The sequence below is a fragment of the Dendropsophus ebraccatus genome, chromosome 11 (assembly GCF_027789765.1).
Source record: "Dendropsophus ebraccatus isolate aDenEbr1 chromosome 11, aDenEbr1.pat, whole genome shotgun sequence".
Classification (NCBI taxonomy): Eukaryota; Metazoa; Chordata; class Amphibia; order Anura; family Hylidae; genus Dendropsophus; species Dendropsophus ebraccatus.
Genome location: NC_091464.1, coordinates 39,977,005 through 40,265,362, shown reverse-complemented (window position 1 = coordinate 40,265,362; position 288,358 = coordinate 39,977,005). Strand labels below are relative to the sequence as shown.

Below are 288,358 nucleotides of genomic sequence, written 5' to 3'. Positions count from 1 at the left end.
ATAAAACCAGCTAAAATATATTTGTTGAATTTTTTTTTAAAGGGCAATTTTGTGGGGCATATATACATTTTTATTTTTTTTTTACCATAAGTTGAAATGTCAAATGATAGTGCATTTAATTTATGGGTTAATTGCAACTTTACCGAATTGGTATATGTCCACAAACCAACAATTTTGGCATTTGCTTTTATTTTTATATACACCGTTCGCTATGTGGGGTCAGAAACATATTTCCATATAAGTTTAGACAATTTCACATGTGTCGATACCAAATATGTTTTGTTTGTTTGCTCGTTGTTTTGGGGTTTTTTTACTTTAAAGGGCTTTTGTGGCCAGAAGCCTTCTATAGTGCTAGGGCTAGTCACTATAATTTCCTGTATGTCCAATACAGAATTATCTCCTACACCTGTAGTACAGCAGGTAATACAGGTGCCAGTAAGATATACAGTGGATTTCCTATTATAAAGTTGCAGGAAATCCCCAGTAATAAATAAATCGCACAGTGTGCACAATGGGCAGTGTGTCTCATGGATCTGGTGAAAGAAATGATAATGGACTGTAAATTAATTCCCAGAGAAAGACTGGTGGCATACTGCAACAGCACTGCAAATGTTGGACATAAAACCTACAAAACCTTTAGACAAAAGTCTAAAGAATTGTCATGAAATATAACAGATTATAATATTAAATCATAAACTGCCTAGCAGGTAAGAAAGCAAACTCGGTAATAGCAATCCAGGTAACATACCTCTCAGCATTTTTACTTTTGTGACCTCATTAATTACCTGATAATCAAATGGGAAATTTACATATTGTACTCATATGCTTTGTTCTTACTTCCCTTTAATCTTGACATTCCCCTGTAGGATAACCTACTTCCTGGCTTTTTCTTATATGAATATGCCTCATAGACAATAGTGTCAGCAGTAATCTCATTTATACTAAATACAATACAAGCATGAAACAGCCTTTTAAGCCACAATACAAATTGATATGAAATTGCATTTTGATGTGCAATCTTCAATTTTTTTTTTATTTAATTTTATTCAAAACAAAATACTTTCTTTCACAAAGCTACAAAAAATTATGAACAAAATGTACATTATGGCTTCACTGCAGTGTTAATGATGAGTCCAAATCTTATTATGTGGTCAAAGTGATCAAAGAGGCAGGAACGTAGCCAATTTATTGCTGTGAATCCACTAACCTGTCTCTACAGTAATAGAAGAAATAAAACCCAGGTGGGGATGCAGTGATTGCAATTTACACCCCTGACTGGTTTGTTTACACACTCTGTGCAGGCTATGTTCACACTACGTTTTTACCTCTCAGTTTAAAAAAAAAAAAATTACATCCATCATTTTGATTTTTAAAATTACGTCCGTCGTTTTGCTGTCTTGCCGCCTGTCAGTGCAATGACGTCTGTTGGTACATTATTTTAATTTAGGTGGACTGATTGCCCTTTGGGTGTGTCTTCAATTAAAAAATCAATTGAATTGAATAGTAAAAACAGTGAAATGGTGGTGGAAAAATTAAAACTGTGTGTGAACAACTTAAAAATAACATGCACTGTTTGCAAAGATATCCGAAAAATAATTGTCATGATCATTATTTTGACGCCTGTGCACACAACATCTGGCATTTTATACAATGTGTGCATTGGATGTCCGTCATTCCATTGTCGTCAATGCATTGCATTGCAGTCAGTCACATCACGGCAATAACGGACGTCTTTTTAAATAGAAAAGGCGTTGACATTGTGTGAACATAGCCTAAAGCTTGACCCTTCAAAGATGTTCTATCTCAATTGTGTGCCTGAAATGCAGTTCCCATACCCACTGGTGGCAGCAGAGGGGCAGTGTCGCTCCTTACTGCTTCCAGTCAACATAAAAAAATATATATTTTCTTTAATAAAGTTATATTACAAAGTTATATAACCTTATGAAAGAAATGTAAAATAATAATAACTAAATAATTTTGTTGTGCAACTATCAGTGGGATAAGGATATCATCCAGCTCTGGGTGGCCAAATCACACATCAATACTTTGGGTCCACCTTAAGCCAATAATATTATTGGCATGTCTGTCTATGCAGTATACCGTATACTGTATAATATGTACTATATCTGCAGGAGCACATAGAATGTCCTAACTAATAGGGTTGTTTTGACTTAGTTGACCTAAAGAATTGCCTTTTTGTTTATTAATGTTTTAAATTAAAATTCTCTTCTGAATATTAAATCACAAAAGACGCATTATACCATTTAAAATTATCTCATATAATAAATATAATATTTAAATAATCCAATTTATAACTTGAGCAGCTTTTCCTTGTGGGACTAACATAATACAGCCGTGTTGAATGGACCATTTAAAACAGAACGATTGATAAATACCACTCTGCACAATCCATTCTGTAAAGATCTCATATAAACTATTACATTGTAACAAAGCAATTAATAATGTGTAGTCTTGCTCTTAGCAGCTGCCTGGAGCAGATTGGATCATTTGTGAAAATTGCTGTAGTAGGCAGTAATAAATGTAATTAACATAGATATTTAAACTTTTTGCTTACACAGTAATTGGTTTGGGATCGAGAAAAAAATTTAGCCTATGATGAATTTAGTCGACCATTTCACAATCTTTCCATTAGAATTCTATAATATCTTTAACAGTCTACCTCAAAAGCTGGGTCATTAAAAAAAATTAAATGTAAATTTAAACGTATGTGTAAGGTTTTGATTGAAAAAAGACTGACCAAAAGACTGATGGAAATACTATGTGTGAACATAGTGATTCTTTCAGTTGAGGAAGGAAACCCATATTCAGTTTGGCTATACGGCTACTAATTTCATATATTGCTTTACACAAAAGGCCCCTATGTGTCTCTCTTACTGAAAAACTGCAGTCGGGGTTCCGTCACTAAGGCCATTTGGTCTTTAGTAACAGCAAAGAAGAGACCAAATGCAGGAAATTATGTCAGTTGTTACTCTGCCATACTCTGCCATACGTAAGGTAAGTATTAACTATATATTTTCCTTTTTTTGTATTTCATTTTTCAAATGGATTAATGGAGATAATAAAAGATGAAACCTATCACCTATCCACAAGACAGTGGGGGTCTGCTTACTTGGAGCCCTAATATCACTTGATATTATGTGTATTAAACGTATGTGTAAGGTTTTGATTGAAAAAAGACTGACCAAAAGACTGATGGAAATACTATGTGTGAACATAGTGATTCTTTCAGTTGAGGAAGGAAACCCATATTCAGTTTGGCTATACGGCTACTAATTTCATATATTGCTTTACACAAAAGGCCCCTATGTGTCTCTCTTACTGAAAAACTGCAGTCGGGGTTCCGTCACTAAGGCCATTTGGTCTTTAGTAACAGCAAAGAAGAGACCAAATGCAGGAAATTATGTCAGTTGTTACTCTGCCATACTCTGCCATACGTAAGGTAAGTATTAACTATATATTTTCCTTTTTTTTGTATTTCATTTTTCAAATGGATTAATGGAGATAATAAAAGATGAAACCTATCACCTATCCACAAGACAGTGGGGGTCTGCTTACTTGGAGCCCTAATATCACTTGATTCATGACTGAATGGAGCAAATGCATAAATGATCAGTTATTGCTCCATACATTTACTATAGGATTTAAGAAGATACTGAAGATGAGCACCAAATATAGCTTAGTATAAACCTATGCTTTATTTATTCACCCTCAATCATTTTGATTGAGCAGCAAGGCATACAATGTATCCCTCCCTGCTCAGTCTAGGAGAACAGGAACACCTCTCAAAATTTCAGAAGTCCCTTTTCTTCGTCAAAAAGACTATGTTAAGGGCAGTCCCTGCTTCTCTACAGTAAGCAGCAATCTGACGTGCATACTTTATACTCCAAGGCCCTTAGAGATAAGTGACTTAACTCTTTACACTACCTGGGTATGGCAATCTGAACCTGTCAAGCAAATGACTGGCTGATTCTGAATCAAGTTTAATGACCAATTTGAGCAAAACCTCCTAAAAGAATTTTTAAGGAGGTTTCGCTGCCTCGAGAAAAAAGGTTCAGAGCCTTCTTTAACATGAGAACTGTGAATCTGTGGAAGTCTTCCCCAGAATCTGGTCACAACAAAACCAGTAGAGGGCTTCACTAAAGGCCTAGACAAGTTCTTAGAACAAAGTAACACAAATGCATATTTATAGAAAGTATCATTTATCCATCCCCCCTTTCATCCATCCCATCCTTGGTTGTACACATCCCGTCCTTGGACATTTTCAACTGTACTAACTATGTAACTATGTAGATATCACAACAGACGTTCTCTTAAAGGACAACTCCGGCGAAAATTTTTTTTGGCTTATTTAACACACATTACAAAGTTATATAACTTTGTAATGTGGTTAAATACCCAGTCTGGCCCCCTTCCCCCACTTTCCGACCCCCGACCCCCCACCCCGGAAGTTAAAGAATATATACATTACCTATTACGGTCGTCACGGTCCTCTTCTCTGGTGTCGGGTGATGTCAGAGCTGGGGGCGGTCCGGGTCTTCTTCCTTCTCGGCGTCTTCATTGAGAGTGAATGGGAGAGAAAAGGCTGCTGGTGCACATGCGCACCAGCAGCCTTTTCATTGGCTGGAGCGCATCACATGGCTTCCAGCTTGCTCAGCCCTGATTGGCTGAGCTTGCTGGAAGCCATGTGATGCGCTCCAGCCAATGAAAAGGCTGCCGGTGCGCAAGCGCGCTGGCAGCCTTTTCTCTCTCATGGACCCGGAAGAAGGAGACATCGCTGGACGGCGGACGCAGGTGACGGTGAGGCGGACGGCGGGCGAATGGAGTGGCGATCGTCACCGGAGGGATGGTGAGTATGGTGTCTGTGTGTGTCTGTGTTTTTTTTTTTTTTGGGGGTCCCGCCGGAGTTGTCCTTTAACTTTAAGCCAGGGGTGTGGACACTTCAGTTTTGCAATATCTGGAGGGCCGTAGGTTTCCCACCCTTGCTGTAAGCCTTAGAGTCCAATTAGACAAAGCGATTTTTACAATAAGCTGTTAACCATAAATGATCGAAAACGAGATTGCTTATCGTTAACCTGAAATCATTCACCATATTAAACAGTACGATAGTTGTTAGTTACTATCGTTACAACAATCGTTTACTCCATCTGATCCCAGCAGAAGAAGGAACGATTTGGAATTACACTGAACGATTAGCGAACGAATGCAAAATTACACAGAATGAATGTGAAATTACAGCAAACAATTGGCAAACAATTAATGATGATTTCAGGGTCAGATCTAAATGAACGATCAATGACACACGGACGATTTTTCGACCGTTGCCTGCAATTACATGGAGCAATTATTGTTTAAATTCGAATTATATAAAGATTTTCCGCACGATAATCATCCCGTGTAATAGGGCCCTTAGTAAGCTAGGCATCCCTTCAAAAGAAACAATTGTATAAATAAATTTTAACACATGGAAGGGATGGGCAACACTTTCCAGTATTTAATTTTAAACTCAGAGTAATTACTTTATGACCACAATTTTACTACTTAAGCTGACACATCCCAATTAACATTATTACAGGTGGACCAATTATAATCATTTGCAATGCCTTAGGGGGCAGTTTTCACCGTATTCTGCAGCCGTAACTGTGTGAAAGTGACAAACAGCCAACAAATGGGGACACAGCTCCTTTAGTAGTTTACTTCCCTGAGTGCCTTTAATGTGCTTGTAACAATAAGTTGGCTTTGATATGTTTCCCCAATGAATATTTTTATAGTGCAGATGGGGTCTTTATGTGAAGCTGATCTATGGGCACGCCACTCTGGCTGCTCAGCCTTAGAAGTGAAATGATTGCTTTCCAAATTTAATGTGAATTATATCTGATATCAAAGAAGCTTGTTGTGTTTGAAAACATCACACTCATATTAAAATGGCTTTAATTATGTTGCCGCAGGGCTGGTTTTTTTTATTATTTTTTAAAAAAGAAACTGTTTATTATTCCGTTGACCCAGGGATAAGGGATATGTAATGACTAATGCACTGTACAAGTATTTTTCATTTTTATTTGACACAATGTGTACAAAAGCAAATCTGCAGTAGGGAAAGGGAAAAAAGCGCGACCAAGCTGCTCATCCGCGACTAATTTGACCGTTCAGCGTAGCAATATCCTTTTGGCATAAAAGTAAGACTGATTTTACATGACAGGAGACAGATTTCATGAACATTCTGAAACTTCAGTAAAATGATTTCTTATTAATATTGATATTGTATGTGTTTGGATATACTGTATTCTTTGGAATTTTTCTCAGCATGAGCTTTCAGGGAAAAGATCAATGTTTTCAACAAAATTTTGAGCTTATACTGTATAATCTAGAGTATAATATGTAGATATATAAATGGAAAAATAATTGGGTGGTTAGGCTATATTTACATGTGTTGGTCCTCTAAAATGTATCTAAGTTCCATTTAATCTGCTTTTCATCTATTTAAACCCCTTGATACAAAATTACGTATCGGTACGCCATGAAAAGAAGAGAGTTCCTGCATCATCTCCTAATGAACCACTTTAGGCTTTTTCTCTTCGAAGATGGAGGTGGCAAGGGTCACCTGGTACTTTGACATGCTTATGGTATTTGAAGTAAAGGCTTGCTCCAGGGTTACTTTATTTTTTTTAAAAAAGTGGGTCAGGCTTCACAGCGAAGGAGGGTGGGGCCACGAGTGCCCACTGTATTTACTAAAATTTTAAATATAGTGGAAATTTTCATCAGATTGTCTCTCAATAAATCCAGTCTTAGTACATTACCCCCATAGTGATTTGCTTAAAGGGAACCTGTCACTCCCCGTGCCGGGGTGAAAGGCTCTCGACCCCCGCTACAGCCCCCTATACTCACCTGATCCCGCCGGGTCACGCTTCTGGAACCGGTCGGGTCACGGAGATCTCAGCCGCTGCAGCCCGGCACGCGTGCTGAGAGATGTGTCCAACGCTCATAGAGAATGACGGAGCGCTGGACTTTCCATCATTCTCTATGAGCGTTGGCCTCACCTCTCAGCATGCGCGCCGAGCTGCAGCGGCTGAGATCTCCGTGACCCGACTGGATCCAGAAGGGGGACCCGGCGGGATCAGGTGAGTATAGGGGGCTGTAGCGGGGGGTCGGGAGCCTGTCACCCCGGCTTGGGGGGTGACAGGTTCCCTTTAATAAAAGGGTGCTGTGGCAAATTGAATACAATCACTACAGCATTAGAATTATCATTGCTCTTTCACATTTTTTTGCATGCTAGACGGAACGATAAATCATTCGGAAAAATCGTTATGCGATCGTTTTGCGATTTCTTAAGTCTATCTCACACATAGGTGAAATCGTTGAAAGAATGTTTACACGGAACGATCTGCGAATTTTTTGCGAACGATCAACGACGATTTAAGAAAATCTTGAAAGATCAAAATGAACGATTTCTCGCTCGTCGCTTGACACGTACGATTATCGTTTGAATTCGATAGATATCACGCCGATTCGAACAATAAATCGTTCCGTGTAAAACCACCATTTGCCTGTGCAGTACTATTAGACTAATTTATAGTGAAGCTGTTGATCGGGTCTGGAATGTTTGAAGTTTTTCAGCAAGATTTAAAACATAAATAAATAAATAAATAAATAAAACTGCAATAAAATAAGGCACCCAGAAAAAGAATGCAGTTATTAGACAAAACGATAAATTCTATGACCTGAAATAAATACTGGAAGGAACCTTAACCCTGTTACTAAAGTTAAAAAATGGCATCAACCTTTTAGCTCTTTCGCCTATAGAAAGGCAAAGCAAACCCTGCTGGGTCAATAAAGTAAATTTTAGGCTATGTTCACACACAGTAATTTTGCTGTTTTCCGTGTTTTGTTCAGTTTTTCAACCAAAACCAGGACTGGATTAAAAATACAGAAAGGCTATGTTCATACATTGGTGAAATTTAGTGAGTGGCCGCCATTTAATGGCAAATAATTGCCGTTATTTTAAAGAGGTTGTCTGGGAAAGTTTCTCTTTTCCTCTATCACAGGGTAGAAGTAGAAGGTCACCTAGGGTTTAACCTCTGTACCCCCCACCGATTGCCATATCGGGCCCCGCCGGCTGTGTCATGAATAGAGCCGTGGGTTTGGCATGCGACCTGTGGCTCTATTCATTCCTATGGAGTCAACGGAAAGAGCCGCGTATTTGGGTCTTTCCATTTTTCCATAGGAATGAATAGAGCCATGGGTCACATGCCAGACCCACGTCTCTATTCAAAACAGAGCTGGCAGGGCCTGATACAGAGATCAGCGGGGGAGTACTTTTTCCTTATTCTGTAGGAAAACAACTTTAAAACAACAGCTATTATCTGCGATTAAATGGCGGCCATCGACTAAATTTCAACAGTGTGTGAACATAGACTTTGTGTTTTCTATCCACTCCTGGTTTTGGTTGAAAAATACTGAACAAAACACTAAGCAAAAATACTGTGTGGGAACATAGCCTTAGAGTTAATATGCGCAGGACCTGTAAATATGCAAATGACCTGTAAATATGCACAGGACCTGGCATAATAGATCAGTATGCAAAACTTCCTAATTTCCTAATTAATTTTATGAGTAAAACATATGAGACAAAGGTCTTGTATATTACACTGTTAGGAAAAGGTCAAAGAAAAAGCTTTAACATATGCATAATATAAAGGCTGCAGTGTCAATGAGGGTGGATCTGCTAGATAGGCACTCGCTTACAGAGCCTACACCATGCCTACAGATGTAGTCATGGTTAAATGCATCATTGTGATCATGTTAACACAGGCTACGGCTATGTTCACACAACGCCAAAAATGGAGAAAAAACATCCGATTTAGCTATTTAAAAAACGTACGTTTTTGCAGCAATTTAACTGACTTCAATGCAATTGCATTGAAGTCAATGGGAAGACGGACGTCCTATGCACACAATGCATTGAATAATGGACTTTTTTGCCGTAGACGTCAAAATAATGAACATGAACATTATTTTCGGACGTTTTTTGCAAATAGCGGATGTTTTGTATTAGTTGTTCACACACAGTTCTTCTATTGTCACCGTTCTTTCTCCGTTTTTACTATTAAATGCAATAGATTTTTTAATTAAGCCACAACCAAAGGGCAATTAGTAACCCCAAACTAAGATAATGTGCAAACACCCGTCATTGCACTAAGGGGATGTCAGGCTTCGAAAAACGTCCGTTGTTTTAGACTCAAAATAACGGACGCAATTTTAAACAGAGCTGAAAAAAACGTTGTGTGAACATAGCCTACATCTGTATGTGTAATACTTATTAAACATTTAATGGATGCTTGCTGCTCAGTAAGTACAGGTGCAAAGACTTTGACGGGAAATCAATTGCCCAAAGCAAATCAGAAACATTTTAAGACAAATTCAATTCATTTGAAATCAATTTTCTCATCAGTAGTCCTGATCACTGATCACTAGTTAAATTTTGTATTGTAGTCAAAAGCAGCCGGCTGAATGATGAATACTAGAGATGAGCAAAGTGAATATAGTGAATCAACTTCATTGACAAAGCCAATCTGAAAACAAAGAAAAATAAAAGGTTAATTCCAGGGGCGTAACTAGAAATGGCTGGGCCCCATAGCAAACTTTTGATTGGGCCCCCCCCCCCCCCCCCCCCGCCTGCCCCCTCTCGATCGACCACTACGCCATCAACACACTCAGCTCTACACAGGTCCTGTACACCATATAAATTACAGTACAGTTATATCAGGTGACTTACAGGGGACGTCTTCTCTGATCGGAGTTCTTCCCTTTTCATTTTCTTCTCCATCTCCTTCTCCGAGCCACAAATCCACAGAATCTGCCAGAAAAACATATTAGTCTCCTCACACTGGCACCATCCTCATCTCTCTATACTGCACATCTGCATTGGCCCCTTTACACCCTCATTTAGTGGGAAGGCTGACTCTATGTGATCCCATTTTATTATATGGCCCTCCTCTCTGTCGCCCCTCCTTATAAATAGCCCCCTTATGTTGCCCCCCTTATAGAAGCCCCCCATGCTGTCCCCCTTATAGATGCCCCCCATGTTTTCCCCTAATAGATGGTCCTCTATGTTGCCCCCCCTATAGATGGCCCCTCCTATTTTGTCCTCTTATAGATGGCCCCCTCTCCCCCTATATTATCCCTTTATAGATGTTCCCCTCTCCCCAATGTTGTCCCTTTATAATATCCCTCTCCCCTATGTTGTGCTCCTCTCCCCTATGTTGTCCCCTTATAGATGGCCCCCTCTCCCCCTATGTTGCCCACCCTTATAGATGTCCCTCTCCCCCCCTTCCTTATAGATGTCCCCCTCTCCCCCCCCTTCCTTATAGATGGCCCTCTCTCCCCCCTTCTTTATAGATGCCCTCCTCTCCCCCCTCCCTTATAGATGCCCCCTTCTCCCTCCCTTATAGATGTCCCCCTCTCCCCCCCTTCCTTATAGATGGCCTTCTCTCCCCCCTCCCTTATAGATGCCCTCCTCTCCCCCCTCCCTTATAGATGTCCCTCTCTCCCCCCTCCCTTATAGATGCCCTCCTCTCCCCCCTTCCTTATAGATGCCCCCTTCTCCCTCCCTTATAGATGTCCTCCTCTCCCCCCTCCCTTATAGATGCCCCCTTCTCCCCCCCTTCTAGATGTCCCCCTCTCCCCCCTTCCTTATAGATGTCTCCCTCTCCCCCCCCCCTTCCTTATAGATGCCCCCCTCTCCCCCCCTTCCTTATAGATGCCCCCCTCTCCCCCCTTCCTTATAGATGCCCCCCTCTCCCCCCCTTCCTTATAGATGGCCTTCTCTCCCCCCTCCCTTATAGATGCCCCTTTCTCCCTCCCTTATAGATGGCCCTCTCTTCCCCCTCCCTTATAGATGCCCCCTTCTCCCTCCCTTATAGATGTCCCCCTCTCCCCCCTTCCTTATAGATGTCTCCCTCTCCCCCCTTCCTTATAGATGCCCCCCTCTCCCCCCCTTCCTTATAGATGTCCCCCTCTCCCCCCCTTCCTTATAGATGTCCCCCTCTCCCCCCCCTTCCTTATAGATGGCCCTCTCTCCCCCCTCCCTTATAGATGGCCCTCTCTCCCCCCTCCCTTATAGATGCCCCCTTCTCCCTCCCTTATAGATGTCCCCCTCTCCCCCCTTCCTTATAGATGTCCCGCTCTCCCCCCCTTCCTTATAGATGCCCCCCTCTCCCCCCTTCCTTATAGATGGCCCTCTCTCCCCCCTCCCTTATAGATGCCCCCTTCTCCCTCCCTTATAGATGTCCCTCTCTCCCCTCTTCCTTATAGATGTCCCCCTCTCCCCCCTTCCCCCTTCCTTATAGATGCCCTCTCTCCCCCCTCCCTTATAGATGCCCCCTTCTCCCTCCCTTATAGATGTCCCTCTCTCCCCCCTCCCTTATAGATGTCCCCCTCTCCCCCCTTCCTTATAGATGTCCCCCTCTCCCCCCTTCCTTATAGATGTCCCCCTCTCCCCCCCTTCCTTATAGATGCCCTCTTCTCCCCATCCCCCTTATAGATGCCCCCTTCTCTCTCCTCCCCCCCCCGGAAAGCAGGTTTAAAAAAAACAAACAAACACCTTACAAAGCGCTCCCTCGTCGAGCCTTTTTTCTGTTAGTCCCCCGTCTGATGCGCGGCTGCCGCGTCCTATCCCCGACAGCGCGCAGATCATAGAGCTTGTGGGCTTGTGCTGTGGCCGCGACTTCCGGCACACAGAGAGCTCTATGATAAGCGCGCTGCCGGGGATAGGACGCGACACCCCCGGCAGCCGCGCATCAGACGGGGGACTGACAGGAGCGCTGTCGGTCGGTCCCGTGCTCCTCCTGGCCCAGTGACTCCTTTTCCCTATGGTTGGGGAAAGGAGTCGCCGGGTCAGGAGGAGCCTGGGACCCGCGTCACGGGCCCCCTGATGCGGCGGGGCCCCCGTAGCAGCCGCTATGGCTGCTACGTCGGTAGTTCCGCCAGTGGTTAACCCTTAGACGACCCAGGGCGTATAGTTACGCCATGGAAGTCTGTCCCCAGACGACCTAGGGCGTAACTGTACGCCCTGGGTGTTTCTCCCGCTATGAAGCGTGCTCCGGAGCGGAGCGCGCTTCATAGCAGGTGGGGGACGGCTGCAATCAGCAGCCGGGACCTCACCGGCAATGACACGCTGCAGCGATCGCGCTGCCGCGTGTCATTAACTCCTTAAACGCCGCGATCGCGGCGCGACCGCGGCGTTTAAGTATAAGTGACAGGGGGAGTCCCCTGTCACTTACCGATCGGGACCCCCGCAGTGTGACTGCGGGGGTCCCGATCGGTAAAACGGACTGCCGGAGGTCTCTCACCTGCCTCCGTGCGGTCCGATCGGCGATCTGCTACACTGAGCCTGCACAGGCAGGCTCAATGAGCAGATCGCCGATAACACTGATCAATGCTATGCCTATGGCATAGCATTCATCAGTGTAGAAATCAAACAAATGTATGTAGAAGTCCCCCAAAGGGACTTCAAATGTGTAAAAAAAAAAAGTTAAAAACACTATTACACTACCCCAAAACCCCTCCCCCAATAAAAGTTGAAATCACCCCCCTTTCCCATTATATAAATAAAACATATAAAAATAAATAAACAAATAAACATATAATATACCGTAGCGTGCGTAATTGTCCGATCTATTAAAATATAACAAGCGTCATTGCGAACGGTAAACGGCGTACACGAAAAGAGGGGAAAAAGTGAGTGGATTACCGATTTTATGTTACATTATATATAAAAAAAAATTAGTAAAAAGTGATCAAAACGTCCGATCTTCACAAATATGGTATTAATAAAAACTAGAGATCATGGCGGAAAAAATGACACCCCATACAGCCCCGTAGGTGAAAAAATAAAACCGTTATAAGCGTCACAATAGTCCCATTTTATTTATAATTAATTGCCAAAAAAAAGGATTTCATTTAAAAAAAATATATAACATTAGAGAATCTGTGTAACCTGCATATGGTTGTGTTCGGGCTGACCTATAGAATAATAGTATCATGTCGCTGTTACCATATAGTGCATTACGTAGACACAGGAACCCCCCAAACGTTACCATATTGCATTCTTTTTTGCGATTTCACCAATTTATATCTTCATAAATAATATATTTGGAATTCCATCATACATGTTATGGTAAAATGAATGACGCCATTACAAAGTACAACTATTCCTGTAACAAATAAGCCCTTACATGGCTTGTAGATAGAAAACTGAGAGTGCTAGAGCTCTTAGAAGGGGAGGAGGGAAAAACGGAAACACTAAGATCAAAATTTGCGCGGTCCACTGGGTCATTTTGGGCCTGGTCCTCAAAGGGTTAATTCACCTCGTTCCTCTGGTGTCCTGCTCTGTGTCTTCAGCTGCCTCAAGCCTGCTCAGGTATTTACTGACTGAGGGACAACACCATGGCCAGTGATTGGCTGAGCGGGCTGCCACTCTTGAGACAGAAAAGTGATAGCCCGCTCTGCAAAATCACTGGTTACGGCGCTATTCCTCAGTCAGTGATTGCCTGAGTGGGCTGGAGGTGGCTAAAGACATGAAAGAGGACACTGGGGAAGCACGGACAACTAAGTATAGATTTGGTAAGGTTCGGTTTGCATAGTCCGCAAATTTTTGGGTAAAAATCTGTAAACATCGTTAGCCAGATTTTTTTTTTTAAATTGCTCATCTCTAGTGAATACAGATTAAAACCAAATGCAGACATTCCATCAGAAGACAGTAAATATTATGTTTCTACAGTTAACTTAAATTTGTATGTAGATTGTAACTAGAGATGAGCAAACCTAGAGCATGCTCGAGTCGATCCGAACCCGAACTTTCGGCATTTGATTAGCGGTGGCTGCTGAACTTGGATAAAGCCCTAAGGCTATGTGGAAATCATAGATATAGTCATTGGCTGTATCAATGTTTTCCAAACAACCTTAGAGCTTTATCCAAGTTCAGCAGCCACCGCTAATCAAATACCGAACGTTCGGGTTCGGATTGACTCGAACCCGGTTCGCTCATCTCTAATTGTAACTATTAGAGATGAGCGAATCGCTCAGCTAAACGAAGTGAAGCAGTTTGTTTGATCAGTGCCTTTAACTGGGGCTTACAAGTGAATATATCCATTTAGACAAATATGTGGAAAAGAACGACATTTTGATTTATGTCAATGGTGATTTAGAATCCATGGCTAATGCCAAAAGAAAAATTAGCCTGAACTAGGTCTTCATAGCAATGTTTTCAGGGCTGATCTAAGGGTCTAAGGATGAGGTATGTTAAAGATAATTTAATTAAGGTAATAATGTGAAAGATAAATATTACTTACAATACAGCATGTCCAATACAAGTCATCCTCATAAAATATAACTTATGAATCAATGAAGTAAGGTAAGAGATTTATTTTTCATATTAACTGCTTAAAAACCCATGTCTTCATAAACTGTAGTCTACAGCAGTGTCTTATTACATAAATCAAGGAAACGATTAAAGCACAATGTTTAAAATATAGTCCCATTTTCACAGTTCTGCTGCTATAGAAATAATAGTTAAAAAAAAAGGTCATTTCAAGGAAACTCATTATTAGAAAGTGACATTAGGTGAATCAGATTTTTCTTATAAATATATTTGGGCTAATGAGCAAATACAGGATAATAATGGAGCTGCATCACAGAGAGGAGGGGGTTTCCTCCCACTGGGGGCGGGTCGGCCCACCTCCAGTGCCTAAGACGGGGCGGTGACCAGGAATAGACCGGCGCTGTGCACAGGAACAGGGCCCCAGTTCATAAAAAGGACCGTGGCACCGGTATCCCTGCACCAGCGCCGGTCTATTGATGTTAAAATCTGAAAGCAATGTACTTGCTTGTACATTTATTTTAAATCAACAGTAATTGTGATTGCAAGCAGTTTTGCAATATACTCTATTTATTTAAATTTTCTATGTTAAAATCAATCTCATACCTATGGTCAAGCTGTGATCCATGCCAATATTTGGTGTTTCCTCTGTTCAAAAAAAGAAACCGAACACAGGAAGTCCCAGTCCTTTTAGCAGGTTGTATATCAGCTGAGGGCGATTAACTTAGGCTATTTATATTTTTAACTTTTAATAATGGTATTATGCTTGCTTACCAGGAGACAATGCTTTATGTTATGCAACAATTCTGTCAGTACAATGTCACAGTGTGGTTACAGAGGTTTTAGTGCTGTGTGACAGGAGAGCTGACGATACAATGCGAGCACCCCTAGGATTCTCTGCTACTGAATATGTACTAAAAGTAGCTGTACACAAGCACAGTTAAGAGAAACACCTAGAGGCCAGATGTAAAGTGTTGATTGAAAGAGACTCTGTCAGTAAGTTTCTACTATCCTATCTCGGAGTAGCATAAACTAGTGACAGAGAAGCTGAACAGAATGATGTATCACTTACATAATTCTGTGTAGCTGATTCGAAGATATCCTCCTGAATCACATGGACAATAAGTAGTCCTCTCTATTATATGCGTGAGCCCAGTAGTTTTTGATATTCATGACAAGCAGAAAACTCAGTCTACCAGTTAATAATTGGCAGTTATATATGGTGTATATACAGTAGGCAGTCAATTGTCAATCATCAGCTGGAGGGAGGGGTAAGGGTGTGGCAAGAATCCTTCTCCTGCATATTAGGAGAACGGCTGAATAAAATGATGTAAGTAATACACCGATACACTAGTTTCCTCAGCCTGTGTATGAGGCTCAGGGGGTATAAGGTTTGCCATATATTCATACCCCTTTAGCCTTATTCATGCCCTCCTAGCACCTTATCCATACCTCCTGAGATATACATTTCTACCTTTCGCATTGTTTATGCCCCCTCAACCTGATTTTTATACCTCCTATCATTGAAACCCTCCCGGCTTCATATTCACAATTCTTTTTCAAACATAGTTCGCACTCACCTGATGGGTAAAGACAATGAATGAGCACTGTGAGCTTCCAGTATTGTAGTCCAAATGAACATTAAGCTGACTAGAAAGTTACATTTAAAAACAGTTATTACAGTACTGCTTTCTAAATAAAAGTATTTATAAAACTAAAATTAAATATATGAAACATTTACTTTAATTTGTATGCGGTGCTATATAAGGTATGATTATTCAGTCCGGATTGTATATCTGAACACTGAGGATAGTACCTATGCATTGTTGCAATATGGCTTGTGACCAATTTGGTCTTGATCACCTTTAAGTTATTCTTGTTCTGCTCACTTCACATGTGTTGTATAACCCTCTACTGTCAAACTCTATGGGAAATGAATAGGAAAATAAATCTACCTTAACAATGAAAGGTCCTACAACATTTTTAAACATTGACTGCATTATGAAGGTCAACTATCAGGAAAACAGGCGATTTTTCGAAGAAAGAAAATAATATGACTTGAAAGGTGTTTGCTATACTCGGTGCACTGTCAAGAAATAGACAGCTGGAAATTTATCGAGAAAAGCTTGTCCACCAAAACCAAGCATCCATGAAAAGATCTTGTTACAAATGCTACGAAAAGAGTTCATCTGTCTAATATCTAGTGTTTCAATTTTTTTTGTAAACTATGCAGACAAACAATGCCATTAGAGCAGTACATGGTATACCGCAGTAAAGGGCACAATCATTCATACGATCAACAATCCTTAAGCCACTATTTGTACATGTGAGCTGCCAAACCACACCCTTGAAGTGGAAAATAGGTACAACAATGTGTTGTTGCCAAGCAAGAATAGCCAATGGTCCACTTTCTATTTAGCAATTTCTGTAGTGTCATGTCCTGATAAGACATCAGTGCCGTTATCTAGAGAAAAGTTACAACTAGGGATGAGCGAACTTTTGAAAAGTTCGGTTCGGTTCGATCCCGCAAACTTTTGTGAAGTTCGGATTCGTCCGAACCGAAAACGAACCTTGCTCTAACAGCTGAATAATTGCAGCTACAATAGTGGGAGTGTGATAGGGTATAGTTTCACTTAGTTGCTATTACAATGAAAAAAGTGGGGGGGGGAAAGTACAAAAATAATGGGGAAAAAAATAATAATAATAAAATAATATTAATAATAATAAAATATAGTGAATAAAAGTGCAAAAATAGTGACAAAAAATATTGAAAAAAAAAGTTTAGGAGGAGGATGCGGCAGCACTTGATTAGACCCAGGCCAGTATTGTTGAGAAGAGACAAGTTGAGCAGCAGAAGGAGGCATCAGTTGATTGCACGCCTCTCAGGCCAGTATTGTTGAGAAGAGACAAGTTCAGGATCAGGAGGAGGCAGCAGTAGGTTGCTCGCCTCTCTGGCCAATATTGTTGAGAAGAGACGAGTTGAGGAACAGGAGGAGGCAGCAGTAGATTGCTCGCCTCTCAGGCCAGTATTGTTGAGAAGAGACAAGTCAAGGAACAGAAGGAGGCAGCAGTAGATTGCTCGCCTCTTAGGCCAGTATTGTTGAGAAGAGACAAGTCGAGAAACAGGAAGAGGCAGCAGTAGATTGCTCGCCTCTCAGGCCAGTATTGTTGAGAAGAGACAAGTTGAGGAGCAGGAGGAGGCAGCAGTTGATTGCTCTCAGGCCAGTATATTTGAGGAGAGACAAGTTGAGGAGCAGGAGGAGGCAGCAGTTGATTGCTTCCAGGACAGTATTATTGAGGAGAGACAAGTTGAGGAGCAGGAGGAGGCAGCAGTTGATTGATTCCAGGCCAGTATTATTGAGGAGAGACAAGTTGAGGAGCAGGAGGAGGAAGCAGTTGATTGCTCTCAGGCCAGTTTTATTGAGGAGAGACAAGTTGAGGAGCAGGAGGAGGCAGCAGTTGATTGCTTCCAGGCCAGTATTAATAAAAGCAGACAAGTTGAGAAGGAGGAGGCAGCAGTTGATTGCTCTCAGGCAAGTATTATTGAGGAGAGACTACTTGAGGAGCAGGAGGAGGCAGCAGTTGATTGATTCCAGGCCAGTATTATTGAGGAGAGACTACTTGAGGAGCAGGAGGAGGCAGCAGTTGATTGCTCTCAGGCCAGTATTGTTAAAAACAGACAAGTTGAGAAGGCAGCTTCAGTTTGTTTAGTTGCGGGCTGCTAGACGGGGTTGACAGCACCCAGCAGAGCAAAAACGGACAGCTTTTGTGGGGGGCTGACATAGCGTCACCTATAACAGCTTATCACAAAAAAACAAGCAAACTTTTAAAAGCAAACTGTTTATTTTTTTTATTTTTCAGTTTTTTTTTTTTACTTTTTGGTTGCGGCTATACCCGTTTACGGCACCCAGCAGAGCAGCAACGTTTAGCGTCTCCTCTAGGTCACGGAACAGTAGCTGTTTCAATGCTACGTGTCCTGAGTGACTCTTCTCACTTTTCTCTCCCTATTTCTTTTTTTTTGCTCCCTATCTCTCCCTAGATATCACATTTTTTTAGTTAGATGCCTATCTCTCCCTCTCTCTACCTAACTCTTGATTTCTCAGCCTCTTTCCCTATGTATGGGCTTATCTTCTATATCAAGCTTTCCCTGGATCTTGCGATTTTTTTTTTTTTAATCTTCCTCTCTCCTGCTTCTCTCACAAACAATATATACTCCTACTCTCTCTCTCCCTGTACTTATCCAGTTGTTTGGCTATCTAATCTATGTGTTTTCCCTCTCTGCCTAACGTGGACCTCCTTTCTCTCTGCCGTCTGGAAACACAATGAGAAACTGCAGCCAGGCTCAAGCACTTCCTGTTCCTGGAGTGACATCACACACCTTGATATTCACATAAAAACAGGATACAAAGGATTTTTGGAGTAATAATCCCTTGTATCCTGTTCTATTCTCTGATAAAAGTACAGTTTTGCCACACCGTTGCTATTTTAACGAGATTCGTAAGGCACTTTCTCAAAGTTCGGTCCGAACCGAACTTTTTGCAAAGTTCGTAACAAATCTGGTTCGTAACGGTTCGGTTCGCTCATCCCTAGTTACAACCTCTGCAGCAAAGATTATGGTTTTGCCCATGAGTTTTTGTTTGTACTGTGTGTTGATAGCTCTATCTGAACACTGTCTTACTCATTCTGTCCTGCTAATTGATTCACCTGACACCCCTGTATTTTCCTTGCTTAAGGCCCTATTCCACGGAACGAATATCGTCCGTATTTGGCCAATATCGGCCGCTACGAACGATAATCGTCAATTTATTACAATTTTCTGGATTTGATGCGACCAAAAATATGCAATTTTGCACTTTGGGATTTTTTGCACTTACGCGATTTACCATACGAGATAGGGAATGTGATTAATTAATAGTTCGGGTGAGTACGCATGCAGCGATACCAAACATGTTTATTTTTTATTTATTTTTATTTATATCATGGGAAATGGGCGGTGATTCACACTTTTATTAGGGGAGGGGGCTTTTTACTAATAATAACATTTTGTTTTTACTTTTTCACTTATACTAGAAGCCCCCCTTGGGGAATTCTAGTATAAGTGCACTGATCTCTCATACAGATCTATGCTGCATAGATATGCAGCATAGATCGATGAGATAGGCACTCGATCGCTTCCTGCTGCTGCAGCCGGAAGCAACTGAATGCCGAGCCGGGATCAGCGCCATTTTGGCAGAGACCCCTGCAGGTAACAGACATGTAGATCGCTTCTCCGGGACAACATCCCGGGGGGGCGATCTCCTCCACTAGACACCAGGGAACGGCTGCATCAGGTAATCGGAGGAAGCTGTTATCTTTGACAGCTGCATCCGATTATCTAATTAGCGGGCACGGCGATCGAACCGTGCCCGCTAATAGCCGCGGTCCTGGGCCACATGCGGCACCCGGGACCGTGGCGATTCAGAGCGCAGCCACCATGCGGCCCCGCTCTGAACACATGGAGGTGGCCCTGGACGTATGGGTCGCCTAAGGGTTAAATTTATCATGGAGCACGGCACTTCCTGTTTTCTGACAGTTTTTTCTCAAAACAGGAGACAGTCAGAAACACGAAGACCTGTGTTTCCCAGGTCATCTGAGCACTTACAGAGAGAAGGCAGTCGTGTGATTGACAGACACATTGAGCTGTGACTCTCTTCCCTGGCTGGAATTCCTATATTTAGTCTCTTTTTTTAACCAGCACAAGTCAGAAAATCTGCCTTCAGAAGACTGGACCTGGATTTCGGGTAAGTTCAGCATAATAACAACAACAAAAAAATGAATGTATATTGAAAACTTGCTTTATATCACATCCACTGTTGTTTTAGATTTTTAAAATTATAACGACAGTGACACTTTAAAGTGTACCTCCAGTGGTGAGTGGGAAATTTTGTGAAAAATTACTATTGTGCCTGTTCTCCTGGCTGCAAACTGCTATACTTTTTTTTTTTGGTTGATCTCCCTGAGGTCAACCAGCATCCTTTTGCATGCACTTACTAGTCATTGCTCCCACTAGCCAGAAACCTACTCTACACTGATGAGGGGCAAAACCCCCGAAACAGCTGTCTGTGGATGAATACCTTGCTGAGGTGGTTTCCTTGACTGGAGAATGCCTTTGGCTTGGTTGTTCCTTCCCGGAGGGAAGGTCTGGCTAGTTCACTGACGTCGAGTCATGTGATGGTGTCTCTGCAGTGTTCTTTTGCATATTTGATTTCCCAGGGGGCAATGTTCTAGAAAACACTGACATTGAGACACGTGATGGTGTCTCTGCGGTGTTTTGGTTGATCTCCCTGAGGTCAACCAGCGTCCTTTTGCATGCACTTACTAGTCATTGTTCCCACTAGCCAGAAACCTACTCCACACTGATGAGGGGCAAAACCCCCGAAACAGCTGTTTATGGATGGATACCTTGCTGAGGTGGTTTTCTTGACTGGAGAATGCCTTTGGCTTGGTTTTTCCTTCCCGGAGGGAAGGTCTGGCTAGTTCACTGACGTCGAGACATGTGATGGTGTCTCTGCAGTGCTCTTTTGCATATTTGATTTCCCAGGGGGCAATGTTCTAGAATACACTGACGTTGAGACACGTGATGGTGTCTCTGCGGTGTTTTGGTTTATCTCCCTGAGGTCAACCAGCATCCTTTTGCATGCACTTACTAGTCATTGCTCCCACTAGCCAGAAACCTACTCTACACTGATGAGGGGCAAAAACCCCGAAACAGCTGTCTGTGGATGAATACCTTGCTGAGGTGGTTTCCTTGACTGGAGAATGCCTTTGGCTTGGTTGTTCCTTCCCGGAGGGAAGGTCTGGCTAGCTCACTGATGTCGAGACATGTGATGGTGTCTCTGCAGTGTCCTTTTGCATATTTGATTTCCCAGGGGGCAACGTTGTAGAATACACTGACGTTGAGACACGTGATGGTGTCTCTGTGGTGTTTTGGTTGATCTCCCTGAGGTCAACTAGTGTCCTTTTGCATGCACTTACTAGTCATTGCTCCCACTAGCCAGAAACCTACTCCACACTGATGAGGGGCAAAAACCCTGAAACAGCTGTCTGTGGATGGATACCTTGCTGAGGTGGTTTCCTTGACTGGAGAATGCCTTTGGCTTGGTTGTTCCTTCCCGGAGGGAAGGTCTGGCTAGTTCACTGACATCGAGACATGTGATGGTGTCTCTGCAGTGTTCTTTTGCATATTTGATTTCCCAGGGGGCAATGTTCTAGAATACACTGACGTTGAGACACGTGATGGTGTCTCTGCGGTGTTTTGGTTGATCTCCCTGAGGTCAACCAGTGTCCTTTTGCATGCACTTACTAGTCATTGCTCCCACTAGCCAGAAACATACTCCACACTGATGAGGGGCAAAAACCCCAAAACAGCTGTCTGTGGATGAATACCTTGCTGAGGTGGTTTCCTTGACTGGAGAATGCCTTTGGCTTGGTTGTTCCTTCCCGGAGGGAAGGTCTGGCTAGTTCACTGACGTCGAGACATGTGATGGTATCTCTGCAGTGTTCTTTTGCATATTTGATTTCCCAGGGGGGCAATGTTCTAGAATACACTGACGTTGAGACACGTGATGGTGTCTCTGTGGTGTTTTGGTTGATCTCCCTGAGGTCAACCAGCGTCCTTTTGCATGCACTTACTAGTCATTGCTCCCACTAGCCAGAAACCTACTCCACACTGATGAGGGGCAAAAACCCAGAAACAGCTGTTTGTGGATGGATACCTTGCTGAGGTGGCTTACTTGACTGGAGAATGCCTTTGGCTTGGTTGTTCCTTATCGGAGGGAAGGTCTGGCTAGTTCACTGACGTCGAGACATGTGATGGTGTCTCTGCAGTGTTTCTTTGCAAACTTGATCACAATGACGCATTTAACTTGACACTCTAATTGACTTAGCATAGCTCCCTGGCACAATTGTTGCATCAGGGATCATGTTAACTTTGGCTACATCGTTTAGCTTTCTCCTCTAATCTATTGTAGACATAATAAATTGATGTACAGTATACAGTTCAAACCAGTAGTGCATCATCTGAGACAGCGGCCCCACCACTATCTACTTATGCCGAGGTCTACAGGTAGCTCCTGCATGTAGGAAATGTTTATTCAAAACACATCAGAAAAAATGCAAGCGTCATGTTATCAAGGAGACGCCATCAGCGAATAGGAGAAGCACATTGGAAGGTTCATTCTGTAGTAAAGTGGTCAGTAGGTTAAATGAATTCCACCTGTTAGGACGGAGTCCCCTCAGATCCATGTTGTTTACCTACTTCAACTGGCCTTTCCAAGACTGAATAAAAAAAAAAACTGCATATCCGTCGCATGGTATGAACTGCTCCCAACCTTGCATTGCTGAAAAAACTTGTAAAAAGCATAGCCTCGGCTTACAGAGCGTGGTGAGTACCGTGTCCAGTGTTACAATTTACTGTATGTAAAAAGCAGAGAAATGACATGTTAGAACATAAAATTAATATCATTTAGATATTGCAATTGCCTTTACTCAAGGGGAAGGATTTGGCAAGTGTATGACCAGATTCCTGAACATTTCCTTGCTCACTTTATATTCAATATTGAGGTCCAAGGGACCAATTGTGCCACAGGTATACAGTATATTCATTTTATTTCTCTTTTCTTTAACAGCATCTGTCTGTCCCCACCATATCTCAGTGGGGGGATCCTATCCTATCCACCGCCATAACCCTAAGGTCTTTCTCAATGTAATCATTTTAACACAGGGTTTGTGAACCGGTAAATTCATACATTTTTTCCTGACTGTATGCATAAAATGTTTATTGAAAACACATCAGAAAAAGTACAAGCGTCATGTTATCAAGGAGACGCCATCAGCAATCGCATCTCCTTGATACCATGACACTTGCACTTTTTCTGTTGTGTTTTCAATGAACATTTCCTACATGCAGGGGCTACCTGTGGACCTCGGCATAAGAAGATAGTGGTGGGGCTGCTGTCTCAGATGATGCACTACTGGTTTGTACTGTATACATCAATTTATTATGTCTTCAATACTTAAGTGGGGAACGCTACTTTCCCTGTAGTCAATGGATGGGGTGAGTCTTCCCCTGTGGGCTCGCAGGACGACAGGAATTTTATTAATAAATGCCAAACTCCACCCCCCCATGCTGGACTATAACCAGCCCCCCAGACCCAAAAACCTCAGTTATTTTTTTGTCCTGTAGGCCGCAGGACCGGGACATTATGTGCATGGAGCATCTGGAATGGTGCTGTCATCCTGTGGATCTGCCAATTTACTGCTGGGATGGGGTATGGTATCTCCAGAGTTCAGGTGACAAGTACAAGCTGGATCGCTGGTGCGCTGCCTAAGGATGCCATTCAGAAGCCAAGGAGAGCCTGGTGTCTTCTCTGTGGCCATGGAAGTACAGAGGAAGTGGATCTTCAACTGGTAAAACATGTCTCCCGGCATGGGCGCCGCCGTTTTGGTGTAGCCCGTGCCTAGACAGGAAGTGATGTTGAATTACACACTTCGGCTGGAACGCTAGAAAGGGTTATTTTAGAGATTAGAAGCAGCATTTTTCTCCACCTAGGTGTAGATAAAGCCTTGAGATGTTTTCCCTGCATGATGGATAGTAGGGATTTGTTTTTTGTATGGGTTGCTGGAAGCTTTCCCCCTGTAACCGCGCCCCTGGGGGGGCGGAGTTTTGTATTTGGGAGCACACTTAAGGCGAGCATGCCTGATCCTGGTGCTGTCAGTTTGTTTGCTGCTGTGAACAGGTTGATAGCTCTGAAAATCGCTCCTGTGTATTTTTCATTCTTCTTGAAGCTTCTTTACCTCCAGGTAAAGAGTGGAACGTTTTTATTTTATGTCTTCTTGGATACAAATTTTAATTTGTACTATATATTTAAAGCATGTCTTTTAGAGAAGGCTTCGGAGGAACAGCTCCTGCTGGAAGAAAAACCCTATGTAAAAGCAAAAATCTGGTTTGCGCACAGTGTGGTAAGTGGCGCAAGGCGCTTCTTTCCTATCTAGATAGGAACTTTGCTGTTATTTAGACTTTTTCATGTCTTTAAGATAAACAGCTAATTGATGACTGGGAGGCTTTGTCAGATGCTGTACCATGGGACAGAGCCTGGGATAGGAATCTTGCATCCCTAGATTTTAAATAGACTCTATCACAGAACAGTATAAAATCTCTAACCTGGTGGAAGAACCTCAGGGATGGCATGGATCTGGAAGAACCAGACTGGCTAACACTCACCATGGATGCATCAGGTACAGGCTGGGGAGCCCATCTAGGAGACCTCAAAATCTCAGGCACCTCCACGTTAGAGGAGAGTCTACTCCATTTTCTAGATATAGATACATATTACCCACTTATAGGTTATATGGTTCCAAAAAGTAGTAATGCACAGCCCCCATAGTAATAATGCCACAGCTCCCCCCCCCCCAAAAAAAAATAATAATAATTGGTACTCGCCAAATTTGTGTATGGAGCAGGCCTCTCCTCTGGTCTCCAGCCTGTGAGCTGCGGCGACGAGATCCTTCAGCAAGTGCAATGATGTTACATCATTGCAACTAATTTAGTCATCAAGTTCTGGTTTCATAAGCTGCAGTGACTGCTGCCTATGAAAATGAATGGAGGAAGGGGATGCTGACAGCTCCTGCTCCTCCATTCTCGTTACTATGTTCAGCCATTCACACTGTACTGTATCTGTTTTACAATAAAGGATACGTGGCCTGTACGTTAAAGTGAGCAGGGCATTCACTGCTGCCATTTCTAGGGTTGCTTAAAGTGAATGTGTCATCATGCCCACCTGTATGGTACCTACAGCAGGTTTTTATGGCAACCCAATTGGGGACAGCTGCACTGGAGACAGAAACTACGGAGATGCAGAATGTATAGCTATATCTGGACAGGTATAAGAAAAATTACTATTGTGCACAGTACAAAAAAAATGTTTTAAGGTCTCTTTCTATTTCATATCTAATACACAGTAATACCAACACTTATCTCTCGACTATCATCATGCTTTACAATAATGTATCATTGCAGCCCAAACATTGGGCTTCCTTACCCTTTCATGTTCTTCATATGGTCTACTTTTGCTGAAAGCAACATACTGTAATTGTTTATGGCTAAATACTGTGTATACTGTGGCTGACATTACAATACAATCCTATACAAGTGAATAGAGTTGTGCTGCAATCCCTTTAGACAGCTAGAATGTGAGCCGCAGTTTGCAGAGGAGATTCCAGAATTTCTGCAATGTTTTACAAGTCAGTCCTCTGGTGTAAAGATTGACTGACCCAGAGGTCAAACACTCGTCGCTGTGACACTGATGCCATATCGTAGCCATATGTCGTCAGTATCTATTGTGAGAAAATGCATTAACATTATACAAGTCAGTGATTAAAAGCATGAATGCAAACTAATTTTGCATACGGTAGAGCTTATCATTCCGTTGCATAGGTTTTAGAGCATTTTTAATGAGACATAATAATATTTAATAATTCAGTGCTTAACGCCTGCATCTTTCTGACCCTTCTTTTAAATACAAGGTAGCTTTCTTATTTTAGGTGCAGTCTCTGTTTTATTTCTTGATTAGCTGTGGCACTTTTTATTCTGGGCACGCTGCGTCTTATCATCTCAGTGATTGTTTTGTTGCTATGCAACAAGGAGGCTACATGCTTCTCTGGTTCATTAAGGTTTCTGTCTGAAAGACTAGGTAGAGGGAAAATGCCTTCTGAGCAGGGTAATGTCTATAGGAGGATGGATGGACAGACGAAAGGACAGACAGAGATGCCACCTGAAAAAACCTCTAAACATTAACTCAAACAAATCTCATAGGAATCTTCTAAAAATGACTTGCGAGAATTGATGATACAGTTAAATTATATGGGAATGTGTAGTCACTGATAACGGCTGTGTGAGGCAGCTGAAACATTGTCTCTTGAAAACATTGTTTTAAATGGAATACAAAGGTTTTTTTTTTTCAGACTGCTCAAGAGGTGTGCTGCAGTAATGTTCTAATACCTAGCTGATGAGCCTCTGACCATGCCTGCACTGCTGACTGCACTCCCCATTTTAGTCTTGAAGGTATGTCCACACTACAGAATCCCGTAAGATAACCCACCATGGGTTCCACAACTTGCCCCCGCTCATGTCCGCGCATATCTCCGCTGCATATTCCGTTATCCGACAGAAGAATAAACCCACTCATTCTTCAGGCGGATGATAGAATCTTACAGACCATAGAATGAAGCCTATGATACCAGCGGAGATACGTGCGGACATGAGCGGGGGCGAGTTGCAGAATCTGTGGTGGGGGATCCGCTGGGATTCATTAGTGTGGACATACAGTACCCTGAATTTGGATGTGTTGCATCTCTAGAATATTTCCCACCAGTAGCTTATTACCCCCCCCCCCCTCCAATTATGGAGATTCCCCCGGTAATTAGTTAATGCCCCAGCAACTAATTATAGTGCTTGAAAAAGCACTATATTGTAATCCGTATTCTTCTTGTTCTTCTTCCGTTTCTTCTTCTTCCAGCTATTCTTCTGTGCGTAATACAGCCCGAACCGCTCTGCGCACAGACTCTGTTCAAACTGCGCTTTGAAGCCCTTGGTGGTGACAGGTGTGCCATCTATTTTTCGTTTTGATCGGATTTGAAGTTTTTAAGAAATTTAAGTTTAAAGACCTGTAATTTCCCATAGAAAATAATGGACCACTGGAAATAATGACCACACTCTAAACGCTAACAGCCAATCACAGCACATAGCACATGCAAATAGCTGAAATACAGCAGCCAATAGAAATTCTTAGGTCTTGTCAGGCAATGTATCAAAACATTCACACAGTCACATGTCCCTTATTGGCCAATAGAAGATGGAGAAGATGGAAGGTCTTAAACAATTTTGTCTCCCTGACATGTTTGTCATGGTAACCGAGCAATGATCTTTACCATTATAAGTAGCAGAGTTCAGTCAGTAAAATAGCAGAGCTGAGGCAGCCATGTAGCAGGGACGGGACCCAAGACGCTCTTAAAGGGACGGTAGTCAAGCCGCTCTTAAAGGGACAGTACCCAAGCAGCTCTTAAAGGGATGGTACCCAAGCCGCTCTTAAAGGGACGTACCCAAGCAGCTCTTAAAGGGACCCAAGTTGCTCTTAAAGGGACCCATGTCGATCTTAAAGGGACGTACCCAAGCAGCTCTTAAAGGGACCCATGTCGCTCTTAAAGGGACCCATGTGTATACGCTCCGCCCGGGATCCCATATCAGATAAGGTTATGTTGCGCTCCACAAAAAGTACGGCCGCTGTTGCCGATGGCAACAACAGCCGTACTTTTACGTAGTGTGAACATAGCCTAAAGGATGAGTTTGACTGGTGCAGCAGTCAACTATGTGTCCCGGTTCTCTATTCAATACCCAAAGCATTGACATAAACAGCCAGACACAATGCTTGGCTGCACGGTGGCTCAGTGGTTAGCACTGTAGCCTTGCAGCGCGGGGCATCAACTGCAAAGAGTTTGTATGTTCTCTCCGTGTTTGCGTGGGTTTCCTCCGGGTACTCCGGTTTCCTCCCACAGCCAAAAACATACAGATAGGTGAATTTAGATTGTGAGCCCTATTAGGGACAGGGAGCAATAATTGGCAAAACCTATGTAACGTGCTGCGGAATCTGTGTGCGCTATACAAATAAAAGCATTATTATTATTGCCTATGGTTGTTAACAGATATTGCTGTTTTATTCACTTTTTACGTGTAATTTTTAATGAAAATCATAATTATAAGTTAAATAATGTGAATGTAAAAGTGGTAAAAGATTTAGTTGCAGCAAATGTTAAGTTATTGCTATCTTTATTCATAAGGTTTGTTCATTTTATTGCCTCTATCATTTAAAAATATTTTTAAAATTGTTCCAGATCATTTACATATGGCAGCATCTCCAAAATCAGATTTTAGAAAAATGAAAATGTTTTTCTATTTACATAATATCTGAGCATCCCGTAAGACATTAATGTTACACTATATAAGAAAGACAAACTATATGCTTAGACTCATTATTCATATATGTTTTCTGGGTTATTCAATGAATTAAACTATTCTTTTATTTGCCAAGAACAAATTGATCGTTATCCCTAAGTTTAGCTTTCTCTAGAGTGTTCAACTTCATCCCAGAGCTCTCGCATTATTGAATTAAAAGTCAATATTAATCAACCATGAAAAAAATCAATTTCTAGATGAAAAATTGTAAACTAAACCAAAGAAAAGACCATTATTGCTTTTCTCAAATATTAGGATTAGAACAATTCCTTCATAATAGAAGGGATATTTTATGTCCAACATTGCCTAAAAATCGGAATATGTAATGTTATATATATTGTTATCAAACTATACAAACATATGTCATAAAACAATTATACCTTACCAAGGCACAGATTAAAATTAAACAGCTTTAGATAAAACAATTGATATTTTGAACAATACAGTTATGAATGTTTGATAAACCAGCATCAAAGTCTACCAGTCCTTAATAGCACTTGTTCATAGTATACTGTACATCAGTTAAACTGAATATGTAACAATGACAGCGCTGACGATAAAAGTAAGATGTTACCTTCATTCTTAGTGTCCCCTGTGTGTTGACATTACAACAATTTAGAGTCTTTGAACTTGCTGTTAGTTTCCCTTTAAGGAATTCTTATGTAAAAGGTATCCTGAAAGTCACATAAATTAGCAAATTTTCAAGGAAAGCTAGCATTACATTGATTGTTCAAAATACTATTAATAATTAAAAAAAATTGCAAGGATGTCTATTGAATGCAGCAATTGTTCATGTATGTTCTTAGGAACTGCAATTTCTGAATAGAAAAATAAGTCACTGAACCACCACCTTGTGCCAACCCCTGTAAGCAAAGTGTGATTTCAAGAAGTTTCCTACGACTGGCTCCAGCTTTTCCAGGCATCTAGAGCAGAACAACATGAAGTTCAAAGGCAGCAGGCTGACAAGCCAACCACCGAGCCTAGCAAAGTGCTAAGCTCGGTGAATTTGCTCATCCCTACTATGGCTATGTTCACACAACGTCAAAAATTGAGAAATAACGTCCATTTTTGCCACGATTTAACTGGCTGCAATGGCAATGTATTGAAGTCAATGGGAAGACGGAAGTCCAATGCGCACAGTGTACTGAATAACGGATGTTTTTACCGCGGGCGTCAAAATAATGAACATGATCATTATTTTTAAACGTCTTTTGCAAACAGATGTTTTTTTATTAGTTGTTCACCTACAGTTTTTCTTTTGTCACTGTTCTTTCTCCGTTTTTACTATTAAAATCAATGGACTTTTCAATTAAGCCACACCCAAAGGCCAATTAGTCCACCTAAACTAGAATAATTTACCAACAGCTGTCATTGCACTAAGGGGAGGCAAGGCAGCTAAATGATGTCCGTCATTTTAGTCTCAAAATGATGGACGTTATTTTGAACGGAGCTGAAAAAACTTTGAAAAGTATAAGAGGAATCAGGGGGATGAAAAATAAATAAGGCAGAGTCACCAATCACCCATTGCAGGCATTCTGATGCATGCAAGGATGCATGCCCCTCCTTCCTTGTGACTTCTTGACATGCAGAAAATTAATACTATCACCGGACACATTTCTTATGTATTGAGACATCGCAAAGGAAGAGGTGAAACAGTCGTGTGGGATCAGGCTAGTGAGTATGCATTTTTATTAGTATTTTTTTTTTTTTTTTTTTTTTTTACAGATCCCTAATGCCTGGGACATCATTTGAGATAAATTTAACATCAAAAAACGATATCAATTGTAGGTCAATGTTCATAATATACACACTGGAATGCTTGTTTGATTTACAGTATATGGGTTTAACCTTCAGACAAAGTTCAGAGCAAATGGACACCCAGAGGTCTGAAATTAAGTCCTTTAACTGCCACATAGCATATTCCATTACTTTGCATCCTGCCATCAACCAAGTCTACAAATTCTATGATTTAACTCATTTAAAAATCTATCTATCTAAATTTCTGCAGTCCCCCAGTGTCCTTTTCTGTGTCTCCAATGTTTTCTGTGTCTCTGGTGTCCTCTTCTGTGCTGCCTCCAGCCCGTTCAGCCAATCACTGACTGAGATGGGACAGTGGCGGCCAGTGACTGGAAGAGCAGGCTGTCAATCTCCAGGCAAGAGTGGGCTATCACATTAAGCAGACACCGGAGACACAGGACACCAGAGACACAGAACGCGGACAGGTAAGTATTGTGCCAAAACAGCTAAGCAAGCCATAGCTGTTTTCCAGGCATTTTGAAGGTGGTCTCTGGGGGGTGCCCTTCCTTTGCCATGAGCCAGTAGCCTGAGGGATAGGAAAGCAGATCAGTTTTGCTTTGTACGAAGCATAACTAATCTGATTTGCTCATATAAAAAAAATAACCTTTTACCTGGTTGCAATAAAATTCCATGTGGTTTAATGGTTTGATTATGACCTAAGTTTTTCAACTATGAAATGCTTTATTAAAATAAAATCAGAAATTAAGTTGAAAACATTTCATAGACCTTCCTTTGCTACTGCATTTCAAAGTTCTAGGACTCTCTCTTGAATTTCATTTTAAATTTAGTTTCAAGAAGATGCTTCAGGAGACAACCTAGGCTTGAAAATCCAATGAAATATGTAACAAATGTTTGCATAGGTTCACCGCTTACCTATTAAAATCAACTTGCACTTACATTTTTTGGCATTTAGTACTTAGAAAAAATAACATTTTCCCCCTAACAGATTATTTTCCAACCTCCAGTAACCATAAATAATACTTTACTGCAGAACAATAAATTTAACCTGACAAAACTTCTTGGAGCAAAATGTGTAGTTTACTGTGATCCTGATAATATTGTTATCATGGTGTACATCCAATATAATTCATTCTTTATTGCTATATAGTAATATATAAGCTAGCATTCTACTTTTGTCTCTGAAAACATGCTCAAATTTACTGTGACCAATTGAATTCATTTAATCAGATTTGATTTTCTTAAGTGAACATTATTGTTTAGTTATGCAGAAACCATGTTCCGCCCTGTTTGAAATTGGAATGACACAATGTCTGGTTGTATTCAATTATTTTACAGCTTGACTTGTAGATAAACTCACGAGATCTTGTCAGATATTTACAGTTCTTCAAAACAGCAGTAATGAGTTTTTATTCATGTAAATGAAATAGCAGAATGATAAGATAACATATACAATGGGTCTTATTTATCAAAACTGTACTTTTTGCCTATAGCAACTAATGAGAGCCAAGCTGTCATTTACCAAATTTACCAGAAAAAGAAGAAAAAAAAACCATTAAAGCTGCTCTGTGGTTGATTTGGACAAAAAAGACCTTTTTTTTTTTTTTTTTTTAAATCAAGCTGCTTTAAATAAATTAGGCTAACAAATATTATTTTAACTGACGGAAGCAAAATTATTTCCGTGTCATGTCTGTGTTAAACCAGCCGCAATTGTTTGCATAAGACAAAATGTTTTAAACACTAACTATTATTTAAAATGTGTTCACACACATAAACGCACACACACACAAAAGCGACATGCTCCACTGAACTATGTATACACTTAAAGGGGGTCTCCAGAAGCAGAAAATGGATAAAACCTTCTGTTCCCTGGTGCTGAAGATTTAAGAGAGGTGGAGGGGTGGCTCATGTACATCATGTGAGAAAATTTCTGAGACGCTGAATAAGGGTAGTATTACACGGGCCGATAAGGGCCTAGATCAGCGCTCGTTAAATGGGCCTATTACACGGCCCAAATATCATTTAACAAGGGCTGCAGGGACATTGTTACCGATGTCCTTGCATCCCTTGCTTTTACTTCATACATTACCTGTCCACGCTGCAGGGTTCCTCTTGCGGTCTTCTCCCCGGGTCCCGCACACTCCAGCTGCAGAGCAGCCTGTCTGAGCTGACAGGTCGCTCAGCCAATCACTGGCCGCGGCGGTCCCGGCCAGTGATTGACTGAGCAGCCTGTCAGCTCAGACAGGCCTCTCTGAAGCTGGAGCGCACGGGACCAGGAGGAAGCAGACTGCAAGAGAAGCCCTGCACCCTGGACAGGTAATGTATAAAGTAAAAGCAAGGGCTACAAGGACATCTATTACACGTAGCGATGCGCGGTTGGCGCCCGACAATTATAGGTTCAAACCTATATCAACGATCAGCCAATGATCCTTGTCATCGGCTGATCGTTGTATTTATTACACGGAGCGACAATCGGCCGAATCAGGCCAATTCGGCCAATTATCGTTCCGTGTAATAGTACCCTAAGAGGAAGTAACCACCAGGAGGCAGAAGCTTTGGTGAACAAATATAGGATAAAAATGAAAAATAGATTTTTTTCATCCTAAGTTTTACTTAAGGCTTCGGGTAATTGCGGCAGCCCACCACCCAGGTGGCCCTCACATAGGAGTGTACTCCACCTCCTCACCAGGTTCTAGGTTATACATGAACTCTGGGAGGTGGTCCATTTTTATGGTCTCTCAGAAAGTTATACCCTTTAACTTTGTTAAACTCCTGGACAGTGGCTAGCCTCCAGTCAGGACACACTTCCCCCTGGTCTGGGGGCTCCAGATGTCTTCGGATGTCCCACTCTTGCTTCTTCTTCTCTCCAAACCATTTGCGAAAGGGCAGGGATGAAATAGAAGGTGATGGTGCAGCAGAGGGGTGACTGTCCTCTTCCTAGCTCACATGAGGATCGCCAATTCAGCGGAGGATTGGCCAAGAGTTCTTGGAGGAGCTAAGGAGAGCATGAATGCCTCAGTGGGACAGCTTCATGCTCACATCTTGATGTCTTAAATTGGACTGTTGCACGCTCAATAAACCTTGACAGCCTCTGTGGGACTGTTATGTACTCATCGCATGATGGCCTCAGTGGGACTGCTGCACCCTAGTTACAGGGAGCATCACTTAAAGTAGTGTCTGTGCTCCTCATTGTCTCCTAATAAGATGGCAACGGATCTACTGGAACTGGCTCCTCACCCCAGCTGGACTCCACACACTCCCTGTAGCTGGGTGGTGGTGGTGGAAAGGTTGCCGATTGCTGTGATTCCATATAACTTTCATCCTCCTCAAGCCACCCCAAAAGAACTTGTGAACAGCCAGACTCCAGGGAAGCACCTTGGTCACAAGTACCTGCACCATGATGCCAACCAAACTCCATACTTTCTTGGAGTTTGGTTTCACTTTCCTGTAGGGTCAGAACACCGGGCAGAGACGCAGCTCCCTAGGATTGGGAAACCAGGGACAAAGAGGGAGTCTAGTATAGCAGGCTTTTCTTGCGCTGATTTTAATGCATTTTTCTGTGTGTGTGTTTGGTGGTGGTGGTGGTGTGGGGGTGTTATGCTACAAAAGAACATGCAAAAATGCTCCAAACAGCAACTTCACCCATTGAAGGCAATGTGACATTAAAACGCACCCCAGAAATCCCCATCTTGTAGCTGTAATTGGTTGGATGTTTTAGAGCGATTCATTTAAGGTTCGGGTAAGATAAAAACTTCGCTCATCTCTATCTCAAATTTCTGGATAAAAAGCACTGTGAACTGAGTCTTGAACAAAATATAGTTTAAGAGGCACTGTCATCACAAAAAAGAGACATGTCAAAAGGTTTTATCAATCTGTGTCGACGAGAAAAGACGTGCCTCATAGATTTACAATATGAGATCATCTTATCAGTGACAGATAGAGAGAACAAGCTTGATAAAGACTTTTAAAGGTTGAAATGTCGCTTTCTGGACATGTTCATGCAATAAACCCTTGTGTGTTTGCTTAACTTTGGATGCTGTTGGGCTCGTTTGCTCTTGTATGTCGTAATGCTGACACTAGGGATTTTCAGCTGTGTAGCGTGCATCACCCTTTGGGCTCTATAATTATTCTTTCCTACAGTATAGAAAATATATACTTAAATGTACCATCATGGTAAATCTAGGCTGTTCAACTATAATGCCAGTTCAAAGAGTCATTCTTTGAACAAAATAAGAATAGCAATGCATTTTAAATACTTGCAAGTACTGTAATAGTCCACATGGATTTGAATGTGTAGACTGCCAATAGAAATGACTACCTGTCACTACAGAAATAATGGCAGGTAGTCAACTGGGAATACTGGATTTTGGTTTGGTAAGATCCACACAGAAAACCAGTTTCTAGCAGCATTTGGCTTTGTTCTCACAATGTAAGTAAAGTATTAATCACAGCTGTTGTTGCCGATTTGCAACACGGCCGTAATTAAAACTTTACTTACGTTGCGCTGCAGCTGAGGGAATCCCAGCCGGAGTGTATACACATGGTATACACACCGGTTGGTATCGCTAGCGGCGCCGCAAAAAACTGACATGTCAGTTTTCATGGCCCAATATGGGGTTATTCAAGGATGCAAGTGAGCGCCATTGAGCTAGATCTGCACTCTTCAGAAGGACGACCAATCGCATGGCCTGGCTGCACAAATGATTGCTGTATCGTCCGTGCAGCCATTTTAATATCTTGCTATTGGCCAAACATCACCTGTTTACACAGTGAGATGTGCAGTCGATAGCCAGAAAAGATGCGATCAGCCAAAGAGCAAGCATTTTCCTGCTCTTTGGCTGATCCTTGACACCTTTTCGCAGTCTGATTATCGTCCAAAGGAGGGTTTCTAGCAATACAATTATTTGCACCAGGTATGCACAACACCACTGTAAACAAATGATAACACTTTAAAAAATATATATATATATATTAAGGTAAAACCCCAACGATTGTTTCCCTAATGATACATACCATGAATGATAATTATTAATAGACAAGATTTCTGACCAATGTAACAAATTTCAGTCAATGAGAAATGTATATTTCCTTGACCTTGCCTTAATAATTCTACAGTTCTACAGTAAAATATGTATAACCACATGCGAGCCCAGACATGTATAACCATCTCTGCCATCATTAAGCACCATACTTTCCTCAATAAGCAATACTTCAAGGTGACGATACCTTTGTAATACGCAATTGAGCATGCCACCATCTTTATTTGTTACAAAAGGTATAAATATATTTCATTCCATTTCTTTATTTACATTTAATTAAAATTTGTGTTTGGAAAATTTTAATTTGGGGATTCTTTAACACTTTGCTTTGATTTTTTATTTTTTCAGTTTCCCTAGAGGACTTGATTCCTCAAAAATTTACGATATATTAGCTTGATTTCTCATGTTAGTTCAGTATGCTATAGCTCTTAATAAAAGGCTAAGTACAACCTCACAGTAGTAAGCTGAGAAGCTGTATATCCAGACAAAGCCTATGGAAAACAGTGGCACTACTGTTTCTGGAAAAGAAAATCGCATCCCCTTTTCTATTCTCAAACATTATCTTTAATATATATTAATGTAATTTGTTTTTTTTTTTTGTAAAAGGGTTATTTATTAAATAACCCTTTTACTAAAAAATGTACATAATATTTAATATTCCACATGTTAATTCTGGCGTTCATGCAGTGAATTCCAAACTATAACCAGATGTAGGCTAACATACGTAAACCATGTTATCCAATTGTCAATGAGTCTTTCTTTCACCTATCCAAGATTTCCAATTACCATTTACTGACAGCCAACACTGTCCTTGATGTTTGATAAGACTTGTTCCCTTTCATCTCATGCCATTGACCACACCATCCATCTTCTCTTTGCTAAACAGATAAGCATATCTGTCTGTCTAAATCTCTTGTCCCTCTATACCGTACATAAAAATCACATTCTATTTGTGACTGAGACATTTTTTCAATGTAACCTTCTGTATAGTTAATCCTCTAAACATGCATTCTAAATCCTGCATGTCAGCTCGGTGTATTAAAGGATTTGGTCAATAAGTACAGTACATTTTGATGAACATCAGATGATAGAGGAGATCTGTCTTTTATTGTCTTTATGTGCACTAGAGGCCATTTGATGGATTTGTTAAACGATGGCATGTAGTGGACTATGTGATATTATAAATTGTACTTAATAAAATGGTTATATGGTACAATATAAAATTATTATTGCCAAGAACAGTCTGATGATAAACTGTAAGGCACAGGTTTTTCACCAAAATTATTATTGTTTTTAATTTAACCCCTTAGGGACCAAGCCTATTTGGGCCTTAATGATCAGGCTCATTTTTCAAAATCTGACCTGTCTCACTTTATGTGATTATAGCTCAGTGATGCTTTAACGTATGCTAGCAATTCTGAGATTGTTTTTTCGTAATATATGGCACTTTATGTTAGTGGCAAAATTTGGTCACTTTCTTGTGTTTTTTTTTGTGAAAAACATCAAAATATCATGAAAAATTTGAAAAATGTGCACTTTACAAACTTTGAAATTCTTTGCTTCCTTTAAAAAAAGAAAGTCACATGACAAAAATTAGTTAGTAAGTCACATTATGAATATGTCCTCTTTATTCTGGCTTCATTTCGTAAACATATTTCACTTTTTTAGGGTGTTACGGGGCTTAGAAATGTATCAGCAAATTATGAAATTTTCATGAAATTTCCAAAACTGATTTTTTTTAGGCACCAGTTCTTTTTTTAAGTTGATTTAGGAGGCTTGTATATTGTAAACCCCCATAAGTGACCCCATTTTGGAAACTTGACACCTTTAAGAATTAATCTAGGGGTATAATGAGCATTTTAACTCTACAGGGGCTGGAGGAAAGTATTCACAATTAGGCCGGAATAAAATGGAAAATAGAAATTTTCCAATAATATATTTGTTAAGATTAAAGTATCTCATTTTCATAAGCAACATTTTCACACCAAATTTTGTAACGCAGGTTCTCCTGAGTACAATGGTACCCCATATGTGGGCGTAAACCACTGTATGGGCACACAGCGGGACTCAGAAGGGAAGGAGCGACAATTAGCATTTCCAGTTCAGATTGCGTTTGCAGCTTCCCTGTAGTGTCAGCAGAATAGAACCCCTGCAAAAGTCACCCCATTTTGGAAAGTACACCCCTCAAAGAATACATCTTGGGGTGTGGTGACCATTTTGACCCCATAGGTATTAGAGGAAAGTATTCAAAAGAAGACGGTAAAAATGAAAAAATAAGAATGTTTCCAATAATATGTTTGTTTAGTTTGAAATTTCTCAATTTCACGAGGAACAGGGGAGAAAACTCATACCAATATATGTAACGCAGGTTCTCTTGAGTAGAACGGTACCAAATACGTGGGCATACACCACTGTATGGGCACACAAAGGGGCTCAGAATGGAAGGAGCTCCAATTAGCATTTTCAGTGCAGATTTTTCTGAAGAAGTTTCTGAGCGCCAGGTTCATTTTCAGAGCCCCTGTAGTGTCAGCAGAATAACCCCCCCCCCCCCAAAAAAAAGTCACCCCATTTAGGAAAGTACACCCCTCAAATAATTTATCTTGGGGTGTGGTGACCATTTTGACCCCACAGGTTTTGGAGAAAAGTATTTAAAAGAAGACAGTAAAAATGAAAAAATAGAATTTTCCCAATAATATGTTCCTTTAGTTTGAAATTTCTCAATTTCACAAGGAACAGGGGAAAAAACTCACCCCAATATATGTAACGCAGGTTCTCCTGAGTAGAACGGTACTGTATAAACTGCATAAACCACTGTATGGGCACACAGCAAGCCTCAGAAGGAAGGGAGTGCCAATTAGTGTCAGCAGAATAACCCCCCCCAAAAGTCACCCCATTTAGGAAAGTAAACCCCTCAAAGAATTCATCTTGGGGTGTGGTGACCATTTTGAGCCCACAGGTATTGGAGGAAAGTATTCAAAACTGTTAGGGCCACGGCGGCGTCCCGTGCTCCGGACCGCCGCCGCACCCTGCAGCAGCCGGTGTCCATAGGCAGGGATTCGGCGCTACTGTTGCTTCGGCCCCGGGGGGCGCCTCACCTCATCGCACTCTTGTCCGTTGCTGTGTCGGCCGGCACGTGCGTCCCCGCCTCCTAGGGCGGCCCCTTAGACTCCGCTCCCTGGTGAGGTTAGTGCCATCGCTAGTCCAGTGGATCCACTACTCCAGGCGTTACAGTAGGCTCCCACCATGGATCCCAGCGAGGTGCCTGATATCCGTGAAGTAGACCGAGTGGTCGCCCTACAGGCTCAACAGATCCAGCAACAGTCACAGCTGATCCAACAACTGACTGCAGCCGTACAGCAGCATACCACAGCTCAGCAGTCATCACCTCTTGCAGCCTCTTCAAAACTACGACTGACTCTCCCAAGTAAATATGGAGGTGACCCCAAGTTGTGCAGAGGATTCCTGACCCAATGCACTATGCATATTGAACTTCTAAGCATTCAGTTTGCCACCGAGCGCTCTAAGGTGGCTTTCATCATCAGCCTATTGGAAGGTAGAGCTCTGGCTTGGGCCACACCACTGTGGGACCGTGATGACCCTCTTGCTGCTAATCTCCGAATCTTCCTGGCTGAGTTCCACTCTGTCTTTGATGAACCTGCCCGTGCGTCTTCGGCTGAGACTGCTCTCCTCAATCTATCTCAAGGAACATCCTCCGTTGGTGATTACGCCATCCAGTTCCGCACCCTGGCCGCAGAACTAGACTGGAATGAGGCCGCCCTAATTGCCACCTTTAAAAAGGGTCTGTCCAGTCGAGTGAAAGATGTGCTCGCTGCTCGAGACCTTCCTACCTCCTTGAACGAACTCATTCTACTGGCTACCAGAGTCTACACCAGGTTTTCCGAGAGAGAGGAGGAGGTCTGGCAAGAACGGCGTCTGAGTCTGCCTCGTCGCCATCCCCGGCTGGCACCGGTGTTCCAGAATCCCGTTGCTCATATGCCCCAGTCGTCTCCAGACGTTCCTATGCAGGTGGAACGGGCTCGCCTGACGACTGATGAGAGGGCCCGTCGACTGGAGCTGAATCTCTGCCTCTATTGCGGTGGCGCTGATCACTATCGGCAGACATATCCCCAACGTCCTCAGCGTCCGGGAAACGCTCGCACCTAGGTCCGGTGTGAATACCACCTCTCCAAGGTTGACTATGCCAGTCTCCATCCAGACACCCTCTGGGCAAGTTCTCCAGACTACTGCCCTCATCGACTCTGGCACTGCTGGCAGTTTCATTTCTGCTTCATTGGTCCAAAGATGGCGGCTACCCGTGATCCAGCTAGCCCAACCCCGGTCTATCTCCCACGATCAGCAGACCCACGTGTCCCATGTACGGCAGGTTCTACGAAGACTACGGGCCAACCATTTGTATGCCAAGCTGGAGAAGTGCGTTTTCCATCAGCGCAGCCTGCCGTTTCTTTTGCCGATTCATTTCCGTCCAGCCGAGAAGAATATAAAGGCCGATGCATTATACCGAGCATCCGATAGTCACTTCGTGGCCCTTCCTGGACTATCCTCTGCTCCTCGTCTGGCTCAGTTGTTCTTCCCTACCCCACACTGACGAGGTGCAAAAACCCAGAAACGGCTGTCTGTGGGTGGAAGCCTGCCTTTGCAAGCCCTTGTCATGATCGCAATACTCGCACCTTGAGTTAGACATTGACAAAAGGGGCCACCCTGTTGTTTCCCTGTCTATGTTCCAATACTCGCAACCGAGTGGGACTTAAGGGGTTATTTATCAGGGTGGTGTGGTGCTCTCCCCATCATGGAGGCACCCCGTTGGCAACAGGCTAGAGATATCTGGCTATCCCGTGCTTTGAGACTCGTAACTGAGGCTCCACGGACTCTTGTTTTGCATATTTAAATTTTTGGGGGCATCAGTGGAGACTCTTGATTGAGTACTTCATTGGAATTTTTTTCGCTGTTCTCCTTGAGTTCAGTGATTACTGTGTTTTGTCAGTTGTTCTTCCGACACATCTTCCGTCTGCATGGACTTCCTCTTCACATTGTGTCCGACCGAGGCTCTCAATTTGTCTCCAAGTTTTGGCGTGCCCTCTGCTCGCAGCTCCAAGTGAAGCTTGACTTCTCATCTGCCTATCATCCCCAGACCAACGGGCAAGTGGAGAGAGTCAATCAAATCTTGGGTAACTACCTACGTCATTTTGTTTCCAGCCGCCAAGACAACTGGTCCGATCTACTTCCATGGGCAGAGTTTTCTTATAACCATCTAGACTCGAGTTCCACAGGCAAGTCTCCTTTCTATGTGGTCTACGGGCATCACCCTCGTCCTCCTCTGCCTCTCTCTCCATCATCTGAGGTTCCTGCCGTGGAGGAATTGATCTCTGACCTTCAGTCGATCTGGGAACAGACTCGACAGTCCTTACTCAAAGCCTCTGAACGCATGAAGAACCAGGCTGATAAGAAGAGGAGATCTGCCACAAATTTTCTCCCAGGTGACAAAGTCTGGCTCTCGGCCAAGTATGTCCGTCTCAAGATTCCCACCTACAAGTTGGGTCCTCGATTTCTTGGCCCTTTCTCAGTGCTAAAACACATTAACCCAGTCACCTACAAACTCCTTCTACCCCCTACTATGCGAATCCCGAACTCCTTCCATGTCTCCCTCTTGAAGCCAGTGGTCCTCAACCGATTCTCCAGTAAAGCTTCGTCCTCCACTCCACAAGCCGTCTCTGACGACGTATACATTGTTGAAGACATCCTAGCGATGAAAACTGTCAGAGGAAGACGTTTCTTCCTAGTGGACTGGAGAGGTTTTGGTCCTGAGGAGAGATCCTGGGAACCCGAATCTAATATCCTGGATCGGGATCTCATCAAGGAATTCTTGCTGACCAGAAAGAGGGGGAGGCCAAAGGGGGGGTACTGTTAGGGCCACGGCGGCGTCCCATGCTCCGGACCACCACCGCACCCTCTCTCCCGCATCTGCAGCAGCCGGTGTCCATAGGCAGGGACCCGGCGCTGCTGTTGCCTCGGCCCCGGGGGGCGCCTCACCTCACCGCGCTCCCGTCCGTTGCTGGGCCAGCCGGCACGCGTCCCCGTCTCCTAGGGCGCGCGCGCCGGCTGTCTCAGATTTAAAGGGGCAGTGCGCTCCTAATTGGCCTGTATGTCAATCACTCCCCTATAAGTTTCAGCCCTGCCCCCTTCCAGGTGTTGGAGCCTCTACATGCTTCCCATAGCGTTTGGCCATGCTCCCTGTTATTCCTGTCCGCTACCTGGTCCCTAGTCCTTGTTCGTGATTCCTGTCCGCTACCTGGTCCCTAGTCCTTGTTCCTGATTCCTGTCCGCTACCTGGTCTCTAGTCCTCGTTCCTGGTTCCCTGCTCCTCTGTTACACTATTGCTCCTGTGTTCAGCCTGTCACCTGCAGTTACGCCTACAGACCTCTGCCAGCACCATCTCCTGCCTACTGCTCCTGCCACGCCTCGCCTGCAATCACTAGCAACCAAGCCAGGGGTAGCGACCTGGGGGTCACCTGCCGCAGCAAGTCCATCCCGCCTTGCGGCGGGCTCTGGTGAAAACCAGCGGCCCCTTAGACTCCGCTCCCTGGTGAGGTTAGTGCCATCGCTAGTGACGGTCCAGTGGATCCACTTCTCCAGGCGTTACAAAAACTAAACCGTAAAAATAGAAAAATTTAATTTTTCCAATAACATGTTTGTTTAGTTTGAAATTTCTCAATTTCACGAGGAACAGGGGAAAAAACTCACCCCAATATATGTAACGCAGGTTCTCCTGAGTAGAACGGTACCCAATATGTGGGCATAAAGCACTGTATGGGCACACAGCAGGCCTCAGAAGGAAGGGAGCGCCAATTAGCATTTTCAGTGCATGATTTTGCTGAAGAAGTTTCTGAGCGCCAGGTGCGTTTGCAGTACTCCTGTAGTGTCAGCAGAATAGAACCCCCCCCCCCCAAAACTCACCCCATTTTGGAAAGTACACCCCTCAAAGAATACATCTTGTGGTGTGGTGACCATTTTGACCCCACAGGTATTGGAGGAAAGTATTCAAAACTAAACTGTAAAAATGAAAAAAATTGAATTTTTCCAATAACATGTTTGTTTAGTTTGAAATTTCTCAATTTCACGAGGAACAGGGGAGAAAACTCACCCCAATATATGTAACGAAGGGTTTCCTGAGTAGAAAGGTACCCGATACATGGGCATAAACCACTGTATGGGCACACAGCAGGGCTCAGAAGGGAAGCAGTGTCATTTTAGTTACAGGCAATATGTGGGTGTTTACTGGCTATCTGGGGTGGTAATGGACAATCTCGGGGTGTTTACTGGCTATCTGAGGTTGCGAAAAGGGAATCTGGTGTCGAGCAGTCTGTGCCAATCTAGGTAGGTTATGGGCAATCTGGGGGTGTTTACTGGCTATATGGGGGGTACGGGCAATCTGGGGGTGTTTACTGGCTATCTGGGGTGGTTACGGGCAATCTGGGGGTGTTTGCTGGCTATCTGGGGGTGTTTACTGGATATCTGGGAGTGTTCACTGGCTATCTGGGGTGGTGACGGGCAATCTGGTGGTGTTCACTGGTGATCTGGGCTGGCGACCGGCAATCTTTGGTGGCGACCGGCAATCTGGGGTGGCGATGGGCTGTCTGCGATGGTTATGGGCAATCTGTGGTGGTTACGGGCTGTCTGCGATGGTTACGGGCTTTCTGGGGGGGTAACGGGCAATCTGGGGGGTGACGGGCAATCTGGGTGGTTACAGGCAATCTGGGGAGGTGACGGGATATCTGGGGTGGTTACAGGTAATCTGGGGTGCTTACAGGTAATCTGGGGTGGTTACAGCTAATCCGGGGCGGCTTTTGACTTTGGTGACAGAGGTAAAAAAAGTGTCGGCACCATTTGGAACAAGTGATCAGCGGTATGTAGTATATACCGCTGATCGCTTGTACTGGGACCACACCAGGTGGTCCCCGATCATTGCCCCATGCTCTCTGCCACCTCTGGTGGTGGAGAGAATGAAGCTTTGATCATTTTTAGGAATCCATCACTGTGAACAGAGTCTGTTCACAGTGATGGCGGCGTCCATCTAGGATCAGATGGCCGCCCAGTGAGGGGAGGGTCAGTGACCAGGTCACTAGGGTTAATTCTGGGGACAGGGGGGGACATGTTCTCATCTCCTCTCACCGTGGATTCACTGTGAGAAGAGATGAAAGCATTCAGCTGCGCTGGCAATGCCTGTTACCGGTGGCCGCCGTTATTACCAGTATAACGGCGGCCACCGGCCATTGATCGGCGGTGAGGGGACTGGCCGGGACTGACCCCACATTCTACCCCAACCCCTTAGCTACATCCGATAGCTGAGAGGAGGGGGCTGCGGGCATTACCGGCGCCACTGTACTGTTCTGCGCCATAAAGAGCTGATGGCAGCAGAATAGAGCCCATTAGTGATCGCCGTAAAAATCCGTATCAGCGGTCACTAATAACATAATACATGTATTCTCTGGGTCGCTACGGTTACGGCGATACCACATTTGTGTAGGTTTTTTTTAACTATTACCGCTTTGGCGCAATAGAAACTATCTTCCTAGCAAAAACCCACAAAAACTGTCGCCACATTGCAAGATCCATAGTGTTCTTATCTTTTGCGCGACAGAGCTGGTTTTGAGCTTATTTTTTGCGGGAAGATCTGTAGTTTCTATTGATACCAAGTTTTATATGTATATGACTTTTTGATCTCTTTTATAACGTATTTTCTAAAGCAGATTGATAAAACACTGCTATTCTGAAAGTGTTTTTTTTTTTTTTTTACAGCGTGTGTCGTGCAGTGTAATTATTGATATAGTTTTATAGATTGTGTCGTTACGGACGTAACGATACCAAATATGTATAGGATTTGTGTTTTTGATCACTTTTATGTCAACTTTTATTGTGTATGGGGAATGTAATGCATTTTTATTATTGGGGGGGCTGTGTTGTGTTTGGTGCACACTTTTTTCACTTTTTTTTTACTTTTACACTAGTGTACATTACTGTACACTAGTGTAAAATACTTAGATCACTGATGTACTGCAATGTATTGTATCATGCCTCATGCTGACAGGCAATAGCTATGGCCACCCCTGTCAGCATGAGGAATCTCCATGGTGACCCCGGGGACCTTCATTAGGACCCCGGGTCACCATGGAGACCACCAGGACACCGGACGGCGCCGCAGGACATCGCGATTGCGTAAGTGACCCGCGGCGCCGACCGGGACACACTGACACCCGTTAGATGCCACTGTCATGGTTTGACAGCGGCATTTAACGGGTTAAACTGCCCGGAGTGGAGAATCCTCTGCTCCAGGCAGTCACACTGACCGCTGATCACCCGCTCTGCCACCGCCGCCGGGCAGTAATTTATTCCGATGTGTCCGCCGTTAAAAGGCGTACGCATCGGAATAAAGCCCATTATTGGCCGCCGTGAATATGCGTGCGGCAGTCACTAAGGGGTTAATTTAGTTAAATCCAGAGTAGTTATCTCATCAAGTAGGAAATATTATAGCGGGACCTTAATAAACTTATATTTTGCGCTATCTAGAGATTGCAGGGACATAGCATGTATACAATGACCGAACTGGGGTAAGGGGTAAATGCCTAGAAAGGCAATAGGGTTGGTATAATTAATGGCACAAGATAAAAGGACAGTTCTGATATGAGCTTCAAAACAAGTTTTCTGGCTTTGTGGTTACAGCAGCTACAAAAGCTTGGTGGTTCTTAGTAGTGAGACTATTTTCCTGTAGCAGTTGAATTGCTTTTTTTTTTATTCACTGTATGGCTGTGTTCACACGTTAGATTTCAGTAAAGAACGGACAAATTAGTGTCCGTTCTTTACTGCAGGGGCAGCATTGCATTGAAGTCAATGCAATGCTGCCCACTGTGTTCATTGCGAAAAAATATAAATGAAGCAGACCCAGAGTCCACGCCCGCCCTTTCCGTCCCCTCCACACCCTCTTCCAGCCCCACTGGCTAAGCTGGCGTAAAATGGCCAGATGCGAATATTTTATTCGTAAAACGACCATTTGCGAATAAATTTATTTGCATCTGCCCATTTTACGCCAAAAATACAACTTTTTACTTTGATAACTTTCCCCCATGAGGACATGGTTTAAACTACATGTGTTCATTGATGTGAAGAATACAACCAGAACGACATGTAAGCCACATTCTAGTTCTCTCCCCAGTAGCTCAATGTTGTAAGGATTATTAACAACCTTGGGTGTATGCAATTAAAAAAAGATTGTGAAGTTAAAAAAATGTGTTAATCATAACCTCTGTGCAACAAAAGGCTTTTCTCACATTGGCTAATGGTGCCTGTCAGGCCTATTGTATGTCACGGAGGGTTAACATTCATTAGGCCATCATAAGGAGGATACTGAACAACAATGGTATGTGTCGCAGGATTCCTATTGTTCCCCACAATTAACTGCAATGCGCAAAGTATAGACATAGAGTAAAGGCCCTATTACACAAAATGATTATCGGCTGTTATGACGATATAGTTACGTGTAATAGAAGACAACGATCAACTGACATGAACGTTGTCGGTTGAACGTTGCTGTCATTTGTCTTTCAACAGGGTGAAAGACAAACGACTAATATAGCAATGATCTGCTGCCGTTGCTCGGAGGAATAGGAGTGGTGACAGCAGACCGCTGCTATTTGCTATGGGCTGCCTGGACGATCCAGCGATCACCCGGGCAGCCCCCCCCACACACACACAGTTCCCTGCACCTCCCCCCGTAATCACCCGCTTGCTGCCAACGCATGCAATAGCACCAACAGGAAGAGGGGAGTAAGGAGCAAATGACCGCTGACAGATCTTGTTTGCTCCTCTCCATCGCCCCATGTAATAGGGGCTTTAGTAAAACTATTGTACACAAAAATTCCCAAAATATTCATTATAGAAATCCACCCAAATTATGGTCATTAGTCCTTCACCCAGATGACGTTTGTATAGAACGTTTTTGGTTGTTTTTTTTTTTGTGGGGGGGGGGTGCTTACTGTAAACACAACAATAATTTTTTGGTAGACTGCAGCTACCAGTCATTTTATTTTGGTCCTATACTGCGTGTTACTGAGTGTTAATGGTCCATTGTTAACCTTGCACAGTCTTAGGGTTTTCTCTCTGACTGTGATTTGTTTTTAGGCAGTGGCTAGAATAATGGTGTTGTTATTATTAGTGTTATAAAAAATTGTTCAGCAGAAAAAGACTACCTGGCACATTTAGGATCATTTTACTCACACAGATATCTGAGAAATTATTGAAGCCATTGTGTCCTATGGAATCCAAGCTGAGGTGAAATTTATCCGGCCAACGTTAACTTCACAGACTGTGGCTGTTCTGTGACATGGCCGTGTCATACACTGTGTGAATCCAGCCTAACAAATGTAACTTTTTAAAATAAAGGAACTTATTAACCCCTTAACGACATCGGGCGTAAGTGTACGCCCCCGCAGGGTGGGCTTTAACGCAAATGGGCGTACACTTACACCCGATGTTTCCCCGATCGCTGTGTGTTCACACACAGCGGTCGGGGAAGATGGCCTGCTATGATGTATAGCAGGCCATCCCTGCTTGTCGGCACGGGCACCCTCGTCTGCCTCACAAGGGTTTTTTTGCCTTCCTCTGGATCAACACAGGTTGAATTTGATGGACACCTGTCATTTTCAACCTTATAAACTAATAATAGGCCTAATACCCCCAAATAAATTAGAATTGTCCCTTTTCCCCAGCTAAATAGGTATGGCCGCCATTCCCATTAGAGGATGCCATGATGCAATTACAAAGCCTCTGCGGCCAGGACAGTAGAAACCCCCCACAAGTGACCCCATTCTGGAAACTACACCCCATAAGGAATCTAAGGAGGGGGGCAGCAAGGATATGGCCCCCTGGTGACGGCCACATTTGTGCCGTAAAAATAAAAAAAAATGGTATTTTTTATTTTCACGGCACATGTTCTACATATGTGCCCATTACAAGTGGGGTCCATATGCTCACTGCACCCCTTGTTAGATTCCTTATGGGGTGTAGTTTCCAGAATGGGGGGTTTCTACTGTCCTGGCAGCACAGGAGCTTTGTAATTTCCACATGGCCTCCATCCTCCATTCCAGCCTCTAAATGGCGCTCTGTCCATTTGGTGGCTTGCCCTGTGCCCATATGGCACATTATGTCCACATGTGGGGGGTTTTCGTACTCGGGGGAAATTACCCTACACATTTTGCATTCATTTTCTTTTTTAACCCCTTGTAGAAATGGAAAAAATCAAGGCTAGACCAACATTTAGTGTAAAAAATCATTGATCTTGTCTTGATTTTTTCATTTTCACAAGGGGTTAACAGATTTAAAAAAAAAAACACAAAATATGTAGAGCAATTTCCCCTGAGTACAGAAATACCCCACATGTGGGCTTAAGGCGACATGCGGGTGCAGGGTAAGCTTCCAAAGGGAAGGAGCGCCATTTGGTTTTTGGAGGTGAAACTACACCCGTAACCAGGGGTGTAGTGAGCATATGGACCCCACTGGTGACGGGCACAAATGTGGAACAATGTGGCGTGAAAATGAAATATTACATTTTTTACACTATAATGTTGGTTTAGCCTTAAATTTTTCATTTTCACAAGGGGTTAAAAGATAAAAAACAAACACAAAATGTGTAGAGCAATTTCCCCCGAGTCCGTAAATACCCCACATGTGGACATAAAGCGCCATGTGGGTGCAGGGCAGGCCTCCGAAGGGAAGGAGCGCCATTTGGATTTTGGAGTCTGGATTTGGCCAGAATGGATGATGAACGCCATGTCACATTTACAGCTGCCAAAACACTGGAAACCCCCCACAAGTGACCCCATTCTGGAAACTAAACCCCTCAGGGAATCTAACAAGGGGTGCAATGAGGATATGGACCCCTTATGATGGGCACATTTGTGACGTAAAAGTGAAAAAATGAAAGTTTTCACTTTCACGTCACATTGTTTCACATTTGTGCCCGTCACCAGCGGGTTCCATATGCTCACTGCACCCCTTGTTAGATTGCTTGAGGGGTGTAGTTTCCATAATGGGGTCACTTGTGGGGGGTTTCCAGTGTTTTGGCAACACGAGGGCTCTGTAAATGCGACATGGCTCATGAAATCCATTCCAGTGAAATCCAGCTTCCAAAAGCCAATTGGCGCTCCTTCCCTTTGGAGGCTCCTTTTATGTCAACATGTGGGGTACACGTTTGTTTGTTTTTTTTCTTTCACCCCCTTGTAAAAATGAAAAATGAAGGCTAGAACGTTTTAGTGTAAAAAATAGAATTTTTCCTATTGTACATTGTTCTGAAAATCTGTGAAGCACCTGTGGGGTCCAAATGCTCACCGCACCCCTTGTTACATTCCTCGAGGGGTGTAGTTTTCTAAATGGTGTCTCTTTAGGGGTGTTTTTTATGTTTTGGCACCCCAGAGCTTCTGCCAAGCTGAAGTGGTACAGTCAGAAATGACCAAATATAACGGAGGCATTGAAATTCACTAGGCGCTTGCGCTTGTGGCTTGCGCTTGAGGCTTGTGGTTGCGTCAAATAGCGCAATAGGGCCACATATGGGGTATTAGTATAAACTGCAGAAACGGGGCAATCAATATTGGGGTTCATTTCTCTGCTAATAGGTTTATCATTATGAAAGATATTGGATTACAATAAAATCTCTGCAGAGAAAATTAAAATTTTCGAATTTCTTACACACTTCGCTTTTATTTCTGTGACTCCCCTAAAGGGTTAAAAAACTTTCTGGATGTGCTTTTGCAGAGTTTGGGGGGTGAAGTTATTAATGAATAAAGTGACACAGGTCATATTCATAAAATTTGTCTCTGTCCTTAAGGCCATTTCAGGCTCTGTCCTTAAGGGGTTAAATATAAAATATTAATTATTATTTTTGTTGTTCGTGATAGTGATGATAATAATAAGAATTCTATTTCCACTAATGAAACATTTAAACATTAAAAAGGCCACCATTCATTTAGATTACAGTTAGTCACGTCTCCAGTACCCAAATGAACAAGGCAAGATGTTGCTTCTTGTATGCTTGCATTTTCACACTGTGCAACTGACATCGCACAGGAGGCATATACTGACCTTGGCTGGGAACAGTACGGCATGACACAAGTGACATTTTCTACATGTTTTTATGAGTGCTAGAGATTTAAAATGTATTCTGCATCGCAGACTTCTGTTAAAGGTCAAAGCAAGCATTCTGTGAGCGCAGCATGCTGAGATCAGCAGGCGATTTTTGGACCTTTTCAACTACAAATACATTATTTTACATAGAGAAATAGCGCTGTATCATAGTGTATAGTATACAGTATTATACCCATGACTTCACAATTCACAATAAGAAGCAAAAATATTCATGGCAGGAAGGACAGCATATGGTACTAATAACCTATACAATAGTATAATTTTACAATAATTATTATTGTCAAATGCACGATTCAAATTTATTTTAAATTCCAATTCAGTTAAAGGACTTGTCATTAATTATTAGTTATTACTATGCAAACTTAAAAAAAAAAAATATATATATATATGTGTGTGTGTGTTTAACAAGAATCTGTCAGCTGCAACTCCTGACATTTTTAGATAGCTGTTAGGTCAAGGAACCAGGGCTCAGTGCTTCAAGCTGTCAATCAAGCAGAGATAGGGATGGGAGAGGGAGTGAGGAAGCATTACAACAGTTATAAACATCAGAATGTGGTGATGCAAAGCAACCTTTTCATGTTTTTAAAGGAGAACTCTGGCCAAATCCCTAGAGGGCAAGAGGTGGGGGAAGAAAAAAAAGAAGTCATACTTACCCATTCCTATGTGTCCCCCCCTCCCCAGTGTCGTCGATGCTCACGGACACCCCCAATGGACTCCTGCAGCTGCCAGTCTGGTGACGTCATATCTGGGCCCAGAAATCCTCAGGCAGGACACCACTGCAGTCATTGACTGGCTGAGTGGGTACTTCCCAAAGGGAAAACTAGTTAGGCCATCAGTGCATGGCTAAAATATCCAAGTGTTGTTCTAGGTGGGAAATCAGTGAGTGGTTATTATATCCAAGTGTCGCTGCAGATAATCCATCCAAATGTTGCCAAGTTAGGTCATCAGTTTATGGCTAATAAATCAAAGTTTTGCTACACTTAAAGCAACTCTGTAACCACAATCTGACCCCCAAAAACCGCTTGTAGTGTCAGATAGCTGCTTTTAATACAAGATCTGTCCTGCGGTCCGTTTGGCAGGTGATGCAGTCATTGTCCTAAAAAACAACTTTTAAACTGGCAGCGCCGTGCCCAATGGGCGTGGCCTAGATTGTGAATGCATTAGGCTGGCACAACCTCTCTGTCCCTCCTCCCCACCCTCTTCATCATTAGGAATTCTCCAGGCAGATAGCCTCCTATTCATCAGCTGTGTTAGCCTGGCACATGGGCTGGATCGTTAAGCACCTGTGCAATGTTCAGACAGGAGTAAATGTTTCAGTGGCATTCCAAATGATGAAGAGGGTGGGGAGGAGGGACAGAGGGGTGGTGCAAAGTTAGGGCACAGATACTCCCGTTTGGCACGGGTTGCAAGTTTAAAAGTTGTTTTTTAGGACAATAACTGCATCACCTGCCGAACGGACCCCAGGACAGATCTTGGATTTAAAGCAGCTATCCGAATGTACAAGTGGTTTGGGGGGTCAGATTGTGGGTACAGAGTCGCTTTAAGCAATTGATGAGTGGCTGATATATTCAAGTATTGTTGCATCTAGCCCATCAGTGCGTCTCATATATCCATGTGTTGCCACAGTTAGGCTATGTGTTTGTCCCTAATATATCCAAGTGTTGCCACAGGTGTCAAAACAGTGCATGACTAAGATCAAAATGTTGCCAAATTTGTCCATCAGTGCGTGGGTAGTCTATCCAAGTGTCGCTGTAGCTGGGCAATAAGTGTATGGCTAATGTATCTAAGTGTTGCTGGAATTAGGCAACTTCTACAGGGCAGGAATGTGGCTGTAGTGCTGCTGCTGGTGGAGTTAAAGCTGCCTCCAACACTAGAAAATATAACATTTTCCTCTGGTGCAAGCAGGTTCAAGGGTCTGCAGTGTCATTTACTAGGCCACAATAAGACTTGCTGAATGTTGACTCAATAGCAAGTGAAGGCTTTGGTGGATTTATGGCACAGAGTGCCTCCAGTTACATTGGATTGTCTTCCACCCACTCCTCAGCTGCTGAAAGCATAGACCCTCCACCTTGCCAATCAGCAAAATACTATGAGCCAAATCATTAAGCAGTCACTATTACTCTTGTACAACTTTGCTGCAGTTGGTTTATTTGGCCATCCACCTGCCCCAGTTGAAGAACTGCAATGCACTGATGCCCAACCACTTCTGATAAAGAATAAGCATGTGGGATGGCTAGTGCAACTGGACAGGGGACCATTGCAGGACATCTCTGACAATGATAAAAACTTTCAGCAGTGTAGAGACAGTCATGGAGGGCAGCAGAGAGGAGTAGGTGGAAAACAATGGGAGGAATGATTACGAGATACTAGATTCCACATGGACTGAACGCCATGAGAGTCCATGAGCAGGAGCTGTGGATGGGGCTATAACAGTAGACAGATAATGGGCAAAATCTAGTAGTAGCTCTAGGCCGAGCTAGTTTGACACACATCCCTTGCCTGGTGCATGTGCTGAACTTCATGGTGCAGCATGGACCAGAAGCACTTCACCACCAATGGAAAACCATGTGGGATATGTGTACAGTATTGAATGGACTGCTTTGAATACACCATTATTATGGTCAGTGCTACCATTCACCATCATCAGTGCTACCATTCCCTTCAGAAAAAACCTTCAGGCTATTATGGTAGTACGGTTGCATGATAATCTGAGAAACTCAGGACCATAAGCCAACACAACAACACAGTACACCAAACTAGGGATGGTCCAAACCTGGTTCGGGTCGGGTTTGTACAAACCCAAACCCTCGGAAATGATTCCCACTGTCTCCCGCTCTGTGGAGAGGGCTGATATAGCGGGAGGACCGCCTGGAAAACTGGGATACAGCCATAACCATAGGCTGTATCCCAGTTTTCCAGGTGGTCCTCCCGCTGTATCCACCCGCTGCACCGAGCGGGCAGACAGAGGGGATCTGATGCCGAGCGTTAGGGTTCATACGAACCCGAACCTCGGCAGGTTCGGACCATCCTTACACCAAACATATTTATATTACATTTACATTCTCTATACAGCACAATACCGTATATTAATGCACACTCCTACATTTACATTTTTAGGAGCATAACATTTACCCCCTTGAAAACTTTCTCCTACATATACTAAAAGCAGTATAAAAAGTGGAGACGGTAAAGGGGCTGTCAGCACACTTCATTGCAGTTTTACAGCAGTTGTGGTGGAAATTATTAGGAGAAAGTGTGACACTGAAAACCATAAAAGGTTACTGCAAAGTCTTAATACATAATTATATGTAGATGTAACCCTAAAGGAGAAGTTGGGCCATTTGAAAAATTTTGATCCAGCAGGGGTAGGGGAAAATAAAAAACTCAAAACTCACCTCTCTCTGTGCCTCTACAGGCCTGAATTGCCACTCTTGGGCACCCACAGGCTCCGGGATCACCTGCACTGCCAATGTCATGACCTGGTTGATGGACTTTACGCTCAGTCAGTGACTGGGACAGAACACCACTGCATCACAGGATGTAATGAGAACTAAGGGGGGAAGGCCTTCTGGCAGGGGTCCCGGGGCCTGTAAACTGACAGTTCACAGGCACTGAGAGAGCTAAGTAGTGCTTATTTGTTATGTTCTCCCTTGCCCTTGCTGGCTGTGGAATTTTTTAAATGGCTGGACTTCTCTGTTAAGAGTTAAGTGTTCTCATTTGTTGATAATTCAACACCTTAAGGTCTGAGCCAATTTTCATTTTTGTGGTTTCCTTTTTTTCTTCTTGTGTTTAAAAGGCCATAGTGCTTGTATTTTATCACCTATAGACCCACATGGGCCATTATTTTTTTGTGTCACTAATTATACTTTGCAATGACAGACTTATTTTTTGCATAAAATAGACCATGAATCCAGAAAAAAATTATATGTGTGGTGCAATTGAAAATAAGACACATTTTTTTTTTATTGGGGGGGGGGGGGCGATTTAGGCCATTCACCCTCTGGTAAAACTGACATGTTATGATTTAATATTGCAATATTATAATTTCATCGTTCCAGAGATTATGAACGTGGTGATACCAAATATGTTTTTTTTTTTTTATTTATTAAATGGGAAAAGGGGGGTGATTCAAACTTTTATTAGGAGAGGGAATTTTTTTTAATAATAAAAAAACTTTAAAAAAAACACATACAGTGGTACCTTGGTTTAAGAGCGTTTTGGTTTAAAAGCTCACAGTTTTTCAAAATTTTGACTTGGTTTAAGAGCATTGCTTTGGTTTAAGAGCTCCCTGAACTGGGTGGGAGCGCGAGTGGAGGAGGGGCATGGTCTGCATAGCGTGGTCTACAGCCCTGTACTCTGACCCAGGAAGTCTCCCTCACCTTCCAAATCATAGCAGATCCAATTAAGGCTGGGGCTTACATCAGGGGACAGGACTGTGGAGGTAATCTCTGCATAGCTGTAACCCCTCTCTCCCTGGACAGAGAGCGCTGCATGCATGTGCCCACATATGCCCTGCTCACTTCATGCCCCCTGCAGTCTCTGTAAGTCCTTTTGTTTCCCATCCTCTCCATTACTGTACAGTAACTTATATTATCACATACTCTGCTGTTTCTGAATGTTTGTTTTTACATGTTATTCAGAATAATAAATCATAATTTTTGGGGTGTGGAACCAATTGTCTGCATTTTTATTATTTCTTATGGGAAAATTTGCTTTGGTTTAAGAGTGGATTTCAATTACAAGCGTGGCCCTGGAAGGAATTATGCTCGAAATCCAAGGCACTACTGTACATTAATTAGAAGCTCCCTGGGGGACTTCTATATACACAAAACTGATCTCCCATTGAGATCAATGCTATGTATATAATAGAGCACTGACCCATTGGATCAGTGCTCTATTACTCTGGTCTGCTGCAGACCAGATACATGGATTGCCAAGCCGGGATCAGTGTCTTTCCGCCGCTGAGGCCCAGCCGGGTAAGGAGAAGGGATTCCCCCACTAGACCACCACGGAGGGGCACTGCAGGGCATTTAAATGCAGCTGTCTTTATTAGTGACTGCAGCGATCGGCCGCACCCGCTAATATCCGCATTCCCAGGCTGCAGAAAGCAGCCATGATCGCGGGGGTCCAGAGCAGGGTCGCGGCACAGCCCCTTTCTGAACCCTGCTAAAGGCGCCATGACGTTTGAGATACATCATGGATCACTAAGGGGTTAATGATTGTCTGAACAAAATGCTTGCTATTGCATAGCAGTTTTCGAAACTTTGACCAATATTGGCCTCCCTTCTGCAGGGTAAAAATTTAATTGAAGTGATATCATTATGATTCTGTCTGCATTTCAAGGGAACTCCAGACTGAGAATCTCAGTAAGAAGGAATAATCATTATTCAACCTTTTTCATGCAAACACATCAGACAGCAGTATAAAGCTCACCATGTATAATCAACAGCTAAAAATAAACCAGTATCTGTGTATAGAACTCATTCTGATGCCAAACATAGATCAAATCAGCTCAGAGGGCAATCGAGTAAAGTTTTTTCTTAAGGCAACAAAAATTAATACAGTGATTCATGCATTTTCAATTTGAAAGATAAAACATGTTGTGATAAATTGTTATATAAATATTCAACAAATAGATATCTTCTTTATGCATATATGTAGTTCCACTTTTCAAAGTCATTTTAGATGTTAAATAAAAAGACCGGTAGATGGGCACTGCTAGGTTTCATAATGGATACAAGAAGGGGTCCTGCTAGAATATTAAAGAGATACTCAGGGCAAACGTAATAACCCAGGAAGGGCAGAGGGTGGCGTGAACATAATTTTGAAGTAATAAGTACCTGTCCCGGGACCTCTGCAGTGCAGGACCACCTCTCGCAGTCACCCGCTGGCTTTCAGTAGCTCCTGCTTCTGTAACATTATGGCCCCACTAGAAATGCCTGCTTAGCCAATCAGTGAGGCTGGACACCTCTAGTCACTAACTGGCTGAGTAGATGGCAGTAGGGTAACAGTAAGAAGTGGCACTCTGGCTGCTGGGACACCGGGATAGTTAAGTATCACTTAATTGTTATGTAACCCACCATCCCCTGCTCTATCTGGATTTTTATGTTTGCCTGGCTATTTTGTAAAAGTAATAATAATAATAATAATAATAATAATAATAATAATAATTTTTACTTATATAGCGCCAACAGATTCCGCAGCACTTTACAATTCTGGGGGTACATACATAGACAAAAAATAGACATTACAGAGATCTACATATAATTATCCATACATGAGGAGTGAGGGCCCTGCTTGCATGCATGAGCTTACATACTATCAGGAGGGGGTGTGAGACAAAATGGCAGAGGGGCAAAGTGCATCGTTGTTCTTATGGTCCAGCCATCTTTATAAATAAGGCAGTGCAGGTAAGGGGGGGGTGAACCTGTCACCAGCCAATGCCTGCATGAACAGGTCTAAGTGCTTAAATGCTTGGCGTGTGTGTGTGTATGTATGTGTCTGTGTGTGTGTGTGTGTGGGGGAGGGGTTGATAGTTGAGTCAAAATTAGGGAACCTGGTAAGCCTGTTTGAACAGATGTGTTTTGAGGGCACGTTTGAAGCTTTGGGTATTGGTGGTGAGTCTGACAGTCTTGGGTAATGCATTCCATAGAACTGGTGCAGCTCGGGTGAAGTCCTGGAGACGGGAGTGAGAGGTGCGGATCAAGGTGGATGTTAGTCGTAAGTCATTAGAGGAACGTAGGGCACGGGTAGGGCGATAGACAGGGATGAGGGAGGAGATGTATGGAGGTGCAGCACTGTGGAGAGCCTTGTGGGTGAGCAGGAGGACTTTATATTGTATCCTGTGTTTAACAGGGAGCCAGTGTAGTGACTGGCACAGGGGGGAGGCATCTGTATAGCGGCTGGACAGGGAGATGAGCCTGGCCGCTGTATTGAGAATGGACTGGAGAGAGGAGAGTTTAGAGGAAGGAAGGCCGATTAGTAAGGAATTGCAGTAGTCAAGACGGGAATGAATCAGAGCGACAATAAGAGTTTTAGCAGATTCAACAGTAAGGAAGGGACGGATTTTAGAGATGTTTTTTAGATGCAGATTACAGGAACGTGAAAGAGATTTAATATGAGGAGTAAAGGAAATATCAGAGTCAAACATAACCCCAAGGCAGCGGGCTTGTTGTGTAGGGGTTATGGTTGCACCACAGACAGAGATGGAGATGTCAGGTGGAGGGTGTTTAGCAGAGGAAGGGAAGACAAGAAGCTCAGTCTTAGAAAGGTTTAGTTTTGTGATACACTAAAGGAGCGGTCGGAGAGATAGGAGGAGAACCAGGAAAGAGCAGAGTCCTTGAGACCGATAGAGCGGAGCGGGGAGAGGAGGAGCTGGTGGTCTACAGTGTCAAAAGCTGCAGATAGGTCCAGGAGAATTGAATGGTCACCTTTAGATTTGGCAGTGAGGAGATCGTTAGAGGCTTTAGTAAGGGCAGTTTCTGTAGAGTGGTGAGGACGGAAACTGGACTGAAGGGGGTCAAGGAGAGAGTTGGCGGGAATAGACCAGGCATTCTAACAGTTTGGAGATAAAAGGAAGATTAGAGACAGGTCGATAGTTGGCAGCACAGGAGGGGTCTAGGGAGGTTTTTTTCAGTAAGGGAGTGATAATGGAGTGTTTGAAAGCCGAGGGGAAGATGCCAGAGGACAGGGAGAGGTTGAAGATTTTAGTAAGGTAAGTAGTGACAACAGGAGAGAGAGAGACTGGACAAGGTGTGAGGGAATAGGGTCACTAGGGCAGGTGGTGGGACGAGAGGAGGAGAGGAGTCTGGAGACTTCCTCCTCTGTTACAGGTTCAAATACTGAGAGGGAGTTGAGGGTATCAAAGAGACGTTTTGGGTTATGTGATAGAGAAGAGATGAGAGAGGTAAAGTAAGATTGTTTAGCAGAATGAAGAGCGGAGTAGTAGCTTCTAAGCACAAATTTGTAATGTAGGAGGTTTGCATCAGTTTTAGACTTCCTCCACGAACGTTCAGCACACCTTGAACACCGTCTAAGAAAACGAGTTGAAGGTGTGTGCCAAGGTTGTGGTCGTCTGCGTTTTGCTGATTGAGGTGTGAGGGGTGCCATTTTGTCAAGGGTTTTTTTGAGGGTGTCGTGATAGCATTTGGCAGCCAGATTGGGACAGGAGAGTGAAGAGATAGGAGGCAGTGATGACTGTACAGAGTCTGTAAGTTGTTGGGTGTTGATGGCACGTAAGTTTCTGTACATGACCAAGGTTGGGGTCTCAGGAGGAGAATGAGTATTAGTGATTGAAAAGGAGAGAAGATTGTGGTCCGAGAGCCCGGTAGGAGTGTTATTAAGGCGAGAAACTGGGCAAAGTCTGGAGAAGACAAGGTCCAGGGTATTCCCACCCTTGTGGGTTAGAGAGTCAGAATGCTGGGAGAGGCCAAGGGAGGAGGTTAGGGAAAGAAACTGAGAGGCCGATGGGGAAAGTGGTTTGTCAATAGGGATATTAAAATCGCCCATGATGAAGGCGGGAATGTCAGAAGATAGAAAGTAAGAAAGCCAGGTAGAAAAGTGGTCAAGAAAGCGTTGTTGTGAACCAGGGAGGCGATATATGACTGCGACTCTCAGGGGAAAGGGCCGGAAGAGTCTAATGGTGTGCACCTCAAAAGAGGAGAATGAGAGGGAGGGCACAGGGGGAATGACCTGGTAAGTGCAGTCCTGAGAGAGAAGTACACCCACTCCTCCACCATGTCTGTTATCAGGTCTAGGAGTATGGGAAAATTGAAGGCCTCCATGGGTCAGAGCAGCAGGTGAGGCTGTGTCTGACTCTTGAAGCCATGTTTCTGTGAGAACCAGCAGGTTGAGCGATTTATTGAGGAATAAGTCGTGGGTTTCAGTGAGTTTGTTGCAGACAGATCTAGAGTTCCATAGAGCACAGTTAATGGAGATGGGGTCTGGCATGCAGGGAATCTTAATCAGGTTAAAAGGGTTTCTGTAGGAGGCCGATGAAGAGAAGCTGTTAGTAAAGGTTGGAGGACCAGGGTTAGGAGAGATGTCTCCAGCAGTAAGCAGGAGCAGAGATAGAGATAGCAGGTGTGAGTAAGAGAGGGAGGGAGGATGTTTGGAGGGAATGGGAAGAAATGGTTTATTGTATGGGAAAAAGATAGCAGGGGGGTTAGATCAGCAGGTAGAAGTGAAGGAGAGATAAATATACTATTGCTTGATATAGGAGTTGGGGGTTTGGAGTAGAGTTTGAGTATTAGGGAAGCAAAAGTGATAGCAAAGGTGAACATTTTTGGAGAACAGAGGAGTATATGGAATGCAGTTACCTTCAGTTCCCTTCTGGTTCAATTCTGGTTTAATTCATCTAGACACTTTGACTGATCAGCACTTAGAGTGATCAGCAATGACCATGGTCAGGAATGACCAGAGCAACGTAACATAATTAAAGGAAAGGTGTCCAGAAAGTCCAAAAGAGTCACATGATGATTGTAAAATACCAAAAAGAACAAGCTGTAGTACATTGTAAAAAGCAATATAAAAAACTGGCCATCACTTGAAACATCGATTAAAAATCAATAAAAGAGTAGATTCAAAATAATCTACTAAAGGATTTAACATTGTAATATAACATGAGTGACCTCTGGGAAGGTCAAAACATGGCATTATGCCCTTTGTAATGGAGGTTTGAATACATTTTTTAAATTCATCACATGATGGACACCAACAGTCCCAGTGGACCCAATAGACTTAAAATCAGGTTTGTATGGTCATGTCAAGGTTTCTGTTTCTTTGATTCAGAAAAAAAAAAAAGATAAAGAGAGAAGAAACAGTGATGTAAGCAGCTCTATTTTTTCCATTAAATGTGACAGAATCCTTTATTTCAACAGAACAGCCTCACCTTGACAACCTCTATAAATATCCTATTGTAATTTTGTTGCTTCTGGGGAGGTGTTTTTTGCTACACTGTGGTATTTTGGGCCGCTGTTGACATATTTTGTTACTACACTGAAGTATTTGTTCAGTGGCGCTAAGGAGCTATATTTGCTGCACGGTGTTGTTTAGCACTAGAGTTGAGCAAACGTCAAGCATGCTCGGGTTCGCGGTGTGCTGTGGCTGCTGAAGTTGGCTGCAGTCTTTAGGAGTCCTGGCTGCATCAGCTACCTAAGTTCCCTCGACTCTATTTAGTACTGCTGTGAAGGCATGCTGTGCTCTGCTTTGGTTTTTGGTGCTGCTTGGGAGACATGTTGTGCTCTATTTTGGGGATTGGTACTGCTAAGGAGTTATAATTTATTCCAATGTGGTATTTGGTGAGGCTAGGGAGTATCGTATGTAAGACATTTAGTTTATTACGTGGGTTGGTGCAATATCAGCGATATCGGATTAAAAATAATATATTTATATATGTATATATATATATATATATATATATATATATATATATATATATATATATACACCGTATTTTTCGCTTTATAAGATGCTCCCAACTATAAGACGCATCCCTGATTTAGACTACTGAAAACAGGGAAAAATATTTCATGCTAATTAAACTTCCCTGGTGGTCTAAAGTCATGAAGGGGATAAAGCATTGAAGGGGTCAAAACAGATCTGCTACACCATACACACTCAGCTCTACTATGTCATATACACCCAGCAACATCATACACACTCAGCTCTACTATGTCATATACACCCAGCAACATCATACACACTCAGCTCTACTATGTCATATACACCCAGCAACATTATATACACTTGGCTCTGCTGTATCATATACACTTAGCTGTACAAACATATCCACAGGCACACACAATGTTATATTAACACACAGGGTAACACACATACCTCTGCTGCTCTGTAGTTAGGATAAATTGAGTGTAGGACCTTCTGGATGTAAGTCATGTGATTAGTCACATGACTGTGACATAAACGAAGGTCCTTCAGCTCCGTAAGTTGCCATGCATATGCCCTCCCGATTTCTCTCCTGCGAGGCACTGATCTCAGTGATCAGTACTGACAGGAGAAGGGAGAGGACTGCACAGCTTATGCACCTGACCCAGCACTGTGCCCAACCATCAGGGAAGGAGTCAGGGCAGTCTGAAAGTGTTAGGCTGCCCTGTCTCCTAAATATAAGACGCAGGCCCTTTTTAGCAAGATATTTTCTTGCTAAAAAGTATGTCTTATAAAACGGAAAAATACGACATACATAGGTATGTTTTGCTACATTTTTTTAATGCCTATACTACCCCTATAGTTTTTTTTCTATTAAAGGGGTAGTTTAACTTGTATTCACTAAATAACACACATTACAAAGTTATACAACTTTGTAATGTGTGTTATTTAAGTGAATGGCCCCCTTCCCCGTGTTTCCCCCCACCCTGGAAGTGTTGGTGCATTATACTTACGTGTTCGCTGTCGAACCGCTCCAGCCAAACCTCATGCCAGCCCCCCTCTGCCGCTTCATCAGCTGTTCAGTCGCAAATTCTGAATAATTGTAATAAAAAGTTATGAAAAAGTTGCATATACACAGGCAAGACCAAAAAATAAAAGTTTTTTTAATGGTAATAGAGCAATTTTAAACACATTTTTAAATTTTAACTTTTTAAAAGCAGTCAAGTAAAAGTCGATATATCAATATAATTGTACTGACTTGAGAAACATAGATTACATAGGGCAAACAGCGTAGACATGAAATCCCTTAAAATTAAAGCAAATTGCTTTTTTTTTTTTCAATTTACGTGCACAAATAATTTTTGCCAATTTTGCTGCATATTTTATGGGAAAATTAAGTCTAACATTGCAAAGTACAAGTGGTGTTGCAAAAAATAAGGGCTCGTGAAGGTCTGTAGGTAAAAAAAATGCAAGCGCTATGGCCGTTTAGACAGGCATAGGAAAACATGTGCAAAAAGGAAAATTATATATATAAAACAGTTGTTAAGGGGTTAATGGGTTTACCTATGATTTGAAAAAACACAGCTACTTTCTTTCAAAAACATTCACTTCAATGGAACTGACATGCAAAACCACACTCAAACTGAGGACATGACATAAACTGCCACTGAAGTTTTTGAGCCAAAGCCAGAGGTGTATGAGCTATATGAGTTACAGTATGTGTATTTGTCTTTATGCTTAACCATTTCTTTGAGGTTGGTCACTATCAGACCCCATGTTGGGAAATATTTAGCTTTGCTGTGGAGTCCTATATTAACCTGGCATGATTATTTTCCCTGCAGAAGCTTTAATAGTTATAAGAGAGGTATGAATATAGTTCATGGGTTGTCCAATATAGATGCGGTCATATCAAAATGATAAACATTCTATGCTTACCTGTCTGCGATCCCACAGTGTCCTTTGACCCTTGACTGTGATTAGCTGAACAGGCTGAGCCGAGACAAGCAAAATATCTGCAATCAGCAGGGACACCATAGACACCACCAACAGAACACCGTAGCAGCTTAGACAGGTGAAAATAGGATGTTTATTATTTTTATATGACCATAGCTATATTGGAAAAACTTGCTAAAGCGGACAACCCTTTTAACATGTTTATCTACATGATAAGCATTAACACAATTCTTTGGCGTACAAATTATGCAAAGACGAACTGTTCCATAGGCAATAATATTACTTTACAGATAGATGCAACATATTATTATGGTAGACACATGTTCACTGTCAAACTGTGCGGCAAACGTATTTATTTATCTTCAGTATTTGTTTATTTTTCTTCATTAAGAATTATTTGACTACTAAAATTCCAGTCTAGATTTGCATATTCTTGTGAAAAACAGTGGGCTGAAAAAAATTATACTAATATCATCTCTTTATACAGACTACTGTATGAATAATCTGTTGAAAGTAATAACACCCCCCCCCCCAAAACTACTAATGTGATAATGTAAATGTGCTGTTATTGGATATTTATGCATATGGCCCTGTAAAGACAGGGACTATGACGTAGGGTGTACTGGTTCATTTTCAATGTATAAAGTTTTTCATGTCTCTTCCACAATTTTACTAAATCCGAACCCTATGGTATTCTCAATTTGGTAGAGTAAAATTGTTACAGCCGTAACAAGCTACAACTCCCACAAGCTGGGAGCACTCATTGTAAAACCCCTAAAAACATAGGTTTGACCAGAGTAATCCACATTGAATTTGTAACCTAAAAATATTTAAAGCTGGATATTAACTGTTCATTTACTGTATTGTGGTTTGCGAAGTGCATCCCTGCTCTTGTAATACAAAGCCCAGAGTAATTCATATTTAATAGACTTGGTCACCATTGACCTTCATGGACCCCTATATGATAAGAAAATAGTAATATGCTGTCTTCCTAACTGGTGTATGGGACCATTCACAGCCAGGCATTTTGTTCCGCTCAGACAGATATGCATGTTTGTTTCAATAGTGAGGAGTAAGTAAAAACTCTAACTATACAACACTTACTTTATGATCCACTCTTTGCTAAATCATCTGTCAAAAAGAGATTGGGAAGCCCATCGAATGTTATAAAAGAAACTTTCCGGCCCACTGCTACTGTATAAAGTATTAACTTGACAAATGCTGAACACTGTATTCCTTTATTTCAAGTACAGTTAATAATAACTACAGGCAAACCCTCCCGGTCCAGGCCAGTTTTATATTATTTGTGGTTTGAAACTTTCTACAATGTCCTATGTCTCAGTCTGTTTATTCCCCTTGTGAACTATTTTATGCTAAGTTATCTTCTCAACAAATTTCTCTCATGGCTGCTTACGAAAATCTAGTTTAGTTTATACTCCTCCGAGGTAAGATGATGAAAATTTTCCTGAGCTTAGCCTCCTGCTTCACTGCTATAAGGAAATATGTGCAATGTTTGGAATTGTATATAGAAGTAGGCTATGTTCACACAAAAAAAAGAGAAAAGGTTTCAGCTTTTTCTTTAATAAAAAAAAAGTCTTTTATTACCGCATTTTAATTTACATCAATGAAGTGCATTGAAGTTAATAGAATGATGCCCGCCCAATGTATTAAATAATGGACATTGTTTGCGTGGATGTCAAAATAAGGATCATGACAATTATTTGCAAGATTTTTTTTTTTTTTTTTTTTTAAACAGTGGACATTATTTTTAGTTGTTCAGTGGTAGTTGTTCATCCTCAAAAGTTTCAACCACCAGTCACCTGTAATGGATAGAATGTACCTGTACTATAATTAACAATATGGTGTCAAGGTCTGTCAGGCAGAAGATGAGTAAGTGAGACACAAAACAAGACAGCCAAACAAACACAACAAGAGAATAGTCAACAAGCCGGGTCAGAAACAAATGAGCGGCGCAGTACAAATTCAGAGGCAAATAGATGGTCAGAGGACAAAGCAAGAGGTCAGGCAACTGGTAAACAAAAGCAGGGAATTAGGAGGGGGATTGCAGGAATAGACAGGGGGAGCTGGGACCAGGATATTAACCCTAACCCTAATAGCCAGCAGGGAAGTGAGCAGCTAGCTGCTATTTAACTAGGATCAGAGACTAGGTACAGCAGCTCTGATCCCAGCACCAGTTCAGCGGAACAGACCTAGCAGTGCAGTAACCCCTGCACCACCAGAAGTCTTACAGGTAAAGCAGGTGTGGCTGGTAAGTAAAACACAATTCAGACAGTGCAAGAAACAAACCAAAACTCAGTGCTTCCTCTGCCGGCTGGCACGGCCTGAGGAGCGCAAAGTAACATCCCTAACATATGGTCTACAGAGCCTGTATAACACTGGCTAGGATGTGTTCTGCTGTGTTCTGCTGTTGGGTAGGCAACATTTTCGTAATGTTCTGCAGGTATAGAGCTTTCTATAGATGACAAATGACTGCCTACCCAACATCAAAACTTTGTAAACTTCCCCTTTTAAACAAGAGAGACTGTAGTCTATATTACAGAACAAAATAGAATAAAAGAAGATTAAGATAAAGTCAAGTTCCTATCAGCCTCTATCAGATGAGTGTTCGTGTTTTTCTTTGGGGGGGGGGGGATCTCCGTAATTATTGTGTATTTAATGGACTGCTATAATGTCTAGGTAAGGAATAGACAGTGATGCAGCCTCTTTAAATATCACACCTTTCTTCTCTGGAGATAAATTACATTATGAATCAGTATGAGTCATGAACAGAAAGGAATTGTAGGCAACAGAAATAGAATACGCAGAATCGTGAGCTGGCATATATTTAATCTTGTCTGTATATTTTAGCCATCATGCTACACAAAAGAGGCATACAGAAGCAGCAGTAATTTCCTAGATAAAAGATTGGGTTTTGCCTTGACTCTCTGAATTGTTAAAATCTGTAGCCAGGAAGAAGAAAGAAGAAGCGTTAACTCATGTATGTTGGAGGAGTCAAATTATCCAGTCAAGCAAATGAGAAGCAATAAGGTAATGCTTGCAGCTGAGACATGAAAAGAGGTAGAAGGTTCCAGGGCAATTGTCTGATCTAGCACAATAGAATAATGATTTTCTGGAAAGAATAAGCCACAGGTCCAGGTATGTCTGTAATATAATGTATAACTTCATTGCTGGTAATTTTTCAGGTATACAATAAGGGCTGTTTGTTTTCCTCAATACCATTTTATCAATTATTATCTGATTCCATTTTAGGGAAGATATTGCAATGTTAATTTTTTTTTCCAGTTTATGTTTTAATTTCTTTTATTTTCTTTTATTTCTTTTCTTTTATTATTCGATATGAAATCATATAATTTACCTATATACATATACTAATATTCTGCTTATCTACCTTACTTGTATCACTGTAGTAGCTTTAGTATAAAATTTATGGCCTTATGGCCTGGTTTAGTAAGCATCAAAGATCATCTTAACATTTTTTATGGTGCTTATGATTTTAGATGTGAATTATTATTACTTTTTTTTGCCTTTGACATTTTTGAGACAGACAATATATTCCACTGAACCCAAAGCAGAGAAACACCACAGCTTGCGGGAAAAAATGCCAAACCATCACCATACTTGTCTTTGGAAAAACTGCCACACAGCCATAAAAAATGCCAGAGAGGATAAAAAACATGCCATAGAATCGAAATGCCAAGTATGTCATTTGATAAAATTTCACAAATTCACAGCTAAGATTTGGCGGCAATGTTTTTGTTTTTCAAAAATTTTAACCAGTGTAAAACCGGCCCGATGAACCAATGTGGTTCTTAAGGGAAATTTAAGTGGAAAAATATTGTATTCAGGTCAAGCTGGTAGTTTATTACTTGTATCCCACTGTGAACTTGTGCTCAGCGTATTTATGATCTGTGGGCTTTCAAAGCTTACAAGTTCAAATAACATATAGTACACTGCAACTAATAAACTGTTAAGATAGCCATACACCTTCAATAACTGATGGCCTAACGATCGTCAAGCTATCAGTTATTTTTTCTGGACAGCCCCTATTCTCCTCATTCCCAGCAACGTTGTGCCACTGCTCTGGTGGAGGGTTATCTCTTCCAGAACAAAGAGGTAAGGCAGTGATTTTACATCACGCTCAACCCCTATCTCCAGTACATCATCTGTTGGTGAGCGGTTGGAAGAGTCCCATACACCTTAGGGCCAGCTCACACAGAGTAAAAGCGGAGGAGAGTTGAATTCCACCTACCTCAGTGTCATAAAGCCTGTCTATGTAAGGGCTCGAGTGACTCCTCTCTCCTTTTCTTTCTGCTCAAATAATTCAGATTCTTGCCTTTTTCCTGGCTTACTCCAGCCATATTCCCCACTCACCTGATTGTTGGGCAGGTGGGTACACAGGAAACATGGTCCCCTCCAGCACCAAATGCACGTAGGCGTAAATCCTAATACAAATTTATACCTGCCCCTTAGCAGGTAAAGATTTGTTGCACCAGATGCAGAGCCAGATGGGTTTACTAAGAGGCAGGGGAAAAGAGGGCAGGACATTCAAGTACGCAAGTCTTGATAAATGTCCTCTACTAGTCATACATTGTACAGTACAAGGTAAATACAGCTTTTATGCTAGAAGGTCACTGTCTCTTTAAGGTTACTGCAAATAGCAGGTTTTATTGACATCTTTTACTTTAAAGGGCCATTCTGCTCAAAAATAACTTTTCATAAGTTGCTGCCAATGAGACAATTCATTCCATACTGGTTATTATCTCTTCATCCTCCTTCCCCCAGTTCTGAGCTGCTGCTTTTTGCAGAAGACACAAAAAAATATATGTGAGCTTTTCTCTGTCTCAACCTTCTTCCCTTCTGAAATGGCTGATGTAAACAAGTCTCTTGCAAGCTGTATCTGCAACTTTTTAGCTTTTTTGTAATGCTGGTGAAGATTTTCTGAGGTCAAATTGCTAATGAACTCACTGTGATTAACCCTCCCGGAATTACAAAGTTGCAGATAGGGACTTGTTTCAACCTTCTCAGAATGGAGGGGGGAGGAGGGGGGAAAGCTCACACACAATTGTTTTGTGTCTTTAGCAGAAAGCAGTGCCAGATTATCCAAATGAGAAAAAGGTTGTAAAATGTAGAAATCATTCTTGCAGTGTGGACTAGAGTAACAACTTGCTCGTTATTTTAAAGGCCTTGAAGAGGAAACAAGACTCTTTGCATGGAAGAAAAATGTCACCTTTGGCGTGACCTTTACAAACGATCAGGTTGAAGTCAGCGCCAACTTTGGGAGTATTTAAGTTGACAGAAAACTATTTCTTTATTTGCTTGTGTCTCTCATTATACTGTTACACAGTACAAAAGCTTATAGGTATACAGCTTACAAAATGGTCTGACCAGCAGGAGGTGAGCAAGCAGCCATGCTCAGACTGGTTTAGACTGGTTTTAGGTTCACCTATTTCCAGATTAACAAGGGCTGGAATAGGGAATGCTGTACTGCTGTCATTGCCTTAGAGAAATCATGTGACCAAAGCATCTTTCATTTATACATGTAACTCTTTTAATGGCAAAGAAACAGCAGTAATGTTGACCCTTGCAATGACTTTATACCAGTGTATGCTGTTATGCTGGTCCTCTTGGGGAGAGGACCTAATCTAATACAGCTAATAGGTCAAACTATACACTTTATTCCTCACAGGGACTGTCCTTGGTACTGGGTCTTGGACCCATACCAAACCAACTTTTGCCTATTGTTGCAAAAGAAAAAAAGGTTTCACTTTCCTATGACTGGTTCTCCGTCATTATATAGTTTTCAATGTTAAGCTTATAAAGTTTATTTCGTTTAAAGCAGAGTAAAATGTTTAGAATAACAGTAAGAGTATATAGATAGAAAGTAAATGGTTTAACTATAAGGTGCAAAAAACCCTGACACACATTTTTAACCATGACTTAGGTGCTTGTGTAGGCAGAGTTAGAAAATAATGGTGTGCTGGAAATGCTTCTTTTGTTTTAACCCCTGGTTAAACATGCACTTGGGATTTCCTATATTAACTAATGTCAATAACTCAAGCTCAGCTCTCTGCCCTGGGGGACTGCCAACATCAATGAAAACAATGTATACCTATTTTTTTTCATTGACGAGCATGTACTGCTGCATTTACATAGCAGTTAATCATGCTATAGCAGCTAATGACCTGGGTCCCAACTGTGGGTCCCTTCACAATGCCTCCCATTGTTCCTACAGTACAATCCCTTGTGGCACATTTCATACAGAGAGCAATGATGCATTCTCTATGGCACTTTTGTTACTGAAAACCACTGTGACAAGGTATTAGTTAAAAGACTATAGTTAAATATTAATTCTAAATGCATAACATTTTTGTCACATTTGCCTCTATGGGCCATCAAAGATAATATTTTATTGTATTAGTGCTCATGTTTCTTTTTTTCTTCTTTTTTTAATTTTATTTAGCTCTGTATTTGGGGTATTTTGTCTCATCAAATGCACCAGTTTTAGAATACTTGTGTACAGTACTTGTCATTTGGCAATTGTATCTATTCCTTTTTCTCAGTTGACTCAAAGTCTGGCAATTTCCACAATTACATCAAATTCTTCGTTGAAATAGGTCACACATATTACCTCCCTAGGCCATGCTCCATCGTACTGCATTCTGAGTAAAATGGTATATACTGTACATAGATAGCTAAGTTTGATGTGACTGTTCTAATAGAAGGTTACAGGATTCCGGTGAAGAAAGGAGAACCTGAGGATATTTAAAGAAGTTCTCCTGTCCAAATTAATTCATCTAGAAAAACAACGCAAGTAAGTCTATATAGAATAGCACTTCTAGTCTGAGGACACAGGTCTCCTGGGTCTGTGCACACATTGCTCTCAGACTCAGTACTATCGACTATGTTTTTCTCTTCTGTCTTCTCTTGTCTTCACTAATGTACCCAAAGAAACCACACCAAGGACCCACTGCTGTCATTGTCTCTCATCACCACCTTCCTCTCTGTACCCAAGCCATGATTATCCATCTCACTTCCCTCCTTCAGTGCTCATCTTAATCTTCTCATGTATGTTCCTAAAACATACTAGTTCAATGACACTTACTTTTTCAACACACCATGGCTGGGCCCCATAGAAGACTTTTCATTGGGTCCCCTCCCCTTCTTCCCAACTGACCACTCATCCTTCAAGTCTAGTCATAACTGCAAATTATCATCAGGAGTGCTTGCAGTTAAAGGGACATTTGCAGAACCCAGGAGGCCTGCTAGGCCACCTGGTGCTGCAAATGATGATAGCTCAGGGGGCCCAGTGTATTTCAGGAGCAGACAACAGGCCCCCCTGATGGGATGGGCCCCATAGCAGCCACTAAGGCTTCTACAGTGGTGGTTATGCTGCGGCAGGCGACCCCCAGGTCACTACCCCTGGTTTGGTTGCTAGTGACAGCAGGCGAGGCGAGGCAGGAGATGGTGCTGGCAGAGGTCTGTAGGCGTAGCTGCAGGTGACAGGCTGAACACAGGAGCGACAGTGTGACAGAGGAGCAGGAACCAGGAACAAGGACTGGGGACCAGGTAGCGGACAGGAATCAGGAACAAGGACTAGGGACCAGGTAGTGGACAGGAATCAGGAACAACAGGGAGCTGGGCCAAACGCTATGGGAAGCATGTAGAGGCTCCAACACCTGTAGTGGGGCAGGGCTGGAATTTATAGGAAGTGATTAGTGCAACTTCCAATTAGGGGCGGACTGGCCCTCTAAATCTAAGACAGCCGGCGCGCGCGCACCCTAGGAGGCGGGGACGCGCGCGCCGGCCGGCACAGCGGGTGACAGGAGCGGGGCGAGGTAAGGCGCCCCCAGGGGCCGAACTAGTAGCAGCGCCTGGTCCCTGCACATGGACCCCGGCAGCTGCATGGAGAGGTCGCGGCGGCGGCCCAGAGCACGGGACACCGCCGCGGCCGTGACAGTACCCCCCCCCCCTTTGGCCTCCCCCTCTTTCTTACCTGCAGATGGAGGTAAATCAGTGATGAAGTCCATCCCTATGTGGCAAGGGGATGTGGATTTGCGGATGAAACCCTTCTGTAAGTTCTCCCGAGTGTTAGAGGACACGGCCTCAGTCTCGGGTACTGAGAGAGGGTACACCCGACCTTGTGGAGGAGAAGTTCCAGGAAAAAGGTCTATGGGACAATCGTACGCCCGATGAGGTGGTAGAGAGTCCGCCTCCGTGGCAGAGAAGGCATCAGGCAAGTCTTGGTATTCCGCCGGTAGGCCGGATAGAGGCTTGGCGGGGTCGGGTGACAACATAGAGTACTTGGGCTGAGGTGACCTCAGACACTGCTTGGAACAGTCCTGACCCCAACTAAGAATCTTCCCGGTTCTCCAGTCCAGCTTAGGGGCATGTAATCGAAGCCAAGGGAGTCCCAGGAGGATGGTGGAAGAAGAATGGGGCAGGACGTAGAAGGAGATCTTTTCCTGATGTGAAGTGCCCACCTGGAGGACTAGAGGTGCGGTCTGGTAGTGCACATGGTAGGTAAGAATCTCACCCGTGACCGAGGAGATAGTCAGGGGTCTGGCTAGTTGAGTCACGGGTAGCCGCCATTTTTGGACCAATGTAGCTGCAATAAAACTGCCAGCTGACCCAGAATCGAGAAAGGCAGTAGTCTGGTGAGTTTGTCCTGAGGGTGTCTGGATGGAGACTGGCACAGACAACCTTGGAGAGGTGGCATTCACACTTAGGGAGACCTCTCCCACCAGACCTAGGTGCTGTCGTTTCCCGGACGCTTGAGGACGTTGGGGACATCTCAGCCGAAAGTGATCCGAACCACCGCAGTAGAGGCAGAGATTCAGCTCCAGACGACGAATTCTTTCATCAGGCGACAGGTGAGCCCATTCCACCTGCATAGGAATCTCAGGAGTCGACTGGGACACCGGAACGTCAGGATTCTGGAAGACCGGGGCCAGCTGGTGATGGCGACGGGACAGGCTTTGTCGCCGTTCATGCCAGACCTCCTCCTCTCTCTCAGAAAAACGAGTATCGACCCTGGTGGCCAGTAGGATGAGTTCGTTCAGGGAGGTAGGTAGGTCTCGGGCGGATAGCACGTCTCTCACTCGACTGGACAGGCCCTTCTTAAAGGTGGCTATTAGAGCGGCCTCATTCCAGTCTAATTCTGCCGACAGGGTGCGGAACTGGATAGCGTAGTCACCAACAGAGGAGCTCCCTTGAGAGAGGTTGAGGAGAGCAGTCTCAGCTGAAGAGGCACGGGCAGGTTCCTCAAAGACGGAGCGAAACTCGGCCAGGAAGGTTCGGAGATTGGCAGCAGCAGGGTCATCTCGGTCCCACAGCGGCGTGGCCCAAGCCAGAACTCTACCCTTCAATAGGCTGATGATGAAAGCCACTTTAGAGCGCTCGGTAGAAAACTGACTACTTAAGAGTTCAATATGCATGGTGCATTGAGTCAGGAATCCTCTGCACAACTTGGAGTCACCAGTGTATTTGCTTGGGAGAGCCAGTCGAAGTGTTGAAAAAGCAGCAGGAGGTGGTGTGCGCTGGGCTGTAGTATGCTGCTGTAAGGCGGCAGTGAGTTGCTGGGACTGTTGCTGGATTTGTTGCGCCTGTTGGGCAACCGCTCGGGCTACGTCACGGATATCAGGCACCTCGCTGGGATCCATGGTTGGAGCCTACTGTAACGCCTGGAGTAGTGGATCCACTGGGCCGACACTAGCGATGGCACAAAACTGCACCAGGGAGCGGAGTCTAAGGGGCCGCTGGTTTTCACCAGAGCCCGCCGCTACCCCTGGTTTGATTGCTATTGACAGCAGGCGAGGCGAGGCAGGAGCAGTAGGCAGGAGATGGTGCTGGCAGAGGTCTGTAGGCATAGCCGCAGGTGACAGGCTGAACACAGGAGCAATAGTGTGACAGAGGAGCAGGAACAAGGACTGGGGACCAGGTAGCGGACAGGAATCAGGAACAAGGACTAGGGACCAGGTAGCGGACAGGAATCAGGAACAATAGGGAGCTGGGCCAAACGCTATGGGAAGCATGTAGAGGCTCCAACACCTGTAGTGGGGCAGGGCTGGAATTTATAGGAAGTGATTAGTGCAACTTCCAATTAGGGGCGGACTGGCCCTTTAAATCTGAGACAGCCGTGCTCCGGGCCGCCACAACCTCTCCATGCAGCTGCCGGGGTCCATGTGCAGGGACCCCGCGCTGCTACTAGTTCCGCCCCGGGGGGCGCCTTACCTCGCCCCGTTCCTGTCACCCGCTGTGCCGGCCGGCGCGTGTCCCCACCTCCTAGGGCGCGCCGGCCGGCACAGCGTACAAGAATCCAAATCCAAAGACTAGTCAAGTAACAAGGGCTGAGAATCTGAAAGCCAAATAACAAAGCAGATAAAGGGTAGAGAGAACACTGAGCACGCTAGAAACTCTGGTCTAATAGCAGTGTCAAGATCTGGGCACTCAAAAGGACGCTGGTTGACCTCAGGGAGATCAACCAAAACACCGCAGAGACACCATCACGTGTCTCAACGTCAGTGTATTCTAGAGCATTGCCCCCTGGGAAATCAAATATGCAAAAGAACACTGCAGAGACACCATCACATGTCTCGACGTCAGTGAACTAGCCAGACCTTCCCTCCGGGAAGGAACAACCAAGCCAAAGCGTTCTCCAGTCAAGGAAACCACCTCAGCAAGGTATCCATCCACAGACAGCTGTTTCTGGGTTTTTGCCCCTCATCAGTGTGGAGTAGGTTTCTGGCTAGTGGGAGCAATGACTAGTAAGTGCATGCAAAAGGACGCTGGTTGACCTCAGGGAGATCAACCAAAACACCGCAGAGACACCATCACGTGTCTCAACGTCAGTGTATTCTAGAGCATTGCCCCCTGGGAAATCAAATATGCAAAAGAACACTGCAGAGACACCATCACATGTCTCGACGTCAGTGAACTAGCTACTGACGTCGAGACATGTGATGGTGTCTCTGCAGTGTTCTTTTGCAAGATCTGGGCACTGACACACTTTATGAAGGTCAGGGACCAGGTCCAGGAGGTGATTGGACTGGATCCCTGAACCTCCATCAAAACACCTGTTGCCTATGGAATCTGACAGTGCATTCCTGTCATCTGCAAAACTTTAAACTCTCCTAATTTCATAATTTCCCCCTAATTTAATACCCTAATTTTACCCCATAATGGGACAAACTCTAGAAGGGCATACATTTTTGAAATCCTCTTTAGTTCTAATCTAATCCTCTAATCCGTATATTCTCCTTCCTCTATGCAATATAAAAACAAAAAGAGGATCCGGCGCTCAAAGGATCAACCAAGTTAAAGGAAATGTATAAGGTTGGTAAGAGGTATAAAACTTCGGTTGGGGGATAAGTTCTTGTTAAGGAAACATACCCCCCTCCAGGTCCGCCAAATCAATGACTGATGCTGGTCGGTATATCGGTTCCAAGATTTATTCCACGTTATAAAACATAACAATTTCTAAAATTCAGGGCGACGCGTTTCGGTGCACATATAGCGCCTTTCTCAAGCCTAGATGTATCAGATATGTACCACAATATATATGTTAAGAAAGAAAGTAATCATAACTTACATGTGTGTGTGCCGGTGTATCTGCTCGATGCCGCTGTAACCGGACATGACGTGTCTGGCATTGAACAGAAGTGATGTGGTTGCGTTTCACTGTTGGAACGCACAATGATCTCAGCGGCCTGTGGAACGCAATGCGTCCATGGAACGCAAGGTGGAACGCAATGCGTCCGTGGAACGCAAAGTAAAGAGTCAGGGAGCTGACTCGGGACAAGTTCTTATTATTCCAAGTACGGGTTGCTTGGCAGTATATCGCTGCAGTCGTATTAGGCTTACGCGATGTCTCGTATTTCTTTGGATAATTTATTAGTTAAGTGTAATGATTAATTAAGTAAATAATGTATTTTGTAAGTGATAGATATTTTCCAGTTTATTAAGGAAAGAATAGTTATTATGATTTCGATAAAATTAGTATAAAGTGTATAGTAATATAATAGATAATAGTTTATTATGCGATCTATTTATCTATGAAGAATAAAAATTTAAAAAATTTATACACATGAATATACACTCACCGGCCACTTTATTAGGTACACCTGTCCAACTGCACGTTACCACTTAATTTCTAATCAGCCAATCACATGGCGGCAACTCAGTGCATTTAGGCATGTAGACATGGTCAAGACAATCTCCTGCAGTTCAAACCGAGCATCAGTATGGGGAAGAAAGGTGATTTGAGTGCCTTTGAACGTGGCATGGTTGTTGGTGCCAGAAGGGCTGGTCTGAGTATTTCAGAAACTGCTGATCTACTGGGATTTTCACGCACAACCATCTCTAGGGTTTACAGAGAATGGTCCGAAAAAGAAAAAACATCCAGTGAGCGGCAGTTCTGTGGGCGGAAATGCCTTGTTGATGCCAGAGGTCAGAGGAGAATGGGCAGACTGGTTCAAGCTGATAGAAAGGCAACAGTGACTCAAATAGCCAACCGTTACAACCAAGGTAGGCAGAAGAGCATCTCTGAATGCACAGTACCTCGAACTTTGAGGCAGATGGGCTACAGCAGCAGAAGACCACCCGTTACTAGCATGGTGTACCTAATAAAGTGGCCGGTGAGTGTAATTAATTATCAATATATTATAATTTAGATCTATAATTAATAAGATTTGTATGTATAAATAGATAAGTTATTATTATTTTATAATATATTAATAATATATATAAATAATCCTTCCTCTAATAACCCTACTTCTTCTTTCGTATATATTTAGAGGTCGTCTCTTTCCCTGTCTCTTTATCCAACCACTTCCATTAATTTACTATACTTTCAGTTGACCAGCCAGAAAAGCTGGGATACCAAAGTATTTTGCAGAACTAGGTGATTGTGAACGCTTATGTGACACTTTTCCCGGGAAAATATTTTTCCATATTATGGAAGCACAATCAGATATATGAACATTGTGTATCTCCGTGAACAAACAGCTCTCTGCCATATGGAATGTGACGTGAAGCTAACAGTGTTTTTCTCTTTCCTGTGTTGATCCATGAAAATGTTACCTGTCAACATGGCTTTTGTAATGCCTCATCAGTTAGGTTATTGATAACTGGTGATCATATATCCAAATAGATTAAATGAAGAAAAAGCTACAGTAGATTCTGTAGAATTTCAACTGTTTAAATAGTAACATTTCCAGGTACTCTTTTGTATGTAAATCACATTTCTGTATTTCAGCCACCACCAATTTTCTGTCTGCATTACTTTTATTTTTTGCATAATGTACAATGCTGCTGCATAATAGGAAATTCTGATTTTCTGGCCGGCTCAATTACACCTAATTGGATACAATTTATGGTTTGCCTCATTGATTCACAATGGCAGATTGAACACCAAACCCAGAGGCCATTTGATTGATAACAAATATAAATTGCTGTGTTTACTGTACGTGTCATTACAGAGCCCATTCTGAATGTAGCAGATGATTAATTTGAGCCCGTGTTAGTGGCGAAGTTTGTTTGCAATTTCCTTTCACCATTTAAACACATTGAATGATTACTTATCAAATAAAAAGGCATATATCTTACTCCCATCCTGTGAAAACCAAAATGTGGCTCAATTTATACACAAATAACACACATAACAATAAACAGTGTATTTATGTACTAATAGAAGTTAATATAATTATAATAAGCATGTGTCATTAGAGACACTGAGGGGAATAAATGAAAAGTCTAGAAAGGCCTGTGTATTTTGCTGTTCACAATTAGATTTTTTTTTTAATTGTTTTTATTTGTTGTCTTGTAAACCTTTTCTATTTCTACCTTTTCCCGGCTTAATATTTCTGTATCCAGCAGTTTCAAATTTCTGATTTGTGTGAAACTTTTGAACCACTTTAATTTATAAAAAAAAAATACCCAAGTAAATCAATATTGTTGGGTAGTCTGGTAAACCTGGCAAAAAGTACCAGAAAAACTTTAATTTATATTCAGACCGTCTCTGCCATAGAGCCTGTAACCGAAAAGAGAAGTCGTCCTAGTTCTCTATTAACCCAAACCTCTCTATCTCACACCAGTTCTTGAGCCATTTATATCCCTTATTAATCTTCCGCTGCCTCCTGTGGCACGTGGTACAGGTAATATTTACCTTGGAGGTCCTTACCTTAAAGGATAAGCCCAGCCATGTGAAATTTTTTTTCACACAGCAGAGGCAGAAGGAAACGTAACAAACTATCTAAACTCACATCTCTCTGTGCCTCTCCAGCGCTGGATTGCTGCTCCTCGCTGGGAACCTCGCTGGGCTCTAGGAACCTTATTGGGCTCTGGGATCTCCTGCAGTGCCAACATCACAACTGGGTTAATAGACAGTCCGCTCAGACAGTCTGTTAGGTTGAGCTTTTCATGGCTATCCATTTTCCTCTTTCTTAGCTAAGGCTCTGTTCCTACGGAGCAAAATTGGCGGAATTCCACGGCGGAATTCTCCTCCCTGTCATAATGACAGTCTATGGGAGGCTCCCACGCTTCCTCTCTCTGTGTCTCTCCGCACTGAAGAATGGACATGTCCATTCTTTAGCGCAGAGAGAGGAGGCGAGTAAGTCTCCCATAGACTGTCATTATGACAGGGAGGCTGGCGGGATTCCATGGTGGAATTATGCCTGTTATTTCTAAAGCAGGGGGTCATGTACAATGTGATTCTAAAGGACTGTACATTTCTATTGGCTATACAGTAAGTCCAGTGTTAGAATTAGTTGTATGGAATTGAGTCCTAGCATTTATTTAAAAAAATACTGATTTGACAAAGGGCCTCCTTAAACCTTAATCTGACCTTGATAGCTGTCATCCACAGTAACTTAACAGTATTTTATAAATGAGCATGCGGATTATACTTAATACTTACAAGCTACAGTGAGGCTGTTCCTTCAAAGCCTTCGAATAGCTCCAGCGATTATCTGACAAAGAATTTTATAATTTGGTTACTGGACAACAGAAAAGTATGGGGGCAGGCAAGAGAAATATGTCCAAAGCTGTGCAAAATATTAATCAAATATATACATTTATATGTATCGTTGGTATCAGCAATTTCATCCCCTGCTGACTATGGACAATGCAGGAGGATTATCACAACCTTTATATCTACCCATCATTGTGTAATGTCATCTGAATACTACATAGAGGCTCCTGAAAGACATTTTATAGGACCCATTTTTTATCATTTCATACCAATAATGGGTTGTTCCTTAGATAATCACTGAGGGTCATATTCACTGAATTTTCAATTAGTCCTCCTAATGTAGTTCCAGCCCTTTATAATTTTGATCATATTAATCTTTTGCTCTTTAGAAATGCAGTTACTAATCATCGTGACTAGAGATGATCATTTTCTCTATCATTCTGTCCTTGTCCTCGCAGCTTATTGTCTTTTCACTTTTTTCCTGGGCTTTTTATATACCTATCTAGGAAACAAGATAGATGGCGGATTTAATTCAAGATGAATATACTATATGCATATAACAAAGCTCAACCACATTAATTAGTGCGGAATACTTTATCATCACATTACTAATCAGAAAAGTTAGGTGTGTATCATCTTATTAGTCTGAATATGTCATATTTAGCCAGACTTATGGAGCTCTACGTCCCTGATGAGGGAGCTGTGCTGCCCCCCAACCACATGGATGTAAGATAATAATAATGGAACAATATAACCGATAAGTGCATGTCAAGAGGCTGGTTTGGGAAATATCGCAAATACTACAACTGGTGACCACGTACAGATGAAGCCATGGTTAATATGATCCCTGATTTAACAGTTGTGTCAGGGAGATCAGTTATGTTAAAGGGGTTGGCCTCTTTATAGTAATATTGTTCAGTGTACAGCAGGGGCGTAGCTAGGATTCATGGGGCCCCATAGCAAAAAACTGTACGGGGCCTCATGAATTCTGTATGCTCCCCTAAACCCCCCACACTGCCAAACACAGACAATGACGCACATATATAAACACACAGAGGCACCATTAACATATATACAGATACGCCACTGACATACACACATATATACGCTGTAATGTGATTACACTAGTGCTGATGTATACACCATGAGTAGACTGTACACAGGGAAATCATCTCAGTGTAATAAGAAATACTCAACCAGAAATAAAAGAAAATGCAGCAGATATTAATGGTGGGTTCTTTTGTTTAGAGCCCAGCATTAGAATAGAAGAACATCTTTGGGAGCAAACCTGTCTGACCTGTCAAACACTACCGACATACACAAACACACACATATACACCAGTGTTACAGACACTACTGACATACACACACATATAGCCACAGATACAGTATATACACACACTGACATATACATATACCCACAGATACATATATACACTCACTGACACACATACACAGCACTTACAGCTCCCAGGCTTCCCCCCTCCTCCTCCTGTAGTGCGGGCTGATCTTCACATAGAAGTATTCAGGACCATAAGGTCCTTCATCCCTCTCCTGTGCCATGTAGGACCTGGCAGATCCTGCTCTCTGTTTCTCTCCCTTTGATGTTCAGCCCGCTCACCCGGCACTACAGTGAGGGGGCTGAACAGTGCAGTGGTGGGTCACTCTTCCTCTCTGGCCCCCTGGAGGAGTGGGATACAGTGGTTGGCTGTCAGTGGCTACCATGAAGGCAAAGAAGGCTTCTTCGGGCCCCCTTTCTGCAGGGGCTCCATTGCAGTCGCCTTCACTGCCTTCATGGTAGCTACGCCACTGGTGTACAGTAATAGTAACTGTACTCATTGCAGGGCAGCAGCTCCCTGTGTACCTCATAGAGCTAATTCCGGACAGCCCTCCTCCAGGATATGCTGTCCTACACTGTAGTGAGTCTATCCATAAGATGGCTGACATGGAGGAGCATGTGATCATGCCCCACCCCCAGTGTCCACCACTTAGCCTGTATATTCCTATGGAGGACACTGGAGGTGGGGCATGGTCACATGTTTTCCTATGTCCGCCATCTTATGGACAGAATTACAACAGAGCAGGGAAGCACATCCTGGAGGAGGGGAATGTGAGTTTAGCTCTATGAGGTACACAGGGAGCTGCAGTCAGTATATACAGTGAGTATCAAAGTTACTAATATTGTATACCGAACTGTTTAACTATAAAGTGGCCAGCCCTTTTAATTAGAACATCAAGTTAAATACATCTTTGTCATCAAGTTAACACAGGTTTCCAGGAATGGAAGAACCGCAATTTATGGTAGTTTAGCCCTTTACAAACCTCAGTCAGATTGTGATCATAAAAAGTATGCTGAGTTGTACTTACCCTCCGGCTTCTAGTGACATGATCTCCAGTGTCAATGAGTCTCCATGACAGCCCGGAGGCAAAAAAAAAATTACATTTCTCCTTCCCTTCCTTTTTTTCTACATAGAGCAATTTAAATAAATAAATAAATACAGGTTAGGTAACACCATGTCCATAACGTTCTGAACAATACATTTATTTTATAAAACTGTTAAAAAAAAATTAGAATTGCTGTATTATATTAAACTGCCTCCCAAAAAGTGGTAAGAAAAACAATTGAAAAGTCATACATATGCCAAAATGGTATCACTAAAATCTACAATTTGTTCTTTAAAAAAAAAAAAAGCCTGATAGCTATACAGATTATATGGGAAATAGGTCTGCCCTAAGGATATTCGACACACACAGACTCACTCTTGAGTGGCCAGAAGCTCGAGCAAGCATTATTCTGCAGACCAAGGCTATGTTCGCACACATCACCAAAACAAATAACGGCCATTATATTTTAACAACTGCTATTGTTTGTATATTTTTATAAAATAATGGCTATTTCCCTTTAAATGTCTACCATCAAATACAACTTTAAATTTAACTTTAGCTACACTTTTCTGACATATTTGATAAAATTTTAATTTTGAAATGCAATTGGAGTTTCCCATACAGTATTTTTTGTATTTCTATGGAAAGCACCCTATATGCATTCTGCTTGAGAACTACTTCTTCTTTTTTTTTTTTTGCTAGTAGAAATTTTTTATATGGCTTCCAGAAGTATATTTTGAAATACCTGTGCACTGAATGAAAGAAAATGTGATCATCCACATGAAATATAGTATATGAAATGAGTGACATGACCTTGCATAACTCTTCAGATTACAATACCTTTATTTGTCAGTTTGCAAATATTTCTCGACATCTCTGCATGTAGCTTTCAGCTTTTTTATTCCTTAATGTCATCTGCCCATCAAAACTATCAATCAAAGCCTAACACCACTCAAAGCCTGACAATGTAAACTACACAGAGCATACACTAGAAAATTAGAAGCAAACATATAATGTACACAGCATACGCAAGCTATATGACCAGCTGAGCAAAGTATGTACAGTATAATGTACTGTATACTACATAGGGCAAAGTTAGATGATTATAGAGCAGACTCAGGAGCTATGGGTTATCCTTAATAAAACTATATATCTGGTCATTTGCAGAAATGAAAAATGATAAATACTAAACAAATAAAAAGTGATAATGATAAAAACAACTAAAAACCACAGTGAAAAAATGAGCACTCAATACTCAAGTAGTGAAACAAGAGAAACTGCACAAATTGGATTTTGCAGTAATCATGCTGACTTGAAGAAAATGAATAACCAATGGTTAAAAAAAAATGGTGCAGAGTTGAATTTCATTTTATTTTTTCATTTTCACCCACAAATATTTGTTCAGCTTTGCATTGCAGTTCATTATAAAATGAAAGATGCCGTTTGAGCATACAGTGCATCCCATATTAGTGGCCAGCAATAGTCAACTAAGCATTGATTGATTTCAGGAAAGAATTTTTATGTGAATGCAGAAAATGAATTTTTGATGACATATTGCAGTTTGTAATGCTGCGTTTACACGGAACGATTATCGTGCAAATTTGCACGATAACGATCGAATTTGAACGATAAGCGTACGTGAAAGCGCAACGAACGATCGAACGACGAGCGAGAAATCGTTCATTTTGATCTTTGAACATGTTCTTAAATCGCCGTTCGTAAAAAATTCGCAGATCGTTTCGTGTAAACAGTCGTTCACCTATTTTACCTATGTGCGAGATAGGCTTAAGCGATCGCAAAACGATCGCAAAACTAATCTTCCATACGATATATCGTTCCGTCTAAACGCTGATCGTTATAAAAGAAAAAACGTTACTTTAAAGTCGTTAATCGTACGATTGGCCGAGTTATCGCTCCGTGTAAATCCAGCATAAGGCTAGGGCCACACTCTCTTATTGCATCAATTTTACTGTATCAGTTTTAGTCTATGTAATCTTAATCTACAGAAAAACATGGTCAGTGTGGCACTAGCCTAAGCTTCAAGAAGGCTGTCAAGCAATTCAGTGCATTTTCGTGCTAAATAAAGGAAATTCTCACAAACATTCTGGAATCATTTCCAAGTAATTTTTACAAAGGTAAATCCCAGAAGAAGTCATTTAGTTCTGGCACTGTTAGAAGATGAGGCTTACCAGAGATTCATGGCTCAAAACCTGAATCAGCATTGTTCCTCATCTCTGACCCATGGACTGCAAAATCTTCACCGCCTGCCTCATCTAGGCTCGATGTCTCTGATGGCTTTGGTACTGGAAGAGTGTCATCACATGGCACTGGTCTCATAGCTGAAGGCAGATTGGGATATTAAATGGATTTCCTATTCTTATCAGAAAAATTAAAGACCATGGTTAGGTCACAAGATCCTTCTGTTCCTGCGATATCATTAAGACAGTAAAAGGCATTGACTTGCAAGAACCTCACAGCTAACCTCTAACATCACAGCACAAAGATGTGAGGAGCCCAGGATTTGTCTTGATCCCCAAACTTTCATGCTGAGAGCTATCATGGTTCGTCTTTGAGGCTTAAGAGTATTCTCTCCACAAATGTAACATAAAGTATTGTGACTGTTCCAACACTGTCAAGACATTTTACATCGTACAAGACATCCTTCTTTAGAAGTTTATAGCTGCTTAGATTTAAAATAACTTGCAGAATCTTTGCAAACAGATTTTACATCCTCTTCAGGTAGTGTTCAGACATGACTAGGTGTGCCTAGTCTGTAACTATAAACCCCAACTTAAATTCACTTGATCCAAAAACACAGGTGAGTAGGCGCAGGTCATCCACCACAAGGGACAGATAATATGAAATATAAAATGTTTTGGAAAAACAATAAAATACACAAAAAGGTAAAAGCACAAAGTGTTTCCAGACCAGACTGGCCTCTTCCTTAGGTGCATGAGGGTGCTGAACGTTCCATATATACACACACTACTGTTCAAAAGTTTGGGGTCACCTAAACAATTTTTGTTTCCATGAAATATCACACTTATTCACCACCATACGTTGTGAAATAAATAGAACATAGAGTCAAGACATTGACATCAAACTTTGCTTTCGTTAAAGAATCCTCCTTTTGCAGCAATTACAGCATTGCACACCTTTGGCATTCTAGCTATTAATCTGTTGAGGTAAGCTGGAGAAATTGCACCCCACGCTTCTAGAAGCAGCTTCCACAAGTTGGATTGGTTGGATGGGCACTTCTGGCGTACCATACGGTCAAGCTGCTCCCACAACAGCTCAATGGGGTTTAGATCTGGTGACTGCGCTGGCCACTCCATTACCGATAGAATACCAGCTGCCTGCTTCTGCTGTAAATAGTTCTTGCACAATTTGGAGGTGTGTTTAAGGTCATTGTCCTGTTGTAGGATGAAATTGGCTCCAACCAAGTGCTGTCCACTGGGTATGGCATGGCGGTGCACAGTGATAGCCTTCCTTATTCAGAATCCCTTTTACCCTGTACAAATCTCCCACCTTACCAGCACCGAAGCAACCCCAGACCATCACATTACCTCCACCATGCTTAACAGATGGCGTCAGGCATTCTTCCAGCATCTTTTCATTTGTTCTGTGTCTCACAAACGTTCTTCTTTGTGATCCAAACACCTCAAACTTGGATTCATCCGTCCACCACACTTTTTTTCAGTCTTCCTCTGTCCAATGTCTGTGTTCTTTTGCCCATCTTAATCTTTTTCTTTTATTGGCCAGTCTCAGATATGGATTTTTATTTGCCACTCTGCCCTGAAGCCCAAAATCCAGCAGCCGCCTCTTCACTGTAGATGTTGACACTGGTGTTTTGCGGGTACTATTTAATGAAGATGCCAGTTGAGGACCTGTGAGGCGTCTGTTTCTCAAACTAGAGACTCTAATGTGCTTATCTTCTTGCTTAGTTGTGCAACGCGGCCTCCCACTTCTTTTTCTACTCTGGTTAGAGCCTGTTTGTGCTGTCCTCTGAAGGGAGTAGTACACACCGTTGTAGGAAATCTTCAATTTCTTTGCAATTTCCCACATGGAATAGCCTTCATTTCTAAGAACAAGAATAGACTGTCGAGTTTCAGATGAAAGTTCTTTATTTCTGGCCATTTTGAGCGTTTAATTGACCCCACAAATGTGATGCTCCAGAAACACAATCTGCTCAAAGGAAGGTCAGTTTTGTAGCTTCTGTAACAAGCTAGACTGTTTTCAGATGTGTGAACATGATTGCACAAGGGTTTTCTAATCATCAATTAGCCTTCTGAGCCAATGAGCAAACACATTGTACCATTTAGAACACTGGAGTGATAGTTGCTGGAAATGGGCCTCTATACACCTATGTAGATATTGCACCAAAAACCAGACATTTGCAGCTAGAATAGTCATTTACCACATCAATGTATAGAGTGTATTTCTTTAAAGTTAGGACTAGTTTAAAGTTATCTTCATTGAAAAGTACAGTGCTTTTCCTTCAAAAATAAGGACATTTCAAAGTGACCCCAAACTTTTGAACAGTAGTGTATATTGTGGACAAATACTAATCACAGTTAGGATCCTATTAAAATTTAACTTTTATTAATTATTAATGATAAAAGATGCTCACACCACAAGTGTGCACAACAAAAACCTCCACCATAATATTAACGGACCCGAAGTCCACACGCCTAAAATATATAAACATAACCTATATGCACGCGGATAAGCACAATAAAGTAAGTACTTAGACAATCTATAAATAAATAGAAAACAAAGTCATGTAAACCATTTAACTAAAGTGCATGCGTCATAAATAGGCTATCTATTATCAGGAGCAGATCCTTATATACGGATAGGTGGTGGGAGTAACAATCCCTATAGCTCCCTATAGGTGCACCACACTACCCCTGCTCGCTCAGGGTGTAGCGGGGTGATCGCCCTAGAAAGGGCGGCCCCTGCCCCGTACTACCCCTAACGCCACTCACCCTACAGTATCCCTTCCTAGGTACACTCCCGACACCAGTGTTTCGTACTGATACTCATCAGGGGGGTTTTTCGTATTCGGACAGGGTGGGCAATGTAACAAAATATAACGTAATGTGGCTCAAGCAGTTGATCCAAATAGGTTAGGATCACTGCACTCACGTGGCCCAATGGCCTCTGGTAACGGGCGGCGATGAATATGCGGCTCCTGTCCACCTTCCCACAGTATGGAGATTCAAATACCTCGCGGTCCAACATGCACCCACTGCGTCACTTCCTACTTCCGGTCCTATGGAACGCAACATGCGCTCCAAGCCGTCACTTCCGGAGTGCCGTCAGCTCAATAGTCATGTGATCGCTGTTGCTAAGCGACCATGCAAACAGTCGCTCTCAATATTTAACAACTAGAGATTTACATGGAAAAGTTACCCACCGCATGTTACCAACACTGACTAAATTCTTGGGCTAAACTATATACAACCTATTATAATAACAACCTAACAGCATATTTTATAGTGACAGGTAATCTATACATATTTACAGGAGTAGCAGAAGATAAAAGAAGCAGAAAAGGGGGGAGGCGAGAGGGGGCGCAATCTATCAGGAGGCACCATTCCCACAGAGGTTGGGGTATTTCAAAGATAAAAACTATATTACAAATGCTCAACAGCCAAATCGCTTATTATAAAAAGCAGGCATAAGTTAATTGCTCATTTAGACCACTGGGAAAGACTGTGCGCATCCGGAATATCCACTCCGTTTCGCGCTGAAGTATAAGTCTGTCCCAGTTGCCGCCACGAACAGGAGGTTTCACCAATTCCAGACCTTGGAACTTAATGCAGTCGATGTGTCCTGCATGAACCGTATTAACATGTCGCGCAATGGGTTTATCGACCTGGTTTCTGATATCACATATATGCTCACCAATGCGACGACGAAACTCACGGATTGTTTTGCCGATATATTCCAAACCACAGATACATGTGGCCTTATACACAATCCCTTTGGTTCTGCAGTTGATGTAATCCCGCATTAGATATTCTTTACCAGTCACATTGCTTTTCACCACTTTACTAACCTCTATATAGGTACAGGCTACACATCCACTGCATCTAAAAGTACCCGCTATTTTCCTTTCTAGCCAAGTACCTTGGGATTTCGGGGGAATGTAATGACTTTTAACCAGTCTATCACGTAAACTCCGCCCCCTTCTGAAAGTGATTTGGGGCCTGTCACTGATCGTTTCTCTAATGTCCGGATCCAGGAGGAGGATACCCCAGTGCCTTTCAAGCACCTTCCGGACCTCACTAGATGCGGCATCAAATGTACCTATGACTCTGGTTACACTCTTAGGTTCTTGCTTTTTTTTGGGGATCAGTAGTTCTTCCCTTCTGAAGTTACCAGCCGCCTGATACGCTTTTCTAAGGACTTGATCTGGGTATCCCCTTTCCTTGAATCTTTCTCTTAGGACGGTTGCCTGTCTCCGGTATTCAATGGGGTTGGAGCAATTACGTTTAACTCTCAAATATTGTCCCCGTGGTATCCCCAGTTTTAAAGGTTTTGGATGGTGACTGTCCCATGTGAGCAATGCATTAGTGGCAGTAGATTTCCTAAATATGGTGGTTTCAATCTTACCGCTCACTCCCCTCTGTATGAGAAGGTCTAGGAATGGCAACTGTGTTTTTTCTATTTCAAAAGTAAATTTTAGTCCAATTACATTACTATTGAGTAGGTCCACAAACTGTACAAATTCCTCTCTACTGCCATTCCATATCAGAAATATATCGTCTATGTACCTTGCCCATAATCCCACATACTGTACAAGATGGGATTGTAGTTCACCAAAAACAAGTTCTTCCTCCCACCAGCCCAGGTAGAGGTTAGCGAAAGTGGGGGCACAAGGGCTCCCCATCGCCACCCCCCTGAGCTGGTGGTACATCTTGTGATTAAAGAGGAAGAAATTATGGGCAAGGACATATTCGGTTAACTCCAGGATAAATTGATTGTGTGCCTGAAACTGACACCCACGAGATCTCAGGAAAAATTCCACAGCTCTTAGACCTGGTCCGTGTGGTATGGACGAATACAATGCCTCAACATCAATAGATGCCAACCATGCATGCTCATCCAATGTAACGTCCTCTATTTTTAATAACAGATCCATGGAGTCGCGAGTATATGAGGCTAAACCAGTTACAAAAGACCGCAACACCTTGTCAATGTATATACCAGCATTCTGAGATATGCTATTGATGCCCGAAACAATGGGGCGACCTTTAAGGGGATGGGTACCTTTATGTAGCTTAGGCATGGCATAAAAAGTCGCTTTTACTGGGAATTTCGGGATCAGAAACGATCGCTCCTCTTCCCCTACTAGCCCCTTCTCAAAAGCTCTATCAACCACTCCCTTAAGTTCTTTAAGGAAGGCTACAGTTGGATCTTTACTGAGCACCGCATAACACTCTCGGTCGTCCAACAGCCTCATACACATATCCCTATATTGAGGGTTCCGGATATAGTCAGATATTACTGTCTGGACTACTCTGTGATTATATGCTTTAAACCGTTTGGGAGATGGCAGGTTTCCTGCGCAGTGGAATGAACACTGATTCATGGGCTGAGGAGGTTTCAGATGTGTTCTCTGAGAAACTTCTGGTACAAAAGAAATATACCCCCTCATTTAAGGGAGCTTTCAGAGAACTAACTCGTGTATATAAGGAGCACTCCACCTCATGGTGGGAGGTGCAGAGCCTTGAGAACTACATTAAGAACAAAATTGTTCCTAGGGGCTTAAGAATTAACCTAGTGCCAGCTACACGTAGTAGGGGGCCCGGATTGATGCAGAAGTGGGAACAAGAGGCGACCGATAGTTCGCTACGTTTTATGAAACTTCTGCTAGATGAGGAGAAGAAAAACCTAGAACAAATAAAAGGAAGATTAAGTGATCAGGTGGAAGTTGCTGAGGGCTTTTCAGGTGAATCGGAGTTCGCTGCACAAGAACTACAACTGAAAAATACGATTGAGCGATATCAGTTTCACCTGAAAGAAAGAAAACATAAACAATATATAAGGGACTCTCAGGACTTTAAAGACAATCGGGCATATACGTTCTTGCCTAAGGGCCCCCCTAAAGCATCTGAGGCTGAAGCTTCGTCAACCGACACTGAGCTATCTGACAGTGACAGAGAGACTAAGAGAGGTGGTTATAGGGGTGGCAGGGGTAGAGGGAGACAGAGAGGAGGGGGAAGAGGAAGAGGGGGACGCACTGGACAATACAATATAGAAGAGGGACGTTTTTTAGACAGGGTCCCTGCAGAGACAGGCTATCCACTTCGCAATCGCAACAGACACTAGATTCAAAGGATAGACTACAAGTAGTCAATCTATCCTCCAGAACCCTAACTGAGACCGAAATGTGTGTGTTAAGTAAGGGGCTTTCTTTTGTTCCAACAACAAAGTATAACCATTTCAACTGGACACGTGATATCAACTTGTTTGCACGTAAGATTAGATGGCATAAATACTATCAGATTCAGGCCAGAAAAAAGAGTGAAGAGCTTGGTATACCACAGGATACCCTGGCGGGGGTTGAGATACTCACTTCCTTACTATCAGAAGGGGAGAGGACACGAGGCTTAGGACCATTCACTGAATTAAAGCCTAAGAGTACTAAGATGCCACCCCCTTTTGGTGACATATCATGTATTGATGTGTTTGTTGAAATGGTTACCAGGGATTTACAATCCTTGGAGGATATGAAATACCAGAGTAACTGTAGCCACACCGAGATGGAGGCTATTTTGAGCCTGGAGGGGGACGAGTCCATCATCATCAAGCCATCTGATAAGGGTGGTAATGTGGTGGTGATGGACTCGTCCCAATATAAGGATATGTGTATGAGGCTGTTGGACGACCGAGAGTGTTATGCGGTGCTCAGTAAAGATCCAACTGTAGCCTTCCTTAAAGAACTTAAGGGAGTGGTTGATAGAGCTTTTGAGAAGGGGCTAGTAGGGGAAGAGGAGAGATCGTTTCTGATCCCGAAATTCCCAGTAAAAGCGACTTTTTATGCCATGCCTAAGCTACATAAAGGTACCCATCCCCTTAAAGGTCGCCCCATTGTTTCGGGCATCAATAGCATATCTCAGAATGCTGGTATATACATTGACAAGGTGTTGCGGTCTTTTGTAACTGGTTTAGCCTCATATACTCGCGACTCCATGGATCTGTTATTAAAAATAGAGGACGTTACATTGGATGAGCATGCATGGTTGGCATCTATTGATGTTGAGGCATTGTATTCGTCCATACCACACGGACCAGGTCTAAGAGCTGTGGAATTTTTCCTGAGATCTCGTGGGTGTCAGTTTCAGGCACACAATCAATTTATCCTGGAGTTAACCGAATATGTCCTTGCCCATAATTTCTTCCTCTTTAATCACAAGATGTACCACCAGCTCAGGGGGGTGGCGATGGGGAGCCCTTGTGCCCCCACTTTCGCTAACCTCTACCTGGGCTGGTGGGAGGAAGAACTTGTTTTTGGTGAACTACAATCCCATCTTGTACAGTATGTGGGATTATGGGCAAGGTACATAGACGATATATTTCTGATATGGAATGGCAGTAGAGAGGAATTTGTACAGTTTGTGGACCTACTCAATAGTAATGTAATTGGACTAAAATTTACTTTTGAAATAGAAAAAACACAGTTGCCATTCCTAGACCTTCTCATACAGAGGGGAGTGAGCGGTAAGATTGAAACCACCATATTTAGGAAATCTACTGCCACTAATGCATTGCTCACATGGGACAGTCACCATCCAAAACCTTTAAAACTGGGGATACCACGGGGACAATATTTGAGAGTTAAACGTAATTGCTCCAACCCCATTGAATACCGGAGACAGGCAACCGTCCTAAGAGAAAGATTCAAGGAAAGGGGATACCCAGATCAAGTCCTTAGAAAAGCGTATCAGGCGGCTGGTAACTTCAGAAGGGAAGAACTACTGATCCCCAAAAAAAAGCAAGAACCTAAGAGTGTAACCAGAGTCATAGGTACATTTGATGCCGCATCTAGTGAGGTCCGGAAGGTGCTTGAAAGGCACTGGGGTATCCTCCTCCTGGATCCGGACATTAGAGAAACGATCAGTGACAGGCCCCAAATCACTTTCAGAAGGGGGCGGAGTTTACGTGATAGACTGGTTAAAAGTCATTACATTCCCCCGAAATCCCAAGGTACTTGGCTAGAAAGGAAAATAGCGGGTACTTTTAGATGCAGTGGATGTGTAGCCTGTACCTATATAGAGGTTAGTAAAGTGGTGAAAAGCAATGTGACTGGTAAAGAATATCTAATGCGGGATTACATCAACTGCAGAACCAAAGGGATTGTGTATAAGGCCACATGTATCTGTGGTTTGGAATATATCGGCAAAACAATCCGTGAGTTTCGTCGTCGCATTGGTGAGCATATATGTGATATCAGAAACCAGGTCGATAAACCCATTGCGCGACATGTTAATACGGTTCATGCAGGACACATCGACTGCATTAAGTTCCAAGGTCTGGAATTGGTGAAACCTCCTGTTCGTGGCGGCAACTGGGACAGACTTATACTTCAGCGCGAAACGGAGTGGATATTCCGGATGCGCACAGTCTTTCCCAGTGGTCTAAATGAGCAATTAACTTATGCCTGCTTTTTATAATAAGCGATTTGGCTGTTGAGCATTTGTAATATAGTTTTTATCTTTGAAATACCCCAACCTCTGTGGGAATGGTGCCTCCTGATAGATTGCGCCCCCTCTCGCCTCCCCCCTTTTCTGCTTCTTTTATCTTCTGCTACTCCTGTAAATATGTATAGATTACCTGTCACTATAAAATATGCTGTTAGGTTGTTATTATAATAGGTTGTATATAGTTTAGCCCAAGAATTTAGTCAGTGTTGGTAACATGCGGTGGGTAACTTTTCCATGTAAATCTCTAGTTGTTAAATATTGAGAGCGACTGTTTGCATGGTCGCTTAGCAACAGCGATCACATGACTATTGAGCTGACGGCACTCCGGAAGTGACGGCTTGGAGCGCATGTTGCGTTCCATAGGACCGGAAGTAGGAAGTGACGCAGTGGGTGCATGTTGGACCGCGAGGTATTTGAATCTCCATACTGTGGGAAGGTGGACAGGAGCCGCATATTCATCGCCGCCCGTTACCAGAGGCCATTGGGCCACGTGAGTGCAGTGATCCTAACCTATTTGGATCAACTGCTTGAGCCACATTACGTTATATTTTGTTACATTGCCCACCCTGTCCGAATACGAAAAACCCCCCTGATGAGTATCAGTACGAAACACTGGTGTCGGGAGTGTACCTAGGAAGGGATACTGTAGGGTGAGTGGCGTTAGGGGTAGTACGGGGCAGGGGCCGCCCTTTCTAGGGCGATCACCCCGCTACACCCTGAGCGAGCAGGGGTAGTGTGGTGCACCTATAGGGAGCTATAGGGATTGTTACTCCCACCACCTATCCGTATATAAGGATCTGCTCCTGATAATAGATAGCCTATTTATGACGCATGCACTTTAGTTAAATGGTTTACATGACTTTGTTTTCTATTTATTTATAGATTGTCTAAGTACTTACTTTATTGTGCTTATCCGCGTGCATATAGGTTATGTTTATATATTTTAGGCGTGTGGACTTCGGGTCCGTTAATATTATGGTGGAGGTTTTTGTTGTGCACACTTGTGGTGTGAGCATCTTTTATCATTAATAATTAATAAAAGTTAAATTTTAATAGGATCCTAACTGTGATTAGTATTTATCTTTTGAGGGTTCCGGATATAGTCAGATATTACTGTCTGGACTACTCTGTGATTATATATTGTGGACAATACATGAACAGTCTGAAAATATGAAACAAAAACACTAAAACAGAATATTTCTGAAAAATGGTACAAAAATTACATAACATACGTTCAAAGGTTTTCAGGAAGCAAAGTCTTCATTGTCTAGTGTAATTGAAGTTCCTCTTGTCAGTTTCAGATATGTACATACTCTCATGTTACTTTACAACAATGCTTCCGCCCCTGCATAGGCATCAGTAGATTTTCTTGACATTCGGTCACTCGCTCACTAGAGGGTAGGGGCCCACATGACAATTTTCTAAGTGTCATACCACTTTGATGTATAACCAGTAGATTTCTGTATATGTGAGCTACTGTATGCTTTCTGTATGCTTTTCACTGACTTCATCAAACATGAGAGCCCTTTGGTCTGCTGAATGACTTTTCTTTAAATTCTCTTAATATTGGATATATTCATTTCTTGAGGCCAATGGTAAGACAAACTATAAATGGAACCCTGAGCTCAGATATTGTTAATTCAGTAGTCCAATCTCAACTCAACATATTGCGTGACTTCTATGTCATTCCACTTGTAATGGTCAGGGCAATGAGAACATGCAGCAAACAATTCTCCTATCCTTGACCTGTTGTGATTTCTTCATAGCACATATCGCTGGTTGACAGAGAAACTAATGATTTCACACAGAACAGCAGCATTCAGTCTTTGCTTAGGTTAAATTCATTAGGATAGATGAATTTCTTATGATCCGTACAGCATGGCTTTGTACTTACTGCTTTGCTATAATGAAATAATCGACCTCTGATATGTTGTATGAATGTGTATTCTCCTGGTGGAAAACATTTAATATTACTTTCAAATGTATTATTGCATCAAGTGCTCCAACATAGTCAGCTGCTGGAAAAATAATGCATTGGCATATTGACTACATGACATGCATTTATAGACATATACATATGATATAAGTATAAAGAAAATAAAGAGGAAACTGTATCTATGTTAAGGCTGATCTGTCTTCATATAGGTGTCACAACAACCTGATAAATCTTTTTTTTTTTTTTTCCTTAAAGGGGTTATCGAGTAACAGAAATTATTAATAAATGAAACCATCACCTCAAGATATTTAACTTTCTAATAAAGTGTTATACAAATTGTACTGGATTTAACAGGCTTTTGCTTGGTTTACCCCTGACAGGAAGGTGCCCCCTTAATTTTCAATATTGTATTGTCTCCAGCTCCCCAGCATCAACTTCCCTCCTGAACAATGCATTATCTTCTGCTGTCTCAAGCCAATATAATTTTACGTATATACTTAGTCAAAAATGTTTTTCATTTCATTATTTTTTTCACTAAATTTCAGTTATTTATTGTTAAACCCGCCGCAGTTCTTCTCTTTAACTGTGTCCCGGTTCCCGCTATTCCCGGTCACCAGCCTATACCCACCAGCCCCCAATGTGATCACTTTGCCCCCACTTTGAAGTGACTCCATTGATTCTGGTGGGCTGGTGACCGGGAATAGATGGGAACCGGGATACAGTTTATAAAAAGGACCGTGGCACCAGCTTCCCCGTGCCTGCCTTTAATGTACAAATCTTAAAGTGATGTACCTGATGGTACATTCACTTTAAGCGGCCCTAATTTCAGGATACTGTAATATGCCAACTGCATACAGTTTCCTTACCTGCTCTGCACCCTTACTGCGGACTATAAGACGCAGGTACTTTTTATAGTGCTTGAAAAAGCACTATATTGTAATCCGTATTCTTCTTCTTCTTCCGTTTCTTCTTCTTCTTCCAGCCATTTTTCTGCGATTAATACAGCCCGAACCGCTTTGCGCACAGACTCCGTTCAAACTGCGTTTCGAAGCCCTCGGCGGTGTGAGGTGTGCTATCTATTTTGGGTTTCGATTGGAACCCAAGTCGCTCTTAACCCCTAGACGACCTAGGACGTACCGGTATGTCCTGGAAGTCTGTCCCCAGACGACCCTGGACGTACCGGTACGTCCTGAGCTATGAAGCGCGCTCCGGAGCAGGTGGGGTCCGGCTGCAATCAGCAGCCGGCACCTCACCGTTAATGACATGCTGCAGCGATCGCGCTTCAGCGTGACATTAGCTCCTTAAAAGCTGCGATTGCGGCGCGACCGCTGCGTTTAAGTGATAGGGGGAGTCCCCTGTCACTTACCGATCGGGACCCCCGCAGTGTGACTGCGGGGGTCCCGATCAGAAAAATGGACCACCGGAGGTCTCTCACCTACCTCCGTGCTGTCCGATCGGCGCTCTGGTCACTAAGCCTGCACAGGCAGGCTCAATGAGCAGAGCGCCGATAACACTGATCAATGCTATGCCTATGGCATAGCAATGATGAATGTGTAAAATAAAAGTAATCAAGGTACAGGGACTTAAAATGTATAAAAAAAAGTTAAAAACACCAACACACTGCCCCAAAGCCCCTCCCCTAATAAAAGTCTAAATCACCCCCATTTCCCATTATATAAATAAAACATATAAAAATAAATAAATAAACATATAATGAACCGAAGCGTGCGTAATTGTCTGATCTATTAAAATATAACAAACGTCATTGCGAACGGTGAACAGCGCACACGAAAAGAGGGAAAAAAAAGTGCGCGGATTACCGATTTTATGTTACATTATATAAAAAAAATGAATAAAAAGTAATCAAAACGTCTGATCTTCACAAATATGGTATTAATAAAAACTAGAGATCATGGCGGAAAAAAATGACACCCCATAGAGCCCCGTAGGTGAAAAAAATAAAACTGTTATAAGCGTCACAATAGGCCCATTTTATTAATATTTAATTGCCAAAAAAAAGGATTTCATTAAAAAAATATATATAAAATTAAAGAATCTGTGTAAACCTGCATATGGTTGTGTTTGCACTGACCTATAGAGTAATAGTATAATGTCGCTTTTACCATATAGTGCATTACGGAGACACAGGAACCCCCCAAACGTTACCATATTGCATTCTTTTTTACGATTTCACCAATTTATATCTTCATAAATAATATATTTGAGATTCCATCATACATGTTATGGTAAAATGAAAGAGGCCATTACAAAGTACAACTATTACTGTAACAAATAAGCCTATACATGGCCTTGTAGATAGAAAACTGAAAGTGCTAGAGCTCTTAGAAGGGGAGGAGGGAAAAATGAAAGCGCTCTTAAAGGGACCCAGGTCGCTCTTAAAGGGACCCATGTCGCTCTAAAAGGGACTCATGTCACTCTTAAAGGGACCCATTTAGCTCTTAAAGGGACCCAGGTCGCTCTTAAACTGACCCAGGTTGCTCTTATACGGACCCAGGTCGCTCTTAAAGGGACCCATGTTGCTCATAAAGGGACCCAGGTCGCTCATAAAGGGACCCAGGTTGCTCTTAAAGGGACCTGGGTCCGTTTAAGAGCGACCTGGGTCCCTTTAAGAGCAAAATGGGTCCCTTTAAGAGCGACACGGGTCCTTTTAAAAGTGACCTGGGTCCCTTTAAGAGCGACCTGGGTCCCTTAAAGAGAGACCTGGGTCCTTTAAAGAGCAGCCTGGGTCCCTTTTGGAGCGACAAAGGTCCCTTTAGGAGCGACACGGGTCCCTTTAAGAGCGACACGGGTCCCTTTAAGAGCGACACAGGTCCCTTTAAGAGCGACACGGGTCCCTTTAAGAGCGACACCGGTCCCTTTGAGAGTGACACAGGTCCCTTTAAGAGGCACACAGGTCCCTTTAAGAGCAACTTTGGTCGCTTTAAGAGCGACTTTGGTCGCTTTAAGAGCGACACGAGTCCCTTAAGAGTGACTTGGGTCCCTTTAAGAGCGACCTGGATCCCTTAAAGAGCGTCCTTGGTTCCTTAAAGGGACCTAGGTCGCTCTTAAAGGGACCCAGGTCGCTCTTAAAGGGACCCTTGTCGCTCTTAAAGGGACCCTTGTCGCTCTTAAAGGGACCCGTGTCACTCTTAAAGGGACCCAAGTCGCTCTTAAAGCGACGGGACCCATGTCGCTCTTAAATGGACACAAGTTGCTGTTAAAGGGACGGGACCCAGGTCACTCTTAAAGGGACCCAGGTCGCTCTTAAAGGGACAGGACTCAAGTCGCTCTTAAAGGGACCCATGTTGCTCTTAAAGGGACGGGACCCAGGTCTCTCTTAAAGGGACAGGACCCAGGTCGCTCTTAAAGGTACGAGACTCATGTCGCTCTTAAAGGGATGGCACCCAGGGTTAAAGTTTCTCTTAAAAGGAAGTCACTGTTAAAGGGGTGCACTTTGCAAGCACTATGTATTTCCCTGGAAATGCAAATCTAGTTAGCATTATTCCCTGCTACAAAGTGTGTCTTATAGTCCAAAAATATGGTAACTGCAAAACCTTCATTTTATAATTTTAAGTATTTTAAAATGGGCTGTCATGTAATAGCATGATATAAATACATTATTTGGGAACTTGGACGCTCTCCAGCAAATTCATTGAATGGACTTGTTAGTGAAAGGTCATTTTCACTGTCAGTGTTAGAATGATGTGGCTAGACAGTTTATGACAGTAAGGGGAAGATTTACAATGTCTTCAGGTTCCCTTGATACTGGAAGAGGAACAGTGTCATCTAGAGGAGGGACCTTAATTAAGTTAACGCAAAAACAAAGAAATGTCTAATGTGATTGAGGACACTCTCTGCAGACCTTTCTGTGATGTTATACATTGAAAATGAATAAGATGTTGACATCATTATCAATACACCTTGTGAATTTCGTATTGAAAGTAAGGGTGGTATTACACGAAGCGATTATCGTTCGAATAATCGTTCAATCGGTCGTATTTGAACGATTATCTTTAAGTGTAATAGTAGACAACGATTAAACGACGAACGATTGGTCGCTGGTCGTTTAATAGGTTTTGAATCTATTTTTATCGTTTGTCTTTTACACATCGTTCGCACATCGTTCGTTTGAATAAGATGTCGTTAGCCGTTCCCTGTTCATTCGCAAATTGAAAGGGGAGTGTTCTTGAATTTTGTTGCTCCAATATAACCGATAATCTTTCCGTGTAGTAAAACGAACGATTATTAGGCAACCGCTATTGCGATCGTTGGAGATCGTTTATCGTTAATTGAAAAAAATCGCTTCGTGTAATACCACCCTAACTGTGCTATGCCATTCACCAGAAAGGGTTATTTTGCTATTAATTTTGTATTCAGTTAAGTACATATTTTGACATGAACATTACTAAGAAATTATATACATTTCTGCGCCTGTAAACCTGTATTATAATTTTAACCTATTGGTTTTATCGAACAAGTCAAGTACTGCTAACATAACAAAAGATAAGGCTCTTGTTACGTCAAGTGCTTGTATTTAAAGGGAATCTTTCTCTAGCTTTATGCTGCCTTAAATGAGGGCAGCATTAACTAGTGAAAGAAATGCTGAACAGATCGGTATATTGCTTACATCACTCAGTTCAGCCATTCTCCTGATATGTAAGGGAATGGTCTTTATATGTCGCACCACGCTCTCCACCCTCCAGATGTTGATTGACAGCTATCTACCTATACAGTATCAATAGACAACTGCCAGTCAGCTACCGGTGGGCTGAGTGTGCTAGTGTAGCAGACTGGAGTGAGAGGAATAAAGCCCCTATAGCACAGGCCGATGCAGAGGAGCAAGCTAGCATCACTGTTGTGGTCGCTTGCACGTGCACATAATGGAGAGGACTATTTTGTCATGCTTAGAGTTGTTATTTAGAGGAATATGGCTAAGTGATACATCATTCTGTTCTGATTCTCTATCACTAGTTTATAATACCTTTAGATAGGACAGCATAAACCTAGTGACAGAGTATTTTTAACAGACCACCTACAGAAAAATATATGTACAGTATTAGGTCACTGAAAAGGGTAGAGGTAAAGTAATGGCATATGCTTCCATTGGTTTAGCAAAAAGAACAAAAATAAACATACTGGGTACCATTGGTGCCCATCCTGTAATAGATTCCTCACTCTGTCATCTAGTATAAATACTGTATATACAAGACTTTTTCCAATAATATGCATCACTAGTTATTGACCTAGTCAGTTCATATGCAAAAGTATTTTTCCCTTTTAGATCAAAGCATCCAATATGCTGGTCCAAAGTCATGTAGGTAGAAAGAATTTCCCATGAACAGAGGGAGGTGTGGCTTTCCAGCATGCTCCTACAATGTAAAACCCCATAAATCAGACAGGTTGATACATGTCAATACATTACATTATCACGTTAAGCTCTAGCGGAAAGCAAATACAAAATGGTATCAATCTGTACAACAGATGTGATATACAAAAACTATTTTCTAAAAGTATTGCATATACCAAAACAGTGTCTTAAATTAAATGAAGGAGACTATCTCTAACATGCATCACTCACAGGAATACAACAACGTTGCTGCTTTCATGTGAATACTCTTGCCAACATATGCCTTACCGCATGGGCACTTCACTAAATAAACAATGTTTTTGCTATCACATAAACTGGCCCTTAATCTGGAAAACCTAACCAGTATTCCGGTGATTAAAAGTGCTGCCCTTCTGTACATTGTTGCACTAAGAACATCTTAGACAAGGGAAAGTCCTGTGTCTCCATGGCATTAGTACTCCTTGATGATCCCTTTCTTTTCCGTGCCTCTATCTGCCCTCACTAGAGTTCTGTACGGATTTTGTTCTTTTTTTTAACCAATGTGCCAATGTTTCCTAATGATAGTGTCAACTCTCCCACTAAGAGGATGGTATTCACGTATGAATGGTAGTCTTCTCATGTTATCTGATCTCACAGGAACTCTAACCTCAGGAGGTTTACTTGCTTCGGTAAGTAATGGATTGGGGTACCCCCTATTGCGGAAGCGTTCCCTCATTTCATTGAGTCTAGTATTACGGGTCTCATCGTTAGAGACAAGTCTTTAAATCCTCTGAAACTGTGATTTTGGGATAGCACGTTTAACCAATCTCGGATGGGAACTCCCGTAATGGAGTATGCTATTACGACCAGTGGGTTTACGATATAAATTGTCCATTCTTAATAACCGTAACATCCAAGAAGTTGGTGGTATTAGTGTTCCAATTGTACGTAAATTGTAGTTCTGGCCATACTGTATTGAGATGGTGAAAAAGTCAATTAGGGTCTCATGTGCCCCCCCCCCCCCCCCAATACATTCGACCCCATCGCCAAACCTCTCTATTTTAAGAAGTATGTGAAGTATGTGTCCTTAAAGATAAAGTAATTCTCATACAGTATACTGTAACAGGAGAAATTCCAGCACTCACCGGTCAGCGTCTTCCAAACTTTATTACATAGAAAGCATTGCAGGGAGGGGATGGTGGATCAGTGGAGGTGCAGGCGCATCACCTGGGATAGCAATTTTGGGACTCCTCCCTTCCTCTAGCCAGGTCGAATACATCACACCCGGGGAGGTGCTTTATACACACAGTGAACAGTGACAAAATGTGAAATAAAAAGTAACGCCAAATCATTACATAAGATTACAGGAACACACTTAAATCATTGCGTTCATTAAGGCCTCCAGCACCTGTAGCATCCAGTTTTGATATCCACAATGATTTCCTCTGTAGCAAAAGCTTTTGGATTGGGGTACCCCCTATTGCGGAAGTGCTCCCTCATTTCATCCCCTCCCTGCAATGCTTTCTATGTAATAAAGTTTGGAAGACGCTGACCGGTGAGTGCTGGAATTTCTCCTGTTACAGTATACTACATCTGCCTTTTCGTCTAAGCACCCTGTTGTCTCCACTTTTATACATCCTACGCCCTATCATCTAATCCACTAGGGGACTGTTTTGGTAGCAGTGCGGGCTAGCTATACCTGCCATACACCAATTCTCATACAGTACCACTCGTAGTAAGTCAAGAAAAAAAAGTTTTTGTTCATCAGTGTAAGGGCTGCCATCAAGTAACCACTTAACCTTTTTGATGTTCTATAGAGATATACAGGACGTCCTATCATGGTATCCATTGGTTTTGTTTTCACCCCCTTGTCTAAACTATTAGATAGGGTTTTAACCCCTTGGGTAAAAGAGACAAAATCCTATTTGAAGGATACTGCAGTAATCTGTGTTTTGGATAACATTGGAGAAGAGTATCTTCAAGTAACAGTTAATGTTACATACCTTTATACCTCTATAGAACATCAAAAAGGTATTAAAGTGGTTACTTGATGGCAGCCCTTACACTAATAACAAGTCCATCCGAACCCGATCGTTCGGCATTTGATTAGCGGTGGCTGCTGAAGTTGGATAAAGCTCTAAGGTTGTCTGGAAAACATGGATACAGCCAATGACTATATCCATGTTTTCCACATAGCCTTAGGCCTTTATCTAATTTCAGCAGCCACCGCTAATCAAATGCTGAACGATCGGGTTCGGATGGACTCGAGCATGCTCGAGGTTCGCTCATCTCTAGTAATTACTTTATGTTTAAGGACACATACTTCTTACAGAAGAGAGGTTCTGCGATGGGTCGAATGTGCCCCCCCCTTATGAAAATGTGTATATGGCTAACATATAAGAAAATTACGTCTACAACAATACTATGTTTATTTAACATGCCAAATTATGGCGTAATTTATTGATGAAATGTTCTGCATATGGGGGGCGGGGCACATAAGATCCTAATCGACTTTATTCACCATCTCAATACAGTATGGCCAGAACTACAATTTACGTACAATTGGAACACTAATACCAACAACTTCTTGGACATTACGGTTTTTAAGAATGGACAAGGGGGCTTTGATACAGATTTTTATCGTAAACCCACAGATCGTAATAGCATACTCCATTACGGGAGTTCCCATCCAAGATCGAAATGAGGGAACGCTTCCGCAATAGGGTGTACCCCAATTCATTACTTACCAAAGCAAGTAAACCTCCTGAGGTTAGAGTTCCTGTGAGATCAGATAACATGAAAAGACTACCATTCATATGTGAATACCATCCACTTAGTGGGAGGGTTGACACTATTATTAGGAAACATTGTCACATCTTGAGTCAAGCGTTCCCCAATAGAAAAGAGTTCCAAAACCCCTCTCTAATATGTAATAAAAAAGCACTGAATCTGTACAGAACTCTAGTGAGGGCAGATAGAGGCACGGAAAAGGAAGGGGATAATCAAGGAGTACTAATGTCACAGAGATACAGGACTTTCCCTTGTCTAAGATGTGCTCAATATAACAATGTACAGAAGGGCAGCACTTTTAATAACCCGCATACTGGTTAGGTTTTCCAGATTAAGGGCCAGTTCATGTGATAGCAAAAAACGTTTATTTAGTGAAGTGCCCATGCGGTAAGGCGTATGTTGGCGAGACTATTCAATCATTTAGGGACAGAATATCAAAACATAAGTCTACAATTAGATGGAACAATGTATTTTTGCTACTGCCTCACCATTTCAGAGAAGCCCGACATAATGTATCACAGTTGCGCTTCCAAGTGATTGAGAAAGTTTATGCACCCCGAAGAGGTGGAGATATAAAAAAAACTGTTGCACCGCAGGGAAGCCTTCTGGATACATACTCTCCAGACTCTAGAGCCGACTGGCCTCAATAGAGAGTACAAATTGTGCTAATGTACAATGTAACTAATGTAAAAAAAAAAAAAAAACTTTTTTCTTTTTCCATGATTTTTTCCAAGTTTCTAATGACTTTTTTCTATTTCTTTTTAGATAACCATTATTGATTTAGAAACTTCTGGTGGTAGGTTGATTCTTGTGATTAACACCACCTGTCAGTATGGCCTTGTATACTAATCCTGATTTTATGTTTGCCTTATATTATGTCTGAATATGTTTAAACTTGCTGTTCTGCTGCCATCCTAACATCTATGCATGAAACAGTTACCTTGACTACAATAGACACCTCATGTATTAGATTAGTTGAGAAAGGCGAGAGAGCCAAAACGCGTCCTGTCTAGTATGCAGAAAGTATCCTGTATCTAAAATTGCAATTAAATATATTTTTTTTGCAGAAGATTGGGTGAGTGCAGATAAATCATTTATTTTTGCTCCTCCTTATAATGACAGTCAGGAATATTGTATGTAGCTGCTGTAGAGCTAGGGCATTGGTTGTTTAGTTTTGTTTTTTTGTCATTTCCAATATAAGGCCATGTTCACATGGCGTATTGTACCAGCCGCTACGTGACCCAGCCGGGTCACGGAAAGGCCGGTCTCTGCAAAGATCATCCCGGCCGGTACTGCAGTACTGGCTGGATGATCTTTATGCCGTAGAGTTCTCATGCAGGAGCATGGGCGAGTGCCCGCATCTGAACTTCCCATACCAAACTAGTGTGCACTAACATGGTTTCCTACGGCCGCTATTCAATGAATAGGGGCAGCAGAAAACTGACATGTCAGTTGTTCGCGGCGCCGCTTGGGATCACGGCCGGAGCGTATACTATGTGTATACGCTCCGGCCGGGATCCTATAAAAGAACGTGCAGTGTAGCTATGCGTACAAAGTACGGCCATTGTTGCCGATTGCAACAAAGGCCGTACTTTTACGCTATGTGAACATGTGCTGGATAAATACTGTAACATTATTTTTAATAATGTGGATACTTCTGCCCACAATAATACCAATTAGGTATGTATTTTTGTTGATTACATTTGGATTTAATAAATTTATGTAATATTTATTTATATACATTTTTAACTTTCTAGACTCCCCTGTGGGACTTGTACAATGGATTTACCAATTGCTTGGATATAAATTTTACGATGCAACCACCAAGGCCTTTAAGAGTATTACAGCTACCATAACAATTAGTACCCTGATATTGTGTTGCAGGGGTGACCAGTCTGACTGGTACTGCTTAAATAACAGCATAGATGATGCAGCTGGTATGGATTGTGCCGTCTAGAAGGATGAACTACCAGCATCAGTGTGATCTCCGAAGTTACTGATAGTAGCTGTTGGCTGCTGAGAGCCTGCTCCATACTCCCTGCACATTCACTGTAAATGCATGGCAGATATCAATAAGGAGTTAAAAGGACCCAATTATTTTACATATATCTAAAATTACAATTAAACATATATTTTTTCATTATTGTAATTTATTATCTGCTTATCATTTGCTGAGATGCTCTAGAGATGAGTCAGCAGAGGTTGGATAACAATGCCACCTCCAGTCATGTGGGGAGTGCCATGGGCATTACCCAGCTATATATATGGAGATTGCAATAACAAAAGTTAATTTATCTGACAATGCTTTAAATTATGGGTCACTTTAGTGAATCTACACAAGGATGAAATATATGCTTGAATCTGTAGACTGCTAATAAGCTATATGTTGCCCCAGATGCCAAAGTTTACTATAGACATAGATGCAGTATGTATTGGTTATAGGTTTTTTTTTAATGTTCATTCAAATAAAACACAGTAAACTTGTTTATTTGCACCATACAAACTGTTTTGCATATTGCATCCACCAGGTGGTGCTGCATAAATACAAGAATATGTATCATTAAAAAAAAAATTGTATCACCTAAGGCAAAAATTTGAATTAAAATAACCTTGCACAGATCATATGTAACACAATGTTGAGTGAATTACTTTTTGGTAGATCAATATAAAAAAATAAATTCCAGTAAACTTAGAACAGAACTGCCTAGATGGGGATCGCTAGGACCCAGGAAATGTAACCCACTACCACACAGTTCTCCTGGCTACTTCTCCTGATTGGTGAGACCCCAAAGTATTTAATCTTTTAACAAGTCCCTGTGACATGTCAAAATTATTTTTTTTTTATGACAGTACCAATAAGTACCATAAGAAATCCATTATAAATAAAGATCAAACAGAAATGAACTGGGAGAAAGAAAGCAGGTTATTTTAAAGTGTGTATATATTTTAATAGAGTGTTTTTCTTTTGTGTATTAATATTTAAGAAACATGTAATATTTTATTGCCCCAATTCATGCAGTCTTCATAAAGCTGTATTTTGTATTGTTTTTGCAGATTGTGACTTCCATAACTGAGCACTCAATGCACTATATAACTTTATGCTACATCATAATATACACCAGCATTTTCCCCAAAACAGATTTCCGCAGCTACAAAGAAATTTATGTTGTGCTCTGTGATAAATCATTGATTTTAAAGATATGTCTACTTTGAACATTCCTTATTTGTTAAATGTGTTCCACAAAAACAGGATGATCATGGTGACCAGGGTGATCCAACAATCAACTATAAACAGGAGACCAAATAGCAAGTGCTCATTTTCCTGTGGCACTACCACCGGTGCTCAGTGTAGATTTCAAAGTATGCATCTAGAGATGAGCGAACCGGGTTCGGTTCGATTCGATCAGAACCTGAATGTTCGGTATTTGATTAGCGGTGGCTGCTGAAGTTGGATAAAGCTCTAAGGTTGTTTGGAAAACATGGATACAGCCAATGACTATATCCGTCTTTTCCACATAGCCTTAGGGCTTTATTCAAGGTCAGCAGCCCCCGCTAATCAAATGCCGAAAGTTCGGATTTGGATCGACTTGAGCATGCTCCAGGTTCGCTCATCTCTATATGCATCACATCCTTTACCACTGCTATTAGAGATGAGCGAATCTCAAGCATTATCGAGTCCATCCGAACCCGAGTGTTCGACATTTGATTAGCGGGGGATGCTGAAGTTGGATAAAGCCCTAAGGTTGTCTGGAAAACATGGATACAGTCAATGACTATATCCATGTTTTCCCACATAGCTTTAGAGCTTTATCCAACTTCAGCAGCCCCCGCTAATCAAATGCCGAACGCTCGGGTTCGGATGAACTCGAGCATGTTCGAGGTTCGCTCATCTCTAACTGCTATATAAAATTAGGAGAGATATGAATGGGCAATAAGATGGAGATGGAGCACATTATCAGGTTGGTCATACTACCTCAATATGTAAAAGATGGGAACTCTTTTAATTTATTTCATATTTGTCCAAGTTATTATAAATTTTAAAAAGTAAAAAAGAAAAACAATAAAAAAAAAAAAAAAACATTTTTGGAGCAATCATTATTCAACCTTTTGATTTTTATTTCCTGGCTACCAGCCAAGCTTTACAAAATGCGATCCGCTGACAGTTTGTTGTCTTTTGAAGTAAGGTCCTCTTTATGCTACAATACACAAAGACAGCATATACTTGGCTATGGTCTCTTAAAATGTGAGATGTATCCATGAGTAATCCAAAAACAGCACAAACATTTAATCCCCATAATAATTTTTCCAAATAGCTTTAAGGTGTTAAAGTGGATTATCCTCTTTGGTTCCAAAAATGAAATGCCATAAAACAATTTATACAGCAGCTCAAACGGCAGTCCTTGTATTATACAAAATCTCATAGTCTTCGCTTCTACCAAACTCGGCATGAATTATTTCCACGATTCATTAATGTGTTCTCTGGACATTTAAAAGCTTTGCGAAATTCTTCAAAATTACTCATTGCACCAATTACCCTGTAGGGAAAAAAATGATAAATCATCGAGTTTTTATTGTTCCGGTACTCGAATACCTACATTTGTTTTCCTTCCACACAAAAAAAGCTATTAACAGAACCACATTGCTAGGTGAGACTAAATAAGTCAAAGTGTCTATGGCTCTCACTACTTTCCATTCCATGTACATTGCTAATTTCCTGTCACATTGTATATGGCAGCACACTACATTGGCAGATTATCTTTTCATGGAAGCCTGCATTCTGTAAATGTGCTGCAATATATAAGCTGTAAATATCATTATTAATAATATTAGGTATGAAGGTAAAATAATCCTCAGTACTCTTCTCCAACATCTATGAAGCTATTACTATAGACCCTAGGTACCATAGCAAAAGATCTCCTAGTAAAATACTGTTAGGTCGTGGATAGATCACAATTTTTTAGGCTACGTTCACACAACATATATTTTGAATTAATCACGGCTGTTGTTGCGATTTGCAACAACAGCCATGAATAATTCAATATATGAATTGTGCTGAAATTAATGGGATCCTGGCCGGAGGGTATACATATACAGTAGTATACGCTCCAGCTGGGATCCCTAGTGGCCACAAGAAAAGTTGACATGTCAGTTTTGTGTGGCAGCTATTCATTGAATAGAGGCTGCACAGAACTGTCGGTTCACACAATGGAAAGTGTGGCACCGGCCGCACTCTCCATTGTGTGCAATGGTGAATTCAGATGCAGGCGCACACGGAAGCGCCCACATCCCAATTTAATAGAAATTAAGTCTATCTGGCCGGTACTCTGTGTCCTCTCTGCTCTGTTTGGAGAAAAGACGTACCCCTAGTTCTGTGACCAAATCAATGTAACGCCAAGCTGTTAGTGTAATTAAATAAAGACTAGAGGGATCCAGCTACTGTACATATGTAGTTGGACATCTGGCTTGAAGTTTGATACATAAAATAGATAACAGTTACAGAGTAAATGAAAAATTACATTACTTTGTAATTGAGTGTTGCAGTTTGTCTGTCCCACTGGTAATGCACTTATTCATAGAAGTCAAGGAAAATCTCTGAAAAGCAATTTTCTCCAGCTCCCTCCATCCCGCACACATCTCCCCCCCACACCCCTTCCGCAGGAGATGAAGACCACGTGACCTCCATCTCAGATGTGGGCCAGATCCCAGAAGTGCGAATCATTTCAATTTGTCATTGGTCGCCAAACCAGTGGGACATTCAGCATTGAACAGTGCTGATATCTCTTACTATGCACTTAGTTATATGCTTAAGTGACAACCCAAGGCCACAAGTAACCATAACTGGCATGTCCATGAATAGGAGGCGTCACACGATCATACTGTACTGACATGATACAGTTTCTGAGGTTACATGTGGCTGGAAAAATGTACTTTCAATATGACTTTTATACCACTGAAGCCTCTCACATATACCACATAGTGCTTGAAAATTCGATCATTTGACACCAGTAATATCTTCAATTTGCATAACCCTATGGCTATGTTCCCATGATGTTTTTTCCTCTTTGTTCTTGAAAAAAAATGACACCCCTCATTTTGAGTTTAAAATTACTTCCGAAAAAAGGAATGTAAATATTTGGATTTTTTTTTACCTACCCTTGCCATAGACTAAAATGAAAGAAGTACTAAAGGTTTTTTTTTTTTTACCAAATCAACTGTTAAGTACTGAAAGATTTTTAAATGTAAGTAAATTATCAGCTGCTGTATGTCCTGCAGAAAGTGGTGTTTTCTTTCCAATCTGACACAGTGCTCTCTTCTGCCACCTCTGTCCATGATAGGACTATCCAAAGCAGGAGAGGTTTTCTATGAGGTTTTGTTTTGCTAATGATCTGGACAGTTCCTGACATGGAAAGAGGTGGCAGAAGGGAGTAATGTGTGAGAATATACCACTTCCTGCAGGGCATATAGCAGTTGATAAGTACTGGAAGAGATTTTTAAAAAGAACTAAATTACAAATCTTTCTAACATTCTGACACCAGTTCATTTAAAAGAAAAAAAAAGGTTTTGCAGAAGTACCTCTTTAACAGACATTGATTCAAATATTATTCAAGATCAGGAACTCTTACCGGAACTGAGGTGGGCTATGTACTCCAGTCATAACTAGATCTCTTGCAGCTTCAGGTCGAAAAGTGTTGCACCTTACCTGTGACATAATTAGAGAACATAAACCTTTAGGCAATAAAATGAAATAAAACTATGATAACTGCTAGAATAATTTAATAGTATAACACCATCAAAGGTCAGTTTCAGTCAGCTGTAACACATGGAATTTTTACACACAGCTGGCTGAAAACACCCAACATCTTGCATCTTTCCGTGTTGGATTTCCATCTTGAAAGATTTTTTAAATCCTTTCTAACATTTTAGCTTACAGTCTTCTTGTTGAAGCATGTTTTCTATTATTGGCAGTTCTGTAAGATCGGTAAGCAATGGACTAATCTGCATTTTTACATTTTGGATGGTATTTGTTCTACAGGTTAACCATATCTGAGTGATTCCATATGCCAATAATTAAAGTAAACATATGCCAATAATTAAAGTAATTGTTTGAGGGATGTTCCATGAATACAGAATGTACAGCTATTAAATATTATTTAGTGTAAGATCTGTGATTTTTGTGTATTAAATTGTATTGAAATGTATTGTATTGTATGAATTGAAAGAGATATCTAAACATCCTAAGTGTGGGGATTCCATCATGTTTGTGTGGTGTTTTATGCCTGCAAAGACCAAATTCATGAAGATTTCCCTAATGAGCACTAGTAATAGCACTAGTAGTTTAAAAAAAATCCCTAAATGTAAAAACACCCCTAAGGCTATGTTCACACCACGTCAAAAATAGAGAAAAGGCAGACGATTTTGATATTTAAAAAAATGTCAGTTTTTGCAGCGATTTAACTGACTGCAATGGCAATGCATTGAAGTCAATGGAAAGACAGACATCCAATGCAGACAATGCATTAAATAACAGACGTTTTTACCGCAGACGTCAAAATAATGAACATGATTCTTATTTTCGGACGCACCCTAAGGCCAATTAGTAACCCCAAACTAGAATAATGTACCTACACCCGTCATTGTACTAAGGGAGGGCTAGGCAGCTAAATGACATCCGTTATTTTAGACTCAAAATGTTGGCCATCATTTTATATGGAGGTCAAAAGACGCTGTGTGAACATAGCCTAAATAAGCAATGGACTGTTTCTGAAAAGTGGACTGTTTCTAAAAAATCTATCATTATATTTGTGACTTACATGAGCATAACTTATGAAAAACAGTTGATTGTTGTTAAGATTGACACCGGGAAGAAGCAATTCCTCTTTTCCACTTCTTTCCTCTTGAATCCATTTTCTATATGCCTAAAGAGAAAATAATAATTTAGTATAACACAGTACAGCCAACATTTTTTTAACACATTCCCTTTCTTAAAGGACAAGTTGTTATTTATTTTTAAATATTACTCATTTCCACAAATAGATACACACCTCTGGCGCACTGTCAGCCCAGGGCAGCCCGGATAAGTGCATATCCATGCTGTTAGTTTCCCTTTAAACAGGATAAAGCCCCTATTACACAGGATGATGGAAAAGAGCAAACAAGTGATGTCAGCTCTCTCTTGCTCCTCGTTCCCCGTTTGATGCCGGCGCTATTATACGCGTCTGCAGCAAGCTGGTGAGTACAGGGGGGCCGCAGGAAGCTGCGGGGGGGGGCTGACCAGGTGATCGCTTGATCGTCCAGGCAGGCCATAGCAGATAGCAGTGGTCTGCTGCTACCGCTCCTATTCCATGGAGCGATGGCAGCAGATCGCTGCTATATTAGTCATTTGTCTTTCAACATCGTTCATGTCGACCGATCGTTGTCTTCTATTACGCAATAGGACCTTAAGGTTTACTGAGATTTCTTAAAGGTGCAGCACAACCAATACAAAGTCCTTTAACGCAAGGTGCAATACTAGCTTGTGAAGTTGGCTTGTCAGGGTCCCTGATAATTCTTGAGAAATCACTGCTGTTAGCAGGAAGACTATACATACACTGGATAAGACTTTAAATGCTGGGCCCAGTCCAGTTACTGAGGTATAGTTTAGATGACTTGGTTACTTGAAAAAAGGCAGACTACCTTGAGGGGTCCTATCCAATTAGTAAGTACTCTTCTGGAGGGGCTGTAACCACTTCGGAGTCAGTGGAGATACACTTGAGAAATAACCCATACTCATGGCTATGATGATCTGTCTATTATTGGGCGAGGGGAACAAGTGACACGTCCAGTAGTACAGGCCCCAAGTAAGGGTCAACCAACCATTAGTATAATCCTAAAGAACTGGAAAGGTGCAGCAGGGTATGTTGGTGTAGTTGCTGTTCACCAATCCTCTGGCATGACTGAAGCTTCTAGAGAATAAAAGGCTCTGGGGCAATGAGAATAACCCCTTAGCATGGATATGTTAGAGCCCCCCTGTGGCAACCATACCTGAGTTGTATGGCTTATGTACAATAACACTTAGACTGGCCAGTTCCTGGGAAGACACTCACTGGCCCAAGGCTTTGGCAGGATACACAAAGGATACTGAAACTAAAACTAATGTCAGACTAATCAGAGCACATGGCTCACTCCACCTCTTCATATAGACTTTTGGGAGCTTAACTATTGGTGGAGTGAAACTCAGTGAGACAGAAAAGTATCCTTATTAAGTGATTGGTTGACAAGCCAACAGTGGCAGACATGTGGTATGTCAGGTATAGCAGTATTCCTTCTGCATGTGCTCAGAATAATACCATAGCAGACGGTGACATCTAGTGATCAAAATACAGTAAGACCTTTACCATCCACAGAATACCCAATAATACATATACCTTTAGTGCCAACCTACGTACACACAGAACAGCAATGACACAAAGGTTCAGGGACACGGCAGTTGTCTTAAACATTATTGATGATATTTGTATCTAAGAAAACAAACCCCTTCTTACCCTTGCTCTAAGTCTAATTGTTTTACAGTATGTGCATTTTCTGTAGGTATTTCAGTGCTTTGATCTCCATATAAGTTAGATTATTAGGTCATGTTTTAGGTTAATATCTGCATAAATTTTTGGTGACCTCACATAAAAATGCTGATATTTTTCTACTTATGACTTCATTGGGAAGAATTGTGAAGCAGCTTTGAGTTTTGTATTCTCTTTAGTTTGTCCCCACAGAAACATTATCCTTTCTTGTCTTTTGTCTTATTTTCTACTAGAAAATAAAACTTATATGGCCCAGAGAGATATAAACAAAAAAATTTAATGTCTACCAAACACGCAACCAAAGAAGAGAAATCATGACTAGGGAAATAGATCATTTTAATTAAGACTGGTAAAAAAAAAAAAAACATAAGAAACACGTAATCTGCAAGACAGACATAAATAGTGATGTAGCCTAGTGATAACAGAAAAAATACACTTAAAAGAGGGGAAAAACCTGGTATAAAAAAGATAAGCAAAGTAAAGCCAGAGGAATAAAGTAATAACCAAAAACAGTGAGCTAATGGTTATAAAACCTCATGTCACTGGTATCTAATAATACCTCATGAAAGAAAAAACTACATTAAGGACAGTGGCTACCAGTAGCAGAATAGGTGAAGTCTGGAGTGTTAACACAGATATCACCCTGCTTACTCAGCAGTCTGGGATATGGAAAACTTGCTTCCAGCAATGCCAGACAACATAAAAGGTGAACTAAAGTAAGGGCCCTATTACACCAACAGATTATCTGACAGATTTTTTTAAGCCAAAACCAGGAATGGATTTGAAAAGAGGAGGAATCTCAGTCTTTCCCTTATAACCTGCTCTGTTTGAAGTCCATTCCTGGCTTTGGCTCAAAAAAATCTGTCAGATAATCTGCTGGTGTAATAGGGCCCTTAGTCAGATACAGAGGAACCAAAGGAAGCGTCTGCTATGTGACATATGCATTGAGGATTCCTTATTTAGTAAGTCTGCAGCTGTTGTTTTATAATAAGCGAGTCACTTAGGGATTATGTCCAGTTCTGGAAGGGCACAACACCTGAACTCCAACAATTCCTTAATGACCTTAACCAGAATTACTACAATCTAATAGACTAATAGAATAGATCCAATAGCTAGACAATACTGAAAGTATGTTTACATACAGTTCTGGTTTTTGGGCTGTAAAGTGTCCATTTTAAGGTTTAGAGAAGGTCCCAAAATTGCAGTTTTATTAACTTGTCTACTGAACTCAACAAAAAGACATTAGGGAATTCCCACCGAATAATATTTTACAGCTGTAAAATGTAATGCATAGACCCTTTTCTAACCTGTTTAATGTCCCTAAAAGACTGTTTGTTACTTTGCCCATAAAACATTTTTGAGGCTCAAAATTACGCAAAAAAATTAGGGAAATTAGAGAAAGGGGAGAAGAGGGCTGGTTAGATATTAAATTCCAGTCACTAACTATAGATGAAGAGACTGATTTTTAACTCTATATATATATATATATATATATATATATATATATATATATATATATATACATTGAAGGTTGTTGTTTTAGAATAATATACAGTTTCTTACACGAAAGGCTTCTCTCATTCCACCATTGTCTGCAATATTTTCTGCCAAAGTCTTTGATCCTTTTACCTAAAATAGTAATAGAATATGATCACACACATATTGTACAAAAAAGATACAAAGATTACAGGAATAATACATTGTGTCTTTCACATATAATGTAAAAAGATGACGTGCTTACAAAGGTTCACCCCTCAAGGAGAATTTTCATTTTTTGATTTTCCCTTTCCTTCTTGCCTTTTAAAAGCCATAATAATAAAATGTTTCAATCTACAGAGTCATGTTATGGCTTGTTTTTGCAGGACAGAATTTATTCTTGCAATGACACATGTTGTTTATAAAATTCACTGTGCAGTCAAACTTACATGTTAATTTGATTTCTCAGGTCAAATTACATAATTACATTGTTGAACATTTTTGTAGTTTTTTTGTATTTTTCAATTTTTTTTTTAAGTTCCCACACAGGACTTCTATAAGCCACTACTTGATTGCTTATGTAATACTACAGTATTAGGTTATGTTCACACAACGTTTCTTAAGCTCCGTTACAAATCACGTCCATCATTTTGAGTCTAAAATGGCAGACATCACTTTGCTGTCTGGTCGCCCGTTGGTGTAAAGAGGGCTGTTGGTAGATTATTCTATTTCAGGCGGACTAATTGGCCTTTGGGTGTGTCATTAATTGAAAAGTCCATTGAAATAATTAGTAGAAAAGGTAAAAGGAAAAAATGGTGAAAAAATAAAAACTCTGTGTGATCAACTAAAAAATAACCAGCTGTTTGCAATAGACATCCGAAAATAATTGACATGAACATAATTTTGACAACTTGTTATTTTATACCTTGTGTGCATTGGACGTCTGTACTCCCATTGACTTTAATACATTGCATTTAAGTCAATTAAATTGCAGTTATCGGCTATGTTCACACAACATTAAAAAAAGAGAAAAAGTGTCCACTTTTTCTCTTTTTTTAATGTTGTGTGAACATAGCCTTACATTAAACCATCAGAACATCACTCTACTATAGGTTGTGGAATGCCATGACAATAGATTGGTTCCTATCATCACAGGGAGCTGATCTGCTCCACTTTACCACCACTGATGCATATTTACGATGTTTAAATGCTGCTTTGAGCACCATTTAAACAGTTAATTGCCAGCACAGGGCAATGCACGACCTATTAGCAGAAACTGTCTGCTGAATGCAGTGGGTTAAGAGGTTAATGACCAACAGTCCTATCACTAAATATTTCTAAAGATGATTTGTCTTTAAGGTAAAGTGTCTCATCATGTGTAATTTGAGTAAATCACATATAGGGTACAAACCCACACACCGTATACGCAGCAGATACACAACAAATACACAGCAGATTTGATGGTGCAGATTTGATGCTTTGTTCAGTTATTTAGATCTAATCTGCTGCGTATATGCTGCGTATTTGCTGCGTATCGCAGCAGTAAATACGCTGCGTATACGGTGTGTGGGTTTACACCCATAGGGTATAAACACACACACCGTATACGCAGCCTATTTACTGCTGCAATACGCAACAAATACGCAACAAATACGCGGCAGATTCGATTTAAATAACTGAACACAGCATCAAATCTGCACCATCAAATCTGCTGCAGATCTGCTGCGTATTTGCTGCGTCTCTGCTGCGTATACGGTGGGTGTGTTTGTACCCTAAGGGTATAAACCCACACACCGTATACGCAGCAAATACGCAGCAGATGTGATGGTGAAGATTTGATGCTGTGTTCAGTTATTTAGATCTAATCTGCTGCGTATTTGCTGCGTGTTTGCTGCGTATTTGCTGCGTATCGCAGTAGTAAATACGCTGCATATACGGTGTGTGGGTTTATACCCTAAGGGTAAGTTCCAACAACGTTTTTTTCCTCTCCGTATATTTTTTTTTTCACAATAACATCTGTTATTTTCCGGTTTGGCCATGCAATAACAGCTGTTAGTGCATTATTCTAGTTTAGGTTAACTGACTGGCCTTTGGGTGCGTCTTTAATTAATAAAGTTTATTGAATTTAATATTACAGACGGTAAATGGATGGTGAAAATAGAAGAACTGTGTGTTGATTTTGAGGTTTATTCAGAGTTCAGAGTAGTTTTTGCCCTTCTCAATATACATACCCTTCCACTAAATTCTGCTCTATGTTTATTATTTTGAAACTCACTTTGCACCAGCCACTTATTAATCATTATGTGACATGAGGTTTATGAACTCAGTAAGGGCTTAGTTCACACTACATAATCATAAATAAACCACAGATTAACCTCATGACCTGGGAAAACAATCAACAGTTCAACTGACTAAACAATCAATAACAGGTTTATGAAATAACATGTTAACAAATTACTCTTCAAAGTTTCTTAATCAGAATTAAGATGACAGTGGACTCATAATTGCGAGCCCATTGCTTTTAAGAGTTCTTTGCTCGCCTATCTCCTCTGCCCCATTCCCAATGACTGATAGCTACTAATGTCTACTTAAATATACTGTATATCAGTGTCTACCAGTTGCTAAGAAAGCAGAGAGTGCTTGGAAGCCCCAGAGAGCTACTGGGGGGCCAATGGCCACCCAAAAAGACTGATACTTTTAGTGGTGAAATGTCTCCTGGCTACAGTTCTGCCATGATTTGCAAAAAATCGTGGCTTTTATACAGCAATTTTGCACAATTCAGGGAATCATGACATTATTTATCTTGTACTATGAACACTACGCTAGTGCTGCCAAAGTTACAATGGATTGGGGGGGCCCATTTTTGGTGAACAGCCTGGGGTCTATGGTTAAGTTAATCCGCCCCTGGGAAGCCCTATCGTTATCATAAAATACCTCAGATCAAACACCACATTTTAATAACAGATCTACTTTCACTTAGATGTTACTGGTAACCTTAAAAGGATCTGTGTGGTGGAAAAGAATATTTTTTAAAAATGTTACTGGCCGATCCCCTGCTGCTGGCGTGTCAATACCAATCACTTGAATGGTGACGCACCTCAGCAAGTGGGGACAAATGAGCATCAGAACAACAATGGCGAGGGATAAAGTGAGTAACCTTCATTTTTTAAAGCGACTATGTACCCACAGTCTGAACCCCCCCCCCCCTCCCAAACAGCTTGTATAGTCAGATAGGTGCTTTTAATCCAAGAACTGTCCTGTGGTCTGTTGGTTAGGTGATCCAGTTATTATCTTAAAAAAGGACTTTTGAACTTTCAGCCCAGTGGCCTACAGTGTCTGTGCCCTAGGCTTGTGTCACCTCTCCATCCCTTCTTCCCGCCCCCTTCACCATTAGGAATGCCACTGGCAGTATTTTACCTCCTATTCATGGGCTCCTATTTATCACTTGTCTGAACACTGCACATGTGATCATTAAGGCACATGTGCAGTGTTTAAACGAATGGTGATTAGGAGAAATACTGCCTGGGGCATTCCTAATTATGAAGAGGGCAGTGAGCAGGAACAGAGGGGCGGCGCAGGCCTAGGGCACCAAAACTGTAGGCGACACAAATTTGACACAGGGCTGCAAGTTTAAAAGTTGTTTTTTAGGACAATAACTGCATCACCTCCTAAACGGACCCCAGGACAGATCTTGGATTAAAAGCAGCTATCTGACCATGCAAGCGGGGTTTTTTTTTGGGGGGGGGGGCAGATTGTGGGTACAGTCGCTTTAAATATTCTTCAATTGGACAATGCCTTTACCATTGCTTCAAAATTAAATTCTTCACCTGTCAAACTATTAAAGAACTTTGCAGTAACACTTACATTCATTCCAGCTAGCTTCCAGTAATAGTCATTGTATTGGTCTACAACACATTTTGTTCTTTCTTTGAATTTTTCCTCTGATTCTGTTGTCCACCATGGATGTAAGTTTCCATCTTTGTCATACTTCCGTCCTGTTTAACACAAATGTCTTTTATAGAATTAACCAATATATTATGTTAAATATTTCATGTATTAGGCTATGTTCATACAACGTAAAACTACGGCCGTAGTTTTGCGGTGTGGAACAATGCCTTATTTGCAATGGGATTCCGGACGGAGCGTACACACATCGTATATGCTCTGGCCGGGATCCCATACGCCGCCGGAAAAAAATGACAGGTCAGTTTTCTGCGGCCGGAATTCAGTGAATTCCGGCCGCAGAAAGACCTGTCAGTTCACACAGTCAGTTCCGGCCGCTCGCTTCACTGTGGGCTATGGTAAGCTCTGATGCGGGTGCGCGCTGATGTTCCCGCATCAGAGCTCTGCTGCCGGAAAGATCACCCGGCTGGTACTTAAGTACCGGCCGAGATGATCCGACCACAGACTGGCCGTTCCGTGACCCGGCCGGGGTCACGGAACGGCCGGTCTCATACGTTGTGTGAACATAGCCTTAATCATTGAGAAGGAGCATGGCTGGCATTGAGAATCGATTCAACAACACTGTACAGGCTTTTTATTTACATACACAAGAAATTAGGAAATATATTTACCATTACTGTCAAAGCCATGTGTGAACTCGTGGCCAACAATGACTCCAATTGCTCCATAGCTGAGGGATCTGTCAGAAAAACACACAAATGTTTCTAAATGCCAAAAAAATCTTTCAAGTCCTTTACTTTATAAAGAGTTTTGATGTTCGCCTCATCATTTATTTTCTTATCAGGAACCAGCTAGGATTCAGAATTTAATTATTCATTTTCTCAATGTTGCCTGGGAATATCACAGATCAAAGATGAAATGGGATCATCGGGCTGCCAGTTCTAATCATTTCCCCTAGGAAAGTTGGCAAATGTTTGACACTGATGCATGCAAATTCTATTTTCATTATATTTTCAAGTTGGTGGCCAGTTTCATCTTACCTCCAGTGCAAACAGAAAACTTCAGAAATCTGTTTCATATCTCTCCATGTTGATAATTGTTATTCATTATACATTACATGAAATCTCCATGTAAAGTGTAAATGCAGAATATCTGCCAGATAATAATTATGCTGCTCCTTCTCAGGTATAATTGCATTTGTTTTTTAACCACTTCAGAAGATTTTTTTTTTCCTTAGATGGGTTAATCACTTTATAAAAACTCATTTTCCCCATGTTCCCACACAGTATTTTTTCTCAGTATTTTGCAACCAAAACTAGGAGTTGATTGAAAACACAAAAAGGCTATGGGGGAGATTTATCAAAGGGTGTAAAATTTGGAGTGGTGCAAACTGGCCACAGCAACCAATCACAGGTCAGCTTTCCTTTCACCAGAGCTGAATGCTGAGCTGTGATTGGTTGCTGTGGGCAGTTTGCACCAGTCTAAATTTAACACCCTTTGATAAATCCCCCCCTATGTTCCCACACTGTTGAAACTAAGTGGATGGCCGTCATTTAAAGGGAACCTGTCAACCGGGATGCGGGCGCAGAGCCTAATGTCAAAAGTTTTTACCCATCCGGGTCTGAGTGTTTAGATGTACCATTCGGGAGAACGAGCAGGGAGTATAATCAGAAGCTCAATCGAGTTCCATTATAAGCCCGACTGATCACGTGACACAGAGCCAAGGGAGGACCGTGCTCAGCTTGGTCTGCTCCCAGCTTTATCTCCCGATCTTTACGGGTCTAAACACTCAGACCTGGACGGGCCAAAAATTTTGACATGTCTCTATGATATGTCAAGTTTTGCAAAGCGACAGTGACACTTTAAGCTTAAATCTCATTTGACGCAAGGAACAGCTAATTTGCTCTCTCTTGCTCTGGAGGATCCAGTATGTCTATGTCTGTTTGGACAGGACAGACCATCATTTCAATAGGTACTGTAGCATGAAATAATTTGCAGAGAAATGAATAGATTATTTCATTATATTTCTGTTTCAAATTAGATTCATATGTCCAAAGTAGGGTCATTTTCTTCCTTGTCTTATGCCTATACTGATGTAAGATATATGTAGTTCAGGTTTTGGAGTGGGGCTGGATATTGATATTTATTAATTTAATTATTTACTAATTATTTCTTAAATTTTCCATCCAGGAAATGTATGACATATGCACAGACATCACATAATTATCATCACAGGCAGGATTACCATGAAAGGTGACACCAGTATATAGACAAGTCAAGATCAGACCATTCACAACAGGAGATGGATACAGCTCACCTCCTACCCCTCCCTGCACAATACCCTCTACATATGTCACAAAGCATCCCTGAAAAACTCTCCCATTGAAGTCAATATATCAACTCCACACTATTGTTTCCTGCAATCTATGTATCTCCTGTAATGTTTATATATTAGGAAAAAAAGTTTGTATTCGTATCTGGCTCTAAGCAGTGAAAACAAATCTAAAAAATAAATATCCCAAATTACAATGAAAAACACTTTTTCCAATGCTACGTCCATATGTTGCTGTTTTACAGTATTTTTGCATGTTTTATGTGCTTGATAAAATACATTTTAAAAACCATGTTGACCATGAGATCTAGACAGCAATTCGACAGATTTGGTCCTGTCCCATGTCCAATTGACAATGAAATTGTAGGTTGCTGATCAGTTTACTTGGCAGCAATAAGCTTTATTGATGCGTCCATGGCTACATCAGCCTAAAAATGTAATTAACCACTTTATGACCAAGGTCATTGATGTAAGAAATATAATTAGATTTTTTTTTCCCCCTAATATATAATTTGAAAAATTTAGCAATTCTGGTGGGATTTTTTCCCTTTTCATTTACGCTGTTCACAGTGCGGGAACAATGTTGTTATATTTTAATAGATTGGCTAATTCTGCATGCTACAATATGTAGTATGTTTATTTTTTATATTTTAAAAAATATTTTTATATGTATAATGGGAAAGGGGCTAATATAAAAGTTTATTGGAGCATTTTTATTAGTTGTTTTAAAACATTTTTTTTTTTTTTTTTACACATTTTGTATTGCATATACAAGTCCCTTAGGGGACTTCTGTATGCAATGCTCAGATTGCATATACTGATGAATGCTATGCCATAACATAGCATTCATTAGTATTATCGGCAATCTGTACATATCGTATCAAACAGATCGAAGACCTGACAGGACAGAGATAAGTGGCCTACCCCGCCTGGCGGTACAAGTGATCGGGACCCCTGCAGCCATGCTGTGAGGGTCCCGATCAGTCAGTGACAGGTCCTTGAACGTATATAGCCATATGGCTGATGTGAAGGGGTTAAAAAGAAAATTAAACTTACCCCCATTTTCTCGTTTTTCAAATAAAAAAAATAACATTGCACAGTGGGGAATATTTGAACTATTATAATCAGAATAGTAAAACATAAGAACTATTTAAATTAGATGACTGTAATAGTATTGACCTCCAGAATTTCGTTAACATGTCAGTTTTTACTGCACAGCGAGGAGTGTAAAAATGAAATCCCTCAAAAGTTTCACAATTATGTTTTATTTTTTAATTTCATTCCACTTTTTTTGTTTAGTTTTTAAGGGGTTAATGAGATAGAATTTGTGTTATTAAAAATAATTACAATGTGAACACCATTCTACTTTTTACAACCTTAAAAATTATTATCACTTACAATTTGTGCTATGTTACATGCTTTGCAGAAAGAAGTAAATTTGTAAGTAGCTTGCTATGAACTAAATGCTGATGCCCAGTAGAAAAAGAAACACAAATGAAGGGCACAATATACAGTGGAGATAAGCGCTGACATTTGACTTCTTAAAGCTGTCAAATACATCAATATGAGCCTTAATGGTATTTTCTGTTAAGAGTTTGTAACACTCACTTTGACCTGAGCAGTTTAAAAGGGAGAGGTTATTACTGTAATTTTTATAAGGTCACTAATAAAGATAGCGACAATCATTCCAGGTGCTTAGAGGAGGCTTTGTGCTTAATTGGGCAGATGGAAAATTGAGAAACTGGCCGTTCGCGTTCATTAAGCCTTTTATCAAAAGTGTTATCTTCCATAAATGCTAATGCTAAACCAAGAAGCAGAAGTGCTGCTCTCCTTTATTAGAGATATGAGGTGAACATACAGTATTTCCCATAAATAATAAAGCTTGCGTTTCATAAGGTCTGGTATAACAAGGTTATTAGCATACTGCGTAATTCTCATACCATCTCTATAACCTACAGTAAATAGCAGATATTAAGCAGCCTTTGTTTTTTGTCTTTTCGCTCATTTTCATACTTTCACTATAGTGAACCTACAACACAAGATTGTGTTATACAAGGAAACTGCCTTAACCCTTTGAGGACCAGGCCCAAAATGACCCAGTGGACCGCGCAAATTTTGATCTTAGTGTTTCCGTTTTTCCCTCCTCCCCTTCTAAGAGCTCTAGCACTCTCAGTTTTCTATCTACAAGCCATGTAAGTGCTTGTTTTTTACAGGAATAGTTGTACTTTGTAATGGCGTCATTCATTTTACCATAACATGTACGATGGAATTCCAAATATATTATTTATGAAGATATAAATTGGTGAAATCGCAAAAAAGAATGCAATATGGTAACGTTTGGGGGGTTCCTGTGTCTACGTAATGCACTATATGGTAAAAGCGACATGATACCATTACTCTATAGGTCAGTACGAACACAACCATATGCAGGTTTACGCAGATTCTCTAATGTTATATATTTTTTTTAACCCATAGCTGCACCAGGACGTTATTTAACGTCCTCGTGCCGCTATGGGAGTTCAGAGGGGGGTCGCGCGGCGACCACCCTCTGAACTGCCGCGATCCCGGGTGCCGCGTGTAGCCCGGGCTCGCGGCTATTAGCGGGCACGGTCCGATCGCCGTGCCCGCTAATTAAGTACTTAGAAGCAGCTGTCAAAGTTGACAGCTGCTTCTAAATACTTGCGGTTATACATCCCTGGTGGTCTAGTGGGGGGATCGCCCCCCTGCGGCGCGATTGCGGGGGGGCGATCCCTGCATCCATACCGGGCCGGGGTCTGCTCCGTAATGGCGCTGATCCCGGCTCGGCATTCTATTGCTTTTGGCTGCAGCAGCCAAAAGTAATAGAATACCGATCTCATGGATTCATGCAGTATAACTATACTGCATGGATCTCTATGAGAGATCAGAGTGCATATACTAGAAGCCCCCCAGGGGGGCTTCTAGTATATGTCTAAAGTAAAAGAAAAAAGTATTTTTAATAACACAAAACCCCCTCCCCTAATAAAAGTCTGAATCACCCCCCTTTCCCCATTTTATAAATAAAAATAAATAAATTAATTAATAAACAAACATGTTTGCTATCGCCGCGTGCGTAATCGCCCGAACTATTAATTAATCACATTCCTGATCTCACACGGTAAACGGCGTCAGCACAAAAAAATCCCAAAGTGCAAAATTGCGCATTTTTGGTCGCATCAAATCCAGAATAATTGTAATAAAAAGCGATCAAAAAGTCATATATGCGCAATCAAGGTACCGATAGAAAGATCACATCATGGCGCAAAAAATGACACCTCGCACAGCCCCATAGACCAAAGGATAAAAGCGCTATAAGCCCGGGAATGGAGCGATTTTAAGGAACGTATATTGGTTAACAACGGTTTGAATTTATACAGGCCATCAGATACAATATAAGTTATACATGTTACATATCGTTTTAATCGTAACGACTTGAGGAACATGCATAACAAGTCAGTTTTACCCCAGGGCGAATGGCGTAAAAACACATTTCCCCCAAATAAAAGAAATGCGTTTTTTTTTTTCAATTTCACCACACATATAATTTTTTTCTGGTTTCCCGGCACATTTTAGGCAAAAATTACATCTGTCTTAGCAAAGTACAATTAGTTGCGCAAAAAATAAGGGCTCATTTGGGTCTCTAGGTGGAAAAATGCAGGCGCTATGGCCTTATATACACGAGGAGGGAAAAACGAAAACGCAAAAATGAAAACTGGCTGTGTCCCCTAAGGGTTAAATGAAATCCTTTTTTTTGGCAATTAATTATAAATAAAATGGGACTATTGTGACGCTTATAACGGTTTTATTTTTTCACCTACGGGGCTGTATGGGGTGTCATTTTTTCCATTTTTTTTTATATATATAATGTAACATAAAATCGGTAATCCGCGCACTTTTTTCCCTCTTTTCGTGTACGCCGTTTACCGTTCGCAATGATGCTTGTTATATTTTAATAGATCGGACAATTACGCACGCTACGGTATATTATATGTTTATCTATTTATTTATTTTTATATGTTTTATTTATATAATGGGAAAGGGGGGTGATTTCAACTTTTATTGGGGGAGGGGTTTTGGGGTAGTGTGTTAGTGTTTTTAACTTTTTTTTTTTTACACATTTGAAGTCCCTTTGGGGGACTTTTACATTCACTACTTGGATTTTTACACTGATGAATGCTATGCCATAGGCATAGCATTGATCAGTGTTATCGGCGCTCTGCTCATTGAGCCTGCCTGTGCAGGCTCAGTGACCAGAGCGCCGATCGGACCGCACGGAGGCAGGTGAGAGAGCTCCGGCGGCCCGTTTTACCGATCGGGACCCCCGCAGTCACACTGCGGGGGTCCCGATCAGTAGGTGACAGGGGACTCCCCCTGTCACTTACACTTAAACGCCGCGGTCGCGCCGCGATCGCGGCGTTTAAGGAGTTAATGACACGCGGCAGCGCGATCGCTGCAGCGTGTCATTACCGGTGAGGTCCCGGCTGCTGATTGCAGCCGGCCCCCACCTGCTATGAAGCGCGCTCCGCTCCGGAGCGCGCTTCATAGCGGGAGAAACACCCAGGGCGTACAGTTACGCCCTAGGTCGTCTGGGGACAGACTTCCATGGCGTAACTATACGCCCTGGGTCGTCTAAGGGTTAAAGAAATTCCATTTGTTTAAAACCATATAATTTTCAAGTCTAAGCTCTGTGCTGCCTAATTTCATACTATATTCATTTTATCATAAAACATATTGAAAACCACATTTTATTCAGTTTTTAATTGATTTTATTTTTTATATGATATATCCCAAAAGCGTCAATTTTGGCATTTGGTGTATTTTTAGTTCATGCCAATCAATAATGGGTTGTTTTAATAAATCAGACATTTTTTTATGTGGGGATAGCAAACTTTTTTTTTTGTTTGTTTATTTATTTATTTTTTGGAAAAAGGGGTTGATTTAAATTTTTAATGTGAATTTTTTTTTTTGTACTTTTAAAAACTTTTTCTGTTCACACTTTTTAAGTCCCCCTAATGGACTATAATACTCAATCATTAGATGGCATATACTGATCAACGCTATACTTCTGCATAGCATTGATCATAAAGAGTGGTGCTCTGCTGATAAAGTTTGCCTAAGCAGACTCAATAAGCAGAGAGGCTGGGAATACCACAGAAGGTAAGTATTACCTGTGGCAGCCCTAGCAACTGATCTGCACCCCATGATCTTGACATGAACAGGGTAAATTCCTGGGATTGGAATTAAGTCCCTTTCAAGTAATTGCAACAACCACTAGGCCAGTGTGAAAAGGCGTATTACCGGTCATTAAGAGGGAAAGTTGCTAACCTGCTGTTAAATCACTGTAGCCCACAAGGTGCTGAAAGTGAAGGTAATTTTTTACCTTGATCCTCAGCGCCATTTTTAGGAAGTTTGTGGTTTATTAAAATATTAAGGTGGTTTGGTGCACTGGAAGTGGGACTACCACTATCAGTGCATCGATCCACCTGACAGGCCCTCCCCTTCTAATGAATATTTATCCAGTGCGCTTCAGTGATGCAAAGGGACAACCCTGCAGAGCAATAGTAGCAGACCTGCCCCCAGTGCACCAAACTGCCTGATTTACATATGTAATAGACTACAAGGTTGACAAATATGGAGCTAAGGATCAAGGTAAGAAAATTACCTTTATCCTATGCCCCCAGTGTGCTATAGGGACATATCAGCAGGTTAGATGCTTCTAATTTTCATTTAATAAATCACATTATGTTCAGTTGTTTTTGTTATTGTTAGCAATTGAAAATGGGGACATCATACATTTTCATGAAACTTGTTATGAAAGATTAAGGATCAACATCCTATGGAGACATCTCGCCTTATATCCTTCAGCACCTACTCCATGAGACTGTGATGGAAACATCTCAGACTTTTGGCTGGTTAGGTTGATCTCTTGTATACAATGTATAGAAGAGTGAATGGACCAATACACTTTCACTCTGCTCTCAAAGCAAAACAATGTTTAAATGTGGACCCCCATATTGTGTTGGATATCTGTATGATATGTATGTGTATATATCTGTATAAAATGCAAGGTTAGAAGTTTTCCAATGGAGAATGAACCATGTCATCTCCTAGTGTCCAAAGTAAATTGTGCAGGTGTAAAATATTGTACTGTATGAAATGTTATATATATACTTTATCTTGTAGAAAGAAAATGCTGACAATTTAAACCTTCCATGTACCCTTATAGTTATTATTTAATATAGAAAGACTGAACTTGTTTCTCTTTTCTAAATGTTATGTGTTCCATTTTACCAATACATAGGTGACAGTGAATTGATTTCTTTTTAGAACTCATATTTGCTTTAGTGCACATTCGCCTGCTTTAATGCTTTAAAGTGCGTGTTACGCCTTTTAAAAGGGGTTTTTGGATTTGAAAGACTTTTTCCCTATACACAGGATGAGAGACAAATATGAGATCGCCGAGGGTTCAACCTCTCTATTGACGATCTGACTCCTTTGTTATGAGTCGAGATGTGGGTGGGCACATGACTGTGCTGTACTCATCTCTCTCCGACAGCTCCATAGATAACCCTTTAACAATATTTAATATAATTTGCAGTTCCATCAACTTTAAAACATCTGATGCAATTACATACCGTGGATATTCTGTTCCCCAGAAGAAAGGTTTTTGAAGCTCTCCAGCTGGGAATCCTGACATTCACATAGAACAGAGAATGAATTAAATAACTAACGGTATAAAACAATGTTTTGCTCCTAATATTGAAATTAAACAGATCGGTATATGGATATACAGTATGTGGATCAAAATATGAAGTTGTATTCTCATTGTCATGTCATGTCATGATTACAATACTGACTTCCTTTAACCCCTAAATTTCAGGTCATACAAAAAGCTAAATCTTCAGCAGATTAAAATATCCTAATAAGAGATGAACAAATATTTGAAAAGTTTGGTTTGGCGTTTTCTCCAAACTTAGAAATAAAGTTCGAGTTTGTCTGAACCTTAACCCCTTAAGGACCGGGCCTGAAATGGCCTTAAGGACCGGAGTAAATTTTATGAATATGACCAGTGTCACTTTATTCATTAATAACTTCGGGATGCTTTTACCTATCCGGCTGATTCTGAGATTGTTTTCTCGTGACATATTGTACTTCGCATTTCTAGTAAATTGGAGTCGATACTTATAACAAATCTTTATGAAAAAAAACAAAATAGCGTGAAAAATTGTGAAAAAATGCATTTTTCCAACTTTAAAACTTTTCTGCTTATACAGAAAATGGTTATATCACATAAATTATATATTAAATAGCATAAGCAACATGTCTACTTTATGTTGGCAGCATTGATTAAACTATCTTTCATTTTTTTTAAACAATAGAAAGCGTAAAACATTAGCAGCAAATTTCCAAATTTTCGGTAAAATTTCAAAATCAGATATTTTTAGGGACCTGTTCAGGTTTAAAGTGTATTTGAGGGGACTGTGTGTTAGAAAGCCCCACGAAGCACCCCATTTCAGAAACTGCACCCCCCAAACTCTGCAAAAGCACATCCAGAAAGTTTTTAACCCTTTAAGGGAGTCACAGAAATAAAAGCTAAGTGTGTAAGAAATTTGAAAATTTTTATTTTCTGTGCAGAGATTTTATTGTAATCCAATATTTTTCATAATTATGACCCTATTACCAGAGAAATGCACCCCAATAATTATTGCCCCGTTTCTGCAGTTTATAGAAATACCCCATATGTGGCCCTATTGCGCTATTTGACGCAACCACAAGCCTCAGATACAAAGGAGCGCCTAGTGAATTTCAATGGCTCCATTACATTTGGTCATTTCTGACTGTACCACTTCAGGTTGGCAGAGGCTCTGGGGTGCCAAAACCTAAAAAACACCCCTAAAGGGACACCATTTAGAAAACTAAACCCCTCAAGGAATGTAACAAGGGGTGCGGTGAGAATTTGGACCCCACAGGTGCTTCACAGATTTTCCGAACAATGTGGCGTGAAAAAAGACAAAAGTATTTTTTACACTAAAACGTTGTTCTAGCCTTCAATTTTTCATTTTCACAAAGGGATAAAAGGAAAAAAAAGACACAAAAAGTGTAGCGCAGTTTCTCCCGAGTACAGAAATACCCCACATGTGGACATAAAGTGCCAAGCGGGCGCAGGACGAGCCTCCAAAGGGAAGGAGCGTTTGGAAGCTGGATTTCACTGGAATGGATTTCAAGGGCCACATCGCATTTACAGAGCCCTCGTGCTGCCAAAACACTGGAAACCCTCCACAAGTGACCCCATTCTGGAAACTACACCCCTCAAGGAATCTAACAAGGGGGCAGTGAGCATATGGACCCCACTGGTGACGGGCACAAATGTGGAACAATGTGACGTGAAAGTGAAAAATTTCATTTTTTCACTTTCACGGCACAAATGTGCCCGTCATCAAGGGGTCCATTTGCTCACTACACCCCTTGTTAGATTCCTTGAGGGGTGTAATTTCCAGAATGGGGTCACTTGTGGGGGGTTTTCACTGTCTTGGCAGCACAAGGGCTTTGTAAATGCGACATGGCGTTCATAATCCATTCTAGCCAAATCCAACCTCCAAAATCCAATTGGCGCTCCTTCCCTTCGGAGGCTTGCCCTGCACCCACATGGCGCTTTATGTCCACATGTGGGGTATTTACAGACTCGGGGGAAATTGCTCTACACATTTTGTGTTTTTGTTTCTCTTTTAACCACTTGTGAAAATGATAAATTCAAGGCTAGACCAACATTATAGTGTAAAAAATGTAATATTTCATTTTCACGCCACATTGTTCCACATTTGTGCCCGTCACCAGTGGGGTCCATATGCTCACTACACCCCTTGTTACATTCCTTGAGGGGTGTAGTTTCCATAATGGGGTCACTTGTGGGGGGTTTCAACTGTCTTGGCAACACAATGGCCTTTTAAATGCAACATGGCCCCTCGAAATCCAATTCAGCCAAATCCAGCCTCAAAAAACCAAATGGCGCTCCTTCCCTTTGGAGGCTTACCCTGCACCCGCATGGCGCTTTATGTCCAGATGTGGGGTATTTCCGTACTCAGGAGAAATTGCGCTTCACATTTAGTTTTTTTTTACCTTTTAGCCCCTTGTGAAAATGAAAAAATCATGACAAGATTAATGATTTAGAGTAAAAATTTTAAAAAAATTACACTAAATGTTGGTCTAGCCTTGATTTTTTTCCATTTCCACAAGGGGTTAAAAAAGAAAATGAACACAAAACGTGTAGGGTAATTTCCCCTGAGTACGAAAATACCCCACATGTGGACATAATGTGCCATATGAGCACAGGGCAAGCCACCAAAGGGACAGAGCGCCATTTAGAGGCTTGAATGGAGGATGGAGGCCACGTCGCAATTACAAAGCTCCTGTGCTGCCAGGACAGTAGAAACCCCCGACAAGTGACCCTATTCTGGAAATTACACCCCATAAGGAATCTAACAAGGGGTGCAGTGAGCATATGGACCCCACTGGTGACGGGCACATGTGTAGAACATGTGCTGTGAAAATAAAAAATACTATTTTTTTCATTTTCACGTCCCAAATGTGGCCGTCACCAGGGGGCCATATACCCGCTGCCCCCCTTGTTAGATTCCTTATGGGGTGTAGTTTCCAGAATGGGGTCACTTGTGGGGGGTTTCTACTGTCCTGGCCGCACAGAGGCTTTGTAATTGCATCATGGCATCCTCTAATGGGAATGGCGGCCATACCTACTTAGCTGGGGAAAAGGGACAATTCTAATTTATTTGGGGGTATTAGGCCAATTATTAGTTTATAAGGTTGGAAATGACAGGTGTCCATCAAACTCAACCTGTGTTGATCCAGAGGAAGGCAAAAACCCCTCGTGAGGCAGACGACAGTAGCCTCATCACTGGGAAAAAATTCCTTCCTGACTCCATAATGGCGATCAGAATAATCCCTGGATCAACGTGACCCCTGAAATAAGAATAAGGGACAGAATTTAGATAATGTAGAACCCCAATGACGTGTGGTACGCCTTGAAGTGATCCAGTATGCAGAGGCCGGGGTGATCAGGACAGGCGTCACACTGGAAAATGGTATCCTTCCTGATCCCCCTGTTACGCCACACTCTGCACTTCTTCTGGGGTCTCCCGTTCTCCAGTGTGGGGGACGTCACCTGGAAAATGTTGTCCTGGTGCGATACGGGGTCCTTCATATCCAGAAGCGCTGGGTCCGCTCCATGGCTGCTAAATATTAGGGCTCTATTACTACTTCTGATATGTTCGGATCGTGCCGCAAGCTACAGTAGCTCAGGCAGCGAGGGACTGGAAGAGGGGGTGCTGGTATAAAAGTTATCCCCGTACAGGTGGTGACCTTTATCCAGCAGTGGGAAGATCAGTTCCCGGACGATCTTTCCACTTGTTCCGAGGATGGGGGGGGGGGGAGGGGGCATCTGGGGGCTGCATTCGGGTGTCCCTTCCTTCATACACTCTAAGGGTACGTGCACACTGCAGAATGGCGAAGGATAACCCTTCGTGCATTCCGCAGTTGGCACCCGCCGGCTGACTGATGCGGGCGCGCGTCTCCGTCCGTGTCATAGACTCCATTCTATGCACGGGCGGATTCCGCTCTCTGTCCAACGTGTTCATTCTTTGGACGGACGATGGAATCCGCCTGTGCATAACATGGAGTCTATGACACGGGTAGAGACATGCGCCTGCATCAGTCCGCCGGTGGGTGCCAGCTGCTGAATGCACAAAGGTTTATCTTCGCCATTGCGCAGTGTGCACCTACCCTAAATCTGTAAGAGTACCCTGAGGTACGCTCACAGAGTTAGTAGAATTTTACGCCATACCGTGATCTCTTATTGGGATGGTACTGGCGGAAAAGACGTGTCTGGGAGGCAGCATACACTACGCTACCCCCAGACACGTCACTGGAGGATGAGGATGAATGGAGGAAAGAAGGATCCCCCCATTTATCCTCACTGGCTGTTTCGGTGTTGGAGGCAATAATAACGTATCCCTCTGACGCCGAAAACACCCTGGGGGTCAACTTTATACGGGGACTAGTATATGGGGTATGTAGTGGTGTAGTGTCAAACTTTATTCAATGTAGTGTAGTGTGGTGTAATGTAGTGTTTTTTACGTGTTTTTTTACAGTAAGTATAAAAAAAAAAAAAACTACGCCAAAAATGGTGTTCCTGATAAATGCCGCACTTATGTGCGGCACTTATCAGCAGACCGTGGCAGTAGGATAGAGAAAAAAAACACCCTACGCCAAAAAGGAGGAGTTGCTGATTAGCAGCGCACTTTCGTGCGATGCTGATCAACACTCAGCGGCGATAGGGTGCGGAAAATAGAAAAAAAAAATTGAAAAAAAAAAAAAAAACTTTATTACATACTGAACATCCCTGTAGCTGCTGATAAGTGTATTACACATATCAGCCGCTAGAGGGCAGCAGAGCGGAAAAACCCGACGCTGGAGCCGAAAATAGCCGAACGTGACGTCACGGAAGAGGCCGAAGACCCGAACGAGACCGCGAGACGCCGTGAACCCGGAAGACGCCGATCAGGACCCCGGGACAGGTGAGTAATGTACGAATACCTGCTCTGGACCCTTCAGCTACCTAGCTGAGGGGTCCGGAGCAGGTATTTATAACTTTTGGGGACTTTAATCGCCGTGAACGGCCGGCCGGTAGCGGCCGGCCTTTCACGGCGATCGGGCCGGTGGCACCTGGCCACCATTACTTTTTACAGTAATGGCGGTCGGTGCCGTCCTCGGACAGCACCGACCGCCATTTTTTCCGGGTCATCCGGTCACCGATGACCCGGAAAGGTTCCGATTGCCGCTATTGGCTGATCTGAACTGATAAGCCAATAGCGGCGATCGTCGGCATGGGGGGGGTTAACAACCCCCCATGCCGACAGGGAGAGATGGCCTGCAGTGTATTTCTGCAGGCCATCTCTCCCGATCGCATGCGGCCGGTCCGCGGCGCCCTCTTAAAGGACCCGCGTACCGGTACGTCATGGGTCCTTAAGTGACAGTGATCCATGACGTGCCGGTACATCATGGGTCCTTAAGAGGTTAAAGGAACTGCCCTAAAACAGCTAAACAATTGCAGACATTTAGCTGTTTTAGTGCGATTCAAAAAGTTCTGACTGAAACGGCACAGTCTGCAGCCAGTGATTGGCTGAGCAGGCTTTCACATTTGTTTTGAAAGTGCCCGTTCAGCCAATCACTGGCCGCAGCATTGTCCAGTATCAGTCAGTCAGTGATTGGCTGATCGGACTGTCAATCTCGTCTGGGAAGAAAGAAAATTAGATCATTATATAGATATTATATAGCACAGTTCGGACAATGTTGAATTGACATGACTTGCAAGAGTATGAACAATACAATATCTAGAGCTGAGTCATTGTGTTTTGAGGGGTTTTAATGTCTCGGTTCAATTAACAATTATTGAAATACCGAATGGCTATGTTCACCCAACGTATATTTTTGTAAAAGTAAGGCTGTTGCCGATTGCAATAACAGCCGTGCTTAATACAAAAATATACATTACCTTGCCTTCTATGGAATCCCAGCTGGGTCACAGAACGGCCGGCCTCATACAGCATGTGAACATCGCCTAAACATGTTAAAAAAATGTACTGTGTGCAAAAATACTCCTCTTGTGGAGTTTTATACAGGGTGTATGACAGTGCTGTGTCTGGGTTTGTGTCATCGCCTAGAAATAAATATGCACAGAGATCCCTCTACACCTTTATTTTCATCTTTAGAAAACTTTTTATGGATGGAAGATTATGGGTGTGTTCACACATGCAGGTTTGTAAATATTTGCAATTAATGAAAAAAACCTAGAAATTGTTTCGAAAAAGAGGAAAAGCCTCAGTCGTTCCTTTATACCTTTCCTAGATTGATAATCTGTTCCTGGTTTTGTATTTATTATTTGCAATAAAAATGGTGTATGTGTATTCAATCTAAGGGCCAGATGGTCGGAACCGATTTACAGAGCATTCTCGGGGCTCAGTCATGCTGCCATGAAACAAGAACAATCACTGCATTGTTTATTCAGCCTTTCCTTGCATCCAGCCATCAGTCACATATCCACTATTACACTGAGAGACGTGCGACCAACAGTCTGATATATCAGTATGTCAGAATGGCTCAATCAGCCAATAAACGAGGGTTCGGACGCTGTTAAACTGCCGGTCGCCGGGCTGCATTTAGGACGTTCCTGAAGAGGATACCTCTGTATTGGCTGCAGGAATGTTCTTTTTTTACTATTGATTTGTGGGCACCGTCAAGTGTGCCCGCAAATCAATGATCCATTCATTGCAATGAAATGTGCAGCTGCCACCGCACAATACATTGTGTGAAAAGCTATTATTTCCGGGCGCTGTTTACTGAATAATAGGCAGGTACCTAAATAATAGGCAGGTACACTATCTAAAGCAGTGCTTCTCAAACTGTATGGCGCCCCCTAGTTGTTGGTGAGGCCCAACTGGGGATGCAGTTTTCACAAAGTAACTATGATCTGCACAGTCCTTTTGCTGTTTGCAAAAATCACCAGTTTAGCAACATTATTAATTTATTTTGTACTTGCTTTATTAATATATAGAGCTTGGGAGCCAGGTAAAAAAGTAGCCCTAGCATTATTTTCAGCTTTTAAATGGACTTTCACCACAGATACTGTAGAAATATGTAGAAGATGGCACTTCCGTGGCGGTGGTGCTCGAGGTGAGAAAAATGTTCAGATATTAGGAAGAGCCCGGCACTCACCAAGTAAATTATGCTTCTTTATTGTAGTGTGGAAAACATATGGTACAAGGACACGTTTCGGCCAAGCATGGTCTTCATCAGCTTAGGGGTGTACAATGCAGTGAGGTCACCAACAAGTATATATACATAACTAAAAACCGCCAAAGTATATGGGCGGGGCCAAACACGATGACATCACAAAGTGGGCAGGGCCAAGTGTAATGACGCCACAAAGTGGGTGGGGCCAACGTAAAAACGTCAAGAAGTAAACAATATGGGGAAAACATCAATGGGAATGGGAGGAGAGAAACATAGTAAACAATGGGACATGTGTCACATGATAATGAAGAGTATACACTGCAAGGAAGTACATATAAACATAAACAAACATGTTGCTCGAGACGGTAAATAATAATATCATAAAGCAGGTCAAGGGGGAGTGGTACAGAGCGGGCCAGCTGCTCCGATCGCAAAGTGAAGTTCATGAGGGAGAGCCGTGTTACAGCGCTGCTGTCAGTGGACAGAGTGTGCCCTTCGGTGCATGGGTATAGGTGCGCAGATCGGGCTGCTTGTAACAGTCAGCTGCTCGGCGAGAACAGGAGATGCGGAACATCCGGATGCAACAGAGGAGTGTGGATATTACAATGTCGGGCTCAGTCTTATGGTAAGTAGAGTCCTGGTACCGCGATAGAGCTGGTAGTCACAATGAAGAGTTCATAAATGTTCCGAGGGCTACAATCTGCTTTAGGATGTGGAGTAGGACGGGGGACAGGTGTGGCTGACACATAGGAGGCGGTGCATCCACCTCAATGCTATAAGTAGAGCACATATAGATACATAGTAGGCGTAACATATAGTAAACAGCAGTATATACAATATTTTGTCCTCCAGTGACTACCCAGCGACTCAGCAGGACTTCTTCCTTGACCTCCTAAAAACAGTGTTATTCGAGAATTATTTCATGTTTGAGAATAAATACTATCTCCAGAGCTGCGGCTCCACCATGGGAGCCAACGTGGCACCCTCGTATGCAAATGCATACATGGCCGTCTTTGAGAGCAACTTTGTATACACTAACAATGATTTCTGTAAATATGCCAAGACCTGGAAACGTTTTATTGATGATGTGTTCTGTGTATGGGACGGTCCGAGGGAGTCTCTCGATGCATTTCTTTCAGCCATAAACTCTGTGTGGCCTGAACTCAAATTTACTATGCATTGCAGTCTCGAGTCAGTAGACTACCTTGACACTAGAGGGAGTAAGAAGGGTATGGGTAGACTGACCACTGACATGTTTACAAAGGCAACCGACAGAAATAGCCTTTTGCATTTTGACAGTGCACATCCTCTGAGTGTTAAAAGATCCATCCTCAAGTCGCAATTCCAACGGGTCAGACGCATCGTGGCATACCCGGACACTAGCAACACGAGACTGGAGAAGATGTAAAACAATTTTCTGGAAAGGGGTTACCCCAGACACATACTCAGAGAGGCCAGAGATGGGATCAGCAGACCTAGAGACACTAATGACACCACTAAGCGCATACCGTTTGTCAGACAATACCACCCACTCACGCCCTGGGTTGACAATATCGTCCGCAAACATTGGAACATATTGCAAGAGTCTTACCCCAATATTGCAGAGTTTTCCACCACCCCCCTCATATGTAACAAAAAAGCACCTAGTTTGCATAACAACTTGGTCAGAGCACAGTGCCTCACTTCCACTGTGACACATGGACAAAGGGTCCTAGCTACCAGGAGACAGGGCACATTCCCTTGTCTCCACTGTGCACAGTGTAGCAATGTTCTAAAGGAGATGGTCCGTGACCGCATTAGCAAGCACAAGTCCACAATCAGATGTGAGAATCTACTGCTCCCACTACCACATCACTTCAAAGAAAGGGGCCACTCTATAGCTCAACTGAAATACCAGGTACTGGAACAAGTTAGAGTACCCAAGAGGGGTGGCAATCTCAAAAAACTGCTTCAAAAACGAGAAGCATATTGGATACACACTCTGCAAACTCTCACTCCCAGGGGGCTGAACAGGGAATACGAGCTATCTAGCATCATCTCCTAACTTATTCTTATGTGATTGTATTCACACACACTTATCTGACTGCTTCCTTTCTGCCTTACAGGCACTCCAAGCACCTTGAGACTCCCTCGACCCTATTATGATTTTCAGCTGATGATGTACCAGGTACGACCCCTTGCCTATCTTACTATTGTAGCTTCTGTGATCCTCTAGCTATCTAGTATCTTTATCTGCCCTACATATGGCCTGTATACAACATGTTATGCCTATTTGTATATTATTGTAACTCTTGTATATATTGTACATATTGTATATACTGCTGTTTATTATATGTTACGCCTACTATGTATCTATATGTGATCTACTTATAGCCTTGAGGTGGACGCACCGCCTCCTATGTGTCAGCCACACCTCTCCACTGTCCTACTCCACATCCTAAAGCAGATCGTAGCCCTCGGAACATTTATGAACTGTTCATGGTGACTACCAGCTCCATCGCGGTACCAGGACTCTACTTACCATAAGACTGAGCCCGACATTGTAATATCCACACTCCTCTGTTGCATCCGGATGTCCCGCATCTCCTGTTCTCGCTGAGCAGCTAATTGTTACAAGCAGCCCGATCCGCGCACCTATACCCATGCGCCGACGGGCGCACTCTGTTCGCTGACAGCGCTGTAACACGGCTCTCCCTCATGAACTTCACTTTGCGATCGGAGCAGCTGGCCCGCTCTGTACCACTCCCCCTTGACCTGCTTTATGATATTATTATTTGCCGTCTCTAGCAACATATTTGTATATGTTTATATGTACTTCCTTGCAGTGTATACTCTTCATTATCATGTGACACTTGTCCCATTGTTTACTATGTTACTCCCCTCCCATTCCCATTGATGTTTTCCCCATATTGTTTACTTCTTGTCATTTTTATGTTGGCCCCGCCCATTTTGTGGAGTCATCATGCTTGGCCCTGCCCACTTTGCGACGTCATCACGTTTTGCCCCGCCCATATACTTTGGCATTTTTTTGTTATGTATATATACCTGTTGGTGACCTCACTGCATTGTACACCCCTAAGCTGATGAAGGCCATGCTTGGCCGAAACGCGTCCTTGTACCATATGTTTGCCACACTACAATAAAGAAGCATAATTTACTTGGTGAGTGCCGGGCTCTTTCACCACAGATAGGCCCAGGCACCCTCTTGGTCAGTCTGGTGAGGCCCAGACATTGCCTTGATCTGTTGGGTGAGGCTCCAGTAGAAAAAGTTTGAGAAGCACTGATCTAAAAAACAGGCGTTAAAATATCGATGTATTAACACAGCGGGCGGCATTGCATTGCATTGAATTCAATTCCACCCCTGCAATAAAGAACGAACGCTGATTCCATTGCAATCAGCATTTGTTCTTTACATAGAAATTACTGAGTGTTAACATAGCCTAACATGGGTTGATATTCACCCCCATATTTTATTAATGTCCATCTTGTTCATTAGTCCAGCAAACTGTTTAACACCCAACTGTTTAAGTGAAGGAGACCAATGATATTATTTCCAGCCCTGTTCACACACAGACATACTTTTTAGACAAATCAACATCTCATAAACGCCTTCTCGCTCATCTCCTGCTACTAACAAAATTCTCATCATAATGGTAATGCACATTCCTTCCTATCCTCGCGGTTAAGTTTTTATGGTCATTGCAAGCAATAAAGTTAAAGTATAGAAAGCACTCACTAATTTGGTTTGTAGATGCACTGTAAAATGCATTCACAGTGGTAGGACTGGTATACCACCTGCGAGGAAAAACATGTAACATGTATAAACTGCATCACAACACTGTATATTATCCATGCAATGACTAAAAGAATTCACTTTACATTTGCCCTAAATATCACTTAATGAAGGACCAAATCTTTTAATATATTAAATACATTAGATTACTGGAAAACCATGTCAAAAGGAAACTTAAATAATAATATTTAAAAGAAGGTTTTTCCGAGTTAGCATTTTAGGGGTAAACCAAGCAAAAAAAAAAATGTGGAACCTAGTATAATTAGTGATAACACTATATTAAAAAGTTATATATCTTGGCATCAATTTCTGATACTAGATACCCAAGTCTTTGTGGGATAGAAATTTAATAGGCAATAATGCAATATGTAGACAATACCCCTAAAAGGGTTTGCAGTCATTCTTTTTTACTAACATTATTATTTATTGTGTAAAATGGAAAAGGAAACTTAATTTATCCATAAATTCCCCTATTCCCCTGCTCCACTGCTGCAAATCTGATAAAGAGGTAAAACAGAACATGATAGCAACCATCAATGGAAAATGCTTCAGTCATTTATTAGACACTCTTGACCACAATTACAGGAATGCAACAAAAGGTAAAGGCCGCTTCGGCCAACCAACCATGTTAATTGAGATGGGAATACTGCTTTAGGCTATGTTCATACAATGTAAGTCCCCTAGTGATCATGGCTGTTGTTCCAACGGCCGTGATTAGTACGGAACTTACGCGGTGTTGAAGGCTGAGGGAATCCCGGACGGAGGGTATACACATAGCATACACTCCGGCCGGGATCCCTAGGGGCAAAGATCATCCAGCCGGTACTGCCAGTACTGGACGGAATGATCTCTTCTGAGAGCGGTCGCTCCATGACCCGGCCGGGTCAAGCAATGGCTGGTCTCTTACAACGTGTGAACATAGCCTTAGGGTGCGTTCACACTGTGGAATACACACAGAGACTTTAAGTGGATTCCGCCGGGCCGGCCTCCACTTAAAGTTCCGCCCATTCCCTGGAATCAATTATATTTGCCAGCGGATTACGATGTCTGCCCAAAGAACTGACATATCGAATCTTTGGGCGGACAGCGAAATCCGCCCGCAAATATCATTGTGTCTTTGAAACGGGCGGAACTTCAAGTGAAGGCCGGCCTGGCGGAATCTGCATGACGTCTTTGCGGATACTCTGCAGTGTGGATGTACCCTTAAGTGTATAGAGGGATTGGATTATTTTTTCTTTAGCTATTAAAGTGTATGGTCAACTTAGCACACTGGAAGATGTTTGCACTGTATAAAGCTTATTATTAATACTTATACACGAGAAAGAGAAATACAGCACTCACCACCACGTGTGAACCAGGCTCAAGCTTTTATTTCTTCACCTTGACAAAAGTGCAGGCAGGGGATGACATTGGGTGCAGGACGCGTCTCCTGGAGCTAGCTCACATGTAGCGGTGAGTGCTGTATTTCACCTTCTCATGTATATGTATTCATCATTGCTAGATTCCTACTCTGCACCCCACTGAGGCCACTTTTTTAGCATTGGTGTCCACTGACTGCTATCTCTGACTCCCAAGATACAGCACAAGCAGAGCAGTGGTGCCGCTCATATTATTATCATCTGTATTATCGCTAAATAAGTACAAGAGTAAATTTATTACGCTAAGTTCCCACACCATCAAAATGACGGCAGTCCAATAAAAACGGACATCATTTTAACAGTTTGTGAACATAGCCTTTAGGTGCAGCAAAATTAAATAAATAACAAAAAAATGAAAAGGGAAAAGAGAGAAAGAAACTTTAATATTGTGTAATCTAAGCACAGCGGGGGACATTTCATCTTGCCTCCAAACACAGGCAGCCTTATAAAGAGCTGTAGCACTCAGCGTCTCATCCTCGTAGAGCCTCAGAGATACGGATATTAATTAATGAAGCCAAAGTGCTTTGAGGATTTATGTAACACAATTAATCTGATTAAACATGAGGAGCAAAGGAGTTGTAGATATTCCTGACTGAATCATAAGTCAGGCCAGCTGGGGGACACTGTGGAAAGAAATGGATCCTCTGGGGGACATTTAATTAAACTAGTGCAATGATAAAAGTGCAAGAAAATGCTGCTACTAATAACACATTTTCTATTATTTCTTACTCTCAGCAAGAAAAGGAGTGTTTCAAGATTAGTCCGTAAGTAGGCCTATGATATGTGTTAGGCTATGTTCACACGACATCAAAAAAAAAGAGAAAAGGCTGCCATCTTTTCTGTTACAAAAGATGTCTATAATTGCTACAATTTATTTGACTTTAATGCAATGCATTGACCTCAATGGGATGATGGACGTCCAATGCACACATTATATAAAATGATGGACGTTATCTGTGCAGTTGTCAAAATGTTGATCATGTCAACTATTTTTGGATGTCTTTTGCAAACAGCTGACATTTTTTTTTTAGTTGTTCATACATAGTTTTTCTTTTTTCACCGTCCTTTCATCGTTTTTACTATTAAATTCAATGGCTTTTCAATGAAAGACACACCCAAAGGCCAATCAGTCCACCTAAACTAGAATAATGTACCAACAACCGTCATTGCACCTGCATTGACAGGCGACCAAAGAGCCAAATGACGAACTTCATTTTAAATGAAGAGGAAAAAACGTGTGAACATAGCCTTAGAGCTTCAGTAGGTAACTCAATAGATTCCATATTTACTCTAACTCAATAAAATGTTCCTCACAGTTATATTGGGGTACACAGTAATTTTAATGGACTTTAAAAAAAAATAAGAGCAATAAGAAAAAATGTCAGCTGCTTAAAATCATGACAGACTTCATAAAATACTTTCAATAGACTGCTCATAACTGGAAAACTAGGCAACAGAATCACTAATTAATGGTGCTTTTACACAGAGAGTTATCTGACAGATTTTTGAAGCCAAAGCCAGGAATGGATTTGTAAAGTGGAGACATCTCAGACATTCCTTTATGACCTGTTCTCTGTTTATAGTCTTTTCCTGGCTTTGGCTTCAAAAATCTGTCAGATAAATCTCTCTATGTAAACGCACCATTAGGAATACTGTTATTAGTTCTATAATGATTGTAAGGTGGAAGCTTATAAACCCAGGGTAGTGACCTGGCAAGCAGCTACTAGCTGCAAACTACTACAGTATGGTGAGACAAGGACTATTGTGTACTAGTTTATATGGTGATCTCAGCCTGTGATTGGCCGAGCTGGTATTTCCTGCAGGAACAACACATCACAGAACACAGGAGGCAGCTGGGAGCAATAAGGACAGAAAGCCATTAGAACTGTTGCTGTGGAAGATCAAGACAGGTGAATTACAGGACCACAAACAAAGTCTAAAAATGTTGGCAACCAGGAAACCCCTTTAATAACCAGTAAAATCTAAAGGGCAGTGGATTAAGAATATATGGGCATTGAGAATTTGTAGGACAAATAAGAGATGAACTATACTTTTCAGGGTTTTTTTCTTATTATTTTTATTTTTTTTACTTAAAGGGAACCATTCACCCCGTGGCCCCTGGCAGAAACTGACATACAGTGAGATAAAGGTCAATATACTTACCACATCGCTCCCGGTCCCGTTCCGGACCCCGTTGTTGACACAGAGAAATTGCCGATTCTTCTTCTCCCGACCATTATGGTAATGAGCTGAGATGAGTCCAACGTCCATAGGAAACGACGGACGAGTCAAACTTATTCATGAGGTTCTCTTCTCGTCGCCGCCCATCCGCGCCTCCTGGAACTTGATTGACGTCTTCAGTCTTCAGTCTTCTGACGAATTCCCACGCAGGCGCCGTTGCGATGGTCTCGTCACCTCTTCTGCGCCTGTGCGGTAAACAGGATACGTGTTCGAGACAATCGGCGCACGCGCAGTAAACAGTGATGCTGCGGAGCGGCTTCAATTGTGAACTGCGCATGCGCCGAAAACGACTGTCACGGCGCCTGTGCGGGATCCGGCGAGAAGAAAGAAGACGAGGAGGAAGAGGACCCGGCGTCAATCAAGTGTCGGAGGCGGGGAGAAGGCTAGACTTCGGACCCAGTGGCGCTCATTACCATAATGGGTGCGAGAAGAAGAATCGCCGATTTCTCCGTGTCAACAACGGGATCCGGGACGGGACCGGGAGCGATGTGGTAAGTATATTGACCTTTATGTCACTGTATGTCAGTTTCTGCCGGGGCCACGGGGTGAATAGTTCCCTTTAAGGTAAAAGTTTTTGGAACTTTGTTGTCAGTAATTCTTCCGTCTGATTCACAAACAGAAGCATCATTGTCTGTCATGATATAGACAGGACCAGCCTGAGGCAGAACTGCCCTTTGTATGTGTGTAATGTTGGTATTTGGCACTTTTGTTTTCCTAGTACACATGCATAGGCATGAGGCCAGCTTTCATATCCTGAGGCTATGTTCATATAAGCACGTAGTTTTGAGGTTGATGCGTTTGCTTGAAATTATACGATATACGGCCGCACAGTGCACACTACGTATGAACTTACAACCGGATTGTATACGGTGCAGTGAAAAATGAACAAAACCATTGTTTGAGGACGGAAATGTTCCAACTCATGGCCGTGAATTTCCATGCGGTCCCGTACGAAGTACTTATTTCAGCCAAATTGAACTTGATTTTTCGATCCAAGAGGTTCTGTGAGTTTTATTGGGCTGGGCGAAGATTTCCAAATAAATTATCTGTTTCAGATCGCTTCGAAACAAGCTAGGGAAGCATAACTGTACTACGGGCATATGTTAGCAGTTCGTACGCATCCGTCCGCATGTCGATTTTTCCCACGCCCGAAGTTTCAGCCGCACATGTACAGCGGCGTACGACATGCAGCCGGAATCGTACGGAGTGTGAACATAGCCTAAAAAAAATTGCATATTCATAGTGAGTGTACACCAAAGGGATGGCTAATTTGACATTGATTGTTCCCCTAATGTACCGTAATCCTGGTTAATGCATTCTTGGTTTCCTTTTGCCATTAACTGCAATATTTTTAGCCTTCTGTCACAAAAGGGAACTAAAGAATCAATAATTGGTTATTGGGCAGGAAGAGTGCACAAAACAGAAGGACACAAAGCGGGAAATAAATGGTAAATGGGCACTAAGGAGGCAATTGATACTGTGTTCACCTGTCTTGTAATTTCCTTCTTTGCATCTCTTTAGTGCCAAGGTTCCTCAATTTACTCAGTTGGACCTCCCATTCACTAGCTGACCTGCTGGGCTTTTTTAGGCTGCATTCCTAAAATCTGGATATAGACTGACGTAATGTGAAATCTCTAGTATCTATCAAGGTGAAAGACTGGGCACCACTGTGAGAAGGTGTCCTCCTTCTTGGTGAATTATCGATGATTGGTGGCCATAGGGCAATAAGTGATCACCCTAACTCGCAGCTTTGGCAGCTGTGGTCGTGTGACTGCATGGGTGGCACATAGCGTAAGTTAGCAATAGTTAAAGATACAGTGGAGCTGCAGTCCAGTGCCTGGTCATTGTGTCCACAAGCCTGCTATCTCACATTACAGTCCCTCCTGACAGTGCAGAGAAAGAGCCTGCCTAATTGTATCAATGAAACCACTGACACATAAAATATATATCATAAAATGCATTACTTACTCTTTTTTTGGAACTTCTTTCCTCAGCCAATAGAAATCGGATTGTGATAGAAAATGTAATGTCTGCAGTACATTTTCAAAGTAGTCTGACTCAGAAAATTTAAGCTGCGGGAGAAGGATATACAGTATACTTTTAAAAACATCATGAAACGATAAATGCGTAATTTATGCTGAAAATTCTCTTCGATGAAACTAAAGCAAAAGCCTATAAATATTTGAATACAAAATTCATGTTCTCAGTGACCTTCAAAGTGGAAAAAAAAATGGTAGATTTCAACTGAACATAAAAAAAATTCTGATGACGCGTGGTTCAGGCAGCATGGAAATTATGCCAGGTCCTCTTTAATACATAGTTAATATAATAATTTCATAAAGTCGTTAATAAAAGGTGTGACACAAATAGTCTTTATCTGCTGTCCAACTAAGCTATAACAGGGTAACAATATGAAAAACATGCATTTTAAGGCTATGTTCATACACATTATTTTTGCTCAGTATTTTGGTCAGTATTTTTCAACCAAAACCAGAGGTGGATTGAAAACACAGAAAGGCTATGTTCACACACTGTTGAAATTCAGTGGATGGCCATCATTTAACAGCAAATAACGTCCGTTATTTCGAAACAATGGCCATTGTATTAAAATAACTGCAATTATTTGCCATTAAATGGCGGCCATCCACTACATTTCAACAGTGTGTGAACATAGCCTTTCTGTGTTTTCAATCTACCTCTGGTTTTGGTTGAAAAATACTGAGCAAAATACTATGCAAAAATACTGTGTGGGATCATAGCCTCAGGCTATGTTCACACTATGTAAAAATAACAGCCGCATTTCATAACAATGGCAGTTGTACAAACAATCGTCGTTGTTTCAGAAATAACGATCGTTGTTATGAAATACGACCGTTGTTTTTAAATAGTGTAAACATAGCCTTGATGTAATACTTTGTTAAATTAATGCAATTTTAAAATGAGATAGTATCAATAAATAGCTTTGGGTGTCCTGATCATGCACCTCTTTTTTTTTTTTTTTTTTATAGTTTCTTGATACGCCCTCCCAGATGTGTGCATTTATAATTTGACACATCAATTATTAGTTGGATGGGCATGAACTTAAATTTAATAATGGGAGTGAATTTCAGGTGATAGGTGTAATTCTACAGTCAAAATGTGAATGTTTTACATCCCTTGACTCTATACTCTATAATGACCTCTGATACTTCCAAAAAAATCTTATGTTTTTTTTTTTACTAACTAAAGTCATGTGTTTATACAAAATTCTTTTCAAATGTGTTTTGATGATTGGGAATGTTTTAGTTATGTTTTCTGTACCTGATTGTGGGGAAGCCATCTCACCTGACCTAATGTTAACAATATTCAGAGATATGTTTTGTTGAAGCTGCATGAAGAACAGGAGCTTCAGACTGTAAATGACTCTACCTTTATGGGAGAATGCTCTATGCTCTGTGACCTGTACAGAAGTAAGGGTCTGTGTCAGGACTGTATCTTTGCGGAGATTGATGCGTCCATCGGCTCATGCTGTTACATAGTTACATAGTTAATACGGTTGAAAAAAGACACATGTCCATCAAGTTCAACCAAGGAGGGGATGGATACAGGGAAGGGGGAGGGGTGATAGGTTCTATACATATGCATTTATATTATTTTGCTCTAAGAACTTGTCTAGGCCGGTTTTGAAGCCCTCTACTGTTTTTGCTGTAAACAGATCCTGTGGTAGACTGTTCCACAGATTCACTGTTCTCATGGTAAAGAAGGCTTGTCGCCTCCGGAGATTGAACCTTTTTTTCTCTAGGCGGAGGCAGTGCCCTCTTGTCTTTGAGGGGGTTTTACCTGGAACATCTTTTCCCCATATTTCTTGTAGGGGCCATTTATATATTTAAATAAGTTAATCATATCTCCCCTTAAACGTCTCTTCTCCAGACTAAACAAATGTAATTCTTTTAATCTCTCCTCATAACTAAGATGCTCCATTCCCCTTATTAGTTTAGTTGCCCGTCTTTGTACCCTCTCCAGCTCTAGAACATCCTTTTTATGAATCGGGTTCCAAAACTGGGCAGCATACTCCAGATGAGGCCGCACCAAAGCTTTATAAAGCGGTAATATTATATCCCTGTCCCGAGAGTCCATGCCTGTTTTAATGCATGACAATATCCTGCTGGCCTTAGAAGCAGCTGACTGACATTGTGTGCTGTTCTGTAGTCTATTGTCTACAAGTACACTCAGATTCTTCTCCATCAGCGACTCTCCCAGAGTAACTCCCCCCAGGACATATGCTGTGCGGCCAAGAAGGCGCTGATTTTCTTGTATTTGTTTCGTTTATGTGTTTTGTTTTGCATTAGTCTGAACACTAGTTTATTTTGTCTGCTTACTTGATTTCATAGACACACCTGACTTTACCTGCTGAGTTCTGTATGGCCATGTCATGGTTAATCTTTGTTTTGGGTCTTTCTATGACTGGCAGGTCTCCCTGCCAGTGGATGTGTTTTGTGGTCAGGTGCCTGTGGTTGGACATCAGGGGGATGGTCCAATTATGTCCTGGACCAGACCAGTGCCCTACTAAATAACACCTGCCTGCTTCTGACTCTGCTATTCTGTTTTTGTTCTGACCCTTCTTCTTTGTATTTCTGACCATCCCTGCTTGGCGCCTGCCCCTGACTGTATTGCCTATTTTTTTAATACGTCTATTTGATCCTGAATTTGTACTTTTGTCTTTTTGTTTCACATATCCAGGCCAGGGACCGCTGCCCAGTTGCCCGCTGCCACTTTAGGGCAGATAGCGGCAAGTAGGCAGGGACAGTGGGCGGGGCTGAGCTTAGGGTACACTGTCTGTCTCTCCTGCATCTCTCTCTAACCTGAGTCATAACAGTATGTGTACACTATGGAATTTCCGCTGAGACATCAGGCAGTTTCCACCAGGTGGATGTTCCACTCGTTCCATAGACTCAATGATATTTGCCGGTGGATTCCACCATCTGCCCAGAGAATTGACACTTTAATTGTTTGGGCGGATGCCAGAATCCGCGGGCATATATCTATGGAACGGGGGAACGTCAAGTGGAGGCCACTCGGCATAAACTGCCTGATATCTCAGCGGAAATCCATATCGTGCATGTACCTAACCCTACCTGTGCAAAGAGGGGGAGAAGGTGATCTTCACAGTATACAGTTAGGTCTATAAATATTTGGACAGAAACCACATTTTTCTTCAATCTGTATAGACTAGATTTTGTATAAACTTAAATTTTATATAAACTAAATAATTATTGTGTGACCACATGTAATACCGGACACTGGTGCCACATACAGTAAACTATCTTGACATTTAGCTGATTCTATACATTTTTAATTCTAATGTAGCAAAAAGTACATACAGGTATTAGGAAAATACAATCAGAATTGTTGAATTAAAAAAAACTGTAGCTACAATCAGGTCGTAGATTATCTTAACACAAATAAGACAGGGCAATTCCCATGTTTTTCGCCTCCTACTCGGGCTGGGCTACCAGGTTCCTTGGTGAATTATGTACCAACCAAGCACATAGTTCATCATATTCCCCAAGATTGATTCTTCTCCTCAAGCTTCAGTTTGTTTTATTGATAAAAATAAAGGTTACATTTAATTCTTCTGACTTGTTATGGATTAATTGCTTATCTGGTTTATCTTCAAGAGTTCTGTCTACACTAAGTGTCATTTATATCAGATCCTCACAAGGCAGAGGGCTTGAGTAATTTATTAGAGCCAGTTTATTGGCTCGGTGCTGAGCTAGGGTTTTCTTTTTTAAGCTCTGTTCTTGATAATAAATAGAAGGGGGACATTTCAGGTGTAAGAGCATTGGCATGATTTATCCTTTTAACCTTGGCATACACAATGTTCAGATGGAGAACATCTAACACATCTTATTATCATTAGAAAAATGTCATAAAAGCATGCACTATAAATGAGGACTCCCACACATGCACTTTAAATGAGCATTAAAAATGCAATATCATATACATAATTTCCCTCTCTAACCTTCTATGAATGACCAGTATATGTACAATAAAATAGGGGTTTGTGGTTATGTCAAAAAGATTAATTATTATATGACTACACAGCTTTCTAATATATGTTGTCTGTCACAACATGAATTATCTTTATTTGCATTTTTTTCCCTCACCATAAATAGAACAGGTTCTGAAACATTGAGAGATTTTTAAAACATGGGGGGAGATTTATTAAACATGGTGTAAAGTGAAACTGGCTCAGTTGCCCTAGCAACCAATCAGATTCCACCTTTCATTCCTTAAAGATTCTTTAGAAAATGAAAGGTGGAATCTGATTGGTTGCTAGGGGCAACAAAGCCAGTTTCACTTTACACCATGTTTGATAAATCTCCCCCATGGTGTAAAGTGAAACTGGCTCAGTTGCCCCTAGCAACCAATCAGATTTCACTTTTCATTCCTCACAGACTCTGGAAAATGAAAGGTGGAATCTGATTGGTTGCTAGGGGCAACAAAGCCAGTTTCACTTTACACCAGGGATGGGGAACCTTTGGCGCTCCAGCCATTGCTGGAACGCGTTAATTTGCAAAACTACAACTCCTATCATGCCTGGACAGCCTTCAGAGTTGTAGTTTTGCAAATAAGAAAGATAGCCCCAAATTCTAAAGGTCCCCATATACCTTACACCAACAGTGTAAGGTGTGTGGGGCTCTCCTAATCGACTACTGACAGATGATGTGGATGGAAATAGGTGTCGGACATGATGGAAAATCACCACCCAACTCCTTCATTTTGGGAAAGATAAGCTGCAGTCCAAGCTCACTAGCTGCGGCTTACCCCTCCCCTGATAGAGAACACAGGATACCATAACTGCATAGGAAATAACAGATCTTAATCAGACAGTTCCTGTGTGAATAATATAAAGAGATAGTGATGATATGTCAAACTCTTAATGGGAACCCAAAAAAACTTCTAACATTTGGCAGTGGAATGTGCAGAAGGCGGTATGGTGTCCCATGCTGATCCCCTGTGGCTCTGTACTATAGACGATACAAACTCCATAATATTGTTGTTGCATGCTTTATTTTATCATGAATTCCTAAAGCTGGCAGAAAAAAAATGAATGCCTCTATATGAGATTGGAGACATATACTAAAGTATGCAAACTGTGGTGGGGTGGTCCGCAGGCTGGGACTAATGGTCTTGTGGACCTTATACAGCCTGTGGGCCAGACAACACCCACTCCGTTGTATAACCCAACTGGCACAAACAGTAGTAAAAAAATAATAATAATAATACTTATAAAACATATGTCATTATGTTGTACACCACTTAAAATAATTTAGGAACATCTCTCAAAGTCAGTAATAATGCAGCCAGTCCTAGGAATTTATGAAAGGACAATAAAGAGTAAATGCACAGCTTGGCACATTATGCGATTGTACATTGTATTTAGTCACATTATGTGACGGTGTTCCCTGGCATAGTAACGCTTCGTAAAATAAACATTAAATATTCTCTTGACTTTGCCTGCAATCAATTAAAAGGAACTTAAAGCATAATGCATTTAATTTTTTTTGTTAAGTAAAACTAAGATAAAATATTATTTAGCCCTGTCTAGAAAATACTGTAATGGCTTTCAATATATTCCACCATTATAATGCTTAATTAATTTTAGGGTTTTTTTTCCATATGAAAATCTTAATTGCTTCTGCACTGTAAAAATGCACATCCCCATGAATAATAAAGAGGAAGAATCCATGAAATAGTGCACATAAATGATCAGACAATATTTTCACCATTTGTAACACTAGTTATAAGGAAAGACTAAATCCTCCTACACATGTATAACAGAGCTCTTCCAGCAACCTTGTAGGAACACAGTAAAGAGATGACATGAAGAGAATCCAGTACGCCATTCTGGATGCAGATTAGAATAATGCTCACATATTATTATCCAATTCATTTATTACGTCAAGGAAGTAGCTATCTATCTGTGGGGATGGACTGTCCATGGAGTATTATACACGGTCAAGGATAATGCAAACAATAGAAACTATGGGAGCTCAGGCTGCAGTGCAAACTATATGATGGTGCCTACTATATGATGACATGTAGTGACAAGCATTGGAGAAGATGGTGGCGTAATGTCAATAAAATGAGATGCATTTAGTCTTCTGTTGACAAAAGGCTCAAAATGTGGTGAGAATGGAGATTTAGCTAGAAAAAGATTAAGGGGCCTCTATACTTTGGTGTATAACCTCATATACATTCTATTTTATTAGAAAAGGGCACTATGTTTATTTTACTGTACAAAAAATGATTAAACAATTAACCCCTTCACGTCAGTAACATGTATATATAGGTTCCTACTGCACATACCCCATGCAGTAGGAATGTACACATACGTTCCTGACTTCAAGGGGATTGATGTGTACGGGACCGCTGCAGTAAGAGCAGCCCGCACACATCAGAGTCCAGGGAACCGAGGGTAATAACAGGCAGCTGTGATCCCGCAGCTGCTTGTCATTAACCCCTTAAACGCCACTATCTATAGCGATCGCGGTGTTTAAGCCACTCAGTGACAGGACAAGCACCAAGCACTGCTGTTGTGTAGGACAAGCACCTGTCACTGAGTGATCGGGACCCCATACTGCGGGGGTCCTGATCAATTGTATCGACGGGCAGAGGTAAGTCACTTACCTCCATCCTGTCGGATCAACGTTCTATGTATAGAGTCTGCTCTCAGGCAGGTTCTATGCAGAGATCACCAATAACACTGATCTATGCTATGCTATGGCATAGCATAGATCAGTATATGCAATATAATGATGTGAAGTGTAAAAAAAAGTTTTTTTAAAAGTATTAAAAAACCTTATAAACCCCCCTCCCAATAAAAGTTTAATATACCTCCTTGCCCATTATAAAAATAAAAGTATTATATATATATTACTAGTATGTATATATTTATGTATATATATATATATATATATATATATATATATATATATATATATATTGTTCCCGCACAGTGAACCCCGTACACCAATATGATATTAATAAAATCTAGACATCATGGTGCAAAAAATAACACCACAACCAGCCCTGTAGGTTTTTGTGGTGTCATACCTCCTGTATGGGACATTTGCGGCATATTCTAGAGACTTTTTTTTTTATTTCATAAAACAAAGCCAGGCTAGACAAGCTGTAATGGGACCTTAGAAAGTAATTTGATAATGGTTGATGTCAGCATTTCACTTACTGTTTTAATGTCTTCATTGATATAGGTTTCATTCATTAAAAATCCAGGATACCCAACTTTTGCCATCACAGCTTTTGCCTGTGGAAAGGGAAAAAAAATGTTAACTATTAAAAAAGCAAAACCAACAGAAATGTTAATACCAGTTTAATGTTATTAATAGCTACCCTTACCTTACCCTTAACAAAAATGTATTATCAGGTACATCGCTTTAAGTTTTTTATATGAATAGACCGGTTTATTTCCAGGCACCGTCCCGGCCTAAAGCACTGTAGGCGAGCCCGCCTGTCCCTAGTGTGACAAAGCCCTTCCCTTCTGTGACATGGCTCAATTACAATCAATGGAGCTGCGTCACAGAGGGGAGGGGGTTTCGTCACACTGGAGGCCAGGCTCGGGAATAGTCCGGCGCCATGGGCGTGAACCGGGCTGTGGTTAAAAAAAAAAAAACTACGGCACCGACATCCCCACGCCGGCGCCGGTCAATTCATATAAAAAACTTAAAGCAATGTACGTGATGGTACATTCGCATTAACAAAGTATGAGATATTTCATGCCTGCACAATCTCATCTCCTACTTTGATAGCAGGGTACGACTGCATATTGTCAGAAGTAACGATCATCTGAGGTTTTGCAGGATTTTGTAAAGTTTGTTCAAGTACTGCTCAAAATATATTGGAATCATTAATAAAATCTATCAGGTAGAGCTTAGCTATGCAATATGTCATGGTACAGTGATAGGATGGAAGAGCTGCAGCAGTTACTCCACATTTGATGCAGCATTTCATGAAGTAAGCAATCAATTTTTATTTCCTCCTTTAGCTGCATACAGGTTAATGTGAGGCCAGTTAAACATGTGCTGACACATTATTGCTTGGTTGCTTATGGCTTCATTGAAGATACTTTTATGTGATAAGATTGAGAAGAGATACGACTTCACGTTCACACTAAATCAGGAGTTATATGGTCTGTAACCTATAACACTGTTGCTGGCACGCACTTTACTGGATATCCTACTCAATATTTCTCAAATAAAGGCAGCGGTACGGCGTTTACTGACAGGGTGCTATCTATTTTCTGCTATAGGAAGTGTATACATTTAAATATATAAATAAATTGTCAACACGTTCACCGTGTAAAATATAGCTTATGTGTGGTACAGTATAGTTAGGTACAATAGATAAGCATAAAGAAAACAACAGTGATATGTTTTTGTACTTATAAGACAAAAACGCAAATATTTAAATAAAAGAAAATTTTAAATCTAGATTTCCTCTAACTTCTCCTTTGTGTCTCTTTGTAGAAATAAGTTTAAACAAAACAATAAATATACTGTACATGATTGGTAGAAGTTTATTTTTTTTACATGTCACAGGGACATGGTTAGGATCTCCCTGACACTCAGTCCAATCAGGAGAACCAGTGGGGAGCAGTGTGCCTCACTTCTCTTTATCAATCATCTCTCATCAGTGGCCCATAAACTTATAATGGAGCCATCTGGTCAGAGATTGTTGCAAATTGGGAAGTGAAATACACTACCACGCACTTCTCCTGATTAGCAAGACCCTGACTGATGAACTTCTCACGTGTCCCCTTGACTTAGTCTATATAACTCACTTTTTTTCATGCTGAATAAAAGCTTCTTTCTACTTTGTCTATGTTTCTATGATTTTTTTCTTCCTACTGAAATTAATGGAAAGCATAAAAACAATTTTATTTTTAAAAACATGACAAAAGTCCACAAAGATCAGTATGAAAATCAGCTGGGTTACTGTGGAGATCCAGAACCCAAATGCTCTACCCTTTAGTTGTGTTTGTATATAATAGTTTCAAAAAGTTTATTTTTGAAAATATTATAGGGCAGGAAAGTATACCCTTCTAGACTAGCAGTTGTTTGGCCTGGTTATAGAAGATGCTGATATCAGCCAGATACTGATTGTGGCTTTATAGGTCTTTACTCTCCTTACTCTTTACTACCGGCAGGTTCAAACTTGAACAAGATAGTTATGTCATCCTTAGGGCCCTATTACACAGAGCGATAATTAGCCGAATAGTAATGAGTAGGCGAGGGCTGATGATTGAACAAACAGTTTACATTACCTGTCCACGTTCCTGGTCTCCTCATGTGCTGTACTCCTCTATGCTGTCACAGGACCTGTGTGTGTGTGTGTGTGTGTGTGTGTGTGTGTGTGTGTGTGTGTGTATTTTATAGAAGCCCAGCAACACTTATGGGAGTTCCAGTATTTTTTTGAGCTCAGCAAGTCTCCCTGAACCTTATTTAGTCCTGTAACATACCTAAAGGTTTCAATCATGTCCCTCCTTTCCCTTTTTCCTCTAGACTATACAGATTCAAATCCTTAAGTCTTTCCTGATATGGTTTATGCCTCACACCCTACACTATTTTTGTAGCCCGTCTTTGGACCTGTTCTATTTTATCAATACGTTTTTGTCAGTGATGTCTCCAGAACTGGACACAGTATTCCAGATGTGGCCTCACCAGAGCTCTATACAGCAGGATCACAATCTCCCTCTTCCTACTGGTTATACCTCTAGCTATACACACCAGCATATGATTTGCTTTCCCCACCGCCTGGTTGCACTGGTGACTCATTTTAAGGCTGTCAGAAATCACTACCCCTAAATCCTCCTCTTCTGAAGTCTTTCCTTACTCAGAACTGCCAACGTGATACTCGGATAGAGGATTCCTCCTCCCCAAGTGCATTATTTTATATTGAACTTCAATTTTCAATATTTGGACCACTTATCTAGCAAAGCTAAATCATTTTCTATATTACTGACACCTCCAGGAATATCGACCCTATTGCACACTTTTGTGTCATCAGCAAACAGACAAACTTTACCTACCAACCCTTCTCTTATGTCACTTACAAATATATTGAAAAGAATAGGACCCAGAACAGACCCTTGTGGCACACCACTTGTAACCAGTCTCTGCTCAGAATATACACCATTAATGACAACCCTCTGATATCTATCCTTCAGCCAACCACAAATCCACTGAACTATCCAGGGATTAAGTCCAATTCTCACCAACTTCTGTATCAGCTCTTTATGGGGAACTGTATCTAAGACTTTGCTGAAGTCCAGATAGGCGATATCCACAGCACCACCTTCATCCAGCACTTTTGTGACATAATCAAAGAAATCAATGAGATTAGTCTGACATGATCGGCCCGCAATAAAGCCATGCTGGTTTGGATCCATCCTAATAATTCCTAATAGAAGGAAACTGAAAAAAGCTGTATTATAAACTTCTGTTAAATGACAAATTTCTCAGCTACATTAACAACTTTAGCTCTGCTGCATCTTATTTTATGTAAATGATTATACTGTAAATTTGTGGTATTTTCCTGCATTATTTAGATACCTAATCCATTCCATTTTACAGAAACAGACCATTATAAGTGAATAGTCATTGAGTAGTTGGAGTTGTGAATGTCTGATGCTGAACTAGTATGAAAGATGAGCTCTTACAATTTTCTCTGCATTGTAACATCTGGGTGCATTGTGACAGGTAATAAATAAAACGGCATGGAGTGGCCCATTGCAGCCTAATGCGGTGCTCAGCAACACTGGGAACAATTGCTTCATCATTCTAGGTGCAGCAAATCAAAATTTAGCCAGACATGTCATAGGGATTAGATGGGAAAACTGCTGCATTGCCTCATTTCAATACAATGTATACGCCAGTCTAAATATCAGTATGAACAATAAATGGCAATTATTATAAATTTTACTTATAATATATTATTGTGCATTATATATATATATATATATATATATATATATATAATTGTAAATAAAAATATGGCATTACATGATTTTCTGAAGTAGATGTTTGATTTAAAATCCATTAGTGAGAAATAGTTATGTTAACTGGGCAACAAAAAAAAAAAATACATTTGTGTTTTATGTTGGATCCTTTGCTGCAAGTGCTTAAAAATCTGGTTGTGGTCAGTTATGTGGAAGCCTTGGAATGATCTACATTCTTCATATTGTGCCTATAAAGTAACCACCTAGCCCAAGAGAGGGCAATCCCATGTCATTCATATAGGCCATCACCACTGTAACAGAATGTGCTCTAGTGGGGCCAAAATCTGGCACAATAATGTGGTGCCTACTATAACTGGATGTCAATGTTCCAACAGAAGACAGCGCCTTTTGCAACTGATTTTTCATCATGATTGATCACCTATTGGATATTATTGCTGACATTGCAAGCATGAACAATGATAACATGCATTTCATCTAGAGATGCAAGGTTTGTTCCCTATCTTCCCTATCTCCCGGAATGAGGTGACATATTAAATTCAATGCTAAATAAGGTTAATGATTTTATTACTGCATAGGGTTGGATTGACAATTAATAATACAAACAATATAATTGGACTTGCATAAATTTTATACAGACCCCAAAAAATACTTTCCAAGTCCAACACAGGGAATTAATTACTAAAATTACTGTACACACTTAGGGCTAGTTCACATTTATATCAGCAGTTTCTTTATATTTAGCTTACAGTGGTAGCTAAAGAAGTTTTTAATTAGGCAACACAACAGTTCTTGTCAAGCAAATGACCAAAATGTATTCATGCAGCAGTGAAGCCATTACAAATCTGTACCTTAGTGGCACCACAGAGGTACCGAAACATAGCATTTTTACTGTTGAATCGATACATTTTGGTAACTACTTTTTATTTAAAACTTATGTGGACACAGTAATACTTATTCTAGGCTTTAGACTCACCATCATACTTTTGTTATTTTGTTTAGCTTACAAAAGTGATATTGTTAGAGTCACTATGATAAACAAAAGGAAGACCATGACAAGTGGAAACCATGACAATTGGGACTGTTCTAAAAGCTGTCAAGACTTCACTGTCATTATATGACCAACTATGCTGGTCATAGAAGGTTACAAATGCAACTAGTGGTCATGTGAGTTGTAACATCATAATAGTTACCACAACTTAAAGTATATAAATATTAAATACTGGCATACATATTTGGTAGTAGTAACAAAAAAGTTACACAAATATTATTATTATTATTATTATTATTATTATTATTATTATTATTATTATTATTATATAAAAATATAATTCTAAAAAAAATAACAAAATTTTTTGGGTCAGTTCCTTCAACCTTGTTTGGCAATTCCCATTCAATGGGATGCAGACACCTTGAGTTAGACTTCTCTACATGACAGTGGGCCTAACAGAGTTGCCTCTCCCAAAAATGTATCTGAACATTTTCTCAAGAATTTTGCCAAAGGGGAAGGTTACAACAAAATGCTTATAGTAGTAGTTTTTAAGTGTTCTCTCCCAGTGCTAGGACAAACAATAGAGGAGATACAGTATAGAAGTCTTTGCCCAGAGGAGGATGTGTTTGCCAGTTTTCGTTGAGAAAAACAGCTGCCTCCTCTGTGATACTGTGCACAGCCTCCAATTAATAGAGATATTCAGATATTTATACACATGATAAATATTTATGAATGGTGAGGAACTGACCCCTAGCCCCCACCACCTCAGAATCTTCTGCAGTATTTTCCTTTATTCTTACAAAAATTGGGGGTCCCAGAGGTTGAAGCCCATTGGTTCTAATGTGATGGCACATGCTAGCACATCTGCATTCTCATTAGTCATTCACTTTTTTCTGCCCTAGATCTCCATGAAGCCTTTGCTCTGCTACGACTACCTAGACATCTCTGGCGCCGTGCCTTTTTAGCAGCCTACCTATTCCTTACCATAAACCTCTCATCCTGCTTCCTCTATAAGAGCATCGCCCAGCCAGTGTTACCCAAACACAGTAATAGTGTCCCTACACTGTAATTGTGCCACTTTAGTGGCCCCCTAATAGTTTATAACCCCACATCAAGAAAGTCCACCATAGTGACCTATTTGCAGATTAACTGCATATGTCAGAGTTCCAAACAGTAAGAGTGCCGCTTATATATACCAAAATACTACTACACATCTAACCCCATTCCCACAATGAAAAGAGAAGCTCATTTTTCAGGCCTCTTCTGCTTTGTAAGCAGCATGGCATAGGCAAGCGTGATGACACTATCATAGTAATAGCTCAGTAATACTTGCTACCCTAACAGCTGGCAGGTCGATAAGGATATTACTATTTATAGCCACTTACCATAAAGGTTACAGATTACCCTTTCCCAACTGTTTCAATGTACATAATCTCTATACACTTAACCATTTTTTAAAGTTAACATTTATTTTATTACAGCCAAAAGGAAAGAATTAAAAACCTGACTCCGTGCTGCTATATAGTATTAGATTTAATTTTGCTACAAATGCTACTCAATAGGCCATAATAATGTCCCTTTAGTGCCACATATAGTTAACCCCTTTCACATCCAAAATGCGTTTATATACGTTCCTGTTGCAGATGCCCCATGCAGCAGCATTTATATATATCTACGTTCCTGACTGAGGGGCTTTTGATGTGTGCGGAACCGCAGCAGTGAGAGCGGTCCCGCACACGTCAGTGTCGTTGGGGCCGGAGATAATGACAGGCAGCTGCAATCCCGAAGCCGCCTCTCATTAACCCCTTAAATGCTGTGATCTATAGTGATCGCTGCATTTTAGAAATTCAGTGACAGGTTAAGCCCCTGTCACTGACTGATCGGGACCCTGATCTATGGCATAGCATAGATCAGTATATACAATCTAATGATTGCATGTTTAGCAGGAAAATATAAGCGTAAAAAAAAGTTTAATCAAAAAAATAAAAGTTTTTAAAGTATTTAAAAAAAAACCTTACAAACCCCGACAAATAAAAAGTTTAAAATGCTTCTGTGCCCATTATAAAAAAATTATATGTAAATATGTTATCGGCTCTATTAAAATATAACATTATTGTTCCCGCATGGTAAACAGCGTAAGCGGGGAAAAAAACAAAAAACATCTGGATTGCTGATTTTTATATTATAATTTATATATCAGGAAAAAATTCATAAAAAGCAATCCAAATTATACTTTTACACCAATATGAGACACCCCAACCACCCCGGTAGGTGAAAAAATAAAAGTGCTATGGCTCTTAGAAGGCGGGGAGGAACATTGGATTAATTTGACCCAGACATCATTGCACCAACGACCTTGGTCATGAAGTGGTTAAGCTGCCTACCTCAACGTTCCCGCACATTACTGGAGGCTTTTGACTTAAAAAAATATAAAATTGTGATACTCACCAAGATAAAAGCAGCTCAGTTCAGAGGCCTACAGCACAATACGAATAACATTAGATTTTGCAAGCCTGCACCTAGACAACAAGCCTGAACTGAACACAACCTACTGTCCCTGAGTATGTGTATGAGGGGGGGGTGTTGCTCACTCCCTGCTCTGCCTGTTTATTCGGCTGATGCAAAACAGTTTATAGTAGTGCAAGACAATGGTTTTATCTGTGTAGCCCGTCATTACCCCTATTGCTATGCAGTGCAATCTTTTGACTTTTAATGGTTGAATTGCAATGTTGTAAAATATCTTTCAACACATTACCAATTTCACATGTAGTATAATTGTTGGTTCAACTGTTGACTGTGAAGCCAGAAGTTCCTAGTGCTTTGGATATGCTTACGTCTTATGAGCATTGAGCTGTAACTGGTTTCTCAAAAATTACAACCAAGAGATGACTAATGCTTAGTGCATAAAATAAAGGAACCCCGGGGAAAAAAAATAAGATTTAACATTGTGCTTTGCATTAATGTTGTTCAAGGCAGGTCTGTTAAGATATTTGGCACTAAATAGAAGATTCTGTACAAGCAAACTGACGTATTGGCTTATAACTGAGTAACACGTTTCTTGCCATGTCTGCAGTGAACAAACAAAAGGGAATAATAAACAATGTTCTCTTATTGTTTGAGATAGTCTGCGCTATGCACATTGACATTTAAGTCCAGACTCATAATTTTAATACAATTACATCTGACTAAGAACTAGCATTGAATTAAATTTTAATAGCAATTCCACTATCCATTTAATTATGAAGATTAATTCGGCTTGCTTTTCTTTGAAAGTATGTTCCTTTCTGCTGTTTGTTTTTATTATTCAGCATAAATCATCTAGGTACATTGATTTATTGCTCTTTGCTTAGCACTGAAGTCATGTACAGTAGAAAAAAAGAATCAGACTGCTAAAATAATATTTCAGGATTTTTTTTGTGTTTTTAAATATTGGCAAAAAAAAACATTAAACTTACAAATTCTCAACAATCACTTTTTTGTATTAAAAAATATATTTAAAAATGTATGTACAATATTTGAATATTTAGATTTTTTTAGGGTGTTGCAGAATATTTGTTATGGTTATTTTTCCAGTTCTGAAATAAAATAAAAAATACAGTCTAAAAATAGTAACAGATATTACACACGCCGACAGCAAGCGGGCAAGTGCGGGGGGGGGGGGGGGACCCATAGGAGATAGAGGCTATCTGCTGCGGTCGCTCCATTGTTGCTCTCCAGGTCATTTCTCTTTCAACATGTTGAAAGACAATGAAAGACAACAATACGCCAACATCGTGCATGTCGGCTAATCATTGCCTTTTATTACATAAAGCGTCAAAATGGACGATAAATCGGCCAAATATGTCCGATAATCGCTTCATGTAATATGGCCTTGATTCTGAAAGTCCACAAAAAGTTAAGTGTTTGCTGAAAAGTCCTTACACAGCTATATGTGCTATTATGTGTAGATGATTCTGCCTCTCAGGGCAAGAACAGCTCTAAGAGAAGGTCATGTGACCAAGCTTCCTTAGACATGTGACCCACTAGTAGTGGTAATAAAGAGCAGTATTACCACGCACATATAAGCAGTGTGAGTGTACGAAGGTTAACTCATGATATACAGATTCACTTTGAAGGTGATTCCTCAGCCACACAACAAAATCATACTTTTGTTGCTGGGACATGGGTACCAGGACATCACATAGTAATATATATATATATATATATATATATATATATATATATATATAATGTAAAATATAATAAAAGCTTTATATTCCCTAATTTATTTTTCAGCTAAGAACTTTTTTTTTTGCAAACCCCCCTAATAGAGTGGACTTATATTCCTGACCATGTTGACCCCAACTTCATGAAAAAATTTAAATGAAGACTTTTACAGGCTGAGCAGTAGGACTGAATGAATACAGGGGTGGTGTATGACAATACTGATTTATATGGCATTCATTGTCTGTGGCAAGATGTATAATAACACCTGCAGGCGCTATAATAGATGCCAATAATGGTTGTTGTGACCTTTGGAAATTCAACATCTGTTACCTGTGTAGGAGGCCAACTCTGAAATGGCAGAGTGGAAGAGCAAGACTTAGTGAATCATATTTCCAGGAATTATCTTTTTTTATTCTAGGAGAAATGCTCTTTAACTCTGCTGGAAATGTCACTATTGCAGCATTCACAGTATGCCGCCATTGTTGTCCCATCTGCAACCTGCTGGTACGGCTTTGAGCCCTATGGTGAAGTACCTGTAAGTTTTATAAATGTAAGTTTCACTGAACAAATTATACTGTAGCAGTATAAAACAAAGTCATATAAAAAATTATAACAAAAAAGTCAACCAAATACTTAAATAAAAAAACGAGAAAAGGGGCACTGTAGTAACAATAAGCAGGGGTCTTACAAATGTGTTTCGCTAAATACACATCAAACAACAAGAACTATTACCAAAATGTATAGAAATAATGTTAATTTTAGTTTTAGTTTATCAGTCATCCACTTTAAGGGGTTACCCAGCGAAAATATTTTTCTTTCAAATCAACTGGTTTCACAAAGTTATAAAGATGTTTAACTCTTTCACAACCTGGGGTCCTTGATTCCTCAATGCCCAGGTCGTTTTAGAACATCGGTTTATGGGATCATAATAATCCCATAAACTGATATCCCCGTGTTTGCCCCCTCTCCGCTGTCTCCTGACGCTGTTACAATCTTTCCATGGCTACCATCGAGACTCTGCAATGACTTTGCTGAGCCCTGATGGACAGCGGACAAAGAATTCTCACTCTGTAGAGGGAGATTTCTCTGTCTGGAGCCCTATAGATGCTGCAGTCGCGATGACCGCAGTATCTATAGGGTTAACTCTCAGCATGGCTCCGGTGCTGAGAGTTGCAGCGGGTCCCTGACTATCACTGACACTCCTGCGCCTGTGTCGCTGCAGCGTCGAGCATAGGCTGCAGCGACATTAATTAACTGTGGGGCGGCGGGAGACAGTTAACTTACTTCTATTTAAAAAAATCTCAAGTCTTCCCATACTTATCAGCTGCTGTATGTCCTGCAGGAAACATTGTTTTCTTTTCAGTCTGACAGAGTGCTCTCTGCTAACATCTCGAGACTGGAACTGTCCAGAGCAGCAGCAAATTCCTATAGAAATCCTCTCCTGCTCTGGACAGTTCCTGACACGAAAAGAAAACATTTCCTGCAGGACATACAACAGCTGATAAGTATGGGAGAACTTAAGGTTTTTTTAAATATAAGTCAATTACAAATCTAAATAACTGTTTGAAACCAGTTGATTTTTGCATTGTTTGGTCCAATTTTATATATAGATAGTGGTACATTGCTGTTATGACAATTATGGTCTTAAACTGTTCACAGCTGGGTTCACACTACGTATATTTCAGTCAGTATATGTATTTTTCAGTCAGTATTGCAACCAAAACCAGGAGTGGATTAAAAACACAGAAAGGATCTGTTCACATAATGCTGAAATTGAGTGGATGGCCGCCATTTAATGGCAAATATTTGCTGTTATTTTAAAACAACGGCTGTTATATTGAAATAATGGCCGTTATTTACCGTTATATGGCGGCCATTCACTCAGTTTCACCATTGTGTGAACAGATCCTTTCTGTGTTTTTAACCCACTCCTTGTTTTGGTTGCAATACTGACTGAAATATACGTAGTGTGATCCCAGCCTAAATGAAATTATATTTAAACTACCATCTTCATTTAGTTCATGTGTCATTGGCTGTAACTGAGCAGGCTAGAATGATTTGGCATGCATCTAATACCCATCATGCCAAGCCGGGAAGAGGTTACAGGTTCCTGGTAATTCCCTGTCATCAGTGGAAAGAAAATTACTACGGGAGAGTTTAGCTCTTTGCTGGGTATAAAATCATGGCATCTCTTAATCTGCTTAACTAATCTTAATGAGGCTTAAAATTCAGAATTGTATTTAAAAACAAACATTTCACTCTAGTGTTTCATTGTTATCTCTCTAATTTGGATTCAACTTCATACAGTAATTTGTTTATAGCAGCTGGTGTTAGCACTATACAACCCAGGAAACGGCACAATCCAAACCATTTATGGAACAAATTTGAGATGTGCCACAGATTTGATGACTATTACATTGGAAATAATTTGCAGCACTTTTAGTATTCAAAATTAAACGGGTAAATATTTTTAGAATTTAAAAATTTTAAAAACCGAAAGGCATTTTCTGAAATTAGATAGTTGTAGAGGGTTTCTCAGCTGTTATCGTGTTATGTAACTGCTCTGACATTTCTCATAGAAACTTTAAAGGGAACCTGTCAGGTTATGAAGCCTTCACAGAGGGCAGCATAACATAAGGGCAGGCATGATGTTTTCTTAAGTATGTCTCTTACATCAGGATGGACTGTACTAAAGGGTTAGAGAACCTATACATGAAATCAGGCATTGCAGAAATGTGTTAGTTCGGGGAGACATTTTCTCGGCCATGCTTTTGGGTCTAAGGGGACCAGTGCTGACAACAATGGGGCATGTTTATTGCCTCTGCCTTTTCCGTGGCATATGGTCCGCTCAGCCCATTGGGGTGCAGCAAGCCGGGGAGGCTAGGGTGGCCCCCTGCCATGCCTAATTTATCATGATTTACATCTAGAAACAGGTGCAAATCATGGCAGAAATCTACACCTGCTCTGGAGCAAATGGAGTAATGTAAGTAACAGAAAAAAGCAATTGAAACATCCCATGTACTCTAAAATGTTGGCAAAAAATAAAATAAAATACAATTAACTGCACCTAAAAAAGAAAATGAGCCCTAAAGCTGCCTGTGTAAGCAAGACTCTGTGTTAATCTGTCTTGCCCAGCCATTGTTCAGTATAAATGTATAGTCTACTTAACATGGCAAAATTGCAAGCGGAATTTAAAAAGTTGCAAGGTCAATCCCGCTAAAATTTAGTTCTAGACAGTTGAAAGAAAAAAGCCCATTGTCAGCCATTATTGCAAAAAAAATAAATAAATAAATAAAAGGAGAAAAAAAAAACTTGAATGAGAATTGAAACCAAAAAATATACAGCACAACTACATTTAGAATGACTATTTATCTTAAATTTGACATAACAATAGGAATTTCAGTAAAATAAAAAACACCATTGTGGGTCTGTCATGCATTTTTAATGTGGAATATTACATTTTCTTGAAAAGGACACATATAAATAAAATATCGTGGAATAACATTTTTTACATTTATAAAAATAAAAAACGTTTCTGAATTTAGAAAAAAAAACTGGTTTTATCTTTAGCTTTCTAATGTTAACATGTATTTCATACCAGTATTATTCTTTCATTATCCCCAAGAGCTAAAATAATGCACATTTGTAGGATCCTAACAGCCAAGAACGTTTCCTAATACATTCATTAATGGGTTAAATAAAACATGGAAATGCAAGATCAGAAATCCATTTGGTAATTATGTAAATGCACGCTTTATATATTCTGATAGTGGAAAATCCTTTGGCAGCATAAAACAAACCCACATTACCTGATCATCTAAACATTACAGCATCACATTTACATAACATTGTGATTAGCAGTTCACACAATGTAGACTTCACAGACTAGACATTTAACTACTAAACGAGTAATTCATACAGAAACAAGCAAGTCAATGGAACAGGATCGGGTGTAGAAGCTTCAACAGTAGCCTCTATCAGTAGCTATAAATGGGAACACTATTACCTAACTTGTTATACCCATTACAGCCCGATCAAGAAAGAAGTCCAAAAATTAATGTTTAATACATTACTTTATAAAAGTTATATTACTTTGTAGTTTTTAAAAAATGAACATTTTTTTCATGTACATATATAATTCTGCTGAGTGGCAGCAGTAAAGGATAACCCCCTCTGCTGCCATCAACATGTCAGGAGCTGCCAGTCCTCTGCTCAAGTGTTGTTGAAGCAGCGATATGCAGAGCAGGGTCTTGTTTCCCTGTGTACTGAATATTCTTATATGTAGTAGGGGGGGGGGGAAGGTTGCCAGATATGATTGCTGTGCCTGGCGGCCTCTGCACAGTGAGCGGTCATTGCTATCATCACTCAATGTGCTAGAAACTAGAAACAGAGCGAGTGGTGACAGCAATCAACCCTCACTGTGCAGAGACTGCCGGACGCAGCAATCGTGTGCGGCAGACACTCCACCCCCCTGGTACTATATATAATAATATACAGTACACAAGGGAAATGGGAACCTGCTCTGCATAGGGCTGTTCATATGAATTGGATTATTAAAACTATTAATAAGAAACATACTATAACTCAAATATCAGAGAGCTTTAGGGTCCTATTACATGACCAGATCATAAAGTTTAAAAGAGCACTGATCTGCTAGATCAGCGCTTGTTTACTGAGCAATTACACAGGCCAATTATTGTTAGCGATGTCCGTGCAGCCCTTGCCTTTAGTGTAAAATAATAAAATATTTACTTATCTTACCATGCTCCCCGGTGACCAGGGAAGGCCCGAGGGACATGGGCAAGGTAAGTAAGTACTTTATTATTTTATACTACAATCATCAGCCGTGAACCATGCATCGCTATTACACATAGCGATGCGCACCCTGCGCCACAAAAATTTTAGGTCTGGACCTATAAAAAAGATCAGCCGATGATCGTTTCATGAGTCGATTATTCTCTCTATTACACAGAGCGATAATCAGCAGTATAGTATAGAATACTACATCATAATTATCCTTTGCCGAGCATTGTGCAATTTTCCCAGATCTAATATTGTTGATGTTTTTTTTTTTTTGATCATCACATAGGCCTGGATATACTATTGCAAATGCAACTAAATTCTAGGGCAATTTGCATGGAAAAACAAACAAAAACTTTTACATGACTTGTACCACATTTATTTATTTTATTTATTTATTTATTTACACATTTATTTTATTTATTTATTTTTTTACTTTTTAGAGACTCTTTATGTCTTAATAAGGGGGGGGGGTGGAGCATGATTTCAGTTAAAAAAAAAAAAGAATGGAGGTGAATGGCTTAAGATGCAGCATGCTCCAAAGATGCACTAGACAGTATGTATGAGGTGCTTTAAAACATATTTTTCTTTTCATTTAAAAGATTCTGTAATGAGCTATTATGATGTTATGGTCAAAAGTTTTAGATGGAAAAGAAACATTTTTAAACCAAATAAAGCAAAAACCATTACATTACATTAAATTCCCAAGCAGTTTGAAGTCCCTTGAAAAAATCTATCCACATTTAATATATGGCTTAAATTGTAGATATCCATTTAAAAACTAGATTTATCATATCTTTGGAGGCTTAAAGACTGACTTTGAACACAAAGATCAAAAACTGAAATTTGCTGATTAATTTACAGGAATAGATGGAGCTGGACATTAAAAATGTTTATAATGTATATGACTAGATTATTTTTTAATGGTTCTCCCAATGGGCAAACATTAGCTAAAAAATTCAACATCAAAGTTTATCGCTGGCGAATATGTCTGTTATGAATATGTCAGTATAGTACAAAAATGCCACAGCACTCCTAAAACGTTCAAAAATTGAACTAAAAAAACCCAAAAAGAAAACAAATAATTGGATGAAGCAAAGTTACATGTTCCGTAGTCCATAGAAAAGAAAAAGTAACAGCATCCAGGCAATTATAGTGCAAAAAGCAAAAAGTGCTTTATTACCTCATGGCACATACACAACAGCAACGTTTCGACCTTGAAAAAGACCATGTAGGTAGAAACGTTGCTGTTGTGTATGTGCCATGAGGTCATACACTTACTAGTCATTGCTCCCACTAGCCAGAAACCTACTCCACACTGATGAGGGGCAAAAACCCCAAAACAGCTGTCTGTTGATGGATACCTTGCTTAGGTGGTTTCCTTAATTGGAGACATTCCTTGGTTTGATTGTTCCTTCCCGGAGGAAGGTCTGGCTAGTTCACTGACGTCGAGACACGTGATGGTGTCTCTGCAGTGTTCTTTTGCATATTTAATTTTCCAGGGGGCAATGTTCTAGAATACACTGACGTTGAGACACGTGATGGTGTCTCTGCGGTGTTTTGGTTGATCTCCCTGAGGTCAACCAGCGCCCTTTTGTATGAGGTAATAAAGCTCTGTTTGCTGTTACTTTTTCTTTTCTATGTCAGTATAGTGATATAGAGTAGAGCCCTTCATCATTGATGACTGTTATAGTTCTAAAAACATTTTCGGGCAGTTTTGTTTAGTAAGTTTTCAGATCATGCTGGATAACTGGATGGATCCTATGCATTTCTATGGTACACAAACTGATTAAGTGCTTTATAAAAATTGTATTATCACCTATAGTCACATGGAAAAAAAATTATGTGACTAAAATGCCAAGATTTGTTTCAAATGACTAGTGAGATGGTGTAATAGTAGCCATAGGTAGACTTAATGTGATAGAACATTCTAAATCCTAAAGAAGCAAATATAGGAATATGATTATCTGGAAGATGAAGGATAGAACCGATGTGCTACAGCAGAGAAAATATTTAGAACTCAAGAAATTCAAAGTGGGGAAGGGGGGTTTATCAAGACTGGTGTCTCATGCCGGCTCACAGGCATGCTGCATATGTATAGGCACATTCCACTACATAAATGCTGGTGCATTGTTGCAGCTGCTGTATTCCATCACTAAAATCTATGAAAGCTCAGAGTTGGTGTTGAATACAGCAACAATTTACGCTATGTTGTGCCTCATGTCCTCCCTGGTGCAAAGTGGTGTAGATAACAAAAAGTTACAAAATATTTGGAAAAATATTTTGCAACTTTTTTTTTTTTTTTGCTGGCTCTGCTGCATAGGTAGCATGATAAATCCCCTCCTAAGTGTATATACAGTTTACTTGGAGATTAATGGACTGGATGACAACTGGGTGACAGAGGAAACTCCTCCCTCTCCTTTTAACATAATGTGATCCCTGGTAACTATGGTATATAAGGGGATGATTTGCTGCTAGTGACTTAAAGAGATATTCCCATCTTACAAAACCAAACTTACCAGCCCCCTTTGGCTTGTTTCAACTGAGTGTTTCTTGGGTAAGAGAGCTGCACGGTTTCTCTGTACTTTCATACCAGTTTGTCCATTTTCTAGCTATTTCTGGTTTTATTAGGTTATTAGGCTATTAGGTTTTGAAAAAACTTTTTACATGCCTAGCTACATTTAGTGTTTCTCCGTGTGTATTTTGCATTTGCACTTTACTAGGTTATTTTATCTAGACTGCTATCCATTCATTTGTATTTTCTCCTCTGTTTTGCTATTTTGGTTGGAATACATTGGACGTAATTTACACACATTTTGCCCCTGAAACTTTTCAATTTAGCACAAAGTAGATTGCACTTGGTCAAAGTGTGTGTTGGATAGATTTTTACTTATACATACCATGCAATCTTTCCCCCCCTGCTGTGTTGTTTGTCTTGCCTTCATGTTTTATAATCACAATCATGTTGTACAGTATATGTGGTTAAAAAAAATGAATATATTTTGTGACATACTTCTCTAAAATTACTTGTGTGGCTCATGTGTTGTTTTTTTGGGGACTATTTAGTTTAGTAAAACATTTCTGAGCGTCTGGATAGAAGACCCGGTAGGGTCGTTCAGCAAAGCTCTGGTGTTTGTTATAATACTTATATTAGTCTAAATGGAAGGAAGTGCCATTCATAAAACTTATATTATTCTATATCGGAGAAAGTTCTGTTCATAATACTAATACTATACTATATGGAAGGAAGTTCTATTCATAATACTTATACTATACTATATGGAAGGAAGTTCTATTCATAATACTTATACTATACTATATGGAAGGAAGTTCTATTCATAATACTTATATTATTCTATATAGAAGGAAGTTCTGTTCATAATACTTTTATTATTCTATATGGGAGGAAGTTCTGTTCATAATACTCATACTATATTATATTATATGGAAGGAAGTTATATTCATAATACTTATACTATTCTATATGGAAGGAAGTTCTATTCATAATACTCATACTATACTATATGGACGGAAGTTCTATTCATAATACTTATACTATACTATATGGAAGGAAGTGCTATTCATAATACTTATACTATTCTATATGGAAGGAAGTTCTATTCATAATACTCATACTATACTATATGGAAGGAAGTGCTATTCATAATACTTATATTAGTCTATATGGAAGGAAGTTCTATTCATAATACTTACACTATTCTAAGACAATCTAAAAGAGCTTAATGAAGTAATATTTGCAAAGAAGAAAACAAATGAAAGCTGGACAATACAATAAATACCAAGCAGCCTATTAATGTCCATTGCCAGTGTGTACCTTCTGCTCAGCTATGAGAAGTAACAGGAGCGCCACCCAGTGCATTCTATGGGAAGTATACGGCTGAGAATATGCATATCGCTGTAATTACTGTCAGTACACCAGTATACTCCTTTTAGCAAGGCACCACTGTAATACACAGCACTGCTGCTGTACAATTCTAGGATGCAGCTATTAGATCTCAGAGTTGCTATTAAAAATCCAATCCAAATAAATCGATTCACAATTGCCTCTAAATGAAAATGAGACTTCACAGCCAAATCATGTATAATACTTTGGCAGTGTATTCTCTAAAAAAAAATTCCATCAAATGAATCTGTTCTTTTAGAATATATTTACACGGGGCAGCAGTGGTAGAAATTTCTGAAGCTGGCCAGTTCATTTGAATTGCAGAAATTCATGTGCTTGCTGCCAAAACCACCCAATTCCATTTTCAGAATTTTTTAAACTTGCAACCCTGTGTCAAATTGGTGTGGCCTAGTGTTAGTGTTAGCCTAGTGTTAGTGTTAGCCCTAAGCTGGACCCACTCTCTGTCCCTACCTACTTGCCTCAAGACAGCCCTAGGCGACTGCGGGCGACCACGGTGACAGTTCCTTTACTGCTAAGGTGGAACACAAAACGGAGGCAGACAAACAAACACAATAAGCCAAAGTCAATAGTCCGGGTTGGTAACAGCGGGCAACAAAAGCACACAATCGTTAAACAGTCGAATAGTCGGGGACAGGCAAAATAGGTCAGGGCAGGTGGCAGACTAGACAGGAGAATAAACAGGCAAAGGTCAGAGCAGAATTACCAGAAACAGACAGAACGTTTAGCTGAGTATACACTAATAGTCAGCGACTTGCTGCCGACCACACAGACTGTCTATGAGATGAAGGAGCGCGGTCCAGATCCCCATTGGACCAGCGCTCAGATAGCAAACACCCTAACTGGCAGAGGCACCTGCCACTCAAGGGAACACAAGACTGCTAAGCCGCAGGAATCAGCTTGAAAGGAACACAGTAACCCTATCCTTGCCAGAGGCTAAGAGGCAAGGCGGGTGTGGCTGAACAGATAAAACACAGCCCTGCACTGCACACCCCAAACAAAGGAGCGCAAAGGCACATTCCTGACACCTAGAGTATCTGTGCCCTAGGCTTGCGACACCTCTCTGTCCCTCCTCCCTGCCCTCTTCATCATTAGAAATACCTCAGGCAGGATTTCTCCTATCCATCACTTGTCTAAACTCTGCACATGTGCCTTAACTATCCAGCACATGTGCAGTGTTCAGATAAGTGATGAAAAGGAGAAATCCTACCTAGGGCATTCCTAATGGTGAAGAGGGCGGGGAGGAGGGAAGAAGTGGCGGTGCAAGCCTAGGGCACAGACACTCTAGGCCACGTCAATTTGACACAGGGCTGCAAGTTTAAAAGTTGGTCTTTAGGACAATAACTGCATCACCTGTTGAAAGGACCCCAGGACATATCTTGGATTAAAAGCAGCTATCCGATTCTTTAGAACGGGCCTATTAAATGCCCATTATTTCAGGACGCTGTTCAATTAACAGCATCTGGAAACAATAGCTGTTCACACAATGTAATGTGCGGCGGCCGCACTTTGCACTGAAGGGAATAGTTAATTAAGTTGATTTTCAGGCACACCCGATGGTGCCCGCAAGTCCATTTAAAAAAAAAGAACGTTCCTGCAGCCGTTACAGAGTTGCTTTAAATTTCCTACAAATTGACTTAAAGAAGCAGTTCAGTTTTGTTTTTTTTCGCCCCCCCGGGTAGCCGCTGTCATGTATACTTACAGAAGATGATCGGTGTCACGTTCCCATCGGTCAGTTCCCGTCCCGCGGTGCCGTTCAATTCGGGCGCGCTCACGTCCGCCAGTGCTGTGACCGCCGGAAGTCACGCGCTTCCATAGCGAATGCATGGAAGCGAGTGACTTGCGGCGTATAATCACTGGTCAGAGAAGAGGACTCGCAGCAGCCGGCGGACGTGAGCGCGCCCGATTTGAACGGCACCGCGGGACGGGAACTGACCGACGGGAACGGGACACCAATCGTCTTCTGTAAGTATACATGACAGCGGCTACCCGGGGGGCCGAAAAAAGAAAAACTGAACTGCTTCTTTAATGCATAAGAAATAAAACATTTTTTAGTTTCTTCCAATAACACCCAAACCTTTAAGGCTGTGTTCAAAATGAATTAATGTGCATTATTGGTATTTGTCAGTATCCCATCAAAAAAGAATATATACTGGAGTTTACTATAGTTGGTTCATGCACCTTAAAATACCATATCTAGTCAGCAAGTGACTTCTTTCAGGACACATACCTTAAGTATACATTTATTTAGGTGGACCTAGCAGCGCAGAAGACCACCCTTCTAAGCCCAGTTAAATAAATGTATACATGCGTCATATACATATAGGCACTAGCACTGTAGACTGATTGGCTTGAAAAAAAACTATGAGACATGGTTATGTCTGTGGGTAAATAAACATCACTGTTTCCACCATTTTTGGAGTGTGGCTTCTTTTATACCGATAGATACATTATATTGGGGCCATGGTTGTACCTGCCTAAAGATCTGCACTCCATTTTAAGTCATTGGCTTTAGCTCTGCTACTCCTTACTAGTCCTTATGTTTACATGGTGGAAATTGATTAAAACTAGTCACTTGTTGACTATGTTCAGGCCAATAAAATGAATGGGCCCGCTGCAGTACACCACAGGGATGCCAAATTACATGAACAACATTAATGCAGTGTGAAGCCAACCTTAGGTTATGTTCACACATAGTATTTATTCCAGTCTTTTGGTCAGTCTTTTTCAACCAAAACCAGAAGTGGGTTAAAAACACAGTATGGCTATGTTCACACAACTATATTTTTGAGTAAAGAACATGGGCTGACTGCAATGACATCAGCTCACACATTGTTCTGTTAACACCCATTCCTTAGAACGGGTGTTAAAATAATGAGCATTCCTACTATTTCAGGATGTTGTTCAATAAACAGCGTCTGGAAATAATAGCTGTTCAAACAATGTAATGTGCAGCGGCAGCCGCACTTTGTATTGAAGTCAATTGATTTGCGGGCACACCCGACAGTGCCCGCAAGTTAATTGTAAGAAAAGAACATTCCTGCAGCCGAAACAAAGGTTTTGGCTGCAGGAACGTACTGAATGCAGCCCAGCTGCCGGCAGTTTAACAGTGTCTGTTGCTATGCAATGGACGTTGTTAAACCAAGTGTGAACATAGCCTACCTGTGCAAATCTTTCCATTACAATTTCATAGTCCTTTTTTTTTTTTACAATGAAAAGACTATGGGGGGATTTATGGGAGGGGGGACTATGGGGCGACAACCAAACAGATTCCACCTTTCATTTTTCATGAAAGAATCTGTGAGGAATGAAAATTGGAATCTGATTGGTTGCTCAGCCAATTGTACTTTACACCAGTTTGATAAATCTCCCCCTATAATTAAAATACTATGCCACCATGTGCCTTTTTGATTAGAGTAATTGAATCTAGATTGTGATACTATTATAAAGTGTATTGTGTATTAGGGAATTACATAAACATCAGTTATCTATCAAAATTTCCTCAGAAAACAAACCATTTAGCTGTGTGAGCCAATTTACAAGACTGATTCAAATATAAATGTCATAATAAGAAAAAGAAGAATATTAAAAAAAAAAAAGTACAAAACTGCATGTAAAAGTATGATTTATGTATCAGAGGGGTTTACTGAACAAGTTCAAACTCTTGACTCCAATTTTCCAAAGACTTCCAAAACTTTTTGGGCAAGAAAGAAAAAGTTATTGGCTGTGAAAATTGTTCTAGCAAGAACTGATTGTATGTAGATGACTCACAGAGTTGGACTTCTATCAAAATGAACATTTGGAATTGTGTAATCATAATATTCTGAGTATAACTATAACAGAACTGCAACATTTGGCAGATGGAATGAGTAAAATTAGCCTGAATCCAGCAATTTAATGTGTTCATTAAAGTAAAGTGGAGCTTTACACCTCACACACTATGAACCTATAACCTAGAATTTCTCATGTGACTCACAGGTCTAATAATAATATGTTTGATAATGGTGATTGGATCATTATTTAGCTGTTTAGATTAACAATATTTCTGCACCTCTAATACTAAGTTTAGTAGACCCAAGTTTCAATTATTTTTGCTACAATAATATATTGGCACTAGAGATGAGCGAACCGGGTTCGGGTTCGAGTCGATGCGAACCGGGTTCGGGTTCGAGTCGATCCGAACCCAAATGTTCGGTATTTGATTAGCTGGGGCTGCTTATATAAAGCTCTAAGGTTGTCTGGAAAACATGGATACAGTCAATGACTATATCCATGATTTCCACATAGCCTTAGGGCTTTATCCAAGTTCAGCAGCCACCGCTAATCAAATGCCGAAAATTCAGGTTCGGATGGACTCGAGCATTCTCGAGGTTCGCTCATCTCCAATGGCTTTCTAACATCTAGTATGGCTTTCAGTAGGCAAGAAGAAAGAAATCCCACAAAAAACAACTTAGTCATTAAATGATTATTATGGAATTCAATCTATTAAAAGGGCTATGTTCACACGACGTCGAAGATATTAAAAAAGGCGTCCGATTTTCATATTTTAAAAAAAGGCCATTTTTTGCCCCGATTTAACAAACAGCGGACGTTTTTTATTAGTAGTTCACACACAATTTTTCTTTTTGCACCGTTCTTTCTCAGTTTTTACTATTAAATTCAATGGTCTTTTCAATGAAGACACACCCAAAGTCCAATTAGTAATCCCAAACTAAAATAATGTGCAAACACCAGTCATTGCACTAAGGGAAGGCAAAACTGCTAAATAATGTCCATTATTTTAGACAAAAAAAAAAAGGACGTCATTTTAAACGGAGCTGAAAAAACATTGTGTGAACATAGCCTAACACTGTGCAGTAAGCAACCATGTTCTCCCAAAAGTGCTTCACATGTTGTGGTTTTGCAGCACTATTGTATAGATAAATGGTGCTACAGTACACAATGATGTAACAGAAAGGCCAGTTTCACATGTACCTCATTGCAGCGGATTTGATGCTGCAAGTTCCAGATTTGTATTCCTCTGTAAGAATGTAGCCCCTGCCCACTTAATCTACTGCTGCCTGGTTAATACATTACCTGTCTGTGCTCCCACCTGCTTCTCTGGCTCCCGGCTTCCTGATGTCCTGCTCGGCCAATCAGTGTGCTGTCCTGCCAAAGCTACTGATTGGCTGACGGCGGAAGCCCAGACAGGTAATGTGTTAAACAAGGAAGCAGTTGGTTAAAGAAGAAGTCCAGCGAAATTTTTTATTAAAATATTGTATTGACCCCCAAAAGTTATACAAATGCCCAATATACACTTATTACAGGAAATGCTTATAAACTGCTTTTTTCCCTGCACTTACTACTGCATCAAGGCTTCACTTCCTGGATAACATGGTGATGTCACTTCCTGGATAACATGGTGATGTCACTTCCTGGATAACATGGTGATGTCACTTCCTGGATAACATGGTGATGTCACTTCCTGGATAACATGGTGATGTCACGACTCGACTCCCAGAGCTGTGCGGGCTGTGGCTGCTAGAGAGGATGATGGCAGAGGGATGCTCAGTGTCCTTCTAGTGCCCTGTGTCCCTCAGTGTCCCCCTGCCATCATCCTCTCCAGCAGCCACAGCCCGTGCAGCTCTGGGAGTTGGGTTGTGACATCACTATTTTATCCAGGAAGTGAAGCCTTGATGCAGTAGTAAGTGCAGGGAAAAAAGGACTTTATAAGCATGTACCGTAATAAGTGTATATTGGTAATTTGTATAACTTTCGGGGGGCAATACTATATTTTAATAAAAAAATTTGCCAAACTTCTTTAAGTGGGCAGGGGCTACATTCTCACAGCGGAATGAATATCCACTGTGAGAATGAAGACCCATAGGAAATGACACAGAGCATTGCAGCGGAACTCGCAGGGTGAAATCTGCTGTGAGGCTATGCTCACACAACGTAATTTTAATATAAATCACTGCCGTTGTTGCCAATTTGCAATTTGTGTGCAGCGGGGAATTCAGGTGCGCCCGCATCCAAAATCATCCGGCCTAATGCAGTACTGGCCAAATTCATCCGGCCTAATGCAGTACTGGCCAAATTGTGGCTAAATTGTGAGTTTAATAGTAGCTGATGGCAGTCATAGAGATATCATTCACATCTGTCTATCCACAGGACTTGGTATCAGAACAACAGAGCTTTACCCACTAGAGATGCTATGAAATAAATCTGCACAGACCTATTTTGGGGAAAGAAACACATTGATGGGTGGACAGTAACTTATAATAAAATATTGCCATTATTTTGAGTGAAAATAAAACAATGTGTGAACAGATGAAAAAAAAACACTGGATTTTGCAATGGATGGTCGTAATTAATTACGGCCAATATTTTCTATGGTATGTGTACTACTGGCCAATTTGCTATTAACTTCAATGGGGCGCATTATTTAGGCTACGCTAACACACCGTCTCTTTTTAGGCCAATTGACAGCCGTATTTTAGGACGACCGTCATTTTGAGGCGAATAATGGCTGTTAATTCATAATGATGCAAAAGACAGACATAAGGCCTAAAAAAGACAGTGTGAACATTACCTACATTGAACAATACAGACGCATTTTTAACTCAAAATTACTTTTTATTTTAATAAAGGTAAGATAGGGCCGTAATTTTGAGGTGAAAATACGGCCATAATTTTGAGGTCAGATAAAGTTAATAGGAAATTGGCTTCCAGTGCACATATCATATTGACTATTAGCCGTAATTGATTACGACCTTCAAAACAATAAATGTGCTCACAATTGATTAACCTGCTTTTGCAAAACATGCCCGACTGCTTTTCTTTTTTCCTTTTTTAAAAAAATATGTTCACATTGTTTTATTTTCACTCCAAATTACGTATTTAGCTTTTCTTTTACTGTACAGTATGTGAACCTAGCCCAAAGGCACAAGGTAATACTGTTTCTGCTCTCTGGTAACCTCTTTAGGGCTATGTTCACACACAGTAAAACAAACGCAAAATATGGAAGTAAAAATGCTAAAAAAAAACGCAGCAGTGTTTTGAATTTAATAATGTGCTACATTAAAGTTTATAAAAACATATTAGTCTTTACACACAATGTAAGTTAAAAATATTATTTTACAATATGTGCAATAGCATTTCATAAGATTTCATTCATTACAGAATGGAACCTGACTGCTGTAGTAATTTACCCCAGTGGTAAAAATACATTGTGTGGTGAAGCTAAACTGGCATTTACAATAGAATAGTAGAAAACACTCACACGTGCTATAGAATAAAACACTGTGACAATAGGCTAATAGCCCCTTTCACCCCAGAGCAACTTCTATAGCTCTAGTGAATTGGATATTACTGGCTCAGTCCATTAGCCTCTGTTATGTAGGAAGTTGCTATGCTATTCTATGTAACATGGTTTTTTTTTTTTGTTTTTTTTTGTTTTTTGGAAGGTTAGAATTTTTCTGTTTAACACTTGCACACAAACTATGTTACTCATTCTCATAAGACTGATGCAGTATTTAGTAGAGAACAATGGTTTGTTAGTTTCTATTACATCTCCTATAGCCTATACGCAATTTAGAAATATAGAAGATTGTCAGCAGGAAAACACCACTTTGTATTTTCTTTTTTTTAATGTAATCTGTGTCCAGTAAGGCAGTTTGGAGCATTGTTCCGCCCCCAGAGCACCCATTCGCCCCGCCTCTAGTCAGCCTGCTCTACTGATAATCATTATTGTAGGCTATTTGGGGATGGAGCGGCACTCTGGGGGTGGAGCAGTGATCCAAACGGCCTTACCGGACACAAATTACATTAAAAGTACATTAAAAGATTTACCTACCACATCTGCTGGAAGTTCATTTCCAACGTCTACTACGTCTACTTCAGTAAAATAACATTTTCTTGCGTTGTTTCTGATCTTTCCCCCAACTAACCTCAGATTATGTACCCTTGTTCTTGTGTTCAGTTTCTTATTAAAAACACCCTTGATATGTGTCATGCTTCAAACCGTCCACCATTTCTGTAGCCCGTCTTTGGTCCCGTTGTATTTTATGAATATCTTTTTGTAGGTGAGGTCTCCAGAACTGGACACAGTATTTTAGATGTGGTCTCACTGGAGCTCTTTATTTAAATTGTGTTTAGAATATTTAGAAATAGATATTATGACATGTCATTGAGGTTTGTGAGAAGATAGAATTGGAAAGGACTGGAAGTTTAAAAAAAAAAAAACACAAAGGGGCAGATTTATGAAAGGTTGTAAATATACACCTGGTGTAAACTGCCCACAGCAACCAATCACAGCTCAGCTTTCAGTTCTGGTAGAATATAAGAGGAGCTGTGATTGGTTGCTGTGAGCAGTTTAAACCACATGTATATTTACACCCGTTCATAAATCTCCCCCAAAGTGTTCCTCCTTTATGCTTTCTACTGTGCATTACAGCTCCATGGAGTGGAAATTTTAAGTTTAAGTTTTTCTGTGGTTTTTCAGAGTTAAAAAGTTTGCAGAGTTTGCATGTTAATATCCATGGAGACCTGAACTTCTGGATGAATAGAGAAACTTGCAGCTGATCCAGTAGCAGGCTGTCATGACAGGTACACTTTAAGTACTTTTGTACAGCTGTACCAGATTTCAACCTATCACATGTAACATTCTTCTATCCGGAGCCTTGCAACATGGTTTAAAGGGGTTCACAAAAAAAATTCAAATTAACTGTCGCCAGAAAGTGCCAGAGATTTGTAATTTACTTCTATTAAAAAAAATCTCAAGTCTTCCTGTAATTATGAGCTGCTGTATTTCCTGCAGGAATTGGTGTATTCTTTCCAGTCTGGCTGCTCTCTGCTAACACCTCTGTCCATGTCAGGAACTGTTTTTTGTTTTAGTTTATTTTTACAAATTTTTGGTATTTTCTGGCACCAGAAAGATTTTTTTTTTTAGGAGAACTACCCCTTTAATTATCCTGGCCAGCATATCAAACAGTGGGTCTTGCTATGCTTATAAACATCTTCTAATTACTGGCAGACAGTAACTTAGGTGTCATGCATTTTATGATTATAAAAGTCTCTTGGTGTAAAATAAAAGCTAAAATTACATACAGTACATACATACACACATACATACTGGCATACACTACATCAAACTACAGAGAAAAACTCATCATACTTAGAGTTGTATCTACCTTCTCCTTGGCCTTATTTTTGGTTTCTTCATCCATCCAGTCATTCTCTTTTTCCAACATGTCGATAAATGCCCAGCGAATTCCATCAATCACTTCCTCCATCTGTTCAACAATTGTTAAAGCAATATGACATTAAATATATGATTATTACTTGTTATAACTGTAAAGCAGCACTTTCTAAAAAAAAAAAAAAAAAAAAAAAGATTCATCTTCTCATGAACACCAGTCATAACAATATCATGACATGCTTTCAGAACACTCTAAGGGCTTCACTTACATAACAATCACATATCATACAACTTATAATGTGTTAAGATTAAAGGACACATCTGAAGGTCCTTTTACACGGGCTGATTATTGGCAAGGAGCGCTGCTAGAAACGCTCTCTTGGCTCATATTCGGCCTGTGTGAAAGTGTCAGTGACCAGCCGTTAGCTGATCTCATCTTTTATACTGCTTCAAAACTTATGGTTATGGGTTGCACATCTACCTATGCAAATGGGATTTGTGGCAAGTAGCAATACATTTTAATGGCTGTAGGGTCACACAATTAATCATGCCTTCTAAAGGCACTGCAAACAAGTTCCAATCTTGCTGATCACCGCTCACTTGCATCCTTGCACAGCCCAGTGTCAAGCTGTATCAGTAAACTTAAAATAACGAGGTTTGTAAGACCACATTTATCATTTATGAAAATATTCCTGGATATAACCATGACTGGTCGGTTCCATGAACAAGTCCTATTGGGTCAGAATGGGAATCGTGTATGGAACCACCCTGGCATGGTTGTATTCATGGATACCTGAACTTCTGTTAGCTTTATGTTGTAATAACCCTTTAAGGAAATCTTCAAACTATGATTATTTGGTGTATTAAGGTATGAGGTTCACTGAAAAGAAGTGAAGGAGCTTCGATTTAGGTGATCTTATAATATATTCTACAAACAGCTCTGTGTGTGGCACGTTAAATCGACTAGAATAAGGAGAACGAGTGGGAGAAAGTAAGAGTGAGTATGCGCCAGGTTACGTTACTTTTGTCCTTATCAGACCTAGGGTAACATTTCTATAAAATCTATAATATTAGAATGACATTGTTAGCACATAGTGTTGCTATTTCCATGACACACATGCATTGGCTTGAGCCATGAAAAAGTTATCTGTCAGCATTTGAAAGCCTTTTGGCTCTGCTTTAAATATACAACTCACAAAACATTGACATTTGCATGCATTTGGCGTTAATAGAAACAATACCGTTCTTATTCTTTAATAAAAGTTTACTGTCTGTGCAATCTCAAAAGCACTCTGAGTGTGCCAGAGGTAAGAAATTACAGACTATAAGTCAAAACCGTGTCAAAGTCTACAAGAAAAAACTGTGTTTAAACTTGTTTAAAGCGAATATACCATCAGTACATTCAGTACTGGTTCCCGCACACGGTGCCGGTCTATTACTGAGCACCGCGCAAGGCTGAAGCATTGGAGGTGGGTCAGTCTGCCCCAGTGGAAAGGAAACCCCCCACCCCTTCATAACACGGCTCCATTAGAATCAATGGAGCGGCATCATAGAGGGGTGGGGGTTTCCTCCCACTGGGGGTGGGCTGGGCCACCTCCAGTGCTTCAGCCTGGGCTAGTGCTCAGTAATTGACCGACACCGTGCACAGTAGCCAGGACGCAGTTTAAAAAAAAAAGGGTCGCGACACTGACTTCCCCGCGCCAACGCTGTTCTATTCATGTGCAAAACTTAAAGCAAATGTACTGATGGTACATTTGCTTTAAGGGGGTTATCCAGTGCTACAGTGCTAATCCAGTGCTACAAGTTTGAGTTCGTACGAACCTGAACTCTCGCCAATGATTCCCGCTGTCTTCCACCTCCGTGGAGAGGGTTGATACAGCTGGAAGACCGCCTTGAAAAGTGGGATACAGCCATAGCCATAGGCTGTATCCCAGTTTTCCAGGCGGTCCTCTGGCTGTATCCACCCTCTCCACAGAGGTGGAAGACACCGGGAATCATTGCCGAGAGTTCAGGTTCGTACGAACCCGAACCTCGGCAGGTTCAGACCATCCCTAGTCTGCCTCTTTTCAGCTATTTCCTTCTCTCATAGAAATGCCTAGTGACAGCACACATTACTGGCCACTGCTGCAAAAACTCCTGCCTACCATAGGCATGCTGGCGGGAAGGGATCAGACACTGGGTCTAGGCCTGATCTGACCTCTGTGACCCCAATTATCTAACTTTTTTTTGAATATTGACGTAGACTATGGTGCCAACATCCAGGATATAGTGTGAAAGGAATTATGGGATTAGATGCCTGACCTCTTAAAAGGAGATCACACAATCAGTGCCCTTTACATATCTGAAAAACCTACACATATGTTTATAATCATCATAACCAAGCTTGTGCTTTCTACACTATTTTACATTACCATTAATTTCTTGTCCTCTTGGAAATAAGAATCCACAAACATCTTTCCTACAGCGTAAGGGAGAGCATTTTCAATATAATTTACACATCTGTCCCAGCGTGCAGCCAAAGAATTTGTTCCTAAAATAACCTGCAAAATAAAAAATATTGTAAAGGGAAAAGTCATGAAATTGAGGAGACGGCGAGAACAACTATATCAGGAGACTCTTTATGATGGGACATAAATACAGGATTGCAAAGCCTGCTTCTTAAATGTTTGTACTTGAGATTTCCATTTACTACATTAGAGATATTCAAGGAGAAAACTGATTAGTATACATTTGGTAGAACACACACTCCAGTGATTCAGATGCAAGCTCCCCCTTGTGGTGTTTAAAAGCAAACATCATTTTATAAATTATTTAATTTCATCATTAAACATGGGCAAGAGGATCCTGCCCGCGGGGGCCTAAAAGGTACGGGGAAAGAGACAGGAGGTAAAGTGCAGCCAGTCAAGTGTGATGCAGAATTATTGTAGGTTGCAGCCTAGTTTGAAGAGATGGGTTTTCAGGTTACTTTTAAAGGACTTGGTGGATGAGAGACGGATGTGTCTGGGTAGTGAGTTCCAGAGTATGGGGGAGGCTCGGGCAAAGTCTTGGAGGTGGTTATGCGAGTTACGAACAAGGGGGAGCGCAAAAGGAGGTCACTGGAGGATCAGAGGTTGCGTGAGGGACAGTAGCGGGATATCAGGTCAGAGATGTACGGAGGGGACAGGTTGTGGATGGCCTTGTACGTCATGGTCAACAATTTAAAGTGAATCCATTGGGCAATAGGGAGCAAGTGTAGGGATTGGAAGAGGGGAAAGGCCGCCGCAAAGCGAGGGGATAGGCGCATTAGTCGGGCAGCAGAGTTAAGGATAGACTGGAGGTGAGCAAGGGAGTTAGATGAATAGCCAGAGAGGAGGATGTTACAGTAGTCCAAGCGGGAGATAATGAGAGCATGTACCAATAGTTTGGTGGAGTCAGGGGTGAGAAAAGATCGGATTCTGGAAATGTTTTTGAGATGAAGGCGACAGGAGGTAGTCAAGGCCTGAATATGTGGTTTAAAAGACAGAGCAGAGTCAAAGGTGACCCCGAGGCAGTGGACTTGGGGTACAGGGGACAGAGTGCAGCCATTGATAGTGATTGACAGATTAGATGGCAGGGGGGAGAGAGATGGGAGAAAGATTATTAGTTCTTTTTTGTCCATGTTGAGCTTTAGAAAGTGTGAGGAAAAGAAGGAAGATATGGCCGATAGACACTCTGGAATCCTGGACTTTACACAATAATTTAATTTCATATTAAAGCGAATTTAGACATTTTTCTTACTTACCCATCAGCGACACCACACTGACTCCAAAGGTGCTATTTGTCTGGTGATCCTCCACCCAGTTCTGTATTTAAGGCCTGTTCTGTATTTGTAGATAAGCATTTTTGGTACACCGGAGGTGGGCCTAGTGCTATCCTATTGATGACCTCGCTTGAATATAATTCAAGTAGATTTCAGTGTCTGGGGGCTTGCTTACACTGCACCAAATGTGCTCACAACTACAGAACGGGGTGGCGTATCTCCAAACAAACAGCACTGCTCAAATCAGAATAGTGGTGCCAATGCGTAACTGGGACACTTTCATTAAAACCTGTAATTTTTTTTATAAAATTGCTACTAATTCTTTTTTTCTGATATTTTCTAAACATAATTTAACCTTCCCAAGCATACTCCACATAGGGGCACTGCACAGAAAAATATAATTTTTTTAAATCAACTGGTGCTGGAAAGTTATACAGATTTGTAAATTACTTCGATTTAAAAATCTTAAGTCTTCCGGTACTTATCAGCTGCTGTATGTCCTGCAGGAAGCGGTGTATTCTTAATACTTTGTCACGGTGCTGAGAGCACTGTGTCTGACTGGAAAAAATACACCACATTCTGTAGGGCTTACAGCATCTGGTAAGTACTTAAGACTTGACAAGTATGCTGTAAAAACCTCATAATTTAGGCTGACCCGATCAGCGTGAAATCAATTCTGCTGCCAGAAGTTTGGGTATCCATGGATACGACCATGCTGACTAGATACTGTGCCCAATTCTGATGCAATAGGGCTCATGCACAGAACCGACCTGGTGGGGCTGTATCCATGGATACCCGAACTTCCGGCTGCAGAGTGAATTTCACGCATAAAACAAAGGTTCGTTCATTCTCAATTAAAGAGGTTACCCATGATTAGAAAAGAACAGCACAATACCTGTATTCAGTTTGTTTGCAGTCTTCTAATTCAGCTCCATTCACGTCAATGGAACTGAGCTGCAAAACTACATCTAAACTGAGGAAAAGAGAGGTGCTGTTTCTGAAAGAAAGCGGACATGAAATTTTCTAAGCCTGAATAACCCCTTTCCATAGCTAAAGAATTAGGGAGATTTTTGCCAGTCCCTAAGTACTGAGAAAGCAAAGAAAGAAACTTCCAGAAGTAAACATTAAAGTTTCACTGTCAGCACAAATTTTTTTTGACATGTCATAGAGAAATGTCAAAAGTTTTGATTGGTCCAGGTCTGAGTGTTTAGACCCATACCGATTGGGAGAACGAGCGAGGGGAGGACCACGCTACAGCACGTCCTCTCCCCCTCCCTAAAGCTCCATTATAAGTCAGACTCTTTTTTACCTAACTCAAAGGTTTTTTTTTTGTCAGAACAGGGAGAAAAAAAAATCTAGATTGTTGGTTCTAATACAGTTGCCCAAACTTTGTACTATATAAACTCATCTGGAAAGTTTAAAAAGAAAAAAAAGAATCCCACTGTAAACTGCTTACAGATAATTGAAATCTATCAACAGCTAAAAGAACATACAGATGAATAGAAAATGCATTATCTTACCCGTATATACTCCAGTTGTCTGTATTGAAACCGTCTACTGAGATTTGAAATCTTTGAATACACAAATTTCCATATCAGGTAATTTGCAATAGTCCTACAAAAAAAACAAACATTATAGTTATAAGTATAACCCTGTTTATTTCAATAATATTACCACTAGAAGCCACAGCTGCTGGTACAGACAAGCCACTATGCCAATGCAAACCATGAAGGTCAACCTTTTAAATCTCAAATATTTTATTAGTGATCCTTTTAAAAACAACATAATCCCTATGACAATAAATCAGACACTGGCCAAGATACGCTTAAAATAATATTCATCTTCTTCCCCCGAAGAGTATATGAGTTTGTACTTGGTAGACCATGCCAGTAAGCCCTCGCTACATATCACTTTATCATTTTATACAGGGCCCTTCTGCTTAATAAACCAAATTTACTGGACGATACCTACAGGATTTTAAATACATAAAAAGGTGACAATACAGATGTATTTATTACAGGAAATCCAGCTGAAAAACAAACATTGTGGCCTTATGTCTATGTAAACACTACAAACTACTTAATTACCTTAAAGGTAAAATATGTGTTTTGTGATGGCGAGAAATATATATCGGCTAGATCGGCACTCACTTACCAAGTCCATACACTGCTTGATTGTGTACCAAGGGCTGTCAGTGATATCTGTGCAGCTCTTGCTTTTTACATGAAAACAATAAAGTTTATACTTACCAATGTTCCCCCATGTCTTGCAGCTTTTCGCATGTGTTCCCTGCTTAACGCTCATGTTTCTGACCTGGTCTCCTAAGTGAAAGGCTGCTCAGCCAATCATTGGCAGTGCCGCTGTGCTGTCTCGGCCAGTGATTGGCTAAGTGTCTTGTCATTAAAGACATGAGGCCAGAAGCATCAGCTTTGAGTGAGGAACACATGCAGAGGCTGCAGAACACCAGGTGGGGAATAGGTATGTATATTCTTTATTATTTGGCAGTGTAATCAGCCATTGGCCATGCACCGCTACACATACAAAAAGAGGAGCGTTGACTCGTCAAAAAAGGGCTTACATTGACAAAGGGGGCTTAACTTTAGATGTGGCAAAAATACATTTTAATTCTGGTTTAGGATTCTAAACAGTGACAGTTGTTTTAAACTTAGACTAGACAATCTAAGAATGAGACAGATTGATCAAACACCATGTGGTGTATTCTTAGGCTATGTTCCCACTACGTGAGAGACCGGCCGTTCCGTGACGCAGTGTTCTGATGCGGGTGCATCAGCGCGAGCCCGCATCAGAACTCTCATAGCACAAAATGAAGCAAGCAGACGGAGCAGCTCGCTTTATTGTGTGAACTGACAGGTCTTTCTGCTGGCCAAAACTCACATGTCAGTTCTTTGCGGCGCCGTATGGGATCCCGGCCAGAGCATATACTATGTGTATACACTCCAGCTGGGATCCCATAGCAGTAAAGGCAGTGTTCCACACCGTACAAAGTACTTTTACGTTGTGTGAACATAACCTTAGACTGTCTAGTCTAAGTTGACAATATCTAAGAAAAAATTTGATAGAAATCTGGGCATAGAAACAGTACAATTTGATCAGAATCAGACTGCAGATGTTGGGGTATGTTGAAATCTAACATAATTGTTCTTTTCAGAGGGATGTGCCAGATGTGTCTGGCAGCAGCTTTCACCCCTCTCGCCATACATAAAAAGATGAAAAAATTTTTATCCTAGAAAAAGTGGAGCTTCTCTTCTCTGTGACTGTTGCTATTGGTGACATTTTCTGCACCCCACCCTGCACTAGCCCAGGCATTTGCTTCAACCAGGCCTACAAGTAAGCTGCATAAGAACTTTTTTTTACATCTGAACTAAAGTGTAAATATAGCCGTAAGATCGCCATATAGCTGAGAAAAAAAGTTGGAAAATTATTTCATTGGCCGTGCCAACATCTGTCATCAAGGGAAAAATAGATCAGGAATGATGGATTATTTGTCCTTTGTCCCCTTTAAAATAAACATGCATGCTGAGCTGAACCGAACATGTATGATTATAGTGATGGCAGGAGAATAGCTGTGAATCACAGATTATTCAGATAATAGCTATATCTCCCAAATCCACCCTATTTCTACAGCTACCTTATTTATGGCTAGATGTACTTAGCAATATCTATGTCTGCAGAACATCTGTACATGTCGTATTATTTATTATTTTGTTCACAGTGAGATCAGAACAATTTTCTGGCCACCCTTGGTCATCTGAGAAGCAGAGCAACAATGCTTGCAGGAAAAGACTATGAATCTCATTAGGTGGACAAGATGGGCTGATATTATTTTCCTGGATTAAAAGTTTACATAGTTTTTTTCTATATAGAGATTAACACAACATAAATTCATATGGCTACATTGTATAGTAATAATAAAATGTTCTCTTACACTACCGTTCAAAAGTTTGGGGTCACATTGAAATGTCCTTATTTTTTAAGGAAAAGCACTGTACTTTTCAATGAAGATAACTTTAAACTAGTCCTAACTTTAAACAAATACACTCTATACATTGCTAATGTGGTAAATGACTATTCTAGCTGCAAATGTCTGGTTTTTAGTGCAATATCTACATAGGTGTATAGAGGCCCATTTCCAGCAACTATCACTTCAGTGTTCTAATGGTACAATGTGTTTGCTCATTGGCTCAGAAGGCTAATTGATGATTAGAAAACCCTTGTGCAATCATGTTCACACATCTGAAAACAGTCTAGCTTGTTACAGAAGCTACAAAACTGACCATCCTTTGAGCAGATTGTGTTTCTGGAACATCACATTTGTGGGGTCAATTAAACGCTCAAAATGGCCAGAAAAAGAGAACTTTCATCTGAAACTCGACAGTCTATTCTTGTTCTTAGAAATGAAGGCTATTCCATGCGAAAAATTGCTAAGAAATTGAAGATTTCCTACAACTGTGTGTACTACTCCCTTCAGAGGACAGCACAAACAGGCTCTAACCAGAGTAGAAAAAGAAGTGGGAGGCCGCGTTGCACAACTAAGCAAGAAGATAAGCATATTAGAGTCTCCAGTTTGAGAAACAGACGCTTTACAGGTCCCCAACTGGCATCTTCATTACCCGCAAAACACCAGTGTCAACATCTACAGTGAAGAGGCGGCTGCGGGATTTTGGGCTTTAGGGCAGATTGGCAAAGAAAAAGCCATATCTGAGACTGGCCAATAAAAGAAAAAAATTAAGATGGACAAAAAAAAAACACAGACATTGGACAGTGGAAGACTGGAAAAAAGTTTTGGGGACAGATGAATCCAAGTTTGAGGTGTTTGGATCACAAAGAAGAACGTTTATGAGACGCAGAACAAATGAAAAGATGCTGGAAGAATGCCTGACGCCATCTGTTGAGCATGGTCGAGGTAATGTGATGGTCTGGGGTTGCTTTGGTGCTGGTAAGGTGGGAGATTTGTACAGGGTAAAAGGGATTCTGAATAAGAAAGGCTATCACTCAATTTTGCAACGCCATGCCATACCCAGTGGACAGCGCTTGATTGGAGCCAATTTCATCCTACAACAGGACAATGACCCTAAACACACCTCCAAATTGTGCAAGAACTATTTACAGCAGAAACAGGCAGCTGGTTTTCTACTGGTATATAGATATGTTGTTTTTTTAATTGCTAAAATTCCCATAAGTTATATCCTCATAAGTTCTTTACATTTTTATAAGCTACATTTATACTAAAAGTAATGAAATATGCGCAGGTGAAAAGGCATTGCATTTAAATGGTACATTTATCATTGAAGTGGTTTATACATTGTTAAATATTATAGATTATTATTAAACTATTTTATTACTTTAGGCAAATTAACAGCAGGTTAGAAGACTCTTACTTACTGTTATGTTTTTAAAGCACTAGGGATGCTGAGATTGAAGGTAATTTTCTTACCTCCATCCTCAGCTCTGCTTTCGATAAATCTTCAGTTAATTCATGTGTAAATTAGGTGTTGATGTGCTGGGGGGGCTACAATTCGCTCAGCCCCCCTTTCTGAATATTCATCCGGTACTCTGCAGTGATGACCGCCAAAGTGACATCCCTGGAGAGCGGCACCTCAATATTCATAAATAGGCGGCCAGTGGGTGGGGTGGATCAGTGGGGGTAATCCCACCACCAGTGTTACAAAATACCTAATTTACATATTTATTAAATTGAAGATTTAATAAAAGCAGCCCTGATGATGAAGGTAAGAAAAAGTAAGTTTCCTTTAAATCGTTTTAACTGTATGTTTTAGGCTATGTTCAGACACTCTATGACACCGGCTGGGTCACAGAACGGCCGGTGTCAGATAAGATCATTCCGGCCAGTACTGCAGTACTGGCCAGATGATCTTTAGCGATGCTGAATTCTGATGCGGGCACATCAGTGTGCGCCTGCATCAGATTCTCCACTGCACACAATGGAGCGTGCAGCCGGGGCCGCTAGGGATCCCAGCCGGAGTGTATACTATGGGGGACATGTATCAAGGCAAAACTGTGTACTTTTTTGCGGAAAGGGGTGATTTGCGAATATTTTATTCGCAAAACGGCCATTTGCGAATAAAATATTCGCAAATCGCCCCTTTCTCCCGAGTACGACGGGGGGGGCGGGGAGGGGGCAGAACAGGGGGGCGCGGACTCAGAGTCTGCGCGATTTATCATTTTTAACACTAAAAGATACGCCGAAAACCTACTCCACCTTTCAGGTGGCGTAGGTTTTCGGCTGTGCGCACCGACGCGCACGGGATTTATGTAGAGGCATACCTAAATCTCCGTAGCGCCGGAGATGCGGGGACATTTATAAGTCCGGCGTAAAAAATGCCGGACTTAATAAATGTCCCCCTATGTGTATACACTCCAGCCGAGATTCCCTCAGCCTTCAGCAGAATATAAGTTCCGCACTAATCACAGCCGTTGCAACAACGTAGTGTGAACGTAGCCTTACTTTGTAAGTAAGGATTATGAATGAGGACCCAAAAGAAATAACCATGATAACATTATTAATTCAACATGTGTTTAAAGGGGTATTCCAGCACACACACCCCCAGAAATGTTTTTTACAGTGATAAAAATTGAAAAAAGTAACCATTTCCACCTGTTCTGATCCTCATCTCCCAGTTCCTACCACCCACCACTTTTTCCTGGTTCATGTGATGCACTGCAAGTACCTGCTGAAGACATCTAATTAATAGGGGCACTTATCTACTTTCTAGGAAGCCCCTATCTTCTGTGCAGTGGGGGAGGGGGGACTACCTACTGGGGTCGTAGGGCTTGCCACTGATGCTAAAATCCACCAAATATTCTTTTCTGATTTCTCTTAGAAATTATGGGACTATATTAAGTAAAAATCTGTGCCAAAATTCTTTAATATAATGACAATTGGGAGGCAGGTGTGGTGGTGTGAACCCCACATTACAATCCCCCCCACCTCCCCCTTTGACCATTATTTTATATCCATATTACAGAACATTTAATGTCCCCTAGGGAATATTTGTATCCTCTTATGAATGTAAGTGCATAACTCCAGCCCCATTAATCTCATATATGCGGTACTCGGTTGTCCTCTCCCATAGTAGCTTTCCATTATTCAATCTAATGCTTCTCTGCCTCATAAATCAACAGGAAGATGTGTCACATTTTTCCCATTCGAGACTGCTAGATAAATGGCATATGAAAAAAACCCAAAACAAATAGCTGTCATTACTTTTCATTAATTTTCACAGCATAGAGGGCGATATAGAACTGTCTGCAGATTCGTCACAGACCATATTTTTCTTGACATGGAAGAGAACTGACTACATGAAATATCTGTTTGGATTCCCTTAAGTGTCAGCGGCCATGAGAAGGTGCACATCTAAAAATAGAAATCGTTTATTTCCAAAATTACTTGGCAAACACTATGCTTAACTGTGAAAATATGTTTACTGCAGCAGCATGGGCTTACAAAATGGATCCAGGCTAGGAGGCAGCAGTTTGTGATATTTTATTGTGTCTCAATCGCTGGATGGCCGTGGCAACATACATTGTTAAGGGAAATAATTCAACTCTTCACAGGAATTCCTTTAATCCTAAATGAAATGTCTTGCTTTGCTGTGGAACACGTCGGGCTGACATCTGATGAGATTGTGGATTTCTATTAATCTCCAGCTATTGCTAAGTGTCCTATATCCAGTGCCTCTTAGAGCTGTCACAAGTCACAAATCATAAATTGTTCAAGGGAAGTAGGTTTGTGCTTTAAAAAAAGTTTTATTTCACTCCAGTATTTTATTACTATTCAATGGTTAATATTCACCAAGACAAAAAAAAGTCATCTTATTATCAGTCATGTCTAGTTTGCCCTGGGCTATAGTATATAAAAAAAGAGTATTCTATTGCTTAGATATTTTAAGTTATATTGATGGAAATGAGCAGTGGCAGAAAATCGGAACATGTGTAATAGTATTTGTCATTGGAGGGAAATGACAGTGTTACATAAATAGTTGAGAATAAAAAAACAACACATATGCACACAAATAATACAAGGATATACACCAATAATCCAAAAATATGAAGGTATAATTCTAGTGCATTGATCTGCATTGGCTGCCGGCACAATCACAGTGATTACTCTGCCACATGTGTGCAAGCAGTCAGGCAGTCTGTCTCAACTACTGAGCATGTGTTACCAGTGACACTGAGTAGATACAATGGACATTTTAATATAAAAAATCTAAAGGACACCAAAGGTGCAATAACAAACATGTAACAAAAATATCTAGATATAGAGGCATAATTTTTTACATGGTTCAAATTGAAACCTTATTTTTTTGTGTTTCTAATCTTTTTGTGTGTCTAATAAATAATAAAAATGAATTAATGTTGTTTTTTAAGAGATAACCTCTTTAAATTCACCTACCTAACATTTTCCCCTCCTTCGACCTAAACAGCCGTGACTTTTGTAGGTGACCTCTGTAGGTGTCCTGCTTTATCTTGCACTAAAAAAATGCTTTAGTGAGGTATTCTAGGCAACAGATTATTTTATATTGTGCTGGGCCACATTGTATTTAACTCTCTCGCTCCCTCTGGGCTCCTTCTGTTATGTCTTCTTGTCCCCTTGCTGCTACTTCCAAGACAGACACTCATCCCGGCAGTGACAGTCCATTCAGCCAATCACCATCTGCAGCAGTGTCCCACCTCATTCAGGGATTGGCTCAGTGGGCTGTCACCCCTCAGAAGAGTCCACCTCTGAAGTACTGTAGCAGCCAGGATTATACTTGTCTTTCTAGAACACCTCACAAAAGCTCAGTTGGATTGAGATCTGAGGAATTTGGAGGCCAACTCATCACCGTTCTCATATTTCTCAAACCATTCCAGAACAATTCTGTAGTGTGTTGGGAGCATTATCCTTCTGAAAGAGGCCACTGTCATTAGGGAATGCTATTACCATGAAGGGGAGTACTTGGTCTGCAACAATATTACGGTAGGTGGCACATGTCACAGTATCATCTTTATGAATACAAAACATTACCCAGAGCATTAAACTTTCCACCCCGACCTGCTATCTTCCCATCATGCATTCTGGTACCATCCCTTTGCAGAGTAAGCAACATACTTGCGTCCAGCTATTACAGTGTAAATGAAAGCTTCTTCAGAACAGTTCACCTTCTTCTACTACTCCATTGTCCAGTTCTAGTGTTTATATATTCATGTACTACACTGCAATGCACTGTGTTTTCGGGCACTTCTTATTATAATCAGCATTTTTCAGCAATTTGTGCTACAGTACAAATTGTGAACCACTTGCACTGACCAGTCAGCACAATCACTGCCTATTTTTACTGCTTTTAACTGCTTCAAGAGCTGATTATCCACTTGCTGCCTAATATATCCCACTCCTTGACTGGAGGATTGTCACTAGGTAATCAATTTTATTCACTTCCACTGTCAGTGGTTGTAATGTTATGGCTCATCAGTGTATGACAGTTACAAGTGAATTACATTTAATTACTGCTACAGAGAAGCCCATAGTTGTTGAGTGTCGGCTGAACATACTGTAATCCCATCTCCTGATGCACATTAAAGGAAAAGTCCGAAAATTTTTATTAAAGTATTGTATTGCCCCCCCAAAAGTTATATAAATCACCAATATACACTTATTACTGGTATATTGGTATTAAATGCTTATAAAGTTCTTTTTTCCCTGCACTTACTACTGCATCAAGGCTTCACTTCCTGGATAAAATGGTGATGTCACTTCATGGATAACATGGTGATGTCACTTCCTGGATAACATGGTGATGTCACTTCCTGGATAAAATGGTGATGTCACGACCCGACTCCCGGAGCTGTGCGGACTGTGGCTGCTGGAGAGGATGATGACAGAGGGACACTGAGGGACACAGGACACTGGAGGGTCACTGAGCATCCCTCTGCTGTCATCCTCTCCAGCAGCCACAGCCCGCACAGCTCTGGGAGTCGGGTCGTGACATCACCATTTTATCCAGGAAGTGAAGCCTTGATGCAGTAATAAGTGCAGGGAAAAAAGCCCTTTATGTATATTTCCTGTAATAAGTGTATATTGGTGATTTGTATAGCTTTTGGGGGGCAATACAATACTTTAATGCAAATTTTCGCCGGACTTCTCCTTTAACCCTTTTGCATTGTTAGAGGTACTTGTACACCTTTTGCATGTGGAAAATTTTTGAGTAAATTTATGCTTCTATTACATTTACTGTAACCTAACCACAACATTCACTTTAAATGTAATCAGATTTTATTATTATTATTATTATTAGTATTATTATTATTATTAGTTTATATATGATATAAGGCCATTCGATTTAAAAGGGTATTTCTTGTTTTATAATGAAGTGAGGGTGCTTTCAAGATAAGAAAAAACAGTGCATAGTCATCTGCCTTCGAAACTTCTGCTAGCTTACAGTCTCTGCTGCTCTCCACTTTCTCTGTTTCCTTCCTGAAAAATGTCTGGGACAAGACACTGCTGTGGCAGATGATTTACTAAAGGGAGCAGTGATAAATAGCAGGGACCATTGGAACTGTGAGGATTAGGTCATTCAGTTTAAATATAAAAATAAGTTCATATTGCATTTGCACAGTGGCCCCAGTTGCTTGTGTCTGCCCCAGATGGCTCCTAAAGATAGAATTTTTTATTATTTTTTTTTGTTAACAGAAACTTCCTTGTGGAGGTTATAGTGTGCATAAATAATATGTGTATTTGTTCCTGGCGTTTAGTTCCTGTCCATGTCTAGAAATTATCCCTTTCCGAGACGTGGTCTAAGTTCGGAACATCCAGTCATCATGTCCAATAGCTGCACAGTGTCTCTAATGTTCCAGAGTGTCCATGTTTTGGAAGGGGGGGGGGACTTTAGTTTAACTTTAAACCATTGCTTTACAGGGAAGTTTTAATCAGTCCTGGTTAACTTTATTTTACTATAAATTATTGTGAATTGTTTAGTAAGCTGCAAATGTCTAAGAAAAAATGGAGTGATACCTTTTGTCTTCATTCTCTAATATTCTAAACAGATCCTTAAAATACTGTGGCACCCGGACAATGACTTCCTCTGACAAATCAATTTCTTTTAGTTCAGGATGCATCTTGAAATCAATCACTTTCTTTAAGTAGTTTAACCAGTCAAACTGTGAAAAAACACGCACCAAAATGAGATAGTTGTTCTCAATAGAACTATTATTAAATACAATCATATATGACATTGAAGCAGTACACAACTCATTATACAGTAATCAACATATAAATTGTATTGGGCTCTGATACTTTAAAGAAAAACTCACGGCCTTAGCAATTAAAGGGAATCTCACCCGGACTGCACCCGAGGTGCTGACAGTGTAGTTTAGGTGTGTTTCCCCTTGTGTGCATGGTACCTGTCTACAAAGCCTCCGTCCCGTAGATTTTTTACGAACACACTCTAACCAAGTGTCAAACAGGAGTAGTGGATTGGCGTTTGTGCCGCACCTCAGTACGCCTCACCACTACTTCCTCCACTCTGTTTTCATGCATATTTACCCTTAAGCCTACCTCCTGTTCCCTGTCGCCATCATGTTGTTGCATTTATGTACCTTCGCTGGCAAGGGTCATGTGCCGACTTGCCAGTTTATGCTTACACTGACAATTCCCTCGGCGCTCTTTTGGTAACGCCATTCACGCATGCGCTGTAGGGCGGAAGAACAGTGCATGCATGTTAAAGGTTCCAACTAAGGGCATTGGCTTTAGGACCTCAGCATGCATGCGATACTCTTCCGCACTAAGACGCATGCGCGAAAGGCATTACTAGGAGCATGCGCCTAGAGGTAATTGTGGGCACAGGCATGAACTGGCATGTCGGTGTGTGGCCCTTTCCCGTAACAGCACATGCGCACAAAAACATGATCACAATGGGGAGCAGGAGGCAGGCTAATGGGTAAATATGCATTGTAGACAGGTACCATGCATACAAGGGGACACACACTTATACTACACTGTCAGCATCTCGGGTCCAGTCCAGGTGCAACTCTCAGGTACATTTATGCATAGCATACCCTATAAGACCTTAAGCTGAACTTCCAGAAGTGTGGTGTCAGTATGGGTAGCGGCTGGCCAAGTAACCAGATGATAGTGGTGTGTGGCACCAGGGCGGTCAGGCAGACACAGTAGATGTAGTTGCACACAGGAGAGTCAGAACATACCAGGGTGAAGCAGAGGCGTAGTCCAATACTCACAGATGGTCAAGGGGGTTGAACAATTTTGGGTCAGGAATCCAGGTTGGCAGCAGGGGAAGCAGAAGAGGTTTATTATTCTCCCATAATTCCAGAGAAATATATGTACATCTTGGGACAATATTTTTCCTTTGCTGATTTTGATATATATATATATATATATATATATATATTACAGAGTGCTTTAAATTTCTTGGATAAGATGTTCGTAATATTAAAAATGCTCTATTAGATTTCTACTACTGCTGCCTTATTTTCTTGCCAACCTTGTAATTGGCATAAGGAGGCAAAAAGAGAAAATCTGTATATCAGAAAAGTTGCTTACATTTGCCACTTGGCACCTGGGGCCTGTGCCTAGGGCAGCAGTGTTGAGAGGGGCAGCACTTGAGAGAATAAAAAAGTGATGAATGCTCATGAAGGTGCTGCTGCTGCCATGCTGTGGTCTAGAGAAGAAAAAATAATTTTCCCCTGGAATTGAATGTCCCCGTTTGTTCTTGAATGTGACTTAACATATCAGAAAAAATGGTACCAGCATTATATTTAAGCAAAAAAGAAACAAAATATATTGTGTTCCTATGAAAGCCAATTGGCCAAAAAACTTTTTGGGTAATTGGGTACTTTTTCTACCAACAGGAACAAATGTGATTAAACATATCCCATTCACAGCGTAAAAACATATTTATAAATAATTCAACCAGAAAAAGCAACCACCCCTGCCAGACCACATACAGCCATAAGCGGGTTAAAAGATTACAAAAACAGAGCTGAGGGCTTCTAAAAACGGCACCACAACATCAACCCTATTCATTTCTACACATAGCCCCACGATTATCCCACAAAATCAAAAGTTGTGGCACTGAACAGATCAGACAATTAGATTTCCTTTTGATCATCAGATTCGGGTAGTGCAACTACATTTTTTTCCTTTGAAATGCTTATGAATAATGTCTAATGCAAAACAAAATAAATGGTACACAGAAGAAAACAGGTAAGGTAACATACCTGGGGGATGTTAGCACTGAGCTCTGAGATGTTCATCTTATTATACATGGATTCACTAGTTCTGTTGTCATGGGGTACAATTATCTAAAAAATAAAAAGTTCAGCACATAAATCTTTTTTCCCCCAAATAAGGAAACAATATTCTTGTTTTTATTCCAAAATGTTGCTTATGTTTATTTGAATACAGTATACGAATGATGTAAGTAAAAAATGCTAAATATAAGAATATCTCAAATGTTACTTAGGCTACAGGCTGAGCCATTCTTGAGCACTCAATTTCACTTTGTTAAGAAAATTAAAAAAAAAACTTTGAATAAAAACAAAAGTTTAAAAAATATACCGCAAACATAAATATTTATTAATAAAATATAGAAACTAAGCTAAATATTTAAATCACAATAGCAGGGAGACCTCAATATCGTACTCTCTGCCTCCTTTAGAGGTATACTGACATCATAGTGGTACACCTCTTTATGTTCTTTTTCTCTGGAGGACTCATTTTACATGACCAGCCATCGATTTTAGTAGAGATCATATAATACTTTAATTTTACCATATGGATGCACTTATACAGTATAATAGATAAGGGTCAGGGTTTTTCAGCAGTCAGACTCTCCATGTAATACATGAGTATGAGGTATATAGTATAAGACAGATATACATCTTAAAGGATGATGGTATCATTGTAACTGCTGGGACATTCTGTGGTGTTACACAGCCCACTGGCATATTTCCCCAATGATACAATGTAATCGCAGGCTTATTTTATTTGTATTTCTATTGTCCTAGGTAAACACTGTGTACTATGGAAATCGGTGGGAGTAGCGCAGGTCTGATCTTATCGCCAACAGCCAAAGGACACTATTGAAAATGAGTGATCTGCTATTTCAACCCTGTTATTCCCAGCTTCAGAAATAGTTTATTTAGCTATAGAGAACCTCCTCCGTTAATGTTAATGGTCTGTTGGAGACATTGGCAAGCTCTGTGGGAGCAAATTATTGTTATCAAATACTGAACAGATTTGTTTAAGACTGGGCTTGAGTTCTTAAAACCTGTGTTATATTGCAGTCGTAAAAGTGTCTCTCCATTTATTAATATAATGTATGTTTGTGTTGTGTCCCATGTTACATAACACTACGGCAACTAAGAGCAGGTAGTATAACAACATAATAAAGTATGGTCATGTAATACATAATTACGTCATTGTATCATAGGTGACCTGGACATGTTTGTGCTCTTTAGAAAGTGCATTGAATGCCACAACAATGGATGTAGACCATATCATGGTGGAGCCTGTCATTAACCCCTTAAACACCAGGGATCGCAGCATTTACAGGGAATATGTCACTGGGTTTATGCTGCCTTAAATGAGGGTAGCATAAACTTGTGACAGAAATGCTGAACAGATCGGTGTATTACTAATCATTTTGTGTAGTCGTTCTCAAGAACAAAAACCAAAGGGAATAAGCTAAAATATAACCTTTATTGATATGCGTAATAAAAGTATGCTATATATACAGTGCAAATAACAGAAAATTTATATACATTGTGCACGTAGCACTAAACAATAAGTACAATGTGCATATACTGTAGCACTATCTCTCCTCTCCAGGAAATAGAATGACAATGCCACAGAGCCAGTAGTAGAAGCTGTATAAACTGTCACATAGTCTTTAGTGATCCTCAGCCGAGGAGAGGGTAGGTATGTCAGTCAGCCCAATCTACTTCTCGGTTCTCTTTGATATTGGTATTGTCCAAACAAAATCAGTACAGATCACTGTCTGTTAGGGAAAAGGCAATCCCAAATGGCACAGTGTGTCCTGTCACCGTCAGTACCGGCACCTTTCCCCTACGCGTTTCTGTCACCCTTGTTGGTGACGTCACCAGGGGTCAAGAGGTGCACAAGAAGAAGGTACATGCATCAACAGAGTTACGGTCATCAGGGCCCTTTATATAGTCAAGCCGTGATAGGGTATACAGAATATTGGCATCTAGATAACGGTCATCAGAACCCTTAATATATTCCAGCCGTGGTTAGGTGCACAGAATATGGCATCTGAGGAATGATGAGGAGATGGTGGAAGCGTGTTACTCACTGTACCCACGTTTCTGGGTCCATATGCAGTATGTCCCAGAACGGCAGTGGCCAAGATGTGGACAATTCTGCAGGGTCGTAAATAGTAACAGTGAGTGGTGCTGTGTTCCCAGTGTAGCCTCCCCATCTTCTCCTTTAAACCAGAGATGTCTTCCAATCAGGCCGAAGTGGCACCTAACCACGGCTGGAATATATTAAGGGCTCTGATGACCGTTATCTAGATGTCAATATTCTGTGTACCTTATCACGGCTCGAATATATAAAGGTCTCTGATGACCGTAACTCTGTTGATGCATGTACCTTCTTCTTGTGCACCTCTTGACCCCTGATGACGTCACCGACAAAGATGACAGAAATGCGTAGGGTAAAGGTGATGGTACTGACGGTGACAGGACACACTGTGACATTTTGGATTGTCTTTTCCCTAACAGAAAGTGATCCGCACTGATTTTGTTTTGACAATACCGATATCCAACAGAACCGAGAAGTAGATTGCGCTCACAGACATACCTACCCTCTCCTCGGCTGAGGATCACTGAAGACTATGCGACAGTTTATACAGCTTCTACTACTGGCTCTGTGGCATTGTCATTCTATTTCCTGGAGAGGAGAGATGGTGCTATATGCACATTGTACATATTGTTTAGTGCTACGTGCACAATGTATATAAATTTTCTGTTATTTGCACTGTATACAGTATATAGTATACTTTTATTACGCATATCAATAAAGGTTATATTTTAGCTTATTCCCTTTGGTTTTTGTTCTTGCATACATGATAGCTTGGGATTACTATTGTTATTATATGGTTAGTATACCTTACCTATACATACAACATATACTGTGTAGTCGTTCTCCTAATATGCAGGAGAATTGGATTGTTGCCACACCCATCCCCCGCCCTCCAGCTGCTGATTGATAGTTGACTGCCTATACACAGCATGAATAGATAACTGCCAATTATTGGCCACTTTGATGACAATATGAGTGACTAGGTACTAAATCAAAAAAGGAGACAAAATGAGCCAACCACCTAACAATCACATTAGAATTTAGAAAAGATAGGGCATCATATTACCCCTAACGTGAATGGGGCACCTATAGTCCAGTTTATTGGCCACACCCATCCAAAATATCCTAATTACAATCCACCAGAGCTAGGACATCTATAATAGGATTGTAGAGTGATTATTATGATTTGAAAACGGGCTATTACATTTGGAAATGCATCATTTTGTCTTATCTTAACAAATTATATGTGGAGCTGTGACTCCAACATGATTTTCTCCTGAAGCATGAAAGCTCAGGGTAATTGGGAATTACTTTTACAACCATAAGCAGAACATAAGAACGCACTTACAGGCATATAATGTATGATTTAATTCTTGTGACGGAGGAGATACACTTAGCTCAATCCATTTTTACTGAATGACCTCTAAGTAATGTCTTTTTCCAGTGTCCTCAGCAGAATAGCTTTTCACATTGAATCAGCATCTTCTAGAATGTGTTTTAATGACTTTTAAGACCAGTTAATGAAATATGGAAGAGTGGTGCTGTGGTATTGGGGAATTATTACCATGATTATTATTTAAACAAGATATGCAATCGTAATGACAATTCCAGTTCGGTAAAATGGCAAATGATGAAATAGCAATGGGTGATAACATGGTTCAGTGGTTAGCAATAACACAGATACAGATTAATCCATCTGTATACATTTCATTTTGTGCTTGTATGGGTTTCTTTCCTACGACGTTTAGAAGACTTTCTTATCATGAATACCTTGGTATGAGGTTGACCCTGGTCCCCCGCAGGTCCTGTTCTGTTTCTTTCACTCCCCTAAATCTCCTTTTTTTCTTCCTGATTTCAAGGTGAGAGCTTAGGAGCTTGGAAAGAGCATAATGGGAGCTGTGGAGGGTCCCTAGTAGTAAGAAGTATAGGCCCAAGCAATATCTGATTACCCCCTTACGAACCCATGATGTATCAGTGCGCCATTAAGTCCTCAGGCTCAATGGACCAACTGCTACCAGCAGCCGGGTACTCACCATCAAAGACAGGCAGAAGCGATCATGTTTCCCGTCATTAACCCCTTAAACACCAATGATTGCAGCATTTACAGGGAATCTGTCACTAGACCTTCAATGAGGCCAGCATAAACTTGTCACAGAAATACTGAACAGATTGGTGTATTATTTACATCATTTTGTGCAGTCAGCTTCACAGAACCATGTAGGTGATACATCATTCTGTTCAGCTTCTTTGTCACAAGTTTATGCCACCCTGAGATAGGACAGCATAAACCTGCTGACAGAGTCTCTTTTAGTGTCAGTGACAGGAGTGCCTGTCACTGTCCTGTCGAGACCCCAGCAGAATCACTGGTGGGGTCCCGATCGCTTTCCCTGACTGCCAGCAGTCAGCTCAGCAATCTTTTGATAGTCTCTGCCTTAGGCAAAAGATTGCAGATAACATTGATCAATGCTATGCAATGGCATGGCACTGACCAGTGTAAGCAATCTAATGATTGCACGTAATAGTCCCCTAGTGGGACTTAAAAAGTGTAAAAAAAAGTGTAAGTGTACTTAAAAAGTGTAAAAAAAAAAGAATCTTTAAAATATTTTTAAAAATTTGACAAAGCCCCTCCACCAAATTACTCACCCCCACTTTACTAGTTTACAAATAAAATATGCACAATAAATAAACATGTTTTATATTGTTGAGTAATTGTCCAATATATTAAGATATAAACATATTATTTCCATATGAAAAAAACTGAATTGCTGCTTTTTTTGTCACATTATCTATCAGAAAAAACTGGTATACCCATTTTAAAGCACAAGTAAATTCACAATTAAAGGAGCTGTCCAGTCAGGACCCCTTTTTAAGGGATGCCCGGGGATGGGGTGAGTGGAAAAAAATAACATGCACCTCCCTGGCTTCTGCGATGCCATCTGTACTCCGCTACTCTGGTCCATGGTTGTGACCGATTTCAGGATTAGAGACTTAAAGGACAACTCCCACGAAAAAAATTTTTGGCTTATTTAGCACACATTACAAAGTTATATAACTTGGAGTGGCGAATGGAGTGGCGATCGTCACCGGAGGGATGGTGAGTATGGTGTCTGTGTCTGTGTTTTTTTGTTTTTTTTTTTGGGGGGGGGGTCCCGCCGGAGTTGTCCTTTAATGTATCATGCCTGCTTAGCCACTCAGTGGTAGGGGCAGTACACCGCTACAGCTGCTGAATGGCTAAGTGGGCCATTCAAAACCAAAAAGCAGCCACATGTTGGGGACCAGAGCAGCAGAGTACAGACAACAGCTCAGGATCCAGGGAAGTGTATGTTATTTTTTTTCACTCACCCCCTCCCCAGGCATTCTGCAAAAAGGGGCCCGGCCTGATAACCCTTTTGAAATGGTATTATACTGAACATTATACTGAGCATTATACTGAACTGGGAAACACACCAACACATTTTGAATCCAGAAGGATTCTTAATAATGGTAAAGATGTCTGCAACAGCAAAAAATGGTCCAAATTAAAGGACTGAAACGTCGCTTGCCTGTGTGATGTATTGAAAAAAAATTTCTACAACATTTTTTCATCGAATTCGGAGTGCTTTGGTTATATCTTTGCTAGATAGATAGTATATTAAATACATATTTACAGTTCTTACCTGAGCAAGCTTAGTTTCCAGATCAATCAATGCCTTCATATCAGATTCTGCTCGAGTCTTATTGGCACCAAGAAAAACTGACACATCAACCATGAAGTTAAATAAAGCCTCTCTGTACTGTAAAAGAAAGCAAAGAGCATTATACCGTGAAATAAAATCCTTTAAAAAAAAATTATAGTTTGCAGTTTGCAGAACTTATGAGAATCGCATTTGCCACAATGAAATATGAACTTATGACTCTTTATTTCAGCATTGTAAATATTCAGGGGAGTTTTCAGTTGCCTGCAATTATCCCAGGAGATATTCTTCTGCATAGTGAGGCCTTGGAGTACCCCACCCTAGTCCTCTCCCTAATGTGCACACTCTGAGTATTCCTCGATATTCTTGAGCACCAGCTCCCTCCACCCACTGGCCACTGATTGGTAGCTCTCTGATTATACATTATATAGGCAGACAGCTGTCCATTAGCAGCCATTGGTAAGAGAGAGCCACCTGGCTTGGAGCCAATTTTCAGGAGAGCGGTTAAGCAGAATGATGTAAGTAATACAGTATATCATCCTATTCTGGGACTAGTTTTTACTGCCCTCATTTAGGGTAGCAGCAATAGCGTAACTACCATAGAGGCAGGTTAGGCAGTTGCTATGGGGCCCTGTGCAGGAGGGGGGCCCGGGGGAGAAGGTAAGGGCCCCATTCCACGGGACGGTCATCGTTCAAATTATCGTTACATCATTCGGATCTAAATGATAATTGTTTGGTTGAACAGCAGTTAACGATTAAACGACAAGCGAGAAATCGTTGATCATTTAATAAGACCTGGACCTATTTATATCGTTGCTGGTTTGCAAATCGTTCGCATTGAATAAGACGTTGTTCGATCATTCGCAGTAACAACGAATGCAATAGCGACGACAAGACGACCGCAAGAACGATCATAAGCAACGATTATCGTTCCATGTAAATGGATGAACTATTTCAGGCCGTTCGCAATAGCGGTCATTTGAAATCATTTATTGTTAATGATTATGCGAACGATAATCGTCCAGTGGAATAGGGCCCTAAGAGCGCGTGTCTTTCTGCTTAACCCCTTATGTACTGCAGTGTGTAAGTGATCCATTGTTTACTTACATGCTGCAACACAAAAAAGGGTTAACAAGTAGAAGACCAAGAGATCTCCTCTGATAACCTCTGACCTCTGTTCTCCAGCTGCACAATCAAATGAGCAGAGCTCCATGAAGAGGTCAGGGGTTATCAGTGCACCAGCAGTAAAGCAGATATCTCCTTTTCTTTTGAACTTTGGTTCACTAACACACTGCTGTACATAAGGGGTTAAGCAGAAGGTAGTCTGCAACTGCACCTACGTATTTAACCATTAAGGCTCCTAATGGGCCCCTATAGGTAAAAACAGTGGACTGTCATAGCAAGCAGCCATTGGCTCTCTGCTCTGCCAGTCACTCTTGTGGTTGCAGCCAGAAGATTTTATTTTTTGCCACATCACAAAGCATATACTGTATATACATATAGCTTTGTGTTGTGCATAGGGGAGGGGGCCAATTAAAAATTTTTTGCAATGGGGCCCCATGAATACTAGCTACGCCCCTGGGTAGCAGAAACCTAGTGACAGATTTCATTTAATTTTGATACTGTTGTCAGTTCAATACAAACTGCGGTTTACAAGTTGAGGGCACTAGTGCAAAATCTGGTGGGGATGTTCACTACACGTTTTTCCACAAGGCTTAGCGTGTATCTTGGGGAAACTGCTGGTGTACACACTAAATTTTGGGCCCCAAACTAGCCAGTGTACAACAGTGTAGTGGGGAAAAAAACATACCTATTAAATAAATATCATATAGTGATAGAAGCCACTGCATGTCACAGGCATCTGTTAAACAAATACTCTTCAATAGCTGTTCATGATGTATCTACTGAAGTCATCCCATGTGTAACAGTGGCATTCATCACCCATAGGTTATATTCACACACCATCAAAATGACGTCCATTTATATTGGACGCTTGTCAATTAACGGCAAATAACTGTCATTTTAAAACGACAAGGGTTATTTGCAGTTAAATGATAGCCATCCAATAAAAATGGCCGTGATTTTGAAGGTGTGTAAACACACGAACAGGATCCGCAACAGATTTGATGGCCCAGATTTGATTTGAAACTCCAACTTTAAATCTGCGCCATCAAATCTGCTGCCGATCTTGCATGTGTGAACGCACCCTTGTGCACACTATGTATAACACCGTCCGTTCTGTGACCCGGTGTTCTGCAGTACCGACCAGATCTTCATTTCTTCTGAATTCGAATAAGGGATCACCTGTGTGTGCCGAATTCCCCGCTGCACACAATGGAGTGTGCGGCCGGAGCCGCACTCTCCATTGTGTGAACTGACAGGTTCTCTGTTTCCGCTATTTTATTAATAACGGCCGCACAAAACTGACATGTCAGTTTTTTGTGTGGCCACTAGTGATCCCAACTGGAGTGTATACAATGTGTATGCACTACAGCTGTGATTCCATAGAAGACAGCGCAATGTAAGTTTCATATTAATCACGGCCATTGTTGCAAATCGGCAACTACGGCCGTGATTAATTTTAAAACTTACGTAGTGTGAACGTAGCCTCAACCTCTAGTGGCATCTGTTTAATGGATATATCATAAAAAAGTTTAGGTATCCAATATACTGTACTAACCCTATACTAGTTTACTGGGGACAGACGGTGCATTCACATATCAGCTTCAGTTTAACATTGATGGCAGGAGTACTTTCTGGCATATGCATGAAAAGTAGCAACACCAAAAAAATTTCATGTGAACACCTTCTAACAGGTATCCTCACCTACCAGTTGTCATTTCCAATAATGATGTCCCCAGGCAACCAGGTATGGGTGCAATGACTACCTCTGCACCTATACCTCCCCATTGATATGTCCTTGTCTACAAGGGCTAAATAACTGCCATAATAACACATACAGTATAGAAGCAAGCTTTTGCAGTGTGCTTATTTCAGTACCTTACAATTCCTTTTTGTCTGATAGTATTGACTAAGGCATAAAACACTTTTGTCTTTTTTTTTCCAGCTAGATCTATTTGTCAGCTACATAGGCGATTTGAATGACTCATGCTCAGCTACAATGAACAAATGCAATCAGATAAAACTGCTGGTGATTTATGCAATCACGAGGTTTCAAAGTTACCGTTGATTACAATGACTGGAAGTAAAGAACACGTCGGCTAACATTAATCTTTACCTCTATCAAATGAACCACATTTCAAATGGCAGACACACTGTGCTATATACAGTGATAAGAGTTCTATTTTTTTCTTATTTTGCTCAACCTGAGCTGTCTCATTGTTTGTGCTTGTGTTTTTTTTCCCTTTAAAGAAAGAGATTCACACAATAGGCTTCATCCCCCATCACATGGGATTAAAACTATGACAATATGATTTATAGGCTTTTCCAGAGCACATTTTGCATAGTATAATAATGGTGTGGTAGTGTAAAGCATATTTAAGCATATGTATGTTTTGGGAAAGGCAAATTATAATCCTTCCTTGCAAAGTAATCTCTTTTAATGTGACATAAGAAGTCACATTGAAGAAGAAAAGATGATTAAAAGAGAGGCTAAAGCTAGTACTGCCTCTTTAATAACTTCCCAGTGCCCTGGACTCTGTTGGTGTGGGGGACATTTATAAAGACCAGTGGAAACCATGATAAATCAGGCTCTGGAGGAGGCCATGCCTCCTCCCCCCCTTGACATCCCCCCTGGTCTGCCCATTGGGCAAGTGGGGGATACAGCAGGCATAGTCAAGGCAGAAGGGGTGAATTCTGCGTATGCCAGTGGTGCAGCCTTTGTAAATTCCCCCCTGTGCCTTTACTGCACAACACATCGGGAACAGCAGGGACGTTTATCATCCTGAGCCCTGTGGTTCTGTAACTTCAGCACTTGCAGATATTTAGCACCCTTGGGTTACCATAGGTGTACAAGGTACACTTGTTCCAAAAAAAAAAAAAAAAAAAAAACTCTATATGGCCCTGCAAATAGAAAAATAAAAGCACTATAGCTTCTAGAAGGTGCAGAGGAAAAGATGAACATGCAAAAGTGAATATTGGCCTTTAGGTCATTTAGACTATTTTGGGCTCGGTCATTAACAGGTTAAATGGATAGGAGAAGTTAAAGATGTGTAGTCATATCAGGCACCAACAAAGCATATAATCAGGGTGCCTTCACACCTACCGGATCCACAGCAGATTTCCCGCTGCGGATCCAGTGGCATTCATCCCTATGAGAGTACATACTCGCAGCTGGATTGAAATCCCGCTGTGAGTATGTGAGTAAACCCCCCCGCCGCCTGCAGCCCCGCAGCCCACCAGAGCCGGGAGCCTCACATGTAGCCATGTCGCCGAGCAGGTAATGTATGCTCTCGGCGGCGGGCTGCGGGCGTTGGGGGGTTAACTCATATACTGAGAGCGAAATGTCAATCCTGCTGCGAGTATGTGCTCTCATAGGGATTAATGGCACTGGATCCGCAGCGGATTTCGCTGCGAATCCGCTGCGGATTCGGTAGGTGTGAAGGCACCCAGTGGATTATTCCTCAAAGCTTAGTTCATGGACCTGACAAAAAGACTAGCCTAGTCTCAAGACACTTGGGGGGATTTATCAACTCCACGGCGTACGTTGGGAAAAAATCTGTGACATTTTGTCGAAGTACAAAAGCAAGCAGTTATAAATGATGGCAAACACCCACAACAGTTCCAGAGTTGGTGTAGATTTTATAGTTGCACTGCAGCCTCAAATTTGCTGGATTTACTGAGGGAAGTGTGTAAATCCGGCATGGTGCATGGCGGCGGGGATTTAGGTAAGACCGCTGTATAGCTATGCCAGTCTTGATAAATTCACCCACACTCCACTCCCATATTTTCTTTTGACATTTAGGAGATGAGAGATAAGAATTGCCTACACTGGGCATAAGCTATATTTCCAGTAATATTTTTGCTTCTATGATCAGATAGGCCTGCCTAGTTCTCCGGGTAAAACCCTTCCTGCATCACAGTGTTACTGTATTTTCCTGCATATAAGACTACTTCTTAACCCATGAAAATCTTCTCAAAGGTCAGGGGTCATCTTATAGGTCAGGGGTCATCTTATATGCCGAGTGACGTCTAATAGGGCGGGTGCTGAAAACTCTGAAACTGGACTGGAGAATCTTCTGTTGCCACATATGGTGGGGGGGGGGGCTTGAAAACGGCTGTACCCCTGCGGCGACCGTATAAAGGGCAGAGCATGCTGCAGGCATCAGGGATATGGAAAAAAGAGATACGGTAAAGTGGCACTGTGCCCAGAAAAACACACCTTTTTCACCTGTCTGGCCGCCCTTATATCCTACTGGTATTGCTGTACCCTCCTCTCTTAGATATTGCTGCTGTCTGATGTTTTTTATTAATTTTTATTTGGTGTGTGTTAAAAAAGGGGTAGTCTTATACAGCGAGTATATCCTAAACTCGATATTTTAAGTGGAAAAGTTTGGGGTCGTCTTATACGCCGGAAAGTACGGTATATACATTTGTTATGCATGAATTTGTTTGTAGTATTAAAACTATATTTATAAGCAAAATCCCTTAAGGATTCAGAAAGCCACATAATTATAGATGAAGCCAAGTTAAATATCAATCCTTTACAATGAGCCTGCAGTATTTCAAAGCTCGTGAAATAAAAAATAAAAAAAAAACTATTAATTTAGTGCTAAACAGACCAGAAAAGGTTGATAGGACTTTTGCTTGTACGAGACGGAATGACCTTGCATTGTGTTTTTGATAGGATATAGAAAGCTAGATCAATAACTGACATCAATAGAATCAGCGCTGAGGGTAGCTCATCTAAGTCATTGCCTGGAGACTTCACACAACAGCACTACAGCCCTAACTGTGACAAGTGCAAGCGGATTTTGGAAATCATGAAATGACGTTTTCTAATTATACAGTAAATAAACAAGTACAATGCCATAGGCTGCATGAAAAGACATAGGAAATTGAAGAAAAAGCCATTGTATTACAACATTCTTTTACTGCATGCTGTTGCAGACCCTCTATGTATGAAAAATACATTTACGACTTCTGGTTCCGGCACAGGGATGTGAGGATGTATGGGACACAGCTCCTCCAGACTATATAGACTCAATATACCTGCTTACAGACAGAAACGGAGGCCTCCTTATAGTGGGTGACTCCTCACTGCACATCTGTCACTACCGCTGCGGCTCACAAGATGGCGGAAGCCGCGTGTCCAGCAACTGACAACAATGAGACACAACCAGAGTCCACAGAAGCTGCGATCCAAGTTTTGGACATAAACCAGCAGGTACCACACTGATTTCATTCTACTATCACAAGACTCCGAAGTCTCCATTACCAGAGGAGCTGGAGTCAGCGCCACAGACTTACATGCTGCCTATGAACGATAAAAACCTTGCCATAGCTGTGGCTGATCAGCTTGCACCAGACTTAAAGCAGACCTTATTTTCTACAGTGGCAGCATCATTCCAGGCTGTACAATTAGAAGTACAGCATACGACATGGATCGGCAAACTAGAACACAGAAAAGATCGGGTAGGTGGACATTGTGTTCTCCTCTACTGTTGTGCAAGTGTAATTACTCATTAGAGAAGCTACCATACTCAGAGAACACTTAGCAGACCAGGAGAACAGGGCGTGCCACAATAATTTGCACCTACTAGGTCTCCCTGAAAACATCAAACCACAGTAACTGAAACAGTTATGTGAATCAGAGCTGCTAGAAGCATTAGGTCTAACATTTCCTTAAAGAGTTGAGTGGGTGAGCCCTAATATCGCTACTCGAGATGAATTTAGTGAAACTCTAGCCCAAACCTGGCAAAGATCCCCTACTCCCAGGATCATATCATCCCGTATCGCTCATAACATCGACACTAAGCTGCTATCAATAATGGCTGATTGACTCTCAGACATCATGCCATCTTTTATCTCTGCTGAGCAGGTAGGCTTATTGAGAAACCACTCGGCAATCACTAGCATACCTACAGTTCTTGCAGTGTTAGATAGGCTTTGTCTACTCCCTCAGCCAGGGGAACATCCAACTTGTTTCACTTTAGATGCCGAAAAGGATTTTGATCATGTACAATGGCCCTGGCTGCAGTAGGAATAACTGGTGGTTTCAGAACCCTACTTTTCTATATATATGCAGCCCCTAAGGCCAGGATTTATACCCCTGGCTTTCTATCCCTCGTTATCCATTTAGGTGAAGAAACTCAACAGGGTTGCCTGTTGTCGCCACTCCTCTTCAACCTTGTCCTGGAGCCTCTGGCCAGACATCTTAGCTCAGGAGAAGTTTTTTCTGGTATCAGGGTGGGGCAGGGGATGTCAGCATAGAAAGCCCTGTTCCCAGATGAAGTCAACTTATTCTCTGATAATCCTAAATAGGATGTCCTGAATTTAATCAAAACCGTAACAGATTTTGGAACCTATTCTGGTAACAAGGTAAGTATTGGAAAATCAGAACTACTTCCGCTTTTTAACCCCTTACACATGCAACCAAGAGAATTGGAACACTTAGGACCAAAAACATGGAGAACGTATTTGAGGCTATTTTGGACGTGCGCAGTACATTGGGGATAGGATTCCGCTGTACTACGCATGTCTGCCAGAGTGAAAGCATCTAAGCGCTTACATGATTCCAGGCCCGCCTCTTTGTGACATATTGTTCATACAGCACTGTGAATAATGCCCAGTTCTGGCCCATCCACCAGTGACTACTTTGAAGAGAGGAAACACCAAGATGACTAGTTGACCCACATTTTCTTAAAGTACATTTGCGGGATATACCGAGCAGGGATTCAGGCTAGCTATATATGTTTGGGAAGTGTGTTAGAGGATACATTAGTATGGTTGGTTAGCATTATAGAGATTTTTATGGTGAATGGCTCCCTTTATGGCTATGTTAACACACTTAAAAATACGGTCCTAATACAATCATGATAATAATCTGTGATTCGTCATGATTATCATGAGACTGACGCCTTTCCCCTGAAGTGGTAACATAGCTGAAACATAAAGGTTACAGTGATCATCGCATACAAAAAGTATCAGGGCAGTACTGCATACAAAACCATTGGACATTATGGATTCTAAGGCTATGTTCCCACTTTAGGAACAGAGTGAGGAAAGGCAGCCATCTTAAAATACAGATGGTGACTTAAAATGATCATTTATAGTTCCTGTCTATATTATGAGACGGCCACCTTTCCCCGCTATTTTTCTAAAGAGGGAACATAGCCTAAAGAGATCAGCAGTAGGCCACTTGGTATGGTAGAACGTTATTAACTGTTATAATAACTTATAAACCGGATCATTCCACTTTAAGAGCTATCCTGCAATACTGTAGTGTTCAGTGTGTATATTAGCAATCATCCCTAATACATAAAGTTCAGTACAAGTATCAATACTTACTCTAAGTGCAGTAGTACTATTATCAAGATAATCCTCATGAGATAATAAAGACAGGGGGGCTTGGTCAAACTGCAAACCAAAAATAACATTTTATTTCAATAAATGTGCTTACTAGTAAGTATTTTATACTAACAATGCTAGGCTAAAATAGAAACATAATAAGTTAACAAGTTAACCTATTTTGTGCAACTATTAACAGCATTTAGACAGTGTGCATATTTTCTTGCAGCTATCATTCAAACAAATATAAAGGGACGTTATGAATTAATGTTCCACAGTTTATGCTTGTGGATGTGTGATGTGTAGAAGGACATAACCACCACGCCATGTAGTTTGAAATTTGATCACTAGATGGCAGAAATACCTCAAACCTCTAGCTAAATATTGTTGATACAGCCACTTTAGCAATGTGGTCATGCTGTGTTAGGTCTTATCAACACGATCTGTGCAGTGATGACCGGAGGAGGATCACAGCATAGATCCGCTAATAGAAGTGCAGCCCCCCCCCCACCCCCGACCCCCCCCCCCCGCCCCCGCCGCAGCCGTCTGGCAGCAGAGATGACAGGGCACAGAAGACAACCACTCACCTACTCCCCCTGTGCCAGCCGGCTCACATGTTCACCTGCAAGGGGGAGTAGGTGAGTAGTTGTCTTCTGCACTCCTGTTATCTCTGCTGCTGGGCGGCTGGGGGGCTGCTGCACATTGAGGCATCCGTGCTGTGATCCGCACTAGGACATGTTGCAGCAACGGATAATGTGAATGGCTGGATTCATTTGAATGGTTTCTAAAATTGTCCGTGGCCGCGGACCCGTGACAATTTTACTGAGCGTGTGAATGCAGGTTCACATCTCATCAAGGACACCTGCAAGGGAGTTTGTATTTTCTCTCTCTGTTTGCCTGGGTTTCCTCTAGTTTCCTCCCATACTCCAAAAACAAAAACACATATTTAAATTTGGAATTTAGATTGTGAATCCTAATCTGGGACCGATCTAAACTATGTAAAGCGGTCAGGGGCGAATTAACTTTACCATAGGCCCCCGGCTGTTCACTAAGCCTGGGCCCCCCCCCCCCACCCCACTGTAACTATGGAAGCACTAGCCTGGCGTTCATAGTACAGGATAGATAATGTCATGATGTCCTGACTTGTGCAAAATTGTCATAAAAAAACTGTGATTTTTTGCAAATCATGGCAGAAGTGTAGCCAGGAGACAGTACACCATTGAAAGTATAAGTCTTTTTGGGTGGTCATGGGCCCCCCAGGAGCTCAGGGCCCCAGGCTGCCGCCCAAAACGCCCCTATTATAATCCACTACTGTAAGCGGTGCAGAATAAGAATTTATTAATATTATATTAACCATAAGAAGCTTCCAAATTCTAAGGGTCCGTTTACACAGAAAGATTTATCTGACAGATTTTGGAAGCCAAAGTCAGGAATGGATTTGGAAAGAGGATAGATCCCAGTCTTTCCTTTATGACCTGATCCCTGTTTATAGTCTGTTCCTGGGTTTGGCTTCAAAGATCTGTCAGATAAATCTGTCTGTGTAAACACACCATAACTTCCTCTAAATTACTTCAATTGACTGAAGTACCCTGAGCTACATTCGGCAGGACCAGATCTAAAAGTGGTAGCAGCAGTTTGCAAAATAATTTTTGTTGTAAATACTATACGAGGTAGAATTGGGCATTTTAAATACAAGTGTAGATTTAGTTATCCATTGATTCATTGACTCTCTTTGAACATACGTAAAGCGAATGGACCATTGCTATCGACAAATAAATACTTTTGCAGGACCTGCTCAGTGGCACAGATTGTGAGGGTGCTGGTCATTTTTCAAACTGCTGTATAGTTCCCGTGGTTCGGCTTAGTTTTATATATATGCAAATGAAGTTCTTTGGTTTACTGGAGGTGGGCCCAGCTCCCCCAGTGCACAAGTATCTCCCCTGAGGACATGCGGCTTCTAAATCAAGTCCAGCCAGACTCTACGTGTCCCAAGGAGAGGATATACTGGGCACTCGGGGCGTTGGGACAAACAACTTAATTTGCATATATATATATATGTATATATATAAAACAGCCAATCGCGGGAACTGTGCAGTGGTTTAAAAAATTGTCAGCACCATCTCTATGTGCATGGCCGCACCGATCAGGTCGTATAAAAAAAAATAATTTCTATTGCTAGTAATGGTGCATTTGCTTTAAACCTATAGTACAATCTTGGACAAAGTTCAAAATATAATGAAATTGTATTTTTTATTTTACTCACATGAACAAAATGTGTGTAGCTAAATCCTTACCTTTATTATGAAATTATTAGATAATTTGTCATCTGTGGCCACATAGACACGCATGAAAACTGAGGTACTGTATTGTCCCCGTAGGTCTGCTAGAGTCTGAAGAAAGTTAAACTTCCTCTCTGACCACTTGCCTTCGCTTCCAATGTTGGATTCAAGCACCGGCCAGCGAAGTGATGGCTGCTTTAGTAGTTTTATTAAAGGCTTCACATCAGCTTCTTCTATTTCAGCTAGAACATAGCACAGAAACAAATTAAAATAACAAATCAATGCAGAGCAAAAGTCATACTTTCGACATGTCAGAGAGACTTAAAACTTTCTAATCCATTGGAGTGTGAGTGCTGAGACCTACACTGATCCCTAGAATAAGCACAAAAAAAGCATTCAACTGAGCGCCTCTCTCCGTGTCATGCCACTTATTGAAAATACAGGTTCTACAGACTTACTATAGACTCCTGCAGTATGGTGGGAGGCAGGGAGAGAAGCGCTTAGCCAAGCTCTTCACCCCCACTTGACCTTGTAGTTGTTAGGGATCTGAGCACCCAGCCACTAACTGATCAAAACTTTTGACATGTCTGTATAAGATGTAAAAAGTTTTTTCTTTAATTAATAGGAACAAGTTTCATTAACTTGTCAAACCTAATTGTATTAAAAATTAAATTGTGTACTATATATACATTGGTATAGCACATAAATAAAACTTTATGGAGGAGATTTACCAAACATGGTGTAAAGTGAAACTGGCTCAGTTTCCCCTAGCAACCAATCAGATTCCACCTTTTATTTTCCAAAGAGTCTGTGAGGAATGAAAGGGGGAATCTGATAGGTTGCTAGGGGCAACTGAGCCAGATTCACTTTACACCATGTTTGATAAATCTCCCCCTATGTGTGTATATTAGTGTGTATCAAATCAGTCTCACCAGGGGATGGCGTAATGGCTGGGGGTAATGGGGTTGGGGAGTAGATCATGTGAAACACATACATTAATGGTCGGAAATTTGTGAACCATTTAATATTTTTCCATATTTTTTGCAGAAATTTGATCTAAAGCCACATTAGATTTTCACAAGCAGATATAGAAAATCAGCTCCATCAAGTGAGTCAAAACTATTACATATCAGTGAATGGCCAGTGCTTTAGTATCTGGTATGACCCCCCTTGTGCAGCAATAACAGCATCTAAACATTTCCAGTAATTGTAGATTAGTCCAGCACATCTGTTATGTTGGTGGGCTTTCTGCCATGAAATGCCTGCTTCAGATCTACAACATTTCTATTGGACTATCAGGACTTTGACTGTAACAATATTCTTCTATACTCATTCTATAGTAGAACATTTATGAGCTTAGGGTCATTGTCTTACTGCAGGTAGTAACGGAAGATCCCGGCACTCACCAAATTCTTTATTGTGCTTTTATTGTGATATCACATCATACCGGTACATGCAAGGAGGATGCAGTGTTTTGGCTTATGGCCTTCATAAGCCGATACGCTGCGTCCTCCTCGCATATACCGGTATGATGTGATACCACAATAAAAGCACAATAAAGAATTTGGTGAGTGCCGGGATCTTCCTTTACTATCTGCTGGGACTATTGCCTACCACGAGCACAACCTCTACTGCAGAGTGCAGTCTTATTCCTATATCATTGTCTTACTGCAGGACCCATGTTCTCTTGAAATTTAGTCCAAAAGGCCCAAACCATGAGACTATCACCAACTGTGTTTTACAGATTAGGCCTTCATTCTGGAATAGTATTTAGGCTTCTCCAAACATGAAGCATTTAACCAATAGACAAACTATGGCGTATGGGTGAGGCATGGGTTCCTGTCAGCAGACGACCCATGACGTACCTGTACACTATTATTTCCTACAGTGCTATGTATCAGATCAAGAGCTGAGCTTGGTTCATAGCGGGTGAGGACTGGATGCTATCAGCAGCTGGGCCCTCACCATTAGTGACAGGCAGCAGCAATCACTCTGCAGCCTGTCATTAACCCCTTAAAAGCCACAATCACGGCTCCTGTTACTTCTGCTGGAGGTATACTGCTTACCTCCGTGCAGTCAGCTTGGCAATCTTCACATAGAGTCTGCCACAGGGCAATGGTGTCAACGAAAAAAGAGGGGGGGAAAAACGCCACAATTGCCGATTTGTTGTTAGATTATTTAGAAAAAAAAAAAAAATTATCAAAATGTACAATCTACACACATATAATACTATTAAAAAGTAAACATATCGTTGTGTTCAGACTGACGTATGGAATAAAGATACCATGTCAGTTTTACTGTAAAGTTCATTATGTAGACACGGGAACTCCTCAAAAGGTACAAAATTGCATTTTTTTTAATTTCCCCCGATAAATAATATTTTGGGGTTCCTATACATTTTATAGTAGATTGAAAGACGCCAATAGAAAATACCCTTGTTCCTGAAAAAAAGGCCCTGTAGATCGAGAAATAAAAGCGCTATAGCTGTTAGAAGGTGAAGAAGGTGTTATTTTAGTCTCAGCCATCCACCAAATCTTGCTTCAATAGCATTCTGGTCCATTCTAGCAAACTGCAGATAGGTGTTAAGAATGTGACTTTGCGTTCCTTGGTCTGTGCTGGGCGATCGAGGAAGCGCTGAGTTTGTCTGTTTGTTGCACTGTATGAGTTGTCTGAATTGTGTCTTACCTTACAGCCACACCCGCCTTGCTTGTCAGACTTTGGCAGTGCAGGGGTTACTGCACTGCTAGGTCTGTTCAGCTGAACTTGGTGCTGGGATCAGGGCTGATCCAATCAGCTGCTGGACCTAAGCTCTGATCCTGGATAAAAAGAAGCCAGTTGCTCAGTTCCCTGCTGGCTATTAGTTGTTACTAGTCCCAGCGTTCCCTGATCCTTTCCTAGCGTTCCCTGTCCTAATCCCCTTGCTATTGCTCTGCCCGTGTTCTGACCTCTTGCTTGACATTTGACTATCCGCTCTCCTTCTGATTTTGTACTGCGTTGTCTGTTTGGTTTTGACCCTTCTAGTTAACTATTCTCCATTGTGTTTTGTTTGTCTGTCTATGCTTTGTGTATTCACCTACACAGTGTAGGGACCGACTTTGTGGTTGTTCGTGACCGTTTAGGGTCGACTGAGGCAAGTAGGCAGGTGACAGTGGGTGGGTTCAGATCTAGGGCCCACTGTCTCTTGTCTTGTCTATGCCTGCCAGTCCTGACAGAATAGCCGGCCTTACTATTTGGGAATTTTTTACCATGGATCCAATGAAAGCGCTGATGGAACAGATGCAAAACCTGAACACTTTGGTTCAGGGACTTGCTGAGCGGGTCCAAGAACAAGAGGTTACACCCCGTCAGGTGACCATGACAACCCCCACACCTCCAGAACCACCTGTTCAGCTCCCTGAAAAATTCAAGGGAGATAGGAAGGATTTCCGATCCTTCAGAGAGGGGTGTAGACTATTTTTTCGGCTCCGTCCTCGCTCTTCTGGGGATGAGAGCCAAAAAGTGGGAATTATCATGTCCCTTCTGCAAGGCCCACCGCAGGAATGGGCATTCCCCTTACCTCCCAATGCCATTGAGTTGACTTCAGTTGATTATTTTTTTTCAGCCCTAGGGCTGTTGTATAATGACCCTGACCGGACTGCGGTGGCCGAACGCCAACTGACCTCCTTACGTCAGGGTAAGAGACCAGTAGAAGACTACTGCGCCGAGTTCCGGCAGTGGTGTATCCCTTCCACCTGGAATGATTCTTGCGGTATCAGTTTCGGCTGGGTCTTGCGGACCAGTTAAAGGATTTGCTAGTGGCCTACCCCCCTCTAGAGACCTTGGAGGAAACCATGACCTTAGCTATAAGGGTTGAAAGACGTATGCGGGACAGACGCAGGGAAAAGGGAACCTCTGACTCGTTCAAAGCCCCATCATCTGTTGTTTCCTTCCCTAAGCCTTCTTCTCCCCTGTCTCTATCTCAAGAAGAACCTATGCAAATTGGAGCGACAGATGCTAAGACCCGAGGGGCCTATCGACTACAGCACAATCTGTGCTTATACTTTGGCAAGGCCGGACATTGTGTACAGGAATGTACATCCAGACCTGGATCACCGCGGGAAAACTCCAGCGCCTTAATGATTGTCGAGGGGGTCATTCAGGCGCACAGGTACCGCTCGATATGAAAAATAAATTAATGGTGCCCATTTCACTATTTTTAGGTGAGAAATGTATTTCTGGGTTTGCCCATGTGGATTCTGGGGCATCTGCTAATTTTATTAATTCTGGGTTCTGGTCCTCTCTGGGGGTATGTCCGCTTCAACTTAAGTGCCCACTGAGTATTACTGGAGCGGATTTTACCCCATTGGCTCAGGGTAAGGTGAAACATATAACTCCCTCTCTTGATGTAAGGGTGGGTTCTATTCACTTTGAGTCATTGGAATTTTTAGTTATGGACAATTTGTCTTCAGACATTATTCTGGGGTTACCTTGGTTGGCACAACACAACCCAACATTTGATTGGTCCACCAGGGAATTGATCAAATGGGGATCCAACTGTGCTTCGCATTGTGTTGCGCTGAATGTTGCAGATTGTTCTCCGGTTGAAGGAGAGATCCCTGAGTTTTTGTCAGATTTTGCAGATGTGTTCGATGAAAAAGCAGTAGATGTCTTACCGACACATCGCCCATATGATTGTGCTGTTGATTTGGTTCCAGGGTCCAGGTATCCGAGGGGAAGAATTTTTAATTTGTCTAGGCCTGAGAGAGAGGCAATGTGTGAATACATCAAAGATAGCTTACGTAAAGGCCACATTCGCCCTTCTTCTTCTCCTATGGGTGCGGGATTTTTCTTTGTGGGGAAAAAAGATGGGGGCCTGCGCCCCTGTATTGACTATTGTGAGCTAAATAAAATTATAGTGAAAAACCAGCACCCTCTTCCTCTTATTCCTGATTTGTTTAATCAGATTGTTGGGGCTAAGTGGTTCTCCAAAATTGACCTGCGAGGGGCCTACAATCTGATCAGGATAAGAGAGGGTGATGAGTGGAAGACCGCTTTTAATACTCCCGAGGGGAACTTCGAGTACCTTGTTATGCCCTTCAGATTATGCAATGCGCCTGCGGTCTTTCAACACCTGGTAAATGATGTATTTTGTGAATACCTAGGACGATTTGTAGTGGTGTATTTGGATGACATATTGATTTTCTCTCCTGACTGGTCCTCACACATTTGTCATGTCCGTAAGGTTATGGAACTTTTAAGACAAAATCATTTATTTGCAAAATTGTCAAAGTGCCTGTTCAGCGTTCAGGAGGTTTCATTTTTGGTGTACAGAATCACACCCAATTCTTTTTGTATGGACCCTCTAAAAGTGGCAGCTATTAAAAAATGGGAGCGCCCTAATTGTCTTAAAGCATTGCAGAGATTCTTGGGGTTCGCTAACTATTATAGAAAATTTATCAAGGGTTTTTCTGTAATTGCTAAACCCCTAACCGATCTAACTAGGAAAGGGGCTGATTTGGTAAACTGGACTCCTGAAGCCGTTCAGGCATTTGACAAGCTTAAAAGATGTTTTTCGGTGGCTCCGGTCTTGACCGATTCTTTCACAGGGTCCGGAGACACTGACCAACCTCAGACCTATTGCTTACTTCTCTAGGAAGTTCTCCAAAATTGAATGCAACTACGACATAGGTAACCGGGAGCTCCTTGCCATAAAATGGGCATTTGATGAATGGAGACATTTTCTAGAGGGGGCTAAGCACAAAATCAAGGTCCTAACTGATCACAAAAATCTGGTGTATCTAGACAAGGCTAAGCATCTTACTCCTCGCCAGGCTAGATGGGCTCTCTTCTTTACACGTTTTGATTTTGAAATAACTTTCAGACCTGGTCCCAAAAACTTAAGAGCTGACGCCTTGTCCCGTAGCTTTGAGACCAGCAATGTCCCTAGTGGGGAATCAGAGACTATTTTAGCTCCCGGGGGTTGTGGTAGCCATTCTACAGCCCGATCTTGCTGCCCAAGTGGTAGAGTCTCAGTCCCTGGCCCCTAAGAACACCCCTGAGAATAAGCTCTTTGTTCCTCCTAACCTTCGTTTAAGAGTACTGGAGGAGACACATTGCTCAGTGTTGGCAGGTCATCCGGGCATAGCTGGCATTCAGTATCTGTTATCACGACATTATTGGTGGCCCTCGTGGGCTCGGGATACTAAGTTGTTTGTAGAAGCCTGTGAGACCCGTGCCAGGTCCAAGGTACCTCACAGACTCCCCGAGGGTCTGCTTCAACCCCTACCGCTGCCTGCGAGACCTTGGACTCTCACGTCTCTATGGATTTCATCACCGATTTGCCCCCTTCCAAGGGGAAAACGGTGATTTGGGTCGTCATTGACAGATTCTCCAAGATGTGTCACCTCATTCCTCTTAGTAAACTCCCTAACGCTCGTACCCTAGCTTCCCTATTTACTAACCATATTTTGCGTCTGCATGGGGTCCCAGAAAATATTGTATCCGACAGGGGCGTACAATTCGTATCGAAATTCTGGAAGGAATTCTGTGGTCGCTTAGGTATAACTTTGTCTTTTTATTCCGCCTTTCATCCGCAATCCAATGGTCAAACCGAGAGGGTCAACCAATCACTGGAACAATTTTTAAGATGTTTTGTTGCAGGGTCAAAAGACAAGTGGAAAGAGTACTTGCCTCTAGCTGAGTTTGCACTTGTCTGAATTGTGTCTTACCTTACAGCCACACCCGCCTTGCTTGTCAGACTTTGGCAGTGCAGGGGTTACTGCGCTGCTAGGTCTGTTCAGCTGAACTTGGTACTGGGATCAGGGCTGATCCAATCAGCTGCTGGACCTAAGCTCTGATCCTGGATTCACCTACGCAGTGTAGGGACCGACTCCGTGGTTGTCCGCGACCGTTTAGAGTCGACTGAGGCAAGTAGCCAGGTGACAGTGGGTGGGTTCAGATCTAGGGCCCACTGTCTCTTGTCTTGTCTACGCCTGCCAGTCCTGACAATAGGCAGCAATGTTCTTTTTGAAGAGTAGCCGCTTCCTTTTAGCAATACTCCCATGCACACCATTGTGGTGGACTGATGAACATTACCATGACATAGTGTCAGAAAGGCTTTTAGTTGCTCAGATGTTACCTTGGGTCATTTGTGACCTTGTAGACTATCATATGCCTAGCTCTTGGCATGGTCTTTTATAGCTTTCTAATCCTGGGGAGGATAATAGTGGTCCTCTATTTGTAAACAATCTACTGTATTTGCCTGTGGAGATGGCTTTATAACTCTCCAGCCTAATGAGCTTCAACAACTCTTCTTCTGATTTACTTTGTTCATGCCATGAATCACTTCTACAAAGGTGTTGTAAAGATCCCTATTCTTCCAATGAAACAGGTCAACCACTCACACCTGAATGTCATCCCATTGATTTAAAACACCTAAATATAATATCACCTCCAAATTACTGTATCTGCTAATCCTGCTAAGGATCATATACTGTTCATTCATTGAGCGGAGTCTGGTGAAGAATAGATTTACTGTGACAGTTCTAACTAGGAAAAGTAATACTTATATAATACAGTGAGACTCCCTTAATAATCACTGCTGCTGTCAATAGAAAATACAGCCTATGGGCCATTAATATCATGCTGGATCCCATTGTTACTTACTTTCATTCATACAAGAGATGTAAAACGTCTTTGCCTTCTGCGCGGCCTCTGAATCTCGTCTTTTGCTGATAGGTTTCTCTAGAAGAGCTGGGAAATAAGCAATGACAGTTTGTCTGCGGTTCTCAATAAGCATATCACTGTGTAGTTCTCTATGAACGCTGTGATGTCAAGACATGACAAATTAAATATACAACAATCAATAACTTCTTTGTGTTGGCTGTGATAGGCAAGGTAGCTGAATAGATCTATAAGCCATGGCTTCTAATATGTATTTTGTATAAGGTTAAATGGAGTAAATAATTCATACCTAAAATATATGTTATTGTGGCCTAACTAGCTGTAAAAAAAAAAAAAAAAAAAAATAGCACATACCGTGTGTGTTGTTTTTGTATTACTGCTTATCTTTCTACCTATTATTATCATTTTTTACATAAGTCAGTAATGCATGTGAGTAGATACAACTTTCTTATATGTGTTATTAGGGGACAAGGACATCTTACAAAGCTTCCCTACTAGTAAGTTCTCTGTAAATGTGCAGACAGGGAGGAGGAGAGGAGGGGGATGGAGCTGCTGTTTCACTCTCTGTGCATGTAAGACTTCTTGGTGTAATGGATATGACAACCAAAGAATATTTTACTTTTAATGGGATTTTTAGGTATTATATTTAAAGTGTAACTGTCATTTAAATGTTATTTTTCAGAAATAAAATCGATTTTAAGAAACTCTGTAATAGGTTTTATTAAGCAAAAGTTTTCTTCTGTACTGGAAAAGCTGTTTTCCTACCTCCCCATTCACTTGAAAAGAAGCAGGATTTCTGTGTCCATTATGGTCTATGAAGATAGGAGGGGAGAGTGAGCACAGAGAGGAGAAAAGGCAGCCCTGCAAAACACTACATCCTACATAAAACCTATTACAGAGTTTCTTAAAATTGCTTGTACTATTGATTTCTGCCAAAAGATTTTAAATGACAGTTACACTTTAATAGGCTATGTTCACACTACGTATATTTCAGTCAGTATATGTATATTTCAGTCAGTATATTTCAGTCAGTATTGCAACCAAAACCAGGAGTGGATTAAGAACACAGAAAGGATCTGTTCACACAATGTTGAAATTGAGTGGATGGCCGCCATTTAATGGCAAATATTTGCTGTTGTTTTAGAACAACGGCTGTTATATTGAAATAATGGCCGTTATTTACTGTTATATGGCGGCCATCCACTTAATTTCAACATTGTGTGAACAGATCCTTTCTGTGTTTTTAATCCACTCCTGGTTTTGGTTGCAATACTGACTAAAATATACTGACTGAAATATATGTAGTGTGAACGCAGCCTGAGGGCGAATGTATCATCTGTGCAATCTTTTGAGCAGGTGGTACTTTTTATGGGCTGCACGAAATTTTACAGTTATTCAAAAATTATCATTAGCCGCAAGTGCCTTGATAATTCTTGCACAATTTGTGCCTACAAGAGCTTGACACTAGAGTAGCAGTTGAGTACTGCTGCTTTAAAATGACAAAAATTGCACATGATAAATCAGCCAAAAAGGGTAGCTAATCTGAAACCACGCCTCTTCCTGGTGCAAAAACGGTGAAATTGCCAACGTGGCATAAACTTTTTTTAATAAATCTGTATTTCTAATGGATCAATAAAAAAAATGTAATTGCCTCAGGCAAAAGATAAATCACTGCAAATGGCCAAAAATCATAGGGTTTTTGTTTATTTCAATGGGATCTTTATGTTTTATCCCTATTACTTTTCTTGTATGGCTCCTGGACCCATGCTGATCAATTCCCAATTGTCTGTATAAGGATAGAGAGATGAGTACAAAAAGTGTTTCTTAAAATGCTGCATGCAACACTAGATGTATATTCAAATTGAATGTACCATCAATTACATCACTGCTATTTTTTAGACTCTCAATCGATCAGTGCCGGCGTGGGGATGCCAGTGGCACATTTTTTTTATTTTTTTTTATTACCGCCCAGAGCCTGTACTTGGCGCCAGTCTTTTCCAGAGGACTGGGGGCAAGACCACCAACCCGCAGTTTGGCGATATCCTCTCCCTTCTGTGACGCGGCTCCATTCATTCTAAGGGGAGGGAGTTTCATCATACTTGGGGTCGGTAAAAAAAAATGGCAGCAATGTACCCGACAATGTACTCGCTTTAACTACTTATCATTCACATTAACATGTTGCCAGTATTTCTGTACATGTTGTAGTAGTTGATGATTTCACAGTATTCTTTCAGTCTTTCATATCGCTTCCAAAAATATGTCTTTAATCCGACAAAATAGCCATTGCAAAGGCATTTTGTGTGCCGGTATACCACATAAAATATTCAGTTACATGTAACCAGTCCCTTGTGTTTTTAATAAATTTGTACTGAATGTTCTTGGACACTGGAAAGTCTTATTTAATTGGCTGAAGATATTATTTCTTCTCACACTGTTTACATGTGGGTTCCAAATGTTTTTGCTCAGCAGCCCACCTACTGGACCTTGTATATACTGACTGATAATCACACATGGTATTATTCCCTCGATTAAATGAGCCGAGAAAAGAAGTGGAAATAGGACTACTATTGCCACATGCTATTATAACACAAGCGTACCCTACAGCAAAGTAGTTAACTGACTCAACAATTATGTTCTTTTCTAGCAGTATTTGTACATATAGTGGTGGATTTAGCAGATACATAGTATTTTTTTCATTCATGCATCATAAAATTAACAGCGAGGAAATTAAAAAAAACTACATATTATATTATTATTATATATACTACACAATTGCTGTATAGAACTATAGAAGTGATTAATATTTAATTCAAGGAAAATATTAAATCAATCAAGTTTTTTTTAATACAATTTTGACAACACAGTATTTTTTATATAGCTACAATACCTTTTGTTTCCAAAATATGGGAATTTTACCATTTGGTTGACTTAAAGTGATAATGTCACCCCCTTTACTCCCACTTGATGACAGTGTCAACTAGGCGGGGCTTCACGGCAGTTGTCCCCCATCTCCAGACTGGGGAGTGGTCCCAATTGTTATAAAGCTCTGCCTAGTGTACAGTGTCCCACAATGAAATGATGCAGTTCATCAAAAGAAGACACAGACAAGTTGTATACAACTTATGAAATGTGCAGCATCTAAGTTAGTGGATAGAGTGGAGAACTTCACATAGAGTAAGGGGGATGACAGTATCACTTTAATAGTTGAGTACTTTCGCTTTCCCCTGAATACTCAGTGGGTGTGGAATTTATTTTAAAAAAAAACTTGTTTGAATGCTAGGCTCAGAGGAAATGAACCAGTCTCAGTAGGTGTAGATATAAGGTTTGGAGGTATTCAGGCTTATTGATTTTAATGGGAGATAAAACAGTGTCTACTGTGTGTAAACGCCTCAAATAAGTGGCATGTCCCTTCTTTGATCACTGTGGTTTTAAATCAGGGATGGGGAACGTTCAGCCCTTCAGTTGTTGCAAAACTACAACTCCCATCATGCCTGAACAGCCAAACCTTCGCTTTGGCTGTCCAGGCATGATGGGAATGGTAGTTTTGCAACAGCTGCAGGGCCGAAGGTTCCCCATCCCTGATTTAAATCAATATGGTTTTTAAACATTTTAAGGAGCCTCTCCTATTGAAGTAAATGTAAGAGCTGTAAGACTATTAACAAGTTTAAGGGATCGGAAAGGAATTTTTCTCCCTTTTATGGGGCAATTGGCTTTTGCCTCGTGAGGATTTTCGGCCTTCCTTTTAACCAACACAGTAGGCATATAGATGAAACATAATGGACTCTTGTCTATTTCAACCTTACTAACTATGTTATTATGTGCTCTGTACCTCAATGATAACCACAACATACCTTTAATTTTAAGGTCCACATTATACCTCAACCATGGGTAGATTCCATAATTAGATTGGTCATCAGGAATTGGATTACTTTCCATCCAGCCACCACAAGCGAACTGGAAAAAGTTGTCGCAAGGATCAACAGAAAGGTTCATTTTGTTTCGTATAGAAGCAGCTGAAGAAGAGGTGAAAAAAATGTTTCTATTAGAAACTATTCAGGAATACAAAATGTTATCCCATATATATAGTTTTTCTACCAATCCCATATTTTACCTGTTAGACAAAAAAAAAATGTGCATACAATATAAAAAGTCACTATATTTTAGATGTGAATAATAACTATAAAATAATATAAGAATAACTGCACTATCGCCTATATGTCTGAAGGGAAGACCATCCAAACACATGCCGGAGAAGACTTATTGCACAATTAGCCTCAAAATAACCAATAAATACATTCCTTTTTTTTCACCAGTGGAAAAGTATAAATATACCTTCAAAACTTTCGGCAACCTCCCTATACACATGAAGGCACAGCCAAATGTTTCTGAGATTTCTATGGAAACTTCTCAAAGAAGTTGCCGTTTTGACCAACTTTTCACTTTTGACTGGTGTATGGGCATTAAAAAAAAAAAAAAAAAAGGTGAGGGGGTGAGGGGACTCATGTGGGCCAGTGGACCTGCGCGAGGTGCATGAGGCAATATGGTTTGATCAAATTATATACCAGCATCTTGGCGTTGGTCTTTAAATGTAGCCGTGAGACATTAGTGTCAGCCATAGGTGTGAGGTGCAGCAGCTCCTTTCTCTCCATGACCGTATTTTACTTTTCTCCCTTACTCCTTCTGGTAAGATTCATGTGACCCCAATTAGCAGGAAGCACCTGTGCACACATGGTAAGTACCTCCTTGTTTTCCCATTCTACCTCTGGTGCAGTAAGACCTTGTTTACACTTGTAATGCTTGTTGGCCGCTTTCTCTGCCGTTGGCACCTGCTAGGTTTAGGGGGGGCCCTTGGGGTTTGGTCCTGCGACGGTGGGGTTGCAGAGCCATTCTGTGGCCTCTCTTCCCTGTTTGCGCTCGCTTTGCAGGGTTGGCGGTCACTGACCGACACGGTGTTGATTTGGTGTGGGGACTCATGTCATGTTGGTTTTTAAATGTAGCCAAGAGGCATAAGTGTCAGCCACAAGTGTGAGGTGCAGCAGCTCCTTCCTCTACATGACCATATTACAAAAAAAGGAACTAATAAAGGATATCCCCAATGCCTAGCCTTGAAAACTGGGGAACTGTAGACTAGAGATGAGCGAGCCGGCCAAGGTTTGGGTTTGTATGAACCTGAACTCTCGGCTTCTGATTCCCGCTGTCTGCCCGCTCCGTGGAGAGGGTGGATACAGCCTGAGGACCGCCTAGAAAACTGGGATACAGCCTATGGCTATGGCTGTATCCCAGTTTTCCAGGCGGTCCTCTCTCCATGGAGCGGGCAGACAGCGGGAATCAGAAGCTGAGAGTTCAGGTTCATACGAACCCGAACCTCGGCCGGTTCACTCATCTCTACTGTAGACTTCTAAGGCTGGGTTTACACTACGTTTTTGCGATCCACTTAACATATACGTTTTATGGAAAAAAGCTAATTCAAAAATGGATGCAATTGTGTGTCATCCGTTTTTCCATTGACTTCCATTATTTAAAAAGAAAAACGGATCGAAACGGATGCAGTTTTTTTAATGGAAAAAAAGGAAGTGTTGACTATGTTTTCTGTCCGATAAAAGTAACCAATTAAAAACAGATACGTTGCAAAAACGCAAAATGAGCCCAGCCTAAGCTAAAGTTTTAATAATATAGCATATATAACATATTTATATAAAAAAAAAAAATTTCGGTTGTCAGATATTAAAGGACAACTCCCACGAAAAAATTTTTTGGCTTATTTAACACACATTACAAAGTTATATAACTTTGTAATGTGGTTAAATGCCTGGTCTGGCCCCCTTCCCCCACTTTCCGACTTTCACTCCCCCCGGAAGTTAAAGAATGTATACATTACCTATAACGATCGTCACGGTCCTCTTCTCCCGGGCGGCATCTGGTGACAACGGCGTCAGAGTCGGAGGGCGGTCCGGGTCTTCTGCCTCCTCGGCGTCTTTATTGAAAGTGAATGGGAGAGAAAAGGCTGCTGGTGCACATGCGCACCACCAGCCTTTTAATTGGCTGGAGTGCATCACATGGCTTCCAGCTTGCTCGGCCCTGATTGGCTGAGCTTGCTGGAAGCCATGTGATGCGCTCCAGCCAATGAAAAGGCTGCTGGTGCGCAAGCGCACTGGCAGCCTTTTCTCTCCCATGGACCCGGAAGTAAGAGGCGTCGCTGGACGGTGGACGCAGATGACGGTGAGGCGGACGGCGATCGAATCGAGTGGCGATCGTCACCGGAGAGATGGTGAGTATGGTATCTGTGTTTTTTTGGGGGAGGGGGGTCCCGTCGGAGTTGTCCTTTAATAACCTGTAAGGAGAATACTACATCTAATCTGATTTGTTCAAGGTTAATAATGTTATAGACCTGGATACCCCCGTTTATCCAATATATTTTATGGATTAACACTAGATTTATTTGGCAGTCAGATTTAGTTCTGTAGAGAAGTAGTTGGACAAAAGTCTCATGATACTAGGAGTTCTGATGCTGCACATAAATCTTCATATATGTCAGGAGTTTGTGATATCCCACTGTTACTTCCACAGGGTAAACTGACATGCTTTCCAACAAACATCCTCTGATAAAAGTGCCAACAAGAAGATGTCACTTGGGACTGAAACACAGCAGCAATACTTTCCAGGATCTAAAATTGATGTTACAATAAGCTGCAGAGAGAGCAGCTATGTTACAAGAGTTCTCAATCAATGAAACTGATCAATAGTTCTTCACAGGTGGGTCATCACAACCAAGACGATTGCAGAATTCAAGATGCCAGTTCTAGATGAAGTCAGCGGTTCACATACAAGAAGTAGTTTGCCAGCCAATCCATCTTACTGAATAAAACTAGTTAGAGTCACAATTTACAAGGAGCATCATTTTTTATAGTTATCTGCTTTCAGGCAGATAATTAAGGCTTGGAATCAAGAATTAAGAGGTAAGATCCTAAAAGACTGTGTTCATAGACTTTCTTACATCTTAAAGTCCTTTGAATTGCTTGTCATTGAAAGAAATATGGTACATTGTATAAATAATGTATAATGGGTAGAGGGTGTACAGGTTATATGCATCAGATTCAATAAAACTGATAAAACTTGTTAAAATTATATGTTCTCTGGACATATAAAAAAATTTGACAGTGTTCAGACTCCAAACATTCAGTAGTATGAGCTGGGAGAAGACTGTGCTAAGCTTTATAATGTAATTCTGTAGGGGCTGCCTTGGGATGTGTGCACAGAGAGTGGAGGAAACCATTGCTCAACCATAGGGTTCTTTCTTCTAGTTCTAGTGATAAGTCGGGGTTTGAACTCCCAGATTGTGACTGATAAAAACTAGTGTCAGGAACCGGACAGCAGCGACAAGACAAGACAGTGAGCCCTGACGCTAAACCCACCAACTGTCCTTTCCCACTTTCCTCAAACGGCCTTAGGCAGCCGCGGACAACCACGAAGGCGGTCCCTACACTGAAAAAGTGTAACACAGAATGACAGACAAACAAGCACAATAAAGAATAGTTAACAGTTCGGGTCAAAACAATCAGGCAGCAAAAGTACAAAATCAGAATCCAATAGGCGAAGTCAAAGTCCAGGCAATATGGTCAGGGGCAGGCAGGGAGATTAAAGCAAGGGAGGTCAAAGATACAAGGCAAAGATCAGAAGATACAAATAAACAGAAGACACTAGCGGGCAGAGACTAAGGGTGCGTTTACACAGAAAGATTTATCTGACAGATTTTGGAAGCCAAAGCCAGGAATGGATTTGAAAAGAGAATAGACCCCAGTCTTTCCTTTATGACCTGATCCCTGTTTATTGTCTGTTCCTGGTTTGGGCTTCAAAGATCTGTCAGATAAATCTGTCTGTGTAAACGCACCATAAGTCAATAACCAGCAATGAGTACACAGACTGGGGTTTGTAAATAGGAGGCAAGGGTTCTGGTCCAGAACATAATTGGACCATCTCCCTGATCTCCAAGCACAGACACCTGAGAACAAAACACATACTGTACACTGGCAGGAAGACCTGTCAGTCACAGCAGAACCAAAACAAAGATTAACCATGACATGGCCAGACAGAACTCAGCAGGTGCAGTCGGGTGTGTCCACCAAACAAAGTGAGCAGATAAAGCAGTGTTCAGACACTACAAAACAAAACACAGAAACAGAGCAATACAAGAAATCAGTGCCTTCTCGGCCGCACAGCACGAGCCAAGGTGTGCATCACACTCCTCAGAGAGACATTCCTGACAACTAGGACATGTCAAAGGATTTTTTTTTTTAAACTCAGGTACCTTTTAATATAGGCTTTGTGGCTGATATGGGGCATATACATATACAAGTGGATATGGTTTCTCTTAACATTTCAATCAGTGTAATAAGGTAACTTAGATGTCACTTGGATCAGGACAATACAGAATGGGGTAATAACCATGTTTTTGTGTGCTGCGCTTATTTAACCATGCTCATTGTCATCTGCAGAATCTAGGCATCTATCCAATTTGCAATCAACAAAACCTTTTAAAATTTAAGTTAAGCGCTTCCTAGAGGGTATCAAGGAATGTCTATTTTTTCAAGCTGTTCTTGGAACATTTATATATACAGGCCATTAGAGAACTTAAATAAGCACTGTTGTTTTAACAAACTTTGCATAAATCAAATGTGCAAGCAAATATAAAAAAAACTCTTCTGTATCTTAATAGAGAAAAATGCATTTTCCTCACCCCTTCTCCCATAGCTAATTATCTAATGTTTAAACAGCTTAAGTCCAGAGAAGATGACCATCAGCTCTTGGAGTGATCAGATTATATGCAACCCCTAAGGGCCAGTTCAAACAGAGCAAAATCGATGGAATTCCCACCTGCCTCAGTGTGTCAATGGGAGGGCTCACGCACCTCCGCTTCCTTCGCTCTCAGTTCAAAGAATTGACATGTCAATTCTTTGAGTGGAGAGCAATAGAAGTGTAGGCGTCCGAGCCCTTTCATAGAGACACTGTGTAACACTGAGGCTGGCGGGATTCCGCAGTGGAAAGTTCCGCTGCAGAAATCCACCGATTTTGCTTCCTGTGAACTGGCCCTAAGGAATGAGATGTGGGAGGGAATGCGAGGGGAAATGCTAGGAGACATACAGATGTTAAAAGAGACTGCAGAGGCTTAGGGTCCTATTAGAGGGACCAATGACCAACAGATCCATAATGTAAATAGATCAGCGCTCATTTACTGGGCCTATAATATGGCTCAATAATTGTTTAGCAAGGGCTGCACGGACATCATTGATGTCCATGCAGCCCATGCCCTGACCTGCTATATAATACCTCTCCACTCTCCAGGTCTTCTCCTGCCCTCAGGTCGCTTCCCGGCGGCTGCAGCTTCAAAATGGCTCTGAGATGACAGGCTGCTCAGCCAATCGCTGTCGGGGCTACCCTGTTGTTTCCCTATTTATGTTCCAATACTTGCAACCGAGTGGGACTTTAGGGGCTACCTATCAGGGTCGTGTGGTGCTCTCCCCATCATGAAGGCACCCCGTGGCAACAGGCTGGGGATATTTGGCTATTCCTCTGTTTTGAGACTCACAACTGAGGCTCCACGGACGGAGTTCAGTGATTGCTGTGTTTTGTTGATTACCAAGAACTGGACATTCCTAAAAATTGTTAAAAATAAAAAGAAGAAAATTGGCCCTGGAGATTGTCAAGAGGACTAAAGCAACATGCCTAGCCTGATGCCGTAAACAATGTATAGCGTGGGTTCAGGACTCAAGCCCGCTCTATACATGGCGCCACCGCCAAAAGCTGAGGTGGATTTGTACTCCAGGCCAGCTATTTAAACATTTTAATGCCACTATTAAAACTGACAGCGGCAGTTAAATGGCCCCAGTAGATGTCATTGGCAGGGCGCTGTAGCCCAGATTGAAATAAAATAAGTTATAGAAATTGCCTATTGTAACTGTACTAACTTTGAGGAATATGTCAGTTTTACTACATGGCTAATGGTGTAAAATAGAAACAAAACACCTTGGATTTTAGATAAATAGATTTTTTTCTTTTTTTTTTTCAATTTCATCACCCAATTTCGGGTTTGCAGGATATTTTAAGGGAAAATTAAGTATGTCATTACAAAATACATCTGGTGTTGCAAGCAAAAATACCTCATATGAGTACAGTATGTAGGTTAAAAAATGCAAGTGCTATGGCCTTTTTAACACAAGGAGGAAAAAACAAAAGTGCAAAAACAAAAATTCGCTGGGGCCTTAAAGGGAATGTAAACTGCTGTTATCTCCCTATTGTGCATGGAGTGAGGATAAAGGTAAGTTTCATTCTCTGCACTGTTTCCAGTTTGTGTTATATTCGCAGACTAAGGGCCAGTTCACATGGAGTAAAACTGGCAGAATTCCGCAGAGGAACTCTCCGTCAATGACATGTCAGTTTTTCCGAGCAGGGAGGTGCGGAGGCACGCAAGCCCTCCCATAGACTGCCTGTATGACACGATGCTGGTTGGATTCTGCGGTGAAGAGTTCCACTGCGGAATTCTGCCAGTTCTACTGTGTGAACTGGCCCTAAAATGTCCGTTTAAAGCACTGGGAGGGGGACTATATACCCCGAAGCCCTGATTGGTGCATGACCAGCCTGCTCCTCCTAATGTACAGTATATCAATGGAGTAAGCTTTCCAAGAAAGGGCCAGATCAGTGCACTGGAGGTGGTAGCCCCGCCCACAGTGCTCCAAACTGCTGTATTGACCTGTGGAAATAACTACAAACTACACAGAAGCAATGCTGAGGATGACGGTATGGAATTTACATTCATTCATACCCCCCTAACCAGATGGGAGGGTGTCTGGTCTACCTAAAATCCTCACAAAGTGCTGCAGGACTACATAAGAGCTGTGCCTAGAACCAATAAAACTATTAGTGCCAGGTTTGGGGTCATAAAGCTATTCCCACAACCCCTCCTGGCATTACTCCTGCAATACATTCTGGCATTACCCTTACAACACCTCCTGGTATTACTATTACAACACACCCTGGCATTATTCCTACAACACCTCCTGGAATTACTTCTGCAACACCTCCTTGAATTACTTCTGCAACACCTCCTGGCATTACCCTTACAATAACTCGTAACATTACTGCTACAACACCTCCTGGAATTACCCTTACAATAACTCGTAACATTACTGCTACAACGTGTATAGGGTAGACAAAGACAGCACTCACCCGGTATCAATCAGCTCACTTTATTCCATAGACCGCGGATAGCAGGGAGGGAGCGGTAAGGACGCGCACTGGGACGGCCGTTTCGGGGACACGCCCCCTTTGTCGACCAGGTAATGACCTGGTCATTACCTGGTCGACAAAGGGGGCGTGTCCCCGAAACGGCCGTCCCAGTGCGCGTCCTTACCGCTCCCTCCCTGCTATCCGCGGTCTATGGAATAAAGTGAGCTGATTGATACCGGGTGAGTGCTGTCTTTGTCTACCCTATACACAGTGTACTCCTGTTCTACCGTCTTGCACCCCCGGTGCTCAGCCGAACCTACCGCGGTGTATCCTGCATACTCATATCCGTGGGCCCATTGATACTGGATCATTGTCTGGCGGTGCGGGTCAGCTGTATCTTCCCCTCGCATTACTGCTACAACACCTCTTGGCATTACCCTTACAATAACTCATAACATTATTCCTACAACACCTTGTAACATTACTCCTACAACATGTCCTGGCATTACTATTACAATACATCGTAACATTACTCCTACAACACCTCCTGGCATTACCCTTACAATATCTCGTAACATTACTCCTACAACACCTCCTGGCATTACTATTACAATACCTCGTAACATTACTCCTACAACATGTCCTGGCATTACTATTACAATACATCGTAACATTACTCCTACAACACGTCCTGGCATTAGCCTTACAATATCTCGTAGCATCTCGTAACATTGTAATATCTCGTTACAACATCTCCTAGCATTACCCGTACAATACCTTGTAACATTACTCCTACAACACCTCCTGGCATTACTATTACAACATCTCCTGGTTATCTTGAAACTGATGATGAACCTACATCAACAATAGAATTGCTTTCTGAGAAGAACAAAGTTTTGGAATGAACCAGTCAGAGCTCAGACCTGAATCCAAATAAAAATTTGTGGGTTGACCTGAAGACGCCTCCAAACAGGAGATGCAGATTTAAAAAGCTTTTTCAAGGAAGACTGGGCAGAGATTGCCAGGTCTACTTGTGCAATGTTGGTAGAGTCCTACGAAAAAAGGCTGAATCCTATCATAAATTCAAATTAGTTAATTCATTCATTAATTCAAGTTTAGACTTTTTATATTCACTATGCATAACTATCTATCTATCTATCTATCTACATACACAGGGTGATTCAAAAAGCATGGTGCAAATGTCTCTTTAGATGTCTCAGGTCTCTAGTTAAAATAACATAAGTGGTAAATGATCAGTGACTAAAAATCAATTCATACCTGACTTAGATTCTCACAGCAAACAATCACAGCAAACAATCACAGCAGAGCATTTATTTTAAAGGGGGACATTTGAAATGTGTTTATGTAGTGTCTGTCTCACAGATAGTGTGCACAGTCTATAGTATGCAGATATGTAGCAGATGCCAGTTTACCAATGAAACCTCCTATAGCTATGGGCAACAAGCAGTGGCGGTCTTTGGCACCAAGCACCCCAAGCGATCGCTTGGGGCCCCCAACATCCAGGGGGGTCCCCACACCCCGATCTTGTGCTCAAGACCGCTGGACAGGGCCGCTGCCCTGCTCGCTGCTGCCATCTGAACTGTAACTATGAGCGCTCATAGTTACATGCAGCAGCACTGACAGGGCGGGAGACATTGGCCCCCTTCCTGTCAGTCACTCTTGTGGCTGTAGGAAGGGTTTTCCCTGCAGTCACAAGTGGCAGCTTTGTCCTTGTGGTGCCGGCGCTCCAGTGACATCACTGGAGCATCGGCGCCAGGACAAGGGGAGTGCGGCCTCTTGTGATCGCAGGGAAAACCCTTCCTGCGGCCACAAGAGTGAAGAGAAGAGGAGACGCCCATACCCAGGTGAGTATAAGTGTTTGTTTTATTGTGTTATATACTATATGGGAGGGGGAGCACACAGGGGTCTGTTTAACTGGGGGAGCGCACATCAGGGGTCTATATAAATGGGGGGAGCACACAGGGGGGCTATATAACAGGGGGAGCACACAGGGGGGGCTATAGACTACTGGGGCTTCACAGAGGGGTCTATATACTACTGGGGGCAGCACACAGGGGGTCTATATACTACTTGGGGCAGCAGAATGAGGTCTATATACAACTTGGAGAGCACACAGGAGGTCTATATCCAAGTGGGGGAGCACACAGGGGGGCTATATACTACTGGGGGAGCACACAGGGGTCTATATACTACTGGTGGGGCACACAAGGGGTCTATATACTACTGGGGGAACATACAGGGGGTCTATATACTACTTGTGAGGCACACAGGTGGTCTATATATAACTGGGGGAGCACACGGGTCTGTATACTACTGGGGCAGCACACAAGGGGTCTATATAATACTGGTGGGGCACACAGGGGGTCTATATACTATTGGGGGAACCACACAGGGGGTTTATATACTACTGGAGGAGCACACAGGGGTCTATACCCAAGTGGGGGAGTACACAGGGGGCTAAATACCCCTGAGGGAGCACACAGGGGGCCTATATACTAGTGGGGGAGCACACAGGGGGTATATACAACTGGGGTCAGCACACAGGGGGTCCATATACAACTGGGGCAGCACACAGGAGGTCTATATACTTCTGGGGGAGCACACGGGGGGCTATATATAACTGGGGGAACACACAGGGGTCTATACATTACTGGCGGTAGCGCACAAGGGGTATATACTACTGGGGGCAACACACAGCAGTCTATTGTTTTGGAACGCGTGTCAAGGGGGGGCCCCAGACATAACTTCGTGTGGGGCCCCAGAAATGCCAAGACCGCCCCTGGCAACAAGTTATCAGCTAGAGTTGAGTTTTGTTACTGTAACTCCATCTAGTGACTGAAACATAGTTATAGTTTTTTTTTTTATTATTACAACATATACTGTCTGTAAAATGGCCCAAAATCTAAAGCCTTGCTGTACAATTGATTTTTGCATTTCTAATTACAGATAATTCTGCACTAACTGAATATGATCTATCTTCACCTAGTAAACATCTGACTCATAAATACCCACTTTTACTGGGGGAGTTGGCTGGTATGTATCAGAGATTGCCTTTCTTCTTATGCCTAATTTGCCATTCACCTGTTTTAAAGCTTGTCCACCCAAATCATACGTATAAAAACAAGATTATGTTACTTGCTAATATGAGATTTATAATATGGTCTCAAATACTGTTACTTTATACAGAAATACATAGTGCAGTTCTTTATACAGTACCGTCCATTTACTGTACCCTAATGCCTTTCTGCACCATTAACTTTCCTAAGAGTCTAAGAATGTAAGGCCTACGACATTACACTTAAGAGTTAAATACCAAGGAAAAGTTTCCAAATCTCTCGAATATATATATAGAATTTCCATATGTGGGAAAGAAATTGTAGACAAAATGCCAAAGCAAGCAAGTAGTAAAAAGGTTTAAAATTGTTCTGAGCTGCCAAGCGCTAAAATTTCCACAAAGCCAACACTTGCGGAGCGAAGTATATAATCTTCATTATGACTTATTACACTGCAAATGTATACTTTAAAGGTAATAATAGAAGATCTCGCTGAAACTGTCAAATGTATACTTAATAACAGGGATGTGTTAATGTTACCTCGTACAGCTTAAAAATGCAACTCCGACTGCTGACAGACAAAAATATGGGTATGGCAGCCATTTAGACTTTTGTTACATTCTGGAAAAATAAAGGGGGTTGTCTCCCTAGGACATATTCATTCCATATGCCCTATTCAGTAATAAAGGTACAAAGTTAAATTGGGGACCCACTACCCCCAAACAGATGATTTAACTGTAGAGGACCCAAAACTTTACATGTTCTGCCCATGCTTTTTTTGAAAAGAGGTGAAGAGAAAACCCATGATACATTTCCTTTTTGTAGGTCTCACTCCTGAGTTTTGGCTTAAAAATACTGAAGGACAGATGTGTCCTCCCTCAAGTGAACATGGTACTGTACACTACAGAGCCATAGGAAGATGCTATTAGAGTTGGATTTAAGACTTTTTGCACCATTTGGATAAGGCTTGTCCATGTTTCATGCTGTCCATGGTTCAAGCAGCTTGAAACTAGTGGCAAGTTCAAGTTCAAAACTCTAGTTCAAGGGCTATTCCAGTATCAGAAAATTATTTTAAATACATTTTAAATATTATTAAATATATTAAATAGTTTGTCTACAGCTCCCTGGCTCCTTCCTTTCTCAGAAGACAATGCATCATCCTGTCGTCATCATCATGTCACTGGAGGCTCTTGTCTTTGTTCCATTTGAATTAACATAATATTTGTACGACGCAATATTTAAGCTTTACCCTCAAGCAGACCCTAACTCACAAATAAACTTGGTAACATACCCACCTTTAAAGGGAACCTGTCACCCCCCATGCTGGGACAGAACCCGTCCAACCCCCCGGTGCAGACCCATATACTCACCGCTTCCGAGAGGTCTCCACTCCTGCCGCCGAGATATCTCAGTCCGAAGCTGTGTGCGTACTCCAAGAGATGAGTCCGATGTCCATAGAGAATGACTGGAGCCGCCATTCTCTATGAGCATCGGACTCATCTCTGGGAGCACGCACATGGCTTGGACGGAGATATCTCAGCGGTGGGAGCGGGCCCAGGAGCGGGACTTCTTGGAAGCTGTGAGTATATGGGTCTGCATCGGGGGTTGGCCGGGCTCTGTCCCAGCACGGGGGGAGGTCTTTTTTAAAGCCCCTCTGAAGCCTGTTCTATCAACATCCATGGATCCCCAGTGCTATGTGTTGTGACATGATAAAGGTCCCACCCATAACGTCACATTATAAGGCTTTATATCACCATGAACAAAGATCATGGTTCAAGACAGCAAGTAACTGAATTCTTCATATTCTATCAATCATAATGAATGGTCTCACACTTTTTCCGCAGTACAACCTTTGAGGCCACCCTGTCCTTCAGAATATACATCCAACTCCTTATGACTTCCTGACATCTCAAGCTCAAATAATTTCCCAATCTCACTTTGTCCTTAAACCGGGGTCAATACTTGTTTGTGCCCTCATCATATCCCACCTAGATTAACGCAATGTCGTTTTTAAAGGAGGGATATGTGGGACAGCTTTAGGGAAATTGTAATATTCAGTATTTTATTTTCAGAAAAATAATTGTATTGTTGGAAACGAGCCCTTTAGCAATTCCTTCAGTAACATATTGCTGGGGATTCTTTATGCACTCAATTTAGATTGCTGACTGACAAGGGGAATAGAGGGAATACATGTACTCTTCTATTCCCTTTTGGCACATCTAGTATAGAAAGCATAGTCTGCACAGCTGGAGGCCTGTTCTGGCACGAGTGGTTTGTCTCTAAGCTTAAAAGCAGAAAAGAAAAATTGTTCCTCATTAGAACAAATAGCAGAATTGTTCCAATTGTACTATACTGAGGAAGAAGGTAACAAATCACCTCACCAATGAGACGGAGAACACAACATGAGCAATGGTTTGTATGGTTTATGAGAAAGATCATCTGGATTCCGTGGGGCACATCAACCAAGCCAACTTTATGCTAACATCAGTGCTTTAACACAGCAATTTAGCTCCAGAAATATTCCCAAAATGCTGACAACACCTCCTCATGTAGCCAAAGAAGTGATGAGAAGTAAAAGCCATGAATACAGGGAACGTGCTTTACTCACTTCTACATGTGTCCTTACAAGAAAGGAATGTATTGCAATCCTTCCATTACTGTATGTTCTGTCTCTGAAAAGTTCTTACGCTATAACTTTAGAGTTGGATCTATTGTTAGGTGAGCAAACTGCACACTGTGTGCATAGGCCCAGAATCGGGAATAGAAAGGGAAAACTCAAAATTGTTCCTATATGCTGACAAAGTGAATGGCACAAAATCTTAAGAGATTGAGATAACCAGAAGAATCGACTGAAGGATTCAGAGCTTATACTGTATTTCTAATTCGGCTGCCAAGCTCAGATTTCAGTAATCCCTGCCACAGGTACTGTTCCTGAATTGGCAATTTTTTTTATATATATTGCCACCTTTGGTACATCGGTATGGTGTAGGAGCAGAAGAGATGCGATGCAGACATGGACAGATCTAACCTGCTGATAGCTTCCTATTCGGCATGGGGCACTGAGGATGAAGAGATGTCTCTTACTTTCATCTTAGGCGCTGTTCTTGTGCAGTTGTTAAAGGGGAAATCTCAGCAGGTTAGACGAATCTAAGCTGCTAATAGCCCACTATAGTGCTGGGGACGCTGAGGACGCTGTGTCTTACATTTCTCCTCGGTGCCGGTCCCGCACTGTTAGCTGGCGTAATCTTTGACCAGGAGCATTGTTAGGAGCATTGTCCCCACAGCATCATCAGTTGACCCAGCAGTCCTCCTAACAGTACTCCCGGCTGAGATCACGCCAACTAACAGTGCGGAACCAGCACCGAGGAGAAATGTAAGACACATACCTTCCTCCTCAGCGTCCCAGGTGCTAGAGGGGGTTATCAGCAGGTATAACCTGCTGATAGTTCCCCTTTAATGTGATTGAACCACCCCCACTGTTCCCGTCACTTCTAATGATTAGGAGCGTGCCGGCCAGGGATAGCAATAGCCCGACTTCCAGTGCTCCTAACATTCTTACCGGAGACATGATTACATTAACAACTGCATGGGAACACCATGGAAGATGAAGGTAAACGACATACCTTCATCCTTAGCGCCCTGTGCCCAATAGGGAGCTATCAGCAGGAGGAGATTGAGCATTAAGGCATGCTCTATGATATTTTAGGGATCCACCCCATTTCTCAATCACAGTGAATTTAATCACAGAGGCACAGCCACTTGATTTACAAAGGGCACTCAGAAACCACCATTCTCCAGATTGTTGCGGGTCCCAGCAGTCAGACCCCCAGCAATCCCACATTTGTTACTTATTCTCTTCATACAGTAGGTGTAAATGCTTTTAGCTTGTGAGACCCATTGGTTCCCACAAAGTAAGAAGGTAGTGCCAGGGAATATATATATATCACGGTCACTACACAATAAACTCTTTATACAAATCTAAAATTATTTTTAAATTATTTTTTTTAATAAGAACTGATCTTTTTTAAGTTCAAGTAAATGCCACTTCTTTAACAGCTCATAAGAAAGTTTCTTCTATGCCCTTGGTCTCTTGTATTCTTATTCTTCTCACCTTGGACCTGAGAATGACGTGTTCTTACTTCTCACGGTGTACAGAAAATGACGCTTCTCTATCAGTCAGTTCTGTGACACAGGGCAGAGCTGATCAGCAGCTTAGTCTGGACATTTCTATGCCATATAATAAACTCTATTGCCGTAATCTCTCTTTAGGTATTATTGTGACACCGAGGCCAAGATTTGCTCAGTATAATAGAAAACACTAGAAACTTCCATGACCTCATGCATTTCATACCTTGGAGTTTTTTTTAGGATTGCTTTAGGAATTAGCATTTCTTTGGATAAGAAGAATCAGCTACAGTTACACTAAATGAAATACAGCTTCTTCAGGCAAGCCTCAGATGGTGGCGTGTATTACAACTGGTTGCAATGCTACTGTAATTGTATTCACATTGTTATATTTATGTTTAGACATATGCAAATATAACCTAGAGTTCTGAAGAAACAAGATTTGCACATCTGCATAACCAAAGGCCTGTGACAAATCCAATTTATTTAAATTGAAATGGGAATATTTAAGCAGTGCGAGCGTATAGTGAATACTCTTAAAATACTTTTTTAGAACCAACATCTTTTCCTATTGTAGAATCAAATCTTTATTATTCTTTGTATTACCTTTATACTATTCAGTTATTTAATAGGAATTTAAAGGGAAGCTCCAAATTTGAAAGCACTACTGATCTAATGGGAAATGATGAACCGGCCCTGAGTTGGTGTTAGATTTTTTTATGTCGATCTTTTTTTTTTTTTTTTTTTAAGTAACTGCTAATAATTCTTTATTTGTTCTGCACATATTATTTGCCATGTGATATATTGTTCTGCAAAACCATTTTTTTTTCTATATGGAGAGAAGGAAACTACTACAGGCCCCATTAACACCAAGAGCACCAAAGGTAAACTGTAAATGCATTTAATGTGACTGTGAGGTAAAAGGCTAAACAGGGGTAGTAATGCTAAGAAATGTCTATAAGAACTGCAGCCAACAGTCCAGTGAGGGCCCATCTGACAAGTGAACTGAGCATGGCACAGTAATATTAGTCAGCAGTGTGCAGCTGTCATTGCATGCTGACTATGTATTTTACTTTCTCTCTCTATCCTAATATACCCTGACTATGGGGTCATTATTGGATTTCTCATTGCACAACTTAAGATGTGTCCTTAGTTGACAGTATATATTGAGTATATTGCTGACTGTATAGCAGTTTGTATGATTCAGCATTGTGTGCCATATGTTTTAGCATATTTCCCCGTAGAAGCACTTGTCAGACATCCTGTGCCCTGGATTAACCTCTCCATAGTGATATACCTTTTCCATCTGTACTACAGTCACAGCCTGCTCATTATTAACCCCTATGGTTTTCGAGCATACCTTTATTTCGAGGTCACACGAGTAGAACTTTTTGGCACTGGTTAGCTTTCTACATGCCAGCCCCCCTATGTGTTCATCATCAACGCCATCCTTCAGTTCTTTAAACTTAATCTCAGCATCAACAACATATTATCGTTCTGTCATCCTCCACTATTAAAGGGGTAGTGCGGCGGTGAACAATAATTCACAGAATAACACACATTACAAAGTTATACAACTTTGTAATGTATGTTATGTCTGTGAATGGCCCCCTTCCCCGTGTCCCACCACCCCCACCCGTGTACCCGGATGTCGTCTTCAGCCGAATCCCTCCGTCCGTCCTGAGTGCCGGCCGCCCTCTGCCGCGTCATCGCCCTCTGCCGCGAGCATAACTGTGCTCAGCCAATCGCGGCTGAGCAGCCGATGACGCGGCCGCGTCATCAGCTGCTCAGCCGCGATTGGCTGAGCCAAACTGTGCTCAGCCAGTCGCGGCTGAGCATCTGATGACGCTGAAGACGACATCGCTGACTGAACATTGGAGACGAGTCAGCACGTGACAGGTATGTATAGCGCACCACACTTCCGGGTACACGGGTGGGGGTGGTGGGACACGGGGAAGGGGGCCATTCACAGACATAACATACATTACAAAGTTGTAAAACTTTGTAATGTGTGTTATTCTGTGAATTGTTTACCGCTGTACTACCCCTTTAACTGCTATCCACTCCTTTTAGTATATCTTCTTAGGAGGAACATTAGACTCATTCCATCGTACAAACCAGACAAGGATTTACAATATGTTGTCACCTCCAGGAGCATTACTGGAATTCATAGAGCCCTATAACAAAATGAGATTGGCCCTCACCACCTAATGACAGAAAGCTGAAATAGCAGCATAAATAGCAGTAACTACATGTGTCATTAGAAAATTACCTATTGTTTCAAACAAGTTTTTATGCTAAACATCCCATACCACCCCCCTTCCCATCCCTTCCTCGGCAGTCAGCCAGTCCGTTGTATTTGTAGAGCACCTAGAGTGCCTTTCAAGGCTTCTGTATTGTACCAACCAGTACTCATAAAAGGGAACATTAGATCATTTACTGTATTTCAGTCCCGGAGAAATGGTAAACAATAAAGAGTTTCCATTTGGAAAAAAAAAAAAAAATTTTGCCTCTTGCCTTTTTTCTTATTTCTCATTGTCTTCACTTTGTCATATAACAAAAGCTTTTGTAGTGTATTAACCCCTAGATGACCCCGGGGCGTACCCGTAAGTCCTGGTCCGCCTAGGGAACATAAGAGCGGTGCCGCGCGGCGGGCCCGCTCTAAACCGCCGCGGTTCCTGGTGCCGCATGTAGCCTGAGACCGCGGCTATTAGTGGGCACGGTCTGATCGCAGTGCCCACTTATTACGTTTTCAGACACAGCTGTCAAAGTTGGCATCTGCGTCTGAAAACTGACTGCAGCCGTTTCCTGGTGTCTAGTGGGGGGATCGCGGAGGAGCGTTCCTTGCTTCTCACCTGGGCCGAGGTCAGCGCCATAATGGCGCTGATCCCAGCTCGACTCTCGATTGTTTTTGGCTGCAGCAGCTGAAAGCAATCCAGTGCCATCTGATGGATCTATGCAGTATAACTAGGGGGGCTTCTAGTATATGTGTAAAAAAAAGTGTTGTTATTAGTAAAAAGCCCCCTCCCCTAATAAAAGTTTGAATCATCTTCCTTTTCCCATGTTATAAATAAAAATAAATAAACATGTTTGGTATCGCCGTTTGCGTAATCGCCTAAAATATTAATTTATCACATTCCTGACCTCGCACGGTAAATGGCATAAGTGCAAAAAATACCAAAGTGCAAAATTGCGCATTTTTTGTCGCATCAAATCCAGAAAAATTGTAATAAAAAGCAATCAAAAAGTCGCATATGCACAATGTACTGATAGAAAGTAGAGATCATGGCACAAAAAAATTACACCTCACACAGCCCCATAGACCAAAGGATAAAAGCGTAATAAGCCTGGGAATAGAGCGATTTTAAGGAGCATATACTGTATTTGTTAACAATGGTTTGAATTTTTTACAAGCCATTACATAAAATAAAAGTTATATATGTTACATATCGTTGTAATCCTAACGAATTGAGTAATATATATATATATCAAGACAGGGGGAACGGCGTAAAAACGGTGAAAAATTTAAATTTTTTTCACTTTCACGGCACAAATGGGCCCGTCATCAAGGGGTCCATATCCTCACTGCACCCCTTGTTAGATTCCTTGAGAGGTGTAGTTTCCAGAATGGGGTCCCTTGTGGGGGGTTTCCACTGTCTTGGCAGCACAAGGGCTCTGTAAATGCGACATGGCGTTCATCATCCATTCTAGCCAAATCCAACCTCCAAAATCCAAATGGCGCTCCTTCCCTTTGGAGGCTTGCCCTGCACCCACATGGCGCTTTATGTCCACATGTGGGGTATTTACGGACTCGGGGGAAATTGCTCTACACATTTTGTGTGTTTTTTTCTCTTTTAACCCCTTGTGAAAATGATAAATTCAAGGCTAGACCAACATTATAGTGTAAAAAATTTAATATTCATTTTCACGCCACATTGTTCCACATTTGTGCCCGTCACCAGTGGGGTCCATATGCTCACTCCACCCCTTGTTACATTCCTTGAGGGGTGTTGTTTCCATAATGGGGTCACTTGTGGGGGGTTTCAACTGTCTTGGCAACACAGGGGCCTTATAAATGCAACATGGCCCCTCAAAATCCATTCCAGCCAAATCCAGCCTCAAAAAACCAAATGGCGCTCCTTCCCTTTGGAGGCTTACCCTGCACCCGCATGGCGCTTTATGTCCACATGTGGGGTATTTCCGTACTCAGGGGAAATTGCTCTACACATTTTGTGTTTTTTTTTAATCTTTTAGCCCCTTGTGAAAATGAAAAAATCATGACAAGATCAATGATTTAGAGTAAAAATTAAAAAAAATTCACTAAATGTTGGTCTAGCCTTGATTTTTTTCCATTTCCACAAGGGGTTAAAAAAGAAAATAAATGCAAAACGTGTAGGGTAATTTCCCCTGAGTACGAAAATACCCCACATGTGGACATAATGTGCCATATGGGCACAGGGCAAGCCACCAAAGGGACAGAGCACCATTTAGAGGCTGGAATGGAGGATGGAGGCCATGTCGCAATTACAAAGCTCCTGTGCTGCCAGGACAGTAGAAACCCCCCACAAGTGACCCCATTCTGAAAACTACACCCCATAAGGAATCTAACGAGGGGTGCAGTGAGCATATGGACCCAACTGGTGACGGGCACATGTGTAGAACATGTGCCGTGAAAATAAAAAATACCATTTTTTTTTTTCATTTTCACGTCCCAAATGTGGCCGTCACCAGGGGGCCATATACCCACTGCCCCCCTTGTTAGATTCCTTATGGGGTGTAGTTTCCAGAATGGGGTCACTTGTGGGGGGTTTCTACTGCCCTGGCAGCACAGAGGGTTTATAATTGCATCATGGCATCCTCTAATGGGAATGGCGGCCATACCTATTTAGCTGGGGAAAAGGGACAATTCTAATTTATTTGGGGGTGTTAGGCCAATTATTAGTTTATAAGGTTGAAAATGACAGGTGTCCATCAAATTCAACCTGTGTTCATCCAGAGGAAGGCAAAAAAAAACCTTGTAAGGCAGACGACTCGTAACTGAGGCTCCACGGACCCCTTTTTTGCATATTCAAATTGTGTAAGGGACAATCAATGGAGACTCGCAAATGAGTACTCCATTGGAATTTTTCACTGTTCTCCCTGAGTTCAGTGATTGTTGTGTTTTGCCAGACGACAATAGCCTCATCACAGGAAAAAATTCCTTCCCGACTCCATAATGGCAATCAGAATAATCCCCGGATCAACGTGACCCCTGAAATAGGAATAAGGGACAGAATTTAGAAAATGTAGAACTCCAATGACGTGTGGTACGCCTTGAAGCGATCCTGTATGCAGAGGCCGGGGTGATCAGAACAGGTGTCACACTGGAAAATGGTGTCCTTCCTGATCCCCCTGTTACGCCACACTCTGCACTTCTTCTGGGGTCTCCCGTTCTCCTGTGTGCGGGACGTCACCTGGAAAAGGTTGCCCTGGTGTGATACGGGGTCCTTCATATCCAGAAGCGCTGGGTCCTCTCCATGGCTGCTAAATATTATGGCTCTATTACTGCTTCTGATATGTTCGGATCATGCCGCAAGCTACAGTAGCTCGGGCAGCGAGGGACCAGAAGAGGGGGTGTTGGTATAAGAGTTATCCCCGTACGGGTGGTATCCTTTATCCAGCAGTGGGAAGATCAGTTCCCGAATGATCTCCCCACTAACTCTGAGGATGGTGGGGGGCATTGTGGGTGTCCCTTCCTTCATACACTCTAAGGGTACGTGCACACTGCGGAATGGCGAAGGATAACCCTTTGTGCATTCCGCAGCTGGCACCCACCGGCGGACTGATGCGGGCGCGCATCTCCGTCCGTCATAGACTCCATTCTATGCACGGCCGATTCCGCTCTCCGTACAATGTGTTCATTCTTTGGACGGACGATGGAATCCGCCCGTGTATAACATGGAGTCTATGACACGGGTGGAGACACTCGCCCCGCATCAGTCTGCCGGTGGGTGCCAGCTGCAGAATGCAGAAAGGGTTATCCTTCGCCATTCCACAGTGTGCACGTACCCTAAATCTGTAAGTGTAACCTAAGGTACTTTCACAGAGTTAGTAGAATTTCATGCCGTACCGTCATGTCACTTATGTGCGGCACTTATCAGCAGACCGTGGCAGTAGGATATAGAAAAAAACACCCTACGCCAAAAAGGAGGAGTTTCTGATTAGCAGCGCACTTTCGTGCAATGCTGATCAACACTCAGGGGCGATAGGGTGTGGAAAATAGAAAAAAAAATTGGGAAAAAAAACCTTTATTACATACTGAACATCCCTATAGCTGCTGATAACTGTATTACACTTATCAGCCGCTAGAGGGCAGCAGAGCGCAAGATCCGAAAAAAGACAAACGGGACGTCACGGAAGGAGCCGAAGACCCGACCAGAAGACAAGGACGCCGCGAACCCGGAAGATGCCGATCAGGACCCCGGGACAGGTGAGTAATGTACAAATACCTGCTCCTGACCCCTCAGCTAGGTAGCAGGAGCAGGTATTTATAACTTTTGGGGACTTTGATCGCCGTGAACGGCTGGTGGCACCGTGACCACCATTACCGACAGCACCGACCGCCATTTTTTCCGGGTCATCGGGTCACCGATGGCCCGGAAAGGTTCCGATTGCCGCTATTGGCTGATCTGAACTGATAAGCTAATAGCGGCGATCGTCGGCATGGGGGGGGGTTAACAACCCCCCATGCCGACAGGGAGAGATGGCCTGCAGTGTATTTCTGCAGGCCATCTCTCCAGATCGCATGCGGCCAGTCCGCGGCGCCCTCTTAAAGGACCCGCGTACCGTTACGTCATGGGTCCTTAAGTTACAGTGATCCATGACGTACTGGTACGTCATGGGTCCTTAAGAGGTTAATCCCTTAGTGACCGCCGATACGGCTTTTTACGGCGGTCACTAAGGGTCCTTATTCTGCTGCCATCAGCTTTTTACGGCGATGGCAGAGAATAAGGCTACGGGGCCCGGGACGGTCCCCACCCCATCCCCCCGGCTACCTGAGGTAGCTGAGGGGTTGGGGCAGTGTGTGGGGTCCGTCCCGGCCCCCCCCCCTTACCGACGATCGCCGCTATAACGTTAATAGCGGCGGCCGTCGGTAAAGGAGATTACCGGTGCTGCCGCCGCCTTTCATCTCCCCCCGCCGTAGATTCAAGATGAAATAAGTGTCCCCCAGACCTCAGATCAGCCCCCCCTAGTAGGGCTATCACAAACCCCCCTCCCCCGGCGGCCATCATTTCCAAGATGGCCTCCGCCATCGCTGTGAACCGACTAATGTCGGTTCACAGCGATGGAAAAGTTAAAATGAATGAAAGCCCCATGCTCTCCGCCACCGGAGGTAGCGGAGAGCATGGGGCAGTCATCGGGGACCCCCCTGTTGGGTCCCGGTACAAGCAATCAGCGGTATATACTATATACCGCTGATCGCTTGTACCATGTGCATCCAGGCACTTTTTATCCCCTGTCACCATGAATGATTGGTGACAGGGGATAAAAAGTGATGTCCCCCCATCCCCCAAGTCGCCCCCCACCCCCCCTGTCACCCCCGTCCCCCAGTCACCCCCCCTTCCCCATATACTCACCTGCTCCTGGAGCTCCTTCCTCCTCGACGTCCTGGCTGGTTATGAAGTGCGCATGCGCTTCACAACCAGCCAACTCTGAAAATTTAAAGTGACAGAGACCAATTTGGTCTCTGTCACTGAACTATGATTACTGAGATAGAAAATATCACAGTAATCATAGTAATACAGTGAAAATGAATATGTAAAGTACAAAAAGTGACAAACATACAAAAAAATAAAACACACACTTTTTATTATAGTAATAATTGCAGTTTACTCCCAAATTACCCCTAACCCCTCCCCAGATTACCCGTAACCACCGCACGTTGCCCGTAACCACCGCACTTTGCCCGTAACCACCGCACGTTGCCCGTAACCACCGCACGTTGCCCGTAACCACCACAAATTGCCAGTGACCCCCTCCCGATTGCCCGTAACCACCCCAAATTACATGTACCCACCCCAGATTACCTATAAGCACTTCAGTTTATCAGTAACAATCCCAGATTGTCTGTAACCCTTCCAGGTTGCACATAACCCCCCCAGGTTCCCCGTAATCATGCCAGATTACATGTAACCCCCCCCCCAGATTGCACGTAACCACCGCGCGTTGCCTCTGACCACGCCACGATGCCTCTGACCACGCCACGATGCCTCTGACCACCGCACGTCGCCTCTGACCACCGCACGTCGCCTCTGACCACCGCACGTCGCCTCTGACCACCGCACGTCGCCTCTGACCACCACACGTCGCCTCTGACCACCACACGTCGCCTCTGACCACCCCAAATTGCCAATGACGCCCTCCAGATTGCGGTGCCCATGCCAGATTACAGGTATCCACCCCAGATTGCCTATAAGAACTTCAGTTTATCCGTAACCACCCCACATTGCCCGTAACCACCCCAGATTGTCAGTAAGCACTGCAGGTTGCCCGTAACCACCCCACGTTGCCCGTAACCACCCCAGATTGTCTGTAAGCACTGCAGGTTGCCCGTAACCACCCCACGTTTCCCGTAACCATCCCAGATTGTCTGTAAGCACAGCAGATTGCCCGTAACCAGCCCACGTTGCCTGTAACCAGCCCACGTTGCCTGTAACCAGCCCACGTTGCCTGTAACCAGCCCACGTTGCCTGTATCCACCCCACGTTGCCGTAACCACAGCAGGTTGCCCGTGACCACCACACGTTCCCCATAACCACCCCTCATTGCCCGTAACCACCCCACGTTGCCTGTAACCACCCCAGGTTGCCGTAACCACAGCAGGTTGCCCGTGACCACCCCATGTTGTCCGTAACCACCCCAGATTACCTGTAACCACCTCAGGTTGCCCGTAACCACCCCTGGTTGCCCATAACCACCCCTGGTTGCCCGTAACCACCCCACATTACCTGTAATCTCATTTTTTTTATTTTATTTTAGTAACTGCGCTATTCTAATAACCATTACTAGCTGCGGTTTTGCTCCTGTAAATTGGCGCTCCTTCCCTTCTGAGCCCTGCTGTGTGCCCATACAGTGGTTTATGCCCACATATGGGGTACCGTTGTACTCAGGAGAACCTGCGTTACAGATTTTGGGGTACGTTTTCTCTCCTGTTCCTCGTCAAATTGAGAAATTTCAAACTAAACCAACATATTATTGGAAAAATTCGAGTTTTTCATTTTTACTGGCCAATTTTGAATACTTTCCTCTAATACCTGTGGGGTAAAAATGGTCACCACACCCCAAGATGAATTCTTTGAGGGGTGCACTTTCCAAAATGGGGTGACTTTTGGGGGGAATCTATTCTGCTACAGGGGCTCTGCAAACGCACCTGGCGCTCAGAAACTTCTTCAGAAAAATCTGCACTGAAAATGCTAATTGGCGCTCCTTCCCTTCTGAACCCGGCTGTGTGCCCATGCAGTGGTTTATGCCCACATATGGGGTACCGTTCTACTCAGGAGAACCTGCTTTACATATATTGGGGTGACATTTCTCTCCTGTTCCTCGAGAAATTGAGAAATTTCAAACTAAAGGAACATATTATTGGAAAAAATCGAGTTTTTCATTTTTACTGTCTACTTTTGAATACTTTCCTCAAAAACCTGTGGGGTCAAAATGCTCACCACACCCCAAAATAAATTCTTTGAGGGGTGCACTTTCTAAAATGGGGTGACTTATTGGGAGATTTTACTCTGCGGACACTACAGGGGCTCTGCAAACGAACCTGGCACTCGGAAACTTCTTCAGCAAAATCTGCATTGAAAAAGCTAATTGGCGCTCCTTTCCTTCTGAGCCCTCCTGTGTGCCCATGCAGTGGTTTATGCCCACATATGAGGTACCTTTTAACTTAGGAGAACCTGCGTTACAAATTTTGGGGTACTTTTTTCCTCTTGTTCCTCATAAAATTGAGAAATTTCAAACTAAAAGAACATAATATTGGAAAAATTTGAGTTTTTCATTTTTACTGTCTACTTTTGAATACTTTCCTCTAATACCTGTGGGGTCAAAATGGTCACCACACACCAAGATGAATACTTTGAGGGGTGCACTTTCCAAAATGGAGTGACTTATGGCGAGATTTTACTCTGCTGGCACTACAGGGGCACTGCAAACGCTCCTGGTGCTCGGAAACTTCTGCAGCAAAATCTGCATTGAAAAAGCTAGTTGGCGCTCCTTCCCTTCTGAGCCCTCCTGTGTGCCCATGCAGTGGTTTATGCCCACATATGGGGTACCATTGTACTCAGGAGAACCTGCATTACAAATTTTGGGGTACTTTTTTCCTCTTGTTCCTCGTAAAAATGGAGAAATTTCAAACTAAACGAACATATTATTGGAAGAATTCGAGTTTTTCATTTTTACTGTCTTCTTTTGAATACTTTCCTGTAATACCTGTGGGGTCAAAATGGTCACCACACACCAAGATGAATTCTTTGAGGGGTGTACTTTCCAAAATGGGGTGACTTATGGGGGTTTTCTTCTCTGCTGACACTACAGGGGCACTGCAAACGCACCTGGCGCTCAGAAACTTCTTCAGCAAAATTTGCATTGGAAAAGCTAATTGGCGCTCCCTTCCTTCTGAGCCAGGCTGTGTGCTCATACAGTGGTTTACGCCCACATATGGGGTACCGTTGTACTCAAGAGAACCTGCATTACAAATTTTGGGGTGCTTTTTGTCTCATTTTCCTTTTGAAAATGAGAAACTTTAATCTAAACGTATATATTATTGGAAAATTAAAATTTTCCATTTTTTTACTGCCTAATTGTGAATACTTTCCTCCAGCCCCTGTAGGGTTAAAATGCTCATTATACCCCTAGATTAATTCTTTAAGGTTTGTAGTTTCCAAAATGGGGTCACTTATGGGGGTTTTCAGGATACCAGACTTCTAAATCCATTTAAAAAAAAGAACTGGTCCCTAAAAAAATCAGTTTCACGAAAATGTGATAATTTGCTGATAAATTTCTAAGCCCCATAACACCCTAAAAAAGTAAAATATGTTTACCAAATTATGCCAGAATAAAGAAGACATATTGGTAATGTGACTTAGTAACTAATTTATGTGCTACGACTTTCTTTTTTTAGAAGCAGAGAATTTCAAATTTCACAAAATGCAAATTTTTTTACATTTTTCATGATATTTTGATGTTTTTCACAAAAAACACACAAAGTAGTGACCAAATTTTGCCACTAACATAAAGTGCCATATGTCACGAAAAAACAATCTCAGAATCGCTAGCATACGTTAAACATCACTAAGCTATAGGAGCATAAGGTGAGACAGGTCAGATTTTGAAAAATTAGCCTGGTCATTAAGGCCAAAACTAGCTGCAGCACAAAGGGGTTAAAGGAAAAGTCCAGCAAAAATATTTTATTAAAGTTTTGTATTGCCCCTCCAAAGTTATACAAATCACCAATATACACTTATTATGGGAAATGCTTATAAAGTGTTTTTTTCCTGCATTTAATACTGCATTAAGGCTTCACTTCCTGGATAACATAGTGATGTCACTTCCTGGATAACATGGGGATGTCACTTCCTGGATAACATGGTGATGTCACACCCTGACTCCCAGAGCTGTGCGGGCTGTGGCTGCTGGAGAGGATGATGGTAGAAGGATGCCCAGTGTCCCTCCAGTGCCCTGTGTCCTTCAGTGTCCCTCTGCCATCATCCTCTCCAGCAGTCACAGCCCGCACAGCTCTGGGAGTCGGGGCGTGACATCACCATGTTATCCAGGAAGGGACATCACCATTTTATCCAGGAAGTGAAGCCTTGATGCAGTAGTAAGTGCAAGGAAAAAGCACTTTATGTGCATTTCCTGTAATAAGTGTATATTGGTAATTTGTAGAACTTTTGGGGGGGGCAATAAAATACTTTAATAAAAAGATTTGCCGGACTTCTCCTTTAAGTACTGACCATCAGCCTGATTCATTATGTCGCCTACTGCCTACTGACTATTTTGTCTACCTAAAGGGAAAAGTGGAGAGCACCAGAGAGGCATGTAACGTGAAATACGAAAAGGAAGGCCATATAATTTACGTGCTATCTGCCATGCTGCCAATGTGTCACCCAAAACGGTACTAGATTTCATGTGTGGTGGGAGATCTCCATGCTAAAGATTTTTAAAGATTTTTTGGTGATTTTTTTTCTAGTTTTACAGTAAACTAAAATTAACTAAATCTTTACTTCTCAAATGTTTTGCTCAAAACCCACTCTCTATCTAGGTCCATAGCTCTTTCTAGAACCAGTTTAACTAAGAAGTATTGGTAATTATATTCCTTAGAATTCATTAGTCGTATAGTGGAAGGATTATTACATTTTACATTTCCTAATAAACTGTTGAAACTTGGTTAATATATTAAGCAATTGGCTATATAATGATGGTATAGCTAATGTGCCAGGATACCAAGCAGACTAGTCATTTCAGGTAAATGACCCTTGACTAATTTTATAGAAATACATTCATTCATAACTATAAACATCTATAAATCAGTAAAATATTGATCACAAATTCAACTATATTGGTATCTCCATATATTAACTTTGTCACACTAACATATTGTTATATGTAATAAATAAGATCTGCAGTCAATGGAGATCACTTTTTATAGCAGTTTGTCTCCTACTGTCAAATAATGGGTAGTCTTTGTAAAATTCTAGTTTTTTTAGGTTCAGCTCTGGAGTCCACTCCATGATATGTGCCCTCTCTGGAATCCTCTCCATTATATGTGCCACTCTGAAGTCCTCTCCATGATGTGTGGCCGCTCTGGAGTCCTCTCCATGATGTGTGCCCTCTTTGGAGTCTTATCCATGATATGTGCCTGCTCTAAAGTCCTCTCCATGATATATGCCTGCTCTGGAATCCTCTCCATGATATGTGCCTGCTCTAAAGTCCTCTGCATGATGTGTGCCTGCTCTGGAATCCTCTCCATGATGCATGTCCTCTTTGGATTCTTCTTCATGATTTGTGCCCGCTCTGGAGTCTTCTCCATGATACTGTTTGTGCCCAATCTGGAATCCTCTTTATGATGTGTGCCCACTCTGGAGTCCTCTCCATGATGTGCTCCCCTTCTGAAGTCCTCTCCACAATGTGTGCCCACTCTTCAGTCCTTATCATTATGTGTGCCCACTTTGGAGTACTCTTCATGATACATGCCCATTTTGGAATTAATTCCATGATGTGTGCCCACTCTGGAGTCCTCTCTATAATGGGTGCCCACTCTGGAGTCCTTCTTAACAATGTGTGCCTGCTCTAGTCCTCAGTGTGCTTCCACAGCCCACCTGACACTCTCTCCCTATGCACAGTATTAAGGATAATGTGCCCAATCATCACTAAGAGGGTGGATAAATACAAGCTCTTCACGCTCACGCTTCACTTAGCTCACGTTGAACCTCATAAATTGTGATTTTATTAAAATTACACCATACAGACAAGCCAATACAGTACTGGTGTCTGCCATTACTTTATGGAACCCTCATTTAGAAGAGGCAAAAAAACGTTATCTCTTCTCTAGAAAAAGATACTTGTAGACCATATGCAATGCCATTTGGGTTTTAGAAATTATCAAGCTATTATAAATTTTCCATAATTACATACATTTCTCATATTTTTATGTCTAAATGAAGTTTGAGTACAGTGTTTTGTTTTATGTTTATATATAATGAGTATTGTATCCATGCTATATACATGGAGTCGTATTGTATGCATGCTTTATACACGCAGCTCCTAGTTGTTGGATAGGATCCAGATTTTTAATATGATCCATGAATCATGTGGAACACATCCTCATTACGGCAATAGAAAGACTAATTATATTCGAGAATGGCTTCCATACTTTAGCTTAGATACTTCGAATGGCAGCCCTTGTGGAATGAGGTATGGCAGGTGTTTGGGAATGGTCATTAAAACATGATTTTCCACCACCATTAGTTTGTATAGATACTATAATATATGTTGTTTATTGTAAGTACTTGATTACAGATGAGTGATTTTACAGTACAAACAAAATCACTTTGTTGGCTTGGCAATCTGCTTATCAGCCGGATGCCTTTGAAGTCCATGGTGCTCCGCCCCAGGTGCCTGGAAAAGCTGGATTGAGTCCAGGGAGACTTTTCCCAGCACTGGATTCAACTTTTTCGACTTTTTTGAGGAGCGGCATGGACTTCAAAAGCAGCCGGCTGATAAGCAGACTGCCGCTTTAACAAAGTGATTTGCTTCATTTGTACTGTAAATTCACTCATCTCTACTAATAGTAGCACTAATAACAGCACAATAAATTGTGATGCAATATATAGAAGCTACTTAGCATTTAAAGAAGAAATTAAAAGAGGCATATTAATCTTTTTTTGTATGCATGGGGAATGGCTCCCCCTTTTGGCTATGTTCACATACGTTGCAGTCACTGCAACTGACTGTCACTGACTGATTGAGACCCCCCAGCATGACTGTGTGCCAACAGGCGGGAGTAAGCCACTTACCTCCGTCTTGTCGTATCTTTAATCTGTTCATAGAGTCTGCTCTCAATTGCTACAAATTGACCCAGACATCCAGGCACCAATTACCTTGGTCATGAAGGGGTTAAAAATAATGACACGTTGTTGTAAAATAACGTCTGTTATCTGTCAGTAAATGATGGCCATCCAAGAACAACGGCTGTCATTTTGACAGTGTGGGAACATAGCCATAAGGTGATTTCATTTAGCTTTATGGAAAGCTGGATTCTTCCCACCCAGAGTTGTAGGATTTAATGGCCAGGTGAAGTGAGTTTAATGTTAGGGTCCCATTCAATCTGGGGCCAGCTCCTTGTGGTGGATAGGAAGTCACTGTTTGATCTATGTGAACAAAGTGCTTCACGTTTATCTATAGCAGTTTAAAGGGGATATCCAGAGAGCAAGAAAGGTACACTTCCTCCGTCTGCCAATCTGTGCAAGTAACTTCCGCAGACGAAGGGAGGGCGAGAGCGTGTTGCTGGCACTGCGGCTATTGCTGCAGCTATTGGCAGTGTCCTCAAGCAGCATTACAGTGGTATTCTGGTATAACATAATAATATTTAAATAAAACTAGATACATAACTTTCTAATAAAGTGTTATCACTAATAGTACTAGCTTCAGCATGGTTTTGGGTGATTCTTGACTGTTGATTGTAGGAAATTAAAAACAGCAGAACTACAAGATAAGTATTGTCTTCCCTCTCTACACAGATAATGCATCACCTTCTAAAATTACAGGATGCACTGCTTTCTCTAAGTTGTTCATCACAGACCTCCCACTATCCTAACTCCCCTCCCACAGCACTCCTGCCAGCTCCCAACCCAAATCTGTTGCAGAATATTTAACCACAGACTATTGTACAATCAGTGAGGTTACAGCACCTGCTGCTTCATTCGGCACAATCAGGCAGCATGTTGTAATCACACCTCACTTTGCCTAAGACTGTGCTCACACACAGGGATTCTGTTGCATTTTTTAGGCAAAATGGCCCTATTTTACAGCAAATGTTTCCCTTGCTTCCAACACAATTAGTTAACTGTAGTTACTCAGTTACTATCTTATCACAGAGTTACTGCTAGCCATAACCCGTCACAGATTTTCGAGTGTGCCATAATCTTCCATCCTGTGCCCCATGCACATTGTACTTGATAGTTGAATGGTTCCTATTAGTCAGGTATATCTTTTTTCTTTGCTTTAACTACACCATATTGTGCAGCGTAATTTATGTGATACTATACCACTTTGCCATGTTATAAAAATGTATGTTACTATTCTTTTTGATGTATGTTTTTCAATAAAAACAAGTTTAAAAAAAACAGTGAGGGTGGGGGTGGGGTGGGGATATAATAATGAAGTTATACTTACCTGTCCCAGTGCCTTTACAGCTGAGTGTTACCGCTCACTGCCATCCAACAATCTCCTGTATCTCTCTGTACTGTGACATTATGACATTGCTCAGAAAGGCCCGCTCAGGCAATCAGTGACTGAAGTGGGACACCTCTGCAGTCAATGACTGGTTGAGCTGGTAGTTCCTATGGGGTCATGACTACACAGAAACAGGGAGAAAACAGGAGTGCTGAGGATGTAAGTAAGTGGCGGTGGTGCTGCAGCTGTAGGGATGGGTAAGTATCACTTCATTATTATGTATCCACCATGCCCTGCCCTCACTGGTTTTTTACTATTGCCCGGAGTTTTCCTTTATTGCTACATAACTAACAGTAATTGCTGCCCATTATGTATCAACATAAATCTGCACATTAGGAAAATATCAGTCAAAACATAGGCTGGATTTGCCTGATCATTATGTACTCTCATATATCAATAACATCAATGCAAACAATATTTCAGCCCTATTTTTAAGTTTAAGGGTATGTTCACACTACGTAAATGTGGAGGAATTCCACAGCGGAGAGATCTCACCTGCCTCAGAGTCCCATAGTTTGTCTATAAGAGGGCCCGCACCTCTGCTCAAAGAATTGACATGTCAATTCTTTGCGCTGAGAACGGTTGGAGCGGAGGCACGCAAACTACGGGACACTGAGGCAGACAGGATTTCCTAGTGGAGAGATCCACCACTGAATTCCGCCACATTTACTGAGTGTGAACAAACCCTATGATTGTTTCATCCTTCCATATTAGTATATTTGCTATTTCAAACTGAAATTACATTGTTTCCAAACTGCTACCGGTGTCTGACATCTCCAGGGAAAGAAATGCAGTGTACAATATTCAGCAGTAAAAGTCCCTAGACAACACTTAGGTAATAAAGGAGAATTGTGAGCCTTGTATTCATATGACTTTCCTTGTAGCTTAAGGGATTATGTATTATTGTATCTGTCTGCTCAGTCTTACCAGCTTCGATGCATTCTGGAGTTAAACAATAGCGTTCCTTGCGGAAGGTAATAAGTCCTTGAGTGACTGTTATAAAAAAAAGAAGACAGATTTGCATTAGTTATGGCCGTGATGACATTTAGCAGAGTGCTGCATCCTGTAAAATACAAATACCTGCTTTGCGCACAGAACTGTAAAGTGAGAACATTCCCTTTTATGGTGATCACCATAGATACCGCAATCTGGTTCCCCGTTATTGCATACAGATGTTTCTCATGTTCTCTTCAACCGTTTCTTGGAGCTATCAATTTACATTGTGTTCTTTGTAATATAAATGTACTTTCTTGGCTGCTTAAATTGACTTTTATTGAACAAGTTTATACGGTTAAAACTTAGCAGCATATGGAATGGACTAACGTACGAAACGCGATTGCATGCAAATTTCACATATCAGATTCATAAAGAAAGCATGCGGGTCTATGATATAGTAGAATGCAGCTGGATTCTAGACTGATGTGGTATCGTGCAAGGACTTATAGCCACATTTGAACAGTTACATATAACGTGAATATCTATTATAATCCAATATTGTCTTTTTCATTTCCAAATAAGTCCAGCATCCTGTACGTGTCTGATTAATTTCTTATATCTTTATAAACACTGAAGCCCAATTTTTCTGATGCATTTAAGAGACTGATAAGGAAATATGTAATGGCACTGCTCGGGGGTGGGGGATCTGCTTTTGCTGATAAGGGGCACGTGCCTGGCAGTACAATGTAGGCACCATGACTGGCACTTTTATGAAAGGTCTTTGTGCATTTTGTACTCACTCTGTATTAATATGTCCGTATGTATGCTACTCCACCTCCCTGTGTCCATAAACCCAGACAATGCTACTATGCGTGGGGTAAAGCTATCACTTACCTGATTGTCTATCTACACTTGATTCATAGTGTTACAGTTACGGTTGACCTCCTGAACACAAAGCTGTGCACCAGTGTCTTGGAGCTATCAATTTACATTGTGTTCTTTTTACTGTAAACATACAGGCTTGACGTTTTTTTAATGGATTTTATTGCCCATAACATAAGGCGCAGATAAGTATACAAAACAAGACTAGATGCCGATTTCACATATTAGATTGACAGCTAAAACATTCAAGTCTATGATGATATATAGAATGCACCTGCATCCTACGCTGATTTAGATTTATGCACCATTACAACTGCATAAGTTAAAGTGAATGTTCAGGTGATTTAGGTTGCCATATCTGAGAGCAGTAGAGAAGAGCGAATCCAGAGAACACTCTGATTTATCTAAACTTAAACACTGGCTGAAGAGGTTGGATACAGCCCCCAGGAGTCCTGGAAAACATGGATACAACCTATCACTGTTTATGCTTGGTAATGGCCACACAAACGATACAGCGATCATTCTTGCATCCTGGCCATGCGCTTTATCATGCCTTGCAAAGGCAGTGCAAGTGAGCGTGGTTCTCGCTGATCCATACACAGACCCATATTGTCCCTTGTAAAAGCATAGTAAATCCTAAAGGGACTCCTAGAAGACACAGTGAGAATCCTACTTACTCTGCAAACATCTAGTGATTGACAGCTTTCCCTGTATACACAGGGAAAGCTGTCAGTCATCCTGCAAGATGGGGTAAGCAGGACTCTCACTGTCTTCTAGGATGTCTCTCCTAAAATGTACCACTCGTACATTTCTTTGTTTTTTTATATGAATAGACCGGATGCCAGCTCAGGGATGCCAATGGCGCAGTCCTTTTTTTTAACCGCTGCCCGGTTCCCGAGCATATTGCTGGTTTATTCCCAAGCACCAGCTCAGGTGCTTCGTGCCGGCGCCGTGCTCAGGTACTGCGTCACGGTTCAAAAAAAGGACTGCGCCACCGGCATCCCCGCGCCAGTCTATTCATATAGAAAACCACTAAATGATATACTAGTGGTACAATTGCTTCAACTTGCTCCAAATCATATAAATCTATATATCACAGAACTCAGATTTTCTTCCTCTATCTTAAGCTGGGCAGCATAAATAAACTGACATGTTCCCTTTAGAATCCACATCCCTTATACCAAACACCATATTGTGTTTTTTTCTAAATAAATCCACAATCCTGTATTTGATCCATTTCCCAATATACCCTTATAGAGCTTTAATTCCCACAGAGAGGTAAATAATACATTTCCATCTGCCGGCAGCTACTACTATGGAGGATATAGGCGTTTCCTACATACTGTATGTATATTGACCTCAATAATAACATAATGCAGTGCATTTACTGATCATATGTATTGTTGTTCAGCACTGAGCGTTGGCTTAGCCTGGCCTGCTAAAGAACTTTTAGCTGTAAATATCCATTTTGAAAGAAACACATATGAAATCCAGGAGGACTGGCACATAGTAAATATATCCCCCATATAGTGCAAACCATATTAAGCTCCCCAAAGAGCATTATATGTTTTTTTCATGACCTGCACTATAGTAATACTGTGTCGGTCTATGAAGCACATTTCCAGTTATATTGAAGCCAAGGAACATCATATTTATTCATCCCAGCACAGTAAAAGATCTGTCATCTAAGAAGGGTACAGCACTTGAATAGATTTTTCTCTACAGTCAATGGCAGAATGTATAATAAATGTCTGTTCCCACCACAGTATAAAAAAGAACCAGAATAAGTAACACATGACGGTGATATCACTTCTACCACACACAAACTAAATCAAAATCTCACGAGTTAACACTTCAGGAGCATACAATATCTGAAGAGGGTTTATAAGGACAAACTGAACATTTAAATAACTTAAAGTACAAGAACCAGCGATCAGCTGATGAACAAGAAATTACTTGTTTGTCAGCTGATCACTGGGTTCGGGTGGCCGTGAAAATTATCATTGGACAATGATGCAAATGAAAGGCCACACTAACAATTCAGCAGTCATTTATGTGATCCTGGCTCCACAACTTATTGAGTCATGTAAAAGGATCGTTAACGGGGTTATCAAGCGTTAGAAAGCCATGGCCACTTTCTTCCAGAGTCAGCGCCACTCTTGTCTCCAGTTCAGGTGTAGTTTGCAGTTAAGTTCCATTCACTTCAATGAAACTGAGGTGCAAAACCTGCACCCAAACTGGAGACAAGAGAGGGTCTGTCTCTGGAGGAAAGTGGGCATGTTTTTCTAAGGCTAGATAATCCCCTTAAAGAAATGCTGATCTTCTAGATTTGGGCTCATATCCCTGATGAGGGTTTTTGGTGACACTGAAACGTGTAGGAGCTTTGTGTCCCACAAGAGGATCCGTACCTCGCTGGAGTGACGCTACTCAGAACTGTAGGATTGTTTTCGGAAAAGTTTGGCTAGTGTTCGGTGTTACCGGCCGGAGCACCTACCTAGCCTGAAGCTACACCAAAAGACTTGCGGAACAGCAGGATGCTAACTAAATGAACTGACATTGAACTGCTACTGTGCCGAACATCTCAGGACACCACTGAACTAATCCAGGTACACAGCCTCGTATCATTTTAAGTCTTGGCGGTACAATATCAATGTGTGTTTTTGACAAGATCGAAATGGGACATGTGGAGGTCCACTGGAAATGTATATCGACTTGGGCCTTATGCAGCAGATGGTATTGCAGAGTATACTCTAGTAAAGTTTTCTGGTGGTATACTATAGCTTGTAATATTGCTGTTGTTATAGTTTTGTGCTGGGTGTATATGTATATAACCTGGTTTATACATACCACATATAAATTAGTCTTTATATAGCCCAGCCCTACAAAGTATGGCACACGTAGATGGTGTGGTCATCACATTACCCTGTTTGTTTTAAAGGCTTAAAGGCCTACGTATATGGCCAGATTACAGATCCATGCTATGGGCCCTTAGTGTTCCTCCAGTCATAAAGGTTTTTCTCATAGCATTGTTGCTTGGTCCCTATTATGGAGATAATTGCAGTATTCCTGGGGGAAATCAGAGGTTATCATTAAAAAAAACAACATGGCATTCAGCATTGTTTCCAAGGAGACACTATACAGAGGCATACTATAGAAAGGCCCAGAACTACAATCTAAAGCTGTTAGAAAAGATCAAGGAGACCAAAAGTCCTAATTTTTTTTTTTCAAAATCTCATAAATGGAGACAAAATCCGAAGACAGAATAAAAATGTGGCGCAGAGTTGCTGGAGCAAATGGGGCGAGGTAGTAATCCAATACTAATTCCCAATTGTAAATTTAATGGGCTTTAGATGAACTCACAAAACCTAACTATGGGTGTTGTGTTGAGCAGCATGCATTCCCATTCATGAAACTTGGCTGTCAATGAAAGGCCGAGGTTCTAATTAGTTAGGCCGGAACCATCAGTCATTCGGTTCTTTTATGTTCAGTGTAAAGCCTGGCTTCTCTGTTCATTGCACATTCAATTTCATCATATCAATGATGTGATAATAAATCTCCTGATGTTAAGAGAACAACCTGGCAAAGGAAGAAAGCCAATTACCTCACAATAACTAACTATTCTATTTTTATTGGTGCCACAAGCAAGAGAAAGATCAAACCAATGTCCTTTGAAAAATGAAGTCATGTCTTACCAAGTGGTCATGCCAGCAGTACATGACCACTGAAACCTCCAATTGGCTGCAGCGGTCAGGTGCTTTAACAGCATGCCATTACTGCCAGTCAATAAACCAGCGTTTCCCAACCGGGGTGCCGCGGCACACTGGTGTGCCGGGAGAACCCGCCAGGGGTGCCGCGGGATCCCGGTGGGAAATGTGCGCTGTCACTTTAAGCATCCCGAGAAGCTGCGGCCGCGCAGCTTCTCGGGATGCACAGATCACTTTGATGTTCCGCCCGCACTATGAGCAGGCGGAACATTAAAGTGAGCATAATGTGTCAGAATCCTGCTCCTACATTCACTCCCATAGGCTGTCGGCACTTCATACCAGCAGCCTATGGGAGGCCGGGACGTGACCTCTCCGGCAGGCGTGATGTGACGTCATCACGCCTGCCGGACGTCCCGTCCCCGTGGCTCGCAAGATGGAGACAGAAAAGGAGGAGGAGAGCTTCTGCCTGCAGCCACAGTGCGGATTAGGTGAGTAGGATGTTTGTTTTTTTTAGGGGCAGAGCAGGGGGCATTATTAGTTCATGGGGGGCACCTCTGGGGGCATTATTAGTTCATAGGGGGCACCTCTGGGGGCATTATTAGTATATGGGGGCACCTCTGGGGGCATTATTAGTTCATAGGGGGCACCTCTGGGGGCATTATTAGCTCATGGGGGCACCTCTGGGGGCATTATTAGCTCATGGGGGCACCTCTGGGGGCATTATTAGTTCATGGGGGCACCTCTGGGGGCATTATTAGTTCATAAGGGCCACCTCTGGGGGCATTATTAGTATATGGGGGCACCTCTGGGGGCATTATTATTTCATGGGGGCACAGCATGGGGCATTATTAGTTCATGGGGGCACCGCTGGGGGCATTATTAGCTCATGGGGGCACAGCAGGGGATCCTACATACAGGGGGCATCCAACATTCCTACTTGCTTTACTGCACATAACACCAAACAGCGCAGTTACTATGGGAGCCTACAGGGGGGAGAAAGGAAAGGAAGTTGCTAGAAATGTGCGGAGCCTAAACTGTTTGTCTCGCAGGTTCTGAAGAGATAAAACTTATCTGGAAGGAATTATCATGGAGGACTGGACTGGATGGAGAGGAAAAGGGAAAGTGACGCCTCAGATCAAAGAAGACGTCACCTGTGAGTCACTGTATGACGGTTTTCTTATTTTGTAGAACATTATTTATTAGGGGTGCCCCGAGGAAAAAATTTTTTCCAAGGGGTGCCCCGAGGTGGAAAAGGTTGGGAAGCACTGCAATAAACTATAGAGACTGTCAGGAGACCACAGAAGCATGGGGCCGGCCCACCCCCAGTGGGAGGAAACCCCTGCCCCTTTAGGCCCCATTCACACGTCCGTGTCAGTTTTTACTGTCAGGAAATCCTGATCAGGAGACCTCAAATGTCATCAGGATAGTATCAGGATTTCCTGACAGTAATCCGTTTTTACCATCAGGAAATCATCAGGAAAAACCTTCAGGATTTCCTGATGAGTAAAAAAAAAGTGTTTCCAACAGGGGCATGATGAGAGTTGTACTTCTGCAACCTAGATGGCCACAGGCTGCAGAAGTACAACTCCCATCATGACCTGTCAACAGGGACATGATGAGAGTTGTACTCCTGCAACCTGGATGGCCACAGGCTGCAGAAGTACAACTCCCATCATGGCCTGTTAGCAGGACATGTTGGGAGTTTTAGTATTGGGGGGGAGAGGGCTGTGTATCTCACCTGTCGGCGGCGGAAGAACAGCGGCGGCAGCTGGTGGGAGTCCCGGGCGGGCGGGTGCAAGCTGCTGCGGACTCGGAGAGGGAGGGGAACAGAGGTCGGGGTGGCGGCGGGGTGATGCGATGCGACGCGGTCATCGGGCGGCGGCGGCGGGATGATGCAATGCGGCGGGGTCATCGGCGGGGTGATGTCATGCGGCGGCGGGGTCATCGGGCGGCAGCGGCGGGGTGATGCGATACGGCGGCGGGGCGATGCGGCGCGGCAGGGTAATGCGATGCGGGGTCAGCGGGCGGCGGGGTGATGCGATGCGGGGTCAGCGGGCGGCGGGGTGATGCGATGCGGGGTCAGCGGGCGGCGGCGTGATGCGATACGGCGCGGGGTCATCGGGCGGCGGGGTGATGCGATGCGGCGCTGCGGGGTCACCGGGCGGCGGCAGCTGATGTCCGGGTGCAGGGAACCCTTGGGTGGTGGCGGCGCGGCGTTCGGGCAGCGGGGGTGCCGGCGGGCTGTCAACCATCCGGAATCACGGGCACTTTCCTGATGTACATCAGGAAAGTGCCCGTGATTCCGGCGCCCCCATAGCCTTCTATGGGGGCGTACGGAACGGAATTCCGGACAAAAATAGGACATGTCCTATTTTTTCCGGATATATTTTCCGGAACGGACACCCTTCCGGAAAAATCCGGAAGGGTGTCCGTGACCAATTAAAGTCTATGGGTCCGGAAATCCGTCCGGATTTCCTGATAGGAAATCCGGATGGTTTTTCCGGACGTGTGAAGGGGGCCTTATGATGTGGCTCCATGTATTCTAGTGGAGCCGCGTCATGGAATGCTTCACCCCCGGCCCTGTAATCATGAATAGAACGGTGCTGTACACAGGAACTAGGCTGCTGTTCTAAAAAAGGACCACAGCACTGTTAAATTCATGAGTAAATTTATAGAGAATGTAACTGATGGTACATCCTCTTTAAAGAAGCACTGTAGGTTTTTCCCATTTAATGCTTACTTACCTGCAGCATCATATATTTCATCCCAGCTCATGTGTTTTAATACATATCATTCAGTCTCACAACCAATAAATGACATGCTCTTATATGTAGACAGCATGTCAGTCTGCCCTGGGTGGATGATTTCCTGTGAACTACAGGGTTACATCTATCAAATTACTTCTGGCAGCTCTCAGACCCCTGTACTCTCTCTCCAGCTCTGCTCTCCTTGTTTGGCCATGTTCACATGGTGTAAGATACCGGTCACGGAGCGGCCGGTCTCTGCAGAGATCATCCCGGCCGGTACTGCAGTACTGGGCGGACGATTTTTATAGCCGTAGAGTTCTAATGTGGGCTCATCAGCGTGCGCGCATCAGCACTCCCCATAGCACCCTATGACGCAAGCAGCCGGAGCCGCTCGCTTCATAGTGTGCACTGACATAGTTTTTCTACAGCCGCTATTCAATGAATAGAGGCTGCAGAAAACTGACATGTCAGTTGTTTGCGGCGCCGTGAGGTGTCCAGGCCAGATCATATACTATGTGTATACGCTCCGGCCAGGATCCTATAGACATCCGGCCAACGTATTTTTTTGTATTTACTACGGCCGTTGTTGCAATCGGCAACAACGGCCGTGAAAATATACGAAAAAATACGTTGTGTGAACATAGCTTTTACCTCTATGTGTGCAGTGTCCCAATTGGAGTGTCCACTGCTATTGTGGCAGCACATATAGGTCAGTACAATGTGTTGTAGGCTCTGGCGCTGAAGCCCATAGAATGCTGCTACCATCACCAGGTGTCTGTGATTTGCACATTATGTCTGCATGGGTGAAGGTAAACAACAAAAGGGTTAACTGATGTATCTATTGATTATATGACTCATGCCACTGTCTGCTGGTTCTTTGCCTTGCCCAATCCCTGAGCTAGCTACCTCAGAGGTTATTGACCCATCACCAGGGGTTGTCTGGTCCCCTTGTCCAATTAGATTCCCCCCTTCCCTGAACAGTCATATATATGGTGGGGTGGGGCTAGTTGGAAGCATTTTTCAGTAGTGATTATTGATTATTACAGATTCAGTCAGTGTATGCTGAGAGATTCTTTCAGTTCTTCTGTTGTTGGACTATTCCTTATTCTTTATGACCAGGGACACCCTAGCTATGTCCGGCTACAGCACCTTAAGGAGAGACTTTGGTGAAAACCAAGACTAAACCTATTCACATTGAGATGTTGTATATTCTACCTCTGAAGGCTACACAAGTATATTGAGGTATCATACAAGCCATTAGTTAAGCTAAATGCAAAGGCCGAGTCTCTACTGCCAACACGCTAGGTTCCTAAGGGGTACCCCCAACGGCTAGCTTTCCCACTAGGTGGGCCTGTAATCTCTTATCTTGTGTCACTCAATGCCCACAGGAGCGCTCAGGTGGATGTTAATTCCTGGGGATACAGGACTCTTTTCTAGTGGCCTCAGTTGAGTGCCTTGTGTCTGAATAGGTCTTCCTGGTCTGTAACTTCCCAAAACTACAACTGCCAGATCTATGATTAAGGACCACCTGGCCAGAAACGAGTAAAATCGTGCATTTGTTCATGTCCTTGCTTGTGACTTTTTGTATCATGGGATTTTAAAGCACTGGAATAAAATACAGAATGTTTATTTCAGGACAAGCCGACCTTCTTTTTTCTTTTTTTGTTCATACTATTTTGAGGACTGGGATAACCTCTGGTTGTGCACTCACTAGGTGAGCTGGATGGACTGTTTCTTGTGTACAACTACTACAAGTCAAGGCTATTCCAAGTTATTTTTCTCAAAGTCTAATCTACTCCAAGTGTCCATAGTATACAGAGACTGTTAACTCTTATATATAGGTACATATATACCTGTACTTCACTACAAAGTTGTCTTCAGTAAAGGCTTTAACTGTGTTGTGTATGTGCCTGGGACTCAGTGTTTACTGCGACACCAGTACTACACAATTTCTTCTACAAAAAGCCATGTGTCAATGTTTGCAGGAGTGGGCAATCATACCACCCTTGGCCACCATGACAAGTGCCTTGCTTGGTACTACAACAACCAGGCCAGCCACATAATACCTGCCCCCCTGGGTCACTGCATGTGCCTTCTAGGTGTAATCTAAACAGGCTGAAGACCACTAGGAGACCAGGAGTGCAGTGATAAAGTAGGTCCGGACAGTAATTAGCTGCAGTTATACATCTCCTCAGATCACATTGCCTTTCTCTTCTGTGTGCAAATTCTCTGGTGTTTCCTATGGCATAGGGCATGACACTGCTCTCCCCTGTTATCTTTGTTGTTAAAGGGTACCTGTCACACCGGCTGCTGGGGTGAAGCCCATCCGACCCCCCGGTTGAGCCCCTTTTACTTATCCCCCTCTTGAAGTCCCGGTCCTGTACCCCTCCCCGCAAACGAGAAATCCCCATCGGAAGCCATGTGCGCGCTCACCAGAGATGAGTCTGGTGAGATGGGCGTCGGACTCATCTCTGGTGAGTGCGCGCACGGCTTCTGACTGGGATTTCTCGTGGAGGGACGCAGTCCGGGACCGGGACTTTGAGGAAGGGGTAAGTATAAGGGGCTCCACCGGGGGGGGGGGGGGGTCGGGTGGACTTCACCCCGGCAGCCGGAGTGACAGGTCTCCTTTAATGCTAACGAGAAGAAAGGAGACAGACTCAATATGCATTATATAAAATACTCTATAGTACCAGTAAGTGAACAGAAGTACTATGTCACCGATCTATAACTTGCTGCACTCTGGGTTTAGAGCAGAGCATATTTAGTGGTAAGACTACTCCACTTTGCCACTGCAAACCCAGAGGCATCTTGGGAAACATAGGCTCTATTAAGAGAGCCATATGCATGGGGTAATAGGAATCAAGATGGGAGACTATTTGGAAAACAGAAAATTAATAAGTTTCAGTATGTCAATTTTTAAGTTACACAATAGCCAAAATATTCATACAGATGGTGCAGACCTTTTAGATGTTCTTAGTAGTTTCCCATATGCCTTCAGGTAACCAACTGCACTGTCTGAATTCACAGTAAGTCATTCCAGTTCTATTCAGTAACAAACTCAGCTCTACTACTTCTGGATATCCCGTGGCCCCGTCAGAATGTATACGTTTCTGTAATTAATCTCATGAGAAGAATGAGCGGTGGAGGAATAAAAGGCATTTCGCAGTGTAATGTAATTGTGGTCGGTAATGTGGTTCTGTTGTCTTCTACTGTGTGAACTTCGGCCTGGCACAGATTCTGCAGAGCCATGCAGAAAGCTCTTGTCATGTGTGGTGCGTTTGATGTGATTTCTGAAGAGCACTTCCTGTCACAAAGCCCGATTATCTGCTACATTACTTCAGATAGGGTCAGTCACGCCTCAGGAGACTGAAAAAATATTTTGACAGGCATAGAATGTGCCACAATAAGGGTCATTCATCAAAGATTCCTGCATGCAAAGCTAGGTCAGAAACCTGAGGCACAGGGAGAGCTCTAGAGTTACCGCCAGGTACCTGTCTGCTTCAGCTACAGCCTAGTATTGACTGGGACGAGATTCAATACTTGCTGCGAAGATTTATACAGCTGAAAATATTGACTTGCATAGTAAAGAAGCATAATACATTGCTGACTAACATGAGTAGCTCGGCCATATTGTATTCATAGCTGTGACATACATAGGTGACACATTAACTGTAAAAAGCTTCTGACATATAGAATCTATATAAAACTTTTAAATCACAGGTGTCAATTCCCATCATGTATGGACAGCAAACGCCAAAGCATTAGATGTCCAGGCATGATGGGAATTGTAGTTTTGCAACAACTGGAGGGCTGAGAGTTTGACCCCCCTGCTTTATATAATAGGGAACTTTAGGACACTGTCCTTTTTATGATCATACAAATCAGAGTGTTAGGCTTCATCCTCACGTTCAGTAGTTTTTCCCGAAACATTTGTGCGTAATGCATCCATGGCATCCCTAATCCATATTTTTTGCGGATCAGCAAAAATGGGGAAGGTGATAGTTGAGGTGATAAGTTGGAATGGTTTAAATTGATTACTCATCTAAACTTTTTACAAATTTGCGGAAGTTTCTTCCATAAAAATTACTAACACTCCCATAAACTTCAATGGGACAATTTGTGCCGCAGTTACAGTCTGTACTAGGGCTTGTCAGTAATTTTTGAAGATTATGGCTCTATAAAACTATGGACAATGTAAACAACCCGATTAAAATTAATGGGCCCTAAATTGTAACTGCGGATCCGCAATAACAGACAAACGTATGGAACATGCGACTGTAGCCTTAAAGGGTACATCTCATTTGAGTGAGCAGTAGGATCCCAGCACAAAATCCCAGTACTCCGTCACTAAAGAGAGTAGTATACATAAAGCATTTATGTACAGTATATCGCCTGATTCTTTTAGGATCTTTCGCACTACTTATACCTTGTACACATATGATAAGCACTTCATTCCTACACATAGGACACATGAGGCAAATGCCTTACTCACATAGCACACATGGCCTTTACATCAAACCCCATCCTTTTCCATATCCTAAATACTATCTGTGAAAGTCCAGACAAACCCCACTGTGACAGAAAAAGCTGGGAAATGTACAGGAGAACAAATCTCTTACATGCCTGTGGACAATGTGTTGTCCGTCCTTTCTATGGTGGAGGCCAAGACTCTTCCTGTTTTTGCCACCATGTTACCTTAATAAAAGATGTGAGTATGTAATTTCCCACTGGGATCATTTTGAGGTCTGTAGTTGAATGTCATCTAGCTAGTGGCTTGTACATGTTTTGTTTGCTATTTATATGGTTTTGGACAAATTTTTCCCGTATTTTATACTGTGACGTTATTTCTACCAGGTATAGCTGGAAACAGAAGGGGTTAACAAACACCCAAATATACTGAAACAAGAACATTGTGAACAAAGTATATAAAAAGTGGTATAAAACTTTTTTTGTTGCTTTTTGTAAACTTATCCCATTTATTGAGTAGCTAGAAATATTGATACTACAGTCATAGGCTTTGTTCACAGTTTCTGTGTTTTTAACCCACTCCTGGGTTTTGTTTGAAAAATGACTGAGGAAAATACTACTTTAAGCATAGCCTTAGGCTGTTCTTTTTGGAAGGCTGTCATTTTGAAGCAAAAATACAGCCGTATTATGAAATTACAGCCGTAATTTGCATAACATGGCTACATTTTTGTCTCACAGTGACAACTGTCAAAAAAGGTGGCTGTGAAATGTCTCAAAACAGATGTTGTGTGACAATAGCCTAACAAAACACTAAGCCCAGCTGACCCCCCGGTGGAGACCCTTATACTTACCCCGTGCACGAAGTCCCGCTCCTGGACCCGCTCCAGTTGGCGAGATATCGCCGTTGGAAGTCCAGCGCGCTCCAACACTCATAGAGAATGAAAGGAGCCGTCATTCTCTATGAGCTTCGGACTCATCTCTGATGAACGCGCGCTGGGCTTCCGGCGGCGATATTTCGGCAACTGGAGCGGGTCCAGGAGCGGGACTTCGGGCACGGGGTAAGTATAAGAGTCTCCACCGGGGGGTTGGCCGAGCTCTGCCCCGGCACGGGGGGTGACAGGTTCCCTTTAATCAGTCATTTTTAGAGATAAGCGAACCTGGAGCATGCTCGAGTCGATCCCAACCCAAACTTTCGGCATTTGATTAGCGGTGGCTGCTGAACTTGGATAAAGCCCTAAGGCTATGTGGAAATCATGGATATAGTCATTGGCTGTATCCATGTTTTCCAGACAGCCTTAGAGCTTTATCCAAGTTCAGCAGCCACAGCTAATCAAATACCGAAAGTTCGGGTTCGGATCGACTCGAACCCGAACCCGTTTGGCTCATCTCTAGTTATTTTATATATGCTACATATAGTATTTCTAGCCAGAATATCAGACTCCTCACTGGCATTCATGACATTAGAGAATTCGGCCTCCTTCACACAAGCCTAAGTAGTTTGCAGACTGAAATATGCTGATCCGTAGTCCACATTTATCTTTCCTGAGCTGAACAAAAAAACAACCCTATTGTATTTGTGTTTGCAGATCCCCAAAAAAAGAAAAAAAGAGAGAAAAAATGTAAAAAAGAAAAGTGTGCTTAAATAAAAAAGAAATGCTTGAAATGATGTGACAACCCAGGGGTCGCCAGGGAACTGATCTGCAAATACAGACAGCATATGAGCACATGCAATCTGTATGCCGTCTAAATTTGTCACAGAGGACCTTTCTCTAAACCCAACACGTCCACTCTTATCACCATTGTAATATATTGCTATTATTACAAAATATAACAGTAAGGTTTGATAGGGTATTTTTTAAACAGATTTTTAGATATAGACAATATAGTGGTAAATAGATGGCTTTAAACTCAACCCCAAAATGAGTGTATTTTATTTGACCTTAGGGGCCCATTATAGTGTCAGAGCTGGAGGCACTGGAGGATGCACTGGTACTCTGCTGGGCTCTGATAACTAAGATGAGAACTAGAAGGACTAAGGGACTAAAACATAGTTTGGAGATTTTTACATCTAAGTGTTTGTCAAGGATCAAAGCCTTTTTACTTTCAATCAGACCTACATGGCAATAAAGTGCTAAGTAACTATCTCTTTCCAAATCCTGGACTAAGCACCCCATCACATCTAATATCCCTCGTATGACAACTGTAACATTGTAATCACTTTTACTTCTTGCTTATAATTTTTGGCTAGTATCATTGGATTTGGTTTTGTAATATGTCTTATATTTTGACAGCTTGTACTTTCAACCCTTTCAATTAGCCAAGTAAAAGGAACCACTTTAACTACAGCCTTCTCGAAGCATGAAAGTTAGGGGAATAGGTTGTAACTAGAGATGAGTGAACCTTGAGCATGCTCGAGTCGATATGAACCCAAACTTTCGGCATTTGATTAGCGGTGGCTGCTGAAGTTGGATAAAGCCCTAAAGCTATGTGGAAAACATGGATATAGTCATTGGCTTAGAGCAGTCTTAGTGCTTTATCCAAGTTCAGCAGCCCCAGCTAATCAAATGCCGATCGTTTGGGTTCGGATCGACTCAAACCCGAACCCGGTTCTCTCATCTCTAGTTGTAACCTTGCAGATGTGCCACAAATCTTTAAAACACGGTTAGGGAACATTGGCTCTCCAGCTGTTGCAAAACTACAACTCCCATCATGCCTGGACAGCCGAAGCTTTATCTTTGGCTGTCCAGGCATTATAGGAGTTGTAATTTTCCAACAGCTGGAGAGCCAATGTTCCCTAACCCTGCTATAAATGATGTCTTAGAAATACTTAGAACAGAGGGTACTGAGCTAGAACACTCAGCATCACTACTACCTGCCATCTAGCACCACTGTAACACAGCACCTCAAGCTACACTATAAAGTGCCTATAAAAGTAACAAGAATTGTTAAAAAAAAAAAAAAAAAATCTGTAACAAGTCAGTCCCTCAATGTTTAGAGGGAAAGAAGGTTGTTACACCAACATAGAAAGGGATTCTTTACCATAAGAGCAGTGAAACTATGGAACGCTCTGTCAAACTCATTAAAAGTTCAAAAGGGTCCTGGATGCATTTCTGGAGCGTGAACATCTTACAGGTTATAGTAACTAGAGTCTGTGCTAGATTCTGTCAATGATTGATGTATTCTGTCAGATTTGGCATCAGGAAGGATTGTTTTCCCCTAAGGTAAGGGAATTGGCTTATACTATGGGTTTTTTTTTGCCTTGCTTTGGATCAACATTGCAGTAGTAGAAAGTTCCTTGCCCACAATGTTTTTTTGATCATGGTTTTTTTTCCCCTCAAGTGTCATTTTTGGGGTCAGTGAACATTTTTATAAAAATGCAGCATGCTTTAGCTATGGCTTTTTGTTCACCACATTCTTCAACGGGAATTATTTAAAGGGAATCTTTTAGCTGTAATTCACGTTCCAAACTGCTGATACTGTTATATGGCTGTTAGATCAAGGAGACACGTGGTACCTTTCATATATCCATCTGTGTTTCCAGGATATCGGGAAATGCTCTGGTATAAAGAGTAATGTCGAGCGGACTTGCCGAACTGTTCCGGTTCGGCAAATACAAAACTACATTTCATGATTTTTTTTTTAAGGATCCCAAAAAAGTGATAATCTTGTTACAAAAAGTTATGTACATTTTTCTATTTCTTCCCGTTAATGTCAATGAACCAACAATTCATAAAAAATTATCACAATTGCAAAATATTTTCTCTGTAGCTTCTTTGACCTCAGTATCTAAATAGGAATGAATGATGTACATCTTTTGGATGTTAAGGAGTTAGATTTCAATAGAATAGATGCAGACTGATGCAACTAGGCATTATAGTATCAATTTACAGCAGAATAAACTAAACTGGATTCCCTATCTAATCCCTGATCTAAATACAAACATAGAAGATTGTCGGCAGAAAAAGACCAACTGGTCCATCTAGTCTGCCCTTATATTGTTTTCTTTACTATTATCTTAGGGTAGATATATGTTTATCCTAGGCAGGTTTACATTTATTTAAAGTAGATTACCCAACCAACACTGCTGGAAGTGTGTTCCCAGCATCTACTACTCTTTCAGTAAAGTGGAGCATATGGTATTTACTAGTGATGAGCGCAACTGGAGCATGCTAGAGTCCAATCATTCAGCATTTGAATACCGGTGGCTGAAAAAGTTGGAAGCCAAAAGACTGAACCTGAGCATGCCCGAGTTGTGCCAATATCAAGTCAACACACAACTCGCATTGTGATGCCCTAACCCTAATCGTCTAATAATTCCAGGCTTATCACAGCATCTGTTACCCAGTTAGATCAGGTAGACCATATATTAATAACAGTAGTATCATATACATATCAACAAGCTTTACACTCTTTAGACTCGCCTATAGTCCTCCTAGCCAATAGGCAGAGACTTTTTTTTATAGTGAGGATATACTGTGCATGAATTACATTCATTTGATATGGTGGTGTGAATTTCATGGTGCGGATTTGATGCTGAGGATTTAACCAACATAAATACATAGGTGAATTTTGAAGCATCAAATGTGCAGTAGATTAAGTATGTGTGAACATACTGTATACTATCCTGTGATAGATAGATAGATAGATAGATAGATAGATAGATAGATAGACAGATCCTTAACAATTCAGACATTCCAATGTAATTCATTCTTTAGCTGTGAGAATCACTTACCTAGCAGCAGCAGTAAAGCAAGGATTCCTGTAATACATATGAAGATGACCAGGGCTATTTTGATTGTTCTACTTGCAGGACTTTGGTTGGCTGACTTTGATGTGCCCATGTCTTCTCTTTCCATAAACTCAGAGAAGAGAAATGCCAGAGGACAAATTTCCTTCTCTCTTTAATGTTCCTCTTGAGGGAACTTAATCAAAAGCCCATGTTCTAAACCAGCTTCCTGCCCTTACTTCTTCTTCATAGAAGAATACACATCTTTACAAGTTTTTAGTCATCATACTCTGTCTCTCCTCCTTCTATAGAGGGGTGGGGGAAATGGAGCACAATAAAAAAACAAGGGCTTTCCCTATCCCTCCTCTTCTTGAAAAAAGAAAAAAAAAAAACTACACACAGCTCACCGGCTGGGACTTGCCAAAATGAATGGTGACTTTTCATATTCACAAAACTTCTGTGGTCTGTAAAGTATGCCGCAGCGCTGGGCTGTCATGTGAGCTGCAGATTATGTACATATTGCTAGCTGGATGCTTGGAAGAAATGCAAAGGGAGTGTATATTTTGTGTCATACACAACTTGTAACATTGTGTTCAATTAGAGTTCATAAACTTCAGACCTAGTACGGTTAATCTTTTTCTTATCTCCAGTTGTTAAACTTCCAGAGTTCAGCTTGCCAAAATATGACACCATCTATCCTTATGCTGCACTCCTCATGGCTTTGTAGAAACACGAAAAAAAAAAAGTTTTAATTAGTTGGATGTTATATTTTACTTTGGAATGTGTAGAGATTGTATTATGTCTAGAAGACAAAGAGACAGATAGATGGATAGGAGATAGATAGGAGATAGATAGATAGATAGATAGATAGATAGATAGATAGATAGATAGATAGATAGGAGATAGATAGATAGATAAGAGATAGATAGGAGATAGATAGATAGATAGATAGATAGATAGATAGATAGGAGATAGATAGATAGATAGATAGATAGATAGATAGGAGATAGATAGATAGGAGATAGATAGATAGATAGATAGATAGATAGATAGATAGATAGATAGATAGATAGATCACACTAGAGAATGGATTTATCTTTGCATAAGGCATCAGCTTGTTTCCATATAAAGTAGTAACTGCAAGGTAAACAAGTTAATCACCATTTGACTCTGAAACCCTGTAGTCACTATTGTGTTAGACACATTGGCTAGTAGAGCATTAAGACCCTATTACACCCCTAGATATTTGACAGAAATGGGCACCGACCTGTCAGGCTGGCACTTGCTTCTTCTTCTTCCTCGTTCCCCGCTCTCTGCACTGTGCTATTACACGCACAGACAGCGAGCGATAAGCTGAAGACCATCGCTGATCTTTGAACATGATGGAAGACCGCCTCGTGCATGTCAGCTAATCATTCCCTTTCAAAATGTGCTATTACACTCAACGATTATCAGCATGATGGTCGGTAATTGGGCAAGTAATCGTTCAGTGTAAAAAGACCTTTTAGTCCACTGTAACTTAGAGGGGGAAAGGAGATTGGACTTAAAATCAAATTAGAATCTTCCAATTTTCAACATGTATATTCTCTTCCTCATCTTATTATATTTGGCTTCATAGAAGACTTGGGGAACAGGTTGGGACTAGAGATGAGAGAACCTGGAGCATGCTCGAGTCGATCCGAACCCAAACTTTCGGCATTTGATTAGCGGTGGTTGCTGAAGTTGGATAAAGCCCTAAAGCTATGTGGAAATCATGGATATAGTCATTGGCTGTATCCATGTTTTCCAGACAACCTTAGAGCTTTATCCAAGTTCAGCAGCCCCAGCTAATCAAATACCGAACGTTCGGGTTTGGATCGACTCAAACCCGAACCCGGTTCGCTCATCTCTAGTTAGGACCAATGGAAAGGAATACACACAGTGAGGCCACATTTAGATGACTGCTCCAATAATACTTAAAACACATGCATACATATATGAAGGAAGGTACAGGAGCTGTGACTCCTGTCAGTAGCCGGCACTCTTGTACAATAAGTGGCAAAAGAGACACTGTCTACTTTACCACCAAAGGTGAATGGATATGCTGTATACATGGCTGCTTACTCACTACAGTGGCTACGCTGAGCTCTCTGTTTCACCACTTGGTGTAGCTTTTGAGAGGTGTCCCTGCTCCTGTCTGTACTTTCTGTGGCACCCAATGTCTACATAGTTTCTAAAAGGCAAAGGCTCTATTTACCCGAGTGTCATGGCCTCCATTTTAAAGGATCCAAGATGCATATGATTAAATTAGTATAATCGTTTTCCTCATATATTATAATGGCTACAACATGGTTCTATACAGGTTATTTTTTTCTTTATTGAATAGTATAGACCTCTAGAGGGGTATGCTCTTATATACATACAACATAATAAAAAGCCTATTGTTACCTCACCAAACTCCCCCACTGAACGCCCCTGCCACTGCTTCTGAGATGGACTTGTCTTGGCAGTGACAGCCTGCTCAGCCAATAACTGGCTGTAGTGCTTTCCTCTCTAAGTCAGTCATTGGCTGAGTGGGCTGTCACTGCTAGAGATGATTGAACCTCAGGATTTTGCAGGTTTGATCAAACTCAAATGTTCTCAAACCCGTAGCATTTGATTCCCGATGCCTTTCCGTTCTGTGGGGAAGTAGGAGACAGCCCAAGTATCGCCTGGAATTCCAATATACAGCCTATTACCTAGGCTGTATCCCGGAATTCCAAGCGGTACTCGGGCTGTCTCCTTCTTCCCCACGGAATGAGAAGGCATTGGGAATTAAATGCTGCAGGTTCGAGAACGTTAGAGTTCGATCGAACCTGCAAAATTCCGAGGTTCGATCATCCCTAGTCACTGCCGAGATGAGTCCTTCTTTGAAGTGGCACCAGGACCGTTCAGTGGGGGAATATGATAACATAAGAATAGGCTGTTTGTTATGTTGTATATAAGGGCAGCAAAATATATTTTTAAAAAATGTAAAGGGCCGACAAATCGCTTTAACAAGCAACAAAAACCTACAGGGAAAAATAAACTAAGAAAGTCAAAAAACGGCTTACATATTTTTTGGGGAAAAGCACAGAAGACATTTATACGTATAAATCAGTGGCAGAAGGCCATATCTTCTCCTACCATAACACAACCTCAACCCTGACCACTTAATAAATGCGTCCCCATGGGAGTACAAGCAGATTTGTACAGCAAAAATTTCTACAACTTCTGCACAAAAATTTGCAGATTCTGCTATGGATTTTGTGCCAATTTTCCCCGGAAAGATGAGGATCTCCATACAGATTCTGCCCCAGTTCGCCTAGTCCAGTGTTGCTGCAGTAATAGACCCTTTGCCAATATTATTAATCCGTAAACTCTTGTATAAATCCCCAGGATATGACATCTTTGATTTTTATCGCACAAATGTTACATTTTCTAATCCCTTTATGGTCATTTGGCCCCATAGCAGCCACCTCATAAGTAATATTTGCTACGCCCTTGACTATCCAAATGTGAAATGTGTGTGTGTTTCAGCCCTATCTCATGTGCATGTATTCATAGCCCGCTAACACTTGGCTGATGTCTTCCGTTTTAATCTAAAAAAATACGACAGGTTTAGAACAAAAACACTGGCTGGCAATTTAAATCCCACCTAATCACTGAGGTTCTTTCAATGTGGGGAGCCCACATATACTCTTTACACGGAAAACCGCAAAGCGTCCTGTAGTGTTGTATAATTGAGACCAAATGTTTGCCTTTCTCAACTCTAGACAGAGGAACTTATAATTAAAGTACTAAATATAATGATTTCAGCAAACCAAATTGCTATGTTGTTTCTCTTCTCCTAACCTTAACTTTGCAACCTGAATGTTTCGTTTTCTCAGTAAATAATACATACTATGCCTGTAAACATTTAGATCACTATATAGATAATATTTTTATGGACGGAGGACAAGGTGAGTAAGTTACAACTAATGATATGTGAGCACCGAACAAGTTGTAGAACCACTGAGCGCTAGAAAATAGGTAAAGCTGTTGCCAATGTGTTTAGGCAATGTCCATGCTTTAGCACTGTGTCCCCTTGGGTAATTATTCATCGAGCCATTTTTTTTCTCCCTTTCATCAATAATCTTTACTTATATAGCATCAACAAATATATATAGCTTTACAAATGGGAAAGTAAGTAGACAAGTTATAAAAACAATGAGACAAAGGTCACTACAAAGGTCACTACAGAGGTCACAACACAGAACAGTTTGCTAACTAAATGCAATAGAATTGACACAATAGGCACATGGTACTAATCTTATCCAAGGGACCAGCCCCTTGTGTTGGCAATAGGAATAGAAATAAAGCTGCATGAACTAGTCAATGAAGCCAGAATCAATATAAATATAAAGTGCAAGAAGGGTTAGCAATTGAATGAATGAATGACTGGCTGACTGAATCAAGGGCAAAGCAATTTAATGAAGATTTTTGTGACCAGGTCAGGTTACATATGGCCAATGGGTTATGGTTGTAGTGAAAATTTTGTTAAGTGGCATGGGTCTTATTGAAGTTTAAAGCAAATGTACAATCAGGTAAGTGTTGCATATGAATAGAAGCCGATGCCACAATCCTATTTTTTAACTGCAGCCCGGTTCCCACGCTTAGCATCGGTCTATTACCGAGAACCAGCCCGGGCTAAAGCACTGGAGGCGGGCTGGCCCGCCCCAGGTGAGAGGAAACCCCTGCCCCTCTATTACACAGCTCCATTAATTCTGTGCACCTCCGCTTCCATTGCTCTCCGCTCAAAGAATTGACATGTAAAGCGGTGGCGTGTGAGCCATCCCACAAAGACACTGAGGCAGGCCTAAGCAACATTACTTATATAGACCTAGGGTGCGTTCACACCTACAGGATCTGCAGCAGATTTTCTGCAGCAGATTTCATTTAAATAACTGAACACAGCATCAAATCTGCTGCAGAAAATAAGCTGCAGATCCTGTAGGTGTGAACGCACCACTAAAGAACATTTTCATACCATAATAAGTAAAATACAAATGCATACAAATTTGTATATTCATATTCATAGCATATAAAACTGGTTGCAACTGGACCAACTAGCGTGGACTGAAATGAATTCTGGCTCCCTATTTATCCTATTTAGACTTAATCACTCTATTACTTGAAGTTTTCTTTGTTCTAGCTTTGCCAAGCCATGGGTCTTCTTGTCATTAGTAAGTGAAATTGACTTGATCTGTGTACTATAATAACTCATTTAAGGCAATTGGGATAACAAGCTCAAAAGTGGGAGTCCGACCACTGGGAACCCAACCATTTACAAAAACGGAGGTAAATTGTCTCCTGCTCCAGCTCTCCATTCATTCTCTATGGGGCTTCTAAACATTGCTGAGTTCTATCCAAAATAAATACAGTCCCTAAATCTAATTAATCCAAGACCATACCCAAATTTAATTCAGACACCAAAGGCCTAAATAACTCAGACTTAAGACCAGACCCTTGAATAAGACTCCATGCCAAACCCATAAATAAGATCAGGCCCCTCAACATACGTACCCTTATTGATCCTGCGCGAGTCTTCAGCCATAAACTCCACTACACACAAATCAGGGATGGTATGTTGCAAAGAATTCACAGGTGCACATCGCGTCATCCTTTTACTCGTAAGCCACACCTCCTGGGTCTGCCGGCGATCCTCGGCAGGTGTGGCTTACGAGTAAAAGGATGACGGGATGTGCACCTGTGAATTCTTTGCAACATATCATCCAAAATAAAACATTGGGCTTGAATAAAGATATGTATGGTGGGTTTGCCTTCATGTGAAAGTCTGCCTGAAAAAACGCCAATTCAAGTTTTTTTTTTATATATTTGACACTTTATGCACAGGATTACCGCAAGAGTGTGAATTGCACCTATGGACACTGAAAATATAACTTGTGCTGGGACTTATCACTGATATGCCTATGGGCTCATAAGGACTTGAGAGACACTTCACTATGCTGATGAATTGTGAAAAGGTGGAGCCACATAACATTAACACTTGAATGCTCAATATGTTTGCACCAATCACTTGCTTGTATTAATTAAGTATGATGTATTTAACCTGAGTGAGTTTTTTTTTTAATTTGCACTTGATAATGGTGTAGGAGACGCAGAAACGTCGTGTATCACTTGTGCTGTTGCTGTATATCGTTTTATGGAATAAATCCATGTATTGCACGTTTTTTTCACCACTGGAGTGCTACAGAGTATTTTTCTCTATGTGAACTGGTCCTTGGTCTGGGATTAGTCTGCTGGCACCTACATACGGCTTTTTTGAGGAGTGCCGCCCACCTCTATTACATATATACAGTATATATATATATATATATATATATATATATATATATATATCCTGTGATTGGTGGCATTACATTAAATGACACATATTCCATCTTGCCTGAGCTGTTTTTAACAACATTTAGTGACATGCTTTGCGACAATCCTCATGAACATAGAGGACAATACACAAGACCTGTTCCCTTGAGATGGTCTATCCACGGGGAGCTGCTATTGTCTTGCATTGATGCTGTCTATCTTCTAGTGTCACCTGTCACTGTAATGCTGTACAGATCACTTTACAGCAGCCGCCTCTTATTTCCACAGACAGAGCAAGAAGTCTGAGCTTAGTTTTACACCCAGTGGTGAGAATGAAATCTGCAAGATTTCAGAATTATTTTATAATATAGATAAATTAGAGAAAAAAAAAAAAAGTTTAACATAAAATTTTCAACAATAGGTCATCTTCTGATAATACATTTCCTTTAAGGTTAGAAATTAGTAGGTTAGAAGTTGCAGTTGTAAGTGAAAATAGCTGACAAATAACTGTTTACCACGTCCTTCTCCAATGCTAGATTAAAGTACACCAAATAAATCCTGTCCCCGTGTATATACTGATAACATTATTGTGCACTTCAAAGAAATCACCTCCTGTTTTCTTTGTGATTACTAACTCTTTAATGTTATGCATGGACTTTGGTCACAGTTCTTACAGCTGATACATTGCTAATTTAAGAAAAACACATGGACCAAATGCCTTCACGAATGGTTGATTAGCAGCAAATAAAAGCTGTTGATAGGAGTCTAGTAAAGTTCCTGGGTCTCATGGGTGTGTAAAACTGGAATATGCAGAGTATACAGAGTGTGTGTGTGTATATATATATATATATATATATATATATATATGATACTAGTTCTCCTTAAGGAGAGTCATAAAGATGCCATAAAGATTCATGGACACTTTAAGGCCATTTCTGTCCCACTGGAAATTCTGGGAAAAACTATATGCAAAATAGCCCTCACAACACTTAAAGGGGATTTTCCTTTCAAGTCAACTGGTGCCGGAAAGTGCCAGTGATTTTTAATTTACTTCTATTAAAAAATCTCATATTTTCCAGTTATATCCTGCAGGAAGTGGTGTATTCTTTCCAGTCTGGAGAGCAGGAGAGGTTTTCTATAGGGATTTGCTACTGCTCTGGGCAGTTCATTTCACAGACAGAGGTGGCAGCAGAGAGCACTGTGTCAGACTGGAAAGAATACACCACTTCCTGCAGGACATATAGCAGCAAATAAGTATTGAAAAACTCGAGAATTTTTAATAGAAGCAAATGACAAATCTCTGGCACTTTCTGAACCACTTTATTTAAAGGGGGAAAAAATAGCTGAAGTACCCCTCCGGTCAGTGTTTGGCTCCATCTAGGAGTTTTAGAACCTTGACTGGGGATATATACCAAGTCAAAAATTTCTCCAAAAGAAAAGACAACCTGATTCGGGCTGTTGCCCCATTTAAGTGCAGAGCATACATCCCTCATATAGAGAAAAGATTAGCGCTCTTGTATTGATCCACAGCGCTTTTATGTATTTGTTTTTTATTTTAATAAAGTAGCACAAAAAAAGCCACCAAAGCTAAAGTACAATACAAATAGAAACATTATCAGAAACCTGTATAATAACCCAACATCTCTATTACCATTACCTCCCTCCTACCCCAGACCCTCCCACCGGTTATACAGCTAAAAAAAAACTTTTAGGCTACCCAGAGTGCAGTCAGAGTACAATGCCAAGTGGTCCATGATGCTAGACCTTTCAATAGGCGACAAAGAATGTTCTATAATTAGAAGTCACTTAAGGGTGCCTTTACACGTACCGTATCGCTGCTTATTTCTCACACAAAACTCTTATCAAACTCGCAGGAAAGTAGCTGCGTTTTTTGTGGTGTTAAACTCGCCTGTGAAAATCATATGAAAATCATAACTCCCATGTAAAAATCGCAGTGAGAATACACATACATTGGCTTGATAGCAATCAGTATCACTGTGGATTTATGTGCGAGAAACTTGCAGAGAAAAATACACAGCGATACGGTATGTGTGAAGGCACCCTTAAAAGAACTTTTCAGAGTCTTTTTCTTTTTTTATAATCTTTATGATTATTTTTATAATATAAAATAAACATAATAAAACTTCCAATTATGAAAATGAACAACACACTTGAGCAAGGAACACCATATTAACAATTAAGACAATCAATCAACCAAAAAGAGAAGTCCAGATCCCCCTTATATCGGAGCAAAGGGTAGGAGCCCAAAATAGCAAAAGACCAAAATAAACTTAACCAACCCCCCCCCCCCCCCCCGCCTATATTATAAATAATCACACTGTGGACAGATGTGGGTGGGCCCCCATCCATATTCAGACCAAACGTACAAAAACCTTATAGAATTGATTATAGAATTGATCTGGAACTACAGATACGGGATCGAGCTGTAAGCCCTCGCGGGCCCCAAAACGGTGATATCCGACCAGTCGGACTCGAAGACCACAAACCACCGGAAAAAGAGCACCCGCCCTCTAATCAATAGTATTTAGAAGCGAGTAAACGAGAGAAAGAAAAAGAAAACAACACAAACACCCAATTTTTCTAATCCATTTTATTGCTTGGTTTCACAGTGGGTTCAAAGCTCAACAACAATGAACTTCAATATCCATCCGCTACTACCTCGCAACTCATCAGCTGGGCACATCAATAGGAGACAGGGTTTCACATAACACTCAGGATCTGTCTCCAAACCCTTTATCCTATTATTACTCCCCTAGTCTCCCTTATCTAACTTGCCCTATCTCATATATAAATAATTCATTATCGAGAGTTGTCCACCGGCTTCCATCCCCAGTTGCGAGACTTCCAAACTTAGTTGACACTCCTTAAGCCCTCACTCTGAAAATAACAAACAATAATACTAAAAGAAATAAGATAAATAAAGAAAAAGAAGAACGAGAAGAGGAAGGTCTCTCTCAATTCCTCAGTAGGACCCAACGGCAACAAACCAGTCCAATCACACCCTCTGGACGCATCCACGATAGACAAAACAACTAATCTCCTGTCTACTGAATCCCAGATATTTAAGATATTACCCAACACCACGTTTAACACCTCTAAAAACGGGGGTCCCCCAGACCGGTCCACAGATCACAAAGTTTCAAGCAAAATTAGGTCCCCCACCCTAGCTCCTACAGCTCCATAACTCAAGTAAATACTATCCACATCTATTGTCCTACAAAACCCAGAAATGCACCCCCTCCCAAATCCCTACCCTAGACCCCCCCCCCCAAAAAAAAAAGAGAAAAGGAAAAAAAACACTCTCTCTCCACTTCCTCTCCACCCCATATACCTAGATCCAGCTAACTAAAAAAAACTCTCATACTCTCCGATCCAACCATTTCCCCCATAATTCATTAAACATCTCAGTTTCCCCTCTCCTCTTAGCTTCAATCTGCTCCATCATAATAACTAAACTCATTTCTCTCTTCCAGTCCCTGACGGTTTGTTCATGGGGCAATATCCAATTCTTTAATATACAGTTCCTGGCAGCGAACAAGGCCCTATGTAAGACTCTTTTTTCCCTAACGGGCATACCAAGTCCGAAAGATCACCCAGAAGACATTGTTTAGGATTCTCACACAGTTTAATTCCAGTTACCTTATATATATGTTGTATAACATCCCCCCAATATCGATGAAGTTTGGGACATCGCCATAGAAGATGAATTAGATCTACCCCCTCACTCTTACATCTATTACACTTATTCGTCTGAGCTAATTTCATTCTAAATAATTTCACCGGTGTATAGTGTACCCTATAAATAATAAATAGTTGAGATATCTTGTGATTGGCTCTCAAACTAGTGTAACAGACTGAATCAAATACATTATCCCAATCAACATCCGAACCAATATCAAATTGCCACTTATCCTTAAATGTAGTGTCCTTATTAAATTTATTATACTGCAATAACTTTTTATAGATTCTACCTGTAAGACCCTTCTTTAATCTAGTGACTTGCTCATCAAATATTTCGTGAGCTATAACCCAAAATTTACTGTGATTATTTGTGCCATTTATTGCATGTGCCAATTGCCAATACCTAAATTGAGAAGTAGCAGAAATACCAAATTCTGTAAGCAACGTGTCAAACGATTTAAGTACTCCACAATCATCAAACAAGTGATTAACTTTTGTGACCCCATATTTACCCCAAAAATTATAATCAGAAATTTTATAAAAATGTATGAGCGAGGAATTCCCGCATAATGGGGTAATTTCATTACTATTATGCATATCCAATTTTTTTTTTTACCACCTGCCATACTTGACCCAACATAGACCAAATGGGCTCCTTGCGTCTATCAAATCTTACATTAGCCTCAAGAATAGTAGGAAGATTGGGTCGAAAATTATCAATCATATTCTCCCACTTATTAGTAAAATCAAAGTTCTTCCAGCCAATTATATAGGACATTTGTGCAGCCAGAAAATACCTCTCGAAGTCAGGCAAGCTTAATCCTCCTTCCTTCCTCAAACGTACCGGAGTATCATATTTTATTCTTACCATTTTATTCTTCCAAATTAAGGCATTACACATTCTAGTAATTATTTTAAAGTAACGCCTACCTATCCACACTGGAGAGTTATAAAGCATGTATAGAATTTTTTACTTTTTCTTTAGTTGTGTAGCCAGTCTAAATGGTATTTGAGTTTCAGAATTTGTCAATTAATCATTTTTCCAAAATATTTAAAGATTTTTTTTTTGGTACCTGTAACATGATTGACTAGAAGCTTAGCAATACATCATTCCATCCAGTTACTTTTCTGAGCATTCCAAGCTGTTCACACTGACGCTGGTGAAGTTGCAGAATTTTATAGCACTGACAACATTGCCAAGATTACTCTTGGTTCTCTGAAAACCATATTAATATTTAGCAGCTTAGCTCTCCCTCTTTTTTTTATAACCACATTGCAGAACATCATTTGTGTGCATTTAAAGCGGATTTTTTATATATATATATATATATATATATATATATATATATATATATATCCCACTGAGGACTATGTAGTTGGTTACAGTGCAGGCTCATATTGCTGATAATCCTATGCTATTTGAAGAATGTTTTTATAAAGTGATAGGCATAACCAGCGCTTTCTAAGAAAACAATATGTAATTTCCTGGCTCCTTTGTGACTTTTGGCTGTAAACTCTAGAAGAGGTGTCAATGATACTGCTGACAGTTTCCTCTTAATAGGTTTCCCTACACTGGTAAGAGCTGCATTTGAGGCATCTACATAACATTGGCAACATGTCAGGGTGAAAGGCGTTGATACAATTCCTAGTACTTGTGATTTGTCTTTTTACAAACAGTTTCTAATTGACATTTCAACTTTGTTCCCCTATTACTTGTCTTCATACAAGTCTAAAATACAGATAAATCTTTCTATTATCAGTACGAGAGGAAATTTTAAGTGATACAAAAATTACTTTGCGAAGACTCTGCAACAATGAGTTAATAAGCATGATAAGATTACAAATGATGTGTAAGGGCCCTTTAAAGCGATTCTGTACCCACAATATGACCCCCCCAAACCGCTTGTACCTTCGGATAGCTGCTTTTAATCCAAGATCTGTCCTGCGGTCCGTTCGGCAGGGGATGCAGTTATTGTCCTAAAAACAACTTTTAATCCGGCAGCGCTGTGTCTAACGGCCGGGGCTTACATTTGTATATGCATTAGGCTGGCAGCACCTCTCCTCCCTTCCTCCCCACCCTCCTCATCATTAGGAATGATCCAGGAACATTTACTGCTGTTTGAGCTTTGCACAGGTGTATTAACGATCCAGCCCATGTTCATTATACACACAGGTGGGCAATAGGAGGCAATCTGCCTGGAGCATTCCTAATGATGAGGAGGGTGGGGAGGAAGGATGGAGAGGTGGTGCCAGCCTAATGCATATACAAATGTAAGCCCCGGCTGTTATCTGAAGATACAAGTGGTTTGGGGGGGGACAGATTGTGGGTACAGAGTCACTTTAACAGGTTCCTAGGAATGCTCATTTGTCGATAATTGGCTCATGTAAAAGGGCTCTCACACATTCTTAGCATTTGCTCTGCAATGTTCGGCTGGTATAATAGGCATTGTTATTGTCCCTTTCAAAATAAGAAAGTAATAGTACAACATAATGATAGTTTCATACCTGAAAACATGCTATAACTAGTCATAAAACAGCAATTATGTTTTTTGTACTAAACATTCCTACCTTGAGGTGATATGTCAGCGAGCCCCCCTTACCCTGCAGACCATAAGTCACTCACACGTGACCGGGCTTCCCCGGAAGTATGTGACGTGCATGCAGGATGGAGTGGAGAAGTAATTTACTTCTATTAAAAATCTCAAGTCTTCCCATACTTATAAGCTTCTGTATGTCTTGCAGGAAATGTTTTATTTTCAGTCTGGCACAGTGCTTTCTGCTGACATCTCTGGCTAAGACAGGATCTTGTCTCGGCCAGAGATGTCAGCAGAGAGCACTGTGTCAGACTGAAAATAAAACATTTCCTGCAGGACATACAGCAGCTAATAAGTATGGAAATATTTGAGATTTTTTAATAGAAGTAAATTACAAATCTATATAACTTTCTGACAGCAGTTGATTTGAAAGAAAAAGAATTTCGCTGGACAACCCCTTTAAACCTGTAACGCAGGACTCGATTCTACACTGCTCCAACCAGCGCTCCTGATGGATGCTGATTGCAGTAAATGTGTTGAGCGCTAGGAGTATGGACTGTCCACAGAAAGGTAGAGCTATCTAGGACAAACTTCTGAACCACGGTTCAGTTATGTACTTCATATCTCCATGGCATACTTGGAATCACTGATGCTGATCTATAAATGTGCAAGAAGGGACCCGTAGTTTTTCTGCTAAAGATACACAGCTATGATATCTGTTGGACTATCACTTACAAACTACTGGTACAGTGTTGCACCAAATGGTGCATACTATTTATTTATATAGACAGTAAATAAGCTGTGTGTAATTTCTACACTGTAAATAAACTACACATGTTTGAAGCAGAAAGTTTTCATCAGTCTTTATTACTATGAACATTATGAAAACCACTAATTGAAACAAGTTTACTAAAACGCATTTGCAGCATGCTGTTGCATCTTTTCAGTTTTTGTGTCTTTGTTTCAGCCATGGCGATATGCACCTGCATAGTACAAATAGTGTTATAGGAGAGCTGACCAATTTTATTTTCTTGGTTGCCTATAAAAAAAAAAAAAAAAAAAAACCTCACACATAACTCATTCCATTAAATATTAACACTGCCTAATATTGATCAGCTAAAACCATTGTTAGGGTGGATTCATACTACAGAATTACTACACAATGTCCGCGGAATTCCGTCGTGTGTCTGCGTGCACGCCTTTCCGCCGGCCCCATAGACACCATTCTATGGGCCGGAGGATATCGTAATACGCCGGCCCATAGAATGGTGTGTATGGAGCCGGCGGAAAGGCCCGCGGCCATACTTTGGGTGGGTATGAAAAGATGATTTTTGAAATTCTTCACCTTTTAGATTAGGTAAGTGTAAATTTACTGCATAAGCTTGGAGGTGGGCACAGTCTAGGGACAAAAGTGTAGATGTTTCTGGAAGAGAAGAGCCATGATGTACCAATTTCATAAGATCGGTCATTAGGCAGTTAAACCTAATTTTCTTCATTCTAAGCATAGAAGACACGTACACAGTATGCGTGATGGAATTTCTTAAAGTCAAGGAAATGTAAAATAAAGAAACAAAATGTCTAGTGTTGTTTAGCACATTCAGTGAGAAGGGGTTCTGTACATATAATACAAAGAGCCTTTAAAACAACACCAGAGATAAACAAGACAGTCATCCACAAGCGCTAAATAAAGCATCATACATGCACATGATCATAGTTAGTTTTTTTTTTTTTTTTTTTTGTTATATGGAACAAGCTGAACGCTTCATTAACCTCTTCATGACTCGGCCCAAAGTGGCCTAAACTACTATGCCAATTTTCATTTTTGTCTTTTCCTCCTTGCCTTCTAAGATTTTTCTCTCTAAGGGTTTTTTTTTTCCAGGAACAAGTGTACTTTGTAAAGTCACTTTTCAATCTACCATATAGTGTATGATGGAACCCAAAAAATATTATTTATGGGGTGAAAATGGAAAAAAAAAATGCAATTTTGTAACATTTGGGGAGTTCCCTTGTCTAGCTAATGAACTTTACGGTAAAACTGATCAGATATCTTTATTCTATACATCAGTCTAAACACAACAAGGTGCATGTTTCCATATCTTCCATATATATTTTTTCCTCTTCCTCTGGGATGTATTTTTTTGCGCCATGGTCTCTTGTTTTTATTAGTGTCATATTTGCGTGGATCAGACATTTTGATCACTTTTGTAATTTTTTTCTTATGTAACAAAAAATCAGCAATCCTTGCATTTGTTTCTATATTTTCATGTATACCGGATCGGACAATTATGAACGCTATGTTATATAACATGTCTATTTTACTATTTTTTACATGCTTTACTGGTATAATGGGAGAGGGGGGTTATTTTAACTTTTACTGGGGGGGGGGGGGGCTTTGGCATATTTTTAAAAACATTTTGATTTTTGATTTTTTTTTCCCCCTCCTGGAGGACTACTACCTCCAATTATAACATTGATCAGTATTATCGGTGCTCTTCTCATAGTCTCCCTGAGGCAGGCTCTATGACAAGAGCGCCAATCAGACTGCATGGAGGTAAATAGAACTACTACAACAGTCCTGGAAAGCAATTAGGACCCTCGCAATCACACTGTGGGGGTCCAGAGAGGTAAGCGACAGGAGCTGCTGCTTACACATAAACGCCAAGATATTGCCGTTTAAGGGCTTAATGACAGGCTGCAGTGCTGTACCCGTACGGCAAGGATGATGCTGGTGATCTGGTCGCCTACTTCATTACCTGTTATTTTATTCCATTTTTTTCAGACCTGCTTTTTAAAAGACCCCTGCTTTTTCCCCAAGGAGGGATTTTGGATATGCCAGTAGAGTAAGGACCACGATTCCCCCCACGGGCCTAAACATACCTTTTCTGCACCTATCTAATCTTTTTTTTACTTCAATACATGTTTGGCATGCATACAATATGGCATGTGTCTGCTTCTGGATATTACTATCTACCCTATGTAGTATCTGGGTTAACACATCCAGTAGAAGGGCTCAGGGTGGTCTACGATATCCCCTTCCCCACCATTAAAGGGGCTGTCCAGTGAAAATCTTTGTCTTTCAAATCAACTGGTGTTGGAAAGTTATATAGATTTGTAATTTACTTCTATTAAAAAAATATTAAAGTGACACTGTCACCCACTATTTGCATTTTGACTGCTCACCACAGGTGTGAAGGGCAAATGTTACAGCTTTCAGTACTTATTTTATATTATACCTCATGGTGCTTGTTCTGGTAAAAAGTCGTTATCACCTGTGGATTGGTATATGTGGGCAGGGCCTTGCGCAATATGTGCCACATCGCTCTGCCCCTAGCGCCACTTAGCCCCGCCCCATCCGAGACGTCATCGCAGCATAGGCCCTGTGTATGTAAATGGCACCCCGTATTGTCCATCCCTCATATATATATAGCCCCCAGTGTTGTCCATGCCCCATATAGGTAGCCACCTTATGTTATCCATCCCCCATATAGATAGCCCTTAGTGCTGTCCATCCCCCATATAGCCCCCTTATGTTTTCCATCTCCATATAGGTAGCACCCTTATGTTGTCCATCCCCCATAAAGATAGACCCTTATGTTGTCTATCCCCCATATAGCACCCAATCTTTTCCATGTCCCATATAGCCCCCAGTCCTTTCCATCCCCCATATAGCCCCCTTATGTTGTCCAGCCTTTCTATAGCCCCTCTTATGTTGTCCAGCCCCTCTATAGCCCACCTTATATTGTCCACCACCCCCCATAGCCCAGTGTTGTTCATCGCCCTCATGTTGTCCAGCCCCTCTATAGCACCCCTTATGTTGTCTAGCCGCTCTATAGCCCCCTCATGTTGTCCAGTCCCCCCATAGCCCCCTTATGTAGTCCAGTCCCCCCATAGCCCCCCTTATGTTGTCCAAACCCTCTATAGCCCCCCTTATGTTGTCCAGCCCCCCATAGCCCCCAGTGTTGTCCATCCCCCCCATGGCCCACTCATGTTGTCCAGCCCCTCTATAGCCCCCCCTTATGTTGTCCAGCCCCTCTATAGCCCCCCCCTGATGTTTTCCAGCACCTCTTTAGCCCCCCTTATGTTGTCCAGCCCCTCTATAGCCCCCTTATGTTGTCCAGCCCCTCTATAGCCCCCCCTTATGTTGTTCATCCCCCCCCACAGCCCACCTCATGTTGTCCAGCCCCTCTATAGCCCCCAGTGCTGCCCCCCTCTGATACAGAAAAAAAAAACAAAAAAACAACAACTCACCTTACAACACGGTCCCCCGTCGGCCGCGCGTCTCTTCTTCTCTCTTCTCTGTCAGATCAGCAGCTCCCTGGTCCCGGGTTGCGCCACCACTGAGCTCCGTGTGCGCTGCGGCGGCTGCTGGGACTTCCGGTATGCGCACCCTGTACCGGAAGTCCAAGCCGCCGCGGCACGCACAGAGCGCAGTGGTGGTGCAGCCTGGAACCAGGGAGCTGCTAATCTGACGGGGGCGGCACGCTTGTGACTGCAAGCAGAACGCTGCTTGCGGTCACAAGAGTGATTGACAGGGCGGGAAGCCTATGGCTTCTCATGCGGTCAATGGGAACCCTGCTACATTTAACTGGAAGCGATTGATGCGATCACTTCCAGTTAAAAGGCAAGGTGCGGCACCCGGAGGCTGAGTGCCCCCCCCCAGGAGAACGGGGGGCCCCCCTGGGCTTGCTGGGTGGAGACCACATTGATGTGGTCTCAAGCCCTGTGTCCCCTTACTGGGGGCGGGGCCTACTCCTGCTCGGGGCCCACAGGGGAAATCCCCGGTCCACCGGTGGCCCAGTCCGAGCCTGCATATATAGTGTTTTGTGAGTACGAACCACCATCTTCACCATATATGTGCAGTGTATGCTAAGAAAGGGATTAACAACATTTCCTGGACTTTTAAATTGTTGTACTCTATAATAAGTCTCAGATCAATGGACCTCTCAGCTGACCAAAGGCACATTTCCTACTTTCAAGTTTCATATCTGTTATAAATTCTTTTAACTTAGAATCTTTCTTATCTTTCCATTAATGTTGGGGGACAGAATTTGTTAAATATTCACATTACCATGTCACAATTGTTATTGACATCCTTATTTGGTTGGAATAAAAAAGACAAATTTGATCAGCTCTCCTAGAAAACCATTCACACTAGGCAGGAGCACGTTGCTATGGCTAAAATTGAAAACACACAAAAACACAGAAAAATGCAACAGCTCACCACAATGGCAAGATGCAGACCCTGCATGCCCAGAGCAAAGGCTTATTACATGCCTAGAGTACAGTGGAGGCCCAGCTTGGCATGAGGCCACCTTATCGTGGTGGGATGGTTTACACTATTTGAAAATGGTAATCAAAAGTCTCATTATTTTTATGGAGATTTTTTTAGCAGTTGGGGGCTTCTTTTAGCGATATTCATATCTGTATTGGGTCTGTATGTTGCCATTGCGGTGAGCTGTTGAATTTTTTGTGTGTCAGGAGCCGAGCCGCACGCTCGGTCTCTGCCACTGCCGAAGCTTGCCTGAGAATGACGCTGATAGCGTCCTTCGCAACGAGCAGGAACGGTTGCTGGGGGCGCGCCGACCACATCATCATCAGCCGGCCTGCACGTTTAGATCTTGGGCCGCGCTCTGACGTTACCACGCTCTGCTGTTGAGCGTGACTGGTTGCCGGGGGCCCGCCCATAGCATCCCTAGCAACCAGCCTGCTGTGCTTATCTTTTCTTTTGTGTATTGCCGCAGCTTCACCACCCCCGGTCGATCGGTTTCAGGTGTACCCTTGATGGTGACTGACAGCTGACCTAGCTTGTTAGCTGTCAGCACCTAGGTTCCTGTTTACTAAAAAATCTCAGCCCCTGGTCTCATTCCAGTGCCTGTGATAGCGCCTTGTGCCTTGACTTAGCATTCTCCTGACTTAATATTATTGTTGTTCTGACCTTTTGGATTTAGTACACTGACCTTGCCTTCTGGATTCTGATTTTGTACCTTCTATGCCCGGCTGTTGCTGACCTTGTTACCTGACCATTCTATATTGTGTTTGTCTTGTTTTTGTATTGCACTTATCTCAGTGTAAGGTTTGTTGACCAGTTGTCCGCAGTAATTCTTAGTACTGTTTGAGGCAAGTAGGTAGGGACAGCTGGGGCGGGTGCCAGACTAGGGCTGCACTTGTCTTTGTGTCTTTTCCATTCCCTTCCTGACACTGTGTTTTTGTGTGTTTGGTTGGAATAAGTTAAATAGTTGAAAGGCCTCTTTTCCGGCTATAGTTGGGAACAAAGCCACCTTCTGTTAAATGAGTGTTATAGTATAGTGTTCTTGTAAAATTAATTAAGAAAAAAAGAAAAGTGACCCAATTAGAATTACTGCATTGGTTAGTAGTAAAATGGGGTTTGTTAAATGTCATAAGTATAGACAAACAAAAACTAACTAAACACCAATTAAGTTATAGACCAACACTAACTAAAGTCATAACACACTATTATTGTCATTTTATTGCACACACTAAGATCAATAGTGAAGAGAGAAAAGAAAGTACTGTAAGGGAATCTCTGTTTTAGGGTGGGTTAACACATATCAGATTTGCAGCAAATTTCATGCTACGAGTTCCGATGCGAAATCCGCTACGATTCCCGGCACTGTCAGTTTGTATGGGTTTACATACTCGTGGAAGATTTTTCATTTTTGCTGCCAGTATGTAAACCACGCCCCCCTTAACGTACTGCTGACCGGTAAATACTTCACCCGAACTCATACACATACTGCTTCTGCAGCTCCCTGGTTTCTCGCTCAGGCAATGTGCGCTGTCCCCCTGCGGACACTGATTGGCTAGGATAGCACACAAAGCAATCACTATGGGGGCCATCAACTCAGGGGGCTATTTCCACAGACATGTAACAAATGACGAATATGGGAGAGTATATTTTTACTATAACAACACATGTATCCTCATAATGTGTGCATTATCCCTTCTCAGATGCATTATTCATTTGCTGTTACATCTATATATAATAATTTCTGTGTGCATTTTTCCTGTGCTAGTATATCATTGTGTGTATCATCTCTATATTGTGACATCACTGTGTGCATTATTCCTGTACTATATACATACAAAGCAATAACTTGTCCATCATATCAAAGGTTTTGAACAGTCGAGGTCTGAGTGCTTATGCCACTGACTGGTCGGCGTCTGAACACTCAGGCCCTAACAAAAGTTTTGGACAGCATCCAGTAACAGGCAACACTTGGAAACCGGGACATATATAAACTGAAGAAAAAGATGCACAAAAAAAAAAATGTAGTCATCAGATACTGGCACCACCAATGCATGAAATAAACACAGAATCTAGCCAGTGGCATGATATTGATAAAGGGTTATAAGATACAACGTGTGTTCAGTCACTGGAGATGTACCTATTCACAATATGTGAATAGGTACAACAAGTAGTTGAAATGTTAGACATCCCATCTGATAAGTGGTAGAACTGCTATATATGTATGCAAAAACTATCCTTTACTAGGCTATAAAGTGGAGTAAGAGCCCTAAAACTGTTAGAATGGGACAAGGTACCTTGTATATACAATAGTCATTGTAATATATAACTACAAAGGACGGCTCCAGACACCGGGTTATACTGCCGAGACGCAGAGTCAGGCTGTCTTGTGTTGTGGTGCGGGAGGGGAGTGACATCACTGCTGGGCCTGGCCTGTTACCTGATGCTGTCCATCCCCTTCACTTCACCCCCTTTCACTGTATAAATATAGAACCACCGGGTGCACTGTGTCTTAGGCTTGAGAAAGACTTGTATGTAGGTCAAAACGTTGCATCTCTGTGTACTGAATCATGAAAATAAACCTACATAAATTATACCATGGATGCTGCAGAACTCCTCCCTATTGTATGTCCAGTGCTGACACATGTAGCATAGGTCATTACTGATACAAAATATGTCTACAGTCCCTCATGATCACTTATACCCAGCATTTTATTCTAGTATGCAGATACGGAAAATAATCACTATTCTGTACCCACAATGCAGTAACACCTACAGACTTATAATCAGTAATGTAGGGGAAATGATGACCACTACTGAAAGTGCTGTAT

The 288,358-nt window shown here is 41.6% G+C and overlaps 1 protein-coding gene across 1 annotated transcript; it reads right to left on the bottom strand.

The window, feature by feature from the left end:
• Nucleotides 1-103,742: 103,742 nt before the first annotated feature.
• On the bottom strand, nt 103,743-268,144 carry PHEX (phosphate regulating endopeptidase X-linked). The gene is made up of 22 exons (XM_069944443.1): nt 267,669-268,144; nt 251,128-251,193; nt 219,643-219,804; nt 215,774-215,860; nt 208,145-208,371; nt 205,851-205,919; nt 197,364-197,480; nt 191,601-191,684; nt 189,379-189,524; nt 179,867-179,960; nt 176,980-177,108; nt 174,561-174,662; nt 147,686-147,763; nt 140,422-140,525; nt 134,738-134,796; nt 123,834-123,888; nt 115,520-115,587; nt 114,810-114,940; nt 111,033-111,098; nt 107,727-107,831; nt 106,539-106,615; nt 103,743-104,450 (listed from the first exon to the last, which is right to left on the bottom strand). Exons 1-22 carry the CDS (start codon nt 267,790-267,792, stop codon nt 104,348-104,350), a joined length of 2,253 nt encoding a protein of 750 aa, XP_069800544.1. The 5' UTR covers nt 267,793-268,144; the 3' UTR covers nt 103,743-104,347.
• Between the last annotated feature and the right edge of the window lie 20,214 nt (nt 268,145-288,358).

Excerpts from the sequence above, each read along its gene's own strand:
- PHEX (XM_069944443.1), bottom strand. The coding sequence starts at position 267,792 with ATGGAAAGAGAAGACATGGGCACATCAAAGTCAGCCAACCAAAGTCCT. Across the intron at positions 111,099-114,809 it reads GGAAGCTAGCTGGAATGAAT|GTAAAAGGATCAAAGACTTT; the intron begins GTAAGTGTTACT and ends TTACTATTTTAG. Across the intron at positions 104,451-106,538 it reads CATAGCCCACCTCAGTTCCG|GGTAATTGGTGCAATGAGTA; the intron begins GTAAGAGTTCCT and ends TTTTCCCTACAG.